Raw genomic sequence first — 274831 nt, 5'->3', positions numbered from 1 at the left:
TTCCTCGTCCCCAAGGAGCCCTGGGCCCATTAGTGGTCACTCTCGGTTGCCCTTCTCCCAGCCCCTGGCGGCCGCTGATCTTTCTGTCTCTGGATTGGCCTGTTCTGGGTGTTTCACATAACGGAATCGCTCACCATGCGGCCCTGTGTTTTTGATTTCTTTCACGGAGCATCGTGTTTTCAGGGCTCGTGGCCGTGTGTCAGGGCTGTGCTCCTTTTTCTGGCCGAGTCACCGCCCAGTGTGTGTACGGCTAGCCCGTTTGTCCCTCACCTGCTGTGGACATTTCTTTGCACCTCTGACGGTTCTGTGCACAGCTGCTGTGAGCGTGTGGGTGTGTGTGTGTGTCTGTGGCCTGGTTTTCCGTTCTTTGGGTGCAGAGCTGGGAGTGGAGCTGCTGGGTCAGGTGGTCACTCTCTGTGTTTTCTGCTCTCTCGCTTGTACATAGTGAATTAGCTCCTCCCTGTCCCAGGTCAGGGCCGTGGGCGTGATGTGCCAGGGGGATGATGGGAACAGCAGCCGCCTGCCTTGGCGGGCTGCTCGCCTGTGGAGCTCCTTCAGGGAGGAGTTGGGAGACTCCTGTGGGCCAAGTGTGCCTCCACTCTCCTGACACGCACGTCCCGGGGGGCACCAGGCCCCTGCGGTGCTTTCTGGCAGAGTATGGACATTACTGTCAGCCACGTCCATTTTCCACCCTAAACTTGCTCATTTTAAACTGAAGTACATTAAAATCTTCCAACACTTCAACCAGAGAGAAAACCCCTGCAAGGGGACAGGCCCCGGGGACCCCGGAGGTGAGGACAGGCGAGGGGGTGTGCTGGACCTTGCTTTCCCAATGCCCTGGGTCCTGGAAAGCCTGGGTTGCTGTCTGTCATCCTCACAGATAGAGATGAGGGGACGTGCCCAGCGCCAGCGAAGGCAAAATAGCAGGCACGAGCTCAGGCTGCCTTTCCTCCAAGCCTGTTACCCCAGGAGGGGGCAGCCAGGCACGGACCCCGCCAGGAGGAGGGCAGAACCTGCCCCGCTTGCACGGAGCCAGCCGCTCCCCGAGCCAGAGCAGAGCTGCGGTGGCTTTCACATTCTGTGTCGCCCTGGCCTGGCAGCTCCAGCACAGCAGACACTACCGCGCACGCCTGGCTGTCCGGAAGTGGCCGTGGTCAGGGCGGCATGGCCCACCGGTGGCTTCTCGCCTCACGTCTACGCGGCTGTGGCGCGGCCCATCTTCCTGGTAGACTCAGCAGCGCGTCTCCCTCCAGTGAAATTCCACAGAAACAGGAGGTGAGTCAGCACAACGAGCACCGAGCTCCGGTGTTGGGCATCCAGGCTGAAGTCCGCCGTGGTCAGCAGGCGAGCCGGGAGCCGCAGCCTTGAGGTGGGAGAAAAGGGGGATGGCAGGAAGGTGCTGGCTTCCGGCGCCCATCCTCAGCATCCCGGCCCAGCAGCTCAGCTCTGGGTGGAAAGTGCAGCCGCCGGTCAACAGTGGGCCTCAAGCCCAAGGCACATCTGGTGCCCAGGTGTTTGGGCTTCACTCTGGCATCCGGCCAGCCAGCAAGGATTCCCACTCCCCTCCCCTGACCTCCCCACCCTCAGCGTTATCCCAGGAACACTCTGGGGTCGTTTCCTTCGGAGGAGGAAGCCCAGGGACAAATGGACTTCTGTCTGCACCGAGGCTTGGTTCTCAGTCCTTGACCTGCCCTCCACTGGCCACCCTCTGTTCCGACTGGAATCTTCAGGACGAAGGGCTGGGAGGCTCAGAGCTGACGCTCCCAGTGCTTTGAAAGCCAGCGTGTTGCCTAATTAGACCATCTGGACGTGAGAGGTGTCCAGACTCATGGAAATCCAAACCCAGTGAAGGTGGGGGCTTCCTGGGAGTGCTATGTAGAGCAGCTTCTCCCAGCTCTGGGCGCGTTCCCACAGCTGGGACAGAAGCCCCCCTTTGGCCACAGACAAAGCCACAGAGGAGGGGCCTGCCGGCTGGTGTGGAAGCTGGAAGCCGGGGTCCCACCCCGGACACATGCAGAGGCCGAGGACAGCCTGCCGTCCCGCTTAGAGGGGAGCATGGGGTTTAGGAAGGGTGTTCACACATTGCTCATGAAGATTTTTTCTCTGGAGGGAACCATCCTGAGAGGCTCAACTGCCAGAGAACTGATCGCAGAGAACAGACCCGAGCCCATGGGCAGCGAGGTCCACCTTCTCGCAGGAGGTGATGGACGCTGGTGACCACTAGGGAGCTGGGGTGATGACGACTCACCTGTCAGAGTGTGGGAGCGTTAGTGCACTTATCAAAATAAGCTCGTGTGTGTGGGACCGAAATAAACGAGGCCAGGCCTGGACGAGGTGGGGCTCCTGCCAGGAGAACACAGGACGTCTAAGAGAGAGTCTATAAACAGGACTGTGTTTGTTTTATGAGGTTCCCGGGGGAAACTTTTTTTTTCTTTCAGAATTCTGGGTGTTTGTTCCTGATGTTTCTGAAAACTCAGATCCCCAAGTGTTTACTGTGCCTCTGTGATGAGTGAGGTGTTCTGAGAGCAGCAAAGGAACAGAGGGAACTGGGAGTAGAAACGAAGTTCCAGTGATTTCTGTGCGTGGAGCCCAAATGGAGCCCGGGAGGGTGGCAGGAGGGCAGAGGGACCAGGAGGCTGGTGACAGGATTGCATGGAAAAGATAAAGAATGGAGGCCACCTAGGTGACCCCCACCCACCCGACAGGCCTCCCAGGAGAGGGTGGGGAGTGGAACAGAGGGAGCGCCTGTGGATTTCACAGAAGCGATGAAGGAAATACCTTCGTGTGTTCACAAGACTTACATCCCAAGTAGGATACTTAAAAAGAAGTCTGTATCCCAATCTCTGCTGCGAAATCACGGTTACCAAAGGCAGAGGGTCAATCTTACAGGGGGCGAGCAGGGGAAACCAGCTTTCCTGCAGACGAGTGGTGTAGACAGCAGACTTCTCAACTGCAGGATGGAGTCCAAGGTCCGACGGAACGACATCTTCAAAATGCTGGGAGAACGTGGCCCTCAGTGCGGGACTGTTCACTCCTCCTGAGCCATCGTAGGTGAAATAATGACAAAAAGACGTGTGCACGGAGCCTGGCTGAACGAGCTGCTGAGGAAGTGAGGAGGCAGGGGGGGAGAGCGGCGTCGGAGCCTGGCTGAACGAGCTGCTGAGGAAGTGAGGAGGCTGGGGGGGAGAGCGGCGTGCAAGACGCCCCAGTGGGGTTTCTCTAAAAGGCAGACCGGAGCGAACCTCGGTAAACTGCCTCGACTGCGCAACATAAAATAACAAAGGGCTCGTCGGGTTTAAACACAAGATGAAAACCGGTTCTGGGTGCTGGTCACAGGTAGCACAGACACCGCATCTCAGGGCATGCAGTTTTGGGTCCTGGCTCAGTCAAAAGGAGGATGAAGATTCTGATTAATTTTACTTTGTTAACGCAAGTGTGTTAGAAATGGAGAACGCCGCAAAGCCTGAAGTGTAATTTTATAGTAGTGATTTGTCGTTCAGTCGCTGTCGTGTCTGACCCTGTGACCCCAAGGATTGCAGCATGCCAGGCTTCCCTGTCCTTCACTATCCCCCAGAGTTTGCTCAGATTCATGTCCATTGAGTCGCTGATTCTATCGAACTGTCTCATCCTCTGCTGCCCCTGTAGTAGTGATATCTCGTCTCAATTTAAATTAAGCTGAAAACATTGGTTTAGAGAAACATAAGACACTTAGAGTTGATAGCAGGACAGGTGAGCTGTGTCTAATGCTGTAAATGCTGCTGCTGCTGCTAAGTCACTTCAGTCGTGTCCAACTCTGTGCGACCCCAGAGCCGGCAGCCCACCAGGCTCCCCCGTCCCTGGGATTCTTCAGGCAAGGGCACTGGAGTGGGTTGCCATTTCCTTCTCCAATGCATGAAAGTGGAAAGTGAAAGTGAAGTCACTCAGTCGTGTCCGACTCTTCTCAACCCCATGGACTGCAGCCTACTAGGCTCCTCTGCCCATGGGATTTTCCAGGCAAGAGTACTGGAGTGGGGTGCCATTGCTGTAAATGCTACGAATACCCAAATACCCAAATTCTCTTCCAAGTACTCAAGTGATAGAGAAATCTCTGGGCACATGAAGTGAAGCGAAGTCGCTCAGTCGTGTCCGACTCTTTGTGACCCTATGGACTGCAGCCCACCAGGCTCCTCCGTCCATGGGATTTTCCAGGCAAGAGTACTGGAGTGGGGTGCCATTGCTGTAAATGCTATGAATACCCAAATACCCAAATTCTCTTCCAAGTACTCAAGTGATAGAGAAATCTCTGGGCACATGAAGCGAAGCAAAGTCGCTCAGTCGTGTCCGACTCTTTTGTGACCCCATGGACTGCAGCCCACTAGGCTCCTCCGTCCATGGGATTTTCCAGGCAAGAGTACTGGAGTGGGTTGCCATTTCCTTCTCCAGAGGATCTTCCCGACCCAGGGATCGAACCCGGGTCTCCCGCATTGCAGGCACATGTTTTACCGTCTGAGCCCCGAGGGAAGCCCCCAATTTTTTATTAGTCTTTATCGGAGTAGAGTTGCTGAACGCTGTGTTAGCTTCAGGTGTACAGCAGAGTGACCCGCCCTTTGGGACCGTCTCCCCGCGCGGGTCGTCACGGAGCGCTGACCGAGCTCCATGTGCGGCGTGGCAGCTCGTCAGTCGCCTGGTGTATGTGCTGTGTTCAGTAGCTTCGGTCTTTCCAGCTCCTTGCAACCCTGTGGACTGCAGCCCGCCAGGCTCCTCTGACCATGGGGTTTTCCTGGCAAGAATACTGGAGTGGGTTGTTACGCCCTATTCCATGGGGATCTTCCCGACCCAGGGATCAAATTCACATTTCCTGCGTCTCCTGCATCGGAGACAGATTCTATCAATAGTGTGTATACCTGAATCCCAATCTCCCCATTCGTCCCACCCCCTCTTTCCCTGCTTGTTGTCCATACATTTGTCTCTACCTCTGTGTGTGGGCATATTTAAAACAAAGTTACTGCCTTTCGGCGCAGAGACCGCCTTATCTCCTGAAATCAAAGTGCGTGGCTGAGTGCCTCTGCTTCCATGCTGTCCTCTAATTGATGCTGCAAATCATCTCTTCCAGTGAGCACAGGCCAGAGGGAGGGAGCCCCGGGGCTCCCACCCAGCCCAGCTGAGCCCGATGCCACCTCGGAGTTCATGACAGCCCTGGCTACATTTGAGCCTGTAGAAATAAATCCCGAGCTCATCACACCACTCAGAGAAACACCTTGCTCCCTGCCTGCAAGCAGCTTCTGTCTTTTTTTCGCAGCAGAGTTAGGAGGAGACTCATGGTCCTCTGACTTGCTCAGCCAGGATGTCATTCTCTCTGTCTGTCTCTCACACACACATGACCCAATGGCTGCCGGGTTGGGAGTGAAACTCCCATGTGTTGTCTCCAGACCATTTGTAGAGCCGTCCTGGCCACGAAGGCTGGGGTGAGAAGCAGGAACAGCAGAGCCCCTGCTCTGGGTGTGACTACTAACCACCCCTCGGCCTCTGGCCGGCCTGATGCCATTTACTTCAGTTTGGAAGTAAAGTGAAGTGTTACTGGGAAGTTCAGAGCAAGTTACTTGCCTAGTCCTGAACACTGAAGTCGAGGTGCCATCGTTCAGTGAGCCTAAATCGCTATGGAAGTTTCATCCTCTGCTCTCTCCCCTCCGCTCTGCACTGTCATGAAGAGTTGATATGCGTCGCTGAGGTCTGAACCTGGCAGCGTTTTCCGCGCATCTGCTCTTGTGCTGCTGTAACTCACATACTCAGGCCCCTCCACCCCCGTGACGGTGAAGAATATGCCTTCATACTCAGAGGGAGTGAATCGCTGCCCGCTTTAGGTTGGGTAGACTCTGGCTCCTTCCTGGGGTGTAACCCCTTCTGCACAGGTATGTCCAGTTCACATAGTAATTAACCATATGCAGGAGCTTATCAAGTCGACTGTCAGTAAACGGAGGCCATTTGACAAGTGATGATGTAAACTGTCCCCCGCCTCGTTCCACAAACTCACGCTTAGGAAGTTTGGTTCTTTTCCCATCAGGGCTGAGAGAAAGAAAACTAGGGATCCCTGTTCTGTTTTGCATGATTTTGGGGGACTCCCCTGCTGGCTCAGTGCTAGGAACCCGCCTGCCAATGCAGGAGACTCAGGTTCAATCCCTGGGTCGGGAAGATCTCTTGAAGAAGAGAATGGCTGCCCACTCCAGTGTTCTTACCTGGAGAATCCCATGGACAGAGAAGCCTGGCAGGTTGTAGTCCATGGGGTCGCAAAGAATCAGATGTGACTGATCACACACACATATCATTTTGGCAAAGGAGACCAGAACTTGTTACCTTCTGGGCCCAGAGCCCGCCTAGCAGCCACGCCTGCACACGTGTCCTGATGGTGGCCGTGGAGGTGGCGGCCACAGCATGTCAGCTGCTGTGAGTGCCCATGGAGTCCGCGTGCCACGCGGTGTCTCCTCCAGTGACACGTGGGCGGACAGGCCGAAGCACACGCCCTCACGACCTTCATGCCCCGAGGTCTCCCGTGCGTGGCCTTGGCGGCAGTGTGGACGTGCCCACGGCCCACGGCAGTTTCCAGACGGGAGGTGGCAAACGTAGCCTCTGCCGGCAGCAGCTGCAGATCTGCTTCATCTTCGCACAGAAACGCTCCTGTTTTTTGTTGGCTGATGTTGAAATCCAGCCTTGAAAAGTAACAATGCAGACTGACTCCGGAGAGCATGGGTGCCTCCCCGGGCGGGGAGCCTGGCAGCTCACAGCCCTGGGGGACTGGCCGCTCCGCAGCTCCGCTTTAATTGCTTCCACGTGCCATATGTACGGGAGCGCTGTGGAGACAACAACCCAAAACAACAGGAGGCGGGCCGGGCTCCTCACAGGGACTCCGGGCAGGCGGGCCAGCCGCCAGCCAGACGCCCGCCCGCCCGGGGCTGCAGGCCGAGGAGGAGCTGGGGTGGACACCCCACACCCTCCCCAGGACAGGGTGGGGGGACACTGGGGTGGTCTCTTAGCAGGAGACAGCAAGGGGTCAGAATCCGGGGGCGGGGAGCTGCTTCTGAGAACTTGGAGGCAAGCAGTTTCGGTAGATGAGGAATTTAGAAGGAAGTAAGCCCCTTGACCAAAACTTCACTTTAAAGCTGCAATTTCACTTTGTAAAAAAGCAGCACATTATTTGAGTTGACGCATGGAAATATCCAGACTGTGTTTCGGCCTCGGTGGCAGATGTCCTGTGCACGCCGCCTAAGAAGCTGCTGTTGCTCCATAAATATTTATGGGGACCGTAATCCTCCGCATCCCTAGGATTTCTGTGCTCATCTCACCACCCATTCCTGCTGGAGCTGGGCTTGCCGGCCGTTTTACCAGCGAGCATTTCCCACCCTCAGGAAGCCCACCCCAGACCGAGGAACGCGGAGCTGCCGAAGTGTCCTGCCCGCGGGTAGCCACGTGTCTGACTTAGGCCAGCGGGCAGCCTTTGCTGCTGAGGTTTGTATAAGAAAGTTCGGGGTTTCTAACTCCATCCGAGCTGGCTGCAGATCTGACTTGTCAGATGAAGCAAGCTGTTTGCCATATAGTGCTGCCACATCGTGAAAGGAATCTCAGTGCATGGGAATTTTAGCCGTTTAAGTGTCTGCTCTTCTTTGCAAGACATGAGGGCTTCCCTGTGTTTTCCACCAGGGATCTGAGAGCAGCTCCTCTGATAGTTCATTGGACAGCTGCCTGTTGGCTTGAGGATTAGAACCGTATTTGATCACATGAAACTTAGCGTTTTAGGGAAGGGATCCCAGGACTTCCCCGGTGGTCCAGTGGTTAGGAATCCTTCTTCCTCAGGGAACGCACGGCAGCTTCAGTCCCTGGTCAGAGAGCTAAGGGTACCCCACGTTGCAGAGCAACTAAGCCCGAGACACACACACACACACCAGCCCAGGAGGGGCAGCCTCGGAGCAAGGTGGGCCACAGTTTGGTCACAAACACGAGGGACAGCCTGCAGAGGCGGGGTGGGGTGGCAGGCAGGGAAGCAGTTCCTTGTGGGGACGGGACCTCTGGGTCCACCAAGCCGTTGGAGGACCGGCGTCAGGGCTGCCCCTGCTCCGACCCCCAGGTGGGGTTCTGGACCGGACTCCTCAGGCGGGCGCTCTACCCCAGTGCCAACCAGTCAGACTGCTAGGGCTCGTGGAGACTGGTGGGGGTGAGGGGCTTGAAGCTTGGGAGAGGCAGTGAGTGACTTTAATAGAAGGGATAGTTACTACACGTGTGTCAACAGTTCCACAATCAAGATTTCATCCCAGAATGTAGTTTACAAAGACTGGGTACCCAGGCTGAACTCCTAAGTTCCAGAGTCAGGGTGCTCCGACCCTGTGTCTGCAGGGCTGGCAAGAGGTGTGGGGAGCTGGCCGTCCAGGTGGCAGGCCCGTGTGCCACCCGTCCTCCACAGGGAGCTGTGTCTGGAACCTCGTCTCACCCTTCCCAAGTTTCCAAAATCCACATCAGCAAAGACAGCCAGAGGATCTCCTGTCCAGCTCCTGGAAGAAGTCCCCCTTCTGTGGGCAGCCCACGACAGTGTGCGCTGTGTGAAAGCCTCTGCTGACCGCCCTGGGCAGAGCCACCCTTGGCAGAGGAGGGCTTGCATCCAGGCGGAGCAGAGCCGCCCAGGCCAACGGCTGGCGAGCAGTGCCACCCTATGGCCAGGCTTGGAAACACGCTGCCCAGCTCTAAGGAGCTGTCCCCAGAGCATCGCGGGCTGGGGTGTCCTCTGGAGAGGCGCCCCCCACCCCTGCTTCTGCACGGCCCTGAGACTGGGCCCACTGGGGACCCTCACCCACCCTACCAGGCAGCTGTCTGTATTAGGGTCCCCCTACTGACAGGGATGCAGAAGCAGTGTGGGCAGGGGCAGAGGCAGGACTTGAGTCCGAGCACGTCTGACATGGGAGGCCAGGCTCTGATGTGGAGGCTGCACTTGCCCCGGCAGAGGTCCCAGCGGGGGCGGCCACTGCCCAGGGAAAGGCCAGTGCTGCCACCCGCGCCTCCAGAATGGATGAGGGAGTCTGGAAGGGGGTGCCCAGTGGGAAGGCCGATTCCCTCCCTCATCCGTTCATCCCGTAGACCAGCATTTACCGAGTGCCAGTGCGCCGGGCACTGCTCCATGTCCCCAGGCTGATGTGGCCACAGCAGGGAGTTTGCACTGACCGCAGCGTCCCCCTGCCCCGGCCTCGTCCCTCTGGTGTAGAGCCGCGTGGATTCCAGTGATGTTAGCTGCATTGCCTCCAGGTTGCCTCACCTCTGTGCAGTCAACTCCCTACCTTAAATCCCCTGGTTATTCATACCTGAAGTTGGGTCTGTTTGCTTAGACCCGGACTGATGTAAAATCACTTGAAAGTTTTAAACAGGCAAGTGACATGCTCTCCTTTCTGGTTTACTAAGTACAGCAGGAGGTCCAGTTAGGTGGCTTGGGAGAGAGGATGGTGGCCTGGGCTAGGGTGTTACCATGGCAACAGAGATGGAGCGTGGCCAGCGGGTCTGGGATAGTGTCAGTAGGACATGCTGATGGATAGAATTGGAGGTTGGTGGGAAAAATTGAGGCATCGATGTCTCCAGGGTATTGGCCAGAGCAGGTGGGGGAATGGGCTGCCATTGACTAAGACAATTAAGAATGGGAAGGGGCAGCTTTCAGGAGGAAGATTGAGAATTCTAGCAGCTGGCTATTCAGTTACTGATGCCCAAGGGACGGGAGCACGGGAGGCAACCTTCCCAACTTTGTCTGGAACTAAATGGCAACCCACTCCAGTACTATTGCCTGGAAAATCCCATGGACAGAGGAGCCTGGTGGGCTACAGTCCATGGGGTAGCAAAGAGTCAGACACGACTGAGCGACTTCAGTCAATCAAGGTTGACCCCACCGTGAGATGCACTTCTGATGGTCATGGAAGAATCCGTCCTTCCCAGAAGGCTCACCCCCTGCATCGCTGGGCAGGCAGGCAGGGCAGGCAGCCACTGTGTCTGGTGAATATCAGAGCCTGTGGGAGTCCTGGTGATTTTGTTGAACACCAGTATGTTTTATTCCCTCTGGTACCTGGAACAGTTTTACAGGCAGAGAAACTCCTATCTTATATGCATATGGTTTTCTGTACTTAACGAAACCATGATTTAGCTGGACACAAAGTTCACAAGTCTGTGCTCAAGCTGACCTGCAGGCAGAGCCGTGGAACTTGGCAGAGACGGGCAGGGTCGACGTCTCAGGGTCTCACCCCCATGGGCAGCAGGATGGGGTGCAGCCACTCGGGAAAACTCATTTTGCACCTGTTCAACCTGCTGACTTCTCTTCCTGCCTCCGATTTGGAAGCAGGATGTTTGGTGTTCCTCCTGGCTCACAGAGAACAGCCAGCCAGCAGGCCGCTCCTCCCGTGGATGGGTGAGGGCTCAGAAGGCCAGTCCAGGCCCCCCAGGACCAGAAGCAGCTCTGGCAAACACTCTAACCCACTTCTTTTGCACAGAAGAGGAAGAAATAGGGGTCTTGCTACCCTTCTGTAAAGTAAGATTTATCCTGTGCCTTCCTAGACAGAACTGAAGGCATCTTCTCCCAGATGTTTACCCAAAGTAGCATATTCGTGAGGTAAAAATGGTCCCCCCTCAGCCACGATGTGCTTTGTGCGCGTCCTTGGGGTCCAGGTGGGAGAGTGTGGCTGGTGTGGCCCACCGCAAGGCCCACGGCCTCTCCTGACAGGTGGGAGCAGCACCTAGTCTTGGGCAGACTCTCAGGCGTTGGGTGAGACACGCATGCTGAGACAGTGAAGAACCACCTTTCCAAAGCAGATGCAGTTCAGACGCAAGGCCTTCCTCCCCCGCAGATCCCCAGCTTCACCGCACAAAACCGAGCCCAGCAGGAGGAGGGGTCCAGCTTACTCATGGCAAGTTCAGTCCTGTGCTTGGGAAGCAAGCAGATGCCTTGGGCGATTTTCCTGCCTAACCCTGTACCTCTTAGAAAAGGAAGTCTCTGAGCAGGACTCACTCTGGTGATGCCCCCAGGAGTGCTTAGTTCTGAAATCGAGGGGCAAAAACCCAGATGGCTGAGCGGTGGGGGTGGCTGGGTGCAGCCACATGCGTGACACCATCAATTACATACATTCTTCCTAGCTTGGGCACGAAGCAGTATTCATAACGTGACGATAACTGGGAAATGGGGGATCAACAGAATATGCAAGGACTTCACCGGTGGTCCAGTGGTTCAGAATCCGCTTTGCGATGCAGGAGATACGGCTTTGATCCCTGTTGGGGGACCTGTGATCCCAGGTGCCACGGAGCCACTAAGCCAGCCCGCCACAACCATGGAGTCCACGAGAGTCCGTGCATGCGCTGCAGCAGCAGGTCTGCATGGAGCAACAGATCCTGCATGCTGCAACGAAGACCCAGCGCAGCCAAACAAATGAAGTTTTAAAAATTGAATGTAAAAACCCGGAATGTTGCACTTAGCACACCCCCCACCGTGAAGAGCACCTGTTGTCTCCTGCCACACGAGGGGCAGCGGTGTCCTAGGGAGCCCCGCCACGTGCACCAGGAGTGGAGCCGGGGGTGCGTCCCATCCCCGTCTTACCTGGGACAGCTGACCCCACGGGGCCCAGGAGGGCTGCACGGAAGGAGGGTTCGGCATCGATGTGCTGTGGGCATGGGCCTCTTGCCCGGCTGTGTCCCCTCACGTGTTCCTGGCGTGTGCAGAGGTTCAGAGCCCTGGGCTTCACCCCGTGTGCTGGCCCCCGTGTCACCACCACAGTCAGCCCCACGGGGACTCCCTCTTACACGACGCCACCTCCCTCCCATCATGCCTCCTGCCTGGCAGCATGCATCTGTCCCCCATCGCCGTAATTTTCCATTTCAAGAATGCCCTGTAAATGGACTCAGGCGATGTATAGCCTTTGGGACCGGCTCTTCTCTCACTTGGTTTAATTCTCTGGAGACGCAGCGGAGCTGCTGTGCCGCAATGTGTGCTGGTGTTTACTGCTGAATTCTGTGATGAGATTTGAAAGGAGTGTTAAAGGCTACTGACCGCCTCTCAGAGCTAGGATACTTGCCCAGCTGAAGTCTACTACTGCTGCTGCTGCTAAGTCGCTTCGGTCGTGTCTGACTCTGTGCGACCCCATAGACGGCAGCCCACGAGGCTCCCCCGTCCCTGGGATTCTCCAGGCAAGAGCATGGAGTGGGTTGCCATTTCCTTCTCCAAAGCAAGAAAGTGAAAAGTGAAAGTGAAGTCGCTCAGTCGTGTCTGACTCTTGGCGACCCCATGGACTGCAGCCTACCAGGCTCCTCCATCCATGGGATTTTCCAGGCAAGAGTACTGGAGTGGGGTGCCATTGCCAGCTGAAGTCGGTGGCACTCAAATGAAGAGAAATTTTGTGTATCTCTCTGGAGGCTCAGATACTGAAGAATCCACCTGCAATGCAGGAGATAGGGGTTCAGTCCCTGGGTCAGGAAGATCCCCTGGAGGAGGAAATGGCAACCCACTCCAGTATTCTTGCCTGGAGAAGCCCATGGACAGAGGAGCCTGGTGGGCTGCAGTCCACGGGGTCGCAAAGAGTTGGATGTGGCTGAAGTGACTCATACTTTCACTTCCAGAATCTTAAATATCCTATAAAACAATACTCACCCTCCTCTCATCTCAGGAAACTCACATAATCCTGATCCTGCAAAACCTTAGCCAGACTTCCCACCTCTTATTTTATTGCAATTAAATAATGTTTCCCCAAATACATTAAAGTTACAGAAGTCATCTTTACTATTTCTCTTTAAAGTTATTTATGCACAGAATATAACTTACATCTTGTTTCTACTTCGTTTTCTTTTTCCCTTGGCTAAAACACTGTTCATCTGTCTCTTACAGTGGCTTGATTTTTACTGTGCTACTGCTCTAATATATGGTCTTTAGTTTATTAGTTTATGCCTTATATTAAATTATCTCCATATAAGATTTGCAAGAAAAATGGCTTTTCAGCTTACTCGGGAATTTGGGTGACTTAATTTGGGGAAGGTGATTCTAAAGAAGGAAATTACAGACTGAAACATAAAGTGTCAGAGGAAAAAGGAGGGTCTCTGAGGAGGCAACCAGACACAGCAGGAGCGCCGGCTGACCTCTGAAGGTCAGGGCACCTGACCACAGACAGGGTCGAGGCAGCACCACAGCAGGCTGAAGGGACCGCAGGCCCACGGGAGCACCAGCGTCTCCCCGAGGACTTGGGGCCCCGCCCTGGGGTCTCTGATGGCCCCCCAAGCATCTGGTCCCTCCATCTTGTTCCTGCCCCACCTGACTGGCTCACCCACCCGCGACCCCAGCCCCGAGACCTGGACTGCCTCTGCCCCCGGCCCAGGGCTCCTGTGTATCTGCCGGGCCTGCTGCTGGTTCTGGGGCCTCCTGCCCAGCTGGCCGGCTGTGTGGGGCTGAGGACAGCAGGCAGAGTAAGCCCCCTGCCTGCAGGGCTGTGGGGGTTCCAGGCTGATAACACTGCCCTCGAGGGGTCACCTCGGCAAAAGGGCACCACGCCGGTGGGTGGCAGGAGGGAGCGGGAGATGAAGGTCGTGCTCTGAGGGCTCCTCACGACCTCGGCGGCGACTTCTGCAACTACAAGGAGAGTTCACATCTGCACGGACCTGCACCTGCTCCCCGCGAGTCCGCGATCGCGCGGCTCGGGGCACCCACCCATCATGCCCGCACAGGGGTGAGAGAACAGCCAAGAAGGGTGCGGCCAGAGCAGCACCTCATGACCCGGCCGGGGCTGCAGAGGGCTGGCACGGGGGACCCAGTACGGACGACAAGGCAGCCCCACCCGGTCTCGAAGACACAGTGTCTCTAGGAGGGGCCCCTCGGGTGTGCCCCCAAGTCCATTGTGCAAAGTGCAGAGCGGGTGGCAAGTCCCCCATCAGCCAACTGTGAAGAAGAGTCTGCGTGCAAAGTGGTCCTGGCCACCGACGGACCGGTAGACTCATGAGGCTCATCCACAGAGTGGAACGCGGCTCCTCCATGGAAAGGGGCGAAGCGCTGAGACAGCTGCGGGGCCTTCGAACCTCAGAAACACGGCGCTCGGTGAGAGAAGCCCGGCGGAGGGACACTCGGTGTGGGATTCCATCTCTGACAAACGTCCAGAACAAGCGAATCAAGAGGCAGAAGGAAGTGCCAGGGGCTGCGGGTGGGATGGGGGGGGGGTGCAATGGGGAGTGCCTGGAATGGTGGGGGTCTCCTTTTGGGGTGACGGAAATGTTTTGGAGCCGCCAGGTAAAAGTGGTGGGTGCGTACCATTGTGAGTGTGCTAAAAGCCCCGAATTGCTCTCCTTAAAATGTTGATTTTGGTATGTGCTGCTGCTGCTACTGCTAAGTCACTTCAGTCGTGTCCGACTCTGTGTGACCCCATAGACGGCAGCCCACCAGGCTCCCCTGTCCCTGGGATTCTCCAGGCAAGAACACTGGAGTGGGTTGCCATTTCCTTCTCCAATGCATGAAAGTGAAAAGTGAAAGTGAAGTCGCTCAGTCGTGTCTGACCCTCAGAGACCCCATGGACTGCAGCCCACCAGGCTCCTCCATCCATGGGATTTTCCAGGCAAGAGTACTGGAGTGGGGTGCCATTGCCTTCTCCGTTGGTATGTGCATTTCATGCCAATTTAAAGAACAGCTTGATAAAGGCCTTTACTGTATTCAGCCACTCACTCGTCCATTCCCACCCTAGTGTATTCACACGTGCTGGGCAGGCAGGAGCAGGCACAACAGATGTGAGCCGGGGTTCCCGGTCAGCGCGATGGTCCTTACCCTGGGATTCTTAAAACACAATCGCAACCCGGGAGATTCTTATTCTCCAGGCCGAAATGGGGCGCTGGCAGCTCTGATTGTGAACCACAGGTGGGTGTGTCCGATGACTAGCCTGGTCTGTATGTGACCCAAGTGCGTAGAAAGCCCAGCTCTGGGCCTTGAGATACCCTCAGCGACAGGGGGTCGGCCACGCTCTGGCGAAGAGGCAAAGTCCTGTGCTTACCGCAGAACAGAGCCTGACCCGACTTGGCTTCTTGGGTCGGGTCCTGTTCAAATTGGTGTCATGCCTCCTTCTGACCACAAGGTGGCAGGAGTGAGACAGGCGCGACGTGCAGGGGTCCCCGGCGTCGTCCAGGAGCAAGTCAAGGGGAGCAGCATCCTTAGTCAACGGAAACGAGGGATGTGTGTCTAAGGGAGTAAGGCGTTTAGTCCCTGTGGTTTATTGAGAGGGCGGGGCGCCAGCAGCCCGCCAGTGTCGGTGTCTGCAACAGCAACGTAGTCCTGCATGGGACCCCCGGATTTTGGCGCTTTTAAGTCTGAAAAGTACCCGGGGAGGTGAGAGTTGAGCCGAGCTGGCTAAAAGACGGCAACGTGCGGAAGAAGGAAAGTACGGGCAGGAGCTACGTGGGGGAACGTGGGCGACACGCCGCCTCATCAAAGAAGCCAAAGGGCTGCATGACCGCGCTGTGTGACTCCAGTTACCTGGACCATGGCTGCCCAGGGCTGGAGGATGTGGTCGGTCCTCCATGGGAGGGGGTTTCTTTTTGAAATAATAAGGTGTTATGGAATTAGTGGTGACAGTTGTACAACCTTGTGAATATACTAAAAATCACTGAGTTACACATTTTAAATTACACACTGTAAACAGGTGGATTGCATGGCATGTGACGTATTTCAACTGAGCTGTTTTTAAATTGTTATTTTAAATTTTATTAGTTTATAGTTAAAGAAAAACGGACACGAGTGACGCGACTTGGCACGCGGCACACAGAAGTGTGTGTTTAGTATTTGGTGGCACAGCTCTTGGTGGTGGCCCTCGGGGTCTTGGATGTTCGTTGCAGCACACAGCATCTTTTTTTTTTTTTTTATCTGCAGCTTGCAGGATCTTAATTTCTGACCAAGGCTCAAACCCAGGAGCCAGCAATGAAGGCCCTGAGTCCTAACCACTGGGCCATGAGGGAAGTCCCATTCTTTTTCCTTTGGAAATAGTAACCATTCTGATAGGCGTGAGGTGTGAGCTCACTGTAGTTTCCGTTTGTGTCGCCTTAATGAGTGATTCGAGCATCTTTTCATGCACTACGGGCCACTCGTATATTTTCTTTAGAGAAATGTCTATTCAGGTCCTTTGCCCATTCTAAAATCAGGTCGTTTGTTTTTTTTTCTTGTTGAGTTTTAGTCCTCTATATATCTCAGATATTAATCCCTTATCAGATACGTGGTTTGCAAACATTTCTCCCGTTCTCTGAGTTGCCTTTTTAGTTTGCTGATACTGTCTTTTGGTGCACAAAATTTTGCTAATTTTTGTGAAGTCCAATTGGTCTGTTTTTTCCTTTTCTCTTTGCGCCTTTGATCACGCCTCCCATTGCCCATCAGCGCCTCTGTCTGCTCAGGGGGCATTCACCAGCCATCTCGTCCTCAGGGAGAGGCCTCCCCAGGGGCTCTGGAGCTGGCTCCCTTCACGGGAAGAGACGCTTGCTCTTTCCAGTGAAGAGGAAGGGGAAGGGGGCCTCCCTGGTGGCTCAGTGGTAAAGAATGCGCCTGCCAATGCAGGAGACACGAGTTTGACCTCTGATCCGGGAAGATGCCACATGCCGCGGAGCAGCTAAGCCCATGCGCCACAGCTCCTGAGCCTGTGCCCCAGGGCCCAGGACCCACAAGTACTGAAGCCCATGCACCCGAGAGCCGGTTCTTCGCAACAAGAAGAGCCAACGCAACGAGAAGCCCAAGCGGTGCAGCCTCACCTGTAAACAGCCTCACCTGTAAACTAGTGAGTAGCCCCTGCTCGTCGCAACTCGAGAGAGCCCGTGCCAGCAATGAAGACTCAGCACAGCCAGTGATAAAAAATAAAAAAGGAAGGGGAAGGAGGCTGGTTTTAGCAACACGTAGGACTCATTCCTCACTGCTTAGACTTCCTGCTTAAACAGGTGTTGGTGACACGGAGGTCATCCGTCAGCCTGTGTACGTATTAATCCACGAGCAAGGCCCTGCTCCAGGCGAGGCTCCATGCGCGGCGAGGGGGACAATGAACGAGTCGTCTCGACTTTGCCGCCAGTGAGGCAGGCGTGAGCGTCCGCATGAAGACGCTGGGTTCTGGAGACTCGATATTGCTTCTCGTGTCTTTTCCCACTTCTCACCTTCAGAATAAATCTTTAAACAGAGCATTACCAGATTCTTCACAGAGGCAGGCTGCACAAAGCAGCCTCATCTTCTGCTGTGAGTACAACATCTTTTAAAATCTCCATCACAACTGCGGGCGTGTCTCCTCCCATAAATCTAGGCTGCCTGTCTCAGATCAAATTCCGGCTCTCAAGCAATTTCACAGCTAAATCCTCCCAAGTCATACGTAACAGTTTCTTTACAAAGGACATGAAACTGGCTGTGAGCCTTACTGACTTACAAAGCATTTACCATTTTCCTGTTTTTAGAATCCTTATCCCTCTCAAGTGGGATTCTAAAAATATCAGTTTAAGCCATCCACTAATTTCTAATCCTTGCTTCTATTTCTATTGACATATGGACAGTTCAACTCCTAGCCTTTGTCCTTACTTGATTAAGCAATTCTAATCTTTTCCTGACAGTTTGATTATTGACAGTACGATCAAGTCTAACTGAATGCCAGGCAAGAAGGTATCCTTGCAAACAGAGGTCCCGAGACCAGCTTAGCAGCAGAGAGCCCTTTGGGTAACTCTTCTGTATTTTCTCCTCCCTTTCACTTTCTCTCCTTGGGCCAGAAATCACAATTCCTACCCTAATTGCTAGGTTAATATTTTTAAGTAAAAATTACTTCTCAGTTCTCCACTGCTACACCCTTCACGGTGCAGGTAAGGGTGTTCACATTTTGTTACTGTCTTTAAAGTTCTTCTAACAGCAGGTGGTCTGGGCGAACCACACAGGCTCCAGCCTCACCTGTAAACCAGTGTCTGAGACTCTGAGTTCACAATGCAGGGGGCCTGGGTTCAACCCCTGGCCAGGTAACTAGATCGCAATTCCACATGCCACAACAAAGACCCATGCATGCTGTGTCGCTGCAGTCGTGTCCTGTCCAACTCTTCGTGACCCCGCGGACTGTAGCCCACCAGGCTCCTCTGTCCATGGGATTCTCCAGGCAGGAATATTGGAGTGGGTTGCCTTTCCCTTTTCCAAGGGATCTTGCCGACCCAGAGATCAAAACTGCATCTCCTATGTCCTCTGCATTGACAGATGGGTTCTTTACCACTAGCGCCACCTGGGAAGCCCAGCACAGCCAAATAAATAAAGATTTTAAAAAGAAAATGGTCCTTTGGAGCCAGATGACCTGCAGTGTGGGTGGTGATGAAGACCTTGCACTGAAAGTCGTGGGTTGAACTCTGAGCATCCCCGGCGTGTCCAGGGAGACAGCTGTTCCAGTTCTTAATGCTGTCTGCCTTCAAGACTCACTGCAAAGCTCCAGTAATCATGACAGGATGGCATTAGCAACATTAGACAAATAGGGCAATGGAGCAGAACAAGCACCCAAAACAGCCCCAGACAAGTATAGTCAGCTGGCCTTTGACAAAGGAGTGAAGGCAATTTAATGGTGGGAATGGTCTTCTCAACAAATGCAGCTGGAACAGTTGGATATCCACATTAAAAAAAAATAAGAATCTAGGCATAGGCTTTATGCCTTTCACAAAATGAGCAAAGTCAATCAGCACTTAAAAGCACGTCACGTAATTGTAAAATGCAACACTAGAAACTTCTAGAATAGAAGAGAAAAATCTAATGACTCTGGTGATGATGGAGTGTTACTGTATTTTAAGCAGAGTGGATTCACAATGCTGTGTTGCTTTCAGGCGCACAGCTCCAGACTCTCTTCCGTTGTTTTATTATCAGGCTCGGACTATGGCTGCCCGCGCTGCACAGCGAGTGCTCGCTGTCTGTCTGTCTGCATATGGCCGCGTGTGTGTGTGTGCACGGTGAGTGCTCGCTGTCTGTCTGCATATGGCCGCACATGTGTGTGTGCACGGCGAGTGCTCGCTGTCTGTCTGTCTGCGTATGCCCGCATGTGTGTGTGTGGACGGCGAGTGCTCGCTGTCTGTGCATATGGCCGCGTGTGTGTGTGTGCACAGCGAGTGCTTGCTGTCTGTCTGCGTATGGCCGCGCGTGTGTGTGTGCACGGCGAGTGCTCGCTGTCTGTCTGTCTGCGTATGCCCGAGTGTGTGTGTGTGACTCTCCCCCGGCCTCGTTGCGCCTCTGGGAGCCGTGTCTGTGTGCTGTGTCCGTGTGTCTGTGTCTGTTTTGTAAATAAAGTCATTTGTGGTGTTTGTTTTGGATTGCGCATATGAGCAATACCATACATTTGTCTTTCTCGTTCTGACTTAGTTCACATAGTGTGATAACCTCTAGGTCCTCTATGTTACTGCAAGGGGCATTATTTCATTCTTGTATGTGGCTGAGGAACGCATATGTGTGTACACCACGTCGTCTTTATCCTTTCACCTGTACTGACTGTGGACATTGAGGCTGCTTCCGCGTCTTGGCCGTTGTGAGTAAGGCTGCTATGAGCACGGGTGTGTGTGCCCTTTCCAGTTATGGCTTTTCTCCTGACACACGCCCAGGACAGGAGCTGCTGGATCATAGGGTGGCTCTAGTCTTAGCTTTTAGGGACACTTCTTACTGTTCTCCAGAGTGGCCACAGCAGGTGCAGGCCCATCGGCGTGTAGGAGGCTCCCTTTTCTCTACACCCTCTCAGCGCCTGTTGTTTGTGGACTTTTCTTTCTTCTTCCTTTTTTGGCCACGTCGTGGTTTGGGAGATCTTAGTTCCGGACCAGGGATTGAACCCGAGCCTCGTGCAGTGGAAGGGCAGAGTCTCAGCTACGGGACCCCCAGGGCACCCCTGCTCTTGTTTCTTGTGCCCTGGGAGGCTGATCTGAGGAAACACTACTCTGGTTTCATGTCCACAGGTGTTTACCTGTATTCTCTTCCAGGAGTTTTGTGACGTCATGTCTTATATTTAGATCTTTAAGCCATTTCGAGTTTATTTTTATGTGTGGAGAGAGGGTGTGTTCTAACTTCATTGATAATGTAGCTGTCAAGCTTTCCTAACACTGCTTGTTGAAGAGACTGTCTTTTCTCCATTGTATATTCTTGTCTCTTTTGTCGAAGATTAATTGCCCGTAGGTGAGTTATTTCTGGGCTCTCTATTCTGTTCTGTTTATCTATGTCTATTTTTGTTGGCGATGACGTTTAAATACAACACCAAAAACTTGACCTATGAATGAAAATATTGATACATTGGGCTTTATTAAAATTAAAAACACGTGCTCTGTAAAAAACGCAGAAGGCAATGGCACCCCACTCCAGTGTTCTTGCCTGGAGAATCCCAGGGACGGGGGAGCCTGGTGGGTTGCCGTCTATGGGGTCGCACACAGTCGTACACGACTGAAGTGACTTAGCAGCAGCAGCAGCAGCTCTGTAAAAAACATACTAAAGGGATGAAAAGACAAGTCACAGGCCGGGAGAAGATGTTCAGGAAGCAGTATCGTCTGATAAGGAATTTGCATGCAAAGGCTTCCCTGGTAGCTCAGTGGTAAAGAACCCACCTGCCAATGAAGGGGACGTGGGTTCAGCCCCCAGTCTGGGGGATCCCACATGCCTTGGAGCAACTAAGCCCGTGCACTACAGCCACTGAGCCCTGTGCCCTGGAGCCCGTGCTTCACAAGGGAGCAGCCCCGCACAGCCAGGAATAAATAGTAATGATGATAGAGAACTTGCACCCACGCAGAATTCCTAAAGAGCAACCGGAAGGCAGCAAGCCCAACTTAAAGCCAGGTGGAAGATCTGAGCGGACTTCACCACGCAGACACGCCTGCAGCAAGTGAGTGTGTGACGAGACGCTCACGGCACACGTTTAGGGAAGTGAAAGCTCAAACGACCACGAGATACCCCTGCACACCTCTCAGGAAGGCGGAGATCTACACGGGCAGCACCAGACGCTGGGGACGACAGGGAGCAGCAGGAGCGGCAGCCGTGCTGGGGGAAGGGGCAGGTGGTCTCCCCACAGAAGCAAATGTACTCCCACCACTCGACCCACCGGAACGGACAACACCTGCCCACACGGACGCCTGCACGTGAGCATTCACAGCCGCTCTAGTCCTTACTGCAAAACCCAAAAGTAACCCAGGTGTCCTTCAGCAGGGGATGGAGAAGCAAACCGTGGTCCATGCAAACAGTGGAATGTCATTCAACACTGAGAAGTAATGAGCCGTCAGACTGGAGGAGCCCTGAATGCACGTCGCTGAGGGGAGAAGCCAGTCTGAAAAGGCTACAGACCATGTGACTCCAACTCCATGGCCCTCCGGAGAAGGCGGAGCCATGGAGACCCTGAAACAGTGCTTGGCAGGAAGGATGAACAGGTGAGCACAGGGCTTCTGGGCAGTGAAGCAGCTCGGAATGATAACGCACTGGTGGACACAAGAGGTTGTCCTCTTTGTTAAAACCCACAGAACCGAGCCACACAGGGAGAGAGCTTGAACATAAACTATGCGTCTTAGTGAATACTGGTGTATAGATATTGGATCATCAATTGTAGCAAATCCACCTTGCCAAGGCCAGATGGTAATAATCGGGGAAATTGTACCAGGGGAGGGGGAGCCTAAAACTGTGTTGGAAAATGAAATCTGTAATTTAAAAAGACAACCCCTGACAGTGGTAAGCTTTGGGGGACCATGGGTCGTCTGGAAAGGTGGGCAGAGCTCCCCGTGGCTGGAGCCTCAGACACCATAGCTGTCTTTGGGGTCGCCGTCATCCACGGGGTGAAGGACAGTGGCCCCGGGCAGAAGTCAGTGACGTGGCCGTGCTCTTAGGGGCCGGGAAGGAGACTGGAGGGTCAGGTCAAGATCTGTGCAGAGGCACATGGGCAGGCCGCGGGAGGAGGGCTCAGACGCAGGTCCCACATGGTCCCCCCAGGTGGCATCCACCTCTAGGAGCAGAGCGGCTTGGCGGCCGGGGGCTCGAGGTGGGGCACTTGGGGCTGCCAGCATGGGCTCCCTCCTGCCACTGAGCTGGAGGCATCCGCTCCCCACGGGGCCCCGACCCCATGCCTCCTCAGAGAGGCTGCCCGCTGACCTCCGGAAGGGGCTGCACACGTGTTCCTGGTGGGGTTCGCCTTTCCGGCAGCAGAGCCTCGGCACCACTGCCCGAGCCACTGACACAGGCCCCCCGTGGCGCCTCAGAGGAGGGTCCGTGGCAGCCATGGGGCCCGCGGGCCTGTCCGGAGGCCCATCGCCTGCCCTGACGATGGAGGAACGGCCTGGCAATTAACTGCTACGATCAGTGTGTACAGCTTCAGCTGCTGGCAGAGAAGCACAGGAGCTCTTTCCAAAGGAATGTCCGGGGTTTGCTGGTGCTTCTGGGGCTTGGGGCTGGCAGGGGCTGCTGCCCAGGGGGTCCGCACCTGCTTCCCCTCCGCCTCCCGAGCACACGCGCTCGCCCGAGCCTCATGGCTTCTCCCCCTCTGGCAGAACTCCCAACCGCGTCACAGCGTCATGAAACGGCCACATCGACGCAATTCGGCTCGGTGCGGGCTTGGCCGTCAGCAATAGGCAGGACGATCCCTGATCTCGAAGGACAAAGTCTGCGAGTGTAAGTGGCACGGGGTTTGAACCTGAGTCCATCTGGGGAAGACCTTGAGGGCTGGGACCTTCCTTCAGATCCCAGACCATGAAAGCTTCCCCTCACGCCCTGTGACACCGGGGCAGACGGACCCGCAGGCAGCGGCCACTGACCGCTGGCGTGGCTGAGCTCTGCCGCAGGAGTGTTGCCTGAGAGGAGGGGCTCCCTGGGAGGGTCCCCCACTCTCCCGCCGCCCACGTGCATCCGCAGCAGTGACCCCCGCCTTCCCTGCACCTTCATCAGCGTCCTGCGGCCCTCTCCAAGGCCCGCCCCGGCTCCCATGGCAGCTCCTGGGACGGCTCCAGCCAGGGACGTGCTCCCCTGGAGGATTCCCAGCCAGGTCACTGGCTTTGTGTCGTTTACTCTCTGCCCAGGCGCGGCTCTGGGTTGGACTCCTTTAAAAAAAATTATGTTTTCACTTTTGGCTGTGCTGGGTCTTCTCTGCTGCACGGGCTTCTCTTGTCGCAGAGCAGGGGCTCTGGGGCACACCAGCCTCAGAAGTTGTGGTTCCCGGGCTCCAGAGCACAGGCTCACGGGCTTAGCTGCTCTGCGGTTTGTGGGATCTTCCCGGATCAGGGATCGAACCCGTGTCTCCTGCATTGCCAGGCGGCTTCTTCACCACTGGGCCACCAGGGAAGCCCTCTTTCTATGGTTTAGTGTGCACGTTTTCACTCTCCCTGAAGCTTACAAACTCAAATCATATGCTCCCCCCACAACAGCACCCAGCAAAGCATGCTGTTTGACCGAGTCTTCATCAGACCCCTGGCTGGGTGGCCTGAACACCCCCTAGACTAAAGGGTGAGGCACAGACCTCCCTGAGGCATGGCAACCAGAACAAAGGAGAACCCTCCTTTTCCTCTAGGCTGCAGTGGGAAATGGTCCCTCTCAATTTCAGGCTAATGTTTGTGGATTAAAGAAACAGTGTTGCAGTCCCAGCCAATATGCATGGATTCAAATAATGAACAAGCGGAGCAGCCAGCCGCCACACACACTCCACCCCGTCTTCAGAACGGAGCTGCCAGGGTACAGGCAGCTTGAATATTTCAGGCGGCGATTTGGGGCCAGCCGAGGGGCTAGCCTGGGAAGGAATGCTGCGTCATGGGAAGCCAGGCTGGTCGCCAGTGACTCAGAACCCCCTCAGGAACCAACACGGGGGAGACGAAAGGGTGGCTTTGCCTCGTTGCTGCTGTTGGCCCTGGACTGTGCCCTGAGTTCTTGTGGATTTCAGGCCAGGGATCCCGAGGCTGGAGGGACTGGAGGCGGCTCAGATCAGAGCAACAGTTAAAAACCAAGAACACTGTTGATACAGGAATGCTATCAACTGTCAGTGATAAATTAATCAATAGGTTTTAAACAAATATTTAATTATTTGGCCACACTGGGTCTGAGTTGTGGCAACTGGGATCCTCACTGTGGCATGTGGGATCTAGTTTTCTGACCGGGGATCGAACCCGGGCCCTTGCACTGGGAGCATGGAGTCATAGCTACTGAACCACCAGGGAAGCCCCAGTAGTGATTTAAGAAATGGAAAATTGGGGGAATCCTGGTCAGAGAAGTAAAATTAAAAAAAAATTTTAAACTGATCACTTTATGTTTTCTACTGAAAGATTAATGACAGAAAGGGTAAATTAGTGAAGTCACTGTTGTGTAATAACAATAGAAATGAACATTTTCTCGGCCCCTTCGGCCCCCCGCCCTCTAGAGTGTGTGCTGTGCATCGCCTGACCAGCCTCCTAGGAGACAGCATTCGGCTCTTGTTTGGCTGCGCCTCGAGGCCTGTGGGATCTTGGTGCCCCGACCAGGGGCTGAACCTGGGCCATGGCAGTGAACGCGTGAGTCTTAACCCCTGGACTGCCAGGAAACTCCCCCGATTTCCTGTTTCTTAAATGAACTGTTGGGACTTCCCTAGCAGTCCAGTAGCTGAGACTGTGCTCCCAGGGCAGGGGCCGGGGTTCAGTCTCTGGCCCGGGGACTAGATCTCCCAGCAGCGGAGACCTGGTGCACCCAAGAAAATGAGCAAGAAATATTTAGAAAGAAAACGTGTCAACTCTACTTACAAAGGTACAACTTACCAAATTGCCTTAAGTCACAATTATCTTGAGGGGAAGGGTTTTCTTACAGCTGGGAAACATAGATTAAAACCCAGTAAATATTTCACACAAACATCCAAAGGTTATGACCATATTAATCACTTCAGTCCTATGTGACTAATTCTTGATTTTAATCTTCTGGTAACAGTTTTATGAAGCCATCAGGTTTTCCATTAGAATTCTTTAATTTCTTACCCAGTTCAGCGATATGATCTGAAAGTTATCGGAAATTTGTACTTGTCAAAAGGGTTTCCCAAGTGTCAATAGTGGTAAAAAACCCACCTGCCAATGCAGGAGATACAAGAGACGCAGGTTTGATCCCTGGGTTGGGAAGATCCCCCGGATAAGGAAATGGCTAACCCACTCTAGTATTCCTGCCTGGAGAATCTCATGGATGGAGGAGCCTGGTGGCCTACAGTCCACAGGGTTGCAAAGAGTCAGACTCAACTGAAGCGACTTAGCATGCACGCCCATACTTATAAGTCCTTTCTATGAATCTTTTTGAAGTGTTTTTTTTTTTTGCAGAAGCATCAGAGAACAAAAGTGCTCGTCTAGATTTGCGATCAAGATGTTTTGGCTGCAGTTACAAAGGTTGCAGCACAGTGGAGCTTCGGGTTAGTGCAGTTCACAAGGTGCTTTCCTGTCCCCCCAGAAGTCATGAGGGAAAAGTTCCACTTCCCACCCAGCAGAGAGGGCGGCTGCCCCTCCTGTTCTGCTCAGGATACAGCAATCGGGTGCCTTTTCAACAGGCAGGCTTGCAAAAAGAGCAGAAGCTTTGTTATCTGCAGACAGACACAGCTTCATTTTCACCTTTTCGCACTGAAATCATTTCAGATCCCGGGAATGTTGTGCAGACAGCTCAGAGGACCCCGAGCCCCCCACGGCTTCCCCAGACCCGCACATCTGGAAACCAGGGGAGGAGGGTTGGTAACGCCGCTAAAGGAACTGCAGGTCCGTCTGGGTTCCAGGTGTCCTTCCAGGTGTGCTGGGGGCTCCCCTGCCTGTCTTCCATGGGCAGTGAGTGAGGAGACACACACAGCCCACGGCAGGGTCTGCGGGGAGCGGGACTGGGCCAAAGACTTGCCTCGCTGGGAGGAGGAGCATTTTGATCTACTCCCATCATGTGAGCGACCACAGACCCCAGAGGGTGGGACCCCTAGGGTGAAGGGGGATCACGCACAGCCTTGGCCGCTCAGTCAGTGGAGGACTGACTCTGAAAGGAGGCTTAAAATGTCCTCACAAAAAGAAAAGGAAAAGAGGGACTTCCCTGCTGGTCCCGTGGTTTGGAATCCACCTTGCAAACCTTGCAGTGCAGGGGACGCAGGTTCTATCCCTGGTCAGAGAACTGAGGTGCCCTGTGCTGCAGAGCAACTAAGGCCCAGAGCCGCAACCACCGAGCCCCTGCGCTCTGGAGCCGGCACGCCCCTGCAGGGTCCATGCGTCACAAGTACTGAGTCCACGCGCTCCGGAGCCGGCGCGCCCCTGCAGGGTCCGTGCACCACAACCACCCAGCCGGCGCGCCCCTGCAGGGTCCGTGCGTCACAAGCACTGAGTCCACGCGCTCCGGAGCCGGCGCGCCCCTAGAGGGTCCGTGCGTCACAACCGAAGACCCTGCAGGACACAAGGAAGACGTTGTGTGCAGGAACTAAGACCCGACGGTCAAATAAATAATTGAAAAGAAATACCTCACGTCTTTTTTAAAGGCTTATAATTATAGATATTTATAACCATTGTTTGTGTTTACATGTTTAGAAAAGAAAAAAATTTAAATGTGGAAAAGGAAAAGTCCTTATATGGGTGTTTTCAGCCCACTCTCACTGCATCACCTCTTCTAACGTTGCATGTGCACCTCCAGGCCTCCAGGCACAGACAGAACTTTACATGCACAGTTACCACCCAGCAGCCACTCAGCCCGGACTTGCCGGGCAGTGAACAAAGCGCTCTGCCAGGGGGTCCTTCTGACAATACACGGAGGATATTGGAACCGAAGCGCTTGCTCGGGCTTATTGTCAGAGGCTGGAGCGGGCAGGAGTCACGTGACCCAGATTCCAGGATCAGAGGGGTCTCCTAAGTGAGATGATATCGCATCTCAAAATTACGGGATGGGAGGAGAAGATGTGAGGTCATCTCTGCTGCATGCAGCTGCTTCCCGCTTGCTGTGGAGTAGGACAGGCTCCTGCTGGCAGAGTGGCCTCCCTCGGGTTACGGTCGTCCCCATCTCTTGCCCAAGGGTGTGATAGGCAGATGCACATGTGCATTCCGGACTGAGAGAGCCCTGCCTTTCTGGGGAGGGCCTCTTCCCGCTGTGTGTGAGCCTGGGGGGTGTCTGCCGCGGTGGGAGCAGCCCCACACGTACATGACTAGGGTGACCTTGTCTCCCGCTTTTGCTGACGGAGTCCCTGCATGTGCCTGCTGTCCCAACAGAATTACCAGGAGCAGCCCGTTTTCACTCTCAGAAGCGTCTCAGCATCACATTCGTCACCTCGAGTGTCACCCATGAGAGCACGTCAGCATGCCCCCACCTCTGTCTCAGACGCTGGGGGGCTGGCGCTCCTTCCCCTAGCAGCCCCACCCACCTCACAAAGCAGACGGCCCATCTGAGTTCCTGGACCCCGGCACATCTCCAAGCAGGAGCCAAGACGCTCTCCTTTGGGGAGCCCCCGTTTTGAGGGGGTTCCTGTCGCCCACAGTCATGAGTCCTGCTGACACAGCCTTGGTGTGGGCAGCCCTCCCTGCCCCCAGCCCGCTGCCCGCCTTCAGGTCCTGCGGGAGCCTGCCCTCCCCGCGGGCCCCACCTCCCCCGTGAGGCTTTCCTAGACACCCGGCCGCACTTCCCCAGGCTGGCTCTGGGAGAGTGTCCTCTGAACCCCAGTGATTATAGCCTCTGGCCTGCACGCTCACAAGCACAGTGTCTACACTTGATGCCCCGTTGTCTCGGGGTGGAGTGGGGGAGCTTTTTTCCTCCAAGATCCTGACTCTAAGCCCCTGGGAAGGGACAGGGACCCAGGTGAATCTTTTATTTTCTTGAGGCCAAACAGGATGCTGTGCACACAGCAGGCATCCCATCGATATTTGCTGAGGATATGAATTATAAACGTCAGGATCACGTTGAATGCATGCCCGGCCAAGGAGATCGTGTCCTGAGGGAAACGGGCGGCCCAGAGTTGCCCGTGTGAGCAGCTGGACGGGCAGGCGGGCGGGGCAGCAGGTCTTGCCGCCTCCTCAGGCACAAAGGCTTCTCCGGCCTGTGCCCCGAGGCCTCCTCCCGATGCCATGCATGCCCCTGCCCTTTGCCCCCCGCCCCGTCCTCTGAGGGCAGCAGGGGCGGTGTGTCACAGCGCGTGAGAGGCCTGCACCCACGGGCCCTCCCGGACCCTCCCCCTCCCTGGCTCCTCCCTCTCGCTCCCTCTCAGCCTGGCCTGTGTCTCCCTCCAATCTGTAGACACTGGGCGCCTGGCCCTCTCCTCCACGTGTGTCCTTTCCTGAGGCAGCCCGCACTTGTGGGTTTAATGGCCATCTTTACACTGATGATTTCCAGCCTTCTTTTTCCAGGCCGACGTCTTCTCGGGGTTCCAGACTCACATACCCACGTGCTTATGTGCCAACTTTTCTCTCTTGCCCACAGCATAGTGGATATATTCTAGACCGATTGCATGTGTCAGAACGCTTTGGCTCAAAAAAAAAAAAAAAAAAAAGCGAGCAGCACCTTGCAGAATGAGGATGTACACTGTTGTCCTGAGGCCAGGAAACTGACCGTCGGCTCAACAACGTAACCATCGACCCGGGCTCTCCACCTTTTGCTAGGCCGCCCCCAGTGCTTGGCTCGGTGCTTAAGCTTTGCCCTACAAATTAGTGAGAAGGCTACTTTCAAGCACCACAAAATCATCTTCTAGCAGCGGGCTATGTCCTGATGAGTATCTCTTTCAATAGGGAGGAGTCTTTTCCAGGAGCCCCTCCCCTGGACCACACGCTCACGCCCTGCCTACGAGGGGAGTGGCGGAGGCGGGTAAAGCCCTGCGTTTCCAAGGCGTCCGTGGTCACTGTCACCTCAGTCCCCTGGGCCTCAGCCACAGCCTCGTAGCTGCCCTCCAGCTTCTGCTGCAGCCTCTCCTCCACCAGTCTGTCTTCCACAAACTGCGGCCGCACGCGCGCTTCCAAGTGCAAGGCGCACGGCACGCACGGCGCCAGGGTTTCCTCTCCTCCCTCACCGAGACGCCTTCCACTGTCATTTGGGGTGACAGTCACGCTCCATGAAAGCATCTGTCTAGCCACGAGAAGCCGCTACTCAAACGAAGACCCGACACGGCCAAAAATAAAAACACAAAATATGTTTTTTAAAGTTGTTCAGATTTAAGTTTTAACCTAATCTTTTAAGAGCTCGTAGCAAGCCACAGTCTTAACAGAGAGGCTTTCAAGCAGAGGAAAGGGAATCATGAAGCCAAGGTTGTGAGATTCACCTGTAGAGCAAGAAAGCAAAGGCAATGACGCGAGAGAAACACCCGCGGCGCAAGGAGAGCGCGACTGCCAGGGCTGGGGAGGCTTGGTGAGCTTTCCTTTCTCTTTGCAGCCTGTCTTGGCTGCACTGGGTCTTTGTTCCGGGCCGCCGGGCTCAGCAGCTGCGGTGCACAGAGGATCCTCTTGTGGCGGCTTCTCTCGTCGGGGGCACAGGCTCCGGGCCCGCGGGCTCAGCAGCCGAGGCGCACAGAGGATCCTCTCGTGGTGGCTCCTCTTGCTGTGGGGCACAGGCTCCGGGCCCACGGGCTCAGTAGCCGAGGTGCACAGAGGATCCTCTCGTGACGGCTCCTCTTGCTGTGGGGCACAGGCTCCGGGCCCACGGGCTCAGCAGCCGAGGCGCACACAGGATCCTCTCGTGACGGCTCCTCTTGCTGTGGGGCACAGGCTCCGGGCCCGCGGGCTCAGCAGCCGAGGCGCACAGAGGATCCTCTCGTGACGGCTCCTCTTGCTGTGGGGCACAGGCTCCGGGCCCACGGGCTCAGCAGCCACGGCACACAGACTTGGTTGCCCTGCGGCATGTGGGATCCTCCCAGACCAGGGATCGAATCCCACGTCCCTGCATTGGCAGGCGGGTTCCCAACCACTGGACCACCTGAGAAGTCCCTTGGAGCTTCAACAGGGAGGACACAGAACCTGTGCTGCTGCCTGGATCTCTGAGAACCAATCCCCTGCACAAACTGCAGCCCTCAGACGGTACACGGCTGGCGAGGAGGGGGATCACCTGAAGGCAAACGGGCTCCACGCTTGCTCTCCCACCCGACCTCTGTGCTGGTGCAGGGAGAGCGCGGTGCAGGACGCCTGGGGTGTGGCCAGGCAGGACAGGGCCTCAACTGGTGCCCTAGAGCCACGCCCCCCCACCCCGCACATAAGCTCCAGGCGCTCCCCAGCCCCACACACCCCAGTGTGGAGGGCAGAGAGGGTCACTGAACCCGAAACCCGGGGTCAGGACAGGCTGACGTGAACTCCTGATCAGAGGTCACGACGGAAGTCCTGATGCCAGCAGGGGGCGCTCGCACGTGACCAGAGGCTGTGGCCAGGCTTCCCCTCCCTGCACTGCCATGGGGTCAGCCATGCTTCCCCGAACCCCGGTGCCACTGAAGGAGACAAGAACGAGGGGTTACAGGAAGAAGCCTTGAAATGACGGAGGTCATGAGAGGAACTGGATCTCAACAGACTGGACACTCAGTGATGGGAAAGGACACGTGTCTGCCTGGGGCAGGCGTCTGGGGCTCCAAAGAAAAGTGGAGTTCAATTTTAGAAAATCAAGCAAGTTGAAATTATTTTTCATTCAGTTGCATAAAATATATATTTTATAAGTGTTCCCTGCCCACCCCTCAAGGTCTTGTTTAAAAGTTTTCAGCACTACCTCTCTGTACTCAAAAGTCTGAAATCTTTTCATGGCCCTCGGGGTCCTGATGACCTGGCTCCCAGCCGCCCCTCCATCCTCACCCCCAGCCGGTGCAGGCAGCACAAGGGGGTCAGGAATGTGGACTCCGAGGTGAGTCTGAATCCTGGCTCCTCCTGAGTGTGTCCCTTGTCAGCTCTGCACCTGTCTCTGCAGGTAAAACGGGCCACAACAGAGAGCTGGTGGCAAAGGATGCTGCTCCCTTGATAGACAGCAGTGTGTCTAGACATGCACTCGAACTTCTGGAGGGCTGCTGACTCGGGCTCTGAGGTCTGCCTCCCCTCCCATCCGCCGTTGTCACAGCACTCAAGGCCCTTTGTCCCCAGCTGACTCTCAGAGGACACCTCAGGAAGCCCTTAATTGTGATGTGTGACTAACTCAGGTGTACAGTGGTCACCTAACTACACTTGGTGGCATCTGTATTTAAAAAAAAAAAACAACTTTATTTTTGGCTGCACTGGGTCTTCATTGCAGTGCCTGGCCTGCTCCAGCTGCAGTGACCGGGGCTGCTCTCCACTGTGGAGTGCAGGCCTCTCATCGCAGCGGCTTCTCTTATTGCGAGCACAGGCCCTAGGGCGTGTGGGCTCCAGTCGCTGTGGCACATGGGCTCAGTAAAGCCCAGGCTCAATCGTTGTGGCACACGGGCTTAGTGGCTCCGCGCAGTGAGATCTTCCCGGACCACGGATGGAACCCACGTCTCCTCCATCGGCAGGTGGATTCTTCCCCACTGAGCCACCAGGGAAGCCCAGCATCTCTTTTTAGCAATGCAGGTATTCAGTTAATGACCAAACAGCTGCATCTGAAACCTGACTTGATGGCCTTGTTTTCAGGATAGTGTGGTGTGGTCTTGGCCAGATCAGGGCCAGGAAGGGCTGAGGTGGGCCAGACGCTCACCTGTTACACCCTCAGGTGTCCACTCACGTCTTCTCCAGACCTTCCCTGAAGTTGAGGTGAATTCTGATTCTTCCTTAAAAACTAAATGGACAAGGGAAATTGTTCACAAATGAAAAAGTGGAGAAACTTGGCAAACGTGAGGCCTGGGTAGTCAAAATGAACATCTCCCGGGGTAGGATGGGGTGCGATCCTGCGCTGGTGATGAGCGCAGCACCATCCTGTGATCACCACCAAGGAAACGCGACCTGCCAGCCCTGAGAGTCACGTTATACTAACGAGAGTCTGTGACTTTTAATAAAACCCGCTGGGGACAGGACGAGACTGACAGTGTAACAGCAGATGAGCTCCTGGAGCAGAGACGAAACAGACACGACAAAAAGCCAAGCGGGGTGTGCGCGTGGGACCTTAACGTGGGGTCGCCACCGATTCCGCGCCTGAGTGGCCGGAGCGGTCACGGAGGGAAAACAAGCGGGCGACAGGAGTGGGGTGACGGGGCGCCACGGCGACAGGTGCAGGCTCTCCAGTGGCCCAGAGCAAGGCTGGGGAGACGGCGCACACGGAGAAACGCGCGGGCAGGCCACCCTGTGGTCTCCCCGTCTGTGAACTTGCCTTCTTGCTCAAGTTCACCTCTGACTCCAAAATCAGCGCCTAGCTGCTCTCGCCGCCGCCCGTACGGACAGCTCTGCGGCTCGGGCGCCCCGCGCGGGGAAACGCCCCGCCGCGCCCAGTGCGCCCCCGCGGACGCGCCTGGCCGTGACTCGGCAGGTCCGAGAAGCCGCGCGACCGTTCGAGAAGAGGCGAGGTGTGGGCGGGCATCAGAGGGCGCGATTGGTCGGCCCGCGGTGACGTGTCGGCGCGCGCCGGGAACGCCTCGCTGCGGCAGGGCGCGATTGGCCCGGCAGGCGTGACGTATCGGGGGCGCGCCGGGAACGCCCGGACGGCGGGAGCGCTCGGGCCGGGCGGCTGCGGATAAATGGCCCGGAGGCCGGGCGCCGCGATGCTGCTCCTCGGTGGGTTCGGGCGGGCCGCGGTCGTCGCTCGGGTTCTGGTCTCCGCGTCCCTTGGCCTCGTTCGCCGCGGCCGACGGCGGACGGGAGGCTCAAGCTCTCGGCCTCCGCCGCCTTCCACTCTCCTCGGCGGCTGCCTGGGCGTCTTGCAGGGGCCGGCCGGGGGTCCGGCCGCAGACCTCGGACGGCAGGGCGCCCGTGTCCCAGCACACCGGGGCTCTTGCTCCACGGACGCAGCGCCAACAGCGCGACCACGGCGGGACTGAGGTGGGTCTCTGGTCGGTCCTCGATGGAGCGGTTCCCGCACACCCGCTCGGTGTCGCTGACCCCTGGAGCCCAGAGGCGCGTGCGAAGCTGCAGGGGGAAGCCGAGCGAGCGGGTCCTGGGGAAGGAACTCCAGAAGAGGAAACGAGGGGCGGGCGGGGTGAGGCGGGTGTTAGTGACGCTCTAACCCGAGGCCTGAGGGCAGGAGCGGGCGTGAGCCGTGGCCAGAGTGTCCCAGGCACCGCGGACACCCCCGGGAGCGGAGAGAGCTGCCGGGCGAGCCCGGAGAAGGCCCTGGGGACGTGGACTCTGGGAGGGACCAGAGTCCGAGAGTGGGTGCCTGATGGGAGGGGAGCCTGTGAGGCGTCCCGGGGACTGACTTCAGCTTTCTCTCAAGTGCAGTGGCCTCGCCGTTTCTACACCTGTTTTCCACTGGTGAGTTAACTTCTTGCCCTTCCCCCGGTCAACTCCAGGTTGGTGGTCATTAAGGAGTAAATTCTAAGTAAGACTCAATGCATCAGGGAGTTAGAGAGCAAGAGGGGACTGAGTCGAATCTCTCCGGGTTAGTGCAGTTAATTAATGTGATTTAGCACCTGGTAACGGAGTTTAGTTTATGTCAACAAGTATATTCAGTAGATGAAATTGGGATTTAAAGTTCACCAAGGCTGTAACTTTCTTTGGCAACTGTGCAAATTGAATATGAGATGTGCTTATCAATATGAATCAAAATATGAATTAATGAAAACCTAAATTCGGGTTGAGCTTCATAAACTAGAAATTAGAAGGACTGAAAAACACCCTGTCTTTTAATGGGGTTAATTCTGAAGGAGCTGGTACTTATCCGAAGACGCCTATTTTCTTTTTGCTACAAGACAAGAGTTGGGAGGCTTTAGTCCCCTGTGGGAGCCCAGCTGACTTGGGCGTCTACAGTGTGTGTTTACTTTGATCAGCGGTACGGTATAAATCCTGGTGACTGAAATTCAGGCCGTCGTTGCTTTTCTCCTAAGTTTTTCTAATTCTCTCAGGTCACGTTTCGCTCTGCCGTCTGTGTTTTGGACACGTTCTCACAATGGAGTTCCCTGATTTGGGGAAGCACTGTTCAGAAAAAACATGCAAGCAGCTAGGTAAGCACTTTTAAGGGAACCTCAGCAGAAATTGGGCGTTTTGTCATCTGCTTGCCGGGAGAACTGGCCGTTGTCTTCGTTGGCTGATGTTCTTTGGGTCTTGGCCTTTGTGGCTCTTCAGTGATGAGATGCTGGCCTGAGGTTGAGGTTCTGTAGAGCCAGGTAGGAGGCTGGCTGCCCTCGCTGGGTAGACGGAAGAGCGCTGCTTAAACACTCAGGTGCCACCTGAGCTGGGATCTCTCTGGAAAGGGCAGCTGTACCGGTTCCGCAGTGCTGCTGGCATTGTGGAGGTCACGGATCCCGATTATTTTATTCTCTTGTGACACCTCGAGGATGTTTGGTAGGCGTTATATGAACTCAGGGAAGGTAAATAGTTGTTTAATAACGATGTATGATTCTTTCTAGTCTTTAAAGCACTCTACTGTTTTTTGTTTTTTGTTTTAGATTTCCTTCCGTTAAAATGTGATGCGTGTAAACAAGATTTCTGTAAAGATCATTTCACCTATGCTGCACATAAGTGTCCCCTTGGATTCACCAAGGTAATCGATCATACTTCTTTCTGAAGATTCTGATCCTCCCTCTCCAAAGCCGCGCTGCCCGAGGTAGTGGACGCGAGCCACACGTAGCGGAAGCTCAGCTGGAGTGAAAGGAGCCGTGAAGGCCTATTGCTCAGTCACACCAGCCTCGTTTCCGGCCCTCGGTGACCGTGTGCGGACAGGGCAGGGAGGAGCGTCCACCGTCCCAGGAAGCTCGGGCTGCGCAGCTCGAAAACCACAGATTATTCTCGGGGGTTCCTGGAATCAGTCGTTGTAGCCAGACCTTCAAAGCTTACTTAACATGTTAGAACATTTAGTTCCTTAACACACCAAGGGAAAACTGTTCTGTCTTCCTGGGCCCTTCCCAGTGCAGGGCTTGACGGGGGATCCATTTGGGGGGAACTGTGCACACTCTATTTCGGAGTCACTTCGCAGCCTTGGCCTCCTGCCTCAGTGATTCAGACGGGACCTGGTGGAAACTGGACTGTGACTGAGGGAAGCAGACCTGCCTAAGCCCAGAGGTGTGAGACCTGGGTTGTTGACGTTTCAGGAGGTCCCAGCCTGAGCTCACTTGTTTTGGGTGCTTCCGAGAGCGGTTTTCTGAGGTCTTTGGCCAGCACTCTACTGGCTCCCCATGGCGGCAGTTCAGAGGTGCAGATGATGCATTTCAGGCTTTGCCCAGTGTCCGCTGTGGTCTGGGCCCTCACTGATTCATGGGGGCGGGGGAGGGTGACTCATGTTCGCCCAGCACCAAGGATCAGGCAAAGCTGTGGTTTTGTTGACTTGACCTTCCTGTTGCCCTGGATGGGGTGAGTCTGCCTAGAGATGACTCAGCGTTGCTTGCTTCTTAACTCGCCCACGGGCCAGCTGCGGGAGCGCCCCTGGGTGGCGTTCCAGCTCCACTCCCAGGCACTCGGGGGTTACCTGTCACCCGCCCATGTCAGCGTCACCTCAGAGCGCTCCTGCGTGAAGCCAGCTCAGCCTGCCCTGAGGGATGCTAACGGTGCTAGGCGCTCCGCTGGGCGCCTGCTGCATCCTTCCAGAGCCCCCGTCCTGGGCTTGGCGGGTGACCACGCCTGCCCGTGTGGGCAGGGCGGAAGCCCCTGCTGCATCCTTCCAGAGCCCCCGTCCTGGGCTTGGCGGGTGACCACGCCTGCCCGTGTGGGCAGGGCGGAAGCCCCGTGAGCATCAGGAGGGCCGCTGGCAGGCGTGGCCGGGGCTCCTCTCCACCGGCATTTGCTCCCGGCAGCCCCGCCCGCCTTGCAGGCATCAGGGCAGCTTCTCCGCTCACTCCTGGTGCTGGACAGATGGCCCTGCCATCCCAAGACTGGCTATCCAGACTGCCCGCCCGCTTCCCTCCTGGGTGGCCTCACCGGCTCTCCTTGGGTCGTCTCTGCGGGCGGGTGATAGTCCGTGGTGCGTTGGCTCCCCTGGGGTCCTCCTGTGAGGGCGACCCCGTGTGGCGGTGCCGCGGGCCTTTCGTTGTGTGCCTGAGCTTTGGTTCCTGATCAGCCCTGTCATCTTACGTTTGTTGCTTTAGGATGTCCGGGTCCCGGTGTGCCCACTCTGTAACAGCCCCGTCCCAGTGAAACGGGGGGAGATCCCCGATGTGGTGGTCGGTGCGCACATGGATGGAGACTGTCGGCGTCCCCCCGGGCAGGAGACGGCGAAGGTGAGGCAGGGCTGCGGGTGCCGCTTCCTCCTCCAGGGAGACGTTAAACCCTAACGATTGTTGAAGGACAGGGAGGCCTGGCGTGCTGTGGTCCACGGGTCGCAAGGAGTTGGACACGACTGAGCGACTGAACAATTGTTTTTCCTGGATTGTGAGCGGTGTGGGTTTCCACAGTTCTACAAGCGTATTTCCTCAATATCAGGGTCTACATTAGGATTTGCTCTCGTTACAAGAGTCTTACTGTTTCTCCGAAGGTGGAAAGTTAGCGCGGTTTCTAGGAATCCCTGCCCTTGTGCGCTTTTTTCCTGAGCTCCCCAGGAGACAGCGTAGCATGTACTGATGACATGCAGACCCCAGTGTGCGTCTGTCCGTCCGTAGCGGGCACGGGGCCGCCTGCCTTCCCCGCAGGCTGAGCGCAGCCTGTGTGCCGCGGGCGCCTGTCCCGTGGGGCTGCTGCGGGGCCCTGGCGCCCTTGCTCCAGCGGTGCTCCTGGCGCTCGTGGGCGCTGGCGGTTTTCCCGCTTCTGCTGCTGCTCGGGGGCGCCCGTGAGCAACCGCCCTCCTTGTCCCGTGTGGCAGCCTCACGCTGGCTGAGCCTCACAGACTGGGAGCCCTGGGCCCGCACCCACTCTGGACCGCACTCCTCCTTGCTGGCCCTGCTGGGCTGGCCTGTTCTCCCCTAAGTTCCCTTCTCGGTGTCCCCCGTGTGGGTGCTCGGTCCTGGGTCCTGGTCAGTCTCAGGCTCACGGCGGTCAGGGCAGCTCTGCTGTGGGGAGGGGGTCTCCCGGAGGCACAGCTGCCTCCTGGCCACCCGCCCCCCCCCCAAGCCTCCACACTGGCTCGCAGGGTTTCACGTCTGCTGAGTGCGTCCTGCATGTCCGTGAGCTTTCCCTAAAGTCGGGGCTGTTCCCGTTCATCTTTTGCAGTTTTGCGTTAATCCCTTTTCAGAACATCTCTTGGCGGTCACTGTAGAACTTCAGGCGGAGTCTGAGCCGCCACCGGTGATCACCTCCATGTCTGAGGAGCCCCGGGCTGGCCGAGGCCCTCAGCAGACAGTGCGTGGCAGCCTGTCCTGCCCTCAGAGGGGAGGCTCTCCGGCCTCCTGCACGTCCCCGAGCTGCGTGCTCCCGGGGCCAACCCAGGTGGTCCTCTGGGATGCGGGCCGTGTGGCCCCCTCTCTCGGCCTCCAGCACGACTCCAGGCCCCACTCCTGTGAGGCTGAGTCACCATCTGCAGCCGCGGGTTCTGGTTTCTGACCTCAGCCGTCTCCAGCCGCGGGTTCTGGTCTCCGGTCCTCGGCCGTCTGCAGCTGCGGGTTCTGGTTTCCGGTCCTCGGCCGACTGGAGCCGCGGGTTCTGGTCTCCGGTCCTCAGCCGACTGGAGCCGCGGGTTCTGGTCTCCGGTCCTCGGCCGACTGGAGCCGCGGGTTCTGGTTTCTGGTCCGTGTCCATCTCCATGTGCTCCAGCCGCTCCCTGCTTCCTGCGCTCAGTGCAGGACAAAATCGATTGACAGCCTGGAACAGGAGAAGGTGAAGCCTGCCCTGAGCCTCCGCCCCAGGCCCTCTGATCGGGCCTCCCCTCCGCCCCGTGCCCCCCCAGCCCCCACATCCGCGGCCCCTGCTCGGTCCCCGCCGGCTGCTCCTTGCTGCCCCCTGTGCTCAGCCACTGCTTGCCTCGGCGGAGGGCCGCCCCCGGCTGCTGGCCCTGCCTCCTCCGTTGCACCTGTACAGTTGGGAGTGCCTGGCAGCTTACGTCACCCAGAGGCCCCCTGATGGAGCACAGCCCCTGCTGGCCCCGGGGCCCTGCTGGCTCCCCTCGCGCTGCGTGGCCTCTCCCCGTGACCCGTCTGCCCCACCCCCATCTCATCTCTCACTGGGAGCATCCCCAGGCATCCCACGAGTCCCCAACACGAAGTCCTGGCTTTGTATTTGTCGTCTGTTAAAAGTTTCCTGCGTGCTTAGTTAGTATTGTTTACCTGACAAATCTCAGTGAAAGCTTGGCGCCTGCATACTGTTGAGCTAAGAACTGTTTCTGGTTTGAGGGTTAAGGGTCTTATTTGGGGCTTGCTGAGTGATCGCTCAGCGAGGCGGTTGGGACACTGAAGTGACTTGTGCTTCCGCAGGTGTTTACGTTCCGCTGCTCCAGGGAGGGCTGCAGGAGGAGAGAGATGCTGCGGGTGGCGTGTGAGGAGTGCCGCGGCAGCTTCTGCCTCCAGCACAGACACCCTCTGGACCACGGCTGCACCCGCAGGGGCCCCCCCGGCAGCTTAGCCGGGTGAGCACGGCCTCACTCACCCTACGCGTTGGGACCACCTGGACCTGGAATTGAGTCCCACGCTCGGCTGTGGGGCTGGAATATTCACTGTGGGGTTTGGATGAATATGATCTAAATTAAAAGTGGACTCAGAATTGAAGCTGGAATCTAGTCGTCTGCTGGGACCCTAGTTCTGAAGCTAGAAGCTGTGCTCATGGTGCGGGGGGCGGGTGCGGGCTCCTTTTCGGGGCCACGGGGAGGGTCTGCCCGGGCGCCCGCTTCGTGGAGGGTGATCCCCGTCTCCCTGGGGCCCCCGGCCTGCGGACACATCACCCTGATCTCTGCCTCCCGTGGCGTTCTCTCTGTGCGGTGGTCTCCAAGTGTTCCCTTGGCAGCCCAGCAGTCTGTGCGGCCAGACAGTGACCCCCTCCCTGCACTGTGAGCTCAGCTTCACACACCACCAGCCGCCCGCCCTCCCCATGGGCCTGGGTTGCCACACTCCGGCCGCCTCCTGATGGCAGCCCAGCCCCTCTGCTGGCTGGCAGCCAGGAAGAGCCCCCTCGGGAACGTGGACCATCCGCCCCACCTGCTGCAGGAGGAGTGGGAGTCCCCTGCCGCCTCCTGTGACCGTCTCTTGTGGCGTCTGCCTGAACCAGGCGGAGGGTCCCCTCATCCCTGTGCATGTGGCCTCCGTGCTAGAGATGAGGAGCTGGTGGAACGCTGACCTGAGCCTTCCCCACAGGTGCTTGGAACCCAGGCCGTCGGGGGCTTCCCGCGAGGGGCTGGGCAGCTGGCTGGCCCGGCACTTCAGGTATGGCCCGGGAGAGGTCGGGGGGACGGCCACGCTGAGCGCTCACGCTGCGGCTCCTGCCTGGCCTCTGGGGCTCTGCGCCCGGTCCCGGCCAGACGGGGGAGGGGGTGTGCGCCAGCCTGCAGGCTCCTCAGCCCCGGGCGACCCCGAGAGACGCTTCACCGCTGGGGTCTGCAGCCCTGTGGGTGGTGGATGTTTTGTACGTGACCACCCACTTCCAGTTAATCCAGACAGACTTAAAAACGAGCTGTTTTCTTCTCTTTCAGGTTCAAAGTAAAGTGATGGTGTGACTGATCCTGCCCAGACTGGCCTGTTCTCTTGCGCTACCTGCACTTTATGCTCTAGCAGGCCCCTGCTTCCCACGCGAGCAGCTCTGGCCTGGGTGTCAGTCACGGGGCTTCCGTCACTCAAACCACCCGCAGCGGGTCTCACGACGTCTTCCCATGTGGCTCCTGTGGTTGGTCCTCCGAGCCCAGTGGAGGGGCGCCGCCTCCCGTTGGGGTCCTTGTCCAGGTGGCCCCTGCTCCCCGCTCCTGCTCCACTGAAAGGACAGCCGTGACCCTCTGACTGCAGGCGTTGAGGTGACGCCAGGAGAGTCCTCGTCTCCTGGGATCTCGGGCACCAGGAAACTGGAGGAAGAGAAATGCTGTCCGGTTGGGTCCCCAGTGTAACCCACAGGGCACGCTCCCACACGGTTACCCTTTGTGTGCTGGGTTCAGAGCCTCGGTACGCTGGAGGGCGGTGTGCTGGGTGCCCGTCTGCAGGCGGGTGATGCTGCTGTTTGTGGCCCTCCTCTGGTTAGCAGTGGCAGGTTTAGGCTGCTGGCTCTCCAGGTGTGCCAGGATGGCCCGGGGGCCTGTGAGGAGCGCAGCCCCCCGCCCTGCCCGAGTCCTGATGCCGTGGGGCTCGGGGCCACGTGCGAGGAGCACTTCCTGGGCTCCGGCTCTACTCCGTGGTCACTAGCGGGACGGGGGAGCCTAGTGGGCTGCCGTCTATGGGGTCGCACGGAGTCGGACATGACTGAAGCGACTGAGCAGCAGCAGCAGCCGGTGTGAGGAAGAAGCGTTGATGTCGGGAGCTTGAGTGTGTTATCTTCTCAGCTGCAAGTTTTATGACATCTATACACAGATCACGTCTTTCTCAGGAGAGGTTAATGTCCAAACTGAGGCTCTGTAGAGCTGGGTTTTGAAGATAATACCAAAAAAGAAAAAAATCTCGTTACAAATATTTACAGGTTGAAATAGTGTTTTGGATATAATGGGTTAAATAAAGTGTTAAAGTGAATTTTACTTGGTTTTGTTCTGTGTTTTAATTGTGGCTACTGGGAATTTTAAAGGTAGGTGAGGCTTGCGTCATGCTTCCGTTAGCACTGTTCTTGATCATCCAAACTAAAGGACAAAAATGTGCTGCACTATCAGTGATCACCAACTCACATGAGTGCACTTGTGTTTCTCAGCTTAAACGTGGAATGTTTACGTGTATTTAAGACCTTTCTGAGAAGTTAGCGTTTTCTTGAAGGCCCTGTGTGAAGAGACGTTGCGATGGTGCAGAGGTCGAAGGTCAGGACGGCAGTCGTCACCGGGCAGTCCCTGCCGCTGTTGACGGAGGTCAACGTCCCCCGGGACCTGGGCATGTCGCTGCCCTCATGCTTTGCTCCTTAGGGAGCGTTGCTGTGCTGGGGGGCGTGTTTCAGAGATCGGTGAGAGGTCCCAGGTTGGCATCCAGGAAGTCACACCAATTTCCTCCCCATCGGTTTCCCTACACCGCCATCAGCTGTTTCATGGGCTCAGTGTTCTCCTAATGTGGTGAAAACGTGGTGTCGTCAGCGGGTCTGCCTTGATGAGCAGAGTTGAGCATTAGTTCTGAGAATTCCTTGTGGACACGACCACGTCCCACAGGATGGGAAAGCCACAAGTGCATTTTAAGTTTTTGTAGGAAGCACTGATGTCAAGAGTTCTATGACCGCGTCCCAAAGGATGGGGACGCCATAGGAGCATTTTAAGTTTTGTAGGAAGCGCTGATGTCGAGAGGTCCGAGTGCCGCTTTCTAAGTGTCGCAGGTCTACGTGTGTCTTTGAGAGAAGGCTGTGCTCACTGCCTCAGCTGCTCAGAGTGACCTCGAGCGCGCTGTGATCTTGGCCGTGGTTCCCTCACCTGTGAGTGGCAGCCATCTGGGATGGGGCAAGGCTGGTGCTCAGCCTCAGAGGTGCCCGAGGCACAGGGCTAGCCAGGTGTGCAGGCTCTACCTGGGCCTCCGTGCCCGGTACTGGGCACACCACCGCCCGGCTGCAGGAGGAGGGTCAGGCTGGCCTCAGCAACTCCACGTGTCTCTCGAGAGGGTCTGGCCCATGTGGGGGAAGGGAGAGCCTTGGGGCAGCTGAGTGTGTTCTCCCGCCGCCTGGGGTCTTCAGCACGTGCAGCCACACCCTTCCTGCCGCTGTTGTCCTGCCTCTGTGTTACGAGCAGCACGCAGGGCCAGGCTGCCTGCCCAGTGCTCCGTGTCCAGTGACCAGTCCTGGCGGCCAAGCTGGTGCAAGGCTGCAGTATCAGACGTGCCCACAAGGTGTCACCAGAGGGTCTCTGAGAACCAGGGAGCCGGCGACTAGACCTCTTTCCTGCGGGCAGCCGCGTCGGGCGACAGGAGGGGCACGACCAGTCCACCAGCCCCAAGTCAGTCTTGCAGGTCGTCCGTGTTCAGGGGGATTGGGGTTTTGTAAGTGTATTTTTAAACTAATTCCTGTTGGCTTTACCTGCTTTACAGTGTTGTGTTTCTACTGCACAGCAAAGTGGGCGGCTGTGTGCACACATACAGCCTCTGTTTTGGATTCCTTCCCAGGTGGGTTACCACGGCGCCCTCAGTAGCACTTCCCGCGCTGCCCAGGAGGTTGCCATCAGTCACGGGTGTCGTGCGTCATGTTGATGGTGCCTGCACGTCAGTCCCCATCTCCCAGTCCTTGCCCACCCCTTACCCCTCAGTATCCATGTTTGTTCTTGATCAGGCTTCCACATTCATTGTTTGCTCAATGCCACGGCCTAGTCTGGAAGGTGTGTTCTGAAGAGTTTCTGAAGCGGTCTCCGTTTTCCAGGTTTGAAGCTGCACAGCGAGGACTGTGGACGTGGGCCCAGCCCTGCAGCTGTCCTGAGACGGGGGTGTCGCAAAGGCGGCGGGAGGGAGATGAGTCTGACCTTCCCACTTGGTTGAGTGTGAACGTCTGAGGGTAAGTGCTGACTTACTGCTTTATTTCACTGCAAGGCTGCAGTCAGCCACCGCGGTGTGCTGCGCAAGGGGAGCGGGTGCTGTGGAAGAGCGGAGGGGAGCGGGGAGGGGCTGTGAGGGGACCGGGGGCCGCGGTGGGGGTGCGTGCAGGCGGTTGGTCTTCAGTCCTCCCAGCGGCCAGGTGAGTGAGCTTGGAAGTGACCGTGCCCCAGCGAGCCTTCCTGTGAGACTCCAGCCCTGGTGCCACCTCGGCCCGGCCTGTGGGAGCCCCTGAGGCCAAGCACGGAGCTAAGTCACACCCATGTGCCCACCGTGCAGATACTGTGAGATCATAAATGTGTGCAGTTTTCAGCTGCAGAATTGTGTTGAAACAGTGCTGTTGAAAACTGCACAGAAACGGTGCTGTGCAGAAACAGCCCACCACCGGAGGGGCCACGATGGAGCCGCTTTGCTGCTGTCGCTCGGTCCCCTTGCGCTGGGAGGCGGCGTGGGCCACGTTTAACATGGCCGTCACTCATTTACAGGGTGACGTGGAAGTCGCTGGTTTTGAGTGGGGCCCAAAGGAAGAGGTCAATTTGTAGCACAGATGGTCCTGCACTTGGGTCACGAAACTCGGAAGACCTGAGGATCACACGCCCGGCTGAGCAGCTCCGGACGCACTGTGGGCACGGCAGAAGCGCAGTTGAGGCTGAGCCCTGACGGGGCACCGTGTCAGCCCGTGACTGTGGGACCCTGGGCCAGATCCATTTCACCTGCACCATTAATCAAAGTCGTTTTAAGACTTTCTCTTCCTCGAGGCCTCACGGGGCCTGGATGACGAGATGCTCACCTGAGTTGTTCCCCAGGAGCTTGGAGTCAGCTGGGCCGGGTTCCAGCTGAGCTGGTTAAGAGTGGACAGGACTTCCGAGCCTCCAGGGGGCAAGCACGAATCTCCTCTCCACGACCTTTGACATCAGAGCTGAGAACTTCACCCTTAGTCTCTAAGTGCCTCCACTTTTGAACATGCAGAGGCCTGTGGCGAGGTTAACACCTTCATGGACCGAGATTATCCCAGCTTTTTCCCATCTCCCTGCACTCCCCACCCATCCGACCTCAGGCCGCCCTGCTGCTTTATCCTGTAAGTACTCTGGGCCCCTTGCCTTCGAGGAGGTGGAGCTAAGGTTTGTTCTTCCGTCTCCTTACTTGGCTGATTTCCTGCAGACTTCAGCATTTTGGCTAGCTGTGCTTCTGGCAGAGTGAGCCTGGTCCGGCAGCGGCTGGAGCAGTCCATTTTCAGATCCACGAGGCTCTTTTGGGCGGGTGTGTCAGCAGCCCAGTGCACACTGACGGTGCTGATTTTTCTTGGTTTTCTATCCCATTGTTTGTCTCCTGTGTATGTAGCTATTTTCTGTTGACTAGCGGTCATGCTATATGAGCAATTACATACAGTTTGGGGTGTGAGACTTCGTGGTCTTCTAAACTTGACCTTTTCTTCTTTCAGCCCACAAGTGGCACCACCAATGAATCCCGAATCACTTAAATGCAGTTTCAGAAACTGAGATGGAGTCCAGGTGGATTTTATGCATTGCCTGAAAGAGCTGGTCTCTCTGTATATTCATGCCTGTAGTGTAGCCTTTCAGGATTTCAACCCAAAGGTGGGACGCTTACAAGAATCCTTCCTCTTGGCAGCCCTAAGCCTGCAAAGCTGACGAAATCTTTGTTCACCTTCTCAGCCTTTCCAGCTGTTTTCTTCCGGAATTGAGTGAAAAACGGTCCTAACTGAAAGGCTTACTTCTCTAGGTGTCCCCTCTTCCCCTTTATTGGCCTCATGTCATCTATCTATCTATATATATATATGTCTTGTTTTGTATATATGTTTTTTTAAATCATTTTTTCAGCTATTTTCAGTGGGAGGCTTTCTGGAAATCACCTCTCCCTGTTTCCAAACCAAGCTCTACTGCTTCGGGCGGCAGTAAAGCCGATCTGCTGACACTGGGTCGCAGTGAAGGAAAATGCAGCGATTGCTGCAGGTGCCGAGCAAGGAGTCCCGGCAGCTGGTGCTCAAAAGACCTGCATTCCTGAAGGCTCTCAGGAAAGGTTGATAAAGACATTGAGGGAGAGGGCTGTGGGGTGCGTGATCAGCTCGTGGACAGTATTCTAATTGGTTGGTGGTGACATAACCAGGACTCAGCATCGTCAGTACCCCAACCAGTGGGGGTCTGCATGCTTGTGGGCAGCACACAGCTTGATGCCCTCAACTGCCAGGGCTTTCAGCAGCTACAGAACAGCTAAAAGGACATGGCTCAGAACATCACCTAGAGCTCTTGAGGGCACTAAGGGTCCTCGACTGTGTTTAACGGCCATTATTTCATCTTGCTTGAATGTTTTCCTTTCTGCATTTTCTGACTTCTCAGATTATTCATTTTTAAAGTTTTCTACAGACAAAGTGGAGGCAGTGGACATGGAACGGGGGAGTCCTGTACTGGGAAGGTCCTGTAGGGTCCTGCTCGCTGACAGGCCTAGGAGGCTGAGGCTTTTCTACAGACAGAAGCCCGTGGAGGACACGGAGTGGGTAAGTGGGTGGAGTCTCTTCCTTTCCAGAAAGGCTCCATAGGGTCCTGTTGGGTTACAATACACGATAACCATATTTGTATTTTATACTCTATATTGTTTAAGCTTGTATGTGAATGAGAACTTCATTTTTCAGTGATCGTGAAGCCAGTTGAAGTAGCTTGAAAACAGAATGGTTCTTCCTGGAGTCGGTAAATTTGAACATGCTTACCGGTGGCCCAGTCTCCTTATGTGCGTGAGAGGCAAGCAAGGTGTCTTATACAATTAGAAACAAGTTAGTTGTCCGTAGAGAGTGAAACTAGAAAGTCCTGGCTTGCTGCCCTATCTTCCACCCCAGGAAGCTCCCTTGATGGCACAACCCCGTCCAGCTGTCCCCACCTCACTGTCCCCAGCTTATAAATCCTCCCAACCAGCGGTGGGCGAGACAGTTCAATATTTCTAAGAGCCGAAAAATAATTTAACTCGTGGTTTCGTCGGCATAGCGCCGCCTCAGACTTCAGACGCCCGGGCGGTTGGGCCCGCGTCCACGTTTATCCTCTCTCCAGGGACCTAACCTGGGTTTACAGGTGTCTGCAGACACACCGCTGCACCGGCAACTTCGCGAGCAGGCGCAACGCTGTGAGCGGGGAAGTGGAGGTGGTCTCAGCAGAGACGACAGGACGGGGTGTTCCCCTGCCCCACGTTCTGCTCTGTGGACACATCGGGCGCGGTGACACACCACATCCCGAACAAGCACCCTCTAGCAAAGCTCCCTCAAGTTTCAAAACCCCCAGTTCACACACGGCCGGGGCGGGGTGGGGGGGAGCGGGGGGCCGGTCAAGATGACGTCCAAGTTCAGGAAGTGACTGTAGCCCCTTCCCAAAACCCGGGCATGGCAGATCCCAGGAGACCAGGCCCCGGGGCGAGGGTAGGGGACAACCTCGCAATCCTGCGCCCACTCTTTAAGCGACAGCTTAAGACTAATTCTCGTGGACCGACCTGCGCTATCCGCTTTGAGCTGGGGAACCGGCGGGCGCCACCCGCGAAACCGGAACGCGGAGGGTTGCCGGGCAACCGGCGGCTCCCGGCGCCCAACAGTGACGCCATCGGCCCCGCCCCACCCCACGCGGCCGCCCCGCTCCATTGGCCAGAGGGGAGACGGAGGCATCCCTCGACCAATAAGCGGCGCCGCCCCGGGGGTGGGACCGCGTTACCTGGGCGTCGCGTCTGCCGGAAGCCGGCGTCGACGGCCACGCGCAGGTAGGCGAGTGTGGCGCGCTGAGTGGGTGAGGGGGGGTGTCCCCGCGTGGGCGCGGGGCCTCCGCGGCCGTTGGGAATGCGCGGGGGACCTGGCCGTCTTCCTTTCGGCGGCCTGCCGAGGGCGCGGGGACCAGGGCGCCGGCCTGGGGTCCCCTCAGCCCCCTGGTGAGTCCCGCGTGTCCGCGCGGCTCTAGTCAGAAACAGCCCAGAGCCAGGGAGGTCGCCTGAGGTGGGTGGGACGCCGGTGCTTGTGACGGTGCTTGCGATGGCGCGCGACGCGGCGGGGAGACGTGGGGCGGGGCGCGGGGCCGAGGAGGGGAGGCAAGCCCGGGGAGGGTCCCAGCGGAGGTGGGCCGAACCCGGCCTAGGTATTTCACGCACCCTGCCGAAGGCGGCGTCGGAAACGGCCTGGAGGGGCAGGGGCGGAGAACGGTCGGAGACTTTTGAATGATCCGGGAGGAGGGGCGGCACAGGTCCACTTCTGGGTGTGCTTCGGGAATGGGGTCAGCGGCGTTCACCGTGGGACGGCCGGGTGTTTGCGAAAGAGGATCTGTGGGTGACACCAGGGTTTTTGGCTTGAGCTGAAATCTTCATTTTACCGGATGGCCTTTGGGGGGACAGACCTTGCCAGGGAGATCAGGCTTGCGGAGGGTGATGGGCAGTGTGGATTTGACACGTCTCCTGTGAGACAGTGTGTGTGTCGGTGATCCACAAGGTTGACAGCGTGGTAGTGCGGCTCAGTGAGAAGCGTGGGCGTCATCAGCCCCCGGCTGGTATTTAAAGCCGCAGGGCTAGGTGAGTTGAGGGGAGTGAGACTCAGTAGAGAAGAAAGGAGGCCTGAGCCAGGTGCCCTCGTGCATCCTCGGGCAGGGAGGTGAAGAGGTGGGAGGAAGGCCAGAGAGTGTGGGGGGGGGGCGGGGGGTGGGGAACGGGGACGAAAGGGCCGTTGGGAAGAGGGGCAGGTGTGTGGCAGATGCTGCTGTGAGGTCTGGTGCCTGCAGTCAGGGACGAACAAAGCCGTGCTGGACTTGGCCTAATCGATGAGGCCCCATTTTAATCGACGATAACTACTGCACAGGCGGAAGTCCTGCGAACTGAGCTCGTCTTGGATTTGTGCAGGGAGAGGGTGTTTTAAAGTGAGGGTGGGGGGTGCAGAGGCGGCACCCGGAAGAGAGGCATGGAGCTGGAGAATTGCAGTGAGCAGACGCCTGCCCTCCCGCTCCCCCCACACACAGGTCCTGCCTTCAGATGTTGGTAGCCTCCAGTTTTCTCAGGCAGGAGCTTGTCAGGGGGGCAGAGTCACTGTAAGTAGTCACTGGTGGCCCAGCTGGTAAGAATCCGCCTGCAGTGCGGGAGACCTAGCTTCGATCCCTGGGTGGGGAAGATCGCCTGGAGAAGGGAAAGGCAACCCACTCCAGTGTTCTTGCCTGGAGAATTCCATGGGCAGAGGAGACTGGCGGGCTACAGTCCGTGGGGTTGCAAAGAGTCAGACACGACTGAGTGACTAAGCACAACATAGCCCAGAGTCACTGTAAAGATGTGGCCCTGAGCTGCTAGAAACTGTTTTCAAGTCTTTACAGGCCCAAGTTGAGGCCCGATGAAGGGAGGGCTCAGAGGAGGCTGGCCAGTTTGGTCGGGAGAGGCTCTTAGCAGACGGGTGTCATTACTGGTCTCAGTTAGAGCCTCTGGCCAAGCCAGGCAGCCGCCCGATGAGGGAGTGGCTGGGAGAAGAAAGCAGCGCTGCCGGTGGGCAGCTCCTGAGGGTTTTCTTGTAGAAAACAGCAGAAACAGGGTGGGGAGCGTGTGGAATCAGAGTTTTCAGATGTGAGACCTCGTCGTTGACTCTAGAAGAGAGAAGGTCAGCCCATGGGGGAGGGAATTGCTTAGTGCCAGGAGGCCCCTGGAGTCAGAGCCTGTAGAGGCTCAGGTTCTCCACTGTAGAAGGGAGAAGAGAGAGTCCGTGTGGAACTTCTGTAAGCTCAGTGAGCCATCGGGAATCAGCAGAGGAGGGGAGGGTGGGTTGGAGGACTGAGAGCCAGTGAGTTGAGAGGATGAACTGGTCATCTGGGTGCCTGGCCGCAGTCAGGAAGCAGGCTTTGCTGGGCATCCTTGGGGGCGGGTGTTTCGAATGTAACGGGAGACCGATCGGCTTGGTCCTGGGGCGTCTCTGGCCAGGCAGCAGCAGGAACTGGAGTTGGGGTTCACTGGGCAGGGAGCTGAGTGTGTCTAGAGAGGCACGATTGTAATGAGGTAGGAGCGGGCACGAGAGGGGCGAGGGGCCTTAGCACGTGTAGGGACGTGTCGAGGCAGTGGACTGCAGGTCCTGCGAGGCTAGAGGGTCCCTGAGCCCCAGGGCACCCAGAGGTCCTGGCTGGCAAGAGGCGAGGTGGGCTCGCAGGGGGGATGCTCAGTTACAGGCTTTAGGTCACAGGAGCGGGGGAGTGGGTTCAGGGAGCAGAAGCTGGAGGCTGTTCGTCCTAGCGGGGCTTGGCATGGTCCGGGTCAGGTGGGTGGGAGCATGGCCGTGTCCTGGCTGCAGGAGCTGGGGCTCTGGGCGCTGGTTCCTGTGGATCCGTCCCAGGGACCTCCCTGGGTCTGCCGGCTCCCATCAGAGGTGACTTAGATGCGCCAGGCGAGCGGGACGTCGGGGGCTATGAGTGATGCTTACAGATCTTGAAAAGGGTTTTGCCTTGAGGCGGGTTTATTTTTCCAGGCCCCTGGGTCTTCTCTTCGGCGCAGCCGGGCGGCCTCAGCCTGTTGTCACTGCCCTGTCTCGTGGGTGACCACGGCCCACCAGTGCTTCGCCGTCTGCCTCCTGTTGGTCTGACCTGGCTTATCGCCTTCTGTTGGTGGGCTATTTGCTTGTTTCACTAAACACTTTTGAGCTGATATCTTAAAATGTCTTTTTTTTTTGGCTACTCCGAGTGTCTTGTGGGATTTTTTCTCTGACCAGGGATTGAACCCGGACCCTCAGCAGCGAAAGTGCAGAGTGCTAACCAGTGGGTCACCAGGGAATTCCCCCAAATCTCTTTTCTTTTATTGTAGAAATCGCTGGAAAAAAAAAAGGAAAAATAAGTCTTTTAATTCTATCCCCTAAAGTGCTACTGTCTGAACATATTACCTTCTGTTTTTCTCTTTTGTGCACATCTGTGCACAGTGGTTCTCATGGATGAGGGTCGTGTTGTGCACACTCTGGTTTGTGGCCCGTCCTTCCACTCTGTGTTGTGTGGTGAGCACCCCTCGAGGGAGGAAGCAGCGGATCGCGGGCGAGTTCCGTGGCTGCCAGCATCATCCGGTTCACAGTCTGCCATTGGACACTTACCGTGTTGTCCGCTTTTTAGTGTTAGAGGTGGTATCACCCTTTATGTCAGGTCATTCTCATCCTTATATAAATCTCTGTCCATGATTATTTCATTAGGGTAAGTTCTTTTACGTGGAATTACTGGGCCAAAGCATTTGATTAAATGTTGCCAAAGATGATCAAATTACCTTGAGGATGGCTGTACCAATTTACTCCCCATCCGCAGGGCGTGGTTCATGTCCTTTTCATCATCCTCCAGCTAACACTGAGTAATATAATTTTAAAAATCTTTGTAAAAGACATTTAATCTGTCAGATTAAGTCAGTGATGTGTGCATATGGCCCAGCAACTCGGTGGTCCTGGGCCTTCGCATAAACCGGAGGCGGCTGCTGCTCAGAGGCAAGCGGTGCCGGCTCCCCTTGCTTCTCCTGGATTTTCTGCAGGGCGGGCAGGCTGGGCGCCTTTCTTCTTCTGTGGACTCACTGATTGTCGGCCAGGCCTGTTGATCTCCCCTGAGAGGCGCGCCTCAGCGTCCTCACACGCCTGTCCTGCGGGCACAGGGCGACAGGGCTCCACACGCGTGAAGCACCTGGAGCGGGACCCAGCACATGGGGAGCTCTGCGTCAGCGCTGGTTTTAGTGGTGACCACAAGGACGATCAGCTTTAACACCGCCCCCCCGCCCAGACCCTCCCCACCACCAAGTACAGGACATCTTACATTGGTGTTGCTCGTAGAAATTAACCCGAGTCACGGGGAGTTTTGCAGAAAGGCCTGTAAGGAGAGAACACACAATGCAGGGTCCTGGCGCGGTGGCACGGCGCCGCCAGGCCACCCATGAAGGACCTTGGTGTGGTGGCACAGCGCCGCCAGGCCACCCGCGAAGGGTCCTGGCGAGGTGGCACAGCACAGCCAGGCCATCCGTGAAGGGTCTTGGCGCAGTGGCATAGCAACACCAGGCCACCCGTGACAGTTGGTGGACAGAGTCAGGGCCAGGAGGTCCCACCTGGCGGGAGATGCGAGGAGCACCCTTGACGCTGCAGAAATGTTTGCTGGCATGGTGGGGTGGGAGACGGGTTTTCCCCTTCATTTCAGTTCAGTCACTCAGTCGTGTCTGACTCTTTGTGACCCCATGAATCACAGCACGCCAGGCCTCCTTGTCCATCACCAACTCCCGGAGTTCACTCAGACTCACGTCCATCGAATCAGTGATGCCATCCAGCCATCTCATCCTTTGTCGTCCCTTTCTCCTCCTGCCCCCAATCCCTGCCAGCATCAGAGTCTTTTCCAATGAGTCAACTCTTTGCATGAGGTGGCCAGATCACTGGAGTTTCAGCTTCAGCATCATTCCTTCCAAAGAAATCCCAGGTCTGATGTCCTTTAGAATGGACTGATTGGATCTCCTTGCAGTCCAAGGGACTCTCAAGAGTCTTCTCCAACACCACAGTTCAAAAGCATCAATTCTTCGGCGCTCAGCCTTCTTCACAGTCCAACTCTCACATCCATACATGACCACAGGAAAAACCATAGCCTTGACTAGACGGACCTTTGTTGGTAAAGTAATGTCTCTGCTTTGGAATATGCTATCTAGGTTGGTCATAACTTTCCTTCCAAGGAGTAAGCGTCTTTTAATTTCATGGCTGCAGTCACCGTCTGCAGTGATTTTGGAGCCCAAATAAATAAAGTCTGACGCTGTTTCCCCATCTATTTCCCATGAAGTGGTGGGACCAGATGCCATGATCTTCGTTTTCTGAATGTTGAGCTCTAAGCCATCTTTTTCACTCTCCACTTTCACTGTCATCAAGAGGCTTTTTAGTTCTTCTTCACTTTCTGCCGTAAGATGACTTTCTGTCGTCTGCATATCTGAGGTGATTGACATTTCTCCCGGCAATTTTGATTCCAGCTTGTGCTTCTTCCAGCCCAGCGTTTCTCATGATGTACTCTGCATATAAGTTAAATAAGCAGGGTGACAATATACAGCCTTGACGTACTCCTTTTCCTATTTGGAAGCAGTCTGTTCCATGTCCAGTCTAACTGTTGCTTCCTGACCTGCATATAGGTTTCTCAAGAGGCAGGTCAGGTGGTCTGGTATTCCCATCTGTTGAAGAATTTCCCACAGTTTACTGTGATCCACACAGTCAAAGGCTTTGGCATAGTCAATAAAGCAGAAATAGATGTTTTTCCGGAACTCTCTTGCTTTTTCCATGATCCAGCTAATGTTGGCAATTTGATCTCTGGTTCCTCTGCCTTTTCAAAAACCAGCTTGAACATCTGGAAGTTCACGGTTCACATATTGCTGAAGCCTGGCTTGGAGAATTTTGAGCATTACTTTACTAGCGTGTGAGATGAGTGCAATTGTGCAGTAGTTTGAGCATTCTTTGGCATTGCCTTTCTTTGGGATTGGAATGAAAACTGACCTTCTCCAGTCCCGTGGCCACTGCTGAGTGTTCCAAATTTGCTGGCATATTGAGTGCAGCACTTTCACAGCATCATCTTTCAGGATTTGAAATAGCTCAACTGGAATTCTATCACCTCCACTAGCTTTGTTCGTAGTGATGCTTTCTAAGGCCCACTTGACTTCACATTCTAGGATATCTGGCTCTAGGTGAGTGATCACACCATTGTGATTATCTTGGCTGTGAAGATCTTTTTTGTACAGTTCTTCTGTGTATTCTTGTCACCTCTTCTTAATATCTTCTGCTTCTGTTAGGTCCATACCATTTCTGTCCTTTATCGAGCCCATCTTTGCATGAAACGTTCCGTTGATATCTCTAATTTTCTTAAAGAGATCTCTAGTCTTTCCCATTCTGTTGTATTCCTGTATTTCTTTGCATTGATTGCTGAGGAAGGCTTTCTTATGTCTTCTTTATTCCCCTACAGATAGCACTGAGGCTTTATGTCTTTTCACTTACAGCAAATAACTTGGGATTAGCAGGTTTTTTAAAGTATATTCCCAGGGTGTGTGACCATTACCACAGGCTGATTTTAGGACATGTTTCTTCTCCGGACGAAGCCTGGTGTCAGTGTTCACCCCCCCTGCGCCCCTCGCCCAGCCCCAAGCCCCCGTCAGTCTCTCTGTCATTTGCTTACTCTGGACACTTCACGTGCACAGAATTACGCCGTCTGGTTTTCCACGACAGGCTTCCTGCCCACGAGCCTTTCACGATTCGTCCATGGAGCGGGTGTCCGTGCTTCTGTTCTGCTGAATCATAGCTCATCCGCCAGTTAATGGGCCATCTCGGTCGCTTCCCCGTTACGGATACTGTGACTTGGCGCTGTGGACAGCTGTGTTCAGAGTTCACGTGGGTCTGCTCGTTTCTCGGATTACGTCTGTCTGTATGTCGTCCTGGGCCCCGTGACTGTGTGACTTTTGAGGCACCGGCAGGCTGCCCCACAGAGTGGCCACGCCGCGTTCTGTGCACCAGCAGTGGCGCGGGCCGGTCTCGCATCATCGCCGACACTCCCGGGTCGTCTGATGCCGGCCGGCGTCGTGCTTATGAGGGCTGTCTTTGGATTTGGGCTTCCCTAATGAGGACCAGTGCTGAGCTCCTTCATGGCTCCCTGTCCAGTTGTGTCTCTTCTCTGGGGAATTATCTGTTCCAGCCCTTTGTCCATTTTTAAAGTGGGTTGTCAGCCTTTTTTATGGAGTTATGAGTTTTTCATTCATTCTGGATACAAGTCTCTTGTCAGATATGAATTGCAAACATCTTCAGTTCTGTTCGTTGTCTTTTTACTTTCTGGCTGACATCATTTATAGCACAAAATTTTCAATTCTGACACATTCGGTTTATCTTTTTTCTTCTGCTGTGTTTTTGGTGTCACGATGAAGAAACTGTTGCCTAATCCAAGGTTAACTTTGGCGTGTGTGTGTGCTAAGTCACTTTAGTCGTGTCTGATTCTTTTCGACCCCATGGACTGTAGCCCACCAGGCAGGAACACTGGAATGGGTTATCATGCCCTCCTCCCGGGGATCTTCCTGACCTAGTCATCGAACCTGTGTCTCTTACGTCTCCTGCAGCGGCCGGTGGGGTCTTTACCAGTAGTGCCACCCGTGAAGTTTTACTTCTGTGTTTTCTGAGAGTTTTGTAGTTTTAGCTCTACATTTAGGTTTTGATCCATTGTGAGTAATGATTTCTATATGGCGTGAGGTAGGGGTCCCGTTTCATTCTACATGTGGCTGTCCAGAAGTCCCAGTGCCCCTTGTGGAAGAGATTGTTCTTCCCACTGAATCATTGTGGCCCCTTGTTGACCATAAATGTAAGAAAATGTCATTTCCTACAGCAAATATTCCTTGTCTCAAAGGTCTGCATCACCATCTCTTGGGACTATTAAAAGAAACCTTTATATAGTATGGAAAAGACTTTTCTCCCCATTTTTAGCAAGTAGACTTAGTGATTAAGCTTTTTAATGATAGCTCAGAATGAATGCAGATCTAACGTAGCTTACATGGTAACCGGCGTGTAAACATTTGCTAAACTTCTCTTGCTTCTCCAGCAAGGTAATTGGCTGGCAGAGCCCTTTGTCTTTTCAGAACCCTGGGTCAACAGTCTCATTCTTTCGCGGTTTCTTCTTACACTAATGGGAGCTTGCAGCCTCTGGCTTGGGGCACTTTCCTAAGATAAGGGTGAGCGCTGCGCCTGCAGTTTCCGACTGCACGGGGGTGAGATCCTCTTGGTGTGCTGGAGCCATCGTGGGCCCCAGGGGCAGAGGGCCCGCTGCCCTGGCTCCGTGTTCTCTCGCCTGTGGCCTCTGATTGTCTGGCTTGGTTGTGGGTGCAGCTTGGTACCATGGTTCACCTCTCACTTTCCTCTCCAGACGTGGAATCTTAAGGTGCTCTGGCTGTTTTTTAGAGAGAGTGGTTTCTGGGTCCTTTCTGTTACAGTCACCCTTTTCGTAATCGCCACTTTCTGTAGCCCTCCTCGTTTCCTGACCTGTTTGTCTCTCCATGAGAACGTGAGCGCTCAGGAGCGGGTCCTCTGGGCCGCATGGTCCAGTCTGGAGCAGCCCCTGCACCTGGTCGGCACCTGTGTGGGGAGACAGTGACTGGCCAGCAGCGGGGGGCGGCGCCTGCCCGGGGGGCTGCTGGTGACCTGGGCGCGTCCTCCCTGCTGACATCCTGGTGGCATCTGTCCATCCGCGCCACGCTGAGTCTGCAGTGAGACTTATGCCTTGGGCGGGGCAGGGCAGGCAGGTGGCCCCTCGGGTGGCGCCTGGCCCCGGGCCTGGGCATGTTGCAAGTGCCCCCTCTGTCCATGTGGCCCCTCAGAGAGGCCCCTGCTGCCATCTGAGTCTGCTGCCTTTCCTGGCACCTGCTCACCCCACCCGCTGTGCTTTCTTTGCAGCGTTTGTCTCTGTAAAAGCATTGACTCGTTCACTCCAGTGGGCCTGGACTTCACACTCGAAGGGAAGCTTCTCGATCAAGGCTCTTACTTCCCTTGCTCTTTGCTCTGTGTTCAGCCTCCAGCAGCGCCTGGCACAGAACCAGCCCTCGATAAACACTTGTGGAATGAGTGAGTTACGTGTTTGAGCCCCCGTGCGGGAGTCCAAAGTGTATTCTGGTGTCCGAGGGAGGAGGCGATGGTTTGCATCTGTTCCGTGCAGGTAGATGTCCGCAATGAGCGTACCTCTATTACAGAGACACGGTGTACGCGTCGTGTGTGTAAGATGTACGTGTCACGTGCACGTCTATGTAATAACACACACACATGTAAAGATACACATATAAATGAAGCCGGGGGTGAGTTTAGAATGAATAATACAAAATACATTCTTGTAGTTTGTTAGAATAAAAGTTGATTCTAGTGGGACTTGTAGATAGAGTTTTAAAGGACTGGTATTTTTTTTTTAGATGAAGTTTTTCAAGTGTAAAACCTTGATAAAAAGCAAAATAAAACTGAGCTGCAGGGGTCCGGGAAAGCCCCTTGCAGCCCAGCCCAGGTATAAAGGTGGAGGTTGGTGTATGCGTCAGGCATTTGCCTGTGAGTCCGTGTGTGGCTTTCCCTGTTGTTTTCTCAAACACGTGATTAGACCGTCCTGGCGTTCTGTCCCACTTGCGTCTGTAGCACTGCTGATGGGCTTCGGTTATTGGGAGGGATTCCCTCTCCTGGTTTCTGCTGAACTACTCATCCCTGCTTGATCAGTGTGTGAGGAGGAGCGTGTGTGTGTGTGTGTGTGTGTGGTGTGTGTGCTTTGCACCAGGTCTGTGTGTGTGTGTGTCTGTGTGTGTGTGTCTCTGTGTGTGTCAGTGTGTGTGGTTTGCACCAGCTTTGTGTGTGTGTGTGTATCTGTGTGTGTGTGTCTGTATGTGTGGTTTGCACCAGCTCTGTGTGTGTGTGTCTGTGTGTGTGTGTATGTGTGTGTTTGCATTTGTGTCTGTGTGTGTGTGGTTTGCACCAGCTCTGTGTGTGTGTGTGTCTGTGTGTGTGTGTGTGTCTGTGTGTGTGTGGTTTGCACCAGCTCTGTGTGTGTGTGTGTGTGTGTGTCTGCGTGTGTGTGTGTCTGTGTGTGTGGTTTGCACCTGCTCTGTGTGTATCTGTGTGTCTGTGTGTGTGTCTGTGTGTGTGGTTTGCACCAGCTCTGTGTGTGGGTGTGTATCTGTGTGTGTGTATCTGTGTGTGGTTTGCACCAGCTCTGTGTGTGTCTGTGTGTCTGTGTGTGTGTCTCTGTGTGTGTGTCTGCCTGTGTGTGTGGTTTGCACCAGCTCTGTGTGTGTATGTGTGTCTGTGTGTGTGTCTCTGTGTGTGGTTTGCACCAGCTCTGTGTGTGGGTATCTGTGTGTGTGTATCTGTGTGTGGTTTGCACCAGCTCTGTGTGTGTATGTGTGTCTGTGTGTGTGGTTTGCACCAGCTCTGTGTGTGTGTGTGTCTGTGTGTGTGTGGTTTGCACCAGCTGCCCGAGGCCTCCACCCCAGCACCTTGTAGCCTGCACGGCAGGATGCTCACGGCGTAGCTGCTGCAGCTCAGAGACCGTCCTGTTTCCAGCCCCTGTTGGGCACCACCTGCAGGGGCAGCAGGTGGGGTGGGGGTGGGAGGAGCAGGTCATTTCTGCGTCTGGCCCGGGGTGGGCTGGGCCTTGTGGAAGGCCTTCTAGACCCCGTCCCTCGGAGGTCCCTGCAGCCGACGCCCCTCAGGTGGGAGGTGCTCCCTGCGCCTGCCCCGCTCCTCCAGGCTCTGGCACCTCCGTGGTCTTCCTCGCTCTCTCAGTGTCTGGTCCCACAAGGAAAGCTGGTTCTGGAGTTCACGGGCGTTCTTCTGTCCGTACGAGGAGCTTGAGGTAGCCCTGCGCTCGAGGAGACAGAGCAGGCCTTCTCAGACCCATGTTGGTCCTTCACAGAGGCCCGTTGGGGCTGCTTCCACCGCCATGGAGGTCACCCTGAGTCGTCCGGCCACCTCCAGCCGCGGGTGACCGAGGCCCGAGGGGCTGCCCGACGGCCACCTCCAGCCGTGGGTGACCGAGGCCCGAGGGGCTGCCCGACGGCCACCTCCAGCCGCGGGTGACCGAGGCCCGACGGTCGCCGCCAGCCTGTGGGGCAGCAGCTTCCCCCGGGGGAGTGTGAGCTGACCTTGACAGTAGAAAGCGGGAGTGACGCGAAGGTCATTAATTAGCGAATAGACCAGTGTTCGCAAGTTTTGGAAAATTGGCATCCTGCCACTAAAAAGGATATTTCTTTTCCTATTTTGGGGGGTGGGGGCGGCACTGCATGGCTTGAGGGCTCTTAGTTTGCCGACCAGGGATCAAACCTGTGCCCCAGAGCGGAAGCATGCATGGCGTCTCAGCCACCGCACACCAGGGCTGTCCCTTCGTTTACTCTTAGAAGCCTGCGTTCATGTTGTGACGGGAGCTGTGTTACATAAACACTCAGAAAGACTGGACACACTGTAAGCTGTCCACAGGCGATGGAGAGGGGGTTGGCTTTGTAAAAATGATGGCGTATTTCCCATACATCCTGAACTAGCTCCGTATTTCTTTTATAACACCCTGTTCTTTCTGTTAATGAGAATTTTTATTTCCTGTGTCTTTACAGTTTGTCTGTTGCAAGATGGCAAAACAGAAGAGAAAAGAGAGCGAAGTGGCAGAGAAGAAGAGCAAAAAACTGAAGAAGGTGTCGGCTGTAGAGATGCCAGCGGCATGCGAGGCCCTGCCGGGCACCGGGACTGCCCCTGCCGAGGTAGGTGAGGTGGGCACGCTGGCCTCGCCTGTCTCCGGACCTGGGAGGGCACTTGGTGGTCACGTGGCTGGTGTCGGGGTGGACAGTCCCCGGCAGACATGCACAGTGCAGACGCAGCCATGGGATAGGTCAGAGCCGCAGGAAACCGCAGGTTAGAGCCACAGAGCTGCCCTTTTCAGCCTCTAGACCTTGGGGTGCTGGGGGTGCCGGTGTGATGGGGTTCCAGTGGCCCGGCGGGGTACCGGGTGGTGAGGCTGCATGCAGCTGGGCCTTGAGGCCCTCGCACGGGGAGGGGCCCTGGCCTGGGGGGTCTGTGTTTGTTTAGAGGTTACATCTAAACGTGTTCTGAATCCGGTCAGGAACGTGTCTCGTCTAAAGCTGCTGCCGCCGCCACCAGGCTCTGGGTGTAACTTTTCTCTGTGCCGAGCTGACTCTGACCCAGTGTGTTGTTGATCAGACGGCATCAGTTGTCACAGGTCCTGAGGAGTCATTCGACAGCAAGTGACAGTTGATGGACACACCTCTCTCTCGCCCGCGTGGCAGGTGAACGTGCCTACCGGGGCGGGCCTGAGCAGCCTCCGGCCCTTGGGTCACCCGCGAGAGCGCCCAGGGACCACAAGGAGGGCAGCGTCGTCGGCGCCGCCCCACGACGTGTCGGGTGGTTTGGGGCCGTGGTCAGACCTCCCTGTGAGGATCTGCTCTTAATCAGCCACTTGAGTGGGGCTAGTCTGGTCTTTCTGGGAGAACGCGATGGAAGCCCAACCTGGCGGGTGGGGGGCTTGCTGGGCTTGCTCACTCTGGGGAACTGTGTCTCCAGCTCTGTCTCTGTTTCGAGCCTGGGCCGTGTGCAAGGCTGGAAGTCTGGGCGCGCAGCTGGCCTGCGTGTGCAGTGAGGCCGGCAGCGCCGTGTGGGGCGGGGCTCATGCAGGACTGTCGGGACCCCAGGGCGCTGTCCTCTGGGCAGCTCTGTGTCCTGGGGAGGCACGCCCGCGCCCCCCTCCACGGTGGGTGGGCAGGTGCAGGTGCTGAGGGAGGGACCCCTGGGTCGGGGTCGTCTCAGCTGTCGCTGCCCTGAGTCAAGGTGAAAGTCAGGCCAGCCTTGGGGACCCACCGTCCCGGGTGCCCCTTTCCTGCCTTCTCCTTGGTGCCCACCTGGCCAGGCGCCCCCGTGCCCACAGGCTGTGCTGAGCTGGCGGGCCGCGTCCCCGGCCCTGTGTGTGCTCCTGCCTGGGCTCGCGGCCAGCCGTGTCCCCAGGCCCGTCCTTGTCGTCCTCGCCTTCTCTGCCGCTGGGGCCCAGTTTCGTCAGTGCTTCTTGGTGTCCAGACCCCCGATGGAGACTGGGCTTTTCCAGCTATTCCAGCTCCCGTTCAGGGTCCGGCCCCGAATCCCTGCAGAAACTCAGGACACGTGGATTTCTCCGGCCTGTTCCAGGATACAGTGCTGCTGTTTCTAGTCTCTGAAATGAGCACCACACTGTCGTGCTTGTGACGTGTGACTGTGTTGAGATTTCCCGCTCTTGGTGTCTCTGCTTGCCAGCTGCTCGTCCCTAGCAGCACCGCGGAGCCGCCCGGGTTTGTGGTGAATATGCATGTGTGGTACATCGCTCAGTCGCGTCCAGCTCTGCGGCCCCGTGGACTGCAGCCCGCCGTGGGATTCTCCAGGCAAGAACACTGGCGTGGGTTGCCGTGCCCTCCTCCAGGGGATCTTCTCACCCAGGGATCAAACCTGCATTTCTTGCACTTCCTGTATTGGCAGACAGGTTCTTTACCGCTAAGTATGGCACAGTTTACAAGTTCTGCCTAAGACCAATAATGATCCTTAAATTCAGGTGATTTTTTAAAAAGTGATCATTTTTTTGTTATTTAAGTGCTTGTTGATTGAAAGATTTGGAAAACAAAAGCAGGGAGAAGCTGGCGTTTCCCTCCCGGCAGCTGAGTGCGGTCCCGTGGGGCCGTGCTCTGCAGCTTCCTCATTGGCCCCGGGGGCGCTGGGGAGGGGGTGTCTCCGGCAGCCCCTCGCCCCGCCCCGCTCGGCTCCGGGCTGGTCTCCAGGGTCATCCTCTGAGGAGACGGATGCTGCTTCCTTGAGACCACATCCTGGTTCTGCTCATCAAAATGCTTCTTCACCCGCTGGGCCTCTGGTTCTCGTGGGAAGCCGGGGAGCCGCCGGGCCCTGCCTTTTTAAAGGAGGGACCCTTCCATCTGCGCGGGGTGGGTGATGGGAGCCTGTGGAAAAGTACTGCCCCGCCCGCCCCTGCTGGGAGCCCGAGGAGCTGCTGTGCTCCCGAAAGTGCTTTCCGGGGACCCACGGGTGCCTGTGCAGTCACTTCCCACAGCATGGCCCCTGAGCTCCCGCCGGGAGGGCTGAGGGTCCCCAGGGGGGTGCCCCGCAGCAGGGCCAGGGGTACCTGGCTCGGGCTGTCCCTGGCGCGTCCCTTTCTCTGTCCCCACTGCCCTGCTGTGTCGGTCCACAGTGCGTGGTGTCTCTGCAGCTGGGCCCGTCCGCTTCTCAGTCCCAGTCGGCACAGGTCACCATATTGACCCAGGGCATAGGGGAGCAGGGCCCATGGCCACGAGTGCCCCCCACCCCTGTGCTAGGTCTGCCGGCCATGTGGCTGGCTGCTTCTGTCGGGTGGGGCCCTGCCCTGCCCTGCCCCGCCCTGCCCTGTCCCAGCCACTTCCTGGTCCTCCTGGAGGGGCTCATGATGTAGATGCTTCGCGGGTCTTTCTGTTTCAAGGGTGGTGCTTGAGTCATGGGTCCTGGGGTTGGTCCATCTGCCCTTCTCATAGCTTCTTAACTCTCCCTGTGAGCTGGGCGGATAGCCCCTTCCAGACGGTGCTCCGGCTTGACAGGCAGGAGGACGTGTCCAGGCAGCATGACATGCGTGGAGGTGAGGGGTCTCCAGGCCACGGCTCCCCCACCCTGGGGAGATACCAGCGCAGACACTGAGCCACATGGCTGGGGCGAGACGCCCCAGGGCAGCTGTCGCCCTGGAGCCAGTACCGGCCTGCCACCAGGGTCACGGGCACCTAAGCTGAGCTGGCCGCCTCGCGCCACTGTCTCGACAGGCTGCCTGGGGATGGGGTCAGGGGCCCTGTGGGCTGTGAGCCCAGCCCTCTGCTCTTATCTCACTAAGACTAGTTCTTTATGTTTGCAAAGCCTGTTTCCATTGACAGAAGCGCCTTGACCTTGGGTTCTTGGGGCCTGAGGTGCCAGGGCAGAGGTGTGAGGCGTTGCTGGTCTCACAAGGGGGCTGGCCGGAGAGGCTGGGTCCTGGGTACGGTCCCCAGGTGGCTGGGGCGGGGAGAGGCCTCACCGGGGTCCCCGACTGAAGCGGCACTGCGCCCCACCCCCACCCCCGCTCCGGGCAGTGCCGTGTGGGTGGTGTGTTGACCCGCTGGCCCTCTGCCCGAGTGGCCGTCGGGGGTGGGGAGGCCCACCTGTGCTCCGAGCACGGTCCGTGCGCCCCCAAGCCCGGGCCCCCGTGTCCTCACGGGCCTCGCTGACTGGTGATGAGGCAGCGGGCTCCTGTGACCTCCCGTGTGCCTGGGGGGACGGAGGCAAAGCGGGGCCTCTTGGCTCCTTCCTTTTAACCTGGAAGAATCAGACAGGAATTCTGTGGGCATGAAGCCCACATGTGCTTCATAAAGCCATCAAGTGAGGCTGTGAACTTCCTGGCCTTGAGAATTTGCTCAGTAAAGTGACTTCATACCAATGGTATTTGCCTCAAGAACCGTCACTGGTCTGGCAGCGGACTTGTGGTGGTTGTCACGTGCGGGTGAGGGGTTGCCGGTCTGTGTTCTTAGCAGCAGCTCCCTCTCCCACTGTTCTCGTCTCCTGCTCTGTGAGCACAGAGCGCTCGGTGGTCAGCCGCGGGGGGCTGCGAACCGTGGGCTTCCGGAGCTGAGAGGGTTGCGGGCCTAGGATCCTGAGGGCAGAGACCCTGAGGGCGGCCCCTGCCCCGGCCCCCTTGCCCCTGAACTCAACGCACACTGTGTGACCGCTTCACACCGAGGTCTCGACACTTGGACTGTGGCCAGTTCGGGGCTGTTCTGGATGTGCTGTGTGCAGGGGCCTCTGTTTCTGTTTTTCCTGGTGGATTCGTAGGACTGGGAGCATCTCCGGAAGCGTGTGTTACGAGTCTGTGCGGCTGCCAGTCGTGGGAGAGTCTCCGAGTGCTGTGTGCTCGCCAGTGCTTGCCGTGTCCACCGCGTTTGCAGTCTTGGCCTCTCTTGGGGGTGTGGTTGTGTCTTACTGTGTGTGTAGGCTTTTTTTAAAGCAGCTTTATTGGGGTATTGACAGAGTAGACTGCAGATTTCTTTATTTTTGAATCTTACTGAGGTGTGGTTCATTTACAGTGTATTCAGTTCTGCTTTACAGCGCAGTGGCTGAGTTGGGCGCACACACGTCTCCCCTCTGCCCTCCTTCCCCATCGTGCTTTATCACAGGACAGTGACTGGGGCTCCCGTGCTGCCTGTGCAGCGGGGTCCTGTTGTCTGTCCAGCCCCGTGGGAGCCTGCAGGCCCCAGCCCGGCCGGCCCTCCCGCCAGCCCCTTGGCGCCGCAGGTCTGCTCTCTCTGTCTGTGAGTCTCTCTGTTTCACAGCGAAGTCTGTGTCGTGTTTTAGGCCCACGTGGGAGTGATGCGTGTGGTGCTTGTCTCTCTGACCTCGCTGGATACGGTGATGTCTAGGCCCAGCCGTGTTACTGCCAGTGGGGTCGTTCATTCTTTTATGGCTGAGTGGTATTCCACTGTGGCGCCCGTGGTAAAGAATATGCCTGCCAGTGCAGGTTCTATCCCTGGGTTGGGAAAGTCCCCTGGAGAAGGAAACGGCAGCCCACTCCAGTATTCTTGCCTGGAGAATCCCATGGACAGAGGAGCCTGGCGGGCTGCAGCCCGTGGGGTCGCAGAGCCGGACGCGCCTGAGTGAGGACGCAGTGTCCGTGTGCGTCCGTGCCACGCCGTCTCTGTCCGTTCATCTTCTGGTGGACGTTAAAGTCAGCTCCTTGTCTTGGCTGCTGTGAACAGCGCTGCAGTGGACACTGGGGTGCCTGTATCTTTTCAGATTAGTTTTTTCCAGGCACACGCCCAGGCGTGGACTTGCTGGATCAAACCACAGCTCTGAGTTTAGTGTAAGGACCCTCCACGCTGTTCTCTGTGGGGGCTGCTCCAGGCTACACTCCCGCCATGTAGGAGGGTTCCCTCTTGTCCACACCCGCTCCAGCATTTGCTGTTCCTGGACTTGTCGACGGCAGCCGTTCTGACCAGTGTGCGCTGGTGCCTCAGCCGTCTGAGGTCGCGTCGGAAGCTGCAGACACTGGGGGCACGAGTGCTCTGTACCCAGTGCCCCTGTTGATAACGGGCTGTGGCGTCACACCCAGGAGTGGCGTCAGTGCCGCCCATGAGCGTGCTCAGACGCCACCAGCTGTGCACGCGCGTGTGCGTGTGTTTCTGCGCAATGTGACCGCAGGTGTCACAACCCAGCCCTGCTGTGACCAGCGGCTCCCAGGGCCACAGGGAAGCTTGTCTGGAGTCCTGGCTTTCACTGGTGCAGTGCTGGGAGCATCCACGAGTGCGTGTTCCTGTCTCGGGGGAAACACCTGGATGTGACCGCCGGTCACGCGGGTCACGCGTGTGCAGCTGTTCAGGCCGCCGCCCCCTCCACGCCCCTGTCGTCCATCGTTGGCGGGGGGCCTGGGCCGGCTTCTCCGCGTCTTCCAGCGTTTGCCGTCTCGCGGTGCTCACGTTGATGAGGACGGCCTGACTTGTCCCAGGAACGGGCGGACTCTTGCTTTTCCAGGCTTGGAGAGACGAGTGCTGTTGTCTTTATTAACCCTTGGAACTGCCGGGCGGGTGTGTGACGCACCTTCCTGGCCTGCTGGCAGCGCCATCTGCTGCGTCCACGCTAGACGCGGCCCTTGCCCCGCCTGCGGTGTGATTGCGGGCCCTTTTCCAGGACGTCTTCGGGGCTGCGCCCACGGCCCGCGGTCTGTTGGGCTGGCTGTGAGCTGTGGGCCTGCGTCTCTGAATGGGCTCTCTCGGTCTGTTGTTGCCTCTGGGCCTTGGGGTGGAGCTGGAAGCCGCCCAGTGCCCCCAGCCCCGGGCCCTCTGCCCTTCTTCCCAGCCCCACGCTCGCCATCCCCACGTGGTGTCTAAAGCTCGAATTGCCGCCCCATCAGCAGAGCTGTGTGTGTGAGCTCTGCTTCCTCGCGGTCAACAGAAAATAACTCAGCAAAATGTAATTTAAAAAAGCAGTGTTTATTATTTTTCCTGAGTTATACATGGACAAATGGATAAAACAGAAAAAGGAAATAGGACCATGCCGAAGCAGCCAGGCAGGAGCCGTGCCAGCCCAGGGGGACTGTGGCTGGCACCGGGGTGGGCACGACGCCCTGCGTAGACGCTCTATCTTTTCCGTGTGTGAGGCGCCACGCCAGCCCTGGGCGGTACCACACCTTCCAGGTTTCCTAGTGCGATTAGGTGAGAAGGTCACGCGTGGTTGTTGCAATTTCACTTCCTCTGCTTCCTGCCTTGAGCGGCTCCTGGCTTCTTTCTTGCGAGCTGCCTGGGTGTTTTTACCGGCTCTGTTGCACAGCTCACCGTCTCCGTATAGATTTGAGAAAACATCTCTGCTGAGAGTGCTTTGTCCTAACAGTTCAGATATTTTTCCAGCTAAGTTATTTGTATGGCTTTGAGCCTTAGACAGCTCTGCGGCCAGCTGCCCAGCCTCCCCGACGTGTGCTGGCCCTCTGGTGCCCGGGTCAGTATGGGAAGGGGGTTCTCCTGTGAGCACCGGCTGCTCGCTTGCTGTAAGACCTGGAGGACCCCGATCCCCAGCCCCAGCACCGGACCGTGGCCTGTTCTGTCCCCTCCAGCAGCCTGTGTCCAGGACCAGTGTACCTGAGACCCGGCTCCTCACCACTGCTGTTCACTGGGTTCAGCTTCCCGCAGACCAGGGGCTGCCTGGAGGGGCTTCGCGGGGGCGCCTGAGTGAGCAGCTTGGCCTCCGGGCCTGTTCCCTTCTCCCCAGAGCAGCCTCTCTGCCGCCGCCACACCATCTTCCCTGCGGTGGAGGGCGTCCTGGGTCTGGCCACTCCCGCCCAGCCTGTGCATCCGCCGCCTTTCCCACTGACCACACGGCTCCCGACTTTGGTCCGTCCGCGGTCCCAGCCCTGCTCCCTGCAGTGTGAGCAGAACCCAGCCTGAGCCTAAAAGGTTCCAGCCTCCGTCTGCCTGCCCCTCCAGCCGCGGGTGGCCAAGACTGGGCCCAGAGCTGTCCCCTCCCCCAGCTCAGACCTGGGACACAGAGGGGCTCGAGGGACCTGGGGGCTTCTCCTGGGGGGTCCAGATCACCCGCTGGTGCCCAGAGGCGCCTCAGGGCCTGGCCCCATCCGTCCCTGCAGGCCCACTTCCCCCTCATCACCCCTGCGTCTCAGGACGTGGGGAGCAGAGCCCCTCGTCCCAGGAGGGGCTGCTGTGTCTGCCTTCTGAATAAACAGCATCAGAATCATCAAGGGAAGTTTCAAAGGGCCCAGTTCTGCCCTTCTGCCCCTACGCGTCCCCTCTCGGTCCCTCCAAGGTGTATCTGACAGGCTGTGTATCCTGTCCTTTCTGACATCGCCCTTGATGTAACCTTTAAAGGCAAAGCCCCCCCGCTTTATCGGCCCACTGGGCCTGGCCCGCTCCCATCCCCGTGCGGACGGTGTGGCCGTGAGGCGTGCAGAACGCACACCGGCTACCTTGCCTCAGGAGGGCCCCTCCCTGTGCCACGCTCCTGGAGGCCCCGGCCTGTCCCCCACCCTCAGCCCGGGGCCCACTTTCCTGGGGTCTGCCGTGCCCGGGCTTTGGGAGGGGGCCGCAGTCCCTTCCTGAACTTGGACGTCACCATGACCCCCGGCCATCTGTGAACTGGGGTTTTTAAAGCTTCAGGGGAGCTGTGCTCAAGGGTGCTTGTTTGGGACGTGGTGTGTCACCACGCCTGCCCCCGGTGTGTGCAGAGCAGAACATGGGGGCAGGGGAACACCCCATCCTGTTGTCTCTGCCAAGACCACCTCCACGTCCCCACTCGTGGGAGCCCCTTGGCTTATTGTTCTCGAGAGTTGACGCCACGTTCGTTTCAGGAAGCGAGCTCCATCAGAAGGGTCACTCCTAACTGTACAATGTTACTCAGTGGCCCATCAGATAACGCACTCGAGAAAGTTCTCTAATTTTGGGTCTGAAATGCCAGAATGGACAGATGAGGCCCAATATTTGTTCAGTCTTTCAAAAGTATTTTTGCAGTGGAATGAAAAGAGCTCCCAGGACGGAGCGCTCACAGCTGGGAAAACAGTTGCTGCTTTGAAGACGGTTTTCCCAGGCACAGGGCTCACGTCTCCTGCTGCGAGGGGCAGAGATGGCGTCTGGTGTCCGCGGAGGGCTCCTGGCCAGGGCCAGACCGTCTGAGCTGGGCCGCCCCGGGGAGCACGCCTTGAGGAACTTGGAGGAGCTCGTCCCACAGATGCACACCTGAGGCAGCAGGACGCACCTGCACGTCCCCGAGGCCCCAGCCTCCAGGTGTCAACCCACTGAGCTTTTGCTCAGAAGCCACATGTTAGAAGGCAAGTGGGGTTGAGGTCTTGGCTCCCAGTGACCTCTGCCTCTGCCTTTGAGTCCCAAGCCTTTCCTGGCCCGGCCTGTTCTTCAGGGCTGAGCACGGTGGCCACCAAAGTCGGACACCTCCACCCAGCAGCCCTCCTGGCCTGGAGGCGCAAGGCAGCTGGAGCCAGGCTCCACCTGCTGCAGGGCAGGGGCAGAAGTGCGTGATGGGTGTTCCTAGGTCTGGGGTGTGTGTCTCAGTGCCAGGACCTGGGGCTCAGCACGCAGGACACAGACTAAGGCTAAGGACAGATGTGTGTCAGGGTACAGGCTGACTGCTGTGACACAGAGCCCCCACAATACAGAGCCTGAACTAGAAGCGGGCTCTCATAGCAGAGGGGACGGCTCCGGGACGCCTGCAGTGGCTCCCCCGGCCGCTCAGGCCGGAAGGCTGTCCCTTTTGGCATCTTGACCTGGTTCTCCCTCCCCAACCCTGGCCCCCGGCTGCTGCTTTTTTTTTTTTAAGATTTTTTTGGATGGGGACCACTTTATTTTTCGGAGAAGGCAATGGCACCCCACTCCAGCACTCTTGCCTGGAAAATCCCATGGACGGAGGAGCCTGGTAGGCTGCAGTCCATGGGGTCGCTAAGAGTCGGGCACGACTGAGCGACTTTACTTTCACTTTTCACTTTCATGCATTGGAGAAGGAAATGGCAACCCACTCCAGTGTTCTTGCCTGGAGAATCCCAGGGACGGGGGAGCCTGGTGGGCTGCTGTCTATGGGGTCGCACAGAGTCAGACACGACTGAAGCGACTTAGCAGCACTTTATTTTTAAGTCTTTATTGAATTTGTTATGATGGTGCTTCTGCTTCTGTTTTTTTGGCCACGAGGCATGCAGGGTGATAGTTCCCCAACCAGGGATCGAACCTGACCCTCCAGCCCCCATCAGGAGCACAGAGTCTTAACCACTGGGCGGCCAGGGAAGTCTCCTCCCGCTTCCCACCACTGCTTTTGGAAAACTATTCATGGGCGTTTCCCAGCCAGACCCTGGGTTGGCGAGGACCCTGGCGGATCCCGCTCTGTCACTCTCCTCCGCTCCCTCAGGCTTCTGGGGACATTGGTCTGGAAGGCCTGTTCTTCCCGATGTTCCCTGTTTTTGAGGGGCCGATTTTTGCAGGTATTGCTCCAGGCAGAGGTTGTCAGGCTGTCCGGCAGGGTGGCGGCCTCCTGGGCAACCTCACTGACTTCCTCAGCTGTGTGTGTGGGCGCTCGACCCTCCTGCTGACTCCGCGGATAAGTGGGTTCAGCGGGTGGCGGGGCGGGGGTGAAACCTGTGAGTGGAGACAGTGGCCGCTGTGGTCTTCCTCCTCTCTGGGTGGTTTGCACTGTGGAGTCAGCAGAGAAAACTGTCCCGTCAGCTGCAGAGGGAGTGTTCTGAGCAGGGCTGAACCTCCTGTCTGGTTGGCTGTGGGAGCTGATCGTGCCCTCCATGAGAGAGCCCGAGGCTCCTGGGGCGGGGGGCCTGTGGGGGCCCACATGCCTCCCGGGTGGCAGCGCGACCAGTCCCTGGGCTGACGGGGACGGCGCCCTTGTGGTGACTGGACTCTCCAGGACTCCCTTGCAGCTGATCTCGTGATAAGTTTTAGAGTGACTTCACCCACTGACGAGGCTTGGAGTCGCAGTCAGGGTTCTCTCCTCTTTTGTTCTGTGTTTCTTTAGCCTGTAAAACCCTTGCTCCTGGATGAGATCCCCGCCCTCTGGACAATGGCAAAATCCAGACCCACTCAGAGCCGCTGGCTCTCTGACGGCACCGAATTGGGTGTTTCAGGTGAGGCTGCGGTGGGGCCCATAGGCGAGGGGACCGCCCAGGACGGAAGGGCCTTTCCTGGGCTCTCCAGCCGCGTGGAGCTGTGTCGGCCTCGGCGCTGGTGTTGAGGTGCTGGGGCGGGTCCTGCTCTGATGGCTGGTGCCCCTGCTTCCTTGAGACACCCCCCTCCCCCGTCTTCTGGCCCCACAGCCCTTCCCTGCGGGCTTGCTGGTGGGTGCAGGCCTTAGAACGTGCCACAGGGCACGGTGGGCTCAGGGACTCACATGCCCTTGACCCGGAGGCTGGTGGGCACTCAGTGGGGAGCAGGGCTGGGCCACCGACTCTGCCTTCCTCCTGCCCTCCACTGTCCTTGATGTGGTGTTCAGAGGCCTTAGAGACCTGAGCGGAGGCGCTTCTGTGCAGCTGCCCTGATGTCTCAGGTGCCCACACTGCGCACACACATGCACTCCACACCCATCAGGTGCCCACACCCAGCACATACACTCCACACCACACGCCCCGTGCTCAGCCCCAGTGTGCACAGCACAGCACACACCCCGTGCTCACCCCCAGCACGCACAGCACACGCCCCGTGCTCACCCCCAGCATGCACACCACACCACACACCCTGTGCTCACACCCCGTGTGCACATACCACACGCCCTGTGTTCACACCAAGCGCGCACACACCACACGCCCTGTGCTCATACCAAGCACGCACTCCACACCACACGCCCCGTGCTCACCCCCAGCATGCACACCACACCACATGCCCTGTGCTCACCCCCAGTACGCATACCACACACCCTGTGCTCACACCCAGCGTGCATACCACAGCACACGCCCCGTGCTCACCCCCAGCATGCACACCACACCACATGCCCCATGCTCACCCCCAACACGCACACCACACCACACACCCCGTGTTCACACCCAGTGTGCACACCACAGCACACACCCCATGCTCACACCCAGCACGCACACACCATATGCCCCGTGCTCACCCCCAGCACGCACACACCACACACCCCGTGCTCACACCCAGCATGACATCACACCACACCCTCTCTGCTCACCCCCAGTAGGCACAGCACACCACACGCCCCATGCTCACACCCAGCATGACATCACACTACATGCCCTATCCTCACCCCCAGTATGCATACCACACACCCCGTGCTCACACCCAGCGTGTACACCACAGCACACACCCTGTGCTCACCCCCAGAATGCACATCACACCACACCCCCGTGCTCACCCCCAGTGTGCATAGCACACCACACGCCCCGTGCTCACCCCCAGCACGCACACACCCCACACCCCGTGCTCATACCAAGCATGCACTCCACACCACACGCCCCGTGCTCACCCCCAGCATGCACATCACACCACACATCCCGTGCTCACCCCCAGCATGCACACCACACCACATGCCCTGTGCTCACCCCCAGTACGCATACCACACACCCTGTGCTCACACCCAGCGTGCATACTACAGCACACGGCCCGTGCTCACCCCCAGCATGCACACCACACCACACACCCGTGCTCACACCCAGCACGCACATCACACCACACCCCGTGCTCACACCCAGTATGCACAGCACACCACACGCCCCAAGCTCATTGCCACCACAGATGCTGGGCCAAAGTCCAGCCCCAGTTCCCACCCCCGTGGCTGCTCCGCGCCCGCCCTTCCTTCCCCGCCATGTCTGCTTCTGCTGCAGCAGCTCTGCCTTGGGAATCAGCGCTTCATTAATGTGCTCGATTCCTAATGGTTGAGGATCATCTCAGGGTTTCTCCCCCACACCCATGGGGAAAGGGCCAGCCAGGGGGTGCTTTAGGTCCCCCGCTTTCCCTCCGATGGGGTGGGTGCACAGCCCGGCTTCTACTGACATGAGTACTGCCCTCCTGCCACAGGGGCGCGGGCCTGGGTTGGTTAGGGAGCCCAGGCCTCTGGGAGGTCACACTGGGTGCTGAGCCGGCCTTTGTGCCAGCTGCTCCCCGCTGCTGGGCTCCTTTCCGCCTGGGAGAGCAGTGGTGCCAGGAAACAGCAAAGCCATCGAACGCCTTGATTTTATCTTGTGCCTCTCCTTGCCAGAATGGTTAGATCAGCCTCCGCTGTCAGACAAACGCTCTGAGAGGGCGGGTATGAGCACCAGGCTCTTGGGTGAAAAGGGGCTCGAGAGCACCAGTCCGGGAAGAGCCCTTTGGCTAAGTCGGAGTCTCTGCCTGTACCTGCCCGTCAGACTGTCCAGGCTGCCTGTGCACCTCCTGGGTTTGCTGGAGGGGCCGGGACAGGCCTGGTTCTCTAACACGCTGTCTCCCCGCCCCCGCCCACCCCCCCAGCTGGGACCAGAGCAGGTAAGCACCCCACGCCGGGGCTCCTCCTGCACCGGGGACTCGCCAGGGTTGGGGGCTCGATACGAGCGCTCAGCTCCTCAGATGGGCGTTCACAGGGGAAGCGAGCCTCAGTGAGGCGCCTGGTGAATGCAGGTACTTGCTTGGAACAAAGACACTTTTTGGAGGTTTGCACCCGTGAAGAACTGTTAGAATTAAAACGGGCTCATCTCCTGTCACCTCAACGTTGTCCAGCATTCCCGTGAAGGCCCCTCCGAGAAGCTTATCCTGGTGCCCGGAGTGTGCAGCGTACGAAGGGTGCCCTCCACATGCTGGGGGCATCCAGGGCTCAGACAGCGTCGTCTGGCAGGGGGCTGGCCCCCTGACACAGGGTGTTTCTCTTGTGAGGAAGGGGTGGCTCTGCGGCTGAGTCTGAGTGCCCCCTCCCCCGCAGGGAACCCGTTAGATGGAGAATTCAGAGGCGTTGGCGACAGTTTTATTGACAAAAGGCTGAGCTTTCAGGTTTTCTTTCTTGTACTTTAGCAAACAGGGTCTGTCTCCGTCACCACTGTCACCTCCGTGTCTCAGAGGCAGGCTCTTCACATGCCTGCCGCGCCCCACCCTTCAGGAGGTGCGGAGATGCTGTGCACAGAGTGCCCCCAGGTGTGGAGGGAGGCGCGGGGCCGTGGTGCACACCCGCGGTGGAGCGCGCCCCACGCCTCCAGCTCACCTCAGCCCTGAGTTCCGTCCCAAGATGGCGGGTTTACGGCACGTCCGCCTGGAAACAGGGCTGCCTCATCCCAGCGCCCTTCTTTCTGCTCTCCTTAGGGGCTTCAGAACCGTCTGCCCTGGGCCCAGCGTGTGCCAGAGGCAGGGGGCGGCTCTGTGGGAGCGGCCGGCGGACAATGCCCCAGGGCCGCGTGGGGCACGCCGTCCACCCCTGCGGCCCCTACACGGTGCTGCTGAGCTTCACCTCGGCCTGCTCCGTGCTGTCCGGGACCACGGCCTTCAGGGCCGCGTGGCAGAGGCGGTTCAAGGCCGACAGGCCGGTTTTCTGCTCTAGGTAGAGCCGCAGCTTGTCGCGGAAGGTCTCCCCGAGGAAGCTGTAGATGAGCGGGTTGAGGCAGCTGTTGGAGAAGGCGGCCAGGTTGACCACGTGGCCGGCCAGCGGGTGGGCGTGGCGGGGGGAGCGCTGGCAGGGCGCGGCCCCTGGCGGCACGCGCCGGAGCAGGTGCACGCTGATGAAGACGTTCTCGGGCAGCCAGCACACGAAGAAGACCAGCACCACCGCCAGGATCATGCGCAGTGCCTTCTGCCTCCGCGGGCGCAGGCCGCGGTGCCGCTGCGCGCTCACCAGCACGCGCACGATGAGCGAGTAGCAGAGGCCGATGACAGCGAAGGGCAGCAGGAAGCCCAGCGTGACCTCCAGCCACTGCACCTCCCGCACGTCCGCGAAGCAGAAGCACGCGTCCTCGCTGTGCTGCAGGTGGACGGCCGTGAAGGGCACCAGCGTGGCGGACACGGAGGCCATCCAGATGAGGCCGCAGCTTAGCCGCGCGCGCGGCTTGGTGCGGAACGGGCCGCAGCGCACGGCCTTGGCCAGGGCCAGGTAGCGGTCGAAGCTCATCCAGGTGAGGAAGAAGACGCTGCTGTACATGTTGACCTGCAGGAAGAGAGACATGAATGTGCAGAGCGCGGCGATGTCATAGTACTGCTCGTCCAGGTTGAACACCTCGATGAGTGAGTCCGCCACCAGGATGAGGTCTGCGGCCGCCAGGTTGATGAAGTACAGGTCAGGGATGGTCATCTTCTCCCGGAAGCGGATGTTCACCACCAGGATGAGCAGGTTGCCCACGAAGCCGATGGGGAAGAGGAAGATGGTGTACAGGCAGGAGAGGAAGAGCCCGATGGCGTACTGCTGCCTCTCCGAGAGCGCCGCCGAGCCGTTGGCCAGCGCTCGCGGCAGCTGCAGCCCCGCGGCCGTGCTGTTGTAGGCGCCCGGCAGCAGCTCCATGTCCAGCCGGGGCCCCCAGAGGTGGCTGGCCTCTCAGGATGAGCTATGCGTCTCCCAGAAGCCCGTGCTGAGCAGGAAATGCATCTTGAGAAAGAGGTGGCGCTCCTGGAAGTGAGCCAGGCAACCGTGAGGCCAGAGTGGGTCCCCGGGCACCTGTGCAGCCAGAGGCTGTGGTCCGTGTCCGCGCCAAGCCCACGCCCTCACTCTGGGGCACCTGGGAAGCGAGAGCAGAGGGTCAGCGGGCACCAGGGCGCGCCGGCACGGGAGAGCACACGAGCTTGCGGGCTGGGTGTGTCCCCTTGGCCTGGAAGGTGGCTGGCCCTGAGCTAGAGCAGGGGAGTCACACGCAGAAAACACTCGGGTTCTCCCGAGGCTCCAGGGCCCTGGGCCTGAGGCCTGCCAGAGACGGCTCGGGAGGGAGCGGGGCGGGGTGTCAGGGTTGGTGGGGAGCCTTAGGAGGATGAGAGGGGAAAGGTGACTCTCTGGAAGAGAGTGGACCCAGCACACGCCAAAGGTGCAGCCGGGTTTGCTCTTACAGTTGCACAGGTGGAAGGAATCCAGTGGTTCTGGCCAATCCTGAGTTCGGGTGCTGAACACGAAGTTGTTTTCATAACATGAAATGAAAAAAAAAGGTCATTGTTTCAGGACCTAAAATTTAAAATTTGTCTTACTGTTTTGTCAGTTATTGTAAAACCAAAGGTATCTCCTTACTGCTCCTTGCAGCCTAGAAACACTGAGACCTGGAGGCTGGGAGAGAAACCCTCCCGGACCTCTGCTTCTGCCAGTCCTGCCCTGGTGGCCGCCAGCGCCCAGCTGGACACGGGCTCTGCTCATGTACTCCCTGAGCCTCTGGGCAGGGCCTGGGGTACCGGGGCATCCCGGGCTGGGGGGGGCGGCCAGGCAGCAGGGTGGGAGGGAGGAGCCCTAGCAACCCGGCCTGGAGAGTTTCCGCCTCACCTGCGAGATGGTTGGGAATCGTTTCCAAAGTGTTGCCAAAGCAACAGACACTTCCTGAGCGAGCGCTTGAAAACACCATTAAAAACAAGGAAAGGAAAGAGAAATCAGGACCCCGGAGTCAGTTATTTTAAAGAGACTCAGTAACCTCTGCTTCTGGGGTTGATAAACTGGATCTTACTGGTGGTTCTGTGTTCTCTATTCCTCTTTGGTCGGTAATCCCAATTTGAACCAGATAAACGCCATTGTTCTCGGATCCCATCTGTAGTGTTTAAAGCCCTTGTTTTTAAATTTCTTTGTCCAAGCTGCTTAGACTATTTGCTTTGTCCTTTTAATGTGGGAATTTGGGAAGTTTGGGGCTGATCTCCAGAAGTTGAAGGCGAGCAGAGCCCGTGGGGCGAGCCCGTGGGGCACGCCCGGCCTCCCCCCAGTGCCCTCTGCTCTCTTCTTTCCCGAGTGAGCGCTCTTCCACCCTTGGCTGTTGCTCTTGTTTCTGCGCTAGTCTTGAGAAAAGACCGGCGTGAGTCTTAACTGCTGACACACTTTCCTCATGAAAGCTGGCCATGAATTTACAGATAGAAAGGTGAGTGTTAAACAGTGGGGCCTTGTCTTGTTTCAGATTGCCACCGCTTGTCCAGATCTAGAAAAATTAGCCATGTTCTTATGAGATCTGTTGTGCTAAGTGGCTCAGTCATGTCTGACTCTTTGCGACCCCGTGGACTGTAGCCCGCCAGACTCCTCTGTTCATGGGATTTTCCAGGCAAGAACGATGGAGTGGGTTGCCATTTCCTTTTCCAGGGAGATCTATTAGCTATGTGTCTACATATTAAATTAACCTCAGGCTGGTGGGCAACCTCACTGAAGGAGAAAGGAAAGTGCCGGCCGTCAGAGGACAAAAACCGTTCACCATCCCCGCTGTCCTGTGATACAAAAGAACCTTCCCGCTGAACCTCCGTATTGAAGTCCCAGGGTGGGTGCCCGGATTGTCCACATCGGCCCGGCCGCTGTTCACCACCCCAGGCGAGCGCGCCCAACCCAGCCGCCTGGCCCCTGTCCACCCCGGCGCCTGGGACCCCCTTACCTGTGCCGCCTCTGGCCACCCGACGTGCGTTGCTCTGAGCAGGCCTCCCCCGTCCCTGGGAGTGGGGCTCAGCCGGCCTCCCGAGGGCTCCCTGCGGGGGAGCAGCAGTGACTCTGGACTTGGGGTGGGGTCAGGGCCTTGGCGGGGCTCCAGCGGGGGGCGGGGAGGGGCAGGAAGCCGCAGCGCCCGGCCCTCGGCCGCCTCCGCCGCCTCCGGCCAGGCTTGCCCCTGGCGGCCACAGGCTTTATAGGCGGCCGCGGCCTCCCGCAAGTCCGCCTGTAACCCCTTTGGTGCCGGTCTTTTCCTTGCCCTGCGGCACTGAGCTGGGTCCCACCAGCCGTGTGCCTGGAAGTTTGCAGTTGACTGGCTTTTCTTCACCTGCTGATACAAACTTTCTTTTTAACTTTGAAGGGACTGTAAGTGGGTCTTGTTTATCTTTCAGAGAATAACTATTATTCTTTGTCGAAGTTTACATAGTGTTGCTTGTTTTAGCAAGAGACTGCCTTTAAGACTAACCACTAAATTTCCTAAGTTTAGAGAATAGTGTGTGAATTATGCATAGAGAATTTAACCTACGAATCTCTCAAGATATTTGTAGACAGAAATGCAAACCCAGCGAGCAGTGAGGAGGCAGGTGAGTTCCAGGCTGGGTAGCATTTCCTACTGGAGAGGAGCCAGCTCAGCTTCCCCGCTACCGCCCACCACCACCCCCCCCCCGGCCCCGCCTCCTCCGAAGCCCCTGGAGGGCTGGTCCTGCAGCTGCTGCGTAAGACCCCTCTTCCTGACCCGTCCCAGTGCCGACCGAGCACGCGCTCCACCTGCTGGCGGCTGGGAGAGGCTGGCAGAGCCGCCCCAGCGTCTGGGTGCGCAGCTCTGGGCCAAGGATCTGCGGGCGGGCGTGAGTTCCGTGGTTTTCATCAACACTGCATTCTAACCCATCTCATGTCTTCCTCTTGGTGTCTTTTTTTTTTTTTTTTTTTTAATTTTGGGATTTTTTTGAAGCTGTATGACTGAAGTCTGAGTGGTCTTTGGATGACGGACAAATGAGGCAGACTGCTGCAGTGTGAGCCTGGGGGCGGCGCGCGTGCCTCCCCCAATCGGAGGGCTGCTGAGGAGCGGGAGGATGGATGCGGGCGGGCTCCCAGCCCCGCGCTGCGCGCTGCATCCTGTGAGTGAGCTCCAAGGCATTAGAGTGATGCTGACTTGACATCCTTCAGGTGTATGTTTTAGGACAGGTTCCCATTTCAGCAGCTTCCCAGGTGGCGCTAATGTTGAAGAACCCGCCTGCCAATACAGTGGATATGGGTTCGATTCCTGGGTCGGGAAGATCCCCTGGAGGAGGGCATGGTGACCCACTCCAGTGTTCTTGCCTGGAGAATCTCATGGACAGAGGAGCCTGGCGGGCTACAGTCCACGGGGTCACAAAGAATTGGACATGACTGAAGCAACTTAGCAGGCATGCACCTATTTTCAGCAGAATACTGTGTTGAATTTTTTATGGAAAAATCCTGATATTCAGGGTTCTTCCCAGCTGTGCTTCTGATAGGCTCGCCTGTTAAAGGATGGCCCAATAACATAAATGGGGTTGATTTGATCTTAGACCTATTTTTGGCCAGCTGCACACAGGATGGTTTCCACACTAGAAATGCTGGAGACGCCATCTTGAGAGAAATGAGTCATGAGAAAGTACAATTTCCTCTCGAGTTAAATAAATAAAGCACAAATTCAGGCCCTGAAATAGCCGAGCCGCGTCACTACCGCACAGCCGCTCCCTCCTGGCGGGAACACAGCCTTCAGCCCCACCTTTGCGACCTGAGCACGATACCCCGACACCCGGTGTGTCCCGAGCTCACCGGGGCCCCTGGGCCGGGGCTTCGGGCTCACCATCGGGACTGAGCTGGGGCTGCCAGGCCACAGGCCCCGTGTTCCTGTGGCTGCGAATGGGTAGGCGTCTCCCCTCCTGCCGCTGCTGAGTGTGAGGGCCCGGCCCTGCGTGAGAGGCCTCAGGCCGTCGAGCCCCGTCGGTATTCTGCGGGCAGGCCTCCTGTGAGGCGTGGGGAGCGTCTGTAACCGTGAACACCCAGCCTTGAACGGGCAGCTTCCTCAGTGCTCGCGGCGCGGCCGACCCGCTGCCGGGGGCAGAGCTGCACAGCTGAGCGCGCACCTGGACGCGATGAGGGCGGTGCGCGCGCGCTGGGCGGGGGAGGGCCGGGCTGCCCTGAGTTAGGCAAGCTTCTGGGCCCTACCCGGTTCTCGAGGTGGCTGGGCGGGCCTGGGAAGTGATGAGTCCCGGGAAGATTCAAGCCAGGTAGCACTGGAGCGGGGTGGGTACAGGGACCCCCAGGCCTCCACCGCCAGCATCCTCTCCACCTCCTGCCCCGCCCCCCGCGCTGACGTTTGGACAGATGGACAAGTGCCTTTGAGTCCCGCCCTGCCGCGGGTGCGCCGGGGAGGGGTCCGCGGAAGGTTTCCAGGGTGGGGCTCGAGCACGTCCGTTTCCAGCCCGATCGAGCGTCCTGCTGGTCTCACCCGGCCTCTGCCTTTGGGGACCGGCGGCCGGAGCGCGAGTGGCTTGGGGCAGGGCGTCACCGCCTTTGGACCCAGAAATTCTGACCCTGCGGCCTCTCTGCGGGGTGGGGGCTCTGCTCGAGTCCTGGAGGGAGGACTTTAAATAACTGCACAGGCGTAGGCCGTCCCGCCGGAAAATCACCTTGTTTCCATGTAAATGTCCCGGCTTCTCAGGCTTTAAGTGGGGAGAGAACACTGCTGTGTGTTTAGAGGAAACTGAAGGCAATAAAGTTGGAAATTGTTTCCACCGAAGGCCAAAAGGCAGGTGGGGCAGAGGCGCGCGGTGACCACAGGCCGCGCGTCAGGCCGCGTTCTCCTCTGCGCCCGTGGGTTTGCCGTGGCTCTCCTCCTCGCTGTCTGTAGCTCTGGCGTGTGCCTGTCACACGTGCCCGCACACGCGTGGGTGACGCCGACGCCCTGTGTGCACTTTGCGTGGTGTGTGTGTGTGCGTCGACGTGCTGGCTTTATTCTGGCCCACAGCGAGCCGCGCCCGCGTCCTGACGCCGCTCTGCACCCCGCGCGTGGGAGCCGGTGGTCTGCACCCGTTGGCTCCCTTGGGCCAAGGCCACGAGCGATCGCCCCGGTGCTGAGGAACGCCAGAATTAAGACGGACCACCAGACTGTGAGGAAGCGAGCTGGCCCGTCTCTAAGGCAAATCGGAGAAAAGGCCTCGTGAACGTCAAGGTCAGGTCGTCGCACAGCAGTCGGTGTTTCTGGCCCCGGGGCCTGCCATGGTCTCTGCTGGTGGTGTGGGCAGGGCCCCGCGACTGCGGCCGTCGGCTGTCACGCGGCCGAACCTGGCCGCACAGCGCGTCCCGGCTTCGAGTTTGGAAGGGCAACAGGAGACGCTAAGATGCTTTCAGGAAACCGCCCACAGGTCCCTGCACCCCTTCCCACCTGTTCACTCCCCGCCCCCCAACTCCCACCCGCTCACACCCTGGGCTCCACTGCCCCGCCCCGCCCCCCAGGAGAACCCGGGCAGACAGGGGCGTGACTCTCTGGAGTTGGGCGCCCCAGCAGGCAGACGCCTTGGCCACACTTTCTCCATAGATTTACTCAGCTGAGGGGGCTTCCCTGTGGCTCAGCTGGTAAAAGAATCCGCCTGCAATGCAGGAGACCCCGGTTTGATTCCTGGGTTGGGAAGATCCTCTGGAAAAGAGATAAGCAACCCACTCCAGTATTGGGTTTCCATTATGGCTTGACTACTAAAGAATCCACCTGCAATGCGGGAGACCTGGGTTCCATCCCTGGGTTGGGAAAATCCCTGGAGAAGAGAAAAGCTACTCACTCCATTATCCTGGCCTGGAGAATCCAATGGACTCTATAGTCCCTGGGGTCACAAAGAGTCAGGCACGACGGAGTGACTTTCACTGAGTTGGCTGCACGCTGGTGCAGGCCTGACCCCCCCATGCTGAGCTATGAGTCCCCGACGGCGCCGGGTCACTGGTGTTTCAATGTGAAACACACCTCACCGGTGTGCCCGCGGTGAGGTCCGTGGTCGGAGGGCATCCGCCCTGTAAGTGCGACCCTCCTGGGATGCGCGGCATCCTGGCCGCTGGGGGACGTGCCCCGTGGGACTCCCAGTGTGGACGCTCGGCTGGCTGGGTGCTGTTGGGTCCTCTCTGGGTTTGTTTTCTAGAGGCAGAGCTGCTATCAGAACCTGCAGGTGGGTTTTTCACTTGAACATGAGTTTCCTCTTCTTGGCTGAGTTTTTAAGGGCGGGCTGGCCGGTTCTCAGGGAAGCGTTGTCAGTGTGTGAAGCCTCCAGTGCCCTCCCACGTGCTGTCCACCGGTCCACCTGCCCGAACCCTCGCTCGGAGGCTCTCACGTGAGGCTCAGAATTTCCTGAGGAGACGGCCCGCCTGGCTTATTCTGGTGCCAGTTTCAAGCCAAGGACTGGGCCTTCTGGGGCCCCTCCCTCAGCCTTGCAAAAGGGCTGCCAAGGTCCAGCCTCAGGGTCCCCTGAGGGCTTCGGCAGCCCGGGCCCTGCGTGGCTCTCCACTGCGGCTCCTGAAATAGCCCTGAGAGGGTCTAGGAAGCCGGCCCTGCTCACCAGGACTGCTTCCTGGGGCTAGAAGGCTGGTGGTCTGTGTGGGGCGTGGGTGGGCGGCGTCCCGGCTTGCTGAGTCTTCTCCAGCTTCTTGGGGCCTGCCCTGCTTCCTTCCAGACCCGCGTCTGCGCGGGGGAGGCTCGTGTCCGGCCGGGGGCGCCCCCGAGTGCTGCGGACATTTTCGTGGGCGCTAGCTACCCACCACCCCTCCCGTGGGCTCTTGTCTCTGGGTTTTGTCTGACAGTCTTGAGCACGAACCTTGGCTGTCCGCTTGTCCCGGTGGTTCTGCGTCCCCTCTGCTTGCCTATAGGGGGCGCCCCCTCTCCTGCGAGTGCTTTGTCACCGCGCTGCCCTTTGGCCTCCGCCAGCTCAGATTCTACTGCCGTGGCCGGCTGTGTGTTCTGACGGGCCTCAGCAATCGGGGGTGTAACCTTGAGCCCAGCGCTTGTCCCACCAGCCTGCTGGCGTGGGGGAGCACCCGGCGGCCTAGCCCTTTGCTCTTGGCTGGCCCCTTGCCCCTTTTGTGCCCGCCGGCAGAACTGGCTTCTTAGGGCCTTGCTGCCTGCAGGTGTGTCCATTGCGGGCCCCTGTGGGGGCTGAGGGCCCGGGTGAGGCACGTGTCCCCGTCCAACTGCACGGCGGCGGCAGAGCGGAGGGCGGCGGTCGGAGGGTCGGGACGCGGCCCTGCACCCCCCGGGCGGGCCGGGCCCTGGGGCTGCGGAGGCGGCAGGGCGGGCCGTGCGGTGCACACGGCGCGGCCCCTGCAGGCCCCTCCTGGGTGGGATAACGCCCGCGGTTGCCTTCCTGGCCTTCCTGACGGGCTCTGCTCCTCTGCCCAGCGAGCGGTGCGCTGCGTTACTGAGGCGACTGGGGGTCAGAGACCGCGCGGAGCCGGCTGCCTCCTGAGAGCCGCACCGTCTGTGGGTTCAGTGCCCCTGGGCTGTGCATGTGCATGCCGGGCGCGCCTCCACGGCCCGCCCTGGGGGCCTGTCTTATAAAGGCAGGATTTGCTGTGGTCTCCGAGGCCCTGAGGATCCTGGGCCAGGGCGTCCGCGCAACTCGGCTTCTGAAGGAAACCCCTGGACGGGACGTGTGAGCGGCGAGGCCTCCTCGGGAGTCGGCGCCGCGCGCTGGCAGCCGCCGCCTTGCGCGCAGGTGGAGGGCCGCGGCGGCCACCGGAGGGCGCCGCGCGAACACGCCCGCTCCGCGCCCGCGGTCACTGAGCCGCCCGTTAGCCCGCTTGGAATCGGAATCCCATCGGCTGGCTTCCTGCCTCGTGGCTCTCGGGGCGGCGGGTGCCGGCGGTTTGGCAGTGGCCCCCCCCCTCCCCCATGGAACAGCTGGGAAACCTACACGTGGAAAGGAAGTGCCCAGTTTTGTGTCCCGCACGAGCAGTGTTGACGGAAGGCACGGCTGTGTGAGCAGACCCCCGCCTCCCGGAGCCCTGGCCCCCGCGAGTGTGTGGGACCCACCCACCACCAGCCCCGTGGACACACCATGGGCCCTTGGACAGCTCGGGGTTTATCCGCGTCGGACTTAAGACCCGCCTGGTGCAGGGTCAGCCCTGACCAGTACAGAGGAGCCACGGTGTAACCAAAAAGGCTGGAGTTTGTTTAACTCATGAGGGGAAAGACTTGTTTTGTTATACCTCTATGTGCTGTTTAGCTGACATGTCACACACCCCAAGAAACACACACATTAGAATCCAGAAATTGGCCAATAAGTATCAAGTAATTTAATCTTCAAACGTGTGGGTTTTCTTCCCCAGTTTCTAAGACACACCTGCAGTAAATTCAAGCCATCTGGGCAGATGTAACGGGTTAGAAATGAGAAGGCCCCCACATTTCCCAACTGATTTTAATTTCAAGAACTTGTAATTTAGCACCTTAATGACTTATTCCTGGTTTGTCCTTTGTCAGGTCCTTTTTATAAAGAAACAAATGTTTGAGTTTTTTAATTAAAAAATTATTTAAGTCTTGGCTGCGCTGGGCCTTCGCTGCTGCACACAGGTTTGTGTCTAGTGTTGGTGAGCAGGGCCACTCCCTGGTTGCGGTGCACGGGCCCCTCACGTGGGGCCTTCCCTTGTCGCCGAGCACGGGCTGCAGGCGCACAGGCCTCAGCAGGCGCAGCGCGAGGCTCGGGAACCCCGGCTCGCCGGTCGCAGAGCGGGCGCTCAGTAGTTGTGGCTGCGGACTCGGGCTCCGCAGCACGTGCCATCGTCCCGACCAGGGACCGAACCCATGTCTCCTGCGTTGCCAGGAGGATTCCTACCCACTGTGCTACCAGCGAAGTCCTGACTTCTTGATAGCATTTGCCACAGTTAGTAAAAGACCCAGTTTCTTACATTAAGTTTTATAACCTTCATGAAATAAACCCAAGGTTAAATTCACCTTTGGGGATCCTGAGTAATGAAGCATGGCAAGGTAGGTGTTTGTCTGTTGACAAAAATAATATCATTAAAACCACATTCAGGGACTTCCTGGTGGTCCAGTGGTTAAGACTCTGTGTTTCCAATGCAGGGGCTGTGGGTTTAATCCCTGGTGGGGAACTAAGATCCCACATGCCACACAGTCAAAATATATACATACTAACAGCAGTCAAAATATATACATACTAACAGAGTTGTGTTTTTTTGTTTTTGGTTTTTGTTTTTTAAAAGGACAGAGTGCAGGGTCTACCTTGACATTTTCCAAATAGCTCCTCATTCTCTTCTAAATGCCTCAAGTCTATGTACGGCCATACAACCCGGAACCTGCCTGATCTCATTGAAATGGTTCAAAATTCATTCAATTTTTTTAGCGACTGTGGCAGGAGTACTAGGAATCAAACATACTCGGGCAGCAGGAAGTGACCGAAGTTCAGCACGAGATCGTCAAGCCAGCGTCCATGGAAATAGACTGTTGTGGTGCCAGTGGCTGAGGCGAAGGTGGGCTTGCTCCTTGATCAGGGGCAGAGGGGGGTTCAGGACGCAGCAGCAGCAGTGGCGGGGTCTGCACCTGACCCCCGGCTCATCCTCTGTCATCAGTAGAGGTGGACGCGGGACAGAAACCTGTGGCTGCTACCGTATGACACCCTTCCCCCAGAGGTCCCCAGAGACCAGCCAGCTTTCAAGCAAAGCCACTGAGAAAGCGAAATAAAAAGTGATTTTAGGCCCCCTGCGCTGTGGGGAGCCAGCTGGGCTGGGGGTGGGGCAGTGGACAGAGAGCTGCGCCCTGGGCTCCCCTCCTCCAAGGAGCCCCTGGTGTGGGGGAGAGCCGCTTCTCTCTACTGGCTCCAGGACCCTGAGGAGGGCACCCATCACCCCTCAGCACGGCTGCTGCTGTCTTGGGATCCCTATGGGGGGACATGCCGGGGGAGCGGGGGGCATCCGCCTGAGGCCCTGGGAATTTGAGGAGAGCTCCCACCAGGCCCTGGGGCCCTGGAGCAGCTGGTGGGCATCTGTGCTCGTCACTGCCAGGAGCGCCCAGAGACCACCGATTCCTGCTGCTCCGTCCCCCAAGGCTTACTGCAGCCCCAGAGTCCAGCGTGTCTGTAGTTCTGTACGGGCCATCAGCCTGGAGGGAAGTCAGTCTGCAGGTAGAAAAGCACGCACCTGACTCTTGGCTCGACTTCCCAAGAGACTGGGGCCACGTGGGGCTGTTCCCCCAACAGACATCGCCGAGAAGAGCAGCTTGGCCCTGGGGCAGCTGGCGGTCAGTGAGCACACCTCGAGTGTTTACGGCAGCAGCCGGGCGGGGGCGGCGCCCAGCATCGTGTATGTCTTTTGTCTGAAAGACGTCCTACAGGGACTGCAGCCTTCAGAAACAGACCTTTGCTTTTAGGGCGTTTAGGGTTCAGAACAGGGTTGGGGTGAGGGGCTGTGATTTCTTTGTGAAGACATGGGGAGTGGAAAGGGAGGCGCCCCGGCGTCCCTAACAGCTGACACTGACAGAAGGCGGGGTGTGGGAGAGGGCGAAGGGTGGCGGGTGGGCTCTGCAGCCCCGTGAGCCTGCCTGCCCAGATCCGTGTTTCCTGTGGGCAGGCCCGTCGGCTTTGGGGTTAGAAATCCTAAGAGCATTTTCCTCCCTTCGCCTTATTGACACTCAACTTTTGTGCACACTTTCGGGAGTCATTCAGGACAGACCCTCACTGGACCAGCGCCAGCAGGGGCACACCTGGCGGCCGCAGACGCCCCATCCGGCCCCTCCCGCCACGCCTGCGTGTCCCCGGAAGCCTGCAGCCCTGTTTTGCCCTGTGGCCGCGAGGCTCGCCACCTGAGTGGGTTTGCGTTTCCTTCATTTTAATACCTTCTGACTTTCCTATCAAACGTCTCCTCATAAACAGAAGGGGGGAGGGCTAGTATTTTAACAGTACAAAGTTATAAATACTGGTGTTAGGTTTTCATTACTTTGTTTGAGGCCGAGGGGAAGCAGGCTGTTGCGGGCGCGGACCTGAAAGGTGGGTGCGGGAGGCAAGCACACCCGAGGGCGGCCGGGCACCAAGGACACGGCTCATCCTCACACCGGGCCCCTGGGGAACTCCAAGGGGCTGCGTCCGTTTCTGCCTCGTCTCCAGGGGCAAGGGAGCAGGGGCTGGAGTCAGCATCGTCGCCTGGATGCCTGACCTGGGAGGAGGGAGCAAGCCTCGGGCTCCGGACTGGTCACTGCGCGTTGTGCTTCCGGCCAGTGCGGCTCGCCCCACCCCGGCGGTGCCCGTGGAGCAGCGTCTATGTCGTCACCGGCTGCGCCCCTGCTTGGTCTGGGGAGCAGTTCTGGTGCCCGCGGCGCAGCTTCTTCATCAGCCGCCGCAGCTTGCCGGGGAAGTTTCTGTCGATGTGGCGGTACAGAAGCGGCACCACAGCGCTGCTGGCGAAGGCCAGGAACCTGGACAGGTCCTTGGCGAGGAGCAGCGTCCCCACGTGGTGCCCGTCCAGTGGCTTCCCCCGCGCCGCCAGGACCGTGCGCCCCAGGAGCATCAGGTAATGGGGCGTCCAGAGCCCGAACTGCGCGCACGTGGTGGCCACCAGCAGCCTGTGCGCCGAGGGGTCCGGGCGGCCCGCGTCCCGGTCGAGCGGCGTGTCCTCCTTGCGGACCCGCACCAGGAGCGCGAGCGCATAGAGTGCGGCCAGGCCAGGCACCAGGTAGCCGACGAACAGCATGATGGCGTCGGCCGCCGCCGCGTCCCGCATCCGCGAGCACTCCACCAGCCGCGCGGCCACGTGGCTGCAGATGTGGAAGAGCAGAGAGGAGAAGCCGGCGAGCAGGGCGCCGCCCCAGACGAAGCCGCACACGTGCCGGGTGTTGTAGACGCTGGACATGTAGGTGCGCGGCAGCGCGCGCTCGATGTAGCAGTCCAGGCCCAGCAGGGCCGTGGAGTACAGCGTCACTAGCGCCGCCACGTTGAACAGCACCAGCAGCGAGACGTGCACCTCGCTGCCCAGGTCCCAGGCGGCTCCGCCAGCTGCGCCAGGGCCCAGCAGGTGCGCGGGCGCCAGGGCGCAGAGTAGCAGCCCGGCCGCCGCCATGTTGGCAAAGTAGACGTCGGGCATGGTCATGCTGCCTGGGTCGTGCAGGTTGGCCAGCAGCAGAAGCGCGTTGTAGCCCAGGCCGAGGGGGACGCCGCCCAGCAGGTAGAGCAGCGACAGCGCGGACAGCGCTCTCTGGACGTGCAGGCAGGGCAGCGGGTCCTCGCCGTCCGTGCCGTTGAGCGGGCAGCTCCACATGGCGGGCTGTGGGAAGAGCAGTGCGTGAGTCCTTGGCGACCACAGCCCGTCCCCCGGCCCCGAGGCCGGCGGAAACGGGGCTGTGCATGTTTTCTGCGGCCGAAGGTATCATCGCTGGAAGCTGTGAGGGCTTTAAAAGCCTCGCGGGCCTCCTTGACCGTTTGCTGGGAAACCCACAGCCCTGGAACCATAGGCGCCTGCTGCCACCTTGTGGCGCCTGGGCCACGTGAGAAAGGCCTGTAGAGGAGAGCTGGGGGCCTGGGGGTGGACCCAAGGCCTGGCCCCGCGGCCCCCCTCGCGGGAACCTCAGCCTTCCTGAGGCTGCGGCAGCCCTGCTGGGCGCATCCTTCCTTACCTGCACTGACTGCGGAATCCTATGACACCGCCCTCCACCCCACCGCCGTCTGTGCCCAGCAACCCGCCTCCCTCGCGCCGCCTGGGCAGCGCTGGTGTGCCGTGCCAGGGCACTGGGACACCTGTCCTGAAGACCAGCTGCCGCTGGAGCCCTGGGGAGGGGCCGGAGGTGGTGGGAGGTGGTGTGCACGTGCGCCTGGCGTTCTTCCGGTCCTCTGCCTCCCGGCCTGGCAGGGTCGGGGCAGGCGGGCGCTAAGGTCTGGGTGGGCCTTGGCGGGTGGAGGCGTCTTGGTGGTGAGGGAAGGACAGACTTTCTTGAGAAACGCGAGTCCCGCGGGGGGGAACTCTCCACGCCATGTGTCCTGAGCTCACTGGGCCTCCTGCTCTCAGAGCGAGGCCAGCAACCCTCTGGGGCAGACCTTGGCCTCCCAGGTCCAGGGGCGAGGGAGGCCCCGCCTGCCCTTAAGTGGCCAGGCCCCAATCCCGCGGGAGCGAGCCTAGCGTGGGGGGCACAGGGGGAATGACATGTGACCTCCCCAGGTGATTGTTTGCCAGCCATTGCGACAGAGCAGGCGCCCGCCTACAGGGTGTGTGCCTGCGACTCCCCCCACCTCCCCCCGCCAGACACGAAGGGGTCAGGCAGGAGCCTCGAGGGGCGGGGGCGTCTGTATCTTAACGAGCCACTGAGGCAGCAGCCGAAGGCCGGGGGCAGGACTGCTGAGCACCGGCTGCCTGCCGGCTTCATCACCTCCAGGGAGGGCATCTACTCTCAGCCGCCTCAGGGACTCGGGTCCCTCTCCCAGACCTGGGGTCCAGGGTGTGGGAAGGAGCCCCAGGCAGGGCCGGGCCTGAGGGGTCCTCGGAGCCCTTGTCCATCCTCTTCTAGCCGATTCGCTGCCCATTTCCCTCTCGAAGGCCAGCGGGCTCCTGCGCGCTGAGCAGAGGCCTGGGCAGTGCTGGGCCGGGACGCTGGTCCACAGAGCATCCTGTCGGTGCCTGACCAGCCCGAGACCCAGCCCCCGCGCGGCCGCCTCGCCCGGCTCCCGGCCCCGGGCCTCAGTCCCTCCGCTTCTGCCGGCTGTCCCCACTCTCTCCGGTACTGTTTGCCGGCGCGGTGTGCTCCTCCGCGAGGCGTGGGTGCGCACGCGCCGCCGCCTGGTTCTCGCGGTGCCCGTCCTCTGCAGGCAGCAGCTGCGCCTCCTGTTTACAGCCAGTTCGGAGCCTTGAGGGTTGTGTCGGGAAGGGCCGGCACACGGGAAGGGCACCCTGCCCACAGGCTCCCCGGAGGCCCGACAGGGGGGTCTCCTGGTGCGTCTGCCCCTCCTGGGGGTCTCCATACACTGGAGGGCAGGTTCGGCCAGGGTAGGCTGAGGACGGAAGGGTGGCCCTCTGCGATGTCGGGTGGGCAGTGGAAAGGGCCCCACGGGCTCCTGGGCCGAGGGAAGCGGGGGACGTGCTGGCAGGGGCCCTGCCCCGCTGGAGACCTGCGCAGTCCTTGGGAGGCGGTCACGCGGAGCAAATCAGCTCAGAACTTTTTTCAAGAGCTCAGGTGCTTAAATGGCCAGCTTGGTTGACCCGAGAGGGGCTGTTGTGTCTCAGCGGTCAGCGCTGAGTTTAGATTAAAAACCCACCCGAGCTGCTGTGTCCTGGCAGCTCATACACACAGAATTTGGAAACCCTGCCCCAAAACTAGACAGCTCTGTGCGCGTCCTGTCGGCCTCCGCGGCGAGGACACGGCTGAGCTCAGATGCAGCTCACGCACTAAAGGTGGCGGTCTCCTTGCTTTCAGCCTGTCTTAGCTTTTTGTCCCCGTGTTCTTCCCAGAGGCCCCTCGCCTCTAGGTGTCACGCCTGGGGGTGCGGGTGAGAAGGGCAGGAGGCAGACTGCCGACGTGGAGGGGACGAGGCACTGAGATGCTTGCTGGGGTGGGTGGCGCCCATGGGCTCTTGGGAACCCGGAGCAGCAGCTGCGCCCAGCACCCCCAGACTTGCCGTCAGCAGCGGTCACTTTGGGACTGTCTGCCCATCCCGGCTGCGGGTCAGCTGATCAAAGCGCGAGGCCTCTAGCTGGTGTCCCTCCATGTCCGGGTCCCTGTGCTGCCCCTGTGGATCCCCACCCCCACTTCCCGCCGCCTCCGAGTCACCCCACTTCCCTTTGTGCTCTGGCTCTGCGAGTGCAGGAGTCTGGGAACAGGCTCCCCTCCCACTAGGCCCCGTGAGGAGGGGGCCTGAGAACAATGGTGGCCCCACCCTCCACACTGGCTTAGGCTGGGCTGGGCTGTCTTTCCAGTTACCAGCTCTGTTCACTTCCTTCCTGAGAAAGGGGAAGTTGGATGGTGGCCAGAGACCAGGATTCCAGGCAGGGCCCTCTGTGGTCCTGGCCCTCCCAGGGGCGGGAGGCAAGGCCAGGTGGGCCCTCAGTGGCTGGGCCCTGCCCCCTGGCACCACGGGCCCTCACTGTCCCTGCGTAGCAGGGCCGATGACACCGCCTGTGGCTGCCCGTCACCCGCTGCAGCTCTGACCGGTGTCGTCAGTAGGGCCCCAGGGGCAGAAGGGGCCAGGAGCCCAGCGGCCTTGTCCATTCTGGTCCTGTCACCCTGCCCTGGGGCCGTCCTGATGACACCAGTCGGAGCTGCGCACTGCCGCGTGCGGGCCTCCTGGCTCCCAGCCTGCCCTCTAATGCACCCCGCCTGCCTCTCCCACCAGCAGACCTGCCTGCAGGCGCCCCGGCCGGCGTGGCCGCCTTCCTGCCATGCTTGGTGGAGCCTCCCGGACCTCTGGGCCCTCCTCCACGCCTCCCTACAGCAGCGCCCACCAGGTGCTGTCCAGGGCCCCATCATCCGACAGGGCCTTGACCTCCCGCCCACCCTCAGCCCTGCCTCTGCCCGGCCAGGTCCACGCCTCCCCCCAGGCCTTCTGTCCCCCTCTGCCGGGCCCAGGGAACATACAGGTGTGCGCGTCTGGCTGAAGACATATCCCCTCACTCTCGGACCCTCACCCGTGGGCACCCCTCTTCTGTGGCGGGCGTGCCCAGCCAGGCCTGCAACCAGCCTTTGTCCACGGAGCAGGGGCGCGCCTGGCACGTGCAGGCCTGTGGCCGTGGTCTCGCAGCAATGCCAGCAGCAGGACTGCCCAGCCCTGACGTCGTGTGGCCTGGGGTGGGAGGGCTGGTGGGCTCCAGCATCCTGGCTTGCTCCTTGGCCGTCGAGGTAGTCCGGCGGTCACCACATCCGGTCTCTCCCAAGGGGATTAACTCGACCTGGAGGTAATTTGCACCCCCTACTCTTTGAGAGTTCTGTCTGTTCTCTCTGATCATGCTCCTGGGGCAGTGGCCCTGCCTGGCCCCGGGTGACTGCCACTCGGCCAACTTCCGGATGGTCTTGTTCCAGGGAGTGTAGATGTCTTCACAGCCTCGCGCCAGGGTGGTTCCTGCCTAGGGCCAGCAGTAGACTGAAGAGGGGAGCGCGGCCAGCCTGGCAGAGCAGAGGGTGCCCCGCCCGGGGAGGGCACCGGACTCCCAGGTGGACCCTGACGTGAGTGCAGGCTAGCGGCACTGCTGTGGCATCGGGGAGGGGCCCCTGCTCCGCTCTGGACTTAACCAGGAGCTCCCGAGACGCGACGTGTCCTCCGTGGTGCCTGCATGGGCGCCGGCCACGCTGACCCAAGCCGGCATGCTGGGCAGACAGGGCCGTGCAGCACACGGCCTGGAGAGGGGGCTGGCGGGCGGCTGGGCCACGGGGCAGATGAGCCGACGGGCCAGCCTCTGCTCGGTGCCCGGGACTCTGAGCTGGGTGCTAGGGCGGCAGTGAGGCAGCCCCCGCCCCCTCAACCCCCCGCGCTTTGGTGATGGGGACAGGGGACACGGTGGGGGCTGGTGGCAGGCCCCAGGGAGGGGGTGGCATGCAGGCTGGGTGCCCGTGGGGGATATTGGGCCACGGGGCGCGTGTCTAAGCCCCGCTGCACTGAGGGCCACCTGCTCTTATGCTCTTGTCCTCTGGGGAAGCAGCTCGATCGTGCCCCCTGGCCCGACTCAGACCTCCCCTTGGGAGGGGCGCACGCTGCCTGGTGAGGGCTCCCATCCGCGGGCCGCGGACTGAGGACCAGCCTCCCCGGGCGCCCTGCCCACAGCTGCCTGGCTTGGGTCCCCGGTCAGGCTGTCAGGAGGACGGAGTGAGGGGGTGAGCGTCCCTCCCTGGTGCTGGGCATGGAACGGCGGGTCCTCGCCTCCCACACATTTGCGCTGCTGTGCTGCCTCCCTCAGACTCTGCCAGCTGCCGTGTGGGGAGAGGAGACGGGGGAGGGAGGGCAGAGTGCAGATGCCCCAGGCCAAGGGCAGATTCTCACGGGGATGGGGGGCGGGGGGTCCTGCCACAGCTCAGCAGCCCCGGGCCCCCAGGGCTGCTGTAGGAACAGACAGCGAGTCTCTGGAGCTGCGCTTGCTGAGCTGGGCTCCCAGCCCCTCGGGGTCCGGGCAGGTCCTCCCTGATGGCGCCCTGCTTACAGGCACCCTGTCTTTCATTCCTTGCCGGCAAGGACTGCACGCCTGGGTTAGCTGCTGGAAGTATTTTGAGGCCAGATGTCAGCATCTTTTCTCCTTGGGCCTTTTTAAAAAAAAAAAAAAAAAAAGCCTAGAACTGCATAAACTAACCCTTCAAAAGTGAATGTCCACAGGCAATGAAAAGCCTTGCCCAAACGCAGGGTTACAGCCCTGTGATCTCCACGGAAAGAGGGGGGCCAGGAGCTCAGCAGAGCAATGGCGGGCGGGGGCCATGATGGGCAGGGGCTCCCCAGTGGCCCTGTGTGCACACAGCCTGCCCAACTGAAGCACCAGCTAACTCCCCTCCAAGGTCACTGACCTCATCCCACTGCACCCCGTCTGTTCCCGCCTGCCCAGAGCACCCCAAAGAGGGAGCTCTGTGACCGGTGTCCCGCAGCCTGTGAGATGGCCTCAAAGGCCTTTCCCCAAGGCAAACATGAGGACCCACTGGGCAGAAGGGCTGGCAGAGCCCAGACCGGGAGCTGGGCACAGGGCCCCGAGGCCACGGCAGTGTGTCCTGGTGGGCACCGGCCCGGCCTGCCTGCCTGACGTCCTGGAGACCCACTGTATACTTTGCCTGGACTTCAACTGAGTGCTCTGGAGCCATCATAACGCTTTGAAAATGACTCCTGAGTGTTTATTGCCTTTTGCAATAATGGGCAGAGGCTCTAGCTACAATTAACATCCAGCTAGAGGAGCCAGACACTCCGGAAAAGCTGATATTTTCATCGGTTTTCAACGTAGAGCGCTTACGCATACTGATTGGTATCAGACGCTGTGCCTTCCTGGGCTGCGATAAGCAACGGTTCATTATACACTTGGGGTGTCTTGGTTTTCGTAGCCTGTTGCTTTTTAACATTCTGAATTAGAGAGCAGTGAGCGTGAAGCAGGTGGCGTCTCCGGTTCTCCCGGGAAGAGAACGGGCTCACCCGCCGGTGGGGAAGGGCTGCGGGCAGGGGAGCAGCCGGCCGCGTCCTGGCCTGCCCCTGGCCCCAGGCTCTCCCTGGAAGGATTCGGGACCGTGTTCTCCTCTGCTTGTGGAGCACTAGTTCCTTGGCTTTTTTCTCTTATTGTCCCCTGACTAATATTTTGAGGTTACCGCTCCTTCCAGTACTCTCGATCAGGGGAAAACAGACTAAGAACAGACCCGTCTCCGCTGGCACCCAGTTGGGCCTCTGCCCAGCCTGAAACTGGTGTGCTCTTACCTGGGGGAGCACTGGGAGCAGAGCCGCAGATCTTATCGCTGCCTGTGGTTCTTTCCAAGGGAGGAACCAGCAGTTATTTTTGCTCCTTACACTTGGTCTAATAGTAACAGTTGCTTCCTTGGCTCTAATTAAAACTGGGAAACTCCTGTGTGCTCTCTGCCCTCCCACCACGTGTGTGGGAGGAAGGAGACCCCTGTGGGACTGCACAGGACACCTGGCCCTTTGCACCCTGTCCTGCTGCTTACTCGTAGGGGGTTCTGTCCACAGGTCCCTGGGGGGTGGAGTAGGGACCTGAACTCTGCCCCTTGACAGCACTGTATTTTTAGCATCTCAAATTAGAGTGAAAATTCACTTTTTACGCCTTACACTGAGGCCCCCTGTTCTGCAGCACCTGTGAGACCCCACGGACACCTGCTGCCGCCCAAGCGCCAGAGAGGCTGCAGCCTGGAGAGAGCTGAGGCGGCGGCAGCCCCACCCCCAGGACTCGGCCTGGTGGGCAGCAAGTTGTTTGCTGAGGTTCCCAGATGACATCCCAGGGCCTGGAGGGTGTGGCTGCCGCCTCCCCAAGGAGCGCCTTCCTCTCAGGCCCTGGAAAGTGGCTGGCCCCTCGTCCCACCTGGAGTCACGCATGCGTATTTGCTGGCAGGGACCTTGGAGGTTTGTCCCTCTTTCACTATATAATAGGTTTAAGCATTATAATAGGTTTAGGGCTAGTGATGCTAAAGCTGAAACTCCAGTCCTTTGGCCACCTCATGCGAAGAGTTGACTCACTGGAAAAGACTGATGCCAGGAGGGATTGGGGGCAGGAGGAGAAGGGGACGACAGAGGATGAGATGGCTGGATGGCACCACCGACTCGATGGACGTGAGTCTGAGTGAATCCGGGAGCTGGTGATGGACTGAGCGACTGAACTGACTGCGGGCTCTCCTGACGGCTCAGCGGTAAAGAACCTGCCTGTCAAGGCAGGAGATGCAGGTTTGATCCCTGGGTTGAGAAGGTCTCCTGGAGAAGGAAATGGATACCCACTCCAGGATTCTTGCCTGGGAAACCCCATGGACAGAGGGAGCCTGGCAGGTTGTAGCCAGGGGGTCGCGAAGAGTGGGATACAACTTGGTGACTAAACACTGATAAGCAGTTCTACGTCCTAGCCTAAAACCCCACCACTCATGCCCAATGGACATACGTGCCTTTCTCCCGTCACCCACCTGCCAGGGGCTTCTGAGTTCCATGGGCCCCAAGTCAATGCAGGACTAATGCTGGGCTCGTCTCTCCTCTGGGTGTTTCTGTGCCCCCCACGGCGGCAGGACAGCAGTGGTCAAGGGCAGGGCCTGGCCCCAGCTTCCTGTCCATGACTCGGCACAGTATGCGTGCACCAGATGGGAGCTATGATGTTTAAAAGCCTGTTATCTCTAGAGGCTTTCTTCATTTAGCAAGATACCAGAGGTTCCAGTTTGGAGCGCCAGACCCGGCAGGCCAGGGAGCCTGTGGCTGTCCCCAGGGCATAGTTATTGCCAGGGCCTCTGTCTCCTCTCAGTGGCGACCGGTGCCCCAGTGAAGACCCAGCTGAAACGGCAGAGTGTCTGGTCCCCCTTATGTGTGAGCAGCCCAGAAGCGTGGTCAGTTATCGTGTCCACACTCTGGCTTCTGCAGAGGCCTGGCCAGCAGGCTGCTGGCCGCTTGGGGACTCGAGGCCAGCCTCACTAGGTGCCGCAGACACAGTGGCGAGGAGGGAGCCGCTGCTCTGCCAAGATTTGGAACTGGTTGTTGGCAGGTGGCCTGGGGCTGCCAAGCGAGTGTGCATCCAGCAATGAAGGGACAGCCTGTCAGGTCCCGACTCACCCTCTGTCCCCCCAAACCTTGGTTAGATGGCCGGGACCAGTGCCCCACTGAGAGAACCCAGCCACCGTGCTCCTGTGCTTAGCTTGGTGTTAGGTTTCTTGTCTCAGGTCAATGGGTGCTCTGAGGCTAGGGCACTGCCTTCTCAAGTTTTGAAGGAGCCTCCAGGCGCAGGGGTTTTTATCAAGTGTCCTAGGACACTTGATATCTCCATTTAAATGCTGTTCCAGAAATTCCCAAGATTTTGTAATCATAAAAAGGACGAAAGTTACAGCCACCGAGACCCAGAAGCAGGCGGTCAGCCCCCCGCAGGACATGTGAGGAGCCTGTGGTGCTGCCGAGCCGCCTACGCGGCTAGCGGCTCTCAGCGGCCCGGACAGGTGAATGACCGCAGGGCAGCGGCCCGGCCGGCCGGGCGCCGCGCGGCTGGAGGGCAGCCACGGGAGGGGACAGCGCCCGGGCGGGGCCGAGGGGACTCGGGAGTCGGAGCGGAGAACCAGCCCCCGGCCGCCGCGTCCCCGCGCCGCTCCCCGCGCGGGCCGAGCCCCAGAGTGTGCCCACCGCCCCCACCCCCGAGTTCGGCGCCCACTCACCGGCTCGCTGGGCCGCGGGCCGCGCAGTCGCCGCGGGAGCGGGCAGCTCCGGGCTCCGGGAGGCGGCGGGGCTCAAGGCGCGCACGCCGCGCGGGCCTGTGTACACACGTGACCGCGCCGCGCCCGCCCCGCCCCCGAGCCCGCCCCGGGCCCCGTTCTCGCCCCGGCTCCGCTCTGGCCCCGCCCCGCCCCCCCCGGGCTCCACCCTGGCCCCGCCCCCGAACCCGCCCACCCCAGGCTCTGCTCTGGCTCTGCTCTGGCTCTGAACCCGCCCTGCCCCGGGCCCCGCCCGGAGTCCCCCCACCCCGACCGCCTCCCGGGCCGCCGAAGGTCCGGCGCGCTCTCGGCTGAGGTCCGCAGGCGGGCCGGCTCGCTGAGTCAGACGCGCTCTAATCTGCAGGGGACAGACACCCCGCCCTCGAAGGTTGTAATCGGGGCCTGCCAGGCGCACCTGCTCCTCTGCCCCAAGTGTGTTTGCTGGCTCCACGCTCACCCCTTACTTCCTGGCTTGAGGAATTTCTTCATAAACAACTGGCCACAGGAAAACCATTTAAAGAGACAGTGCACTGTTTGCAGCCTAATTAATTCCGTAGCTGCTGCTCTAATTAGGTGTTGGAAAAGCGACAAGAACAAGGTCGTTTCCTCTGCTATAAGGCTTGTGCTGTAACTGCTCCTAGCAACGCGTTCTGGCTCCGGCGGTAAGAACATTGGTTTTGGACAACCCAGGTGTGCGGGTTGCAGCGCTAACGCAGGTTCTCTGTGGGACCAGGGGCTGACGGAGCAGGGAAATGAGCATCGCGGCTGAGGCTGGCCCTGGGTGGCGTCAGGGTCCTGCCTGCCGGGCTCAGGCCCCCTCCTCAGATTACCCGGCTTCACAGGACAGCTTCCTGACCACGGATCAGAGAGGGAAGCTGGGGGTCAGCTAGGGGACCAGATCGCCTCTCCCTCTGTCACAGCCGCTTGTAGAACCCTGGGGCCCCCACCCTCCCCTTGGCCCTGTTGCCATTACAGTAACCTGCTTCTCACCCCAGCGCCGTCCTTGTGGCAGTGGGTCGCCAGCTGTGGAGGACCGGCGGCACAGGTTTCTGTTCTGCGCCCTCAGAGCAGCCTTTCAAGGTGTATGAGCCACGTTTCACCAAGTCTGAAACTCCATCAGGGCTGCCTATACCAGAACTTTATGGACCATTACAAGGAAACAGTCTGATGCTGTCCATTGTAAGAAGCATGTTGATCTTAGAGTCGTTAAAGTGAGGAGCCATGCCTTACTGTGATGGAAGACAGTGCTCTCCTCTTTCTAAATCGTACTGAGGCTCAGAACTTAGGCAGGGTGCCCAAGGTCACACAGCAGAGAAGAGCCAGAATTTGCAGCCAGGTGGTCTTTGCTTTCTTAGGCCTTTGGATCCTTCTAGCAATGCGATTAAGGAGTGTTGTTACCTCCTTTTCTGAAAAGCCTTGGAGCCCAGAATTCCAAGCCAGAGACCCTAGGATGCCAGGGGTGCTCTGCACCTGGCAGAACTGTGATCCTAACTGGGGAGAGCAGGCCCTCTAAGCCTTGGGTCGCCCCACTGCCTTATCTGCAGAGAAAGACTTCCTTCCTCCACCACGCAGGCTCCTGGCCAGGGAGAATGGCAGAGTTTGTGCATGTCAGAGATCTTCAGAGTGGACCCACCCTCCAGCCAGGCTCAGATCAGCGTTCTGTAGCGGGGAATATCAACACGCTCCGTGGGGCTCAGCTCTGTGGCCTGCTGCCTGCTGCTCCTGGGGCTCAGGCACGCCTGGGCTGCTGCACCATCCTGGGGGCAGAGCTGCGGGAAGCTGGTCCTGCTCCTGGGGTTTCCAGCTACATATCTAGGGTTGACTTTTGAGAACCACGTGGAGTCAGCCTCCCCACTGTTTCTGGTGATGCCCGGGAGGAGCCGTCCTGTGCTCCTAGACCCCAGGCCTCTGCCATTGTAGCCGCACAGGCCGCACTTACAAGGCTGGTGCCCTGAGTGTGCGCCACACTGTGGATGAAGGGAGACTGCAGCCTGGCGCTCTGCTGTGGGATGGGAGGCGCAGCTGGCCCTCCCGCTTGTCCTGCACCAGCAGTGACCATGGGGGGCTGCACACCGGGGGCTCTGGGCTGCTGGTCAGGGGCTTGAGGGCCACCTGATGCCAGGGCCACCCCCTCTGTTGAGGCAGGAGGGTCTTCCTTTTGAAGATGCACCTTTTCAGAAATGGCACACCTATGGGGAAGTGTGATTCTCTGTGACATGTGAGTCAAGGGCAAGGAGTGTGTAAGTTCACCGGTTAGTTCTGAGTGTGACTTATGGAAAGGTCACGTGTTTTGACATCTCTGTGGCTCTGTTGCTGTAATGTCTTGTTGCTCAGGCCTGGGTCATTGTAGTCGACTTCGATGAGGAAGCCAGGGCGGGGGGGCCTGGAGGGACTGGGGTAAACGTGAGTGAACGGCTGGGCCCGAGGAGTCTGTGTGGCCGTCCTGGGTCATCCCCCTGTCGGTGCAGCTGCCTCACTACTCCTGGTCTGCATGACCTGCCGCCACCCCCTCACCCAAGTCCAGTCCCATTCGGCCTCTGTCGGCACCTCTCTGTCCTCCCTGGAAGCAGATCTCCCCATTCCTAACATGGGAAGCGCCGAGGGTGGGCCCACGCTGCACCTCTCCCTCTGTCACAGCTGCTGTAGAACCCTGGATCCCCCACCCTCCCCTTGGCCCTGTTGCCATTACAGTAACCTGCTTCTCAGCCCAGTGCCGTCCTTGTGGCAGTGGGTCGCCAGCCATGGGGAAGACCTGGGTGGGGAGACGAGCAGCTCTGACAGGTCAGTGCACTGACCAGGCCCGGCCCGTAGGGGCCCCTGGCTGGCCCAAAGCAGGCGCTGAGCCAAGGCTCTGGGGGCGCCCAGGAGTCAGCAGCGGCTCCTGGCCCCGGCGCTCTGTCTGGCCTGAGGCTGATGGGCACCCTGCATGCCCAGCAGCCCTGGCATGGCCTTTGTGGCTTCTTAGGTCTGGAAGACACGGCCCCTCCCAGGAGCCCCAGGACCACCTAGTGGCGGCCGGGTGGGAGTGGGGGGCCTCTCTGGCTCTTAGGTGTTCCCGTCTGCGCGTCCAGAGGACCTTCTCCCGGTAGGTGGGCCCCCACAAGGACCCTGCTGGAGAGAGCCTGGCTTCCCCTGGGAAAGGCAGTCCTCCCCATGCCAGGATCCTGACTGAGACCTTAGGGGACAGTGGGTGGGGGTCTTCGTTTTTGCCCCCTAGGACCTGTCGAAATGAAGGTGGTTGGGGGAGGGGAGCTGGCAGACTCCCTTGCACAGGAAAACTTGGTCGGGCTCAGGACTGAGGCTGGGTGCCCACGCATTGGCCCCACTCCTTCTGCCCAGGATGGATGGCCGTCCGTCACTGAGCTGCGCACTGGATTTCAGGATGCAAGGCAACGTACAAAGTCAGCTGTGTTTCTGCGCATTAGCCGTGAGCGCTCGGGGACTGACAGTGACCATGGCAGTGCGGCGCTGTTGCCACCTGCGCGGCCCTGGGCTGGTTTCCCTCTCCTTGGGCCAGTGGTAACGTTGGGGTTTTCCAGGGAGCCCTCCTTGGTGCCTCTTCCTCCTCATTCTCTTTCCTAACCCCACGCAAGCAGCTCTGCCTGCCATCATCCAGGAGGCCAGAGGGCCGCCAGCCTGGCTCTTGGGCCCAGGGGTAATGCCTCCTAGAGGGAGAGTGCCCCCTGGTGCTCTGGCAGGGTCTGAAGGGTGGGTGTGCATGCTTGGTGGGCAGCAGGGGGAGGTAACGGGGAAGGGTGCGGGCGCCTGTTGTGGCCCCTGGGAGCTTGGTAAGGATGGTGCCCCTAAGGTTGCCCCTAAGGCTTGGCAAGTGCCACTCTGGCAGGTTTAGAAATTTCCAAATGAATCTTTATTAGTGGTAAACAAAAAAGCAGTGACAGCGTGGTTTGATGGAGGGAGAGATATGTATCTGAATAGCGACCCAGAAGCTACCCCGTAGCAGCAACTTGATGTTTGACAGAGGTGCAAGAGTAAGTTAAAGGAGGAAAAAGGAGCTTCAGTGGAGAGTCCTGATGACAGACGGCGCTGCGGTAATAGGACATGCGGAGAGAAAGAGGTTCAGGCTCCTTGGGTCCTCCGTGTTGGCCGTCGTCCTGCCTGCAGCAGTAATAGGACATGCGGAGAGGAAGAGGTTCAGGCTCCTTGGGTCCTCCGTGTTGGCCGTCGTCCTGCCTGTAGACAGGCAGTTGTGTTTCTTCCTTTCCAGTCTGAGCGCCTTTGATGACTTCACTTCCTTGCTTTATTGCACAGGCTAGAACTTGCAGAGCTGTGTCGAATAGGGCCAGGAAGAATGGTCTCCTCACCCTGTTCCCAGCCTGCCAGGGGAGGGGGCCAGTCTGCGTGTTGTTTGCCACGTCGAGGAAGCTCCCCTCGTTACTGGTTTTCTGAGAATGCACGTCAAGAGCGGGTTTCGCACTGTGTCATGTGCTTTCCCCTGTCAGTGGACACGGTCATGTGATCCGTCTTCTTTAGCTTTATAGATTGATTCTTGGATATTAAACCAGCCTGCATTCTCTGGAATAAGCCCCACTTGGTAACCGTGTATAATTCTTTTTATATTTTGCCGAATACAGGTTTTGCATTTGTATGTATGAGATTTTCATCTATATTTTTCTTTCCCTTTTTTTTTGGTACTATTTTTGTCTGATTTGGTATCAAGGGAACATTGGCCTCATAGAGCAAATTGGGAAGTGGTTTCTTTGCTTCCATTTTCTGGAAGAGATTGTGTAATTGGTGTTGACGCTTCTTTAAATGTCTCATAGAATTCCAGGGACCCATCTGGGCTTGGACACAGGTTTCTGGAGTCAGGCCTGCCATCACTTGTCACTTTAGTGACAGCCAGGGCTAGTGGGCGGCTGCACAGAAGCCTTCAGAAGTACTTTGCTTCCTCCTCTCGCAGACTCTGCTCCCCTCCCCCTACCCCACCGGGGGCTGGGGCTCCCCTCACACCCACACTCACAGTTCCCACCCGCCACCTGCCTCCACGCAGGCCTGTGGAAGCTTGTGGGCATCCCGGTGGGTGTTCCAACCCCCCTGTAGCATTTCCTGTGGATTCCACCGGGGCTTGGTTCTGGGAGGCAGTGAGGTGGCGTGCCCGGGAAATCGCAGTCAGGTCAGCCAGATGGTCTGCTTGGTGATGTCTGTGTCAGACGTGTTTATTCTTTCCTTAATGACTCAGAATGAGCCCCATGATCTTGGGGCACTGGCACCCTGGTTTTGAAAGCTTACTCTTACTGCCTCGAGGGAAGGGTTTGGTTGCACCTTCACGCTTCTAGAACTCCAGCTTGGCAGAGTTGTTCTGCCCCCGCTCCCCATGCCCCCAGCCATCCTGACTTTTCCTCTGCCTCCCGTGGGACCCTGTGCGCTACCCCTGCCAGGATATGGGCTTGCTGCACCCCTGGCCTGGGCCACCTCTCCCCCAAATATCCACGCACTGTGCCCTCACCTCCGAGTCTTGAGTGTCACCTTCCTGACGCCGTTTTCCTTGACCTGTGTCCTCCTATAACTGCTTTAAATTACAGAACGAAGATAAACCAGCTCCCTGTCTGTTGCACCTAATTTTCCTTCTTAACGTTATAGCCTTCCAGTGCAGCCTCCCTGCAGCCAGGTGTCTTGGTTCAGGCCGTCACAGAATACCATAGGCTGGGTGGCTCAGAAATAGCAGGTTTATTTCTCACACTTCTGGAGGCTGGAGGTCCGAGATCAGGGCACCGGCGGGTTTGGCGTCTGGTGGGCTCTCGTCCCAGATCTCCTCGCTGTGTACTCACTCTTATGGCGGGGAGCGGGGAGGAGCTCCATGGGTCTCTCTCATGAGGGCACCCATCCTGTTCAGGAGGCCCCCACCCTCACCATCTGATCACCCCCCCAAAGGCCCCACCCCCTAGTGCCATCACACGGGGTTGGGGTGGGTAGGAGTATAATACGGGGGTTCTAGGGGACTGGAGCTTGGTCTGAGGTAACAGGCATTTTCATCTGTTCTGGTCCCCACAGTAACCTTAGCACTTAGACTATCTGCTGTGAAGATGTTGCTTAACAAGTATTTGTGGAATGCTTCCAGGCCTGCGTGTACCCACCCTTCCTGACTGGGATCTGCTGGGCCAAGTTGGAGGGGTGGTTCGAGGGTCTCTGGAGCCCCTCAGGGTAGACCCAGTGCTTCTGCCAGAGTCACACGGTAGGCAGGCCTCTCGGCCATGCCATCCCACTCCACCAGCTGGACCTGGTCCACACAGGCCCCTTTCTCTCAGGGTTCCTACAGTGAGCCCCGGGGTGGTGAGTGTTGCCACACCTGTGCTGTCTGATGCAGGCTCAGGGTGGGCAACCGGGGGCAGCTCGACCGGGAGCACCTGCTGGGGATGAGTTTCACCTGCTCTCTGCAAGGCCCTGCAGGGACCCTGGGCAGAGGAGGGCCTGCGAAGGGGCTGGACAGGGAGCAGGCAGACGTGGCCCACAGCACACCCTTGACCTGTGTGCACGTGGAGGTGACGGGGGGCACGAGATGAGGGGTGGGCACAGAGCTCCTCCTAGACCGCACGTCCCCGGGTGCAGTGTCCTCGGTGGCCTCGGCCAGCTCCTCCTCCCCCACCCCAGGCCAGCTCTCTGCTCTTCCCGTTCTGTTCTCGCCTTTGTCCCAGTCTCCCACGGTGGCCCATTCGCGTCACCAGGACAAGCCCATGGGAGGAGGAGACCAGATCAGGGGTTCTCGGGTCAGAGGACTGACACAGGAAGTGCAGAAGACCCCAAATGGAGTCCATTCCACGAAACCGGAGATCGTGAAAACTGGTTGTTTACATTTCCAAGCCTCAGTTTCCTTCTCCGTAAAGCGAGAGTATCGATGCACGCATCCAGGGATTGAACAGGATCACAGAGGTGAGACCTCCTAACACCGAGGCGAGACCTCCTAACACCAAGGCTGGGCTAGCAGCAAGCCCAGTCCTCTGTTCTGCTCCCCCGACCCAGCTCTGGCCCAGCCCTCTGTGATCCTGCCCCCACCGGCACCACCGAGCCCGCCTGTGTGTGGACCCGCCTTGGGTGGTGAGGAAACGGCCCAGAGGAAGAGCACAGAAAACGCAGTCTTGGCTCTGGACCTTGGAGATCCTTATCAGGCCGGGAAGCTGGGATACCTACGCCCAAAGCGGGAAGCCCACACCCGCCAGCGCACAGCGAGGGGAATGAAGAAAGGCTGCCAGCACCCTCAGCAGCCAGGGCCAGCGTGTCCTCAGGCCAGGGGGTCCCCGAGCAGCCCCTGGACCCAGCCCCTCCTCCAGAGCGCACGCGGGCAACTAGGAAGGCTGGCCTGCGGTGTTGTCTCGGGGCCAGGGTTCCTGCATGCATCGACTCTGCAAGCCTCCACTGAGCACCTGCTTTTTGTCAGTCCCGGTGGTGGGCAGACACATCCCCACCCCAGGGCAGCTCACAGTGTGGGGGTCGAGACACTGATCAGAGGACTCCAGGGTGAGTTCAGTGGGTGAGGCAAGAAGGCCTCCCTGAAGCTGGGGGCTGAAGTGGCGCTCCAGTCCGCGGGCAGGACCCAGCCTGTGGTCGGCGCGCGTGCGTCCGAGGTGACTGCACCGCGTGGTCTATCTGCTCCCCTGTGCGCCCCGCCAGGGGGCCGGGCCCCTGTGCACTGACGGGAGCTGGCCTCTAGACTGTTGCTCCGGGCCTGTGGCCCTCGGCCTCGCCAGCCGGTGTAGACCGGCCCCGCCCCGCCCCGCCCCGCCCCGCCCACGCGCCCCGCCGCGCTTGCGTCACCGCCCACGCGCCAGGAGCCCCGCCTTCGCGCCCCGCCGCGCCTGCGTCACCGCCCAGCCGGCTGGATCTGGTTCCAGCCGAGCCCGGCCGGCCTGACATGCGCAATGCGCGGGGGCTGCGGCGGCCAGGAGGCGCCGCGCTCTCGGCTACACTTGGCGGCCGGGGAGCCGGAGGTCAGTGCTCGGGGCCGGGAGGGGGCCGTGGGGGGTTCGGGGGCTCGTCCCGCGGGGCGGGGGCGGCGCCCTGCGGACCGCGGACTCGGGGCGGAGGCCCAGCCGGCCTGGGCGCGCTCGGCGCGGAGCGGGCCCGGGCCCCGAGCTGCGCCTCGGCCCGTACCCCTGCCGCCGAGGCCTAGGGCCCGCTGCCCCCGCGCGAGTTCCGGGACCCCGCGCGTCTTCTCGCTCTGCCGGCAGGCGGCGTCTGCACCGCGCCCCCCGGGCTGTCCCCTCGTGGGGCCCCGCACTCGGGCCTCCGTAGCCGGAGGCCTCCGTGGCCCCGCGAGGCCCGCCCCCGCAGCGTTAAATGTCAGGGCCTGGGGGCGGAACCCGCCGGAGCATTTACCGCTTTGCTTGCGAAATCGCTTGGGTATGAGTAACTGGTTACTTGGCTCTGTGACGTTTTTTTAATTCATTGTTACACTCAAGAATTCTTGGAAAGTGAGAAAAAAAGCCAGCCAGTAGTTCCTTAGTGTTTTGAAGTGATGGGGGAAATTACATTTAACAAGCGAAGTGATGAGGTAGTAACGTGCTTTCTTTTGTCTTTTTCCCCGAACAGTCCTCATTCTGGTGCCTGGAGGGCCACCGGGCCCCCCAGAGGCCCGGGTGGAGGGGTCCGCACTCGGCCCTGGTCGTGCAGGCTTCTCTCCGAAGGGCCCGGGGCTCGGGAGCCGCTGAGGAGGACTGTCCAGAGCCTGCTGGGTCGCCGCGGGGCGAAAACGTGATCGAAAATCCTGTGCAGAAACGTGGGGCTTTGCTTTGAGGGAAGCAGTGTCGGAGTGGGAACCTGTGCTCGGGCCCACCTCGACTGCGCGGGGAAGAGGTCTTGTACGCATTTCTTAAAATGAGTCTGGTTTTCCTTTAAACGACAAGATTAGGGCTGCCAAACTAGGAACAACTTGGCCGATTTTTCGGGAGTAGCTGGGAATGACGCTTGACGTTTCACCCAGCTCTACCGGTGCTGACTGTTCTGCTGGAACAGTGTTTCCAGGTTAAACGCAAAATGCAGCCTGAACCCCTCGCGGGCCTCACGTCTACAAAGATGAAAGGGCAGCGGACTCTGTAGGGCCGAGGCGGGCGGAGCCGTGGCCAGCGGAGCCCAGCGGCTTCTTTGAACATTGGCAGTGGAGTCCGGGTGACCTTTGCCTTCCGATAGCTGGGATGGCCCACGTTAGTTAGGCTGTTGACTGAGCAGAGGGCAGCGGGGCTGCAAGCCTGTGTGGGCCTCCCAGTAGTGAAGGTTTCAGGGAGGGTTGTACATTACCCTCGTTCCTAAAAGCCGAGGAAGGCCCACGGGGCAGTGCACCGCATGGACATAAAAGCTCCTGCAGAGGACGGCTGATGCAGGCGTGCTCCCTGGATATGGGTGAGATCAGCCTAGAAGCCTGGCCGAGATTCTGGGAAGCGATGACGTTTGGGGGTTCATGAGGATGCCTGCCCCCTGTAGCTGGGAGGGGCTGTGGGAGAGGAAGGGGAGCAGGCAGCCTCTCCTGTCCTTAAAAGGCCCTGAAGCCTGGGTGAGGAGCCAGGTTTCCCCCGTGAGTCAGTAGACGCAGGCGGCTCCCGCTAAACCCTGTGAGAGGACTCGCTGGCCCAGCTCACCAGGGAGCCCGTGGCCTCTGGAGGCGGAGTTGCCCCCAGACTTGGAGCTGACGATGGGGCCTCGCCTCAGCCCTGCTTGGGAGGGCTGGGGGTCTTCCCGACACCGCGTGTTGTGTGCTCTGCGGCACCTCTGCCGAATCCCCGGGGACCATGTGGGCCTGCACGCAGCGCCCTGGGGGGCAGGTGCTGGGTGCAGCAGGTGACCCGTGTCCAGGCCCTGGGCCTCGCGGGGTGGTGCTGCCCGTCTATGTGCCTGCCAGCGGGCATGATGCTCACTGCCCCCACTGGCTGACCGGTGGGGGGAGGGGGGCTTGTTTGCATTTTCGTTGCACTTGGCTCTCCTGTGACAAGTCCCGGAGGGCTCCCCCATCCCCCACGGCTCCTCCCCAGCGTGGGGAGCGGGGGTCCTGCCTCCCAGCCCTCCCCCAAAGCTCTATCCTGGCTTTGCTCCCTTGTCCATTCACGGGCAGGAGCAGATGGACGGCCTTTGGAAAGGTAGAGTGAGTGAAGTAGCATTTGCAGCATTTTAGGATTTTCTGTTTCCGGAAATTGAATCTGGTCTTTATAAACAGGGTTTCCGTCTCAGGGGGTTCATACCAGGCCTCCCCTTGGACACGGGTTGGGGTTCACAGTCTGTTCTGGCTGGGACACCACCACCACCACCCCACTCCTGGCCAGAGGAAACCAGAAGGTGGTCCCAGCACAGCCTTGGGAGGTCCCTCCCCCCACCCCCGCCCCACCCCCAGCTCATGCAGGCTGAAGCTCTGGGGGCCTTGAAAGGACTTGTCCGGCTGGTCACCGGCTCCCTGGCTTCGGCACCCTGGTCTGTGTATCCTGTGTCTTCTGGCTTTTCTCGTGCATGTGGACATAAACGTTCATTTTAATTTTGGGGTCACAAGAAAAGCAGAATGAAAGTTAAGTCTGTGATCCCTGGTGCCCCCAGCCGGCTGAGTGTGCCTCCAGGCTCAGAGCCTTGGTTCCGAAGCTGGTCTCTGACAAGGGCCAGTGTCTCCCACCCAGGTGGAGAGCAGGTCCTGCTTGCGGCGAAGGCCGCAGGGTTTGAAAAGTTTAATGTGAAAGACCCTCCCCAGAGCCCTGGCTTGTCTGGGAGGGCCGTCAGTCCATGGCTATGTTGAGACCCCCGAAACCCTCCCCTGTTCCTCTAACTGAGGAGCTGGTCTTGTGCAGGATTTGTGTGTGTGTGTAAAGAGGATCTGATGTGTTTGTCTTACTGTCCGAGCCCTGTGCAGAAGAGGCTGGAAGGGCAGGGGTGGGCTTGGAAAGGGGACACCCTTCCTAGGGAGAGCCCAGGGCCCTGTGAGGTGTCAGAGCTGGAGACTTGGGCTGGGCCTGGCGGGGTCTGAGTGCGGGCTCCGTCTCACCGGTTCGGGGCTGACTGGGTCTTAGCGTTTCCTTCCACTGTACATCTTGCCAGTCGATGAGAGCGGCCCCGGGGTAGGGGGCTGCGGGGCGGGGGGGCAGGGACGTCTCACCGTGTCCCCTCGTGTTCCTGCGCCGGATGGGTTGATGACGCAGGGAGGCCGTGTGCTGTAATCTGGTCTGGTTCCCTCACCTGAAGGCCCTGCAGCGTCCGGATGGAGGGCCCAGCTCCGAGGGCCGCCCAGCCGGGGCAGCCGCTGTCCCTGTCCTCCAGGAGCTCACTTGGTCCGGCCGTGCGCTCCTCGAGGCCAGAGCCCGTGTCTGCTTCCCGCCAGCACCAGCGCCTCTGCAGGGCCAGGACCCACGGCAGCCCTGCGTCCTGTGCTTCCTAAAGTTGTTTGGAATTGTTTTAACCAGGGCACTGCAAATAAAAGAAGGGCAAACAGCACTTTCTGAATCAGCAAAGGTCACTCAGCATCACGCTTTGGGGGAATGAGCCCGTAAAGAACCCAACGGTTTGTACCAGCATTTTGTATTTTTAGGGGTAACTGAAATATCTGTATCTCCCGTGTTTCTGCTGTGAGTGTGTAGGGAGGCTGGGTGGAGGGCTCGTGGCGTCTGTTGCCGTCCAGGTTTTATAATTTCAAAATACAAAGTTTTATTAAAGTACCGTAGGAAACACTCTCTCTTGTTCTTTATTTTCGGAAAAGGAAAGTAATTGGCTACTGCGAGTAGCGCTCGGTCACTCAGTCGTGTCTGACTCGGTGAGGCCCCGCGGACTGTGGCCCACCAGGCTCCTCTGTCCCCGGGATTTCCCAGGCAAGGACACAAGTGGGTTACCATTTCCTCTTCTACATTGCGAGTTACCCTTTTGAGTTTTAATAATTGCAGTAACGCATCTGGTGAAAGTTCAGTTCTCAGAGTGGAGCAGTGTCCCCTGGGAGCTGCAGACAGGGACGGGGCTTCCTGCCCGGGATGCCCGGCTTCAGACCGGAAGGAAGAGTGGGCTGTATGGCCTGGGGAGGCCCCCGGCCTGCAGCCCTGAGCTCTGCGAGAGGAGGCAGGGCTCCGGGCCTTGGCGATTGTTGGACAGAGAGAGACCTGTGGTTGAGGAGCACTCCAGGCTCTGAGCAGTTCTGGAGAGTTGTGCCCTTTGGGGTGCTGTCCGGCCTGTGGGCAGACAGCCGAGCAGAGGACTGGACTCTGCCGCCCACACACACAAACACACCAGGGTCACTGTGACTGTGACCCCAGCCTTCACACCGGGGCGAGGTCTCGCCTTACAGCTCAGACCTGGTTCAGGCTCATATGTTACTGACAAGGACTTTTAACACACCTTTCCAGTTTACTGATTGTGTGGGGTTGGTTGAGAGGTTTCATCCAGACAGAGCATGTGGGTTATGGGCTAGTGGAGAGGTTTCACCGGGACACAGCATGTGGGTTATGGGCTGGTGGGTGTGGGTGCTGCCTTGCAGCTGGCCGGCCCCCACCCCAGCCTCCCTTGCCCCTATATCAGTGGTCAGCCAGGAGCAGCCCCCTTCCCGCCGAAATCCCACTTGGGGGGCACGTCCTGCTGGCCCAGCCGAGTCCAGGCACCTACGGGTGCTGGCGGGGCAGGGGAGCTGGACCCCTGGGCTGTGCTGTTAACAGCACGAGGCTTCTGGGGCCCATGTGGGTGATGGGCACTGCCGTCCCCCCACCGGGTCGGCCCACCCCAGGGCCCCCCAGCTCCTGAGAGTTGCTGGAGAGATCTCACCCCCACTCCCAGTGGGGCCACAGCCCCACCGTGAGGCCTGGGGGGTGGCTTGAGACCAGAGGCGGGCCCAGGCAGCTTGGGATCTCTTGAGAGTCTAAGGAAGAAGAGCCCGCCAGGCCCGTGCCAATCCGAAGCCATGGTGTAACCCATCAGCATGACATGGCGAGGGCCCACAGCACAACCCCCACTCAGGCCTTCCCAGCTGACCGTTGCTTGGCCCCTCTTCAGACCCGGGACCCTCAGGGTGGAGAGGCAGACTCCCTACCCCCTTCCCAAACATCAGCGCCTCTGGACGAGAGCCGACAGAGGGTCCAGGCTCCGGTGGGAACCCCTGTGTGTGGTCTGGGAGGCTGAGGTGGTCCAGGCACCCCACATGGTGGGACCTGAGAGGCCCCAGGGAGCTACACTGACTGGCTATCTCCACATGCACACGGAACTCCAGAAAGCCTCCCCTGAGCGTGGCACGGGATCAGGGTGCAGGAGGGCCACAGAGAAGGGACCCTGACCCAGCTAGCAGACCCCTCTGCCCTCCTGGATCTGTGCTGGGCCTGCCAGCCTCCTTGTGGCTGAAGACTCTGCTCCCCAAGGTGGAGGGAAGGGAAGAATGGCTGGAAGAAGCCTATTTGTAACCAGGACCCTTGGCCACCTGAGTGTGGGCAGCGTGCCAGCCTTCCGTGTGTACTGATGGAGGAGCAGTTGGACCCTTCAGGCCCCCCACTGCCCCGGCCTCCTGGGAGTGCCTGGGTCCATGTCCCGCCCTCCCAGATCCATGCTGGCTCACATCCTGCTGCTGCTCTGCAGTGGGGGCCAGGTCCCCTGCCAGCCTCCTTCCTGCGCCCTCCATAGGGACAGCGGCACCTCGGGCCATCACGGGGCCCACGGGGCTCCCCACGAGCCCTCGGGGATGGGCACCCAGCTCCATTCCCGCCAGGTCTCTGATGAGGGCGTCTCCTCTGGCCTGGGGGCAGCAGCCAGCACCCCGTGAGATCAGATGGGTGGCCGGGGCCCCCATGTCCTAGGAGACCTCCTCCTGTCCCTTCCCTGACCTGCCCGACCTGCTGGCCTCCCTCAGGGCTGAGTGTTGGCCCGTCCCCAGGACCTTCCCCGGGACTTGGGGCTCAGTGGCCAGTGTGATGCCCCCTATGTGGCTCAGAGGGGCCAGGCTTCCTGTGTCCTTCAGTGTGGGCTTCTCCATGAGCCTGGGGGTATCTCCTAGACCCCAGCCCACTGCACTTTGGATCTGCGACAGCATAGATGGGCCTGGAGCCCATAGTGCTGGAATAAATCTCTGTGATTTCACACACGTGGGATCTGCGACACAAGCAGGCAAGCAGGAGGATGCAGAGGGCAGGGTGGTGGCTACAGATTGGGGAGGCAGGGGTAGGGTGGCGCGGTAGGAGGGTCAATCCCAGGGGGCAGATGGAAGCCAGAGGGCCAGTGGTGAGTGCTTCCCAGGCGGCGCTAGTGGTAAAGAACCAACCTGCCAATGCATGAGTCCCTGGGTCGGGAAGATCTGGAGGAGGGCATGGCAGACCACTCCATTGCTCTTGCCCAAGAATCCCATGGACAGAGGAGCCTGGCTGCGTACAGGCCATAGGGTTGCAGAGTCAAGACTCTACTGAAGCAACTTAGGGTCCTCAGAAGCAGGAACTCACGTAGTGTTACAAGCCAGTGTTACTCCAGCGAAGAATGTGCTGTTGTAAAAATCTGATTTTATTCCGTCAGCAGGAATCTGGCCGTGACTGGTGTTGGTGTTTTAGGCACGGATGTGATTCTTAAAGCGCGCACGCGCCCTGGGGCAGCCAGGTGGGGGCCCTGCTGTCCTGTCCTCCGGCTGTTCTGGAACCTGCCCCCACCCCAGGGAAGGCGCCTCATGTGCCGGTGGCGGCGTGTCTCACGTCAGGGCTGCCGGGAGTTACAGGGTGCAGCCCTGAAGCTCCACACAGGCGGGTAAACCCCAGCTGATTCCAGGAGAAGGCGGGAGCAGCTGGGGAGAGCATCTCTCTTGTTTTAGAAGATTCCGGAAGGAGCGGGTGTGGCGTGGGAGCAGAAAGGGTGTCAGGGGTTGGCATCTAGGAGGACCCTGCCTGCCAGAGGCCCCACTGTGCCTCACTTTCTGGGGTGCAGGCTCTAAACATGGGGGTGTGCGGGGGCAGCGCCCAGGGCTCCGAGCCTGCACCCCACTGAAGTCGCCGAGTCAGCTTCCGGGGAGGTCCGGCAGTGCGGGGTGGGGCGGGTTGCATCACAGCCCTGGCGCCCCCGCCCCTCATGCTGCCCTCAGGCCTGGGGGGCGGTCCTTGCAGGCACGTGCAGCTCCCCCAGGTCCGGGGCAAAGGGGCCTTGGGGGTCCCAGATCCTGTGCTGCCCCCTCCCGACGCCCTCACGGCGGTCCCTGCGCTTTTAGGGGTCCGCGTCCCCGTCCCCGGAGGAGCAGAGGGTCCTGGAGAGGAAGCTGAAGAAGGAGCGGAAGAAAGAAGCACGGAGGCGGCTGCGGGAGGCGGGCATCGCTGCGGCTCCAAGCCCAGCAGTCAAGCGCTCAGGGGCCGCTCTGGCCCTGGAGTACCTGTGCAGGTGAGTGGGGTCGGGGCGCTGGGCCTGCATCTCATCAAGGAAACGAGGTCAAGCGAGCACCGGACAAGATGGTGGTCTCAGGGTTTCCTTGAAAGGCTCAGGGGCACATGGTGGAGGTGGCGTCTCAGTGCCACCATCGGCCGTCACCCCATCACCACCCCGTCACCCCATCACCACCCCTGTCACCACCATGTCAGCCATCTCTGTCCTTCGGCGTTCCCACCCTCAGCATCGTTACCACCCCCACCGTCACACACACTGCACGCTTCCCTCCAGGAACTGTTCTTTCGTGGGATCCTGGACACCCAGCCAGGAACTGGGGTTGGTGGCCCGGAGCCAGTTCAGGAGCAGGGCTGCTGGGGGCCCTTGGGGCGGTCTGGGAGGGCAGACAGGCCTGCACATGTGTGCAGAGTGAACCCAGAGGTCGGCCAGGAAGGGCGCCGTGCAGACAGTGGGATTCTGGAGCCGCCTTCTTAGAAGGAGCTGCTTTGCCCAGGCTCCCTGGGGCTTGGTATAGGGCAGAATCCTCCCCATCCCGAGACAGGGCTGAGCCCTGGGAGTCAGTTGCAGGGCAGCCATTCCGTTCACCTCCGCTCCCCTCCCCTCTCCTTCCCTTTCTTTTCCACTCCTTTGGGGAAATGCTGGAGCCTGGGGACCCCGCCCTGGGCCTGGGCAGGGCTCACATGCCCCTGTTGGACAGATTGGGGCCTGCCTTCCCCCCAGCCCATCAGAGCCGGGCACAGAGTGGGGGCGGGGAGCCTTGGCCCTGCTGGGATTCCTCGCGGGGCGGGGGCACGCTCCCCACTGAGACTTGCCTGCTGCCTGTAGGAAATCCACCTTCAGCCACCAGTCCTCGCCCTGCAGTGACCACCCTTGACCGTGTGGAGCCCAGGGGGCAGGAGCCACCTGGTGGAGCAGCCTTCCCTGACCCTGGGCCTGGGCTGTTCTCTGCGAGGTGGAGGGTGCCATTGGGACCGGGCCCCTCCTTTACACCTGGTCCCATCCAGGCACTTCCACCTGCAGCAGCAGCCACAGACTCGGGGCCCACTGGCACTTGGGGGCAGCTCTGAAGATGGTGGTCCCAGGGAGCAGGCGGTGGACCCACCCTCGATCCCTGGAGGACCAGCTTCCAGTGGTCGCAGGAGACTCCTCACTCCTGGGCCCTGCCCCATGGGTGGCACCTGAACTGGCCTCTGCTCGTCTGGGAAGAAAGAGCATCCTCGTGCGGGCTGCTCACGGGGCGGCAGCCTCTCTGGGAGGTCGGGCTCAGCCCTTACTGCCCCCCCCACATGCACACAAGAGCCAGTGCGTCCTCCCTGCTGACCTCTGACCTCACTGCAATCACACAGATCCTTCATCTGCAGGTCCTCCCCCACCGGGGGCCCCGGGTCACTGGGGCGATGTTCACGTGGCCCTGGTGTGTCTGCGAGCTGCCTCTGGGTTTCTTTGGGGCCCCACACTCCCAAGGCCCCAGCCCAGTGCCCAATGCTCCCCGAGGACAGGGCATCTGGAGCCAGTTCAATGCCCCCAGACCCTGGAGCCACCTCTGGGGCCCCGCTGACCACACGGGCATTGAGTTGACCGTCGGAGGAGGCATTGCTTTGGGCAGACACCCTGCTTGTCCACGCCAGCAGTGAGGGGACAGGGCCGGTGGAGCCCCAAACCCTCTGACTTCTCAGGAGGGACCCTGAGACGCGGAGGGAAGTGAGGTTTTCAGGGGAGGTGAATGGGCCAGGGCTCAATGGGGGTGGAACCACAAGTTGGGGGCGGGGTGGGTGTTCTTTTTCTTAAAGGCCTATCAGCTGTAGCAGGAGGCAAACCCCTCCGGGAGGAAAACTCTGTAGAGTGGGGGATGCAAGGGGGTGGGCCCCCACAGCAGGCGCGGCCAGCGGGCTGGCGGGCGGGGAGGGCGGGCAGCCTTCCCGCGGACCTGCTGGGAAGGCGGCTCACGGGGGCCCCGCCAGAGGGCGCTACGCCGCGGGGACCTTGCCCTCCACCCGAGAGTCGCGTGTCTCTGTGTGACTGTGTCCCCCTGGGAGGGAAGCGCAGGGGAGGGCCCTCCACTGGCCCAGGTGGACGATGAGAGGTGGCTCCCTGATCACCACCATTGGAGAGGTCCCAGGGCAGCGGGGCCCCCTCTGGGTGGCCCACACGGGCCTTCCCCCACCCCCAGTCGTGCCAGCAGAGGAGTGCGAGGGGATGGTGGGGGACCGCTGAGTCCCTGGTCTGGTGGCCCTTCCTTGGGCCGCTTCTAGGCCGCAGCCGGGCCCGCGCGCCCCTGTGGGTGCGGAAGGCTGAGCGGGGCCCTGTCTCGGGTGCACGCATCACGGGGTCCTGCAGCCAGGGAGTCGCCCTCCGCCCCTCCCACACAGCGGGCAGCACCGTGCCCCAGACCTCCATCCGCCTTGGGGCCCCCCAGACCTCCATCCGCCTCGGGGCCTCCGTCCCAGCGTTCGGGCCTCCCCTGGGCTCTGGGTCGGCCTAGGGTCTGCCCAGTGTCCTGGTCACCCGGGGGCGAGCGCATCCAAGGCCACGGGGAGCCCCGCATGGCCCTCGAGGTCGAGGGGTCCTGGCTGCTCCCTGTCTCCCCTTTCCCATCCTTCAGGTCAGGAAGGCTGTGCCTGCCCCCCTGGTAATCCGGGTGACCCTGCCTCATCCGTGTGTCTAGAAGAAGGACCGAGTTTGTTAAATTCAGTGTATTCCCGTTAGAATCATAAAACAGTGGCCACGCAGAGCTGAAAGTGGCCTTGTGCCCCCTGGGCCTGATATCCCGGCCGAGGGCCCCCAGCAGGCGAGCAGAAACCTGGCGGACACCTCTGCGATTCCGCGCCCCCACCCCCACCCCGGCTGCCCTCCCTGGCAGGATCCTCTGCAGACGCCCTGGCCCTCATCAGGGAGAGGCCGCCGGCGTTTCCCCTTCGGGACCTGAGCCTCCCTGTCCTTGCTCCCCAGCTGGGCCCAGAAGCGCGAGGACTGGAGGTTCCAGAAGACGAGGCAGACCTGGCTGTTGCTGCATATGTATGACCGCGATCAGGTGTGTGCGGCTCCTCCCCCGGGGGTGGGGAGGCCTGTACACAGTCAGGGGCCAGGGGAGGCTGGTGCACACCCAGGAGGCTGAGGTGCGGTCAGGCCTCTCCGTGATGGAGGGGAAGGACCGGCTGGCAGCGCCTGCTTGGGCCACACTGGGCTCGGCCTCCCTCCAGGGGTCGGCAAGTCCTCCCCTTCCCGTGGCCTGTCTGTGTTAGGAGGACAAGGAATCATGGAGCTCATGGAGGCCGTGTGGGAGAACCCCGCTGAGCCCTCCGTCTTCCAGAGATGAAACTGGGCTCAGAGGGAGGGACCCCTGGGGGTCGGGGACAGAAGGCTGCCGGCTTTGCCCAGCAGCCGGACTGAGCCATGGGGCTCCGGGCTCCCAGCGCGGGAAGCGGCTGCCACTCCAGGAAGGCCGCGGTCTGTGTGCTTGGAGGTCCGGTCCCCTCTGCCCCGCCACGGCTCCTCTGCGGTGCGCATCTCCGACGATGGGGCATCCACCAGGCAACGGTCCCGCCATCTCTGCAGAACCGCGCTGGCCCGGGACCTGCCCTCATCTCTTCTCTGACCTGACCCGCCCGGCCCCGCGTGCTCACAGAGGGCAGCTGCGTGGCACTTGTGTGCCTGGCATGGTGGGCCGGGCGTGGCCGGTCCACGGTGGCTTGACCCCTGATTCCTTCAGTGACGGGCGCGTGCCTGGGGGCTGCTTTGAGCTGGGGCAGCTGCCGCGTGTCTCGCGCTCCCTGCCCCTCAGTGACCCTGTCCGGAGCCTCTCTGTCTCCTTCTGACACCTCCCCGCCCCGCCGCAGCCCCGCTGTGGACTGAGAGCTCCGCGTCAGCCTAGACGCCCCCGAATTTGGACAGGCTGTAATCCGTTTCTGTGGAGCTGTCGTATCCACCGTGACGAGCATCAGAGTCATCCCGGTTATGAGGGGCTCCACCGGTGGGGACGTCAAGGGCCGCCTCTGCGTGCAAGGGACAGGGTGGAGACTTCCGTGGAGGAGTTCTGAAGTCTGTGGGGCGCCAGCCGCTTCTCAGGTGGACCCCAGCCCCTGTTTCAGCCCCGCCCTTGTTCCTGCTTCTAGAAGAGCTGCGCAGCGGCTAGGGGTCGGAAGGGGCTGAGCAGGACTCCTGGGTCTCAGCCTAAACTTCCTCTTCCTGAGACCGGGCACCCTCATCCATCTCCACCCCAGAACGCTGTCAGCCTTTTCCTGGATTCTCTTTGTCCCAAGAGAGTTCTCTCTCTAAAAATGATCTGCCTACTGTTAGCAGCGTTTCAGAGGGCCAACGTCTGCCAGCCCCTGGAGCGTAAGGAGAGCCTGTGCGGGGAATGGGGCCGCCGTCTGGGAGCCTGGACACTCAGTGTCTCCGAGCTCCACCCGCCGGCCCTGACGACATTCCCGCCCCTTCCAGGTCCCTGACGAGCACTTCCCCGCCCTGCTGGCCTACCTGGAGGGGCTCAGGGGCCGCGCCCGAGAGCTGACGGTGCAGAAGGCGGAGGCGCTGATGCGGGAGCTGGACGAGGCGGGCGCCAGCGCCCTGCCTCCCGGGGGGACCCAGCGCGCCCGGCAGGTGCTGCAGCTGCTCTCCTAGCGGGTGGCTTGGGGGCACCTGGGCCCAGTGGACCCCAGCGAGGGCAAGGGCCCTGCGCCCTGGAGGGCCCGCCTCTCTCTCTCTCGATTCCTCGACCAGGGACTCTTTAGAGGGGATGACGAATTACCTCCTCCACGGTAGAACGAGGTCACTCTGAAATGACCTGGTCTCCCGGTGGCCCGCAGGCTCCCACGGACGGTGCTTTTTTCGGGAAATGTCTTATCTTTCTACCAGGACTATCCTAGAGGTCAGAGCTGGCCTTTCCTGTCAGCTGCGGCCCATCCGCGTGGGGGCGTGGCCCCCTCCTCCATCTGATGGTCCCTCCTGTGCCTCTGCTTGGCCACCTGCCTGCCTTCGCTGACGGCCGGGCTGGGGTCCATCGTGCCTACCCCTGGCTGTATTTCAGTAAAAACAGGCCCCTGGGGGCCATGGCTCATCATGTGACTTGTTTTCTGCCCAGGGTCGTGAGTGTGGGCTCTGTGGCCTCCCTGGGGTGATGTCTGGGGGAGCCCCTCGGGTGGAGCTTCTCACCGTGAGGCTGACATCTGCTCTGCAGCCCGCATTTCCAGGCGCCGGCAGGGACCTAGCACTGCCCAGTCCTTGGTCCCCAGTGGAGCGCCCGTGTTCAGGGAGCGGCCGGGCCGCCTCAGACAGTTGGATGGATGTTGGTCCACCGGGTCTGGTGCTCTGCCCTTGGGTGTGGTCGGCGTCCAGCGATTGCGGACATGCTGCTGGGGCCGGGGGTGAGGTGACTGAGGACACGAAGCTGTGGTGCTCTGAGCCCTGGGAACCAAGCCCCCAAGATGGGCCACGGGGCATGGAGGTCACAGGTGGAGCTCCCACCTGTTCCCCACAAAGATTCATGCCTACTAGAGCTTCAGCCCAGAAACGGGGTTCCCAACTCTACCACGCAAGGACACCCCTGGGGTCACCGTGGTTCCCAGTCACGTCCGGGGCCTCTGCCCACCCACCCCCCAATCTCTCCGCTGTGCCCAGGGCGAGGCATGTTCTCTCAGCCCCAAATCCAACGCCTAGGTGTTTCAGACCGACAGGAAGAGGACACAGGACTGCCCTGGTGGTCCAGTGGTGAAGCATCCGCCCCGCAATGCGGGGGACGAGGCTGCAATCCCTGGCCAGGGAAACTAAGATCCCACCTGCCTCGCAGCAATTAAGCCCTTGAGCGCTGGAGCCACTGACGAAGCAGTCAGTGCACCACCACAAGTTTCCTCCTGACGGGATGGAGGCCCCGCGAGCTGTAAGTGAAGCCGCCCTGGAAGTCACTGACTTCGCTGAGTTATTCGGGGGGGGGGCGGGGGGGAAGGGAAATTGCCAACTTAAAGCTTCAGCTCAGGACGCCGTGAGCCGGGGGTCACAGCACAGCCTGACTGGCACGGTTGTCAGCTGCCCTCTGCACACGCTGTCCCCCGGGACCTGGCCATCGCTCAGGGTGCAGGTATGGGAGGCCACGGGACATTCTGTCTCCCTGGAGCCCCTGACCCTCCAGCCTCGGGCCTGCTGGGGCCCCCTGGTGGGACTCGGCCAGGGTACTTTTGGCAGGAAGTCCGATGTTCCTGAGTCTGAGGTTCCGCCAGCCTCGGGGGGTGACTAGGATCAGGACCGAAGCCAGCAGCCTCCACCCCATGCCCAGGGCCTCAGGTCCTGGAGAGATGGGGCTGGAAAGTACGCGTGAGCCCCATGCCACCAGACACACGTGCCCTGCCCCCACCCGGGCACGCGTGCCCGAGCAAGTTAAGAGTTAAAACCAGTCATGGTGCCTACAAATTAGGAACGCTTTAAGTTAGTGGCTCAGTTGGTGAGGAATCCGCCTGCAATGCAGGCGACCCGGGTTCTATCCCTGGGTCAGGAAGATCCCCTGGACAAGGGAACGGCACCCACTCCAGTATTCTTGCCTGGAGAATTCCACGGACAGAGGACCAGGCGGGCTACAGTCCGTGAGATCGCACAGAGTCGGACACCACTGCGTGACCGACTTCCTTTATTTTTAAGTTCTGGGGAAAAACGAAATGCACGCAGTCGTGGGGTTTGGAAATCAGAGCCGGTCCTCACGATTCCTGACCCTGGAGGAGGTTCAGGGACTGGGGGGAACCAAGCCCCATTTCCGAGAGGAACCGCCCAGGGCCCCCCCCCCCCCCCGCCCCCGCACTGGTGAGCAATGCGCCTATTACTGATTTGACAGTGGTCAGGTGGGGACCGCTGCCCTCGGCTCCCCTGGTTTCCAGGAGTGCAGGGCACTGGCCTGGGGTCAGTGGGGCAACGAAAGCCCAACCCAGCCAAGTAAAGAGACAAATCCAGAGAAGAGAAGGACTCGGCGGCCCCCCCACCCTGCCCTCCCCAGGCCCACTGCCACCGCGGAGCCCACAGCCCTGCCCAGATTCTCAGGAAGCTTCTCCCTCCCCGCCTCTCCCCCCCAGATGTGTGTGCTGACCGCTGTGTCCTGGGTCGTTCCATTTGAACCTCTGGAGGGAAACGCGCCTTGTCACCCAGTTCCTCACCCCGCCCCTGTCCTGCTCACCAGCTCACGCCCCGAGGGCAGCCTCCCCGTGTGGTCACCGACACTCAGCACGGGAAGGCCCTACGGCCCCAGCCGGGAACCAGGACCCCATGCCTCCCTCGGTCCTGTCGGTTCAGTCGGCGAGCTCTGAGCTCCAGGAGGGCGGAAACCATGCCTTGATTGCCTGTGTCCCACTCGCAGAGGTGGTGGTGGGCCGGCAGGGCTGTGATCTCGGCTGACCTCCTGCATGCCGCCCCCTGCCCCTTGACCCTCAGAGTGCGGCCTCCACCGAGAGATTAAGAGCTGGCTCGTGGGGAGGGTCCTGGGGGATTGTAGGTCAGGAGCTCTCAGAGGAGGCCTCCCTGCAGACTCCTACGACCCGCCCCACCCCAGCCTGGCTGACCCACTCTGGGCAGCGGCTCTCCCTCGACTGGCCCATGGCCCACAGGGCACCCAGGAGCCCTGAGAACAGGGTAGGGCCTGCAGGGGTCCTGGTGGGCCCAGGGCCTGGTGCAATGCAGAGCAAGCCGGGAACGCTGGTCCGAGGTTGGCCTCTGGGTGGACGTCGCCATGGGGCCCAGCAGCCCTGGCTATCTCCCTGCACCCCAAGTTCAGGCAGGTGACACCCCTGTGCCTGGCACGTGTTGGCTGGTGACGCGGGCCCTGCTGGGGAACCGGATGAGGGCCAGTGGGGAGGGGAATATGGGAGAGGGTCCAGCAGGAAGCCCGAGGTGCCTGTGGGAATGTGGGGGTGTGGCACCTGTTGAGGGGTTCCTGGAGGGCTGGCAGGGGACCTGGTGTAGACAGAGGCAGCAGCAATGCCCAGGGTCTGGGGGCGGAGCGGGAGGGGACCCAGCTCTGCCCTGGGCTATGGGGCCTGGGAGCTGGAGAGGAGAGCCAGGCTGGGAGGGGCCCTCGGGCTGTCGGGGGGGGGGGGCACCCCATCCCCCATGGTGCCCAGATGAGGCTCCCTGGCCCGGGACACACAGCCCGTGGTGGCTGCAGAGAGGCTGGTGAGGGCCTGCGTGTCTGTCCGTCCGTCCTGTCTCCATCACCCACAAGCCAGAGCAACTCAGCTTCCCCCCGACCCCAACCCCAGGGCCCTGGGAGTGTGTCACACAGCCCAGGCCTCTGCGGTCAGCACCCCTGCAGCCTGGGCATGGCGCACAGCACCTGAGCGGATGGCCGCGCGGTGAAGGCAGGGGCAGGCGTGGTGTCCAGGGCGGCGACGCTGAGGCCAGGCGGGGGCAGCAGGCGGTACCTCTGCAGGAGGCCCGCGAACAGGAGGAACAGCTCCGACCTGGCCAGGCTCTCCCCCACGCAGACGCGGCGGCCTGCGGAGAGACGGGGCGCCGGTGGGTCCCGGAGGCCGTGGGGAAGCCCCGAGGGCGGGGCCCTGAGCTCCGAGGTCCCGGGGACCAGGCCACCGCCGGCAGGGGCTGCAGTACCTGCGGAGAAAGGCAGGAAAGCCGGCCGCTTGACGAAGCGCCCGTTGGCGTCCAGGAAGTGGCCCGGGTTGAACTGGCGGGGCGTCTTCCACTGCGTCTCGTCCAGGAGCACGGAGTTCAGTAGGGCCAGCACGGGTGTGCCCTGTGGGGGCGCCAGGTGAGCGGCGGGGCTGGCTGCTCTCCGCAGACCGGGAGCACGGGAAGCCCTGCTCAGCGTCTGTGTCCCTGCGACCCCGTCCCAGCCCCATCTACCGCGGCCGAGAGCAGAGGAGGCAGGGTCTGGGGCAGCGGGGCCTGGCCCTCGCACCTTGGGGAGCAGGTAGGGGCCCAGCTGGGTGTTGGCGACCGTGCACCGCGGCGCGTGGGGCAGCAGCGTGATGAAGCGCTGCACTTCGTGCAGCACGGCGTTAGTATAGGGCAGGGCGTGCACGTCCTCTGGCCGCGGGAGCCGCGCGGGCCCCAGCACGCGGTCCAGCTCCTCCTGCACACGGCCTGCGGGCGAGACAGACGGCCAGCATGCCGGGGCCCCGCCCTGCGCCCCGGGCCCCGCCCCGCTGCGACCCCGGCCCCGCCCCCCTGCGCCCAGGGCCCCGCGGAGACGCGCCCCCGGCTCACTCTGCACGCGCGGGTGCTTGCCCATCAGGAGGGCGGCCCACTGCAGTGTGGCGGCGGTGGTCTCCGTGCCGGCCATGACCATGTCCAGGACACAGGCCACCACGTTGGCCTCGGTAAACAGGCCCTCGGGGTCTTTCTCCTGCAGAAGTGGGCGGGTCCGCGCTCAGCTGGAGGCAGGCTCCATGGAACCCCCAAGAAGCCAGCCCCCAGCTAGAGAAAGTCGTCGAAGACAGGAGCCTCCTACGTCGCGGGCTCACGCGGCCTCGCAGCCGCCCCGCTTCTCAGGTGAGGTGACCGAGGTTCAGAGGGGCCCGGCCAGGGGATGGAGGGGCATGGCCCAGGATCGGTCGGCTCCATCCCCAGCCCCTCTCCTTGAGGCGGGGCCCCAAGATTCCCCCCTCCCGCGGCCTCTTGGGCGGGGGCGGGTCTCGCCCACACCTGGCCCTGCTGGATCAGGGCGTCCAGGTAGCTCTGCTGTGGCCCTCGCGGGGGTGTGCGGTGCCGCCTCGTCTCCAGGAGGGCCCTCAGGATGGCCCGCACCTCCTCGATCTTGCGCAGGACCGGCCGGTGCAGCTGGAGGAGGGCCCCGAGCCGCGGGTAGAGGTTGAAGAGCTGGGGGCGGGCAGGGCCGCGTGGTGAGGGCTGAGGGCGGGCCATCCGCCCGGAGGTGAGGCCACCTGTGCGGACCGGCAGCGCCCCAGGCTCCTGGCAGAGGTGCCACCCTCCCTCTCCCTCCCTGTGGGACCGGCAGCCCTTGGGCGTGGAGGAAAGCCTCCACCTGGGTGCGCAGAGGAGGGGCCAACTGACAGGTAACACACCCGGGGTCCTTGCAAGTCACAGCAGGCGGCTGTCACCATGACCCCCCCTCCACACCCCCCAGAGAGGGGGAGAGGGAGGCAGGGCTGGCTGCTGCCTTGGAAGTCACTGACTTCGCTGAGTTATTCGGGGGGTGGGGGGGGGGAGGGAAATTGCCAACTTAAAGCTTCAGCTCAGGACGCCGTGAGCCGGGGGTCACAGCACAGCCTGACTGGCACGGTTGTCAGCTGCCCTCTGCACACGCTGTCCCCCGGGACCTGGCCATCGCTCAGGGTGCAGGTATGGGAGGCCACGGGACATTCTGTCTCCCTGGAGCCCCTGACCCTCCAGCCTCGGGCCTGCTGGGGCCCCCTGGTGGGACTCGGCCAGGGTACTTTTGGCAGGAAGTCCGATGTTCCTGAGTCTGAGGTTCCGCCAGCCTCGGGGGGTGACTAGGATCAGGACCGAAGCCAGCAGCCTCCACCCCATGCCCAGGGCCTCAGGTCCTGGAGAGATGGGGCTGGAAAGTACGCGTGAGCCCCATGCCACCAGACACACGTGCCCTGCCCCCACCCGGGCACGCGTGCCCGAGCAAGTTAAGAGTTAAAACCAGTCATGGTGCCTACAAATTAGGAACGCTTTAAGTTAGTGGCTCAGTTGGTGAGGAATCCGCCTGCAATGCAGGCGACCCGGGTTCTATCCCTGGGTCAGGAAGATCCCCTGGACAAGGGAACGGCACCCACTCCAGTATTCTTGCCTGGAGAATTCCACGGACAGAGGACCAGGCGGGCTACAGTCCGTGAGATCGCACAGCGTCGGACACCACTGTGCGACCGACTTCCTTTATTTTTAAGTTCTGGGGAAAAACGAAATGCACGCAGTCGTGGGGTTTGGAAATCAGAGCCGGTCCTCACGATTCCTGACCCTGGAGGAGGTTCAGGGACTGGGGGGAACCAAGCCCCATTTCCGAGAGGAACCGCCCAGGGCTGCCCCCCCCCCCGCCCCCGCACTGGTGAGCAATGCGTCTATTACTGATTTGACGGTGGGCAGGTGGGGACCGCTGCCCTCGGCTCCCCTGGTTTCCAGGAGTGCAGGGCACTGGCCTGGAGTCACGTGGCCGGTGAAGCTTGGAGCCTCTCCTTGCTGCCACCTCGCTCCCTGCACCCCCCCCCAGGCCAGAACATCGACCTCTCACCTGCACACTCGGCTTCCCCAGGAGGACCATGACCTCATCAACGAGGCCCAGCAGGGACAGGAACACAGGATCCCGGTAGTCGAACCGCTGGCCGAAGAGGAGCGTGAAGGTGATGTTGGAGGGAGCCCAGCGGAGCAGGGCCAGCGGGAAGGGCCGGCCTGGGGGTGGAGAGCGGCTTCAGGGCTGCGGGACGCGCGGGGCAGAGGCGCCCAGGCCCCCACTCACCTTCGTAGCTGTCCAGCTGCGCCGTGAGGCACCTCAGCTCCTGCAAGACCTTGTTGGCCACGGGCGCCCTCCCCACACCCAGGCCGTGGAGGGCACGTACGGTGAGCTGGCGGGCGGCCCGCCAGCGTGGGCCTGAGGAGAAGAAGACGCCTGCGGGCCGCACATGCCCGACGGTGAGCGGCCCTGGGGCAGGGTCCCGGCGGACCCTCAGGCCCCCCCAAGACCCCAGCCCCCACCTCCAGCTGGCCTGGCCAGGCCTGTCCGTCGGTGTGCCCTGCCTCCGTTGCTCTGGGCCTGCCAGGCGGGCACCCTGGCGCTCCCCCTGGGCCTCCCAGGAGCACTCACCCGTGCCGCAGAGAGGGACAGGCCCTGCGGGCCCCACGCATGTGGGCACCCTCCTCCCGCACACACCTACCCCCGCCTCCATTGATGAGCTGGAAGATGGCAATGGGGGGCCGGCCAGCCAGCTCCTGCCTGGTGCCCACCAGGGCCTCCTTCACCGCCTCGTAGCCGGTCAGCACCACCGTCTTCTGGTGCCCAAGATGCACAGTGAACACCGGCCCATACTGTTTGCCGAGCTGGTGGGGAGAGGCAGGGTCCATCCGCTGTCCCACCCCCAGGTCTCTGGGGTCCCTCACGCCCCTCCGGTCCCCTCTGTCCTCACCACTCCCCTGCCCATTCTGCAGATGGGCAGACTGAGGCCTGGGGGTGGGCAGTGAGTCTCTGTGGATCACACGGCGGAGTAGGGCCAGCTGCTGCTGTCTGCTGGCAGCTCTGGCCCCAGCCCGCGGACGGCGGCCTCCAGAGCCCCGTGGACCCACCTGCATCAGCGCCTCGTCCTGCTGTGCCCCCCGCAGCAAGTGGAGGTTCCCGACGAGGGGCAGGGGGCGCGGCCCCGGGGGCCAGCGGGGGGCTGGGCCTGGGGTACCGGCCCGGGCGCAGAGCAGCCCCCAGAGCGCCAGCAGCGCCAGCAGCGCCAGGAGCAGCAGGGCCATGAGTCTGGCGGGCGGCGGGCAGCTCCCCTCCCGGGTGCCGCCTGCCCTGCACCTTCTGGGCCTCACGGGAGGGCGTGCCGGCACCCCACCCTCCCGCCACCCCACCACCCCGAGAATGTGGAAGGAGCAGTTTGCAGGGACAGCCAGGCGCTTAAAGCGACAGGCGCGCGAGGATCGTGGGGGCCAGTCTGTGCCAGGGGGTGGGGGACCGTCCAGGGGACCGGCGTCCAGTTGGGCCCTCGGGGCCTCCTCGGCCCTCGCCTTGTTGGGAGGACACAGCGCGGTGACCATCTGCCCCCCACAGGATCTGCTTCTGTCCCGTCTCCCCACCAGAACCAGGGGTCCAGGGCCTTGGGCCCCACCCTCCCCAGGCTCTGAGCCTCCCTCCCCGGGAGCCCTGTGGCCCCCCAAGCCCACCAGCGCCTGCGTCCATCCAGCACCTCTGTGCCTGGGCCAGGGCGGGCATCAGGTCTACATGGCCAGCGCCCCGAATGCCAGGGCTCCAGAGCCTGACAGCAAGCTTGCCAGAGTGGCGGTGTGCCCCTTGGGGGCTATTGGAGCCCGGCCCCCGAGCAGACGTCACTGGCCTCCCCGGGACGGGGGCGTGAGGGCATGTTGGCTGCACAGAGAAGCCCAGCTTGCAGGCAAGGTCGCTGGGGCAGCAGGTGCTGGGTTTATGAGCCCTGTCTGTCTGGGCTGCATTCTGCTCCAAAGCCTGGAGGCCCAGCTGGGAGGGAGGAGGCGCCCTTTGGAATTGAGCTCCCAGGGGCCGCAGGGCCTGTGGCCCCAGAAGCAGCTGGGCTTGCGCTGGGCCTCCTGCCCCGACGCAAGGCAGGGGGATCCGCCTCCCCGCCGCTGGGCCCGGGGACAGGCCTGGGTGACATCTGCGCCCCGACACCCACCCCAGAGCCAAGGCAGCCTGCGGGCCCTTTCCCCTCCCAGCCTCCATTTGCACACCTGCTGTGATGGGTGCTCACTACCTCAAGGCAGCCTGTCCAGATGCACAGCCCCGGGGCTGCCAGGAGGGTAACTGTTCTCTGACCGCTCAGTCTCTGGGTCTTTTGGGCTGAGGAGCTGTTCCCAAGGTCCCTACCGGTGCAGAGGCTGAGGGCCTGTCTGCCCAGGACAGTTCAGGTGGTTAATTCAGCGTGTGTGTATTGAGTTCCTGTGTATTACCAGGCTCTCTAGGAGCTAGGGCTGCAGGAATGGGTGCTACAGGGATCCTGAAGTCCTCGCAGTCCAGTGGGGGCGGGCGGGGGGCATGTGGCCGTGACTTTGCGCACAAATCCCCTCGGGCGTTGGAGCTGGACTGTGGGTCTCAGGAGGACGGGCGCTCGTGAGGAGGGGACAGCTTGTGCGGACCTGCAGGGGCGGCGTGGGGCGGGGGCCCTGGCAGCCCTGGGTCACGGCCGCGGAGCTGCACCGGGGGCCCAGGCTCGTGGGATGCGCAGTGTGGCTGCGGGACTGGAGGGGACCACGCATCCCTGTCGGGGGCTCCGCTCCGGGTTGGTGAAGCCCGTGCCCAGGGGCCTGCTGGGCGGGAGCCAGGTCTTGGTGCTGCTGCTGTGCACCGGGAGCAGGCGTGGCCCCGGAGCCAGACTGAGCTGCGGGGAGGCTGTCTCAAGACCCATCCTGACGGAGCCACCCCTGGCGTCTGGGAGTGGGCTCAGCTGGGTGGCGCAGTGGTCTGCGCCCCAGGGGTGACCTGCTGAGTGACCTGCTGCTATGCCTGTGTCCCGTCCAGTGAGGGGGGCACCGCGGGGAAGGTCCTGGGAAAACCCAAACTGGCTGGAGCAGGGTGCTGGATCTAAGGATGTTCCTCCGACATTCACGTGCACCCAGAGCCTCAGAACGGGGGCCTCTTTGGAGGGCGGCTCTTTAACCCAGTCACCTTGCTCCTCGTTCGGTGACAGAGGCAAGGGTGGGGGCCACGGCCGCAGGCCAAGGACCCGGGAACCGCAGAAGCCAGCGGGGGCAGGAAGGACCCCCCTGGAGCCATCTTCGGCAGGCGCCCTGCCCTCTGGCCTCCGGAGCTGACTGGGTGGTGGTGGCATTTCCCGCGCCCCCGGGCTATGTCCGTTGTGGGGGCAGCCCCGGGAGGCCTTGGGAGCCTTGGGATAGTTCAGAACATCAGCCCACTCCAGAAACACGGCAGACGGGTCACATGGGTCCTTTTTGGGGTCGCCATCTAACTGCCTGCTGGGCGTCACTTAGTCCCCCAGGAAATGGGGGTTCTCTCTATTTGTGGTCTGTGATCAACTGGGCCCAGAGGCCACCAAGCCGGCCAAGAACAGGACAAATGCAGGTGACCCCCCGTAAACACACAGAGGACTTCTGTCTCACGGAGGAGGTCGCCCCAGAGGCTCGGCTCTGCTGTCCCGTCAGACGTTAGCGCGTCCTGAGCCTGCTCGGTGGGCTTGCCCGGTGCTCTCTCCTCTGACTGGATGTGCTTGTTGGCGTTTGCACGTTTCTCTCTGAAGCAGCCTTGCGGTCTCATCCTGTTCCCTCGTTAACAGGCAAGATAAAGCTCGGCCGTGTGCTCCGTGCCTGTTAGTCTGAGAGCCTTTTGAAAACTATGCTTAGACAGCAGAATTTATTAACGTCAAAACACCAGCAAGATCTAGGTTCAGGCCAGGGTTGATTCAGGGGCCCGGTGACATCATCAGGACTCCAATGAATTCTCCTCTCCCTTGGGTCTGCTTGTGGCGCTCTGGGCTGGGGTGGGGAGTGCGGGTTGTCAGGCAAGTGGCGTTCCTGTGTCTGCTCCTGGCGGCCAGGCGACCGCCTGCACCGATGCTCACCTCCTCCCAGCTGCAGTCCAGGGGGCAGTTCTGCCAGCCCCGTACTGATGCTCGAGCAGAAGCCTGGGAACTGTGTGGTCAGAACCGAGTGGCCGGGGTCACCTGGGGCTCAGGTCACACCTGGCCTGACGCCTGAGGTGCAGGTTGTTCCCTAGAGGGCTCTGGAGTTGCACACACCACACTTGGCCCCTCCATCTACTCCTCGGCTGAGATGGCATCTTCCAGTGGCAGCTCCCAGCCCACAAGCTCTCCATCTACTTGGCCCTCAGCCATGGCAAGCCGGGGACTGTGCCCTTGAATCTGGGTAGGGCATAGTGCCCGTGGTGGAGGCAATGTTCTGAGACTTTTGAGGTAGACCATGGAAGCCATACGGCTTCCACCTGTTGCTTCTGGGATCCTTTGTGCAGGACGCAGTCAGCATCCTGGGAGGAAGCCCTAGGAGGTGGGTGGAGGGCCACAGGGACGGGAGCCAAGGCCCCCAAGACCCAGGCCCAGCATCCAGCCACGCGTGCTCAGTCCTGAAGGGCTTCTCTATTCTGAGGTGTGGTGGCCCCAGCTGATAGCCCATGGGGCCGTCTCCACGCAGCCTGCCTTCTCCCTGCGTTTCGGAGCACAGTGGATCACTGCTGTCTCACAGTGGTGAGTCTGGGCTGTTTGTTACACAGTGGAAGAAAACTCATACAGGGGCTGTGTAACCCTGGGCAAGGGGCTTGCCCTCCGTGTGTCTCTATGTGTGACATGAAGATAGTAATACCTGAAAACTGCATTCATTCTTCAAAAATCATTTGTAACTTCATTTCGCAGTTTATTTTTGGCCGCACCAAGTCTGTCCCACGCACAGGCTCCCTCTGGTGAGCAGCGGGCTTACTCTTTGCTGCAGCGCTCAAGTCTCTCTCTCAGGGGCTCCTTGTGGTCTGGGGCTGTAGCCCCGCCGGCCTCCGTAGCTGCAGTTCTCAGGCTTTCGAGCGTGGGCTCAGGGGCTCCAAGGCACGTGGAGCCTTTCCCGACCGGGGATCGAAGCCATGTTCCCTGCATTGGCAGGGGGATTCTTAACCGCTGGACCACCAAAGAAGTCTCCCCAAATATTTTTAATTAACTAATTAATTAAATTTTTGGCTATGCTGCATGGCTTATGGGATCTTAGTTCCTCAAGCAGGAATCGAAGCCAGGCCCCAGGCAGTGAAAACATCAAATCCTGACTACTGGACTGCCAGGGAATTCCCTCTTCAAAAGATACTAACTGAGCAGCTGCTGTGTGCCAGTCACTGTGAGCCCAAGTAAAGCAGCCCAGCATGTAAGAGGGTTTCCAAAAGCAGTATTCCCTGCTTTTTGACCTAAACATCTAATGAACTGCTAAACATCTCCTATGAAGCAATAACTGCTTGGCAGGCTGACACCTCCTGGTCACTGGGCCTCGGGGCTTCAGGGGTCTCCCAGGGCCGCCTCACAGAGAGGAGAGGTGTGGCAGCCTGGGTGGGGAGGAGCTGTCCCTCCCATCACTAAGTGGTGGATCTAGTCGCAGGGAAAGGTGCTATTTTCGAGGAAATAAAGGCTTCTATTGTTCACAGCCCTGGAACATTAATGAGTAACCCCGGGGCCCCTGGCTGCTGTGGTGTCAACAGTTGATATGACGGATCGAGGAACAGGCACAGCTTCCTCCTGCATTTGCTGTGGGCCCAGAACCCCAGGCCAGCCCAGGCCCAGGCGACAGGGCTGGGCTTTCCCTGCGCCGCCATGGGCCCGCCCTGCGGGGCCCTCCTGTTGGTCTGCTGACTTTGGTGGAGCTCTGGGCGGGCTCCCGACAAACAGGGTGGAATCCCGCCTCAGGAGTGCAGTGCGCCACGGGGGACCTTGCGAGTGGCTGAGGGCATACTGGATGCCTTCTGCAGAAGGGGCATCTGACCCAGGCCCTGTGGGGAGGGAGTGCTGCTGGGACTGGTGGGCAAGTCCCCGACATTGCAGGGGGCAGTGGTGCTGGGCCTGGGGGGAGACTGCTTGTCCAGGGGGCCAGCTGGTGACTCTGTGGTCCTGAGCCCCCTGTGTGCTTATGACTAGGGTCTGGCAGCACGTGGCTGGCGTCAGGGACCGCTACGTGGGTGGAGTGGATGCGTGAATGGGGGTTGGAGCTCAGGGAAGAATCACAACTGGGTGGAGGGCGGGCGGGCAGCCACCCACCTCCATCAGCTCTGCCCAGGGTACAAGGTTGGGAGGAGCCCTGCTGCAGGGAGCTGGTGGCCCCCGACCCAGCCCTTTCCCCGTTTTCACTGTTGCTGTTTTTAGTTTTTACTGTTTACAATAATAAGTTAAATAATATATTTAATTATTATAAAATAAATTAAATAATAAAAACAGGAAATCAGGGGCTTTCCTGTTATGATGCATTTTCACTCTCTTATCTGCTGAATTGTGTCCCCGGATTCACATGTTTAAGTCCCAGCTGCCCCTACCTTAGAATGTGACCTTTCTGGGAACAGGGTCACGGCATATGTAATTAGCTAAGGTGAGGTCATGGGGGTGGGTCCTAACCCAATAAGGGTACATCCTCATGGAAGGATGAAGTGTGGACACAGACACACAGGGAGAGGCCCCGTGGTGAGGCAGAGGGGGTGATGCGTCCACAAGCCAGGCGGCACCCAGAGTTGCCGGCAATCCACCAGCAGGGAGCAGACACGCGGCTCTCGGATGACTGGCCCCCAGAACTGTGAGAGGAGGAATTTCTGTTGCTCTAAGCTGCCCAGACCTCTGCAGCCTCACGGGGATGCAAAGACCCCCCTCACCCCTGCCAGGGGCAGCCTTCCAGGAGCGTCCACCTGCCCTCTGGGCTTCTTGTGGATTGAAGCTGTGTGTCCTTGGGCAAGTTGCTGACCCTCTCTGAACTTCGTTTCCTCGTCCTAAATAGATGACGGCTGAACCCTCTGCCATTGTGTTGCCTCGAGGATCATAAGAAACCCGCCGCGGAGCAAGTGCCTGAGGGTCCCGGCCTTTCGGAGCCCGGGGGCGGGGCCTGGGTACGAGGGGCGGGGTCTCGCTGCTGAGGGCGGGCCCTGTACCCCCAAGTCCAGGCCCATCAGGGGTGGCTCGCCGCTCGACGTGCTCGGCGCTCCCGCGGGGCCTGCTCCGCGATCGGCCGGCCGTCCTGCGTACGGCGCGCGTCGCGCTGGGAGAGTCTGGGTGCCGCCATCATGTCGACAGCTATGAACTTCGGGTCCAAGAGTTTCCAGCCGCGTCCCCCGGACAAGGGCAGCTTCCCGCTCGATCACTTCGGTGAGTGCGGGCGGCCCGGACTGCCCGGCCGGGCCCGCACAGCGCTGGGCCGGACGGTGGTGCCTCGCGGCGCGGGCGGGGCCTCGGAGGCTCGGCGCGGCCCGGCGCCTCCCGCCGCGGCCCGGGGCAGCAGCGGCCGGCGAGAGGGCACGGAGGCGCCTGCGGTCGGGCCGACGTGCCGGCAGCCGCGTCCTCGGCGGTGTGGGGCCCGCGGCCCGGTTCCGCGGGCGTCTGGTGCGGAAGCGGAGGGCGCTCCTGGTCGCCGCAGCTCCGCGGAAGCTGAGGCTTGGAAAATGGGTTTCGAGTGGTTCTTCATATGCCCGTGTTTTACCGAGAGGTTCCAGACAAAGGGCAACGTCGGCGGGGAGCTCCCGGCGCCGCCGCTTGGACGCCCCCCTTTTCCTGCCCTCGCTCTTCCCCCGGGAAGTCTTTTCTCCTGTTTCCAGAGTGTTTCTGAAGGAAACTGGTTTCCCGAGGAGGAGGAGGAGGAGGAGGAGGGCCGCCTGTAAGGTTGCTGGGCGGGCACGTCCTGTTTTCACTTTAAAAAGAAAATACTTTTCTGTTTCGTTCCAGGTGAATGTAAAAGCTTTAAAGAGAAATTCATGAAGTGTCTCCGGGACAATAATTTTGAAAATGCTTTGTGCAGAAATGAATCAAAGGAGTATCTGGAGTGCAGGATGGAAAGGCAAGTACCTGCCAGCCGTGATTTATGTCTTCTCCGCCCACCGTGTCTCCAGCTGAGATGTTTGTCCCAGGAGGCCTCACCCAGGCCTGGCTTCTCCTTGTGTTTGGACCCGAAGGGCTGCCTGCCTGTGAAATTGAGGCATTTCGGAGATGAGTTGTACTCAGAGTTGTTGGCAGCCGTGGGAACCTTTTCTCCAGTGACAGCCTTGGACGTGATTGCATTCCGCACAGTTTTCTCTTTCCAAATGTGTGATGTGTCATTCAGGTTTCACAGTCGTACATCATAAAAACGCTGACTGAGTCAAAAGATTTGTGGGTACAGAGCTTATTTCTTTAAACATTCTCAGAACATAAAAATACATGCTGTTTTGTTCGACGTCCGCTCAGAGCCGTTTGTAGTGTTGACAGGCAAGACAGTGGGCCCGAGAAACGGTGAAAGACAAGTGAGTCTTCCCGTCTCACCCGGAGTTCACAAGACCCACCTCTAAGCAAAACAAAAACTCTTCTAACTGATCCGTTGAGATTTTACTGCAGAAGTACCATTGTAAAGCTTCATCAGGAAAGCATGTAACCCGTTATTGTGTGCTTGGGTGGAAACTTTCATTTCTGCCTTTTGAGCCCGTTGTTTGCTCACAAAGGAACCCAGGCCGTCAGAGGCCTTGTCTGAAGACAGGCTGACAAAAAGCAGTCCACTCTGGGCCTGTTTTCAGTATTTCCTTAACAGACTCAGATGTTCCCCTCCCGGCAAGCTCCGCTGTGCTTCTTGGACCCCAGGTGTGTGGAGGGTCTGCAGACATTTGGGATTTTGAGGGAGATGGGCCTTCTTGGTGCTTGGCCCTCAGGTGGCACCCTTCTCCTGCCTCGTGAGGCACACAGGCTCACAGGTGTTGTGGGTTAACGATGGGCCGGCTCTGACATCTCTACATAGTGTGTTGGCCGGATCTGCATGCTTCCTTCACTCTTAAATCAAGACACTGAACTCAGTGAGTCTCTTCTTGGTACTGCTGAGCCTTGGTGACAGAGTTTGGAGCTCGTCTCTGCCCTGTGCCTCCCCAAAGCTGGGGTCACCATCCCCGAGTCGGTCATCCCTGGGCCGGCACAGGGATGCCTGGAGTGTTCAGCTGCTTTGGTTCCAGAGCCACTCCTGCTGTGAGAGAGGCCCTCCTGGCAGGGCCCGCAGAAGGGCCGTCTTTTTCCTGTTCGCCTCTGGGCCTCTGAGGAAGGCCCGCAGATGGGAATGCATCAGCTGCTCTGTGGGTTCCACGATTCAGGCGGCATCACTGGTTGGTGAGGCTGCATTTGGTTGTGAGGGGTGTATGTGTTTCTGACTTGGTCCGTATCTTGCCCACTTTCGTCTGCATCACTCTTTTAAAAAGCTTCTTCCCTTCCGCTTTTTTCCTTTTTGCTGATACCCACACCTTACTTTTGTGTACTTCACACGCGTCTTTTTAAGAACTGGACCTCGGTAGAATTTGTCAGTTGGCTCACACGGGACCCGTTGGCCTGGAGTGGATGTGTCTGCTGCTGAGGATGGGGCTCCGCTTCCTCACGGCAGCTTCTGTTAACATTGGGCTTGCACGGTCAGCAGAGACACAGCGAATCCACGTGGGATCCAAGACCTCACGTCGGCCGGGCCTCCTGACCTGGTGCGGAGTGTAGAGCATCTGGTTCTGGGAAAGCGCCGGGCCTGACCAGGTGAGGCCCAGGCGCTTCCCCCAGGAGGGCCTGTCCTGACCTTGCCGCTCCCAGGCTGCTTGTCCTCGGCCTGTGGCCCGTCCTCTGCTCTCACGGTCCACAGTGCTGCATCTTCAGGTCCTCCTGTCTCTTTTCATCTTTTCTTTCTGAGCAGAGGCAGCCAAGGGTCTCTGATTTTAAGGATCCTGGGATTAGGTTGGGTCCCCTTGGATAATCCAAGGTGGTCTCTCTGAGTTGGCTGATGGGCAGCCTTGTTTCCTCAGCAGCCTTAATACCAACCCCCTGCCGCGCTGGAATCAGATCTCACTCAGATTCTAGGGGTCAGGGTGTCACCTGGGGACCCTGGCCCTGTCAACCACGTTGTGTCTGAGTGGCCAATTCTAAGAACCGTGTCCTGACAAGGTGTAGTGGGAGTTCGTCGTTATTTGCCTCCTCGGGTTTCAGGAGCGTCTCATGCATTCCGTGACTGGGGGGTTAGTGTAATCTGTTGCCAGGTAGGTTCTGTGAACTGGTGTTTGTGACTCTGGGGAAGTTGTCCTAAGGGCTGTTGCCAAGCCTCTGGGTTTGTGGGTGTGGCGGGCAGGGGCCCAGGGGCCTGCACACGGGAGCACGGCAGGGTGGGGGTCTGAGGGTGCTGTTCCAGGAGGGAGCGGCGCGTGGACCCTGACAGCTCTCACTTTTCCTTTCAGGCAACTGATGGCACAGGAACCCCTGGAAAAGCTGGGATTTGGAGATTTGATTGATGGGAAGTCAGACAAAAACTGAGCTGTGCCAGGGGGAAGCCCGCAGCTGTGTGGGGTCGTCCGGACTCCTGCCGCCCCAGCAGCGTGTTCATAGGTACCGTGGCTCAGAAGGGGACTGTGGGGGTGCCCGCGAGATGCCGCTCGGAACCACGCCAGACGCCCCTCCCTGGTGGATGTGCCTTGAGGCTAGGAAATGGGTCGTCTTCTGAAGCTCCCGAAAGGATTTTGGAAAAGCGGTGTCCCTTTTGGATCCCTGTTTCCCTCAGGCTTGTGAAGGTTTATCCTAAGTTCGCGTGGGTGGCAGGGCCCCCGGGGAGGTGAGGTGCCAGGTGGCGTCTGCCCACCGAGAGGGCACTGTGGGCGCCAGTGAGCTGCTGGGTTCACGTCACAGGCTGTGTGTGTCCTTTCTGTGCTCGTAGCGTTCAGCCCAGCTCATTACGGAGAAGCGACGTAGGCGTCAGGAAGCCGTTCCTAGCAAGCGGGCTGCTCTTTGTACTCACAGCATATACTCTGTTCATCTCCTTTTCTTTTCCTTTTTTTTTTAAACAAAAACAGCGGATAAGCCTGGAAGGGGAAACTGGCTTTTGACGTATCTGACTTCTTTTTTCTGGTGATGCCTGAACACCACGTGTCTTTCTGAACCGTATTGGGTGACACTTGTACAGTCAGATGTTTAGTTTCAAGAAGTCATCTGCTGTAACCGAGGAGCGGGCCGTCTGCCCTTGTCAGGTGGGCACACAGCGCCCTCTGGCGCCTTTCCTCTGAGGAGCGGCCGAGCCTACAGCCAGCCCCGCTTCTTGGCCGTGAGGGGTCAGGGCAGCGTGGGCCCGAGTGCTGTCAGACCCCAGGGTGCAGACCCCAGGGCAGTGTTTCTGGGGCGCCTTGTCGTAGGTTCAGAACCTCAGTGGAGACCCTGGACCTGCCCTGTGACTGCCTCCCTGGCCCCCAGTCAGCTGAGTTTTGTCCCGGTGTGGCCAGTGGGAGGGGGTGCCAGGAATACCCAGGTGACTGCCCTGACCCCCTCCTGCCTGGTGGCCCAGGCCAGCTGTGGGGAGCCCTCTTGCCTCCCCGGCCACGTCCAGTTGTCTGCATGGCGTCCCTTCCTCGGTCCTGCGGGCAGCCGTGCTCGCTCAGGCCCTGCCCTCGCTCCCTCCAAGGCCGGCCGTCTGCCGGGGGCTCTGGCCCCGCTGGCCCTATGGGGCTCCAGCCCCGGCGTTCCGTCTGTGCTTTGTCACTGTGCAGCATCGTCTCTGTCTACGCTTCCAGCTAGTTTATGAAAACCCTTGCTTTTTATCACCAAAGCGAGCCATGGAAGTATCCAGTGTGATGTTTCACATGTACAGGGTTACTCATTGCAGCATTGTTTGTAATTGTAAAGCTTTGGGGTGACCCAGCCACCTGTGCTTATTCCTGACGCAGGGCCCTGGGTGGCTGCAGGAAGGGCTGGGGGAGACCACGGTGTGCCCTGCATGGCCCTGCAGGTGGTGTGAGAGGGAACTCGGGGCCCAGAAGGCAGCGTGGTGGGAGAGGGCCGTGGGTAGAGAAGCAGATGTACAGAAGTGTGTGCAGAAGCGTGTGCATGCACTCATCTGTGTTCATACGGACATCCCTTTGCTCTGGGGCCTGGGGGCCTGGGGGACCCCTGGCAGTGAGGGGCTTGCCTAATGGCTGACTGATTTGAGCCTCTCTCCAGCAGGAAGATCCAGGGCCAGAAAGTCCATTTGACCCTGGATCTTCTTGTGTCAGACAGTAAGGAGTTGCCGAAGCCTTGGTGGGCTTGTCGGGAGCGTGCGACAGGGCTCCCAGTGGCCTGGTTGGCAGCAGCAGGAACGACTGTTAGGGTTTGGCCACAGCATCAGTTCCTGCCTGGGAGTCCCTGCTGAGGGAGTCACGAGTGGAGCAAACGTTCCAGCACAGGAAGGGGACAGCCCTCCTCCCAGCCCTGGCCCGTGTGGAAGGACGGGCCATCCGGGCACCCGTGTGTCTGGAGGTGGGTGGGCAGTGTTAGGTGGAACGGGTTTGCCTGTTCTGGAGGACGCCCCAGAAAGCACTCAACCAACAGCCGAAACCTCTGGGATGTTGCCCGTGGCACCTGCCCTGATCTGCCCCAAGGAGGAGGCGTCACTGCTGTTTTCTCTGAGCGCATCACCTCCGTCTCTGAGGACACACCGATGTGCCCGGCCTGAGGGCCAAGCCTGGTGTGAGGACCCATGGTGTCCTCCCCGAGGACGGGCGAAGGGCTGCTGGTTGGGGCTGCAGGTCGGTCACAGCGTATCATGTCCGTGCACACAGGGTGTCCTCGGGAGAAGCGGGCAAACTCTGGCCTGCTTCTGCAACTTTTGGAAGTCTGGAGTTATTTCAAAATAAAGAATTAAAAAAATGTTCAGTGCTCATTTCTTTGTAGTTGAACTTTGTACATGTATGACTGGGTGAATTTGCATTTTGAAACACATTTGGAAATCCCACAGAGAATGCAGCTGTGGTGGCGTCGGGAGGGGGCTCCAGGCCGGAGGACACCGCACGTGGACCATGGGCTCCTCACGGAGGAGCGGCAGCTCCCGCAACCGTTGCTAAGAATACGAGGCTTCATCTGGTCCTGCCGAAGCTCCCGTGAGGTGTTTTTGGTTGCCTGTCATTTGTCAAGTAAAGAATGCCTTTTACTTGTTGTGTGTACTTGTCTCGATGAGCCAGTGATGTTACTAGAGGGCCCCTGAGACAACGGGCAGAACGTCTTCCAAGCGCCTTCCTTAGGATGATGTCAGGGCAGGCTGACGGCCACCGTCAGCCCGGGCCTGCAGCCACCTTCCTGAAGAGCGATGCTGATGGAGCTCCTGGGACGGGAGCTGGGGGCGCAGGGCCGGGCCCCCCACCTTAAGGAGCAAGCCAGCTCCCTGTAACAGCTCTGGGAACTCGAGTGGAGGAAAACAGGTGGGTGGAATACATTTTACTCTGTTTAGGGAGGCAGTGCTTTTGTTAAACAAAAAGCAAGTTAGGTTCCTTCCCCACTAACAGATCAGCACGGACTCGGTGGCTTAAACAACACAGTCATGCTGCAGACTGGAGGCCTCATGTTCAGTAGCTCCTGCGAGCTGGCTCCTTCCGGAGGTGCTGGGCAGAGTCCACTTCCTCCTCTCCCAGCTCCTGGAGGCGCTGCGCTCTATGGCCCGTCTTCGTCCTGAACTGGTGGCTTCTCCCTCCCAGACTGCCTCCTCCCCCGTCCTCTCTCTGACCCAGGGCCCCCAGCTCCCTCCCGGAGGGTCCTTCGTGATGACATCGGGCCCCCCAGGCACGGGCAGCTTAGAACCAGGGGACACAACAGAGAACCCTGCTTGTTTTATATCCATGAAGTGCTTAAACTGGGGGACACAGAACCCTGCCTGTCTTACACGCGTGGCTCACGTGTGATTGTGTGCGGCGCTTTGCGGTGCGCGGTGGTTTTGATTACTCAGTAGACGGCCTTCAAAGGAAACTGAAGGGTGTGCGCGTTGACCTCACTCCTGCTGCAGAGAAGCCGTGGCCTCTGCCCTCCCTGCGTCCTGGACAGCGCACCCCAGGCCCTCGGGAGGAGCGGGGGTCTTAGGTGGCTGCTCTCTGTCCTTGGGAAGCACGTGGCGGCAGCAGGACCCCAGAGCAGGACAGCCCCCACCATACCCGGGGTCTGGGAGAGCTTCCGGGACCGTGTAGAGTAGGCTCCGAGCCGGCCCTCAGCAAACAGGGCTGTCTCTGCGCGGTGCACAGCGCGTGGCTGTTTTTCTTTGTGTTTATAACAAGCATCTATCATTTTTATAGAAACAATAGGAACATCTACCAGGGGAACAGTCTTCTGAAGGTGCCAGGCCGTGTTACCAGGCTCCGGCTTACCACGTCGTGGGGGTGGGGTCAGGGTTGGCGTGTGGAGGGGGCCGGCCGCCCCGTGACAAGCTGGGGTTGGCAAGGGCCTCTCCCTCCGGAGGCCGCGGGGCACAGACTGTGGTGGCGTGGCGGCCCCTGCTGGCCGGTGGTGGCGCTGCAGTGCCTGAGGTCACCTGCGGGAGGGCCGTCCTCTGGGGCCCCCAAGGGCTCAGCGAACATGCAGTGGCCTCCACACTCTGGGAGTAACACATCAGGCCAGGGCTGTGCGTCTCTGAGGCCCTGGATACTCCTGATGCGGGGGCCAAGCTTGAGGCCCCAGCTGAGGTCCAGCCCCCCTAGCCCCTGCGCCCCTGCTCACCCCGGGCTCAGGGACCAGTGAGGGGCTGCGGGGGCTCTCCGTCCACACCTGCGAGCTCTGTGCCCAGGGGGCAGTGAAGCCCCTGCAGAGGAGACCACCCTGGGGCAGAGGGCGCTGGGGGAGGGCCAGGGCCGGGCTTTTGCCCAGCTCTGTGAAGAGTCCTGGGCGTGATGATGGGGGCAGGGTTCCTGAGAGGAGACCCCCTGTGCACGCGCTGGTGGCAGCTCCCCAGGTTTGGCTTCTGACCCCAGCGCCTGATGGTTGCCATCCTCACGGCCCTGGATGGGCTGTGGTCAGATGGTGGCTGATGCCCCTCTGACACCATACCTGTGTGCCTGGCACATGAGCCGGGTGGGGGCCGGGCGGGAGGTGGGGGACCCCCACGGGGCCTTGGCAGGTGGCAGCTCAGGAGAGACTTGGGGAGATAGTGCACCAGCGGGAGCTGAGTCCTCTCCCAGTCTTGGAGGCGGGGGTCCTGGGTCCTCCTGGGTGGGAGGCTCATGGCTCCCGGCCCAGACCCTGGGGCAGCCGTAGGCCCCACCTCTCGGTGGGCGGGGCAACCGAAGACCCACCTCTTGGTATGCGGGGAAACCGCTAGGCCCCACCTCTCAGTGGGCGGGACAGTAATAGGCCCCACCTCTAGATGGGAGGGGAAGTCGGTAGGCCCCACCTCTCAGGGGGTGGGGCAGTCGGTAGGTCCCACCTCTCGGGGGCGGGGCAGGAAGCTCCTTGGGGAGGGCGTGTGGGAGGCTGAGGGGCGGACAGGGTGGGGCACAGACGCACAGACCCTCCTGGGGAAGGCCAGGACCCCTCACACCCCGCCTGTCCCCCTGTCCGCGGCCTGACTTGTCCTGTCCCTGCATGTCAGCCCAGGACCTGGCCCTGCCATGTGCACAGCCTGCAGGGCCCGGTGAGCTGAGGGCTGCGTGCACACGGCTGAGGACTCCCACCGCCTCGCCCTGCAGGTGGGACAGGGTCCCTCATGCTCAGTCCACTGACAGGCCTGCGGCCTGGTCCTGCAGAGAAGCCTCAGGCGGCCGGTGAGCAGGGCCTCGCAGCCTCGGCTCCCCACCCCTGAGGACTGCTGACCCGTCCATTCCGCCAGCCTGGTGGCTCAGCACGGGCTGGAAGCGACAGGTCAGAGGCCTTGGGAGCACCCTGGCACGCCGTGGGCGTCACGACCGGCTGCTCTCACCGACCGTTGCGGTTCGTCCGGGCTGTAGCGCTGCAACGCTGCTCTCGTTTCAGTGGCCGAGTCCTGCTCCCCTGTATCCACGCCTCCGCCGACGGACAGTGGTTGCCCTGCTTTGGCTCCTGTAAGGAGCGCTGCTTTGAACGTTCAGGTACACGTTTCTGAGCGTATGCGCTTTCTGTCTCAGGGGCGTACTTGGTGGAGTGGGTGATGCTCTGTTTATGGGTCCGTGCTGGTGCAGCCGTCCCGCGTCTCCCGACAGCCGTGATGCTGGGTACGTGCATGTCTGTGTGTCTTCCTGGGAGAACGTACTGCTCGGGTTCTCTTCCCACTGGCTTGTCAGAGGTCTTTGTGAGTTGAGTCAGGCTAATTTGTGAACTTTAAGTCCCTGGCTGGATGTCAGTGCTCAGAGAGCCGGGGACATCACCGCAGCTGCAGCCCACTCCCCAGCCCGCACCCGGGCCTCCCCCGGCTCCCACGCCCGCCCCGGGGGGCACCCTGGGAGCCCAGGTCCTCCAGGAGCACCGGGGGTCCTGAAGACACGTCCTTCTGCTACATGCTGGTTCCCTTCAGGATACCAGGCAGAAACTCTTTTTAAATGTCCCCACACCCACTGAACGAGCCCTGGAGCTCTACCCCCATGGAGACCCCACCCCCCATCCCCTCTGGGGACCCCCCCCCCAGACCCCCTGGGTTTCTAGGCCAGTGCTGCTCGTAGATGGAGACGCAGTCCTGGTCCCGGGACCGTCCCCGCCGACCCTGGCTGTGGTGCGGGGAGGGGTGCACACCCTGTGCACTGAGGGTCGCCTTACTTTGGGGTGTCGCTGTGTTTCCTTTGCTGGGATGGGGCTGGAGACTGAGGCTTAGGCTCAGGAATTACACAGGGTGAGGGCTTTAAAACAGGAACTGTGCTAGCCACACCGGAAGCCGCCACTCATAGCCAGGCGTGTCAGCCATGTCTCTGTGCGTCTCCCACATTCTGGGAGGTGCTTGCTTCCTCAGCCCCCGGAGTCCCCGTGGGGACCTTGCCCTCAGCTGCTACCCAGTCCTCAATGGAGGACTGACTCCGACCCTCCGGCTCATCCACTCCTGGGAACCCCCGTGGGGTTCCCGGCTCAGGTGTGGCTCAGAGCAGGCTGGCCGGGGATGGAGGGTACAGGGAGGAACGCCCCACGGGCCCCCCCAGGCCCAGGAGGGTTTGGGCTGAGCCAGCTGCTGGCTGGGTTCCTGCCCTGCTCCGGTCTTGCCCAACGCCAGCCCGGAACCTTGTGGTTGCTCAGCCCCAGCCACGACGTGGCCGGGAAAGGCTGGAGGGCAGTGCCTGCTTTCCCTCCCTGACGCACCCCAAACCCAGGTCTTAGGCAAGGGTGCTGGTGGGGGTGGTGGACACGGCCTGGGGCTCTCCGTTTTCTCCCCTTGGTAGACAGGTCCCCGCTGCTCAGGGCTCTGCACAGAACAGGCATGCCGAGGGTGCTGTCGAGGGCCCGGCCGCCCGGCAGGCCCCCTCTGGGTGCCCTGCCCCGCCCAGGCCGGAGTGCCAACCCCTCTGCCCTGCAGAAGTCCCTCAGGAGTCTGGGCACTGCTGCCAGGAGCTGGTGGCCAGCATCCCGTGGGGCGCCCACTTCAGCCCCGGCGCCGCCTCCTGGCAGCCATGTTTCCCTGCCTGCACCCGTCGCCCTACAGCTCCTGGGGCTCGGGCCCCGCCTCTCGGGCCCGACCCTCCCTGCCCTCCACCCCATCCTCGTGACTTTCCCCCCTCCTGCCCGGCCCCCCTCTGCCCAGCCCTGCTGGGGGGCCCGCCGCGGACTCCATCGACTGCCCCAGACTCTGTCTCCAGCCCTCAGGAGGACCCCTCCCTGGGTCTCCCGGGCGCTTTGGCACCCTCCCCAATCCTCAAAGCCATCCTCAAGCTACAAGGCTCTGAGTCCCTGGCGTTTTCCTGTCTGTGTGTCCCCCAGTCACCCTCATGTGCCCCCTCCCCCAAAGCAGACTGTGGTCACTCCCCTCGCTCCCGTCCACTCAGCACAGGGGCCCCCCCAGGGCCCCACCAGGACTCTGGGCGCTGGCCTCCGGCCCCTCCGACAACCCCAGGACCCTGGGCGCTGGCCTCCGGCCCCTCCGACAACCCGAGGACCCTGGGCGCTGGCCTCCGGCCCCTCTGACAACCCCAGGACCCTGGGCGCTGGCCTCCGGCCCCTCCGACAACTCCAGGATCCTGGGTGCTGGCCTCCAGCTCCTCTGACACCCCCCTGGAGCCTGGGCAAGGGCCTGTTGGGCATGGCCCGCCCGGGGCTGTGTGTGCCGTGCGTCCTGGGAGCCCCACACCAGCCCATTGCACCCTGTGCTTCCCTTCGGCCTGGGAGCCCAGTCAGGGGCTGCAGAACTCCGTCCTGCCTGTCTCTTTAAGGATCTCACGTCCCGACCTCTGTCCTTGAATCCACCTCCCTGGACCATGTCCTCACCCCCATAGTGAGATGGGACGACAGAGAAGGTGCCCGCCTGCTCCTCTCCTGCTCTTGCTCCGAGCCCCTCCGGCTTCCTGCCCCCACCCATCCCTCCTCGACCCTCAGCAACCCTATCGCTGGAGTGGGGGGCTCGGCTTTTTTGTCCCCCAGCTGTGTGTTCATCCCAGTCTTTCCACTTAGAAGCCACGTGTGGCCTTGGGTGTGACCGAACAGCTCCATGCCTCTGTTTTCAGAATCTGTAAAATGGGGATTAAATAGGAAGGGGTTTGACCTAATGCCTGATGTAGGATGGAGAAGGCAATGGCACCCTACTCCAGCACTCTTGCCTGGAAAATCCCATGGACGGAGGAGCCTGAGGGCTACAGTCCATGGGGTCGCTAAGAGTCTGACGTGACTGAGCGACTTCCCTTTCACTTTTCACTTTCATTCATTGGAGAAGGAAATGGCAACCCACTCCAGTGTTCTTGCCTGGAGAATCCCAGGGACAGGGGAGCCTGGTGGGCTGCCGTCTGTGGGGTCGCACAGAGTCGGACACGACTGAAGCGACTTAGCAGCAGCAGCTGATGTACGGTAAGTGTCAGTGAAAGTCACTCAGTCGTGTCCGACTCTGTGACCACACCAACTGTAGCCCACCAGGCTCCTCTGTCCAAGGGATTCTCCAGGCCAGAATACTGGAGTGGGTTGCTGTTCCCTTTTCCAGGAGGTCTTCCCAACCCAGGGATTGAACTGGGGTCTCCTGCGCTGCAGGCGGACGCTTTACCATCTGAGCCCCAGTCAGTGAGGAAGTTGCTATTGTGACTGAGGCCAGTTTGTCTTCATGAAGCGCCGTCCCTCACTCTGCTCTGTGGCAGATACTGACCCTGGCATGGGGACCCCGAGATGAGGACACCAGCCGTCCCTCCTGGAAGGGCGCCATCTGATGGGGGAGACAGGGGCCAGTCCAAGCACACGGTGATGCGGGACCTGTGGTTTAGAGACTCGTGCCCAAGTGGGCTCCCGTGTCCTGCCCGGGAGACCCTCAGGGCTCTGGAAGCATTGTGCCCCAGAGGTGGCCAGAGCAGGCCTCGGTGGGCAGTGCCCACGCCGCCTCCGTGGGGGGCGAGGTGGTAGGTCCGCCCCCGGCCAGCGGCCCTTCCCCTTGTCCTGGAGGTGCTCTCCTGGTTGTGGGGCCCCCGGGACTCCAGCACAGCATCCAGCTGAGACCCTGGCAGGTGGAACGCACCCGCAGCGCCGGCCTCCCCGCGGACTGACCGGCCGAGGACCGTTCTGGGAGAACGCTGGCAGTTGTTGACAATGGTTGGCTCAGTCGCTGGGGTCGGGGGTGGTGGGGAGGCTGTGGTGTTTGCTGTTTGTTTCTAACCAGCTGCATCGCTGCATTCATAATTTAAGAAGAAAACGGAAAGAATCTGAACAAACAGGGACCCGTCCCCTCCCCTCCCCCACGCTGTCCTGGCATCTGGGTGCTGGCTTCCTGACTCAGAAGGCTTTATCCAGAGCACCCTTCTACCCCACACCCCGCCCCGCCTGTCCCCGCTGGGTGCAGAGCGGGGCCCTTCTGTGGCCTGAGCGCCCACCGCACTGGGGCTTGTCACCGGCCGGCCTCTCCTCTGAGGACAGGGAGGTGGTCCTCAAGGCCGCGCACGCACCCCTTCCAGCAAGCATTCCCTGCTTGCCCGATGGGCCTGGCCCGCTGCCCCTGGGGGCACAGTAGGTGTCCAGGCGCTGTCAGGGCGATTAACCAGGAATGGTCCCACTCCCACCGTGGCTGCTGGCGTCTTGCCCGGGCAGGTGCGCCCGCTGCACGGGGATAGGGTGGGCGGCGGCCCGCAGACCGCCCCTGCGGGTCCCTGGGCGGGTCCCGGGAGCGCGGGCTGGGGCGTCGGGCCGGCGCGGGAGGAGGCCGTTCGCCCGCCCTTCCGCCCGCGCCGCTGGGGGCCGCCCGCGGGCCGCGCCGGCCAGAGCGCGCCGTGCGCCCCGGGCCCCGCGCCGGCACACGCTCGGCGGCCGCGGCGGCGAGGAGAGCGGCGGCGGCGGCGGGGCCGGGCGGGCGGCAGGAATGCGGAACCGGCGCGCGGGCTGAGCCGCCCAGGATGGCGCAGGGGCGGCGGCAGCGGGCGGCCTGCGTGGGGCCCTAGTGCGGCGGAGCGGGCGCTCCCCACCCGGCGTCGCGGCCATGGCCAAGGAGCGGCGGAAGGCCGTGCTCGAGCTGCTGCAGCGGCCGGGGAACGCGCGCTGCGCCGACTGCGGCGCCCCGGGTAGGTGCGGGCCGGCTGGGCGCGCCGGGGTGCTGTGGGCCCGCGTGGGTGCGGGCCGGGGCGGCTGCGGCCGGGGCCGGGTGCCGGCCTGGATGCCAGCCCCGGGCCAGGGAGGGGTGTTGCGGCGCCCGCAGGGCTGGGGGGCGCGGGCCGCGGAGCCTGGCTCCCGCTCGGGTGGGGCGCGGGCCCGGATCCCGCCAGCCCCCGGCCCCCGGCTCTGTCGCCGCCTCCCCTCCCCCAGGCTGCGTGTCTTGTCACCCGCCGGCAGCCGCCGCCTTGCGAAACCTGGGGCTCCGCAAAGAAAGAGGAAATCGCGCCGGGAGACGGGCGGCAGGGAGGGGATGGGTGAGCGGGGCCGAGGCTCCTCCGCGGGGATGGAGGGTCCGCTGGCGCCCCCACCTGCGGTGACGTCATGGCCCCTGTCTGCAGCCGCCCTCCGGCCCTGCGCTGGGAGCGGGGGAGGAAGCACCTGCCACGGCCACGTGGACCCGCTGGGAAAGGGGTCGCGGGGCCCCCTCCCCCACAAACCTCGCTGCCCTGGCAGGTGGCCAGTTCAGGTGGGGCCCTGGGCAGGTGCCGTCTCCCAGCGGGCATCACCTGGACTTCGCTCCTGGGTGGTGCCTGCTCTGGGGTGATTTCCTCGTCGCCGGAACCCTGGGGCTAGTGTTCAGGGATTGGCAGGAAGAGAAAAGGCTTTGCTCTCAGGCCCCGGGGACCCTGCTAGTGAGCTGGTCGCCCCTGGCTGGTCGTGGCTGCAGTGGGGGTGGGGCAGGAACAGCCAGGGCGGCCCCCGGCCTGCAGGGAGACACTGGGTGCTCCCTGGGGCGCCTAGCCTGAGCCCCTCAGAGCAAACTGAACAGCGTGTAGTGGCTGAGCCCCTAGAGAGGGAAGGTGGGGACTCTGGACATCGGCCAAACAGGACCCACCGGCGTCCCTCAGAGCAAGCCCAACAGCGTGGAGTGGCTGATCCTCCAGAGAGGGAGGTGGGGACACGGACTCTGGACATCGGCCAAACAGGACCCACTGCCCGGCTCTTGGCCACTGCTCGCCCAGTGGGCTGGGAGGGGTCTCCTCCCTCCTGCCCCCTCCAGGTGCCGGGAATCTGCTGGGAGAGGCCGTGCTGGGCTGGAGCGGCCCCGAGGGGAAGCAGTGGCAGGCTTCTCTGGAGGCAGGCGGGCTGAGGGCCTTCCCCACGGCCTCCCTCCGAGCCAGCTGCCCAGGGCCTGCGGCTGTGCGCTGAGGCTGCATAGCCACTGCCTGCTGCTGCTGCCCTCCTGGCCACCCCACCTCTCTCTCCTGGGTCTGTGTTTCCACTTGTCAGGAGCGTGAGCCATGCCAGGGAGTGGTCTGGGGAGGAAGGCAGCCCGCACCGTCTCCTTCCAGGCCTGGTCTGAGGGGCCGGCCCATGGGGCCAGCCTGCCCAGAGGAGATTCTTGGGACATCGAGCCTCCCTGGCAGGAGGGAGAAGGGGCCTCCCTTGCATAGTGGTCTTACAGCCGCTGCGCCCGCCCACCCACTCGGCCAGGGGCACTCTGCCCCCGCCCCGCGGGCATAGGCACTCGGGAGGGCCGGTGCCCAGCGTTGGGCCACACCTCTGCCCTTCAGACTCGATCCAGGACCTCAGATCCTCACCTCGTCTGTTCGGCAGCCTGAGGAGCAGCCAGGACGTGGGCCCCGGTTTTACAGCTGGGGACACCAGGGCCTGGAGACCTGGAGCTGACTCAGTGGTGTGGGCCTCAGGGGGGACTGCTGTCCAGGTGCCCGGCCCCCTGGCCTGTGTCACGCCTGCCGTGTCTCTGCTGCAGCCCCACGGCTCTGTCCATGGTTGGGGCCGCCCTGGGGGGCTGCTGTGGCCTCCTGTCCCCACTGCGGCCAGCTGGCCGACTGGAGCCCTTCCTGGCTTTGAAGGGGGCCCAGAGGAGGACAGCGCCCTGGAGTGGCTGGTGCTCCTGCTTGTCTCCGCCGCAGCCCACCCAGAGCGGCGCCTCGGGGCTGGGGGTCCCCAGGGCCTTGGCCCCCCAACCGCCAGGCTGTGGGGATAGATTTGGGCAGGTCGCCACGCGAGGGCTGCTGGCAGGGAGGCCATCTGGGGGTGGTTGCAGCCCCCAGACCCTCCAGTTGTCTGCCCCAGAGTGGGCGCCGCTGCCCTTGAACACAGGGCCTGGTCTGAGGCTCCTGGAGGCGCTTCTCACTGCAGGCCTGGGTGGGGGGCCTCCGTCCCAGAGGCAGGGGGTGCTGCACTTCTTTCCTCCGGGTCACCCGCCTCGTTGGTCACCTGCCAGGTGACTGCCTGGCCTCCCATAGGCAGGAAGGGCGAGGCCTCCACGCGTTCCCTGGGCTGAGGTGTGGGTGGTCCTCCTGTGGGGCTTTGATGCCTGTCACCTGGACCACCAGGTGAAACCAGTTTTGACTGGTGAGGTCTGGGCTTGTCAAGGAGCGCTTTCTGGGAGTGCTGTGCGACGTGGAGACCCTCCTGCTAGGGGCCCGGGGCTGGGGGCCGGGCCTCACTGCTCAGCCGGGACTGGGGTGTCTGCCTGCCAGACCTCAGAACAGGAAGTCCGTGCTCCGCCCCAGGGGGCTTCAAGGCAGAGGTGACTTTTCAGACGTTGCTGTGAAGCGGGGCAGGAGCGCCCAGGCTGGGAGGGGCTCTGCAATGTGGCTTAATTTGGGAGAGGGTCCCCTGAGAGCATGGCGGGCAGGGGGCTGCTGAGAAGTGGGCTGGGCAGATGGTCCCTGCTCCCTGGAGGCGCAGCCTGCTTGGGCTTTAGGTCGCTATTTTTTTCATCGTGGTGAAATACACATAAAAGCCACGCTTTCCACTCTGTGCAGTCGCCGCTCAGCGGCGTTAAGTGCATCCGCGTTGTGGGGCAGCCGTCACCACCGTCCGTCTCTCAGTGCGTCTTGCGAGCTCTTTGCATCTTGCAGAACAGAGACCTGTCCAGGTAAACACTGCCTCCCTCCTCTCCCCAGCCCACAGCCTTCCCTCGCTGTCTGTGGACTCGACCCAGATGAGTAGGATCACACAGGATCCGTCCTCCTGCGTCTGGTGTATTTCACTGAACACAGCATCCTCAGCGCTCACCCTGTTGTGTCTGGAGGCACGGTTTCCCGCCTCCTTTAAACAGTTGACACGTCACTGGCTGCGACGTCACATTAGTCTCAGGTATAAGCACAGCGGTGCGGTGCTCGTGCATGCCGGGAAATGGGCGCCACAGGAAGTCTAGTTAGCACCCCTCATGCAGGGTCTCTTCCTCGTGACGAGGACTTTTAAGATCTGCTCTCTCAGCAGCTTGCAGGTGTCCGCAGGCCTCGTTGACTGTAACTGGAAGCTGGTGCTTTCTGACCCCTCTTCACGCAGCCCCACCTCTGACAACCTGTTCTCTCTCTCTGTGAGTGTGGGGCTTGGGGTTTTGCTTTTTAGGTTGCGCATGTTAATACAACATTTGTCTTTCTCTGTCTGGTTTATTTTACTCAGCATAATGCCCTCAGGATCCATCCACGTGGTCACGAGTGGCAAGGTCTCCTTTTTGACGGCTGAGTAGTATCCACGTGTGGCACGTCTCTATCCAGTCATCCATATCTTCACTGTGGTAGATGGTGCTGTAGTAAACATGGGGATGCAGATATCTTTATGAATGCATTTTCATTTCCCTCAGTAAAATATCTAGAGATGAAGTTACTAGATTGTAAGGAAGCCCTATGTCTAACTTTCTGAGGAGCCTCCGCCCTGCTTTCTGCCTGCTGCTGCTGCTACTGCTGCCAAGTCACTTCAGTCGTGTCCGACTCCGTGCGACCCCATAGATGGCAGCCCACCAGGCTCCCCCATCCCTGGGATTCTCCAGGCGAGAACACTGGAGTGGGGTGCCATTGCCTTCTCCGGCTTTCTGCCTGTGGTGCCACCCAGATGTGCCCTTACACCCACTGCCGCCTTGCATCCTCGTCTTCGCAGGCTTGTTATTTCCCGTCTTTTTCTTGATGGCTCTTCTCACAGGTGTGAGCTGACACCTCGCTGTGGAGTTCACCTGCGCTTCCCTGGTGCTTAGTGCTGTGAGCGTCTCCACACACCATGGCATCTGCACATCTTTGGAACAGCGTCTCCTCAGAGGCTTTGCCCACTTTTTAATTGAGGTGTTGAGTCTTTTGTTGTTGGCTTGCTATCACATGAGTTCTTTGTGTATTTTTGGATGTATTTAGACCCATTGTTAGGTACATGATTTACAAATATTTTCTCCCACAGATTGCCTCTCGATTCTGTTGACGCTCTTGCCCTGCAGGAGCCTTTAGCCCCACTTGTTTATTTTTGCTTTTCTGCCTTTGCTTTCGGTGTCAGACCCCAGACTCATCGCCAGGACTGGCGTCAGGGAGCTCGCTGCCTGCGCTCCTCTAGGAGCCCTGTGGCTCCAGGCCTTGCACTCACGTCTTCAGTCCATTCTGAGTTGATTTTGTAAGACAGTGGTCCCCGTTCATTCTTTTGCACGTGGATGTCCAGTTTTCCGGTTTACTGAAAACACCTCTGATTTCCTTTGTACAGTCTTGGTTCCTTTGTTGTAAATTAATTGACCACATAGATGTGGGCTGATTTCTAAGCTCTCTGTTCTGTTCCATTGATGTGTATGTCTGTTTTTATGCTAATACTATACTTTTTTGCTACTCTCTTGATTACGATAGCTTTGTAACAGTTGAAATCAGGAACTGTGATGCCTCCAGCTTTGTTCCTCTTTCTCAAGTGTGCTTTGACTGTTTGGACTTCGAGGTTCATAAACATGTTAGGATGGTTTGTTTTGTGGTGCCATTGGAGTTTTGACAGGGGTTTCTGTAGGTACCTCCTCTGACACTGTGGATGGCTTTGGGGAGTGTGGACGTTCTCATAACGTCAGTCCTCCCCATGCTGAGCGCGGCGCGTCTCCATCCGCCGGTGGCTCCATCCGCCGGTGGCTCCATCCGCCGGTGGCTCCATCCGCCGGTGGCTCCATCCGCCGGTGGCTCCATCCGCCGGTGGCTCCATCCGCCGGTGGCTCCACTCCATCCGCCGGTGGCTCCATCCGCCGGTGGCTCCATCCGCCGGTGGCTCCATCCGCCGGTGGCTCCTGTCTGGCGTCAGTGTCTTGCAGCTGTCAGTGTGCATGGCTTTCGCCTCCTTGCCTAAATCTGTCCCTAGGTGTTTTACTCTCTTTGATACAGTTGTAAACGTGCTGTTATCTTACTTTCTGATGTTCTTACTTGCTTTGTTTTTGGCTGTGCTGGGTGCTTGTTGCCGCCTGGGCTTTTCTCTAGTCGTGGCGAGCGGGCTCTGTGTCCAGTGGCCGAGTGTGGGCTTCTCGTTGCACCGGTTTCTCTTGCAGCAGAGCAGGCTCCGGGGCACTTGGGCCTCAGCGGCGGCGGCTCCTGGGCTCTAGAGCACAGGCTCAGGGGCTGTGGCACAGGCTGGTCCCTGCATGGCGCGCGGGGTCTTCCCGGCCCAGGGGCTGTGGCGCAGGCTGGTCCCTGCGTGGCGCGCGGGGTCTTCCCGGCTCAGGGGCTGTGGCGCAGGCTGGTCCCTGCGTGGCGCGCAGGGTCTCTCGGGTCACGGCTCGCACTTGTTTCCCTGTGTTGGCAGGTGGAGTCTGTACCGCTGAGCCACCGGGGAAGCCTCTAATTGTGTGTGTTGTTGTTGTTGTTTTAGTATAAAGAAACACAGCGAATTGTTGTATATCGATTTGTATCCTGCAACTTTTCTGAACTCATGTGATAGTTCTAGCAGTCTCTCCATGGAGTCTTAGTCTTCCACGTCTTATGTATTGTCATCTGCAAACAACAACAGTTTGACTTCTTCCTTTCTTGTTTGGGTACCATTTATTTATTTTTCTCGCCTGTTTGCACTGGCTAAGGGTGCCAATACTTTGTTGGAAAACAGTGGCAAGACTGGGCACCCTCGCCTCGTCCCTGGTCGTAGAGGACAAGCTCTCAGCCTTCGCTGTTGGCTATGACGTCAGCGGAGGCTCGTCACGGCCTTTGCTATGTTGGCGTGCACGCCCTCTGTACTCACTTTGTTGAGAGCTTTTATCATAAATGGATATTGAATCTTGTCAAATGCATTTTCTACACCTGTTGAGATGATCATGATTTTTATTCATTTGGTGTATCACATTGATTCTTTTGCTTCCCTGGTGGCTCAGTTGGTAAAGAATCTGCCTGCAGTGCAGGACACAGAGGAGACTCGTGTTCAATCCCTGGGTGAGGAAGATCCCCAGAGGATGAAATGGCTACCAACTCCAGTATTCTTGACTGGAAAACCCCATGGACACACGAGCCTGGTGGGCTACAGTCCATGGGGTCTCAAAGTCAGACGCGACTCAGCGACTGACCCACCGTTGATTGGTTTGGGAGTATTGAACCGTCTTTGCATCCCTTGTGAGAGCTGGACCATAAAGAAAGCTGAGCACTGAAGAACTGATGCTTTTGAACTGTGGTGTTGGAGAAGACTCTTGAGAGTCCCTTGGACTGCAAGGAGATCCAACCAGTCCATCCTAAAGGACATCAGTCCTGGATATTCATTGGAAGGACTGATGCTGAAGCTGAAACTTCAATGCTTTGGCCACCTGATGCGAAGAGCTGACTCACTGGAAAAGAGCCTGATGCTGGGAAAGGTTGAAGGCAGGAGGAGAAGGGGATGACAGAGGATGAGATGGTTGGATGGCATCACCTATGCAATGGACATGAGTTTTAGCAAGCTCTGGGAGTTGGTGATGGACAGGGAAGCCTGGCGTGTTGCAGTCCATGAGGTCACAAAAAGTCAGACACGGCTGAGTGACTGAACTGAACTTGCATCCCTAGAATAAATCTCAACTGATGATGGTATATGATCTTTCTAATGCATTGTTGAATTTAGTTTGATAACAGTTGTTGAGGATTTTGTATCAGGGATATTGGCCTGTGATTTCCTTTTTGTGTATCTTTGTACAGAAAACCAGGTATCCTTACGTGATTTTGGTATCAGGGTAATGCTTGCCTTGTACAGTGAGTTTCAAAGTGTTCCCTCCTGTTCTGGAGGAGTTTGAGAAGGACTGGTATTAGTTATTTTTTCAGTGTTTGGAAGAATTCACCAGTGAGGCTGTCTGTCTTGCACTTTGGGTTGTTGGGAGGTTTTTGATTATGAGCTCAGTATCCTCACTAGTTATTGGCCTGTTCAGATTTCCTGTTTCTTCATGATTCAGTCTTGGCAGGCTGCATGTTTCTAGGAAATAATCAGTTTCTTCCAAGTCGTCCAATTTCTTGATTTCTAGTCTCATGTCACTGTGGTTAGAAAAGACGCTGGACGCGATCTCAGCCTTCTCAGATTGGCCTTGTTTTCTGGCCTAACGTGCGGCTGACCCTGGGGAATGCCCGTGTGCACCGGGAGGACGTGCTCCGTGTGGCTTCTGGACGGAACTTCCTACGTGTGTCCACAGCCTCAGGTGTTGGCCAAAGCCGGAGTTTCCTGACTGGTTTTCTGTCTGGATAATCTAACCACTGGTGAACATGGGGTTTAACGTCCCCCCTCTTACTGTGTTGCTGCCTTTTTTGCCCTTTATGTCTGTTAACATTTGCTTTACATTTTTGGGTGTTGCTACGTTGGGTACCTCAGTTCAGTTCGGTTGCTCAGTCGTGTCCGACTCTGTGCGACCCCATGGACTGCAGCACGCCAGGCCTCCCTGCCCATCACCAGCTCCCAGAGCTTGCTCAGACTCATGTCCATCGAGTCGGTGATGCCATCCAGCCATCTCCTTTGGGGGCCTAAATATTTGTAAATATTTGCATCGTCTTGTTGGGTTGACCTCTTTATGTGACGCCCTTCTTTGTCTCTTACTGCAGTGTTTGTCTCAAAGTCTTTTTTTCCTGAGTATTTTTTCCTAAGCACTTTCTTTAGATTTCCATCTCCTTCCCTCTTAAGGTCAAATCATACTCCATTGTACGGGTGGACATTTGCTTGTGCGTTCTTCTCTTGATGGACACTTAGGCTGTTCCCGCGTTCCGGCTGTTGTGGACAAAGCTGTGGTCAACGTGGGTGAGCAGACGTCTCGGGAGTCTGCTTTCGGTTCTTCTGGATTCACTCAGAAGTGGCCTTGCTGGGTCACGTGGTTCGTTCTTCTCTCCCTCTTTTGAGTAATCTCGTGCCGCTTTCCAGAGTGGCTGTGCCGCTTTCTGTGCCCACCAGCCGCGCACGTGGGTTTGAGTCTCTCCCCGTCCCCGCCGTCTCTCGTTTTGGTTTGGGGGCAGCAGTCACCCTCCTGGGTGTGAGGTGCTGTCTCACTGTGGTCCTGATTTGCATGTTCTTAATCATGCATCATGCTGAGGATCTTTTCATGTGCTGCCTGGCCATTTATATATCTTCTTTGGAGAAATGTCTTTTTAAATCCTTTGCCCACTTAGAAATTGGATTGTTGTTTTTTCGTTGTTGTTGAGTTTGGGGAGTTCTCTATATATTCTGGACATTAATCCCTTATCAGATATATTATTTGCAAATATTTTCTGTGTTTCTGTGGTTTGGGTTTTTACTTGGTAGATAGTATATTTTGATGCACAAAATTTAAAATATTTTCGTGAGGGAATTCCATGGCAGGCCAGTGGTTAGGACTGAGCGCTCTCACTGCTGAGGCCAGGGTCCAGGCCCTAGTCAGGGAACTAGGATTCCACAAAGCCGTATGGATGACCAGAAAAAAGCTTTTCTAATTTTCATGAAATCCAGTTTGCTTATTTTTTTCTTTTCTTGCGTTTGTCCTTCGGTGTCATATCCAAGAAAGCATTTTCAAACCCAGTGTCATGAAGGTGGCCTCCCGTGTTTTCTTCTCAGAGCTTTGTTATTCCGGCCTCACATTTAGGTCCCTGATGGGTTTTGAGTTGATTTTCGCGTGTGGTGTGCGTCAGGGTCCGGGTCTAATCTGCACGGGATAGCCGACGTTCCAGCACTGTTTCTTGGACAGACAGTTTTTCCCATTGATCTTGGCACCTTTGTCAAAAAATGATTTGACCGTATATGTGAGGGCTTATTTCTGGGCTCTCTATTCTGTTGGTCTCTGCCTATTTTTATGCCAATATGTTTTGATTATGATTTGATTACTGTAGCTTTGGAGGTCCCTTCAGATTGCATATGAATTTTAGGATGGGTTTTTCTGTTTCTGCAAAAAAAATATTTTTGGAATTTTGATAAATATCGCATTGACTTTTTAGATCGTTTTGGGTAATGTTGGCATTTTAACAACATGAAGTTTCCAATCCACGGACATATGATGTGTTTCCTTTTATTTCTTCTTTAAATTCTTTCAGGACTGTTACGTCGTACAAGTCTTTCTCCTCCTTGGTTAAGAAAATTCTTAAGTACTTGATTCTTTTTGATGCAAATGTAAATGGCATTACTTTTGTAGTTCCCTTTTAAAGTTGTTATATGTGTGTATATAGCGTGTGTGTGTATATGTACAAATGTGTGTGTACATTCAGTTGATTTCTTGCGTGTGAACTTTGAATCCTTTGCTTAACTCATTTCCTAGTCTTTGTGGCTTTTCAGTGGGGTCTGTCTATCTCCCTTTGTATAAGGCCACTCCGTTGGCGAATGAGGTGGCTCCACTTTCACTTCTTCCTTTCCAGCTTGGATGACTCTCACTTCTTTTTCTTGCCTGATGCCTCTGGCCTGAGCTCCCAGCGCTCTGCTGAGCATGCTGCTGCAGTTCCCACTCTGGTTTCTTTGTGCGTCTCGTGTGTTTTGTGGAACACCAGCCCTTTGAATCTAATAACATGGAGACTCTGGGGTGGGTAGCCACTGCTGTGCTCAGAGCTGAAGCTGAGTGGAGCCGATGCCATTGATGTGCAGACCGCTCCTTGAAGCTGTGAGGCTTCCGCAGGCTCTGGAGTGCAGGACCAGTTCTGTCGTCCGAATCTGCCAGCACCATGGTTCTCCAGGTGGAGAGACTCCGGGTGCTCCCTGCCCCACCAGCTTCCTAGAATCTTGTCCAGGATGGGCCCTCCACGACGGCTGTCCAGGACAGCGTGTAGGCCTGGAGGTGGCCAGCAGGGTGCCAGCCTCGCCTGGCCCACGGCAGCCCCACCCAGAGCCAGGGGCTGGCTGCGGCTGACCTTGGATCCGCCCCACAGCTGGCGCTGCCCTGCCCGTGTGTGAGTGTTGGGGTGCCTTGCCCTGCGCCTCGCTTGAGCTCTGCGCTCTCATGGGGGTGGTAGGTGGGCAGGTGGCCCTGTGCAGAGGCCAGATCGGCCGCGGGTGCGGCGGCCCCTCCTTCCTGGAGGTCAGGGAAGATGCCGGCCACTGGGATGTGGAGGATGAGCTTTCGGACTGTTGGAGGCCATGTCGAGGCTGCTGCCGGGAGCGGGCGGCGGCTCTGGGGACAGCGGGGGAGCTTGGGGTCACCTCAGCTAAGGGCCGGCCTGGGGTGGGTTCAGTGGGAAGCGGCCTGAGCCGTGTTGGGGGGCCCGGGGGAGGGGAGCTGGAGGACACTGTGAGCCCTGGGCATGCCTCATGGGGACCCAGCCAGCAGAGCATTCGAGGGGCCACGGGGAAGGGGGCCCCTCTGTTATGGAGGGGCAACTCGGGGTCACCAGTTGGTGGGGCCCGGGACGGTGGGAGCTGCCCTGTGGAGGGAGCAGGGCCCCCCCCGCTGTGACCAGGATCCCCAGAGGAGGCAGCGGTGGAGGCACTTCAGTCGTGGAGGGGCAGCTCTGATGGAGGGCCAGATGCCCCCGCCTGTGTGCGGCCCCAGGATAACCAGCGTGCCTTTTGGGGCTGGGCTTTCCCTGCCCGTGGGCCCCCTGGCACAGGCCTTGGTGAGAGTGGGCGGCATTGGGCAATGGGGGGCCGTGGAGCCTTGGCCAGGCGGTGGTCAGCACAGGGCCCCCAGGTGGGGGTGAGCGGCCTCAGTGACGGGAGCGTGTGGGTGCAGCTGGGCCTGGGGCGCTCACTGGGGGAGGCTGTTGCTGCGGTGTGACCTGCGGACAGGTGGTACCGTGGCTGCCAGGGTCCCCTGGTCACGGGGGCGCAGCTCCTCTGGAAGCAGGAACCCGCCGGGCCCCGCGAGCCTCGCTTGTTGCCGGGGGAAGCGGAGAGGCCGTGTGTCCAGCGCCAGCACGTGGTCTCGGAGGTGCCCGCGGTACAGGAGGGCCTCCGCGGGGCGGGGTGGCAGGCGCGGAGGGTCCCGGCCGGGAAGCTGGTGGAGGCAGGCCACTGCGGAGTGAGTGGTGGGGAGGGGCCGTCAAAGCCTGGAGACGCTGGGAAGCCTGAGGAGCTGGGTGTGCCGGCAGCTCGGGTGTGGGCAGAAGGGCCGGGAGGGGCTGCGGGAAGAGAGGGAGCCGTCCGTGCGCTGGGGATGCGGGTGGCGAGCGGGCGCTGGGCGTGCTGGCAGCAGACTGGACTGGAGACGCCCAGCACTCATGGAGGTTCTGGAGCAGAGAGGGCAGGGCGGGGCGGCAGAACGGCCGAAGCTGCTTCCCTGTTCGCTCTCCTTCACCTTTGCTGCGGCGACACTCAGGTGAGGCAGAGCTGACCATGGAAAGAGAATTCACGGCCTTTAGAACGTTCCCTGGTTGCGTGACCACCGCCTGCGTTGAGCTCAGATCTTAGAGCCAAGAGGCCAGATGAGAAGCTGGAGGGCCCCTGGTGGGGTGTGCGTAGCCTGCGGGGGACTGTGGGCAGGGGACCCGCGGCGGTGCCTGGTCCAGGAGGGCTGGGCTCGGCGCCAGGGAGGCCAGGGTCTCAGAGGGCACGTGGAGGTGCTTCTGGGAGGCGAGGAGGCCCTCGGGCTCGAGAGGGGCTCTGACCACTGGGTCTGGCCACTGCTGGGAGCGATCCGAGAGAGAAGGCAGTGGGGCCCGGCGGGGAGGCCATGCCAGGCCCGGGCGCTTGCCTCTCCGGGGACTGGGAGGGAGGAGAGAACGTGTGGCCACAGACAGGCACTGAGTGCCTGCTGTGTGCAGCGCCATCTTTAGTGATGGAGCACCACCCCCCAGAGCTCGGGCTCCAGCGGGAGGTGAGGGTGGACACCCCAGTGGTGCTGGATGCGTGGGGGGCAGCTCAGCAGGGGGCGCCTGCGATGGGCGTGGGCACTGGGCCCCGAGGCCAGCGCCCATCCCCCGCCTTGGTGCCCCTTGGGCCTCTGCCCAGAGCTCAGCCCTCCCCGCTGCAGCCCGCAGCCTTGCCGGGCCCCCCAGTGGGCTCAGCAAGGGGCACACCTGCTCCTCCCGCCTCAGCCCCAGGACATGTCTCACCTGCCCTGGAAGAGCCAGGAAGCTGAGTCACGCGGAGTGTCCTAGGAGAAGGCAGGGCAGGTGAGGCAGCTGGGGGGCAGGAGAGGCGGGTGCAGAGCTGGCGGCCTGGGGCAGAGTCTGCCTGGCCCACGGGTCTGGTCACCCTCATGCAGGAGCCCGGAGAAGTGTGGGGCAGCCCTGACCCCTCTGCCACGGGGCCCTGCGCTCCGCCAACGCTGGCTGTGCCCTTGGCCAGAGCTGCTGACCCACGGCCTCTGCTGGGGACAGAGGTCCTGGCGGCTGAGTCCAGGCCGTTGGGAAGGGGGTCCCCACGTTCTGGGTGCACAGAGGGGCAGGGCCGGGGCGTGCCCCCCAGAGTAAAGCCGGGCCCAGCGTGGGGCCCTCTCCCGCCCCGCGCCCTCCGCCCTGGGGCCCTGGGCTCAGGGTGAGGCTCTTGCAGACGCGCACACCCTAGCTCCCGCGCCTCTCCTGGTGCTGGCGTAGGGACGCCTGACTGGCTGTCCTGCTCCGTGCCCTCCACCTGGGGCCCTGGGGGCACAAATGGCCCCCGGGAGCCAAAGGTCTCCCCTCCCCCAACCGCCCCTGCCCCCCGCCTGGGGCTTTTGGCCGCAGGGTGGGCATCGAGCCCCCCCAGGAGACTGTGCTGAGAAGCTGCTTCCAGGAGGAGGGAAGGGCAGGGCGAGTGACTTGCTGATCTGCTGAAGCACAGACGCCCAGACGGACCGGAAGTGGTCATCAGTTATCCCCAGAGGGGCTGCAGGGTGCCGGCTCCCCTGAATAGCCTCACACCCGTCAGCCCCACTTCCTGTTCTTGTGGCTTTGGAGGGCTGGGGCAGTCACTCTTCTGACCCCTGAGGCCTTAGACTGCTGTTCAGTCACCCCCAGAATGCTCCCCCCAGGTCTGAACCCTTCTTTAAATCACTTGATTGGAGCACCTTCCCGGGCCCTCCAGGGACGCCCTGCTGCTGCCTGGAGGATTTGAAGCCTTTTGCAGGGCAGAGGGCAGACAGGCATGCACCCGGCCAGCGGCTGACTTGAGTGCCCGTGCTGCGGGCCCCAGGGCAGGGGTGGCCGGTGCCTCTTCGCCCAGAAGTGGGGGCACACGGAGGGGCACTCCCGCAGGCAGACTGTGTGCTCCACAGGCTGCATTGTGGAGGCTGCCGGCCGAGACGCCCCTGCCTCCAACTTACTCGAAACCATCTCCCTGCCCCGGTGCTGCCCAGGCAGGAGGAGGCAGGAGCCGTCTGCTCCCGAGATGAGGACAGGCTTCCTCGCAGCCTGGCCGCTGGGCAGGGGCCCCTGTGGACGCCAGCTAGTGTAGCCTCCCGGCACCCGCCCGCTCTGAAGCAGGAAGGTGTTTCTGGGAGACCTGGGCCAGCTGCCCACTGCTGTGTGACCTCAGGCCCTGCTTACAGCTCCCTGGGCTTTGTTCCCTCGTCCTCTGTAGCTGGTTTGACCGCGGGGCTGCAGCCTGGCAACGTGGCCAGTCGTGGCCAGTGAGGGTGAGGAGGCTGCGGACCCCAGGATCCCAGCGACTGGCTCTGCATCCCGAGCGGGTGTGAGAGTCTGGGGGAGGCTGGAACGCGCCTGCGGGTGCTCCTCCAGGCCCGGCCACTGGATGCCCATCCGGGAGGACGCAGGAGCCGCCGGCCCTTCAGGCCCGACCTTCCTGCTTCTCTGCTGGGACGGGGCTGGGGCTGTCGACGCACAAGCAACACCTTTCTTGGGTGTGATAGTCAGAGGGTAAAGGGAGCCCTTTTGCGTGTGGAAGAAGTGGCCACCGTCACCCCGAAAGGCTCTGGGGCGGGTGTGATGGAGCTGCAGGGCCGTGAGTTCTGCTGGGCCGGGTCCCAGAGGGAGGCCAGGGCGGGTGCCCAGGAGGGAGCTGTGGCCCTCGCCCTGCCCTGTGCCCAGGCCCCCACCTCGTCCCCGTCCCGGTGCACGAGGGTTCCTTCTCAGAGGACGTGGGCTCCCCACGAGGGCCCCGGTGCGCCTCGCCCGCGGGCCTGCTGGCCTCCATCACAGCTTCCTCATTTCCTGCAGGGGCCGTGCTTTGGCACAGAGGGCGTGCTCCTGGAAGGGTGGGGGGCACGGTGGCCGTGCAGGGTGGGCCGGGCGCTGGGTGCAGCCTGCTCAGGGCCCTGGGCAGGCGCTTTCCTGGGTCCTTGGCGGCAGCTGGGTGACGCTCGCGGGGAGCGCTTCTGCAGATAGGTGTTCTCTGAGGTCCCACAAGCCTATGGAGAGCAGTCACCGGCAGGGCCCTGCTGTCCAGGAGCCTCGGCTCTGCAGGGTGTCTGGGGCTCCCTGACACGCAGTGCCCCTCCCACTGCTCCCGGGAGGCTCAGAGCCAGGAGCCGGGCGTTCTGCTCCCTCCCCAAGCCCGCCATGTCTGGTCCCGGGGTCCCCATGCACCGAGGGGCCCAGGACCTCGGAAGCCTGGTCCTGTCCGTGGGCAGGCTCTTGCCGCCAGAGCACCTTCCCAGGTCATGGTGGGGGCCGTGGGGTGGGACGTGTCCCTGACGCCCCCTCTCAGTGCCCGTTGGGGACCAGCGGGTGGTCACAGAGGCCTGGGGGGCACAGCTGAGTGGGGCCTGGTGGCCCAGGGGCCATGCCCGGGGCGCCACCCTCCGGCTGGAGAAGCCCCTGGGGTTCCACCCAGAGAACTGACGTGATGTCTGTGGGCCCTGCAGTCAGAGGTGCAGCCGGGGGATGTGGGCAGCGGCCAGGAAGCTGGGGGTGGACAGCGGGTGTGGGGAGGATGGGGCCCTGCTCACAGCCCTTCCGAGCTGGCTGAGGCCTCGGGTCCAGGCCGCCCCCGCGCCGGCTCTGCTTGGGACCCGCCGATGTGCAGGGGGAGGCCAGGGCGGGGCTCCTGGTGGCCTCAGAGAGCCAGACCCTGTCCTTGGGCCGGGCACTCCCCCCGCCAGCCTGTCCCCAGCTGCAGCAGGAGGCTCTTCCCACAGCCACTGCCCTGTCAGTGGCCAGAGGCCCTTATTAGGGGTCAGGGTTTGGCTGTACCCCAGCCCGCCAGCCCCCAGTGGAGAGTCTGCAGAGGCCAGGTTGAGGTCCCTCGTGGAGACACAGCAGTCTTCCTCCTAAAGCTTGTCTGTTCCGTGTGCCACCTGCGCTGAGAGTCTGGGGCGGAGCCCCGGCTCCCGGCTTCCAGTCTCTCCCCTGAGGCCCTCAGGGGAGCTAGCGTGACGGGGGGTTCCTGGGACGACGGGGGGCTGGTCCTTTGTGGGGGTGGCCGGGACCCCTGCTTGGGGCCCTCAGACCCCGTGAACTTGGTGTCCCATCCTCCTCCCATCGCTCCAGTGAGGAAATGAAGCCCAAGAAGGAGGGTGGGCGTGCAGGCCTGTGGGCCGTGGTCCAGCGCCCAGTCTCGGGGAGACACCCCTGACGTCTGGCCTTGTCTTGCAGATCCTGACTGGGCCTCATACACCCTGGGGGTGTTCATCTGTCTGAGCTGCTCTGGGATTCACCGGAACATCCCCCATGTCAGCAAGGTCAAGTCTGTGCGCCTGGACACCTGGGAGGATGTGCAAGTGGAGGTAAGGCCGGCCGGGTGCCGGGGGTGGGGGTGCCCGTTGCCACGGCGGCCTCAGACCCAGCCAGGTGCTGAGGGGGGCCTGCCCGCTGCCATGGTGGCCTCAGACCCAGCTGGGTGCCGGGGGGGGCCTGCCCGCTGCCACGGCGGCCTCAGACCCAGCTGGGTGCCAGGGGGGCCTGCCCACTGCCATGGCGGGCCTGCCTACTGTCACGGCGGCCTCAGACCCAGCCGGCTGCCTGGGGGACCTGCCCGCAGCCACGGCGCCCTCAGACCCAGCCCGCAGCCTGGCCCGGGCAGGCCCCTACCTGCCTGGTGCCCTGGGAACCCACATAGGCCCTTGTTGTCAGGGTTTCATGGGTAACTTACACAGAGTTGCAGAAGGTGACAGAAGTCAAGCCCTTCACCTGCTGTCCACCCACAGAGTCCCGGGCCCACCCCGGCCTCCGTGCCAACTCAGAGTCCGCAGGTACCCTAGCCAGGCCGCCCGGTGCACACGGACACACCGCATGGCTGGCAGCACCCCCACCCCAGGGCCAGACCGGAGGGTGAGGCCGCACTGACACAAGCCCGCAGCACGTGCACCTCGTGAGGAGGGAGGGGCAGGGAGGCCCCAGAGAGGCTGGGCCGCACGGGGCTGGGGGTGAGGAGCGAGCAGGGTCCGGGATGAGGGGCTCCAGCCCCTTCTGCTCTCTGCTCCTCCGCTCCCGTCGCGACCTCGAGGGGCCGGCAGGGCTGGGCCTGCAGGGCGCTGGACCCCCGCCCCGAGTCCTGGGCCAGCCCGGCCCGGGAGGCCCAGGGTGCGGAGAGCCGGGCCCAGGGCCCTGGTCTGTGCGTCTCATTTCATGGTTTTCCCTGAACTTTATTTCTCTATAGCACATGCTTTAAAGAAGCTTTACTGAAACACGACTCGCACGCCGCACAGCTGCTCTTTTAAGTGCACTTCAGCCGAGCTGTCCCGTCGTCAGCTCTAGAGCTTTCCCATCACTTCAGGTGGAACCCGGCCCTCCGCTCCACCCCTGTCCCGGGCCTGAGCCCCCGCCCGCGTGCTTCCCCCTTGTGAGGCCGGTGACACCCACCGTGCGGCCGGACCCGGTCATGGGGGCGTGCACAGCTCTGGGAGTGGGGAGCCCTGCCGAGGCTCGCTGCGGGGGTGTCCTTCCCAGACAACCCCTGGGCCACCGGGGCAGCAAGGCGGCCTCCGTTCCTGGAGGGGAAGTCGGAAGGCTCTGACTGTAACTTCCAGGATTCTGCCAGGCTTCCCCTCCTGGCCACGCCGCAGGCCCTTCCCTGCCCTTCCTTCCCCACCTTGGGGGCCGTTGCAGAACCAGGTGTGACCTCCGGGCTCTGGGCTGGTCCCCTGCTGTCACTGGCGTGGGCTGCTTCCTTTGTCGGGGTTTCACAGAGGCGGGTTCGCGGCCCTCAGAGACAGTGAAGACGTTTCTCGCAGGTTGTCCTGACTTTGCTCGTGGTGGTTTTCACGGTGGAAACTTTCGGATTTTGATCAAGTTTATCAGCCTCGCCTTTGTGGTTTCAGGGTTTACTGCACACCGAGATAGGCCTGCGTTGCCCTCAGTTATTTTTACTCGGAGCAGCCTGATCTTTGCTGCTCACACACTGCGCCCCTCGCCCTTCTAGTCTACGGTTTGGTGGCTTTCGTGAATTCTCAGGGCTGTGTGACCACCGCCATGATCTAATTTGAGAAGGTTTTCATATCCTCAAATGAGCCCGCACCCACTGGGGCCCCTGCCGGCCCCCGTCCCGGGCCCGCCGAGAGAGGGGCCCTGCCTCCCCGCGGCGGGCCTGTCTGCTCTGGGTGCTTCGTGTCGGTGGCTTCACCGTGTGGTTCCAGGCCCCCTCCCTCTTCTCGCTGAGCATTGATTTCTAGACTCATCCCTGCTGTCGGGGCGTCAGCACTTGACTTCTCGTCACCGCGAGGTCACGCGGTCGCGTGGGGGCCACAGCTTGTCCGCCCCTCACCAGCTGCACGCCTGGCTCGTCTTGTTTTCCCAGGCCTTCTGAGCAGCAGGGTTCACGGTGGGTCTGTGCCCTCAGCTCTCTGGGAGGGCGTGGCACTGCCAGGCCTCGGGGTGACCGCCTGACGTCCGAGGGTCGGCGGGCTCTGCCCACCACAGCGCCCCAGCCCGCCGGCAGCACACGAGGACTGCAGCCCCTCCGCGGCTCGGTCTGGCCTCAGCCCTCCTCGGGCGTGCGGGCATCTCCTCGCGGTGTCGGCCCCACCTCCCTGGGGATCAGTGATGCTGAGCGCTGCTCATGTGCTTCCTGGCCATCTGTGCATCTTCTTTGGAGCAATGTTCATTCAGATCCTTTGCCCACTTTAAAAACAGATTGTCTTTTGATTACCGAGTCAGGAGATGTGATCACTAAGCGCTTTAGATTCTGGACACAAAACCCTGCGAACAGATTTAGTGTTTGCAAGTAATTCTTCTCATTCTGTGGGTTGTGTTTTAACTTTCATGTTGAAATGGTATTTTTAAAATGAAAAAGTATGGTTTATATTTTTAAGGAGCTATCTATAATTTTTTAAATCATTGAGGGGCGATGCATATAAAATCCATTTTAAAGTGAGCATGGTGGGACATATATATGCTGGAATATTACTTGGCCCTAAAATAGAATAAAAGAACGCACTGACAGCTACATCGACGAACCTAGAGGTTATCCTACCAAGCAAAGTAAGTCAGACAAAGACGAATGCTGTATGATACCACTTAGAGGCGGAATCTACAATACGGCACAAATGAATCTCTATGAAACCGAGAGGAGCTCATGGGCGTGGAGGACAGGCTGTGGCTGCCAGGAGGGAGTGGGCTGGGGAAGGGGTGGGGGTCTGGGGTCGGCACGTGCACTCTAGTGCCGCAGAGTGTTAAGCACCGTCCTGCCGTGCCGCTCGGGGGCTCTGCTCAACGGGAGAGTACAGATGCAGGCAGGTCTGTGCCTTAACGCTGCGTCAGAAAGCAGTGCAGTGCTGTAGATCACCTGGACTTCAGTAAAGTGAGTTTTTAAAAAGTGAATAATCCGGAGGCAGGAACGTGCAGTGGGGAAAGGAGAGTCTCTTCTGTGAAAGCTGCTGGGAGAGCTGGGCGGCCCACACCGCGGGTCACACCGTGTACAAAAAGTGAGTCAAAAAGACCCCAAACCATACAGCCCAAACCGTTCACAAGCTCTTGGCCGTCAGTCTCAGCAATATCGTTCTGGGTCTGCCTCCTCAGGCAGGCTACAAGAGCAAAGATAAACACATGGGACCGCAGCAAATGAAAACGCTTTTGCACAAAAAGAAAACTATCAACAAAGTGAAAAGCCCACCTACTGAATGGTAGCGATGTTTGTAGATGATGCATGTGTTAAGGGCTATTGCACAAAATGTACAGGGAACTCATACAACTCAGTATCAAAAAGAAAAAACAGAAAGTGTCCAGTTAGAAACGGGCGGAGGACCTGGACAGACGCGTCTCTAAGGACACACGGCTCGTCACCAGGTGCGTGAAAAGACGCTCAGCGCCAGCGTAGAAACGCTGATCCAAAAATCAAAACAAAAAAAAGAAACGCTGATCCAGACTGTGCCGAGGCGCCCCGTCACGGTGCCAGGAGTGGCCTTTGTTAAGAGTCTGCGGATAACGGGGGCTCGCCTGGCGGCCCAGCGGTTAAGACCCCACGCTTCCAGGGCTGGGGCCATGGGTTCCATCCCCGGTAGGGGAACTACTGAGATCCCACGTGCCATGTGGCCAAGAAAAAAAGATTCTATAAATAACAAATGTGGAGAAAAGAGCGCCTTCTGCACTGCTGGTGGGAATGTGAACTGGTGCAGCCGCTGTGGAGAACGGCGTGGAGTTTCCTCAGAAAATGAAAAAGACACCCACCTACCTTGTGATCCAGCAGCCCCACCAGGATGAGGGCTCCCCTGGTGGCTCAGGCGGCAAAGAACACACCCACAGCGCTGCATTCCTGGGTCGGGAAGATTCCCTGCAGAAGGGAACGGCTGCCCACTCCACTGTGGCTGGAGAATTCCATGGACAGAGCAGCCTGGTGGGTACAATCCCACTAGAACATTTTTAATCAAAAGGATATATGTACTCACGTGTTCCCTGCAGCATGAATTATAATAGCCAAGATGTGGGAGCGTCTACAGGTGACTTGATAAGGAAGATGTGTATTTATACCACGGAATATTCCTAAGCCAGAAGAGTGGCATTTTACAATCTGCAACAACAGGGGTGGGCCTGGAGGGTCTTACGCTAAGAGAAACCTGTCAGACACGGGAAGACGAGTCTGATCTCACTCCCCTGCGGAATCTGAAAAAGACTCAGACTGACAGGCACGGGGACAGGCAGGTGGTTGCCGGAGGGAAGGGCTGGGGGAACAGGAGACTGAGGCGCCGATTCCACCCTAGGCCAGATAAGTCACGGGCTGAACGGCAGCGCACGGTCCCCAGCCCCGTAACCGGCGTCCCACGACCCGAACAAGAACACCAGGTCTCACGCCTGAAACCAGCTCTGTACGTCAGCCTCCCAGCTGCGAAAAGCAGATAAAGCACACCCACAATCCAGTTCAGCCGTCGCCTCCAGCTGCCAGCACATCTGTCGTCCTCAGCTCGGGGAGCCCCTTCCTGAGACCCCAGGGCGGCTCTCCTGTCTGGATTCGCCCGTCCGGGACATTCCACAGCAACGCGGCCCTCGGCTGTCTCAGGACCTGGGACGGCTGCTTCTCAGGAGCCTCGTGTTTTTAAGGCTCATACCCCTTTTCCCTTTCCTGATGGGGTCCTTAGAAGCACAGGAGTCTTAAGTTCCGGTGAAGTTCTGTTGATTTTTTTTTTGTTCCTTGTGGTTTTGCTGTCGCCTCTAAGAAACCTTGGGCTTATCTGATAGCTTTAAGAAGCCTGAGAGAAACCTAAGGGCTTCCCTGGCGGCTCAGCTGGTAAAGAATCGCCTGCGATGCAGGAGACCTGGGCTCGATCCCTGGGTTGGGACGATGCCCTGGAGAAGGGAAAGGCTACCCACGCCAGTATTTTGGCTTGGAGAATTCCACGGACTGTATGGTCCACGGGGTCGCACAGAGTTGGACGTGAGAGCGACTTGGCACACTAAGAAACCATTCCCAACCCCAAATCCTGAAGATTTCCTTCCATATTTTCCTTGAGTCGTGTTTTAATCACCCTGTGATTTTCATCCATCTTTTTTAGCTGTTCCGCGTGGTCTACAGGGTCTTAGTTCCCCAACTAGGGATCAAACTGCCCCCTCCACTGGAAGCTGGACTGCCAGGGAATTCCCTTCGTCTACTATTTTGATTGCTTAACTTTGGAAATTCAGCCTCTCATAAAGTTGGAGTTTTGTTTTGCTGAAAGGCATACCCCCTCTTCTCCAACGGTTTCCAGTTTCTCATTGGTTATCAACCCCCATCGATCTGAGACGTTACCACTTCTGTGTACCAGCTCGTCCTGCTAAACCTGTTGATACTGGACATTAGATCCCGTTGGATGTGCTTCTGGACCTGTGAGGTTTTCTTCTTGGCACGGTTTGACTCGGTAGCTTTATAATAGGCTTTAATATCTGCTAGGAAGCGTCTTCCTTCTCACAATTTTCTTCTGCTTGTTAGCTTTAAAGTGAACTTTAGAATCATTCTAGCTCTTGAAAATTCTATTCCTGGTTTTCTTTTTTGAGAATTGCTAAAAGTAGATCAACATAAGGAGACGGCGTGCTTTCTGTCTCCCTCACCCAGAGCTGGCGTGTCTGTTCAGCGTCTGCTCTGCTCCCGGGGGCGCTCGGAGGCTTCTCTGTGAAGCCTGAGGGCCCTCACCCCGCTGGCCCTCAGCGATGACGTCCGGCTGCTGTCCTCAGCTGGCCTTGGACCAGGCGGGTGCTCTGTGCGGAGAAGCCTCTGCTTTGAGGACCCCACGTTGGTCCTAGCCTTCGCTGAAGGGTCTCATCGTTTTGTGGCTCTTGCCGGTCATCCTGTGCACCCTCGGCCGGACGGTCCTCGGTGCCCTGACTGAGAGGGTGGGCTTGGAGCCCCGGGGACCTGTGCCACCCCTGGCCCTTGAGGCCCTGCGGGAAGCCCCCCGCACCAACACCAAGGGCTTCCCCTCCGGCTCACCCAGCTCACTCCACCTCAGGGCCTTCGCTCGTGCTATTTCCGTGCCCAGACTCCCCGCACACCGGCTGCTCCAAAGACCCCCGTCGCCCCCACCCCACAGGGCACCCTGTCTGTGTCCCGCAGGCTCGTTCTCTACTTGCAGTGCCCTGCCTGGTCTCTGCAGCCTGGCCGCCTCACAGGACGTGGGCTTCCGGGCCGGTCTGGCCTCTGTGCCCCGGGACCCGTGGGATCAGATGTGGGGCGGGGGCGGGGCCTCCCACCTGAGGGGCCCTTTCTGGGGGGCCGGGGCCCCACCGCCCGCGGGGAAGGGCAGTGCCCAGCTCCCCCACCCCGTGGCCAGCCCCCCTGCCCCAGGTCAGCTGTGGCTCGGGGCCTGACACCGTCTCTCTTGCAGTTCATGGCCTCCCGTGGGAACGCCATCGCCAGAGCCACGTTCGAGTCCAGAGTGCCCCCCTTCTACTACCGGCCCTCGGCCTCCGACTGCCCGTGAGTACACAGGGGCCCGTCCGCGCCGCTGCTCTGCGCCAGCCCGTGTCCGGGAGCCCTATCCAGGTGCCTCCCGCTTCATTTTGGTTCCTGGTGTGGTGACGGTGGCGGGCAGGGTGGGGACAGCTGGCCTGGGCTCCCGGGCGGTACAGGTCCCTGCGGGAACCTCAGCCTGGGTCCAGGGATCCTTGTGGCGCCCCCGGCCGTCTGGAGGGCTTGCTGGGCGGCCGCTCCTGCATGCGGCCCACCTGGCTTGGTGCCCAGGACATGGACACGGGGAGGGTCAGGGGTATGACCCCACACGATCCTAGTCACCAACCTCTCTGAGCCTCAGGTTCCCTGTCTGCCCACCCCGTGGGCACTCCTGGGCTCCACTGGGTTCAGAAAGGTTCCGGAGGTCAGGGGAGGTGCTTGGGGTGAGGTTGGGACCCCAGCCCCTGGGGGAGGCCCCCATGTCGGGCTCTGCACCAGCTTGGAGAGGAAGGCCCTGTGACGAGGCTCCTCCTGGGCTGTCCCTCTCTTGGGATGGACGGCAGGGCCGCAGCCTGCCCTCAGCCCAGGCCCCCGCGTCCGGCCCCACCCCTGGGCGGCACCTCCTCCTTGGTGCTCAGTGCTGTCGCCCCGACTCACTTGGTGAACCCCACACCCCGGGGACCCTGCCCGCGACACCGGGACCCGGGCTGCATGCAGGGCTCGTGTGTTCCTAGCTCTGCGCGATGAGGGCTGGAAGATGAGGGGCTGCTGGCTGCCACAGCGGGCTTGGGAGCGGTGACCCACCTGAGGCGGGTGTTCAGCCCCACCAGTTCAGACCCCGCTTGACAGGTGGGGAGCCGGGGGCTGACCCCACTCTGCACACCGTGTCCAGCCCTTCAAGCCCTCGTGGGCAGGGCCCCTTGCTCGGCCCCGCCCCTCCTGGCGCCCCCAACCCGGCCGCTCTGTCCGGCTGTGAATCTGCAGGTCAGCAGCTCTCCTGCGGTCAGCCCACCTGCACGCATGGCTGCGTCCCCACTGAGCTGGCGCCATGGACAGACTCCCACGGGCCTGGTCCCTGCAAGGTGCCTCGGCAGGGCCGTGTGGTCAAGGCCTCTCGGCTGACCTGGCGGCCCCAGTGGGAGGGTGCTCTGAATCCCAGTGGGCCCCACTTTCGGGAAACCTCTACTGGGTGCAGGCTCACAGGAGCCGAGCCCACTGCATTCCCCAGACTCAGGTGCTTGGGTCTGCCGGGAGGGATGGGGTCCTGGGAGAGGCCCCTCACTGGGCTGGTATCAACAAGGGAACCTGACCAGGCAGCCATGAGACCAGGAGGGTATGGGGGCTGACAGCTGAGCTCACCATGGAGGCCACGCAGCAGTGGAGGGAGTGTGGATGCCCATGTGCCCTGTGGAGTGCCGTGCAGGGGTGCACGGGGCGTGTGAATGCCCGTGTTTGGTGTGGAGTGCACCTCCAGCTATATCCACTTAGTGGAGGGGCTGCAGCAGCCTCCCACAGGCAAAGGCTCTGGGGTGCCGTTGGGATGAAATAGGTGGTGAGTCAGGAGGCCAGAGTCTGGCCTGAGTGGGGTCTCTGGACCCGGGGCCCTCCCCTCCCCCTGCCGTCTGGGGAAAGGGAGGATCAGGTCCCAGGGAGGCGGTCAGTTGTAGCAGCAGGCCCGTGACCCAGAGCGGCTGGGGACCCAGCTCCCTTCCCGTGTCCCTGGTGCCTGACCTCGGGTTTGGGGGAGGTCAGGCCAGCACCCCGTTTGGCCTCTGTTGGAAGCTGGCCCCTCCTGCTTCCCATGTGAGTGGGGCGGGCTGGGACCCCTGCTCCTGGCAGCCGTGGCCTGGGGTGCCCCCCTCAGTGGGTGAGCCTGGCCCGCCTGCTTGTCAGAAGTTCACCTGGGCAGCTCTGGCCAGTGTCGCCCAGCACGTGCCCTCTCTTCTCAGACTCCTGCGGGAGCAGTGGATCCGGGCCAAGTATGAGCGGCAGGAGTTCGCCCACCCCGAGCGGCAGGAGCCCTACTCTGCAGGTGAGGCTGCCCGCAGCTGGGCGTCCGCCCCTGCCCCCCAGAGCTGGAGCAGGGCCCCAAGGAACCTGGGCGGCCGCTTCAGTGTCTGGGCCTGTGTCCGTCCACCGGCCCTCAACACCGGCTGGCTGACCTGGCCGCAAGGGCCCTACAGCTGCTCACAGCTCCGCCCTGAACCTGCCTGAGGGTGGGGCTGCCCAGGGCCCTCTGGGGGCTGTGCCTGTGCCCCCGCAGGGCGGGTGGGGCTGTCCGCAGGGGTGTGGACAGGCCTGGGGCCCAGGTGGGCCTGGAGAGGGTGGGCCAGGCCCCGGGGGCTTGGTCAGCACAGGGGCTTCTGCTGCTTTGACGGGGGCCCGGCCCCCACACAGTCTGTCGGGCGAGGGGCTCTGTGTGCGCCCCGCTCCTGCCCGGCCCCTGCACAGTCTGTCGGCCGAGGGGCTCTGTGTGCGCCCCGCTCCTGCCTGGCAGGCCCTTGCAGGACTGGCTTGTGGCCTTGACTCAGCTGCCCGAGAGCCTCGAGCTCGTGGGCGCAGCTCCCTGTTCAGCCCCAGGACTCACACTCGTCCTGCCTGAGGCCCCGGGACGCTCACCCCACAGCCCGTCTCCCGTCTCCCAGGTACAAACCCCTCAGGGGTCTGGAATGTGTGGCGTGTGGCCTCGGTTCAGAGGCAGAGGCAGGGTGTCGTCTGTTCCTGCATCAGGACCTCTGGCTGTGAGGGTCTAGCCCAGTGGGCGTCAGGCAGACAGGAGGGTGGGCTCGCAGTGGCGCTGGCTCCAGGCCCAGCCTGACCCCAGGGCTCAGTCAGCGGTCAGTGCCCTGAGGACGCGGCCCGTTTCCCCTGGTTCCGCCTCGGGTGGCAGCAGCCCCCCAGAGGAGGCTTCCCTGCGGCAGCTCCAGACTTCCCGCCTGGGCTGGGAACACCCTCGCCTCCCACTTCCCCCGGCTGCCAGGAGGCGCGCTGGGCACGGTGTGGGCCTCGTGGGGGACAGCTCCCACCAGGCATCAGCTCCTCTGCGGGAGGCCACCCCCTTTTCTCCGAGCACTCGGCCCCGAGTAGGGAGGCCCTGGCCTTGGCTGCGTCTCTGCCCCCGGGCTCAGGGCAGTGAGCCCTGGCCAGGCTTTCTTCTCTTTTCTTCAAAGCCAGCACCCCCCAGAGTGTAAATGCCACCGCCTCGAGCCCTGAGAATCCAAGCCTGTGGTCCCCCAGCCCCCTCGCCCAGTGGAGCTCTGGGTGCCCTGAGATTCTCAGAAGTGTCCCGCGTGTGCAGGACCCCATGGGAGCCCTCTGCAAGCCCCCTTGGGGCAAAGCCCCCTCAGGGTACTGTGGGGAGGTGCCCAGCACTGCCCTGAGTGTGGCCCTGAGTAGCCTGTCTTGTGGTCACGGTGGGGCTTCCCTTTCCCAGCCTGCCTCCCCAGGTCTCCCGGGGAGAGAGTGGTGGCTAAGGACACCCAGGGCACGGCTCCCCACAGCTGCCCACCTGGCTGGCCGGAGACCCTGAGACTGGAGCCCTGCCCGCACTGTGCCGCATGGAGGGGGCTAGGCCCGAAGCCCCCAGTGTCCTGCCCCCTGGCCCCCACCCACACCTCCCCGTGCCCCCGTCTCTCCCCAGCCCTCGCCTCCCTGCAGTCCAGAGTGGTGGAGCAGCTGCCCCGGCCGGTTGTCTTCCTCAAGGTGCAGCCCCCTGCGAGGAGCGCCGGGGTTCCCGGGGGCCTCTCCCACGCACGGGGGGCCGACACACCCATGGCCACCGGGAAGGGGGCCCGCGGCCCGGAGGGAGGGCACACGGGCTGAGCCAGGCAACCTGAGCAGCTGCGTGGGCAGTGTGTGGGGTCTGCAGCGGGTGGATGCTGCATGTTCCAGGATCCAGGGACCCGAGCGCGAGGCGGGGTGGGCATCATCCCGCCCAGAAGCCACCATGGACAAGGTGCCCGTGAGGACAGAGGCACAGGGGTGACTTCCCGGGTCACGGTTGGCATTCCCTGGGACGCTGACGTGCCCCCGTCAGGCAGGGAGCCCAGCATGAGGCCGCGGCCGTGGGCAGGACCGCAGGCGCCAGCCCGGCTCGACGGCTCTGCTGTGGCGGCAGGCGAGGCAGTAGGTGCCCCCATGCTGGCCTTGGCCAAGGTCCGGGCGTGGGAGGCACTTGCCCTGAGATGATGTGGCAGAGATACGGGGTGCCTGGGCCAGGCCGTGCCTCCCGCTGCCCACAGGCCCCTCGGCCGGCTGACCCCAGGTCCCGGCTGCTCCTGGCTCTGTCCCCAGACCGTCCCCGCCTGCACCGAGCCTCAAAGGCCGCCTTTCACAGGCAACAGGGCCCCTGTTGTCCCGAGGGCCGCCTGTCACAGCATGCCCGGAGTCACAGGTCCAGCCCCTCGGAGACCGAGGCCCCAGGGCCGCGGGGACGTGTGTGTTGAGCTCGACGAGAGGCTGCACAGTGCTTGTCCCCTCGGGGGACGGTCAGCCGGGGAGCTGGCTCCCGTGTGTCATCCCTGGGGTGGGCAGCACTGGAGCCCAGAGCCCCTGCCCGCATCCTGGCTGCTCCGCGCAGGGCTTGCTGAGCAGAGGTGGCTGCTGAGCGGGGGGCAGCCTGCGTGGGGCACGCAGCTGGCACTCAGTAAATGCTGAGTGAACCCTGTGGCCTCTGCCCTGGCACTGGCCAGCTTTTTGGGAGCAGACGGTCATGCCGCACGCAGCCGGGGCCCTAGTGTGGGCTGTGAGTGGGTGATGCTCGGGGCCCCTGGGCTGGGCCTACTGGTGGGCGGGTGGCCGGGGGCCCGGCTTGGAGCCCAGGGCGTGCTGGGTGGCGGTGCCCGTGGCAGGGCCTGGGCTGCTGCGTCCTGCGTCACGGGGCAGGGGTGCAGAGAGAGCGTGGCTTGGCCGCGGGCTTCAAACTGTGGCCTGAGAGCCACCCATGACCCGGGGGCATCGGAGGCTGGCGAGTGCCCACCCGGAAACACCGCGGCCACACCACATACCCAAACCCAGGCCTCCTGGCGGCTCGCTGCTGGGCCTGGGGGCCCGTCCCGTTGGGCTGGCCGCGGCGGGTCAGCGGGGTTGGGGTGACCGGCTGGAGCTCCATCGGGGCCACAGCAGGGATGCCCCAGCCCAGGCCGGCCGAGGTGCTGCTGCCCCCTGGTGGGCCTGGCCAGCAGCTGCACGCTCGCTGGCCAGCGGCCTCGGACAGGACTCCTGCCGGCCTCAGCCGCATCCTCGGCAGAGGGGTGACCACAGGACGGTCCTGGAGACCCGTGTGGGGCCACGAGACCGCTGAGTGCGTGTTTGGCTGGCCGTGTCTCGTGTGGACAGGGTGCTGGCTGGGACCATCCTCGCAGAAGAGCTGTTCCTCGGGTGCTGCTCTCTGTAGCTGACTCAGGGTCGGGGAGGCCGGCAAGGGGGAGCCTCGCCCTGGCGGAGCGCTCGTTTAGTCAGCACACGTGCCAGGCTTGAGCTGGGGGCGTGGTGGTGGCCCTGTCCTCCAGCACACACGGGGCACCGGTGCTGTGTGCAGGGCACGGGGCTGGGCCTGTCCCAGGCTCCAAGGCGGCAGGGGCTCTCCGAGTCGTGGGGGGTGGGCGGGGGCCCCACCTGGCCTGTCGCACTGCGGACTGAGAGGGCCAGCGGCCCCGATGCCAGGAGGCCGCCTTTTTATAGATGTCTGGAGCGCAGAGAAACGCCCCGTGTCCGTGGTGTCCAGGGCGGGCGGCGGGCAGGGAGCTGGAGGCTCCGGGGTCAGCACCTCGCCACAGTGTCCCGACTGGGACAGCTGCAGCCTGCGGTCATGGCCAGCAGAGGGCAGCACCGGGCACGGCCGGCTCAGAGGGCCAGCTGGGGGCCCTGACCTGTGACACTCACATGGGGGCCCAGTTCTGACCTGTGACGCTCACATGGGGGCCGTGACCTGAGACACCCACACGGGGGCCCAGCTCTGACCTGTGACGCTCACCTGGGGCCCAGAACAGGCAAAGGGGAAAGAAAGGGCAAGAGGGGTCGGGGCGGACGCAGCCCCTGTTGTCCGTCTCCCCCGCCGGCCGCTGTGGCCCTGACCGCAGTCTGTACCTCAGAGCCACATGACAGAGCCCGGGCCTGGAGGTCAGGGCCGGCTCCCCGGGTCTTGGCCGAGGCCGTCGTGGCGTCGTGTGTCCGAACTCGCCTCTCACCCCGCCCCGTCTCTCTGGGCCCGTGGTGCTCTCGCGTCTGGGTGTTTGGCCACCGCCAGGCCCAGGCCCGCAGAACCTGTGGGCGCCACGTGCCTCCCGCCCACCCAGCAAAAGGAAGAGGGCGGCCCAGGGTCCAGAGACACTCGGGAGCCCCCCGGACAGGAGTACGAACACCCGGTCCCCTCGTTGGGGCGGCTGTCCAACCATGCCCTCCCCCCAGGCTACCGAGAAGGCTTTCTCTGGAAACGCGGCCGGGACAACGGGCAGTTCCTAAGCCGGAAGTTCGTGCTGACGGAGCGTGAGGGGGCCCTGAAGTACTTCAACAGGAGTGATGTGAGTGGGTTCAGGGGCCAGCCCCCCACCTAGGCCTGGCACTGTGGTGCCGCACCGCCAGCTGCCCCACACTCTCCTGGGAAACACTGCCCCCGTGGGGATCCTCCGCCCGCCGCTGGTCACAGCCACTCCCTCTGGTGTGGGTGATGCTGGGGGCACTCCTAGGCCCTCGAGGGACAGGGGACTGGCACCCTGCAGGCACGTCAGGGGGACCCTGGGCAGTGTGTGGAGGGGCTGGCCGGCCCTGCCCGATGGCACCGGGGCATCTGCAGCCCCACGACAAGGAGAGGGGAGAGGTCAGGCTGGCAGGGTGGGGAGCAGGAAGGGGGCACCCAGCCTAGCGTGGGGTGGACCACAGGGCCCACCCTCGCAGCTCCTGGGAAGCCCAGCCCAGAAAGTGTAGGTAACTTGCTCAGAGCCACAGGGCACCCAAGTGTGGGGCCAGCACGCAGAGCCCGCCATGCCTGCCTAATGCTGAGGCCTGGCCCTGCTCCCCAGGCCAAGGAGCCCAAGGCCGTCATGAAGATCGAGCACCTGAACGCAACTTTCCAGCCGGCCAAGATCGGCCACCCGCACGGCCTGCAGGTCACCTACCTGAAGGACAACAGCACTCGCAACATCTTCGTCTACCACGAGGACGGGAAGGTGGGCGCACGGCTGAGCAGTGGCCGAGGAGAGCCTGTCCGGCCGCCGGACCGCCAGCGTGGCTGCCGTGGGAGCTGGCTGGGCCCCGTGGGAGAGGGGACCTAGGAGCCCCAGGGAGAGGAGGGGTGGCAGCTGGCGGAGCCCTGCCCCAGGGCGGGCATCTGCGTCCCCACCTGGCGAGGCTGGGCCTCCGAGCAGACCCCCAGGCCTGGCCTCCGTGTGTCTCTCTGGCATGATCTCCATGCGCCCTGCCGTTGTGTGGATTGTACAAGCACACAGTCTTGACGCTCAGTATTTTAAAATAACCACGTTTCCCTTCAGCCGCGTGTGCCTTTGGGGTCATAGTCAGGAAGTCGCTGCCGAGTCGTGCCGTGGCCCCGTGTTCTTGTAAACTTTACTGTCGGGGACTCACGTCTCAGTCCTTGATTCGTCTGTGGTTGAGTAAGGGTCCAGCCTCATTCTCTGGCGTGTGGACATTCATTTTCCCAGCAGTTGGTTTAAAAGACTGTCTTCTCCCAACGGCCGGTCTTGATACTGTTCCAGAAACCAGTGAACACGCGAGTTCGTTCCTGGGTTCCCTGTTTTAGCCCATCCTGGGTTTCATGTTTTTGTCTTTTAATTTTACTGAACTGTAGTTGCCTTACAGTGTGGGTGTCTTCGGACTCGGTCACGCACAGCTGTTTCTCACGTTCCCGTCCGCTACGGGCTGTCACCGGGTGCAGGATAGGCTCCCTGAGCTGCACAGACCTGCCCTTACGTTCCTGCAGGCTCGTCTGCCGGCTCACCCTTCCCACCCCCTCCTCGGCAACCGCGGGTCTGTTCTCTGCGAGGCTCTGTTTCCTGAAAGCTCGTTTCTGCCGTGTTTAGATGCCACGTGTTAAGTGACTTCGAACGTGTTTGTCTTTCCTTAGTTACTCTCTGGGTGCAGCCATATTGCTGAGATGGCGTTCATTTCGTTCTAAAACGGCTGATCGTGTGTGTACAAATCTTCACCCACTCATCTGCCCGTGGACACACAGGCTGCCTGTGTGTCTCCAGACGAGTCTGTCTGAGTCGGTTTCCTCTCTGCTCCCAGGAGCAGGCTCGTATGTTTTTGAGGCCCTTCCACACTGCTGTCCACATGTCCAGTTTACGCCCACATGGGTGATGGAGCCCCCCGCCCCAGCCTCTGCAGCAGGTTACCTGTAACTGCCCAGCGTCGGCCGTCCTGACTGTGCGAGGCGGCGCCCCGCTCCAGTTTTGACGTGCGTTTCTCTGATCACTGGTGACGCTGACCATCTTTCCATGTGCCTCTTGGCCACCTGTACGTTTTCTTTAGAGAAATGTCTGTCTGGGTCTTCTGCCCGTTTTTTGACTGGGCTGTTTTTCTGTCACTGAGTTATATGAGCTGTCTGTAGATGTTGGGGAACTAAGCCCTCATCGGTTGCCTTGTTCAGACATTTCCTCCCCGCCTGCGGGCTGTCTCTTCATTTTGTTCAGTTTCCTTTGGAGTTTGATTAGGTCCCACTGTTTCTTTTATCTCAAGTGCCTTGGGAGACTGACCTAAGAACACTGGTGCAGCTGGTGAGAGCAGGCTGTGCGTGGGTCCATAACAGACGCGCCTCCTTGGGCCAACGTCCGGTCATAAAAACAGCCGCGTCTGAGGAAAGGCCCGGAGCAGCGGGGCTGAGGGGCAGCCCGGCCGCAGCCCACCGCCCAGGCCTGCTTCGGAGGCCGTCCGTGGGCACCCACGCTGGCCCGAGGGCCGCAGGCGGGCGGGGCTGGGGGACGTGGCGGCCCTGGCGCGGCCCTCACCCCGCCTCTGCCCCCAGGAGATGGTGGACTGGTTCAACGCGCTGCGCGCCGCCCGCTTCCACTACCTGCAGGTGGCCTTCCCGGGCGCCAGCAACGCCGACGTGAGTGGCCGTGCTCCCTGTGACCCCGGGCGGGACGTGTGCCCTCGGCCGGGACGGGCGGCTAGGGGCTGACCGAGGGCCACGCTGCCCCCAGAGACCCTGGCCGCCAAGTGGCCTGAAGTCCCTGGAGACCACGGGGTTTTGTTCCGGGGGGTCTCAGCGTCAGTGTGGAGGGGGAAGGAAGGCGGGGGGGGGGGTGCGGGGCGGGGTGAGTGGGCAGGCGGGGAGGCCCCCAGGCCCACACCACGTGGTTCTGCCCCAGCTGGTGCCGAAGCTGTCCAGGAACTACCTTCAGGAGGGCTACATGGAGAAGACGGGGCCCAAGGTGGGTCTGACCCAGCGCCCTGGACGCCTGGGCCTCACAGCGAGGCCCCATCCTTGTCACCCAGGGCTGGGCGGAACACAGTGGGGGCTAAGTGCCGGCAACCCCACCGTGTGTTTTGTGAGCGTGGGCTCCACTGACCGCGCTCCTGGGGCGTTGGGTCCGGTCTGGTCGGCTGCGAGCCCTGCCTTACGCCCCTGTGCACCCGGGGTCCCCGCTGCGGGGCGGGGCGGGCAGGCATGGGGTCCAGACTCCAGGACCAGGTGGCGCACCGGGGGAGGCGCGGCCTCGGGCCGACCTGTGCCCTCGCCCCCCAGCAGACAGAAGGCTTCCGCAAGCGCTGGTTTACCATGGACGACCGCAGGCTCATGTACTTCAAGGACCCGCTGGTAAGGCCGGACGCGCCCCAGGCCCCTGAGGTGTGGCTGTGCCCTCCCACCACCGCAAGGCAGGCGGGCTCAGGTGGTCTGCTGGGTGAGCTAGGGGGCGGGCCGGGCTGGGGGCTGCACGCAGCTGAGTGACTCAGGCAGGAGCAGCCGCCCCGTGCAGCACCCCGGTGCCCCCCCAGGACGCCTTCGCCCGCGGGGAAGTCTTCATCGGCAGCAGAGAGAGCGGCTACACGGTGCTGGACGGGCTCCCACCATCCACCCAGGGCCACCACTGGCCACACGGGATCACCATTGTCACGCCAGAGCGCCGGTTTCTGCTGGCCTGCGAGACGGAGTCGGAGCAGCGGGCGTGGATGGAGGCGCTCCGGAAGGTGGTGGACAGGCCCATGCTGCCCCAGGAGTACGCAGGTGAGGCGGGTGGGCCGGCCAAGGGGGAAGCCTGGCGGCCCCACGTGGCCGTGACCCTGCGGGGCCCTGTCCTTTTGCAGTGGAAGCCCACTTCAAGCACAAGCCCTAGCACGAGAAGGTCCCGGAGGCCCGAGGACTCTGGACTGCCCAGATGTGGCTGCAGGAGGCCGCGGCTAACGGGGCCTGAGCTTCAGCCACGAGCACCCGTCTCTGGAACCCTTCGTGGGCTGGCCCACCCCCCATGGGACACCCACAGCCCCCCCACTGATCTCTGCCCGCCAGACCCCCGTTCCTCTAAGGACCAGCCCCAAGCTGCCACTGCCCACCTGAGCGGGAACCCCCCCACCGCCAGGCAGCTGGGCCGTGGGGACAGAGCCGGCCTGCATGCCCCTTCCCAACACATATTTATTGAAACCCACCGTGTCTGTCCTGGGGGCCTGGGGGCCAGAGCGGCAGCCGTGGACCCCACCCATCCTCAGTGAGCTGACCCACATGGATGCGTGGGTCTGGGGGGTTGGGCCCCCAAGGCAGGAGCCCCAGGGCCTCAGGCCTCAGGCCTGGCTGTCCCTGGGCGCCTGCCACGCCGGCTCAGGACTCCGCGCTGACCGTGACCCCCCGGTCTCTGCCTGCCCTGTCTCTGATCCCTCGGAGGATGGAGCCTGGGCCGAGCTCACATCTGCAGCCCAGCATGATGCCGGACAGTGGTAACCGCCCCAAGCCTCCCTGTGTGCCCGGGGTGGGGGGGCAGGGCCGTGGTGGAGCAGGACGTGTGTGGGGGTCACCGGCAGGTCATCTGGGTGCTGTCCTCTGTGGCCACATGCTCCCAGGGCACCTGGACCAGCTGCTGGGACCGAGAGGAGGGCACCGGGCCTTGGCCTGGCCTGTGGGCCCACAGCCAGGGATGGGGACAGGCGCCCTCCTGTGAGCCGGCCTGCCCTTGCACCTGCGCGAGCACCCACAGTGCAGACTCGTCACAAACCTGGACCCTGGGCAGGGGCTGCAGGGTCCAGCAGGCAGCACAAAGCCCCCTCCACCGGGGCCACTGCCAGGGCTCGCCAAGTCAGGGGTCACCAAGGTGGCTGGGCAAGGCGAGGACCGCTGTGAGGTCACCCAGGGCCAGAGCTCTGTCTCCCCAGACCTCCGGCGGCTCCTCCAGTCCTGGTCCTGGGGAGCCCAGGTCCTCAACTTCAGAGCAGGCAGGAGGGCTCGCCCAGGGTCCCCAGATCTTCCTGACCACGCAGGGCTGCCCAGGACTCAGCCTCGGGCCCTGGGTTGTGGCAGCCTGCTCTGTCGGTGTGGGCTCTGCACACCTGTGTCTGTGTGTGTGCACGCCCATGTGCTCTGCCGGAAAGCTCTAGAAAAGAACAGCTGCATGACCAGCCAGCAGGGAGACTCTCTCAGAAAAAGCAGAACCCACGAGGCGGTGCGGAGTCAGAGGCACACAGCCCGCGTGCAGGCATCACAGCATCTCCTGCTCGGATGAGACCAGGGCTCAGGGCACCCAGCCCCACCGGCCGCTCACCTGTCCGCAGATTTAAGTACAACACTGTTTATACCTAAAACCATGACACTCTCCCAACACTGGCCACTTGGTGCCACCCACCAAGGACACACTCCAGACAGAGCTGGAAAAACACTGGTCCCAGCGCCCGCGGGCCTCACGGGGCATCCAGGCCGCTTCTTCCCGCCCACACCCAGCCCCAGGAGCTCCCTCAGAAAGGACCACTGCTGCTGAGCCCAGTATAAAGGATTTATTTAAACTCAACAATGAACACAAACCTTCCTTTAAATTCCATTTTTACAGTAAATAAAATTGTGTACTGCGTTCCTTCCCATGCATGATCAGCGGGTATTAATCTACAACTCTTATCATAATTGTGAAAAAATAAAGTTTCCCCTTTTGTAACCGTCCCGGGCATCTGGTGCAGCGTCGGTGAGCACAGGCCTGCTCGTCCCGGGCCGCTCTCCTGCGTAAACCCGAGCCGTCAGGTCACGGCCTCCATCACCGGCGATGGTAACGCCGCCCCATGAAGCTGGGGGTCCCGCAGCCTCCTGACGAGAGCCGTTCTGGTGGCCGGGCGCTCGGCTGCCCAGCTGTCCCCGGGACACGGTGGCCGGGCCCCCCGCCCCACCGGGCCCTCCCCAAGCAAACCAGACACGAGGGCCGGGAGGAGGCGCCGCAGGGCCTGCGCTTTATTGGGGTCATCAAGGTACACGGCCTGGCCTGGGCCCCCGCGCGCCCCGGCCCCGCTGAATCTGCGGCTCCGCGGGCGTCAGTCGAGCTCGATGGGGCTGCTGTCGTCCTGGCTGTCCTCGCCCTCCTGCTCCGAGGAGCCCATGAGGCTGCTCAGGAGGTTCCCTGGAAGGGGCGCGCGCCGTCAGCCCTGGCCCCGCCCCGAGGCCCCGCCCCTCGCCCTCCTCCCGCCGCCCGGGGGCCTGCGGGCCCCGCACGGCCACCAGCACAGGCCTGGAGGCACCAGGGACCCAGCGGCGGCTCGCTCAGGTCGCCTCTCCAGTGCCGCAGGGGTAAAGGGGGCGACGGCTCTAAAGCCACAGGCAGCGACCAACCGCTGTCAGCTGTGGGCCTTGCTGGGCCAGACGCTTCTTTTCACCTAGGTTTTACCCAAAGAACCACTCCTCCGTTGATACAGGCACAAAGTTTATCAAGTGCCCGAACCCAACCCACACTAGGGAACAGGAAAGGGCGTGTGGTGCCCCGGGGTGAGCCCGCCCCACGGCGCACTCTCGGACCCAGGACAGGTTCTGCGGGAAAGGCAGGGCTGCCGACGAGGCCGAGGCGAGGGAGGGCTGGACGCGGCCCCCGCGACAAGTGGCCCTGGTGAGAGCCCAGAAAAGGGGAGCAGCCCTCACCCCGTCACTGACACGCCACACAGACTCCACCTACAGGTCAAGTCCAACCTGTATCTAAGGGGAAACAGCCTCTCAAATGATCTGGAGACCGGAGAGCTTTCCCAGTGACAGCCCCGTTTGACGACACTCACCCCAGCCTCCCTGCAGAGCCCCATGGGGCAGGCTCGCCTGCGGTGGCCTACCGGGCAGGGGACGTGCCGAGGGACTCGCTCTCCCGGGCCTGCGGCCCTGAGGCCCACAGCAGCTCCAGAGCAAAGGACAGGGGCTGTGGGCTCATGGAGAAGTAAGTGACGGCCTGTCTGTGAAGTTCCCCCCAAGGAAGCTAAGACAGGCTGCCTGGCCTGCATGTCCCCCGGGGACAGTGGCGGGACCCAGCACATCTGGACTCTAAGACACGCTTTATCTACTTAAAAGTAAACCTAAAGCGTTAGCGATGTCAAAACCCAGGTCTGAGTGCAGGACTCTGCTGGCCCCTGCCCTGCTGGAGGGCAGGTCAACCAGGACTCGGGAGTCGAGACAGAGGCAGCAGGACGGCGGGGCAGGACAGGGAGAGGCCTGGCCCCGAGAGGCAGCGTCCAGGCCTGCACCCGCCAGCGCCAAAGACACACACTCCCTACACGCTCCAGGCTCCAGCAGAGGGAGTCCCAGAACCTCACAGCTTCACTGGTCAAACTGCCTGAACTACGAGCACCCGTCCGTCAAATGCCAGAGCCAGAAAGACACTACAATGAAAGGAAACTACGAACCAACGTCCTTTATGAGCAGCGATGCAAAACCCCCACAAAACACTAGCAAACCAAGTTCAGCAGCGTGGTGAGACTCAGGCACCACGGCCAAGTGGGGTCTGCTCCTGGGATGCAAGGGTGGCTCAACATGTGACAGTCAGTCAGCGTGACACAGCACGACAGACAGAGGAAACCGACCAATGACCATCAGCTGACACAGAGAAAGCGCTTCACAAAGTCAACACTCCTGAAAACACTAAGAAAGGAAACCATCTCACACCGCGACGTGGTAACAGCCATGTATGAACCCACAGCAAACATCACAGCAGTGACACTCAGAGCTCCTGCCCCGAAACCCAAGGACTGCTCCCACCACTGCTCCCAACTCGGCATGGTGCGCCCCGAACGGCCTGCACTGTGTGTGCTCACACTGAAGCCCCACCCGACCTGCAGCAGGCAGAACCCACGCATGGTGGGCCAGCTCTAAATTACACACCAGCTTTCGACTGCTCAGGGAATCAGAGCCCCCTCTCCACACTGTTCAAGGGTCAACTGAACGTGAAGTTCTAGCCAGAGCAATTAGGCAAGAAAATAAAAGGAATTACAAATTGAAAAGAAGTAAAATTATCTGTCTGCAAGTGGTATGATTTTACATGTAAAAATTTCCAAAGAGTATAAAATAAACAAAAACAATTCTATTTACAACAGCATCAAAAAGAATAAAACAGTTAACTAGCTGAACCAAGGAGGTGAAAGATTTCACAATGAAAAGTGTGAAACGTTTCTGAAAGACACATAAGTGAAGACACGTCCCATGTTCCTAGATAAAAAGACTCAATACTGTTAAAATGTCAATACTACCCACAACTGGCAACAGACTGAATGAAATCTCAAATCCCCAAAATATTTTTTTGTGGAAATAAAAAACCCATCCTAAATTTCACATGGACTCAAATAGCCAAAACAATCTACTTTCAAGGGACTCAAATACCCAGAACAATCTTGAACAAAACTAAAGTCTCGCACTTTTTCGTTTAAAAACTTGCTATAAAGCTACAGTCATCAAGATTGGGCTTCCCAGGCGGTGCTAGTGGTAAAGAACCCGCCTGCCAGTGCAGGAGACCCAGGTTCGATCCCTGGGTCAGGAAGATCCCCTGGAGAAGGAAATGGCAACCCACCCCAGTGTGCCTGCCTGGAGAATCCCATGGACAGAGGAGCCTGGTGGGCAAGAAACAGTCTACTGGTTTGCAGAGAGGCAGACAATTTAGTAAGTAAACATATCAGTGTGGTTCGAACATAAAGACACGCCTCAACCAGTGGAAGAGAGAACCCAGAAAGGAACCCTCAAGTACGTGCTCAAAGATATTTGACAAGCGGTATATGCCCACTCGATGGGGAAAGGACAGTCCTTCCAGCATGTAGTGTTGGGAAAACTGGACATCCACACACCCAACAACAAAGCCGGATGGTTACATACACAGACCACCACGTAAAAGACCCCTCAAACTGGATCAAGGACCCACACGGAGGCCTCAGCTAACAGAATTCTTACACCACAGGGCAAAAGCTTTGTGACAATGAACTTGGGAGACGACACCAGAGGCACACGCAACAAGGAGAAACAGACGGACAGGATGACGGACAGGATGGAGACTTAACATTTGCATCAAACGACGCTCCAGGGCTTCATGTCGACGCGGCGGAAACCAACACGATACTGTAAAGCAGTTATCCTCCAATTAAGAATTTAAAAAAGACGCTCCAGGGGGTAAAATGGTGACGAGGCAGGGGAGGCAAGAACAGGCGGACAGAGGGTTTTCAGGCAGCACGACAGTAACGGTGCGTCCACGTCTCCGCACGCTTGTCCGAACTCACAGAACAGACACCAGTGACCCTGACGTGCCCTGCTCTGGCGCTGAGGCCCCGTCAGAGCAGGCGCGTCCTGACAGGCGTGCCCGCTGGAGGGGGAGGCTGCGCCGGGGTGGCGGGGGTGCTTGTGTGGAACCCTCCTACCTCCCTCTTAATCTTGCTCGGACATAAAACTGCTTTAAAAAAAAGGTCTTAAAAAAAAGCCAACCCACAGAATGGGAGAAGACAGCTGCAAATCACGCATCTGGTGAGGAATCAGTACTCAAAGCCAGGGAACGACATGAACAGACCTTCACCAACGGCCGACAAGCTCGCGGAAGAACCACAAGGTGCTGTCACTGAGGAGACGCAGCCGCCCGGCAGCGCAGGCCCGGCGCCCACGCACAGGGCACCGCTGCCAGCCAACAGCAGCAGGCGCGGGGCACGCGGACGCGCAGGTCCCGGCCCCTCAGCCCCGCCGGCGGCCGTGCGGGACGGAGCAGCCGCCGTGGGAGGAGGGTGTGCGCTCAGCGTCACACCGGCCCAGCAACTCTGCTTCTGGGGTCCCAGGAGCACCGAAAGCAAGACCTCACAGAGATGACTTGCACGCCCACATTCACAGCGGGCCAAGGGGAAGAACCCACGCTCCCACCGACTGGACAGATAAACGAGACGCGGTCCATGCGCGTGACGGGCCACACGTCACCCCAGGGAGGAAGCGAGTCACGGCACCTGCCGCAGCCGGCACCGGACACACCGCGACTGCGCGAGGGCGGCCCCGGGCGGCGTCGGCTCACAGGGCCCGGCAGGAGGGGGGGGGCTCGGGCTGGGGCCAGAGTCTCGGCGTGGGACGGTGGCCAGGACCAGCCGCCCACCGCAGCCTCACGGCCCCCACGGCACGGCTGCGGCGGGCAACGGCACGCAACGTGCGCTTTCCCACAAAACACACCCGGCTTTGACTCTGCGGCCGACAGGAGCCCAGGGGAGAGTATTCATCGGGGCAACAGGCCCTACAGCTCTGCGCGGGAGGTGGAGAGCTGGGGCCACCGGGCGGGGGCGGGGGGAGATGGGCCAGCAGCCCTCCTGCCAGCGCCGGACATGCTCCAGGCCCCGGACGCGCCCTGTGCTCTGAGCTGCACCCACGGGCCCCCCACCCGTGAGCCCCCTCACCTAGCAAGCCTCCGTAGGATGACGTCTGCTTGGGCGGCACGCCGAAGAAGAGCTGTCCTATCCTGTCGAGGTACTGCGGGGGCGGGCACTGAGCCGGGGCTGTGCCCAGAAGCTTCTCCCCCAGCCCCTCAGCTTCTCCCCCTTCTCCCCCCTCCTCCCCCCGCCCCCCAGCTTCTCCCCCTTCTCCGCCCTCCTCCCCCAGCCCCTCAGCTTCTCCCCCCCCACCCCCCAGCTTCTCCCCCTTCTCCCCCCTCCTCCCCCCGCCCCCAGCTTCTCCCCCTTCTCCGCCCTCCTCCCCCAGCCCCTCAGCTTCTCCCCCTTCTCCCCCCTCCTCCCCCCGCCCCCCAGCTTCTCCCCCTTCTCCGCCCGCCCCCCAGCTTCTCCCCCTTCTCCCCCCTCCTCCCCCCGCCCCCTTCTCCCCACCCCCAGCTCCCCCTCCCCGGCCCGCACCTCGTTGTACATGGGGTCCCGGCGCAGGGACGGCTGGTACTGCTCACACAGCACGGTGAACACGGTGAGCTTCCCCCTGGAACAGGAGGAGCCACCACACTGATGCTACGCGGGACCACGGGCATCGAAAAAGAAACCACACGCCTCCACACACACTCCCACACGTCTCTACACGTGCCTGTGCACGCCTCCAGTGCCTGCACACAACCACACGCCTCCACGCACACACCTCTGCGCACACTCACCCATCCACACACACCTCTGCGCACACTCACCCATCCACGGCCAGCAGCAGAAACCAGATGAAGTTGAGCAGGGGCTGCACAAAAGGAGGCCCGCCCTCGATGGACGGGTGCTTCTGCGTGTACGTCGTGAACACCACCGAGGCGCTGCTCTTGTTTTTTAAACAGAGAAACCTGGAAATAAGAACATCGGTCAGTGGGTGCACCCAGCCGCAGGAGGAGCAGACGGGGGCACACGCCCCCGCCCCGCCCACCTAAGGTGCCTGCCAGGCCCAGCGCAGGGAGCTGGGGTTGACAGCGTGGGGACTGACTCCAGAGGGCACCCAGCCAAGGTCAGCAGAGGAGGGAGGGCAGCAGCTCCCTGAGCCCGAGCGCCTGCCTACCCGGCCGGTGAGCACGCGGGCTGGATGCCGCCCAGCGCCGGTCTCCTCCCTGTGGAGGACGTGTCTACGGCCAGATTTCAGCGCAGCATGGGCCCACGACACAGCCAGGTGGGCAGGGAAGGGCGGAGGCCGGAGGGGACATCGGCACCGCGCACAAAGCTGGGGCCAGGGTGCTCCGCACGGTGAACAAGCTCTGTTCTCGGAGTCGCAGGCTCAGCATCAAGTGGTGCTGGTGGGGCTCCGAGGCTCCCTGTCCCCCAGCTCACGAGACACAGCCCGGCCGAGGCCTGGCCACCACATCTCAGTCCTCTCTGGGAAGGTTAACCTCATTCACAACAGTAGTGTGTCTGCTGGGGGGAGAGGCTGGCTCCAGTCACCTCACGTGAGCTCCCCGCAGTGCTCACACCTCCAGCAAGTCTGCTATACCACAATGTTCTTAAAATAAATTGTCCAGAAAACACAAAAGAGAAGACTCAACTGGGGCAAAAGAGCAAAGATACAGAGCTGGGTGGGAAGCTGGCTGGTGACACCCCATCACTGTGTCTGGACACACGAAACGTCTGGGAAGACAAGCCGCCTTTCAACAAAACCCGTGTCATACGGACACTTCACGTCCCAGGGTGGAGCTGAAAATTCAGTAAATATGTGTCCCACCAAAAGAGTAACTCCCTCCCAACCAGACGTGATGGATAAATGAGAAAACAAAATCGATGGCAACAAAAAAGCAACTTAAAGCATAAAAAGTGCTTCTACTGTCAAGAGAAACATCACAAGTCGACCTGAGAGAGGGCAGGTCTGGAGTCCCCAGAGGTCAGCAGCAAAGTCACGCTTGGGGACGTGAGCCGTGTGTGGGATGCCAAGTGACTTCAGACCTGTCCTGGCGTGAGGTTCGGCCAGAGGCCGGCCCGGGACCCGGGGAGACCACACACGAAGGGGGGACGGTGGGTACCTACTGGAGGACGGCCTGGGCCACGAACATGTCCACCTCGCTGCGGAAGCCGCGGGCCGTGGAGTACTCCACCAGCATGTTGGCGCAGCCCTCGCCGTCGCTCGAGTGCAGGAAGTGGTACCGCGACTCGCAGTAGTTCTGTTCTGCGGACAGAGCGCGGGGGAGCGGCCATGAGCGCGCTGTGCGCACAGGGCCCCGTCCCGCCAGCACACTCCACCTGGGCGGTGGACCCAGTGGAGGCCAGACTGTCCCCTGCACCGTGGGGACAGCTGGGAACGAGTCAGGGAGGCAGAACCTGAGGCCCCCGGGAGCGCAGCACGCGGGATGGAGCCCAGGGGCCCTCTGCCCACGCCTGCCATCCTGACGAGGACGCAGGACCGGACGCGGGCTCTTTGGGGACCAGCCGTCCTCTGCTGCTCAGCTCTTCTGAGCCTCTGACGCTACACTGGCTACTACCCTCTGGGTGGGTAACCCCGGTCCCAACCTGCCCAGTTTCAGTAGAGGACTGGAGCTGTGAAGGGGCCCCCTGATACACAGGCCCCCCACTCCCCCAACCCACCTTCCAGCCAATGGCTCCCACCCAGAACCACTCAGCTCCTACCCAACTCTGGGATGTCTGACGCTCCTGTCTACCATCACAGCTGGGGGTGCTGATGGCACCCAACCCCAACCCCAGACCACCCAGCAGCTAGCGCTGGCGGGACGCCCAGGGTCAGTGGCACAGAGGCTGAGACCCAGCTACAGGGCAGGGACCCTAGGTCCTACTCACGCGCCACACTGGGCCCCTCTCCTCCAGAGGAGGCTCCACGGCTTCCAGTTAAGCCTTCTCCACCTTCCAGCAATTCCCCAGCCCAGTGCAGCCCCAGGTCACAGCCAGCTCCTGGCCACCTCCAACACAGAGCTAGTTCCGGGGTCTCCTCAGTCTCCTCTCCTCCCAACCCCAAGAGGTTTCACAGCCTCCAGGTGAGAGGAGAAACCTGGCAAGTCTCCAGGGCCCTCCAGCCCCGGGCAGGCAGCTGCACAAGACCTCAGGGGGCCAGGGCTCCTACTGCCCTCGCACAGGACGTTGGCCCCGCCACACCGCCCCCCGGAGGCTGCCCATCGCAGGGGGGCCTGCAAACACCCCTGAGCACAGCCTCCCATGTGCGCAGGGTCCTGCCAACCTCACCCACCGTCTGTGCCTGAGACCCTTCAAATGCCCAGATCTTCAACTTCAAACCTTTAATACACGCGTACCAGAGCTACACAGCTCCTAACCTCAGCAAGGCCTCTGCACGGGCGCCGGCCGCACAAACCGGGCTCCGCAGACCCGGGCAGGCCGGGCACGCAGGCGGACGAGGCAGTGCAGAGGGGCCTGCGGGCCCAGCCAACCCGCGGGCACAGCCCGGCCCGCGTGTCCAGAGCAAAGTGGCCTCTAGCCGAAGTCTTCCGAACCGCCACAGGCGGGGGCGGACAAGGCCGCCCGTCGGTGCGGTGCGACAGCCCCTGCCCGCGGCCGCCACGCGTCCACCCGGCCCCGAGGACTGCCGCTGTGTTCACGGGTCAGCGACGCCCCGCCCGCGGTTGCCCGTTTAGAAGAGAGCGGTGGGTGCGGACGAGCCGGCGGGGGAGGCGGATGGAGAGCCCAAGGCCCGCGGCCTCACGGCCGCCACCCAAGCACGCCTACCTTTCCACAGGGTGAGGGCCAGCAGCTGGTGGAGCCGGGGGTGGCCCAGCTTCCCTGACCCGCCGCTGGACCACTTGAGGGCTCGGGACACGAACGCCACTCGCTCCGGGGAGTTGGGGTCCATCAGGCTGAACAGCTTGGCCAGACTTTCTGCAAACGACAGCACACAGGCCTGAGCCGCAGGCACGCGCGCCGCTTCGGCTCTGTACCGGGCGTCTCAAAGAAGTGAAAACCCGCCACTTCCGGGTGCAAAAGCGAAGCAGCGCAGGCACGGTGGTGGGGCCCTGGGGCTGCCCGCCCTCACCAGGCGCCTGCCCAGCGGGGCCCGCGAGCCGCGCGGGCAGGCGGGAAACGGGCGGCGGATACGCTGCGCCCTCCGCGGGGTCCGTGCAGGCGTGAGTTTATGAGCACTTGAACGCGCGCGTGCAGATGTGCGTGCGTGCCTGCGTGCGCGCGCGGTAGGGCTCGCGCCGCCTCACCCAGCAGCTCGTCGGCCACCTCGACCTCCGCCTTCTCCAGCGACTCCAGGACGAGCATGGACAGGTCAGCGGCGCTGTTTTGCTGTGAAACGTTAGGGAGGCTGGTCAGTGGGAAGAGAGGCTCCTGCCAGTTTTCAGAAGGCGGGAAGGCTGGCCGGTGGCTCTGGCTGCCAGTTAAAAACCACTGACCGACCGCACCTAAGAAACAGTTCCGAGCACCGAGGCGGGACACGGGCACGCTAGGGCCGCCCTCCAGACCTCCCCCTGGACGCGCCGCGCTGACGGCTCACCTGGCCGTGGCTGAAGAACAGCAGGGCCCCGGAGCACATGAGTTCGCGGGCCTCGGCGTGCTTGCTCTGGGCCATGTACCTGCGGGAGAGAGGGCGGGGCCGTCAGGTCCCACCACACAGGCCCGCTAAGCTCGGCCACCCCGCACCCCCGTCTGGTGACAGCGTGCGGGCACCCTCTCCGACCACAGCAGCGCCTCCCTGGAGCAGGGCAGGGGGCTCAGCAGAGGGACCAGAGAGGGGCTGGGGGCCACTTCCGGCTTCATGCACACGTCTGACCGTGGCAAAAGGCAGGGAGAACCTGGCCAGGGCCACGCGTCGGGGCCGATGGGCTGCTAGGCCGTCCCCTCCACCCTGAGTGCTTTCCACCGGGAACGCATCTCACTGGGGACAGGAGTTGGGAAAAGCTGGCTTCCCAACTGCAGACGGACAGGAACCTGATGGGCAACGAGGTGCACACAGAACAGAAAGGACGCTTCCTCCACAACCAGCGAGACAGAGATCCAGGGCGGCAGGGTGGCCCACCCGGGGCCTGAGCCGAGCACAGGACACCAGGTCCACTGGCCACGTGTTCCTCTCAGGGACAAACAGGCAGGAAACCCGCCCAGCCGGTCAGACCTGTGTCCCAGCCCACACAAGCCGAGTCAGAGATGTGAGAGGTGTGCGGCCAGCAGGCACGCAGGAGAGGAGACACGGGAGCCCGGCTGCCCTCCGGCTCAGGCCGGGACCAACCACGGAAAAGGGCTTTTATGCACCTGGCTCGGGAGCAGCAGCCTCAGCCTCAGCACACAGGGTGGGACCAGGAAGAGAAACCCACAGCCGGAGAAGCACCCAGGGCACCTGCGGGTGTGGGCCGGGCATGGACACGACACAGGGCTTCTGGAAAAACAGGCCCTTGCACAGCCATGGCACAGACGGTCACACAGTGGGCTCTGCTTCAGGGACACAACAGGCTCCGGATCCTCCCCCTGAAGCACAGCTAGAGATAAGCACCTAAAAAGCCAGGGAGGGACGGGAGGCCCGAGAGGCAGACAGGCAGCTCCGGTTTCCAGTGACCACAGCCACACAGTCCTGGGCAGCCCTGCCCGCGGGAGAACAGCCAGCCCCTTGGGTCTGGAGCCGCCTGCTGCTGGAAACCCCACAGCAGTGACAGGTGCCCCAAAGCCTGACGTGCTTTCTGGACGCCGCAGAGGGACGTGCCTGACCCCCTCCTGTCCCGGCAGAGAGAAGGCTGAAGAGACAAAGGAGCGCCCGTGGCACCTGGGACAGAGCTCGGCCTTCCTTGGAACCAGCAGCTCCTGCCCTCCTTGTGCAGCACACACCCTGTAAATCCAACCCAATTCCTCTCCCTCTCCTCAAGCTGCTGGGGGACACAGTGTCAGTGAATTAAAATAGCACAGATTGGTGCATTTATCCAACAGGTGAATGGATAAGACGTGGCCCACCCATACCACGGAATACCGCCCAAAAATAATTAATTAGTGACACGTGTAGGGGTGAATCTTCAAATGATCATGCTAAGGAAATTTGAAAAGTCAGATAAAAAGAGTACATACTATATAATGCTACTTACATAAAATTCCAGAGAATGCAAACCCATGTTTTATAACGGAAATCAGTGGATGCCTGGGGGCAAGGGGTGAAAAATTCATTATAAAGGCAGAAGAGAAAGCTTTGGGGCATGAGGGGTATTTTCAGTACTTTGGTGATAATTTCTTGGGTGAATACATATATCAAAACCCATCAAATTGTACATGTATGTAAACGCTTAAAAGCACTTATAAAAAGACATTAGAAAAGTGAAGCTGACTTCTTTGGAAGCTGCCAGCCACGCAGAGCTCTAAGCCAGGACTGCAACTGCAGGTCTGAGCATGGATGGCACCCTGCAAGCCGACTCAGCTGGGCCCTCTGGATGCCCACTAACGCCACCCTGCTTGGGTCCACAGCTGACCATTCATTTCTCAGGAGTCCTGAACACGTGTAGGAGCCCTCAAAGACCAAAGAGGAAGCCAAGACTTGGAGAAGACGTTCAGCAAGTTGTCCTGGGTTACAGGTCACTGAGCAGAGGGGAAATGTGAATCCGAGTCAAGGCAGGGCTGGTGGTCACCACAAAGCAAACTCTGGGCACAGGGAGGCCTCTTCAAAGCTAATCAACAATCACGTTCCTGGTATAGCAGTGACTGGAGAACTGGCTCAAAACAAGGAACGCTGTGTTTATTTTTGGGACGATCCAGTTTTGCTGATTAATCACTGGGGCAAATATTTATATACAAATCCCTGAGAACAGCAAGCACCTGGCAAATCTCAAGCGCTACAAAGCTCCCATCCTACAGATCTGATTGGCTGAGCTCCGGGCAGAAGGCTCCGCGTTACAGACTTTAAACCTGCTTACACCTTTGGCTCATCCCCTGAAGGACAATTAACTCCCTCCTACCTGGTCCTCTGGGCCACCGAGCCCAAACACGACCTGAGGCAGGCACACTCGCACTGCGTCCCAACCAACCTACAACCAAAACAAAAAGTACTACCAGAGTTTCCAAGACACTGATTCAACTTGCTGTTAAAAGAAAAAATTTATATCTAGGCCTAAATGGTGTAAGGCAGACCTGACTGCCCATAAACATCACAGCAAACTATTTGCCATCCTGCGACAGTTTAGGAAAAAAAAAAAAACAAACATTCCGCAGAACAGATTAAATCCTCTAAAATTATCTTTAAATGCTAACAAATGGCCCAAATGTTTTCTGGCAAGAAACCTGAAGGCTGATTGCATTTGTGTAATATACAGGAATGCCTGACACACGCAGGAACAACTAAGAAATCACAGCGGTAGCTGTAGTGACAGCAGAAACGGTGAGACACGCTGCAGTCCAGAATAAAACCGAGCTAGGCAGCGCACGGACAGCTCCTAAGGCCACACTAAAACCGACATCGTATTTAATCCAATACATCCGAGCGGCGCTTCACCGTGCGATCAGCAGTTCCTGAAGTTACCTGACATTTTCTCTGCGCTGAGTTTTTGAAGGCCGAGTTTTTACACTCACAGCCCATCCTGAGGGACTCAGTCCAGAAGCTCAACTGCCGCACGTGGCCAGCGAGCCGCACAGGCACAGCCGGCTTTATGGAAACAGCCGGTTTAGTAACAAGGTGAGCAAGGGCGACACAGCCAGAGGAGAAATATGTTTACAGCCTCGCGGCCGGACCCGGGGGGAGCAGAATCGTGGGACTCGGGGCGAGGGTTTCAAGCTCAACGGCGCTCAGGGCGGGGGAGGGGGAGAGCGGCCGGGCCAGGGTCCGGAACCCGGGCCGTCTGCATCTCGGTCGCGGTTTCGGGTTGGGTCTGGGGTCTCGGCCGGGGCTTTGGGTGGGAGCACGGGTCGGGGGGGGTCCAGTCTCGGGCGGGGCTCTGTGCCGGGCTCTGGAATCCGCGGGCCCGGGCCCGGACTGGGGCCCCGGAGGTGGGTGAGGGGCCGCGGCGTCGCTCCCAGGCTGCGGCCCGCCCCCGGCCGCCTCGCCGCCGCCCGCTCCCACCGCCCAGGCGACGGGCAGCGGCGCGGACCAATGGCTGTGCGGGGCGGCGCGGCGCGGCCAATGGGGGGCGGCCGGGGGCGGGGCGCCGGGCTCCGCGGCCGGGCGGAAAGCCCTGGAAGGCGGCGGCCGCGGCGCAGCGACTACCTGAAGAAGAGGGTCCGGTACATCTGGTGCGCCTCGTAGTAGTCGCCCTTCTCGACGCTGGCCCGCAGCTTGCCCTCCACGCGCTGGACGCCGCCGCGGTTGCGGGCACCGTTCCGGGCGCTCTCCTGCTCGGCCATCGCCGCCGCCGCCATCGGGCCGGCGCTCCGCGCAGGGCTGACGCTGTCGCAGGCGCGGTCGGCAGCGCCTCTCGGCTTCCGTCCCGGCGGCCTCCGGATGCCCTCTACGGTGGCCCGCGAGGAGCCGCGCGCTGCCGGGGAGGCGGGGCGCGGGCGGGCACGTGATCGCGGGGCGGGACGCGGGGACGGCGGGGGCCGCGGGCGACGCCGCGGGGCGGGGCGGCGCCACAATGGCGGCGGCCGAAGCGCCGCATGCGCCGTCCGTCCGTGAGTGCGCCGGGAGGGCGCGCCCCGCAGTGACTGCGGCCGCCGAGACACTGAAGCTTTCCGGGGAAGACCGTGCTCCCAGCCCTTCACCGGGGTGCCGGCGGCTCGGAGTCCGGGGACAGCGCTCGACCCCGCCGCTGACTGCTCGCAGGTGGTCCGTGGGAAACGCGGAGACACGTCTGCGCCTAGGGCGCGCGGCGAGGACGCGCACGGCCGCCGCCAGGGGGACGCGCACGGCGTAGGCGCGCACGCGCGCCGCGAGGCTGGCTACCCGAAGACCCCGGCCCGAAAGGGTCGGAGGAGGGGGTCGCTCAACGCGCTGTGTCTCCCTCATCGCCCCGGGCAGAGACGAAGCAGGTAGAGAAAAGAAACATACTGTTTATTATTCATTTGAAATGTCACATGCACTTTTAAAAATTAAAAGTCTTTATTTAAACATTTCGGTAGCGTCTTACCAATTTGGTGGCAGCAAAGAAGCTCTACCAAAGACAAGTATGTTGAAAAGCATTTACAAAAATACATTGCACAAAGTCCTGTCTAGCATCTTTAAAAATAAATATTCAAAATATTTCCACCCCATCTCCCAAATTTAGCTTTATATAGGAAATTTTGTTTTATATATTTATCCTGTAATATATGAAACGTGTATACATTTTATCCAACTTAACTGCATAGGCATCAATTTCAGTTCTAACAAGAGTGAAAAAAAGGCTAGTTTAAGTAGTTTTGTATATTTGAGGACTGTTGTGCAATATACATAAAACTCTTCAGAAAACCAGTCAGCACCATCATTTTCTTTTTCTGAAAATACATTTATGGTACACCAAAAAACTGTCTTAACCCAATAAAACTTAAATAATTTTTAAGGTAAAACATCTGTAACTTTAAGTGCCTTGCAGATACCTCATTTATAAAGTCTGCTCAGTAAAATAGTCTAAATATTAAATATTAATTATAACCAAAACAAAGAGAATGGCCAAGTCGTAATAAAAGGCAAATCCAACCACAGCCAGTACAAAGTGCTGCTGTAAGAAAAACATCACCAAATGTCCTGGTTTCATGAATTTGCCACACAGGACAATCTCCTTTAATAACCATAAGTGGAATAAAAACATAAGCCTCTGAAAGACAGAGCATGTTAGTGTTCGCTTGTCAGCAAAATTCAAGACAAAACCTGAAAATATCCAAAAGATTGGATTTCTTGGTTCCTATTCATAGTGTGAAGTGAAACTGCAGGGAGAATCCGATGGGATGAGCCCAGTGGAGACCTGAGAACTCTATTTACATGTTTGTATAGATCCAGACCATCCCCTCTCGAATCAGACACACTTCAAACCTGCAACAAAGGGAAACTCTCCAGGGTTCCTGAATGGATGATGGAAAATCCTTCTCAGAGGTGGGAGCACACTAAGCAGGAAACCCCATTTTCATCACTTTTGCACCGGGTGATATTAAAGAACCACTTATGCCAACAGAGGAGCTGCTCACCCTAAAGGCAGGGAGTTCAGCTCTCAGCTTTGGTGACACCGTTCTTCCCTGAAAGACGTGTGCTGGGTTGAACACATATCTGCTCCCAAAGGCCCTTTCAAGGGGCTAGTGAAGGCTGCTGTCAAGGCTTCAAGAACACTCCAAACTTTTAACTTCCTTTGCTTTGTTCCTGATGTCAAGCAAATAGTTTTACGTTCAAAATCAAAGCCCCCCCACCCCCCCAAAAACAAGTGTCTGTGTGAACCATACATTCAGATGAATCTCCAGAGGCCACCTGCAGCTGGCAGGTCTCTGAACCCGAGAGCCAGCGTGCAGTGTCTCCCGGGGACGGAGCAGCGAGCTGGGAGCAGCTGGGCAGCACGCATCATCACTCCACCCCGTGTCCTGCCGGTGGTCGGCGTGTGTATTTCAGGGGTGACTTAATGCTGTACTCTGCCTGAGTCCATGAAGGATTCCAGTGTTCCAGGCGGTCTAGTATATACAAAATGTACAAGAATAGGGAGTCATCTCTTTACTCAACAGGCTCTCCATGAACTCGGAACCGGTAAAGACATGTGTATTCAGGATGGCCCCAGTTAGAAAAAATCCGAAGTTCCACTATTTGGAAAGCTCTTTCCGGTTTTTTCTGTAATTGAGAGGAAAAGAAAAAAATCACACATTTCATATTAATACGCCCAAGCCCTACCACTTCCCCAGCTATGAGACTTGAGATTAAGTAGCCAAGTTGGAGATTAAAGCTTTTAACATGAAATACATCATCACAGGACACAAAGTTCAGGTCATCACGTATGACACACTCATGCAGAACAAGTTACACACTAAAAAGGCTCACTCAGGAACAGAGAAGCTAGGAAGCTCGGGTCCACTTGTCAGAGGCCGGCCCTCACGCCCCGTGGGCAGTTCTGTAAGTATCTGTGGGTCCCGAGGCTGGGACTGTGGCAAGGGACCCCGGAATGTGCAGGACACACAAGGTCTTACCGGGGCCACGAACATCTGGAGTGATTCCCCTTCCTGATCGTAGGTGAACCGTCCCAGGAGCTGCCCTTCTTCCTGATACTCGTTTTCTAACCCCTGAAACAGAACCATCTAGTCACTAAATAAAGGGAAAAGACAATGTGGTAATGGGGTGGGGTGGGGGCTGGGGATGATGCTTCCATTAAAGCAGGGACAAGGCCCTCCCAGGAAGGCCTGCTGTGTGCTGGGCATTTTGTTATGAGCTTCTCACAGACCACAAAGCCTGTGAAGCAGGCAGTATTTTCCAGTTATATAGATCAGGAAAACTTAGGCTGGGAGAGGGCAAGCCGACCAGGCAGCAGACCACACTCGACACCCACATGGCCCACTGTTGCCCTCCATGCTCCAAAGTGGAACCCCAGGGCACCTGATGAGCATGGGAAAGGAGAGAAGGCCAGCAGAGTGAGGTCGACTCACTGCCAGAAAGAGGACGGTGGGTGCCAGGGGCTGAGGGGCGGGAGCCGGTGTCTGTGGAGACCGTCTCCGTTTGGGAAGATGAGGGAGCTCTGGAGAGGGCGGTGGTGAAGGCTTTCCACAGGATGAATGTGCCTAATACCCTAAACTGCACACTCAGAGATGGTTAAGATGCCAAGTTTATGTTCTGTGTATTTTACCGCAATAAAAAAGTAACCAGTAGGAAACAAGTGACTATTAGATGTCTGTTTCATAAAAGCGAAAAAGACTTTCTAGGTGTAAAAATGCCATGGAAGAAATTACAGGTGATGAGCAGGTGTGACTAAATATGGAATTAAGACTGGACAGTAGGAAGTGTATCTGTAACAGAACAACTCAGGATCAATGTTTTCATATTAAAAAGCTAAAATATTCATAAGGAAACCAAGATACCCAAAGATAAATGAATAAAGACAAAACTAAACTCTACAAAAAAGGAAACATGCATGTGCAATACAGTCATGAAGATTAAAATAAGAACCACCGGGTTAGCGCAAATTTAAAAAAAAGACTTAGAAAGGGAGCCGAGACGAGGGATGCCTCACGCTGACAACACGCGCGGTCCGGTGAGTCGAAGGCCCCTTGTGCCCCCGAAACATCACGCTGCCCTAGTGTCCTTCTGGGGAGTCACTGAAGAAGGAAGACCACTGTGGGGAGGCGGGCACACGGATGGGCACTCTGGGGAAGCGGCCCAGTGCGCAGTGGCAGGAAGTGATGCTCCAGCGTGTCCAGGCGTCAGACGCTGCTAAAACGCGCACACTGACGCTAGCTCACGGACAAATTCTTAGGGTCGATTCGCCTTTTTAGGGCAGGAAGTGAAATTTTATGAATGGTGTTGCCTCGAACTGTGCATTTTTTTTTTGCCAAGCTACGCAGCTTATGGGATCTTAGTTCCCAACTGGGGCCTGGGCCTGGCAGTGGAGGCACAGCCTCCCGCTGGACGGCGGGGAGTGCCCTCAGCTGTGGTGCTCAGGGGAAGCGCCAGTGTTCACGGTGGCGTCTGGGGCGCGGGGACCCGGGTGTCCTTTCCCCAGCACCCTCACCGTGTCCTCACTGCAGTCAGAACACAATGCACAGCTGAGCGACGAGAGGCGAGTCCTCCCGCAGCCTCCCTCCCTGGAAAAGTCTGGGAACGTCTCCCTCCACGTTTACTGGATACTCAGAGGTCAGCGGGCAGAGGGGAGGACCAAGGGGCGACGCCGGTAGTGTACTCGCGTCACAGCCTTCTCGGGGCTCAGTCTGGGAGATTCCCAGAGGGCTGAGACGGGGTCTCGGGGTTCGGGTGCACTCACGTAAACCGCAAAGTCCTTGGGGGCGCTGGTGATGCTGCCCGTGGGCGACAGAGTCTTTGGTATGTGCTCCAGGGTGAAGGCGGTCGGGCGGATCGTCATTGACAGCCTCACCACCAGGTACCCCTGGGAGCCTCTGAACGCCCAGCAGTTCCCTGGGTAGATGTCAGGCTGCGGAGAGGCAACACTCATACTTAATGCTGAGCAAGCTCCTGCCACTTGAAACAGGAGCGGTGAGAGAACACGGGCTAATACTGAAAAAACAAACCACGCAATGTTTGCTGGTAAGAAGTGGTCATGAGTAAGATCAGAAATAGGAAGTGAGGAAAGGCATCTGTGACTTCACCCCGAAGGGCCACGTGTGCAGCACGAGGTGAGCGCCTGGTCAGGTGAGCCCGTGGGAACGGGCGGCACACGGCACTGTGAGCGCCTCGGATGCAGGGAGAGACCCTGTTCCCAGAGCAACGAGAAAACCACAATTCAAGCGACACCTGTCACCACCTCTCACCTCGCAGACAGATTATAATCCCCACCAGACAAAACCTGCTCTATGTGCTGGGGGTGCACGCCCCGCATGCCAAACCCAGAGCAGCAGGATGCAGCCCCTGGCATTTGCGGAGCGCGCACGCAGCCACACTCTGGCTGAACGGGGAGCCCACGTTCATGCCCTGTGTGTGGACACAGCCCCAGACGACAGAGGTGGAGCACTCCCCGCGAGAGAGGGCTTGTACTGCGGTGGAGGACCCTGCAGCCCTCGCCCGGGACCACCTCCCACCCACCCCAGCACCCCGTGTGCATCTCCGCCTCTCCAAGCGCACCAGCCGCCCACCCTGCGCCTGGGGCTCCGGGTCCCCGGCAGGGTCCTTTCTACCTGCAGAGAGGCCAGGCTCCCCAGGGGCAAGCCAGGCTGTACCCTCTCAGACAGGCCTGGGTCTGAGCCGTAGGGGACACCCCCGAGAGACCGTAAAGCCCAGCACAGGACGGCATGGGCAGCCTCGCCTGCGGCAAGTCCAGAAACAAGCAGAGCCAGCAGAGGCATCAGAAATCGCCTCTGCGTGAGCGGGGGTGATGGGGACCGTGAGGTGTGGGACTCTGCTCCTGGGTCTGGGGCCGCTGCATGAGGCGCACCCTGGACTGTGGACTCGGGACTTGCACGCTCCAGCCTGCAGCTCTGTGGCAGCAGAACACGCACACCCCCAGACAGTCACAGCGGCACCACCTGCTCAAGGCCAGGACATGCACACGTGGCCCGGACGCCTGCTCACCTGGATGGCCACGCGGGGCGACTGGGAGAAGTACCAGAGCGGCACGCCGAACAGGCTGATGAGTGCGGTCTTGGTCTCGTACGTCTCGGAGCAGCGGGTACTCAAGACGCTCCCCCCTGCAGCAGAGCACAGACGCGACTCAGCACCTCATCCTACTGTTTCGGAAGCAGCATCACTCCCACCTCAGGGGTCTGTTTGTAATGTTCTAAAAATTCTCACGTTTCTAGTCATGTAAATAATCTTACATGAAAATCAGCTCCAATCTTACTTTTTTAATATTTACTTGACTGATGGGGTCTAGTTGCAGCACTGGGGAGGTTCACTCACGGCTGTGCTTGGCCCTCTAGCTGTGGCGTGCAGGCTCCAGAGCACAGGCTTAGTGCCTGCAGTGCTCAGGCTTAGCTGCTCTGCAGCGCGTGGGATCGTCCCAGACGAGGGATCGAACTGTGTCCCCTGCACTGCAAGGTGAATTGTTAACTACTGGACCACCAGGGAAGCCCCTCCATTCTTAATTTTACTTTTTCCAAATTCAGAGTCAACAGTTCAGAAATGTTTTAGGACACACAGTCCTAATGCCAAGAAGACACTGGGCTCCCCGCCTGCCACGATGGGGGCGGGGACTCAATGGATTTTTGTTCTCATTTTAAAATAAAGAATAATGAATCTAACCAGGCATCAGCGGTACCTGACAGGGCAGTGTTCAGATGGCCTACCTATTGCTGGGGTAATGGGAAGTGTCTGCCAACAGGACAGGGTTTCTATTTGGAAATAAACAAAAACGCTCTGGGAGCAGATAGTGGTAACTGGTAAGACATGGGAAGTGTGCTGAAAGCCCCCCAACGGCACACTTGAAAATGGTGAAGTCTGTTACACGAATTATATCTCAATAATTATCATAAAAAGTGTTAAAAAAAAAAAAAGTCCAATTTTCCTCTCAGTAGGACATGGGATAGGATGTTGGTGCCAAAGCAGGTCAAAACAAGTTGGTGTGGGAAGAAACATCAACTAAAATAAACTAAAAAGAACACAAGTACGTGATTAATAAATCCAAGCAGTCCCGAGCCGTCTGTCCGCTAGGAGCCAGCGGCGCCTCCGCCGGATGCACACCACCACCCCGGGGACACCAGCAGACATAGCCCCGGCCCCTCTCGGGGCTCCTCACCTAATGGGAGAAGCGTGCATGGGACAGAATTTTAAACAAGAAAATAACGTGATTTTGATCTAGCTGATCAGCCGGCCCAAACTTCTGAATTCTTTTTAAAATATCTTATTGTCCGTCTAAAAAAGTGTCTTCTTAAATACAGTGACTCAGTTTTTTCACTTAGGAAGAGCCAATAAATGCTTTGTTCAGTACCAGAACATTCAGTTCAGCCTTCTCGGGATGAGGAGAATTCTGAATCGATGGCATACCAACCTGTGAGGACTTACACCTCTGAGAAAACATGGCAACTACTGGTCCCATCGAACTGGTAAAAATCATGTGATGTCTCTGAGTTGTCAAAGTTTCCTCAGAAACCACTGAATTTCAGAACACAAAACTACAACCACTTAAAATATTCTAAAACAGTCATTCTAAACACCAGCCGCACAGCAAGCAGCTTTTGGACGCCTCCGGCAGGAGCAACAGCCCACGAGGGTGGGTGAGGGGAGGCCCCCGGCCCCACCAGCGCCCTGCCAGCTGCCCTCAGCCCTCCCGCAGGTGCTCACACGGTTACTGGCGCGTGCCAAGAACCTCTCTTCCTCCGAGAGACCCTAAACGTTCAGAAAACCAAGATTTTCTCCAACGCGTCTGCCGCCAAACGCTCCCTGAACTGACGTGACGCCACTCCCGCATTCACACGCATCCCCTGTGACCCCGGGTGCTGCCCTGGAGGTCACCGAGGGCTGGCGACAAAGGTCCATGGGCTCCCCGCCTCGCTGAACCACAGGCTGGCCCTTCCAGTGCACCTGGCCCGGGGCCACGTCCACGCAGCACCTCCGACAGGCCTTCCTGAGAAGCCGGAACGGTGCCCGTCCTTTCTACCCACCAGCTGTGGCTTCTGGCATGGTAATGGCCATTCTTCTGTCATCTGTCTCCCCCTGGAGAGGAGGTTCCGGGGGGCAAGGACTGTCCGATTCACTGCTGTGTCCCTGACGCCCCCAACGGGCCTGCACGTGGCTGACAGGGAGCACTACTGTCCCGGGACAGTTTGAAAGATACTCTACAGTCAGTGGACTTCTATACTTAAAAAAACCCACACACTTTACAACACACAAGACTAAGTGAATAACCAGTAGTTCTGGGGTTCTGCTGCCGCGTGTCATCTGGCCGCGCACCCCCACAGCCCGCGCTCCGGGGGAGCTGGCCCGTCTCCAGCAGACCCCAGGGGTGCGCCTGGAGTGCCACTCCCCCTCAGGCCGTCGCGCGCTCTCTCATGCCCCCGTCCCTGCTCTTGACGGAGGAATCGGGCACTCACCCCCAGACTCCAGGGCGAAGTCCACCATGCCCGTCTTGTCCTGGGAGTACAGCTTCAGGGCGTTGTTCACGATGACCCGTGCTTGCTGGGCAGAGGCGGCGCCCACAGGAGCAGAGACAAGACTCGCACGTTAGTGAGAGACAGACTTTCAGTGAGCTCTATGTGGGCGCCTCAGCAACGCCAGACTTGAGTCCTGCTTGTGACCGCGGGGACCTTGGCGAGAGGGCCAAAGCCAGACACCCAGGCTCAGACCCGGCACAAAAGGCTCAGAGCCAGAACCCCTGGTGCCATAAAAAGTGGACAAGCAAGGGACAGCATCAGAGACGGCAACTGGGATGGCACTGTGGGGATTTCCGTGTAATTCTAGAAGGGGTGTGGCCACCCAGGTAGACAAAGTCTTTGGGACAACAAGGTTAATGAAGTGTGAAGCGTAATCCTTCCAAGAAGTAGTCTGACAACAGGAAGCCTGCCCCCACACCCGCTTGGAGTTGAGCACTTTCCACACCGTCGTCACACCCTTCAGGGACCACGCCCAGGCAACAAGACATCAGCATCTGCTAGCTTATACCTACATGGGCAGCTTCATCACCACGTGACTTAAACATTCCTCGTCTACTCACCGCTTCTGTTATTCCCGAAATGCCTGCTCCGCTCACAGCAGACACTATAGTTTCGGAGGTTGGCATCTGTCTTGTCACAGAAATGTGGTGCGTGATGTTCCTCAGGATCTGCAGCTCTAAATCTCGTAGCAAAACCTGCACATCATCCTTGCTCACAAACTGAGCAGACAGCTTCTGGAGCAGCCAGTCGACAGAAGAATCGTGCTCATCCCCAGAGAATATGAGTCTGAGAGTCTCTCTGATCTGGACATCCACCTAGAAACATCATTGGTATCATGTGAATCTATTGTTTTAGATCAATCTTTTCAACTCTTCAATAACCTTAGATACCCAGGAAAGACCACACAGCTGACCAAAACCCATGACAGAAACGCGACACAGTTCTTCCCTTTCATACAAGATTTAAGAACCCTCCAAAGATGCTCGGATACATTCAAGGAGCAGGGACAGAGGTAAGCAAGTCTGGGTGCCCTGGGTGCCCAAAAAGGGGGCTGGAGGGGGCCCCGCCCCAGGTGAGGTGCAGAGACAACAGGGCCCCGTCTTCAAATTCAGCCTGAGAAGCTAACAGTCCCATACACAACTGCAGACGTGACTTTACGCAGGGAGGAAGCATCTGGTGCAGTGTTCCTACAGACACCATGGTGTGCACATGCTCCTCTTCAGGCTCCAGAGAACGAGCTCGGGGCAGAAGCACATGGGAAAGCGCAGCTCCTGTGATGCCGCCAGCCAGCGACCTCCCCATCTGCGCACTCTGGAATGTTCTACCACACGTGTGAGCCGCCACCCCGCCTCAGGGCACTTCAGCACTAACGTCACAACGCTGCTCGTGTGTCCGTGGCCCCTGCGTGGGCTCTTTCACCTCTGCACCCGGGTCCCAAGAGCGGGGCTGCTTGTCTTCAAGACCAAGTCTCTGCGACCCATGACCGTCTCAGGGCCTTCCCCCAGGAGGCTGCAGGCCCCTGTCCCCCAGGCCCCCTGCAGGGACGGTCACAACCCCACCAACCCGAGGACCGAGGAGCAGGTGTTCATGCGACTTGTGAGCCCACTCAGGGAGACAGGTCGCCTGCTAGGGTGGGCTGGGTCTACGCTACACTACGCTAAGTCACTTCAGTCGTGTCCGACTCTGTGTGACCCCATAGACGGCAGCCCAGCAGGCTCCCCCGTCCCTGGGATTCTCCAGGCAAGAACACTGGAGTGGGTTTCCATTTCCTTCTCCAATGCATGAAAGTGAAAAGTGAAAGTGAAGTCGCTCAGTTGTGTCCGACTCTTAGCGACCCCATGGACTGCAGCCCACCAGGCTCCTCCGTCCCTGGGATTTTCCATGCGAGAGTACTGGAGTGGGTGCCATTGCCTTCTCCAGGGCTGAGTCTAGTGACTGACTAAACCAAAAACACACTGCTTCAGGGCTCTAACAGTCGTGTTTTACCGCAGCCGCCGTGTGCTCTGCAACAGTACACCGTTACAGTTGTTCACGTATTTATCGGTGTTCATCAGCCTCGGGGCTCCTGGCACCACAGACCGACCTGTCCCCTGCCCGCCCGCCCAGCTCAGCAGAGCCTGCGCCTCTGCAGCATCTGCTCTCACCGCCCGCAGGTCTGCGCGTGGGGCTTCTGTGTGAGCATGGGCGGCCCCAACGCAATGTCCTGACGCACGGATGTGAGGCACGAGCTTCTGCTCTGGGGACAGACAGACAAACTGCCCCCTCCACACAGGCGCGGCCTTGGAGGGCAGGCAGGCCTGGCAACCCACACTTCGTGTCACTGGAGTGGAGGGAACTCGAGGGGAGCTCAGTTTTTTAATTATTTCATTTAACATGTTCAGAAAACTTCAAACATAGTAAAATAAAATTTTTAAAGAAAGTTGAAATTAAAAAGACTTAAGGCACCAACTCAGTGTCTCTATTTTCCACAACAAACATAAAAGCTGAGGCACTTGCCTTCTCACGGATGGCCTCAGCCTTCTCACAGCCGGCCTGCCCACGCTGCCAGCTGGACAAGTCCGCTTTCAGGTGCCCCAGCTCCTGCTCCAGACGCCCAACCAGGGCAGGCAGGCGCTGCTCCTCGCCAGCCCCACTGCAGGGGAAGGACGGCAGACAGAACCGTCAGGGAGAGGCCCCGTCACAGGGAGGGAGGCTGCCAACACCCCCTGCCCCCAGCACACGGCAGGTTCAAGTCAAGGGCCCAGGGACTGTTCCCACCTCAGCGTCGGCGCACACGCACGCACACACACACCACACACATACACACACCCCACACAAACACACCCCACACACACAATCACACCCCCCCCACACACACACACACCACACACATACACACACCCCACACACACAATCACACCCCCCCCACACACACACCCCAAACACACACCCCACACACACAATCACACCACACACACACACCCCCCACATACACACACACCACACACATACACACACCACACACACACAATCACACCACACACACACACACCCCACATACACAATCACACCACACACACCACACACACACCAAATACACACACCCCACACACACAATCACACCACACACACACACACACCCCACACACACTGCCCGGGCAGGGGCCGGACCCACTGTCAGCAGTGGTTATGCCTCCACTGGGGGCTGGGCACCTCCTATACACCATTTAATATGTAAAACCTACCCCTATCTCCTTAAAATTCTGAAAGACTTCATAAACTCATAAATGAGGCTATGTTTATTGGTAATCATCATAAAGTCAAGAATGAATTTTTCATGCTACTAGGAGAGAAAACTTAAACTAAAAGCATGGTTTCGGGGTTTTAACAATCCTATTTTAATGCAGCCATTTTATGTTAGGAAACGGTAGTGTTCCATTTATCTTGTTTATAGGCAGGTCCCATTGCATGGAGAATCTCACAAGAGTGCCCTCGGGGGTGAACACTGCAGGGTCTGCACGGTCTGTCAGAGGGGCTTTGACACATAAAGGCCCTGAAGGAGAGTTAAAAGGTCTGCCACTCACACCGTCCTGAGGCCTAAAATCACGACACAGGACCCACAGACACACTGGGGCCAGAGACAGGAAGACTGGAGGTCAGAGCTCCCCACCTGTTCGCTTCCAAGTGAGTTACTGGAGTAACAGAAGGGTAGCAGCAGCGGGGAGAGCCAGGTGACAAAACCAAGTGTGTGAAAAAGACAGGCAGCTGTGAGGCTCGCAGGCAAGGGAAGCCCCGCATGGCTGAGGGCGTAAACGTGCGCGGGAGAGGCAGCAAGGCGCGAGGACCAAACGCGGTGCCCTCGGAACTGCCGAAAGCCCAGGGCTCAGAGGAGGCCCAGCCGCGCCGCAGCCACAGTGGCTCGGAAGGCAGGTCTCCTCAAGGGGCTGCCGAGCAGGGCCCAGGGCTGTACTGCGGTGCCCCGGGGTGAGCAGAGGCCCCGGCAGGAGGCCCACCGCCCCCACGGCCCACGGCCGCTCCTTACCCTGCCTGGGGTGGCCCTCCAAGGCGCGTCCAGGGACGGAGGCTCCCCAGAGCACACAGGGCCCCGCGTCTTTGGTGCTGCGCGGGGGTGGATGGCAACAAGCCTCCCCCAGCCTCCTCCATCCTCAGGTGCCCTGAGAACCTCCCAGGAAGACAGCGGCTGCAGCTGACACAGCCCCCGTGCTGAGACGGTGCGGCCCACGGGACACCGAGGAGCCCAAAGGCGGGAGAGGAATTACGTGAAACGTCCTACCTGGCTGTTCTTAGCTTGGCCTGCTCTAGCTCCTTCTGGATGGCCTAAAACGATCGAGAAACTGTTTAAATACACAAGTTATGCGCCAACTTTCCAGGAAGTCACATACATGACTACATACATGTAAATAGGAACAGACACACATTTATCTGGGATTCTCCCCCTTAATTTAAAGCCCATCCCTGGCTGCTGGCAGGCAGGTGAGGGATGTTTACTTTACTTTTCACAGCAGACTTTAAAAGACACACACTGTCCATTCAGAGGGGCACACAGTTCACCTGGGAGCGGCTTGACAGATTTTCAAACTAAGCAGCTCCCGTAACCAGTACCCAGGCCATGAAGCCAGACTCCGCCAGCCCCAGCGAGTGCCTTAAATGTGGCAGGGCGCGGAGAAGCAGGTGGCAGATTCACACACGAAGCCGTGCCTCATTAACACGGATTGTTCACAGCCATTCACAGGTCATAACTGGACCGAGGCCCCGCTCCATGGCAGCAGCAACACACGCATGGGACAGCCACGGGCTCTCCTGTGGGGGCCACGGAAACTTCCAACTGATGAACAAAGTAAACCGCCTGCCTCGGACACTGTCTGCGGTGAGCCCCACCCCGAGAGCTATGGTCTCCCCTGAAGCAGCAGGGCCACCCCTCTTTCAGCCACCCCCAGGCCTCCCCTCTCTGCCTCCTCGACACCTGAAGAGACCGGACTTCCCCTGGAAAATCCCTCTGCACAGGGTCAGGGTGCTGCTCCTCTCCCTGTCCACACACACCACCCTGCAGAGAGGGGGGACGGCGAGGAGAGCCTGCCCAGCCCACAACTGGCTCAGACCCTTCCCCTCAAAAGACAGCTGGGAGCCCGTGAGCTGGACACACGTGGGAGTCACTAGAGCAAGACCGCAAGCACCCAGGGCTCAGGGCGCAGGCAGAAATACTGCTGTTTAGCCTCAGAGAGGACGGCAGCAGACGCCCTAAGGCAGCACCTCCAAGAGAGGCTGGGGACGTGAACACAGCGACGACGGGTGACTTCTGTCAAGGAAACCGCGCTGCTGGGGCTAAAAGTGAAAGATCAAGTGCATGAATACCTCAGATCTTTCTGTCAGTTCTCCAAGTACATCTTCCAGGCTGGAGATGCGCAATTCATGCTCTTGGTGAAGCGTCACATAGTCAGTCTTGAAAGGGAAAATGAATGAAAAATGGCAGAGAAAATTAAGCAGCAGATAAGCCCAAACCTGTCAGCCAGGCCACGCCGTTCCTCCACAGCACAGCCCGCCACAGTGCCCCGCAGGGAGGACGTCCTCTCTGGGTCTAAGTTCAGACATCTGAAACCTGCCCTACGGTGGTTTTGAGGAAAACGGACTGACAATTCTTTCTTTGAGAACCAAACAGATGAGACATGAAACATATATATATATATATAAAAGCTCATGGTTCCATAAGGACTAGTAGCTGCTCTTAACTATCTCATGATCTTGAGATATTTTAAGTAACAGCTTTGAGCAAATTTTCAGTTCAGTGATAGTAAACTTTCGTGCAACTGTGTTCAATCCACTCATGAAATAAAATGCAGGCCAGGGACAGCCATGTGTCCAGCTGCAGCCTGCGCCCCATCCTGGGCGACACCCACAGGCCTCTCTGCCTGCCCCACCCTGTCCTCAGATGGGGCTTCTCCTCGGGAGTGGCAGGAGCACCACAGCACCGGCCACGGCAGGCCAAGGACCCACTGCCCTCCCTGCAGCGCCCCACCGCAGGGTCCACCTTCTCCCTGTGCCTGAGAACCCCCTGGTGTCACTGTGGAGCCCAGGAGCCCACCAGCACCAGCCCCCTTGAGACGCTGCCCCCGCCCCACACTCCTCACCGGGGGTGACCCCCCTTCACTGCTGCTGTCCGCCCGGTCCACCCGAGCCTGTAGCTTCTGGAGCAAAGCCACCAGCTGTCCCAGCTTCTCATCGTGCCTGTGACACTGTCCCGACAATGTGGCCACCTGCCTCTCCACCTCACTCATCCGATGCCAGTGGAAGGCTTCATCGCCAACCTGGAGAGTAAGAGGTTCCAAAGGAGACAAAAAGACAGGACAAGTCCAGACAGCAAGCAGAGCGCTACAGGAAAACGCCAACTACAACTCACACAGCCCGAAGGAAAAGACAGAAAGACGCTCCTCTTCAGTGAGTTCCTTTACATGGCAGCCTATGGGTGGTTTTTATTTTCTGCTTTATGCTTTCTACATTTTCCAAAGTAATGAAAACTTTTTAAGTGAAAATGAACTAAATGATGAGATGAATTGAAATACACAACTCCAATGAACGTCACAGGCACTGCATTTTCATAAGCGAAGGTTCTGTCCACGCACCTTCCTAACTACACAGAGGAGCCCGTGCTCCCCTGTGTCTGTATCACACTTGGGTAATTCTCAAAGTATTTCAAACTCTCCACCAGCAAAAACATTATATGATTCATTAAAGGCTTAGACGATGGTTAACATTTGTTAACAGTGAACTGTTTTCAGTTAAGGTCTGTACGCTGTTTTTTCAAACGTAATGCTGTCGTACATGTCAAGTACCATAAGGTGAACACGGCTTTCACGTGCACCAGGAAACCAGAAAATCCACGTGATACTGGAGCTAACACAGTACTTGAGGTGTGCCTGTATGCATTACTTGAACTGTTTCGGGAACAGGGAAGGAGCCCAGCTGAACTGCCCTGTCGTTTACAAGGAAAGCAGAACTCGCTTGGGAGGACAGACTGGCACTGCCAGGGAAGCGGGTCTCCTGACTGATTACCTGCAGAGGCTGGTTGGGGTGGGAGGCAGCAGGTGTGAGCGTGGTCCCGTGGTCATCCACTCTCTGCACTCTGTGGCTGTGGGTCCAGTTTAACAGAGGCAGGAGTGAAAAGATGTCACCCTGGCCCCACAACAAAACACCTGCAGCTGAAAGCAGAGAAAAAGCACCCGTACACACCTGTGCACACGCTGGTCTTCAAATGGCAGACATTTAAATGCTCTGTTTTTTCACTAATTCACATACATGTGCATGTGTACATACTAGTCATGTAAGATAACAAAGTTAAATTGTACTTACCTAGTAAAAGTAACAGTGGAATGAGCAAGATTAAAAACTTGCAAATATTTCGAAGGCACCTAGGAATGAAAAGATATAACTTGGGAAAAGCGAAAAGCAGGGCTCACCATACTGTCTGCCCTCGCTAGGTAATTTTATACAAAACATACCCCCTGCTCTCATTTTGGAGAAGGCGATGGCACCCCACTCCAGTACTCTTGCCTGGAAAATCCCATGGATGGAGGAGCCTGATGGGCTGCAGTCCATGGGGTCGCCAGAGTCGCACACGACTGAGCGACTTCACTTTCACTTTTCACTTTCACGCATTGGAGAAGGAAATGGCAACCCACTCCAGTGTTCTTGCCTGGAGAATCCCAGGGATGGGGAAGCCTGGTGGGCTGCTGTCTATGGGGTCGCACAGAGTCGGACATGACTGAAGTGACTTAGCAGCAGCAGCTCTCATTTTAAATGGGAAGTGCACAGGCCAAGAAGTGCAGCCAGCTTTGTGCACAAGGTCAGTAGGTGCTACAAGACAGCCTGCCCACGTGGGGCTGTCCTCAGGGCCCACGGGAACAAGCCAACAGGTCATTAACTGCCAACACGCTGGGCTGGGTGCACAGGAGGGCACTCAGGGGCTGTGGGCACTGGCCCACGGGGGCACCCTGGTGCCAGGGTGAGTGCACCAGAGAGGGAGCCAGGGGCCCGGGCCTAGCCCTGAGCACCCTCCCAACCGTGTGCTCCAGGACGCGCTGCTCAACCTCCGCACACTGGTCTCCTTGACAACACCTGCGTTTCCCCTTGCACAGGAGTGGCTTGAGCAATCATTTAAGAATATGAAAGCACTTTACAAAATATAAAATGGTTAAGTCAAATGAGATCATGAAATCAGCACAAAATCAGCTCTTTAAAACACCCAGCTGACATGGCATCGGCTTCCTTACCTTGTAAGAAGAAACACATTCAACCAAGAGATCAAAGTCACAAACTGGTACCATCCAATCCCGAGCCACCAGAACACTTCAGACGCTGCCTTCCCTAGAAGAGAAAACACCAAAGGTCCTGTGGAGAGTTTTTACGAAGAGCAAATCCCTAAAGGACCAGTTTTGTGAAGATAGGCCAGAACCACAGGAAATGTGTTAACAGACACTCGAAAGTCTATCAAGATGAAGTCAGGGATGAAGTATATAGGATGATGCTTAGTCACCACAGCAGGAATACCCATAACTCAAACAGGAACATAAATAAGCCACAAAGCAACACGTTGTACACAAGACACAAAAGGGAACACGAAGTCCATGCGCTCGCAAGTACAGCAGAAGCAAGCAGCTGGACTCACACAGAACCCCGAACTCCGAGAAACAAAGAATGCCCATGCAGCTAAAGCCACAGGACTGGGGGCATTTCTAACAGAGGGCAGAGCACGCTACACGAAGGACAGAAGCACGGAAAGCGCACACGAGATGTGCACTTGGTTAGGTAAGCAGTTTACTGCAGGTGCTTAGCCGCCAAAAGCCCAGAAGCGCTAACACCGAAGGCCAAAGTAAGCACCTGGGGCGGCCGTGGCCAAGCAGAGCACCGACAGCAGCGTCCGGGACACACGCCATCCTGCGGCTCCGGCCCTGTGCAGCGCCTGCCCCGAGAGCTGACCTGTGCCGGAGAGGACGAGGCAGGAGAGGCGCCTTCAGACACCAGCCCTGGTCCCGGGGCAGCAGCGGACAGCGCCCGTCTGCACCACACCCGCACCCGCACGTCGGAGCCCACAGCCTCCCCTCAGAACAGCCACTGGCTGGTTAGGCCCAAGCAGGACGCTGACACTGACTCATGAGGCCCCTGCCCCGGGTCGCGACAGTTTTCCCTCCTGCCCACGGACACGCAGGACACAAAACGCAGAGGCTTCTCATCAGCCTGCGGGGCTGGCTGGCAGCTGCCCCGCACACGTGTGCAGTGGCTGCGGGCAGAACGTGTACCAGAAAGGCACTGCAGTCACGTAAAGGAAGTAAACGCCACGCGTGCCAGCAGCTAATAGGCTCTGGGTGAGACAATGGCTACTCAGACACCGGAATGAAAATCTTCCCACACTGGTGAAGAATATCTTGGAATCAAACCAGCAGCCCCACTGGGTGACAGAACAAAACACAACAAACTTTATGCCCAACGTCACACCGTATCTAAGGCAGGAAGCTGCTTGTGAAATCAACTGTTCCCGTTTTTTAAGGTTAACCGTGGAAGTTAAACACTCACACAGCATTTGTGTGTTGACTCCCGAAAATGTTAAGTGATTCCAACTCAGCTGATGTGTAAAGACACATGGTGTTAGAGGCTTATCTTTCTTTTTTAATCTATAGCTTTATGTTTATTAATTAACAATGAGAGATAAAAATTTTTGAAGTTCAGCTTTTTAAAAAGACTAGCACCCCTCTGCCAAGAGGCTGGCAGGCACGAGCTGGAAGCACGGCCGTCTCTGCCGCGTGGGCCGCACAGGCTCCGGCCCGGCCCTGAGTCCCGGGTGACAGCACGCACCCAGGGCCCGGCCTCTTCTCAGCCGCTCAGTTCACCTCGAATGTGCTCCTCTCCACACGCTTCATTTACACTAGATACACTTGCAGAGAAGCTTTTCAAGAATGATAGTCTCCATATTTTAAACCAAAGTTACCACTCTCCCGTCAGTTTCACTGAGCCCTTGCATTTCAAGCACAAAGAAACAGTAAACAAGGAGCACCCATGACACTAACTCACGACAGAGACGTCAGAGCTACAAGGCAAAAGCGCCAGACAACCTGCGCGGGACAGGGCGAGCCCCAGGGTCCCTGCCAGCTCTCCTGGCCTCGAGCGGGTGCTGACGTGCGTTTCCAGGTGCTTCCTCCCCTTACACTCGTCGCCTGCAGGGGTGGGACAAGCAGTTAATCGGACAGATGGACATACACACCCTGTCGATCTCAATGGTGCGCAGCAACGGCCATTTGAAACGAGCAGGAAACTCAATTCACGCAAAGTCCCAGCCAGTGCCGCCGGTGCTGCCGGCTCCCGGCCTGAGGGCCGTGGGCCCCCACGGCCTGCCATACTTACACAGCGACGCCCCGTTTGCACGGAGGTGGCCATCCTCAGCCAGGCGCATGCTCGCGTCCATCCTCCCACAGTGACTGGAATGAGCTGCAACACAGGCAAGAGGGGCTGAGCCGGACGGGCTCTGCAGGGCGCCGAGGGGCTGAGCCCGACGCGGCGCTGCAGGGCACCGAGGGGCGGGGGGCCGCCTGCCTGGACATGCCCGCCAGCACACACGGTGGGCCTGCTTCGGTCACTCTTGAAACATCATTCTAAATGCTATTCAAGTAATTTTTTTACTTTAAAAAGGTCATAAGAATAAAAAAATGAGCGTATTAACTTTTTATTTACTGTTTAAATGCTGATCGACATCCAGCAAACACCCAGAACTGCAGAGACAGAGAGGTGCAGAGCAAGGCTGAAAGCAACAGAGAGAGAGAAAAGCCGCACAGGTCAAGGAGAGGGCGTGAGGGAAGCGTCGCGTGGGGAGGAGTGTTTTTTCCACCTTGAAAGCGCTCGATTTGGTGGAAAAAGGAGGAAAAAATTATTTAAATACCTTTTGATTCATGGCTTTCTGACTCATAGCTTTTTGATTCACAACTTTTCAATTTGTAATTTTCTGATGCATAATTGAGCTTCATTAAAACCACTTGGAAAAGTTGCACCAAGAAGGAGGCACAGGACGCCGAGGTGCGCACGGCCAACGACCAGATGCCATCCCCGCAGCCGGCGGCGCGGCCTGCTGAGAGACCGTGAGCAGTCACTCTTCCGGCAAGGCAGGGCGACACGCTTCAGCTAAGGAGGGACCCACCTTTTTTTTGGCCATGCCATGCAGCTTGTGGGATCTTGGTTCCCCAACCAGGAACTCTCAACCTGGGCAGTGAAGACTCACGGTCTTAACCACTGGACAGCCAGGGCATTCCCTGGAACCCGCTTTTAAGTGGGGCCCTGCTCAGCAGAGCCGCAAACCAGCCGTCCCCGAGGGCACTGGCAGCACCACGCGTGTCTGTCCGGCTGCGGTGAACACGGGCTCTGAGAACACCGCCGCCTTCAGGAGCCAGCAAAGGGAGTCTGCCCCGCCCTCTGGCCCAGCAAGCCCACTGCACTAGCAGCCGCAAGAAGCCCCTCGGAGAGGAGCAGCCCCTCACAGGCGCTCCGACAGCTCATGCAGCAGGGGACGAGACCCTGCCGCGGACACTGAGGCTCCGTGAACCACGGGCGCCTGGTGGAGGGTGCCTGCCCGGCCGTGGCTTCCTTTCCACAGCACCTAGCACGTCAGGACAGACACTGCAGCCTCCGGAACCTACATCATGCAGGGCGGCGTCCACAAGTCACAGTGGCTAGAAATTTCTATCACTAAAAAAGTTTCTTCACTGAGTGGCACCTGAAGAATGAGGCTCGTTCCTGCTCCGTGACAACCACAGGGCGGCCTGGAGATGGGCCCGCCGGGAGCAGGGAGAAGCAGCCCCATCCATGCACCCCCACTCAGCTCTGTGAGGCCAGGGCACACGCATGAAGCCACGGGGACTGGAGGGATCTGAGCGCGAGTGATTTAGGAGAAATAAGGTCAGAGCTCCAATCCTCTCCCCACATGGCCTGAGTAAAGCAGTAGGCTACTTGTGAAATGGAGGTATGAACCAAAAAAAAAAAAAAAACCTGGGACCAGAAACCCCCGTCAGGTCAGCTTTGTGCTCCTCCACTCACATGCCTCTGTGTTTGACACCACAGTGTAAACTTTATACAGAGATTGGTAAAAATAGAAAAAAAATCAATGAGCAGGTTAATCCATGGCCTGTTTCACTGATTATCAAAAATACCAAAATCCATTTTTCATTCATCAATTGGCAACATTTAAAAGAACAAAAATAAGAGACTCCTACTTAGCGAGAGAACGTGAATGGGGCCCTCAGCTGGCCACGCGGGAGAGCGGTCCTGGGCAGTCTGCTGGGAGGCCAGTGGGAACGGTCTATGTAGACTGACGCTATACACAACCTGTCTTCAGCGGCGATGAGGGTGATTCAGAAGCTGCCAGCTGCAACAGTTTTTAAGTATATTTAACTGCTGACTTTGTTTCTGCAGAGGACAGGCTCAGTCAGAGCTGCTCCTTCTCAAAGCCAGCCAGCAGCATCTCAGCTGCTCTGCAGAGGCCGAGCCACGCCATCCACTTCAACCTCAGCTGCTCAGGGCCACAGCCCTCCGATCCTGAAGTCACCTGCCCCTCTCCCAGAAGCATAGCCATTCTGTCCTTCCTTCTCTAAAGACTAGGCCTGGTTCAAGAAACAAAGTTCTGCTCAAAGCAATTGAGACAACCGATAAATTTTCAAAGGAATGACTTTCCATCCATTCATCCATCCTTCTTTCCTAGGTTTACACCTGCTACTGGAGAACAGACGCATCGCCTTAGGCAAGAGAAAGAACACAGAAGCCTCTGTTTTCAGTTTTCAGTTCCCTGAGTCCTCCTGTGGGGTCAGCCCGGGGGCCAGGCAGGCCTGAGGGGCCAGCGGGCACACAGGAGCAAGTCCTGGCAGAGCCGATCTCCACATCTCCAACACCACAGGCTTCTCGCGCAGACACCGATCCTCAGGGCAGAACTGAATCTGCTCATGTGCGCAAGTCTTAGCATCCTGCTCTGTTGAACACTGTTCAATGTCCAAGGAAAGCATGTGCAAGGCTTTTAAGGCCTTTTTGATGGAGCCCAGAAAATCATAGTTTTTCTACAATGCACTCAACCTAAATCAGGTTTCAGACTCAGAAACTGCACGGCTCAGGCAAGACGCACGGCGTGTAACACAGCTGTGCTGCTTCGGGCCTGCCTACCCTGAAGGCTTGTGCACGAACTCACACACACCCAAAGAAAACACAGTTTGTAGAAGTGTACAAACAGCAAAGCCTGAATGTCCACCTCCATGCCAACTAAACAAATTCCGATACAACCATAAATGCAACATTAGGCATCAAAAGAATCTAAGTTCCTGGCAGCTACCGTTTAAAATGGAACAGCCTCTAAAACCACCTACTGGAAGCAAAGACAAAACCACTCCATGTCTCCGCAGGAACATGAAAGCGAAATTTAGGCAGTTACACACGCTGAAATGATACTCCAAAATGGTAGACAGTTATGTTCATGTTATGTGACTTTCTTGCTTTTTCCATGATCCAGCGGATGTTGGCAATTTGATCTCTGGTTCCTCTGCCTTTTCTAAAACCAGCTTGAACATCAGGAAGTTCATGGTTCACATATTGCTGAAGCCTGGCTTGGAGAATTTTGAGCATTACTTTACTAGCGTGTGAGATGACTGCAATTGTGGGGTAGTTTGAGCATTCTTTGGCATTGCCTTTCTTTGGGATTGGAATGAAAACTGACCTTTTCCAGTCCTGTGGCCACTGCTGAGTTTTCCAAATTTGCTGGCATATTGAGTGCAACACTTTCACAGCATCATCTTTCAGGATTTGAAATAGCTCAACTGGAATTCCATCACCTCCACTAGCTTTGTTTGTAGTGATACTTTCTAAGGCCCATTTGACTTCACATTCCAGGATGTCTGGCTCTAGGTCAGTGATCATACCATCGTGATTATCTGGGTCATGAAGATCTTTTCTGTACAGTTCTTCTGTGTATTCTTGCCACCTCTTCTTAATATCTTCTGTTTCTGTTAGGTCCATACCATTTCTGTCCTTTATCGAGCCCATCTTTGCATGAAATATTCCCTTGGTATCTCTAATTTTCTTGAAGAGATCTCTTGTCTTTCCCATTCTGTTGTTTTCCTCTATTTCTTTGCATTCGTCGCTGAGGAAGGCTTTCTTATCTCTCCTTACTATTCTTTGGAACTCTGCATTCAGATGCTTATATCTTTCCTTTTCTCCTTTGCTTTTCGCTTCTCTTCTTTTCACAGCTATTTGTAAGGCCTCCCCAGCCATTTTGCTTTTTTGCATTTCTTTTCCATGGGGATGGTCTTGAACCCTGTCTCCTGTACAATGTCACGAACCTCATTCCATAGCTCATCAGGCACTCTATCTATCAGATCTAGGCCCTTAAATCTATTTCTCACTTCCACTGTATAATCATAAGGGATTTGTGAAGAAGCCTGAGCGCCGAAGAATTGATGCTTTTGAACTGTGGTGTTGAAGAAGACTCTTGAGAGTCCCTTGGACTGCAAGGAGATCCAACTAGTCCATTCTGAAGGAGATCAGCCCTGGGATTTCTTTGGAAGGAATGATGCTAAAGCTGAAACTCCAGTACTTTGGCCACCTCATGCGAAGAGTTGACACATTGGAAAAGACTCTGATGCTGGAGGGATTGGGGGCAAGAGGAGAAGGGGACGACAGAGGATGAGATGGCTGGATGCCATCACTGACTCAATTGGACGTGAGTCTGAGTGAACTCCGGGAGCTGGTGATGGACAGGGAGGCCTGGCATGCTGCATTCATGGGGTCACAAAGAGTCGGACACGACTGAGTGACTGATCTGATCTGATCTATGTGACTTTCACCTCCTTAAAACAGCAGGAGATTCAGGGTGAGGGTGAAGGTCCCTCCAGAAGGGATACCAGGCAGGGACCGAGGAGGAACAGGGAGAGGACTGAACTTATCTTCGCTACTTTAAGATTTCCCAATAAGAATGTAAGAAAAAAAAAGAAACTCTTGGGGTGGGGTTAACTTATGATTATTACGCATATTTTGAGTAAATATGCTCATATAACAGATTCCACACAGTGTGACCTAAAGCACACAACAGAGGGAAGGGCCTCCGGGTACAAGTTACAAGTTATGCTAGTTTTCTTCCTTGCACACCTCTCAAGTTTTCAAAAGTTCTTTGATACATGTTTCACTCAAATAATTAGGAACAAATTTTTTTCAAAGGTAGTAAGTTGGCACTGGCTCTACAAAGCACTGTATGATCTAAAACAAGGAGCACAGTAAGAACAGAAGCCCCAAGTATCCGTAACTGGTTTTCTCCCCAAAATACTCAAGACTAACTTAAGCAGGAAGTGGGGTGAGTATCCAGAAGCTCCCTCTGAAGACCCCACCTGTGGCGCAGGGGGCTCAGGCCACCATCCCCAGCTGTCAGGACAAGTGGCTGGCTGCCAGCGACAGAGACGCAGCCAGGGCGAGCGTCAGACACGACCACAGACAGGCGATGCCGAGGGCAGCGTGTGGGGTGACTTTCACCCTAAGGAGGGCGGTGCACTCCACACAGCAACGGCGACCTTCAAATGCAGCCTCAATGCCCGACATGCAGCACATCAAGTGTGAGGCCCGGGCCCCAGCCCCAAGGGACTCCCAAAGGACCAGTGGCTCGGGGGCCAGGTCCAGGCTCTGTCACTCGCCGGCAGGTGTCTAAAGCTGGGTGAACCTGTTTCCTGGTCTGTACGACGGGGGTGATGGTGCTAACATCGACCACGACAAGGGGCACAGCTGTCCCGGGGGGCTGCTCTGAGGGCTGGGGAGGTCACGGTGCAGAGCCCTGGGCAGTGTGAGAGCGCGGGACGCGGGTCTCTGAGGCACCCACACATGACCCCGGGACCAATTCCCTGCCCTTCCCCTCACAGCGTCCCCACTGTTTGGCAGCCCTGACGAGGGCAGGAACACAGCAAATGGCAAAACAGAGCGCCCAGCCACAGGATAAGGTGCGGAAATGGAACTGAGAGTCAGCCTGGGGCCTTTCTCCTTCATGGCGAGACGAGCACAGGGGCGCCGCCGGCCCCCCAGCACTGTCCCCTCCCAACCCTGTCCGCCTGCACGGCGTGTCCCCCAGCCCTGCCAAGCAGACCAGCGCTCAGATCACACAGACACTGGACCAAGGGGTTGGGAACACGGCAACGCATGTTTCAAGTCAAGGGCTCCCAGCCTCCCACACCTGAAGGCGAAGAGCGATCACAGCGGCCGTGAAGCTGCTGGAGGGGCCCCTCGACCAGGCGGCTCCCAGAGGAGCCTCTGTAGCTGTGTTCTCCGTGGGGACCTGGAAGACGCCGACCCTCTCTGGCCAGGTACTGATCAGAATCGATAAAGCAGGCACACGGGGGCCCAAGGGCCTCCCTTTGCCAGTCAGCAGTGGCCCCGTAAGACCCTCTGCTGTACCTGCTGCCCTCCCAAAAAGGCTGGTGTGCCATGTGCCACCTAGCACTCCCGTGCTCTAGTGGGCTGTCCCCGTGGTCAGGACGGTGACCCACAGAGACCAGAGACGGCCTGCGGCCCGCCGCCTCCTGAGGCACCTGGAGCCTGTGGCCCTTAGGAAGGAAGAGTGCGTCTGCACGGATCGCACAGCCCTGCAGGTCCACTCGGAACAGGGTTTCTCCTGCTTACGCTGAAGTTCAAACGGACCGACTCAAACACTCCTAGGTACGAGACCCACCACATCAAACGCAGGCTGGGAGAGGAGGAGGAGGAACAGAGCTCACTGGTGCACCTCTTAAAGGATAACTTTGAGCTCCAGTCTATGGTAAAACAGTGCAGACCATGAGGCCTTAAGACAAGGCTGGTAAGAAGAAAATGAAATAGCTAGTATTGGGACGTGAACTCTTCCCCTCACTTTTAAAAGAGCAAGACTTACGTTTCTGATGCCTGTCCCTGGAGTAGATCCTAGAGACCGGGCCATGGGCTGCAGAGCAGGCGGTGAGCGCGCCCTTGCGCTCCGCGAGGAGGCTGCACTCGCTGCACATGTAGCCGTTGCTCCCGGCCGCCTCTGCGGCCACCTCGCCGTTTCCCTGAATGGCGGCTTTATTCCCACCTGGAGTTTGCAAAAGAGATGGAACCTGCTTGTTACAATCTGAAGACACCTAACTAAAACCTCCACCCTGAGAAATGTGGGGAAGAAAAAGAGGAAAATAATTACCTTTAAGATCTCCGTCATCGTCAAGACCTAAAAAACACATTTTTTTGCTGTTGAGCTAAAATGATCAAAACAGGACAAGATGCACACAAGCAAAAGTAAAGGTTACAATGGTTCATAAATGAGCCTCACGGCCTGGCCAAGACTGACTTCCTACAAGCCTGCAATTAACGGAGCTTCCTCAGGTACCTGCAGACGTCTGCTCTCCATTCCAGGAGAAAGTGCACCTCTGGGGAAAATGCCTACACACACTCTGTCTCACACGCTTACACACCCCTCCCTCATCTTACACACACTCACACCCCCCCATCTCACACACACTGACACACGCCCTCACACGCATTTCACACACACCCCCATCTCTCACAGACTCACACATACCACCCTCCCATCTCACACACATGCGAACACACCCCTCCCTCCTCTCACACACAATCACACACCCATCTCATATGCTCACACACCCTCCATGTTACACTCACACACACCCCATCTCACACAGTCACACACCCCTCATCTCACATGCTCAAAACACCCATCTCACAGTCACACACCCCCGTCTCAGACACATACCCCTGTCTCACATGCTCACACACCGTCTCACAGTCACACCCCCCGTCTCATAATCACATATTCCTGTCTCACAGTCACATATCCCCGTCTCACAGTCACATCCCCTCGTCTCACATGCTCACACCCCCCGTCTCACAGTCACATATCCCTGTCTCATGCTCACACACAGCCCCGTCTCACAGTCACACCCCCCGTCTCACAGTCACGCCCCCCCCGTCTCACATGCTCACACACACACCCATCTCAGTCACACATCCTCATCTCACATGCTCACACCCCCGTCTCACAGTCACACCCGTCTCACATGCTTACACCCCCCATCTCACAGTCACACACCCCCGTCTCACAGTTACACTACCCCGTCTCACATGCTCACACCCCCGTCTCACAGTCACACCCCCCGTCTCACAGTCACACACCCCCGTCTCACAGTCACACCCCCTCGTCTCACATGCTTACAGCCCCCATCTCACAGTCACATATCCCCGTCTCATGCTCACACACACCCCCGTCTTACAGTTACACTCCCCCGTCTCACATGCTCACATCCCCGTCTCAGTCACAAACCCCGTCTCACACGCTCACACGCCCCTGTCTCACAGTCACAACCCCTGTCTCACAGTCACACCCCCCGTCTCACAGTCACAACCCCCATCTCACATGCTCACACCCCTCGTCTCACAGTCACAACCCCCGTCTCACATGCTCACACACACCCGTCTCACAGTCACACCCCCCGTCTCACAGTCACACACCCCCCATCTCAGAGTCACGTATCCCCGTCTCATGCTCACACACACCCCCGTCTCACAGTCACACACCCTCGTCTCACAGTTACACCCCCCCGTCTCACATGCTCACACCCCCGTCTCACAGTCATGCCCCCCCCGTCTCACAGTCACACCCCGTCTCACAGTCATGCCCCCCCATCTCACATGCTCACACCCCCCGTCTCACATGCTCACACACACCCCCCATCTCACAGTCACACATCCCCATCTCACATGTTCACACACTGACGTCTCACAGTCACACGCCCCCGTCTCACAGTCACGCCCCCCTCCCCACATGCTCACACCCCCCCCCACCCCCGTCTCACATGCTCACACGCCCCTGTCTCACATGCTCACACACCCCTGTGAGTGGAGGAGCAGGCACTCGCCTCTCTGCTGCCCAAGTGCTACTCCGCTGGTGAGCAAAACAAAACCAACATGCGCGCGAGGCCTCCCCAGACCGCGCGCGAGGCCTCCCCAGACCAGCACAGGCTATTTTTAGAGCCGATCTGATCTCCACATCTCCTCAAAGGGGCAGCCTGAACGTCAAGGAGACACTGCAGCTCTCGGCCCCCCAAAGCCACGGGCCCTGCGGCCGTTGCATCCTCTGCAGTGAGGATGGGGCGCGCTGCTACCACTCAGGGGATCAGGTCACAGCCACATCGTCTCTGGAGTCGGTCTGTCTTCACCAGGTGCTTTCCGAGGAGTCAGAAACTGCGGCCCAGAACCTGAAACCACGCTGCTGAGTTTACCAGTGACTGCGCGTCAACACTGCACAGAAGTCCCGCATCAGATGGTCATGAGCCTGGCCCGAGCCCTCCATGCCACCTTCTGCAGCAGGACATGCGCTTGGCCAAGGGAGCTGGTTTCCTGGCATTTCCAATCTGATTCAGAGGAAGGCCTCAAATGTTCCCTGGGCTGCCCCCACCAGGAAGGGGCAAAGCGACAAACTGGCCACAACACCCCTTCTTCTCAGGACAACTGGAGACATCACCAGAGACAACTCACCCCAGAAGTGGTCCACTTTGGTCTGCTCACGGATCAGAGACTCATCCAGCACAGGAGGCCGCAGACAGGCCGAGGCCTGCACGGTGCCCGAGCCGCCATGGCTGACAGCCGAGGACAGGACCTTCCTTGAGCTGTGGTGGATGCTAAATGCCGACCTGTGTGCGCTGCTGCGCTGTTTGGTTAGTCTAAGAAAGAAACAGTGAGGAACAAGTCTACAAACTCTGTCTGGCAAATACAAATGATTGCGTTTTACCAACACAAAATCTTTGCCTGACAATGAAGTGTTGTTAAAGTAACATTCTCTTACATCCTTCCTGCTATATAGTAAGACACCTATTAATCTAAAATAGGAACTAAGCTGGGCTCCGATAACTCCTTTGCAAATTGTAAGCACAGGTAGTTTTCAGATTACTTAGGAGCCCATGACCCCGATAGCTCAGTTGGTAAAGAATCTTCCTGCAATGCAGGAGACCCCAGTTTGATTCTTGGGTCTGGAAGATCCCCTGGAGGAGGGAAAGGCTACCCACTCCAGTATTCTTGGGCTTCCCTTGTGGTTTTGCTGGTAAAGAATCCGTCTGTATGTAATGTGGGAGACCTGGGTTCGATCCCAGGGTTGGGAAGATCCCCTGAAAAAGGGAAGGCTACCCATTCCAGTGTTCTGGCCTGGAGCATTCCATGAACTCTATAGTCCATGGGCTCTCAAAGAGTCGGACACCACTGGGCGACTTTTACTTCATGACCCAAAAGGGGTTCAAACTTAAAAAACAAGTCACGGCACCACAGGCACATCCTGCAGTTTCTCAGTCACAGTAAAGATGGAATCGCGTCCAGCGCACCGAGGAGAGGCTGTCACCACATCCTTTCTGCACTGGACTCACTGCGACGATAGACAGGAAGCCCATGAAGACAAGCTCCTTCCCCTGCACTCCAGGGACGGAGCAGAGACAGGAAGGCCCCCCGAACACACACCCCAGGAAACCTGGTCCTGGAGTCCCGGGCACAGAGCAGCAGATTGTCAGAACCAGGGTGCCCACAGGCACACCAGTGTGAGCCCCGCGTGGCCGCAGGGGACAGAGTGTGCGAGTGTGTCCTGTGGACGGGGAGGCAGTGCCACAGACGCCCATGCCCAGCCCTGCTGTCAGCCCAGAGGCCCGTCCTCTCTCAGTCAGCAGTCCCACCCCTCGCTCTAACACGAACAACGCCACAGCAGAGCTGCTGCTTTCCTTCATCTCTAAACGGCACAGGGATCGCACACTCCTTGTGCACAAGTAAGCGACAAGCGTCTGGAGCGATCCGAAATCAAGTCAACAAGGTAAAGATCCAAACTCAGGCGTGTGCCTGTCGGTCCACACAGTTTACAGACAGGCTGAAAGCACTGACGACACAGATGCCGCAGGGCCGCGTGACGGGCGGCAGGCCTCCCTCCCCACTGCGAGCCCGCACGCGGACGAGGGGGAACACTGCCCGCAAGCAGGGGTGTCCTCGCCGTCTAGACCAACGCCAGACAACCCGCACAGCCCAGCCCTGGTGTCAGCCTGGTCCCCAGCAGAGCTGCAGCCACGTGAGCACCTGTGTGCACGCGCAGTGGTAAACCGCCAGCAGCGAGGGTCTGCAGGCCAGAGCGCGGAGCGCCGGTCCCCATCTCACTCACCTGGCCGCGCCGTCCCCAGCGGGGCCGTCCCCCGCCGCGCGGGCTGTGGTGACCAGGCGCAGGCTGCGGCGGGACATTCTCGGAGAATCAAATACAGGATCCAACTTGTGTTCAGTCTCGAAATCCAGAGCATCAGAAGAATAACTTGAACTAGAAGGAAAAGACCTCGTCAGAGATAAACACCGATTACAGCCCCACTTTGAAAACAAACTAGCAGAACGTGCAAGCTGGTGTGAATTTTTAAAAACAGCCATTAGGACGTGAAGCTTTTCCTACAAAGCAAAAGCAAGCTGGGACCAACTCGGCCCGCGGCTGACACGCCCTCCACGGGCTCTGACCGCAGCCCCTGCCTGGGGTTCAGGCCTAGGGCCGGTTCGCGAAGTGCGAGAGAGGCGCTGGTCACTGCACCTCACCATGGCCACGAAGTCAACCCTGTCAGAAGACTACAACCTTTACTGTTAACAGCAGACCCTGCCTGATAATGCAGATATTGAGACAGGGAGCCCAGGAAGCTGCTGAATAATCAAACAGGAGGAGAGGAAAAGCCAGTAAGGAGCCACCAGCGGCACTTTGCTTCTAACTCACCGTTAGGTCCAGAGACGAACGGTACAAAGAAAACCCACTTCCATGTAATTACCTTAAACCAAAGCACAGGTCTTTCTGCGCTGTCAGCAAGCTTCCCAGATCCGGAAACAGGAGTGGAGAACCTGCTCAGTGCCCCGTGGGGGCGGGGGCCCTACAGACAGTCCAGCCACTGGGCAGGACAGTGAGGACTCCACACCTCCAGGAGGTGAGCTCACACCCCGGCAGGAAGGAGGAAGGTGAGGGAGAGGCCACAGCTGCCACCGGGAGCAAAGCCGGGGAAAAGTCAATCGCAGCACAAGGCACAGGGTGGGGCTGCATGAACTTGGGCCCGGGTGCAAACAAAGGCCTCCTGGAAGCTAGAGGGGGACCTGCTCCCCGGAGGCCCTGGGCAGGCCCAGTGGTTAATCTGCAGGAGGTGGAGACTCTGGGGACACCTGGGGGCATGTCCAGAAGGCAGCAGAACAGGCCCAGTCAAGACAGCAGACCCCAGGACCAAGGGTGTGGACATCCGGGAGCATCTGAGTAAAGTAAATGGACTTTACATTTCTGCAATTTACTTTATATTATAAAAATATTTCCAGAGGCGCCCCTGGTGGCTCAGTGGTAAAGAATTTGCCTGCCAATGCAGGAAACACGTTTGGATCCCTGATCCGAAAGATCCCATGTGCCACGGAGCAACTAAGCCCCTGCACCAGACTACTGAGCCTGTGCTCTAGAGCCTGGGAGTCACAGCCAGCTGCAACTCCTAAAGCCGTATGCCTCAGAGCCCGTGTTTCACAAGAGAAGCCAGCCAGTGAGAAACTTGCACATCACGACTACAGAGCAGCCCCACCCTCCACAGCTAGAGAAAAGCCCGTGCAGCCAGAGACCCAGCACAGCCAGGAATAAAGAAATACAATCACAAAAAAATTTTCAGAATCAAGCTCAGCGTAAACTTAGATCTGACACTGTGCTTAGTCGCTCAGTCGTGTCCAACTCTTTGCGACCCCATGGACTGATGCCCACCAGGTTCCTCTGTCCATGGGATTTCCCAGGCAAGAATACTGGATGGAGTAGGTTGCCATTTCCTTCTCCAGGGGATCTTCCCAAACCAGGGATTGAACCCAGGACTCACGCAATGCAGGCAAATTTTTTACCATTTGAGCCACCAGGGAAGCCCACTGGTGAGCTTTAGGTCTGACACTGAAAAATGTTAAACCAACAGAAAATCAGTACAAATAGCTTCAAGTTGCTGTATCTATCTGAGGCATCACCTATAACTTAAGGAAAAGGTTCTTAACTTTAGAGGCTGGAGTGGAGGCTACACTAACCCACACTGAATAGAGAGGATGCTAAGCTCAACGTAATCTTAATACAAAATATAGTTATTACTTTTCTTCCAAAATTACTTTACATAATTTTCTTAAATGAAAACTGTGATTATTTCAAGTCAGAATTCACCATGTAGATGTGGACCTACACCCCTCCACCAACTTCCTCTTCCGAGATGCGGGCCTTGACCCCCAGGGCACTGGGGTTTCCATCTGGGCTGGCTGAGGGCCAGATGGTGCCTGCCGCCCATAGAGCTCTTGAGCCTGAGTCTCACACACCCTCCCATGAATGGGTCCTCTCTCAGGCGCTCCTCCTGTGCCGTCCCAGGCTGCGAAGTCACCCCTGCCCCTCCCTCGTCCCCTTCCTTCCGTCAACCACAAGGCCTCCAGTGTCCCTCCCAAACCTCACCCCCTGCCCAGCACTGCCCGAGCCCTGCCCCCATGAAGTCTCTGCCAGGCTCTGCAGAGCACCGTCCCCATTCTCAAGACCCGCACAAACCTGGTCCCACCCCTCCGGGTGGAAACCCTTTGCTGATACCGCCCCACCAAGAGCCCCACCTCCCAACACACCTCAGCTCACCTGCCTTTCCCACTCCAGTCCTCACCCAGCCCATGGCCCTGCTACAGTGCCCTGACTGAAACAGAGTGCTGCTCTCCCGCGGGGGAGCTCCAGGGAAAGGGATGCTTAAAAACGGACCATGAAAACAGATAAAAGACTATAAAAACAAAATTAAATGAGTTATAAAAATTAAAAATAAATTACCAAGAATTATTTTTATGCTCCACAAATACAGAATAAGGAAGAGCTTTACTTGAGTTGGCCCACTCATTTCGTTCTAAAATACTATGGACTTTCCATAAAAACAGTGCGTTACTATGGAAAAGCATGACACGATCTAAACTTGTGACTAGAAACTCAAGTCATTAACTACCAGGCTTGACTAATGCTGCTACGAAGTATGCTTCTTAAAGTATCTTCCAATTTTAAGTTTCGATCACATTTTTAATTCTTAGAAGACAAGCCATGGTGAAACTGACAGCATCCTCCTTGTGTGCTCTGAGCACCTTGCCGGGATACAAAGGGTTTTCTGTCTGCTAATCAAATCCTCACCAACCTAGGAACATCTGCCCTTTGTCACTGGCCCATAACTTTACCATATTTAAGTTTCATCTCAACCGTCCTTTCTACCTGGTAAACTAGAAAAGCAAAGAGCAAGTCAACACCTCTTAAGACCCAGACTTCCAGTCGCAGCACGAAATCACAATACAAATAAAACCAGGAGACTCAGCACTGCATCTGCCAGAAGCCGTGCTCCAGAAACCGAGGCTTCACCAAGACTCTGCTCAGGGTGCCTCCTCTCAAAGGCAAATCACTTTCCAGGTTACTTCTGTTAACTTTAAACTGCTCAGCCATCAACATAAATCACAAACCCCAACATAACCACAGAGATGTGCTCTTGAGACCACAGCCACCTGGGTGGAGGCTAAAACAGTCATTTGCAGTGACGAATCACTGAGTCATCAGAAACGTTTGGTTTTCAAAAAAACCCTCATAGTTTCCATGTCAGTTTAGCAGTTTTGTAAAACCAGAGCATAACATAAAGTTCACAGACATTTTCACTTTCAATACAAAGCAGCTGGGTCCAAGTGTGTAAGAGCCACAGCAGCCCACGGCATTCGAGACCGCGCACGCGTGCAGCTCACCTGAGTGCATACGTGTAGCCGGTGTTCTCAGGCACACACTGGGGAGGAGTGTACGTGTGGAGCCGAGAAAAGTCCATGTTCACGGTCTCAAAGCATACTGCAGAGAGTGGGAAAAGCAACACAGGCTGTTAAAGGCTGGGACACACAGAGGAGCCCTGTAGCAACGGACTAAAGCGCTGCCACGAGCACTTTGATCAAACAGGCCAGTGAGAAGTGAAAGCAGGATTGGTTTTTTCCTTTTAAGCAAAGGAGACAAGTTTTCTCATGGCTCCAAGTCCAGGGTGTAGTTCGTTGTCAGACTGAGTTCCCTAAAATGGTAAATCTACAAAAGCAAAGGGGGAAACCCTAGACCGACTGACTGAAAATGAAGAGAATAGAGAGAGTAGCTCAGAACCCTCTTCAGAGCATATTTTTAAAATTCGTGAAGGTGTCAAAACGTTCTCACGCCTTGGGAATAAATTTTTGTTGTGATTAAGTAGAACAGCACTGACTCTTGCTCCATGGTCAAGATCACCCCCATGCATTCCTCGAAAGTGAAGTTTTTAATTATACAAGTGCCTCAGAATCAGAAGACTGCAGGCTGAATAAGAGAGAAGCTACAAGCTCTGGTTACCCTTTTATTTTTCCGCAAAGAAAAACAAAGATTATTTTTAAATTAAAAAGTTTTGAACATATTGTTTTCAAGGCTGTCATCTAGATTTCTTTGAAATGACTCAAATTTTCCTCTGTCTAAAAATACACACTTCAAAAAAAAAACAAAAAACACTACCACACCCTCACAGGAGTAACATGAATCTTAATCTGCTGCTCAAAAACCAAGGGAAATAAACCTGGACAAAAAAACAATCACGCATAAACGACTGATTTCTATAAACTAAGCCAAAAGTACTTAAATTCACCCCATATTCTTTTAAACAATCCCGGTAGACTTTTAAAAACTACGTTCCCATAGAAACAAACACCACTGTTTACATGTTAAGACTGTCACCGTGACTACTAATTTCGACACTGCCCCGCTCCTACTGGGGACCTGGCTCATCCGCCCAGGCAGCACACGTGCCAGACAAGGACAATTCACTCTATTAATAGACACCTGGAGCTCCCGCTGCAAAGAGCAGTAACTGACGCTGAGCCCACATATGTGTTCAGTACCTGCCCGGGCCTCCCTGCGTCCCACCGGCAGCGGAGCTCAGGTTCGGTGCGGGTTCCGCAGGCGGGGCCACACCCAGCGGAGGGTAACAATGGCTCTGCCGGAGATCTGCAAGCAGCAGCTTACCCGGCAACCAGAGGAGCACCAGCAGGGCAGCTGCTCCCAGCCCCAGCTTCCCTCCCCAAGCGGCCTTTCACGTCGCTGTCTACCACCCCCTCAGTACCACCCCATGTTAAAGCTGTTCTTCCTGCTGCTTTTGTTTTAATGACAGTTTTATTTCATCATTTCCAATCCTGTACCTTTATAAAAATTATTTTATTTATTTATGGCTGTGCTGGTCTTCGCTGCTGCAAGGCTTTCCTCCAGTTGCAGTGAGCAGGGGCTACTCTCGCTGCAGTTGGCACAGGCTTCTCACCGCAGCGGCTTCTCTCGCTGTGCGTGGAGCAGGGTCTCGGGCGCCCAGGCCCAGAGCTGAGGCGCGTGGGCATGGTTGCTCCTCGGTGCCGGGATAAGGGCTTGGACCTGTGTTTCCTGCTTTGGCAGGTGGAGTCTCCACCACAGAGCCACCAAGGAAGCCCTGCTGCAGCTGATTTTGACCAACGTCTCTACAACTCGTATTCAACGCATCCTAGAGGACTGAGTATTTGGATCCGTTCACACAAAGTCGTATGCAAAGTTATAAATGACCAAGTGGCAGGTGGCCGAAAGCCAAGCGGCACTGAAGTATCATGACGATGACGTGCAGACATCAGAACGCCCGGCTGAGACCAGGGCTGGACTCCGACGGGTCTGGGCTTTGACCTGAGCTCTGCCACGAGCTGACTGGCCGCCTGCAACGGCTCCTCATATTCAGGAAGCTGCGAGAGCGGCGGCAGTGCTCCAGGCAAGGCCACTGAAGGGCTGCAAGGAGGGCCAGCCTGTGACTCATCACAGAAGAGCCTGGGGAGGAGGCCACTCGGAGAACTGATAGCCTTTTTACTTTATGCTATTTGCAATTTATCTATAATACTTTCTAATTTCATTTAATTGAAGTATACTTGATTTACAAGATTTCAGGTATATAGCAAAGTAATTCAGTTATACATACGTACAAACATATATATACTTAAAACACATACACACAAAGTATTTTTCATCCTTTTCCACGATAGGTTATTACACGATATTGAATACAGTCCCCTTTGCTATACAATAGGTCCCTGGTGTCTGCCTAGTACAGCCTTTTTATTTTAAAAAAGTTACATCAACACGTTCTCACATTTTCACCTATCTAAAAGAGAGCTTACTTTCTAATGATAACAGTGTTTCCAAAGCTGCCAGAGGCAAGGACCAGCTGCAAGCTCACCACTCAGCCTGGTTCTTCCGATCGCTGAGACAGAGGAAGCTGAGTGATGCCACCCTTGTCAGCCTTAACAGAGGTCTTCTGCCACAGCTCAGAAAGAAAGGGGACTTCTTGTCTCTGAAATAAAACTCTATCCAAGAACCAAGTGCAGCTACTGGCCATCAGACGAGTTTCCTACCACGAGCAGGATAGGGTTACAGCAGAGTGACCGAGCAAACGTCCTACGGGCGAGAGCACAGACACAGGCTGGGTGCCAGGCCCGGGGAAGGCTTCTGGCTAAACGTTTCATGAGGGGAGCTTCAGACGTAATGGAACGCCCGAGGGTAACACCGTGAGAGCGCTGGTGTGGACACCCACAGCTCTAGGGAGACCAGCCGTGGCCTGGAGGAGAGGCAGGCGGGGGACGGAGGAGAGAGGTCTTGGCCCGAGCTGGTCGAACCTCACGGCCACAAGGGTGGAAGGAACGGGAACCTGTGGTCAGGGCTCTTACTTTTCCCTACTCATTCCGACTTCACTCCTGTAGGCACACAGACTTTGTGTTTAGTACACACACGTAACATCATCTGCAGAACCCAGCCCTGACTAATCAGACCTGCGGCCCAGGGAAATGCCGCCCTGGCTTGACTGCCTCCAGCGCCCAGAAAACCCCTCTCCACGCAGATCCTTCCAAAGCGACAGGTGGGTACAGAGGCCGCACCAAGCTCGACTCAGAAACGCGCTGCAAGGGGTGAGGCGTGCTCCCCTGAGCTCAGTGCGGACGCGTCACGGGGCACAGAGGCTGCTGCTCCTCTGCACACCCAGCTTCTCCTCTGCCACCCCTGCTGCCTCACTCTGCCTCCCTGGACACATCATGATGTGGGTTCACAACACGCTAAAATTAATCTCTAGTTCTTTTCATAAAACACGAACATTAGATAAAATTACAGAATAAAGTAAAGCAAAAGAGAATTAAACGATACATGTAAGGCGATGCCTGACACATGGCAAATACTCAACAAGTAAGCTTTAATTATTTTGTGGAATACAGTTACAAAGTCTGTTTTGTTTTTTAAAGAAGGATTTTTCCCTTTGTCTTCTGAGTTAACAATCCCCGAGATGGAAGAGTCACTCACCCCGGCCTCAGTGAAAGAGAAAGCCCGATGGCAGCTCAGATGGCCACACGGGAGCCAGCAGGCAGGAAGGCCAGCCCAGCCTCAGCTCAGCAGGACCCCCAGCAGCGGTCTCCCTGCTGCAAGGCTTGGCGTGTCCCCAGAGCCGCTCAAGGCTCCTCTTACACCATCGCTACTTCAAGCCTGAGTGTAACCTTAGAGTCTTCCCACTTGCAGCAGGGCCTGAAGGTGGCCTCAGCCTGTCACTTGAGGGAGATCAGATTTGCATTTATAATCTGAGCAGTACAGAAAGAGCAAGTGAAATAATGAATTGAAAATGTTTTCATCAGCATCAGAAAATGCTGAAAAGAATTCCAAGTCAACATTTTGCAAATGTGTGTGTTCATGAGGAACAGGCTGCACTGTCCCCACTTCTCTAGTCTCTCAGGCCACACCCTTCTCCCAAAGCTGTCACCACCGGGCTGACCTCTGCACGGCCACGTGTCCTCTGAGCCCCAATTGTGGACACGGGGGGCGCACAGTGGAGCCGGCTCACGCCAGGGCACCTGCAGGCCCAGCAGGCTAGCGTGGGGGGAGGGAGGGGGTGCTCCCTTGAGCTGCCGTCTGAGTGGAGGCGGCGGGGGAGGGGGGTGCAGCGCTCACCTCGGCAGACGCAGCCCGGAATGGAGAAGGGAGCTCAGGTGTCGCCCTCTGCTCCTGTCCCAACGGCCACACACGTAGGCCAGCCCGCACGGGCAAAAGGAGGTCCTCTGTCTAGACTGCAGACGCTGGTCTCAAACCTAGGAAATCAAACAAGCGTCTTTACCAACATGTAGATCCTAGCGGGGCTTTCAAGTATGAGTTAAGATGCCTCATCGGTGACACTTGGCTTCCCCTGTAATGCTCTCCCCTGGCCCAGGGCACACTGCAATATTTACACCATATGGGAGACATGAAATACAAAGTTCAGTTTTTGTTCTTGAATGTTTTGGTCAAAAGTGAATTTTAGTTCTACCAGGACATATAATTTGAATCTCTACTATTTAGAATATTTGTACTCATCTAATAACAATTTAGAAAACATGCCCGAAAAATATTAAAAATTACAAGTCACATGGTTGAAAATAGACTGAAGCAAATGGCAATACCAAAGAAAGAAAATAAAACTGTTAATAGCCCTGAAATAAATTAGCACAAAATATTTTCTTAAGAAATGCTATCAGTTCTAAAATAAAACTAGAAAAAAAATCAAACTGTGAAACTGGTCGGAGCATTTCTTCTCATTATTACAAACTGCAAGCACGATCATCTAGTAGATACTTTTTACTAAACCATGCCTAAGACCATCAGAATGTGCTCCAAAGGCACTGTGTTTATCAAGGTTTCTAAGAACTGATGGGGCTGCTGACCAAGTGGGCTCAGCCCAGAAGTGAGCCCGACGGACACAGGCTGACATGGCTTCCCTGCACAAATCCTCGGGAACAACACAGCTGCCCTGTCAGCCCCCACCGGAGTCCCCTGTGAGCACCGCACCTCGCCCTCAGGAAGCGCGGCCGTCCAAGGGGACGCCAGAGGCGCTGGACTGCCCTCCCCTCTTTGGGCGCAGGCCGTGTCCGAGGCCCTGAGCTGAGCTGAGGCGGAGGCTGCACTGCCCGCCCTGGCCCTCGCACCCGCACACGAGGCCCAGCCTCACTCCCACCAACCCTTCACCACCCAGGGCTTGGCTGTCAGCGTGCACCTGGGCAATCCGGTGCTTCTTTATCACATGCCTTGTACAGAAGAATTTTAAAACTAAAATTCAGAGGTGCCCTTTAAAAATTAGTACTATAGTGATTTAAAAAAAATCAGTACTGTATCTTATTGGTGATTTTGGCCTCACCGCAGGGCACGTGGGATCTTGGTTCCCTGACCAGGGACTGAACTCGCGCCCCCTGCAGTGGGCTTAACCACTGACTGCCTGGGAAGCCCTGAGTACTCTGCTGCTAAGTCGCTTCAGTCGTGTCCGACCCTGTGCGACCCCACAGACGGCAGCCCACCAGGCTCCCCCATCTCTGGGATTCTCCAAGCAAGAACACTGGAGTGGGTTGCCATTTCCTTCTCCAATGCATGAAAGTGAAAAGTGAAAGGGAAGTTGCTCAGTCATGTCCGACTCTTCGAGACCCCAAGGACTGCAGCCCACCAGGCTCCTCCGTCCATGGGATTCTCCAGGCAAGAGTACTAGGGTGGGGTGCCATTGCCTTCTTCCCAAGAGTACTCTACTTGAACATAATCACTTTGCTCAGATTTAATCCTGTTAAAACTCCTAACACAGAGACTAAAAATATTAGTTATATTTCCCTACAGATTAGAAATAAACATAAACTGGCTTAGACATTATTGTTTTCCAAATATCATGTTCAATGTAATTACTTCCACAACATAATAAACAGGAATTGGCATTACCTACCTGTTTTCATTTTAAGGAGGCAAAACACTGCTAGTTTATGGAAAACTATGGTTTATACTAGAATACTTAAAAAATGATCTCGTTATTTAAAACAGCGAATCAGAAACAAATGAGTATAACCTAAAAATATGTGAAAGACCTTCACAGAACATTGTATGTTTTATATATATACTTGAATGTATTTTTAAAACTTCAAGAAAAATACTACACTAAATTTAATTGTAAATTACAGAGAATGAGACTACCCTGCCTGGGCCTGCTCACGTTTCCTTTTAAAAGAATAGGTGATAATACACGTATAACTGAGTCACTTTGCTGTACACCCGAAACACAACACTGTTAATCAACTAAATTCCAGTACAAAATAAAAAGGTTTTAAAAAATAAATAAGGAGTAGGTTTTGGTCTTACAACTTAAACAATTAACCCAGTAACTATTATTTTCAAAAAGAAAAAGAAGGCTGGTCTCCATCTGTGAAGCGGTGTGAGGCGGCCAGACCTGGGGTTCTCGCTCAGCGGTGGGAGCCTGGCCCCCGCCCTGCGGCAGGCCTCGGCCCGTCACCACCCCACCTGCCCAGCGCCATCTGGCTGGAGGGTGGGAGCACCCAACAGGAGTCGGGTATTACCAGCAGCAACTCTGTACTGACAGCTTCCAGCCAAGATCTGAGGTTTCTTTTTTCAGAAATGATGAAATAGGAAAAGAGGCAGGCTAGATAGCTTTGTTTACATAATAGCGGAGTTTTCGGGGAAATGACTCCTCCTATGTGAAGATGCATTATCACCTGCTTCCATCTCCCAGTGATATGCACTCGATGGTTTTAATAAAGCCTGTGCTTCCTCTCACAGGGAGATCTGCCTCAGTGTTTCAGCAAAGGCAGCTCACTTTCTGCCCGTTACTGTAAAGGGTTTTTCTTCTTAGAAGACAGAAAACATGACCCCACAGTTCTCAGACCCAGACTGCACTGACTTTCCTTCCAGCGGTGCGGTCAGAAGAGATGTGCCCGGCACCTCCCCTGGAAAGAGTTTGGTGACAGCGAGTGACGGAGGGCCTTCCGGGACAACGCCGGGTGGTGATCCGGGGCCCCCACACCCCATGGGGCTCCTCAGGACACCAGAGGCCACTCTGGCAGGCGAAAGCCCTCTGTCTCATCCTGCAGGCGGCTTGTCTCTTTCTCCCCGTTGCACAGGAGTTAGGTGGCATGCCTGGGCTGGCCCCGTCTGTTGCTGAACAGATGTGTGTGATCGGCCCAGGCTCAGCCCTCCCCTGGAAGGCCTTCCTAACCCAGAGCCCGGGACAGGCTGTCATGGGTTCTGCTGCCCACGCAGATCTGACCTCCGCACTTTCCGCCATTTTTAACTCATCTAGTCCATCTGTTGCTTCTTTGTATACCTGAGGGAGGCATCTGATTCTACTTCTGCACGTCACCCACTGAATTCAAGGGGAGCAACCACCGCCCCCCTGGAACAGCGGTACCCTCCCTTGGGCCAGTCCTCCGCCCCCCGACCATCTCTCGCTGGCTTCCTGGGAGCGAGCACCCCTAATTTCCCCCTAAGCAGTCTTGCCTTCTCAAGCCAGAAAACTGCCAGAATGGTCCGAAAAGAGATTCAACCATCTCCCTCCCTTCAGATCCCATGGCTTCCAGCACCTACAAACGAGACCCCTGTCCAGGGCTCCATCTCCCACCACCCACATCACAGCTTCACTGAGAGCCTGGTCCCAGGTAGCCCTCTTCCTCTGCTCCGTTTACGTACAGCTCCAGTGCCCTTCTCTTGTCTGGGATGCCCTCCTGATCCTGATTCCCACTCCCTTGGTCTCCTGCCACCCCAACTGCTCCCGGCTAACTTCTATGCACCCTCAGGCTATAGCGGAAAGACCACCTCCAGGAAGCATCCAAATTATGTGCCAATTTTAGAGCTCCCTGGTGTTTAACCACATAGGAGAAATATGCTGTTGATTAATGAGTCTTTTTCTCCAACTAGACCGTGAACTCTCTGAGGGTAGGAGCTAACCCTGACTCGTAGAACCAAGGAATATCACACAGGTGCCTAGAGACACGGGAGAAGTCGTTGCTACCACACTGCTTTGCCTTTAACCTGAAAACACTCCTTGTTCCCCTCATCCCTCTCTCGGCTCCCCCCTACCCCGTGTTGGATGAACTCCTAAAGAGCAGTGCGGCTCCACACATCTGGTCCCCACACTCCTTCTCCTCATTAACCTGAAGCACTTCGTGTGTTTCCTCATTTAATCAGAACTGTGGCGTCTGCTGCTTCATTTCCAACTATAACTGGGAACAGCCAGAAACAATAATCACAGGATTTTACTGCTACTATAAAGGTAAACACTCGATCCACACCATTTCGAGATCACCCTTTTTAATGCTCTGTCCTCCTGCATGTGAAGTACCGGGCTAAAGTGAGCATTCACCAGTACTAAAAGGGTTTGTAGCATAAACAGCAAGTAAAGAAACCTTTAAATAGATGTTTTTCATATTTTAGATAAGGCTCCCATCTTCCAATAATATTAAAGATCAAACAAAGAAAATAGAATGACTAAGAGCAAAGCAACTGGGCAAAGCACTCTTTTGTTTTGAAGCCGTGTGCGCCCTGGGGAACCCCTCACGCCACCGGGGAGCCACTGATCTGCGCTTAATTACTCTCACACGACTCAAGTCTCGCCCCTGCAGCTTTACTCTGCACAAATATCTAAAACCATCTGTCACATGGTTCTTAGTCCCTAAACTAAAATTCAGTCAATAATGGTTCATGGAGTGCCCCTCTGCCAGTAAATGAAAAGCAAAGCACTCAACTAACAAGCAGGACTACAGATACAATTCAAACTGCAAAACTGACCGATGAATCACACAGGCCACTTAACAGAGCAGTAAATTACAGCACTGATTATAACAAACAGCAGGTTATAAACAGCACCACTGTGGTCTATACTTTGTCTATCCTAAATTTATTTTGGCCCAAACGAAGTAAAGTTTCAAATGGAGCCAGTCTAGTCTCTTCTATCTGGACATCGAGTGGGCTAAGCTGTCCAAAATAGCAGCGAGTTCCAAACTTAGGAAAAAAGGGAGGAAGCAAACACAGGTGTTTTCAGTCAAGAAGATAATACTGCGGCCCTCCTGCAGGAACCACAGAGCACAACTACTCTCCGAAATATTCACAGGAACATCACATGTGCTCGACTGGAATTACTGTTTCGTTCCCACTGCCCTGCAAACCCCAATGTGGGTGCTCAAATTTCGGGTGTGTTCAGGACCTCTTAGCTTGAGTCAACAGTGGGCCCCATGAAACACCCTGCAGTTGTCCGGGTTCTCACCTCCCCTTGAAATATAGAGGTACGGACAGGTGTTGCAGTGCTGAAGCTGGCTTCATCCTGTCACTACTGCTACCAAAAGTGCCTGGCGTTTACTGAACAGGAGGAAAAACAATAGCAAGAAACTTGGAAACTAGAAAACAGATGGATGAATGAAAACTCATGCAGGCCAGAAACAGCGAAACCATAAGCTTCAATGAGGAACACTGAGAAATAGCCCAGTTTTCATCATGGAACCCTAAAAGTCTGAAGATGGTGACACCTGTAAACACTTGGAAGTAAGGACGTAGAGCGGAATCAAAATACAGGACGAACCAAACAATGAAAGTCCGCTTAAGAAGCAATTAGGCAAAACCACGTGATCATCTCAACTGGAGCAGGAAAAGCATCTGTCAAAATCCAACAGTTCTTCGTGACAAAAACATTGAACAAACTAGGAAAAGAGAACTTCCTCTATCTGACAAAGGGATTTGGCAATGGCACCCCACTCCAGTACTCTTGCCTGGAAAATCCCATGGATGGAGGAGCCTGGTGGGCTGCAGTCCATGGGGTCGCTAAGAGTTGGACACGACTAAGCGACTTCACTTTCACTTTTCACTTCCACACATTGGAGAAGGAAATGGCAACCCACTCCAGTGTTCTTGCCTGGAGAATCCCAGGGACGGGGGAGCCTGGTGGGCTGCTGTCTATGGGGTCACGACAGAGTCGGACACGACTGAAGCGACTTAGCAGCAGCAGCACAGCTACCACCACACTCTACGGTGAAAGGCTGAAAACTTCCCCCTAAAATCAGAAACAAAACAAGGACACCATTTTTCCACTGCTATTCAAGATTGTACTGGATCTAGCCAGAGCAATTAGGCAAGAAAAAGAATAGATGGCATCCAAATTAGAAAGCAAAAGTAAAACTGCCTCTATTCACAGGTGGCATTATAAAAAATTTTAAAGAATTCACAAGTCTATTAAAACTAGTAAACTGAGTGAAGTTAAAGTTGCACAATACAAGATCAAGACACAAAAATAAGTTATATTTCTATTTACTAGAAATATACAATATTAACAATCTAAAAATGAATAAACAATGAATAAAAATGAACAAATAATCTAAAAATGAAATTAAGAAAACAACTGCTCTTAAAGTAGCAACAAAAAGAGTAACAAATTTAGTCAGAGGTTGTGAGTTTGTTCCTCACCTGGAGCACCAAAAAAAAAACAAACAACAAAACAGTAACAAACTTAGTTGAGTAAGTTTAAAAAAGTATAAGACCGGCACACTGAAAATGATAAAACACTGCTGAAAGAAATGAAAGACACAAATGAACAGAAAGAGAGCCCCACTCAGGCGCCAGAAGACAATGGTGTGAGCCAGACAATACTCCCCTGAGCAAGAACAGACTCAGTGTGCTCCCAAAATCGCAAAGGCTTTTTTTGTAAATGGTAAAGCCTATATTTAAATTCATATGAATTGCAATGAATCCCAAACAGCCAAAAGCAATGCTGAAAAAGAACAAATTTGGAGGACTCACATTTTCCAATTCCAAAACTTACCTCAAAGCGTGTGTTCCCGTCACGACGACAGAACGTAAACTAACAGGACGGAAGTAACAGCCCAGAGACAAAGCCCACATTTATGTCAACTGATGTGCCACGGGGCTGCCAGCTAGTCAACAGAGAAAGGGCAGTCTCTTCAACAGGTGGTGTTGGGACATCTGGACATCTACAAGCAAAGCTGGACCCTTACCTCACCCCATATACAAAACCTGACTCAGAATGCATTAAAGGCCTACATTTCAGAGCTAAAACTAGAAACGCTTAGATTAAAAACATAGAGGTTTGCCTCCACGACCTTGGATTTGTCAAGTCTCTCAGATAAGACACCAAAAGCGTGAGCAACAGAAGAGAAAATCAATGCGGCTTCATCACAAGTAAAATTCCTGTGCATCAAAGGACACCATCAACAGAGTGGAGAGACAACCCAAAGAATGCAAGAAAGTATACACAAATCATGTATCTGAAAGGGTCTAGCATTCAGGAGATGTAAAGAACTCTTACAACTCAAAAAGGCAAATAAGCCAACTACAAAATGGACAAAGGACTAGAATGGACACTTCCCGAAAGAAGACATATAAATGGCCAACAAATACATAAAAAGATGATCATCATCAGTTACTATGGAAATGCAAATCAAAATCAAACTGACACACCACCTCACAAGTACTAGGATGGCCATAATAAAACAATGCAAAATGGAAAAAAAGTGTTGCAGAGGATGTAGAGAAATTGGAACCCTTGCACAATGTTGGTGGGAATGTAAAATGGTGCAGCTACTGTGGAAAATAGTTTGGTGGTTCCTCTGCAAATTAAATACAGTTACCATGTGACCCAGCAATTCCACTCCCAGTTACTGATATACACCCCAAAAATGAAAACAGGTGCTCAAACAAAAATTTGTAGACAAATGTTCATACCAACATTATTCATAATGGACAAAAAGTGGAAACAACTCAAATGCCCACTAACAGATGAATGGATAAGCAAATTGATATATTTGTACAATGGAATATTATTCAGTTGCAAAGAGGAATCCAAGTTCTGACCCACTCTACAACGTGGATAAACCTCAGAAACATTCTGCTAAGTGAAAGAAGTCAACACACAAGGTCGCATACTGTAATAATCCATTTGTATTAAAAAAAAAAAAAAAAAAAAGTCCAGAGCAGACACATTCACAGAAACAGAAAAAAACCTTAGCTGCTGCCAGAGGCCACCTAGTGGGTACCGGGCTTCCATCTGGGATGATAAAAAAGGTCTACAACTAGACAGGGGTGATGGCTGCACAACACTGCGAACCAACAACGCGAGGTGTTGTACAGGTTAAAGCGGAAATTTTATGACGTGTATTTTTTACAACTTAAAAAAAAAAAAGCAGTTAGCTACTCGGCATGGATCGCCTTCCTGCCTCCCCCCAGAAAAGACTGGAGCATAAAACCAAGGGCTCGCTAGACCAGCAAGTAAAGGGCAGTCGAGTTCTAGAATGCCTTCCTGAAACGGGGGATAAGAGAGCATTTCCTCTCTAATTTGTAAAGCCCACAGCCATGGTCTTCCACTCTTAAAATGAGGCAGGAGATTGGGAAGCCCTTCTCTGGACCTCTAGAAAGTCCAATCAAAGGGCCCAAGGGCAGCGACATTGGGTATGGCTCAAGGAAACCCAACCCGCCCTCTCAGCCAGCAGTGACAGGACCAGAGCAGGTGCACGGGGCTCCCCGAGGGCTGGGCAGGGTCCCACTCTCAGATGCCCTCATGTTGCAGGACAGGAGGACGCAAGCAAGCCAACACTTAGGCCATGGACGGAGAATGAGACGCCAGGGCATTCAGAAACACGACACAAAATTTTAGAGGAAAAAACAGTTAACGACCAAACCTCCGGGAAATGTAAAATCTGATGACCAAAACAAAACGCTCAACAAATGAGTCAGGACATTAACGAAATCTAGAAAGTCAAACAAGACATCGGTGGAAAATAGGAGATAAAGATGACCAATCAAGAGGTCCAATGCCCCAACACAGTAGCATTTCCAAACAAACACACAGGGGCAAAAAAAGAAACGAAAAAAAAGAGGGAAGAAAACTATCAAAGCAAATAAATCGAGCAAATTAAATTCTCCAGAACTTCCCAGTCACCCCGCGTTTTAGACTTAAAGGAACTCTGAAGGGTCCGAAGAAAAGGACGAAAACACAGCAGGAGCGCTCACGTTTCGGAGCCGCGAGGGCGGGGCGAGGGGACGCGCCGGGCACGGAGGACCCGGCCCGCCCGACGTCGGCCCCCGCCTGCAGCGGCGGGCACGCGCGACCCCGGGCCGGAGCGGCGAGCCGGGCGTGCGAGCCGGAGGCGGGCGGGGGGCGGCGGGCCGCGGAGCGGGCGCCGAGCGGGCGCGGGGCGCTGAAGAGGCGCCGGGTGAGGCGCGGGGCGCCCGGGGCGGCAGAGGGGACGCGGCCAGAGGGGGAGCGGCCTGGGGGCGGCCCCGAAGAAGGTCCGGCGGCGCCGCGCACGGCCCGCGCGCGGGGACCGCCGCCTGAGGAGGGGGCGCGGGGTCCGCGGGGCTGACGGGAGGCCGCGGCCGTTGGCGACCCCGCCGGGGCCCGCGGCCGCCCCTGCCCCCGCCGCCCGGAGGGGCGCCTGGGCCCCGGCCCCACCGCGCCGGCCCTCCCGCCCCGAGCCCCGCCACAGCTCACCTGACTCGCGCCGCGCTCGCCGCCGCCGCCGCCGCCGCCGCCTGAGGCCTTGTCTGCACCGCCCAGGCCCGGGAGACCGTGCCCCTGCCAGCCAATCGCTCGCCGCGCCGGGGAGAAACGCAGAAGCCCACCAATCGCGGGCGCGCCTCTGGAAGCTCCTCGGCCAATGCAGAGGCGGCCTCCCTAGGGGCCCACCCAATCGACACCGGAGGCCGAGCCGCGGGCGGGGAGGTGGGCGGGCCCCCAGGGCGGCGCGCGCGGGGACGGGGCGGGGCGAGAGGGCTCCGAGGTGGCGCGCAGGGTCTTCGTGCCGAGCGGGACCTCGGGCGCGGGAGTCGTCCGTGTGGGCTCCGAGCAGCCGGGCCGCCCTCCCTGCGACCCGCACCCCCGCGCCGCGTGGCTGTCTCCGCGCCCCCAGCCCCGACACCCCGTACCCGTGCGGCCTCCGAGCTCCGCCCGCGTCCCTAGGCGTCGCAGGTGCGCTCCTCCGAGGCGGGCGGTGGCGGAACCGGGCTCTCAGGCCGCTGCCCCTGGGCCTGCGGAGCACACGTGCGCCTTCCTAGCCTGCAGGCTTCTCCACCCACGGATAACAACAGGCCACTCTCCGGTGGAGTTTTTCGGTGTCTGAACTCGACCTTTTATTATCTCTTTGCGTTTCAGAACCGATTTGCCAGGTAGATAAAGAAGCTGTTACTATCCTACTTTACAAAAGAGGAAACGCGGCTCCAGCAGGTTAGCGGGTGAGGGTGAGAAGACTTTGCCAAATTGCCCTCTCACGAAAAGACTTCCAGCGCGGCAAAGAAAAAACCAGTTGCGAGGGCTATTTAATGAGAACGTATTTATTACAGTGATAGCAGTGGACTAATGCAGTGTTCGCTGGCCGTCCGTGTGGGGTTTACTAACAGAAAAGATGGCCTTTTGCTTCTCTTGTTTTACTAACTCAGCACAGGGGCTGTGACTTTAGGTGAGGTCGCAGGAAGTCACATCCCCGGTATAAATTTTACAGATGCCTTTTTATAAGCAGGTTAGGTGGTCAGTAGGAGCAGTGCTGAGAGAGGAGAGAAGGTTGTGTTTTTTGTGTTTTGTTTTGAGTGTCGCCTGGGAGGGCCGAGCGGGAGTGGGGTGTAAAGCAGGGGGAGGAGTGGATTGAGGAGAATTAAGTATCTGGATTAAGTCTAGGCCTGCCAGTTGTCCACAGTAGCTACCAGCCACATGTAATTACTATCACTGGAGATGTGGCTAGTTGAAATTGAGGTGAGCTGTGCATTGTATAAAACACACAGAATTTTGAAGACTGAAGTATGAAAAAGAAGGTAAAATATCTCATTTAAAAATATTGCTGATTTGTCAAGTTGTGATATTTTGGATTTTGCTGTTTAGTCGCTTAGTCGAGTCTGACTCTTTGTGACCCCACAGACTGTAGGCTACCAGGCTCCTCTGTCCATGAGATTCTCCAGGCAAGAGTACTGGAGTGGATTGCTATTTCCTTCTCCAGGGAATCTTCCTGACACAGGGATCAAACCCTTGTCTCCAGCTTGGCAGGTGGATTCTTTACCACTGAGCCACCAGGGAAACCCAATATTCTGGATATGTTGGTTAAATAAAACATCTGTTGTTCAGTCACTCGGTCGTGTCCAACTCTTTGGGACCCCAGGGACTGTAGCGCACCAGGCTTCCCTGTCCTTCATTATCTCCTGGAGTTTTCTCAAACTCATGTCCATTGAGTCAATGATACTATCCAACCATCTCATTCTCTGTCATAATATCAAATTAATTCCATCTGTTGCTCTTGAGTTTTCAGCGCAGCTTCTAGAAGATGCGAGGTTTCACAGGTGGCACGCGTGGTGTCCCTGGCGGACACCGGTGCAGACAGCGGGGCACTACTGGATAAGGATTCCACGTGGAAGGCAGGCCACAGCGTCCGTCTTTTTCCTCCCGATAATTACAAAACCACCGAGGCCAATTTACAAGAAGAAAAAATATTTCACCAGCAACAACAGACAGGGAAGGATGCAAACCCACATGCCATAAGGCCAAAGGAGGGGAAGAGGTGCTGGTGGGGCTCTGTGGAACCCCCAGTACCTAATGAAAGGGAGCTCGCAAAATCCTGAGGGTCCTGACAGGTAAGCCACCACCCGCCAGGTCAGAGGGAGAGACTAGAAGGCCCTGCTTCCCATCCTGGGCCCCGCCCCTACCGCCCTCAGCCTCATGCTCACCAGGCAGACCTCCAGGCTGGGGAGCGGGGAGCGCAGCATAGGGGTGGGGGACAGGAAAATGTTCCCAGCTGAAAACAACGGAAACACTCCACAGTGGAAGAGAAAACAGGCGGCCTCTGAGGGCAGAAGCAGCGCTGACAGCCCCCACCTCAGGCCCCAGCGATGGGGGAACGCAGGACTCCGCTCCTTTCTCCTCCACCTGGTGGAGGTGGGCTGTGGAACCAGGGACAGATCCCTGGTGGAAGGAGGTCGAAACCGGGGACAGAGCCCCTGGTGCCAACTCAGGCACACGCCTGGAGGTCTTCCCTGGAGGGACTGTGTCCCCCCGGCGGCTTCTCTAGTTTGTGTTTTGGCTGGTGGCTATCAGCCTGTGGGTGTGAGGGAGTCCACCTTGCACCGCAGCTGCCCTGTGCCCTTCAGCGCAGCTGCAGAGGCCTGTAGAGCACCCAGCGCTGCTCCTCGGAGCCGAGGCCCACGCTGGAGCAGGCTTCTCCGCGGGCGCTGTCGGGGGCCGTGGGAGTCCTCCGCTCTCACTGTGCTGGCCTTGTCCCCCCGCTTTCCGCTTTCCTCTGCAGGCCTCTTCCTCCAAGAAGTCTTCCCCGCTCACCCCACCCACCTGTGTCTCCAGTGTGTCCACCTAAACAGCTTCTGGGGTGCTTCCTCCCAGTCTCCCTTCTCCTTGGGATTGCATTAATTTAACGTGTTTTCTGCATGCCTACTGTGTGTCCCATACTTAGTAGGGGCTGGGATCCACCACTGAAAATCAAATTTGCTGCCCACCTGACCCCTATATTCCAGGGGGAAGAGCCATGTGTAACACGTGTGTTTGAGCATGTGTCTTATGCTCACAGAGCAAGAATTCACAATTCAGAAAAGCAGAGGAACCAGAGATCAAATTGCCAACATCCACTAGATTATCAAAAAAGCAAGAGAGTTCCAGAAAAACAACTATTTCTGCTTTATTGATTATGCCAAAGCCTTTGACTGTGTGGATCATAACAAAATGTGGAAAATTCTTCAATAGACGGGAATACCAGACTACCTTACCTGCCTCCTGAGAAATCTGTCTGCAGGTCAGGACACAACAGTTAGAACTGGACATGGAGCAACAGACGGGTTCCAAATTGGGAAAGGAGTACGTCAAGGCTGTGTATTGTCACCCTGCTTATTTAACTTATATGCAGAGTACATCATGTGAAATGCCGGGCTGGATGAAGCACAAGCTAGAATCAAGATTGCCGCGGGAAATATCAATAACCTCAGATATGCAGATGACACCACCCTTATGGCAGAAAGTGAAGAAGAACTAAAGAGCCTCTTGATGAAAGAGGAGAGTGAAAAAGTTGGCTTAAAGCTCAACATTCAGAAAACTAAGATCATGGCATCTGGTCCCATCACTTCATGGCAAATAGATGAGGAATCAGTGGAAACAGTGTCAGACTTTATTTTTTGGGGCTCCAAAATCATTGAAGATAGTAACTGTAGCCATGACATTAAAAGACGCTTGCTCCTTGGAAGAAAAGCTATGACCAACCTAGACAGCATATTAAAAAGCAGAGACATTACTTTGCCTACAAAGGTCCATCTAGTCCTGGAAAAGCTATGGTTTTTCCAGTGGTCATGTATGGATGTGAGAGTTGGACTGTGAAGAAAGCTGAGCACCAAAGAATTGATGCTTTTGAACTGTGGTGTTGGAGAAGACTCTTGAGAGTCCCTTGGACTCCAAGGAGATCCAACCAGTCCATCCTAAAGGAAATCGGTTCTGAATATTGACTGGAAGGACTGATGCTGAAGCTGAAACTTCAATACTTTGGCCACCTGATGCGAAGAAGTGACTCCTTTGATGCTGCAAAAGATTGAAGGAAGGAGGAGAAGGGGATGACAGAGGATGAGATGGTTGAGTGGCATCACTGACTCAAGGGACATGAGCTTGAGCACGCTCCGGGAGTTGGTGATGGACAGGGAGGCCTGGCGTGCTGCAGTCCATGGGGTCGCAGATTTGGACACGACTGAGTGACTGAACTGAACTGAAAAAAGCAAAACGGGTGGAAACACTGGTTTCTAGATGGGGAGCGGGGATGCTTCAGTCAGTGTGAGAGGATCACAGTGAGGGAAGCTGACCTGGAACCTTTATTCATTTTCATTTTTGGCCGTGTTGGGTCTTCGTTTCTCTGAGGGCTTCTCATTGTGGTGGCTCCCCTTGCTGCAGAGTGCAGGCTCTGAGGAGCATGGACTTCAGGGGTTGCAGCGTCTGGCTCCAGAGCAGAGGCTCCGTGGTTGCGGCGCTCGGGCTCGGTTGCTTGGGGGAGCTTCCTGGATCAGGGGTTGAACTCCTGTCTCCTGCATTCTTTAGCACTAAGCCACCAGGGAAGGTCCTGATGTCTTATAGTCAGATTAAGGGAGGGAAGAAACAGCTCCAAAAACAAAGCCAGTTCAGAAAACAGTGCTCACAGTGTCATATCTGTGCAGAGACCAGGGTGTGAAAGGTGCTCAGGAAATGATACACTGTAACTGAAAAAGGCAGCTTCTCTGATTTCATGTGTGTGTAGACACACACAGGGCACAGAAAACTGTTGCCAGTGATTCTATCCAAGTAGGGGCATCGTAGATTATTTTCCTTTTCTTGCTTGAGTTTACCTGTATTTTGCACAAAATACTGGGAAATTTTTAGAAATTTTAAAACTTTCTAAATGTTAACATTTCTAAATGTTAAACCATGGAAAAAGTACAGACTTGTACTTTTCCAGTTGAGCTCTTCCAAATCCTGAAAGGTGATGCTGTGAAAGTGCTGCACTCAGTATGCCAGCAAATTTGGAAAACTCAGCAGTGGCCATGGGACTGGAAAAGGTCAGTTTTCATTCCAATCCCAAAGAAAGGCAATGCCAAAGAATGCTCAAACTACCGCACAATTGCACTCATCTCACACGCTAGTAAAGTAATGCTCAAAATTCTCCAAGCCAGGCTTCAGCAATATGTGAACTGTGAACTTCCTGATGTTCAAGCTGGTTTTAGAAAAGGCAGAGGAACCAGAGATCAAATTGCCAACATCCGCTGGATCATGGAAAAAGCAAGAGAGTTCCAGAAGAACATCTATTTCTGCTTTATGGACTGTGTCAAAGCCTTTGACTGTGTGCATCACAATAAACTATGGAAAATTCTGAAAGAGATGGGAATACCAGACCACCTGATCTGCCTCTTGAGAAATCTGTATGCAGGTCAGGAAGCAAGTTAGAACTGGACATGGAACAACAGACTGGTTCCAAATAGGAAAAGGAGTTCGTCAAGGCTGTATATTGTCACCCTGTTTATTTAACTTACATGCAGAGTACATCATGAGAAACTCTGGACTGGAAGAAACACAAGCTGGAATCAAGATTGCCGGGAGAAATATCAATAACCTCAGATATGCAGATGACACCACCCTTATGGCAGAAAGTGAAGAGGAACTAAAAAGCCTCTTGATGAAAGTGAAAGTGGAGAGTGGAAAAGTTGGCTTAAAGCTCAACATTCAGAAAACGAAGATCATGGCATCTGGTCCCACCACTTCATGGCAAATAGATGGGGAAACAGTGGAAACAGTGTCAGACTTTTATTTTGGGGGGCTCCAAGATCACTGCAGATGGTGACTGCAGCCATGAAATTTAAAGATGCTTACTCCTTGGAAGGAAAGTTATGACCAACCTAGATAGCATATTCAAAAGCGGAGACATCACTTTGCCAACAAAGGTCCGTCTAGTCAAGGCTATGGTTTTTCCTGTGGTCATGTATGGATGTGAGAGTTGGACTGTGAAGAAGGCTGAGCGCCAAAAGAATTGATGTTTTTGAACTGTGGTGTTGGAGAAGACTCTTTGAGAGTCCCTTGGACTGCAAGGAGATCCAACCAGTCCATTCTGAAGATCAGCCCTGGGATTTCTTTGGAAGGAATGATGCTAAAGCTGAAACTCCAGTACTTTGGCCACCTCATGCAGAGAGTTGACTCATTCGAAAAGACTCTGATGCTGGGAGGGATTGGGGGCAGGAGGAGTAGGGGACCACAGAGGATGAGATGGTTGGATGGCATCGCTGACTCGATGGATGTGAGTCTGGGTGAACTCCGAGAGTCGGTGATGGACAGGGAGGCCTGGTGTGCTGCGATTCATGGGGTTGCAAAGATCTGATCTGATCTGATCTGTACTGTAGGATAATGACTCCATCCTAAATTAACAACTATGAATATCTTTCTATCCTTCCTCAGTGAAATTTTATTTTTAAAGAAAAAATTTTAAAAGAAATAAAACTAGATTCCAGATGAGTGACAACCCAAATGAGAAGGAGCACTAAGACATTGAAAGAAGAGACTGAAGGAAGCTGTTTTCCCAGGGTGGGGCAGCGTTTCTCAAACCTCCAAAGCACAGACCTTATGGCGAAACATTGATGGGTCTGACTCCATCAAAGTGAAAGACGTCTGTTCAGCAAAAGATACCGCGAACAAGTCAGCGGACAGATAACAGGTCAGAAGATATCTGCTGTCTTTAAAACAGACCAGGAGTTGTGACTGATTAGAATATTCAAGAACCTCCTGCAACTCAGCAAAGGAAAGAGAAAGGCAAGAGGAAAATGGCAGAGAGTGGGAACAGGCAATCCACAGAGACAGGAACGTCAACGCATGACAGGGACACGAAGAGCTGCTGCGGCCCATTAGTAGCCAGCGAAATGCAAACGCAGGCAACTCCACACCACGCTACCCTCACCACACTGGCAGCAGTCAGACTGGACAGCAGCGAGCACGTGCGGGCCTGTGGAGGGTCCCTGGAGCAGTCAGGGTCCCAGAGACAGGAAGGAGGAGGTTGGGCACCGGGGACTGACGGAGGGGGTGGGGTTAGTATTTAATGGAGACAGGGTCTCTGGGAAGGCGAGAAAGTTCTGGAGACAGACGGTGGTGATGGTTTGCACAACAGTGTGAATATTCTAGACACCTCTGAACTGGACACGGAGAAGCGGTTGAGATGGCAAATGTTACGTGAACTTTAGTATAATTTTGTGGCATCTGGAAAGCTACTTCCCATGGAAGAAATCCTCCCATTGATTATAGAATTCACCTGCTTGGGGGCTTCAACCTGTCCCGAGGGGGAAGGGCAGCTTGAAAATAGGGCCCCGGGAAGCCGAGGGGCAAGAATGTAGGCCACTCCAAGTGTGGGCACAGGCATCAGGTGTCCAGGCATCCAGGGTTGGGTGACCAGGCATGAAGGTCCTGGGAGATTTCAGCTTCCCGGGGGTCTCTCCTGCGCCCTCTGCAGCCCCCAGCCCCCTTTCTACCCCTGTACCTGGCCTCGAAACCACTAGCCTGCCCTCTTTTTCTAAAATTTCGTCATTTCAAAAATGTATAAATGGTATCCTACGGTGAGTCGTTGGCTTTTTAAGCCCAGCAAAATTCCCTGGAGATTCACCCCCGTTCATGTGTTTATCAGTATCTGTATCCTTTTTAATGTAGAAGAGGCTGCAAACGCAGCAGGGCTAATTGATGGGCGAAAACGTGAGTCCTGTCCTGGTAAGCAGGAGGCCTTCCCTCCACCTGTCCTTCCCTAACAACATTTCTCTGGACTCGACTCTGCGGACGCCCTTCGTTCTTGCGGCAGGAAAACACACAGATGAACATAGGCCGCACGCTGAGCAGCAGCGCTGTTCTGAAGCCATGACACCCCGACTCCAGCCTCACTCGCGTGATGCCGCCGCCCCTGTAGCACCAGGGTCAGGTCTTGTGGAGGGCTGTTCCCAGTCTCAGAAAGCGCCCACCTGCCTGGTAGCTGCAGGCATGTGCTGGTGACTGGCTGTTTAGCGTCAGGCCCTTTGCATCTGTGCATTTATCACACATGCTCCCGTGTCTACATGTCCATTCTTGAACGCCCGAAGCGCACTGGAAGCCATGGCAGGTGAGCCTCTCCTCCTCGGGGACTGAGATGGGGAGTCACAGCAGGAGTCTTGAGTTCTGTTGTCATACAGTGTCTGTTCCTGGGTCACTGTCACGAGCTGCAAGGAGCGTCGCGCAGCCAGCTGCAGCCAGTCCATCCGCTTGTGGCCTCTTCAGAGGCCCTTCAAAGGCTGGAGAGAAGCACATAAAGCTCTGTCTTCGGGCAGGCTGTCTCTCCGGTCTCATCCCTGATGAATTTCCAGACCAGAGGCGGGCACTCCTCCGTCAGCTCTGAGAGAGAAGATTTGACAGCAGACCAGCATGTGAATGTCTTTTCTCTGAATGCAACAAGGACAGGTTTCTTGTGGGGACTTTCTTAAGAGGCTTCTGCTTCCATTTCTGTAAAGTCAGAAATCTTGTTACTGCACGTTCTGAGGAAAGTGAAAGGTGACCCAACCTTCCTTGTGAAAAGCCCAGTATCAGGTAAGCAGGGCTCACCTTTATTTGCAGGGTTGTGTACACGGGCTCAGAGGACATTTAGCAGCTAAGTTCTGTTCATTTCCTTGGTAAGATCACTGACTGATGGAGTTTGCCAGAATCCACCTTTGCACTAGCAACAAACACGCAGACGGAAAGCACAGTTGGGTTTGTCTGTGGACCAGATCTCAACGGTCTCGTTAAACTCTTCCCAGACATCAAGAGGACGATCTGGGGCTTCCCTGGTGGTCCAGTGGTTAAGAATCTGCCTTCCGATGCAGGGGATGCCGGGGATGCCGGTTTGACCCCTGGTCAGGGAACTAGGACCCCATGTGCCACGGGGCAGCTAGAGAGATGCCCGAGCACCACAATGGAGAGCCTGCCCAGCGCTCCTAAGACCCGATGCAGACAAAAAGAAAGGAGTAAATAAAAATTCAGAATTAGAAAATAAAAAATAATTAAAATAGGGCTTCCCTGGTGACCTAGTGGTTAAGAACCTGCCTTACAATGCAAGGGACACTGGTTCGATCCCTGGCCTGGAAAGATCCACATGCCACAGAGCAATTAAGCCCGTGTAGCCCAGGGATGGAGCCCATGTGGCTAGAGCCCGTCTCCACCACAAGAGAAGCCTCTGCAATGAGAAATTCACGCACTACAACAGCTCCACTTGACAGAACCAGAGAGCCTGTGCAGCAATGCAGACCTACCACAGCCAAAAGTAATAAATCTTAAAAAAAAAAGATTTGAAACTCCGTACTTCCAATCAAAGTAGCTAAGAGCTGAAAGAACAGTCTTTTTGGTCCCAAATTGTGCGGGTCTTAGGCAGCCCGTGGAAAGTCTCCTTGGGGTGAGAGGTGAACGGTCAGCTCTCCTCTGTCAGGGCAGGAGGCACATTTCTTAGCATAGTCTTACTTCTGATCTCAGAATGTGGAAATGTCACTTTACTCAGCTCCATAGGGCATGAAGGGACGTGTCCCCGATCTCACACAGCGGCCCCAGACTGTCTGTGGTCTTGGGGAGACAATGAAGTTGTGGCTGGTTTACAAGAACTTTCCTGTCACACCCGGGACTTGAGGTCAGTCCCCACCTGTGCCTTCCGCCCTGTCCATCTGAAAATCCAGATCAGATCCATGTGACCCTCCCCTTCAGACACTGTACAAGCAGCCACACTCACGACCACAGTTTAGAAAACGTGTTTAAAAAATTTTACAAGCCCATAGGCCACGTTAACCCCATCACCCAGAGAGAGCTCTCACAAACGCTCTCCTGTCTATCCTGTCACGCTCTGTGCACATGCGTGTGTTTTTATTAACATAAAGCGTGCGCCCCGTATATGCCCTTCGGCGGTCTGCTCCTGCACCTCACACGCATGCCCCTGGACATTCGTCTCTGCCCACAGAGGTCTCAGTGCAGAGAAGAACTGAGCACAGGCAGCTTCTCTTCTCACCAAAGGCTTCATCGAAAGGGTTAGCGGAGAAGCACAGAAAGGCGGTGGGTGGGGACGGGAGATGAGAGCATTCAACAAATTTGGGGAAGTGTGGGCACAGGGAGCAGCATCCCAGAATAGGAGCACTGCGCAAAGGCGGGGGCTCGTCTGTTCTGGTCTCAGAGGCTCAGGGCAGGTGGGGCTGGCACTGGGGATTACCCGAGGTCCAGGGATGAACAACTGTTCCCTCACAAACCCAGGCCACAGAACAGCTGGCAACTGGCCTGGCGCCCCAGTCCCAAGGCCAGGCTTCTCTTAGAGAAACCAAGCAGACTGCTTTTAGAGGGGGTGGGGCTCCTCCTGATAACACTGACCCTCAGACAGGACACTCCCTCAACCTTTCCATTTAGGGGAGAGGCCTGTCAAGGAAACTAAGTTACCTGGAGTAACTAAGTAAGTTCTGACCCCACTGAGTGATGAGAAAGATTCAGAGGCAATGGAACTCTTCGTGCATTTCTGGTGGGACCGTCAAGTGGTACAACTACTTTGGGAGAGAGATCAGCAGTTTATTATAGAGTTAAACATACACTTAACAGGCCATCCAGTGATTCCGCCCTTCGGTATTTACTCAGGCAATATACAGATGTATGTTCACACAGAGACTTGTAAATGAATGTCTTTAGCCATTATTCCAGAGAAGGCAATGGCAACCTACTCCAGTCCTCATGCCTGGAAAATCCCATGGACGGAGGAGCCTGGTAGGCTGCAGTTCATGAGGTCGCTAAGAGTCGGACATGACTGAGCGACTTCACTTTCACTTTTCACTTCCATGCATTGGAGAAGGAAATGGCAACCCACTCCAGTGTTCTAGCCTGGAGAATCCCAGGGACGGTGGAGACTGGTGGGCTGCCATCTATGGGGTCACGACAGAGTCGGACACGACTGAAGCGACTTAGCAGCAGCAGCAGTCATTATTCAAAACTGAACTGGATAAACCCAAATGTCCCTCAGCTGATGAACAGATAAAAAACTATGATACAATGGGATATGACTCAGCAAGAAAAATGGAATGAACAACTGATATATGCAAAAACATGGGTAAGTCTCAAAAACACACGCTGAGCATGACAATAAATGATACTGTAATCTGTAATGAGAGAAATCTGATCAGGGACTGCCCAGGACCTGTGTGTGGAGTGGGGTTTGACTGGGAAGGGGACCAATAAAACTTTGGGGAAATGTTCTATACATTGACTGTGATGTGATTACACAGTTGTATATATTTGTCAAAACTCATCAAAATATACACTTAAAAATGGGACCATTTCATTGTATATAAATTAAACCTCAGTAAAGTTCATTTATGGAAAAAGAGACTTAAAAGGTAAATGGTAAAAAATAAAAAGATCAATAAGATACTTAGAAAATAAAGTAAAAAAATTGTCTTAGGACACAGAAGAAATGACCCAAAAAGAAGAGAAAGAGGAGAAAAAAATAGGTAAGAAATGATGGAATCGTGGGGGATGTGTCCAGGATGTTTAACTTCACATACACAGAAGTTCCAGAAGGAGAGAATAGAGAAAACGGAAAGAAAGCTCTTAAATACAAACAAAAAACTAGAAAATGGAAGGTCCCCTTGAGCACAGAAAAGGGTGAATGAATAAAAAGATCCCCATTTAGACCTGTTCTTGTGAAATGTCCGAGTATTAGGGATAGAGGTTTCAGAAGCATCTGAAGATAAAACTCGTGACTCCGCCAAAGGAATGACTATCAAACTGTCAACTGTGAGATATTGACAGAGCTGGGCCCTCAAAGTGCTGAGGAAAAATTTGGGATCTAGAAACCGATGCCAAGTTATGAGGGCAAATTAAAAGCCTTTTTAGATACAGAAAGACATCCCCTTCTGAGGACATGCTTAAAATGTACTTCAGCATATGAAGCTGGAACCAAGTACAAGGAAAGTTTGGGACTGGTGGGCCATGCGTGATGTCTGCAGAGACAGCCAGGCAGCAGGTCGGGACAGAGACTGGGGCTCGGAGACAGACAACTCCAGGGGAAAAGACAGGCTTTGGGAGCTTCTACAATCTACAAGCAAAGCATGAAAAAGCATTTTCAACCCATTCAAACTGTAAAGACCAATCCTGACAATACTCAAGCAAAAGTTTGGGTGATGGAAGGTGATGGAGGTGGGAGAGGCAGAGGAAAGGACAGGACCCGTCTTCCGTTGGGGGGAAAGAATACCCTGCCATCCAAAGCTCTTGGGACAAAATACAGAGGTTTAAGGACTGTGTATTAATGCCACACAGGTACTCAAGGAAAACGTACAAGAATAACAGAACTATAATAAAAAGGTCGTGGGAGGAGACATGAAGGGATAGGGGAGAGTATGTTCTCCACCCTCACCTGCTGTGGTCCTGACGGTCTGACTCACGCTGTGTGTCTGATCTCGCCTCTCACCATCCTCCTCTCACTCATCTGTAAGCTCCTGTGCTGCCTCCTTGCTGTTCCTCCCAGTTGCCAAGTTTGTCCCTGCTCACGGCACTCGTACCTGCCAAGCCAGTAGAGACAGCTTGGGCAGCAGAGATTCCACAGCAGCCCATCCACCCCAGCCACTCTGAGACGCCAGCGTCAGCCCCAGTTCTGAAGGCCCCTTGCTCACCTGGCCCACGAGAGCAGTGAGTTCATCTTCACTGCCTGTGTTTTGTATGGTCTGGGGTTCCCATGTACTCTGTCTCATTTCTCAACGTCAACAGTGTTCTATCTTATGCCGACATCACTTGTTTAAGGTATTTTGGTCAAGTTTCTCCACCATGAAGTTACTACTAATCCCTTTGTAATTAAAAAATATCTTGGGGGAGATATTTGAGTAATAAGCTGTCTCAAAACTTTTGGCTGTTAATCTGAGGAATCATCGGTAGCTCTTGTTTGGGACAGGTATTACCGTGGTGTTTGCCTAATGTCGATTTTCTATTTCTCTCATTCCTACTACATCTATTGGAACATTTTTGTCTCCTTCCTCCCTCACTTATTCTTTTTTCTTTTTGGCTGCACCACATGGCTTGTGGGATCTTAGTTCCCCAACCAGGGATTGAACCCAGGCCCTCTGTAGTGAGAGTGCGGAGTTCTAGCCACTGGCCCACCAGAGAATTCTTTTTTTTTTTTTTTTAATGTCACTAGGGAGTCGTGGATATTTACATTATTCTGTAACTCACAACCCAACAGTTTTGTTATTAATTATGCCAGTCACATAGTTCCAGCTTTGGCCACTAGGAGCTCCTTCAGGTTGCCTCCTGAGTCCCCATCCTTTTTGGAGCCATTCCTTACTTTCTGGCAATGCTTGGACTTTGCCTGACCTAGCCCTGGGATCAGTCACTTCTTCAAGAAGCCCAGGTATGTGTGTGGGTGGAGCCCTCTCTACCCCAGGCCCGAAGGAAGGAAAGAGGGTGTGGTGAGAAGGGCGGGCACTCCTGCCTCGCCCACTTCTCCCGCCCTATGTTTCCCTTCAGGAAGGATGTTGCTAACAGGTGCGGCGGGCTCTTCACGGACTGCGCCCCGCTGGAGCCTTGTCAGGACCCCCACTTGTGTTTGGGTACAGAGTTTGTACTCAGAGGGGCATGGCTGGGTCTCAGAGCGTCACCAGAAGGGGATACTTGCCAACTGACAAAGGTATCTGTGAGCGGCACCCCCGCCCCTGTCGCCTCCCAAATCTCTGGGTGCTGGAGGACGGTGGGAGGGAGCCCAGTCGGAGGACTGGGAGTACAGTCCCTGTCGGCTCGAAGACGTTCTTACTGAGTCAAAACCCTAGGACATGAAGAATGGATTTCCCCCAGGTCATTCTGGTAGTACTCGTTTCAGTTCTGACGTCTTATCGGGCAAGAATTAAAACGTGCAGCTCACACTGGCTTAAGCTAAACACGTTTCAGCGACTCAACCGAAAAGACGTGGCTGGACCCCAGGTGCAGTTTGACGAGGCTTCTGGCTCCATTTCTCCTCAGAAAGCAACAGCAACATCATCCCTCCCTAACTGGAAGACCAGCCACTCAACATTGTAGACGTCAGCGCAGTGCGCCGCTCATCTGCAGTGTCCGGGCGGGGCCGCACCCAGGCGGGAGGGGGAGCGGCGGGGGTCACGTGATCCAGATACGGCCAATCAGGGTTCCAGCTGCCGCCGGAGCGCAATGACGCAAACGCCTCTGCGCCGCCGGCGCCCCCAATTGGCCGAGTCCGGGTCACGTGGCCGCGCCCTCGCCGCAAGGGCCGCTGGGAGGATCGCTGGCTGGGACCTGGGTGTCTGAGTCGCGGGGTCAGTGGGGCCTTCGGTGCGGCGGGGCCGGGCGCACATGTGGAGGTCACGCGAGTGCGGGCCGGGGGCGCGGCGGCTGGCCGCCGGCGCGGATGCGGCGCCCGTCAGCGGTCGCCGTGTTGGTCGCACTTCTTTTTCGGGCGGCGGCGACGGCGCGCACCTGCCTGACGCGGAGCCGCGAGCGGGGGTTGGGGTGGCCGCGCACCCATCGTGAGGGCCGGGACCGCGGGTCCGAAACCCGTCACCTCCCGCAGCTGCTCCGCAGCGAGCGTCACAGCGTCGCGTGCCCCGGGGCCGGAGGCCGGCCGTCGGGACCTCTGGGCTAAGGCGGAGCCGGCTGGAGAAACCTTGTCGCTGAGTTGTTGGGCGATACGGCTGTCCTGGAGGGATTTTATATGCCAAAGCGAAATTCCTAACTTTGGTTTCGTCATTAATTGTCATCAAGGATTTCAAGCCATGTGAAATGTTCACAGTTGTTTCTGAAAGGTTAATTCTACTTCTTTAATCACGGGAAGAGGTACAGGCTAAAGCACTTCCATGAGAGGCCATGAGAGGCGTTAGTTGCTAAAGGTGTCATCACACACGAAGACCAAGGTCACCAGGAGGGTCGTTTCCATTGGGTTTGCTCGCCACAGCCTTGGCAACTGGAGCCGGGCGAGCAGCGAGACCCATGTGTGCGCGCTTGTGAAACCCCAGGTACGCAAGGCCTCAGACAATTGATCCGGAGGATGAAGATCCCAACTCAAACGCCTGTCACTGGGAGGCTGGAAAAGGGCCAGCGTTCTGCCCCAAACCCAGTCCCCCTACAGCAGTTTAAAAGGCCACTGTTGTCCCATTTTACATGTGCCAGTCTCACTGCCTTTCTTCACTCTCAGTCTTAGCCAAAACTGTCAACTCAGTTTGTAAATAGAAATATGAAGGAATTAATGTAACCCTAGAGGGTAGAAGCGCCATCAGTTAGGCAGGAGGAAGGCACCTAGGCTTCTGGATGGGCTCTTCTGTCTGGCTGCCATTTGTTGTCAGCCAGCCAGGGCACTGGTTGCCTCTTCAAATTATACTAAGACATTGAGAAAACTCCTAAGAACAACAGGACAGGTGCTTTTGCATTTGGGTTCCAGACCTGTGTCCCAGCCAGCTCCTGAAGCCATCATTTGGTTATAGGAAGAGTCACAGAAAAGCAGCTTAGACCACTGCAGGTTCAGGGCCAAAGGAGCGGGGCTGAGAGGGTAATGCTTGAATGGAGGCTACAGCTCCCTTGCTGAGATACCAATTGTCATGTACTACAGCCCTGCCATTAACATAAATGACTCAAGTCTGGGAAACAAGAGGGGAAAAAGTGTATCCAAAGCCCATCACCCTGAGTACCACCCGGTAATTGCTCCTTTTGTCTGCATCACCCTTCTGGACATCACCGACGGTTTAGAGTTCTGGAAAAATCAGGAAGAAAGATTTATCTTTAGAGAGGATTTAATTTTCCAGGCTGGTTGTAAGGTAACTGGTAGTGGAGAGGCAAGCCTTTGGTAACACAGCACCATACTTCCTGTTCCTGCCTGGAGGCAGCCTCTGAGAGCACTTAGTCTTAAGCTTTTGACTTCCAAACTCAACCAATGATTGTTTCTAAAGTTTTGATACTTTCAGTTACGAAAAAGTTCACACAAGATACACACATGTACACACACCAGTAGCGCAGAGAGGAACAGGTACCTAAACATCGGTCACTGATTCGGTGGTTAAGAGAGGACTGTGGAAGGACTTTGCCATTCTAGAAGTCCAGCAGAAGATGCACTCCTCACACCTGGCTGGCTGCCAACTAAGGTCTGAGTGCGCCACCCGCCTCGCAGTGCTTGGCGCCTTTTGACTGCTGCCTTCTGTTGTGTGGACATACCACAGTTTATCCATTCATAACGTCAATGGACATTGGGTGATTTCCAGTTTGGGGCTGGAATAAAGCAGCTATGAACACTTGGGCACAAGTCTTTGCATTTTCATTTCTCAACGAGACAAGTTTTTGGTAAACGTTTTGCTTCATCCTGAACGTCCTTCCCCGGAATTCGGCTCCTTTTACACAGAATAAATGTGCTGACAAAAGCCAAGATAATCACCCACAGTCAATTTGAATTTCTGATTTGGCAGTTAAGTCTCAGCTGAGATATGCTTTTGACTAGTGAACACATGCATAACAAAAGTAAATTCAAAGGTATCAAAAGGCACAGACCCAATTTCCACTCCAGTCCCTCAGCCCTACGGGTGTCCTCCTCAGATGACACCACCCTTACCAATTTCTTTTGTAACCTTCTAGAAATGTCTTCTGCACATAAAGCATATATAGGCAGCTCCTTCTCTCCTTTCACATATGGTGCATTCGTTTTTTAAAAAAATACTTATCTGGCTGGCCCGGATCTCAGCTGTGGCTCATCTCTGCTATCTGTTGCAGCACGTGGGATCTTTAGGTGCAGCATGTGATCTCTTGGTTGCAGCATGTGGGATGTCGTTCCCTGACTGGAGACTGAACGCAGGCTCTGCACTGGGAGTGCGGAGTCTCGGCCCCTGGCCCACCAGGGAAGTCCCTACACACACTGCGTTCTATACACAGTGTAGTGTTCCTTGCCTGTTACAATTCATTTCAGAAGTTAACCCCATACTGGCACATACTGGGCTGTCTCTGGCTGCTAAAAGTAAGTGTTTCATCTTCAGCCAACCAACTCACCCCTAGAAGGATGTCGTATTTTCATGTAGGTCATGGAGAGGAGATTTTAAAAGGAAGTAAAACTTGTTTTTGAACCACAGCATGGGTTGAGGCAAATAGAAAAATTACCTTTAAGAAAATAACCTTTTGAGCTTCTTAAATTCAGGAAATGAAACCTTGGTTGAGCAAAAATTTCCTAGATACAGCATCACCAGCACATCCATAAAGGAACAAATCTAAAAATTAGACTTCTGGGAATTTCCTGGTGCTCTAGTAGTTAAGACGGCATTGTCACTGCAGAGGGCCCAGGTTCAATCCCTGGTTGGGGAACTAAAGGCCCCACAAGCCATGGGGTGTGTTAAAAAAGACTACTGCCCCTTTATAGGCTAAGATTGTGTTGGGTGCCCTGATTCGCTGCACTGCTGCCTCTGCATGGTTCCCCGAATGATGCATGGAAGCAGAGGCGCAGCGCGGACACTGCCATGGCAGCCGGGCTGGACAGCAGTGGGGGGCGCCCAGCCCCGGCCGGCCTCGTGAGAGGCGAGGGGTCGAGCATGCGGTGTCCTCCTAGCTAAACTCTCTGTTTACTTTTGGCTCCCGTGACACTGACTGACCAGAGGCAGAAGATGGGGCTTCTTGCTGGATATGAAAACGCGTGCTCTCATGGCAGGAGTCCCCGGCCTGTTGTCTCTGATTCGGTAGGTCTGGACCGAGGCCAGATAACATGCACCTCTGACAGGTTCCAGGTGGTGCTGAGGAAGGACACGCAGAGGCGGCAGAAGGCAGCCGCGGAGCTGGCGGAAGACCATCCGAGGGAATCCGCCATGCCTGTAGCCATCAACCCAAATGGCCTTCAGAACCTGGGAGGGCACAGGAGCGGGTATCAGGAGTCGTGCTGCCTGGGCCACAGCGACCCCGGTCTGTGCCACAGGCTCAGCTCTCGGCCGCTCTTCAGGCGGACCCCACTGGAGGGTAAGCCCTTGGGAGCCTTGCTGACGCCCTTCTCTTGTTTGCAGCGCCTGCCACCTGGTGTCCACACAGGGAACCTCAACGAGCAGTGAGTCCCGCCCCCACCTCCCCCCAGTCCAAAGGCCCAGGATTCTTGAGGCTGCTGTGAGGGTGAATCTGAGGAAGAAATGAGTCTTAATTTCAGTTACCAAGACACACAAAGACAGGCGTACAGAATAATTATAATAAATATTTTAAGTTATATTTTCAAATACCAAAGCATAAATGTTAATCTTTAATTTTTGGAAAAAATAGAGCATTTTCTTTTCTTGTGTTAACATAAATATTTGGCTTATGGAAATAATGCTTAAAATGAAATCTTTTAGGCACTTGGGGATAGAAAGTGCAGGAAAATATAACACAGTTTTACTGTACTGCTAAGTACAATAGTAACCAAAATTATATTTGATTAAATATCCTATTTTCAACACTGTCAGCATTACTGATCTAAGAGAAAATACTGTGACCAAATCCAACCCACATAACGTTTTAAAAGCGGAAGATTTTGTTGATAATAGTTCTTAAAGTTTCAAATTCTTTTCAGTCTCGTCACTGAGATATACAGTTTCACTAGACAGAACCCAAAGAAGAAACATTCCATCTTCTTTTTTTTTTTTAAACAACATTTCTTTTTAATCACTTTGGCTTTTTCCTTTATAAACACTCAAGAACTTTCTTGGTGGGCATTTAAGCAAGAAAGAACCAATAACCCACGAACCTAGCAGCACACATAGCCTAAAGAACACAGCGCGTGGATGAGGCTGCCAGAATGAGCAGCTGACATTTAATGTGAAGGCAGCTGTCGATTTCTGGCAGCCCTCTTAACGGACTGTATGAGTAAGACACAAAAATACAGAAGCCACTCAGTGAAGTTATTTCAAAACCTGCTGGGTGTGAAAAGCTGTCCCAGGAGGCACTGGGCAGGGGCTTGGCGAATACATTCTTCTGCTGTCAAGGCTTGCTTGGGAGGGTCCTCGCTGCAGGCAGACAGTGCCCTGTGACGAGACTCAGAGGCCACGAGTTCCAGCCCAGGTGAGGACGAGGGCTGCATGTCTGCCTCCCTCCAGCTGCTGTGCCGAGGCTCTGCTCCCAGGACTCTGGTCACTGGGCAGGCGGCAGGGCCTGTAGGTGCTGCAGGAGCTGCTCGCAGTAGGTGGGCGAGCGGTGCTTGTGGAGGACAGCCTCTGTCTCTTTCACCAGGAGGTCGGGGAAGAGGACGCTGCCTGCTTTGAGGGCCTCTGCAAAACAGGAACACGCTTTTATGGTGCCAGAAATAAATACTCAGCCAACCTTAGCTTCATATTACAGTTACAACAGCCATGACAAGCAGGCTGCAGGGAAAGGGAAGTGATCGGGGTAAGGAGGGCGTTGCGTAATGATCATGTCAGTTCTCAAGAAGACGTAACGATCTTTATGTATGAGCCCCGTATCAGAGTGTCACAGTATGCAAGGCAAAACTGGCAGCTGTGAGGAGAAGTAGGTTGATCAACTGTTGTGCGGGAGACTCCCACACACTCCTCTCAGAAAGGGGAGGAGCCAGCAGGCAGTCAGGCAAAGCAGAATCCAAGAGCACCAGTGATCAACTGCTATCTACAGACCGTCTCATCCAACACCAGCAGAACATACATTCCCCTCAGCTCCTACGGAACGTGTACGAAACACACCACGGCCAAGGCCGTGAGACACACCCTCACCAGGACTCCTATCATCCCTGCTCTCAGACCTCAGTGAGATTAAACTGAAGTCAGTAGCAAAGAGATAACTGAAAAACTCCCCAATAGCTGTAGGTCATACGACACATCTCCAAATACCGCAATGGGCAAAGAAGAAGTCTCAAGAGAAAACGTATTTTAACTAAATGAAAACACAACTTATTTGCAAATGATGCAGCCAACAAGGAACTAACTTCCAAAATGTGTATATAAACAACCTGTACAACTCAGCTGCAAACAATAAAATAACCCAATCAAGCGTGGGCAGAAATTCTAAATAGACATTTCTCACCAAAAGCACAGGAAACAATGCTGAACATCGCTGACTGACAGAGAAGCAGAATCAAAACTGTAGGGAGGCACCACATCACACTGGCCAAATGGCCACCATTAAAAAGCCTTCAAGCAACAAATGCTGGAGAGGGCGTGGAAAAAAGGGAGCCCTCCTGTACTGCCGTGCATGCATGCTCAGTCATGTCCTTCTCTCTGCGGCCCCAGGGAGTGCAGCCCGCCAGGCTCCTCTGTCCACGCGATTCTCCAGGCCAGAATACTAGAGCGGGTTGCCATCTCCTCCTCCAGGGGATCTTCCTGACCCAGGAACTGAGCCTGCATGTCCTGCATTGGCAGGTGGATGCGCGCGCGTGCGCACACACATACACGTGCACATACACACATGCACACACGCGCGCGTGCACACAATGGACTATTGTTCAGCCATAAAAACATGAAATAGTGCCATCCGCAGTGACATGGATGGATCTAAAGACTGTACTATTAAGTAAATCAGACAGAGAAAGACACACATCACATGATACTGCTTACATGTGAAATCTAAAAAAAATTATACAAATGAACTTACTTGCAAGTCAGAAACCCTATGGTTACTAGAATTCTGGGAAGTGGGGAGGGATAACTTGGGAGACTGGGACTGACATGTACACGTTTACAGTCTTAACAAACAACCCAGTTAAAAAAAGCGCCAAAGACCTTAACAGACACCTCACCAAAGAAGAGATACAGATGTAAGCATGTGAGAAGATGCCCCACACGGCATGTCCCCAGGGAGATGCAAATTGAAACAAGGAGGCCAGTACACACCTGTCACAAGGGCCAGAGTCGGTGCGCCACCTGCTGGCAGGCTGTGGGACGACGGGACTCTCACCTTGCAGGCGGCGCTGCAAAATGGTGCAGCCACTTGGGTGATTTCTTAAAAAACACACACACTCTCGGGCTTCCCTGTGGCTCAGCTGGTAAAGAGCCCGCCTGCAATGCAGGAGACCCTAGTTTGATTCCTGAGTTGGGAAGATCCGCTGGAGAAGGGGTAGGCTACCCACTCCAGTATTCCTGGGCTTCCCTGGTGGCTCAGCTGGTAAAGCATCTGCCTGCAATGTGGGAGACCCGGGTTCTATCCCTGGATTGGGAAGATCCCCCGGAGAAGGGAACGGCTACCCACTCCAGTATTCTGGCCTGGAAAAGTCCACTGACTATACAGTCCATGGTGTCACAGAGTCGGACACAACTGAATGACTTTCACTTTTCACTTTCAAACCATACTCTTACCATATGAGCCAGCAATCACAATCTTTGATATTTATCCAAAGGAGCTGAAAACTTACATTTGCAAAAAACCTGCACACAGATGTTTAGAGAAGCTTAATAATCATCACAATTTGGAAGTGATGAAGATGCCTCTGTAAAATGATCAGTGAAGTTATAAATAAACTGGTTCTCACAGACGAGGTATTAGAGCTAAAAAATGAGCCCTCACACCATGAAAAGGAACCTCAAGCGCCTATTGCCAAGTCAGAGAAGTCAACATGAAAAGGCTTCATACCACATGATTTCAAGAATATGATGTTCTGGAAAAGGCAAAGCACAGAGGCAGTGAAGACGCGTGGCTGCTGAAGTCCAGGAGGGACAGGGAGACAGACGAGGGGGGACAGGGAGACAGACGAGGGGGGACAGGGAGACAGATGAGGGGGGACAGGGAGACAGGCGGGGGGGGGCACCGAGGGCTTCCAGGGGCTGCGTGCGGCACTGCCACGCGGGACACACGTCCAGACCAGCCCGCGCGCGGCGCCCGGTGACCCGACGTGGCTGCGCGCTCGGCGACGGCGTGTGCCTGCAGGCTCGCTGGGACACACTCGCTGTCAGGTGGGGCGTCGGCCACGGCTGAGCGCGTGCCTGTGAGGCAGTCTCTGCAGCCCCGCTCACGGTGTGGGGTCTGCAGGAACGGGGAGGGTGACGTCTGGCCAGGAGCCCCCGTGAGCACGTGTGCTGGCTCCAGGTACAAAGCGAGACCACCTGTCCATTCGCAGCTGCTGCCGCCGTGAGCGGTTTCCAAGTCACCCCAAACACGTCACCTCTTAGTACCTTGAGAGCTGCAGTGCCGGCCAGTGGCCCCTGTGTGGCCGGCCTGTGTGGGGACAAGGCTCTTACCCAGCACCGCGTCCTGGACGGCGTGCTCCGGGTCGTCGAGGTACACGAGGAGCTCGTGGTACAGGTGCCGGACGCTGCTCTGGTAGCAGCACTTCGAGGCCTCGCTCTGGACACGCTGCAGCCAGGTGACCAGGGCGGAGGTGGCTGCCAGCCTCACATCGTCAGAAACGTCGTCCAGGCGCTTTAGGAGTTCTGGGGGCGGGAGCAGAGACAAGAGTGTGAGCAGAGGTTCCGGAGCCGGTGTGCACAGCTAAGCTCCCAGCACCCATCCCAGGAAACTGACCCGCAGGTGCTGGGGAAGGGGTGTCCTGGGACCCTCAGCTGCTCTGGCCCAGGAGTGCACTCCATGGACACCGTGTGGAGGTGTGACTGGCCGGCCTGGGAGTCTGCGCCCTCTGACCCATAGGGTGGCCTTGGGGTTCCCCCAGCTCCGAGATGCTCAGGCTCAGTCATTCACAGGTGTCATGCCCCAGCCGCCCCATTTCCCCTGCCGCGTGGATGGCAAAGGAAGGGCGTGTGCTGACCCTGTTCTCTGCCCACAGTGGCTCTGAGGATGGAGAGGAGGGCTGGTGACATGATGGCCACCATGATGGCTATTTCTATTGAGTCTCCGGGACCAGACGTCCTGGGGGAACAGTCCTTCCCGAGGGGCAGGAACACTTCCCATGAACGGGAGAGACTCTTATCAATGGGTGCTTTTCCCTCAGAGCCCACACGAGATGCCAGCCCCACGACCGGCGTCTTCTAGAGACTCAGCTCTGCCCCCCAGGTGCCCCCAGGGTTTCGGTGCTTCCATTTGCGCTTTCCTCAACTTGTTTTTTTCACTTTCTATGAAAGGTCATCCTGAAACATGCAGCAGGTTCCAAGCCAACACTGGTTCTAAGCTGTTGGCAGGGAATCAGACGTTCACCCAGCAGTGGATTCAGGGTTACCACGGCCCTGGGCACAGGGACTGCTGACTCCTCTTTCTGTGGGAACGCCTGTCCTCCTCGCCTGCCTCCTGGCACCTTCAGGCACCCTTCCCACAGAGCCTGCAGCCGGAAGCGCTCAGCTTGTTTTGAAGGCTGTTGGCCCTGCAGCCTTCTGTGGACCATGACTGCGCTCAGAGAATACGGCAGAGGCCCTGCACTGCCACCCGCCTCCAGAGAGGGCACCCACGGGCCCCGAGGTCCTTGGCGGCAGGCCCACGCTGCACGTGTGTGTCTCACTCGCTGGTGCTCAGGCTCCAGGAGGCAGTGGCACAGCGCACGTGAGGCGGGAGCCCGCACTCCCAGGGTGCAGACGCTGCCCGCTGCAGGGCGGCCCCCGGCTCCCGGGCCGTCTGAGCGCCCACCCCGCAATTCCACAGGTGCCTGTCCTGTTCCTCCTGTTACGCTCCTTACTCAGTGATGTCACACACACCACGGCCATGTTTAAACTCAGCACCAACCTGACAAGAAGCCAAAGGGAGCATTTCCCGTTCTTCCTCCGACAGAAACAATTGTCAAACACACACACACATGACCGGGGAAAGAATGTCCTACCAGGATAAATCTTGATAAATTTGTCTGGATCAATCACACCATTAGAGGTCTTTAAAAACAGGTTAATGATCCGGCATGAAATCAATCGAGTCATCTGAGAATCTTCTTCCAGGGTGGTCAGAATTTGAGGCATCAATGTTTCCTGCATGTCCTGTATCTGCAATAAGAAACCACGTGAGCTGTGGGTCACGGCTGGACAGAGACCGCTACGCATGCGCCATGCGCACAGCCTGTAATGGGAGAGACTTGGTTTTAATGCAACCATCAGAGTCTGGAACGCTGTTCTGAAATTTCTATGTAAGAAGCAGACTTGAGTCTTGATTTCAAATTCAGTTAATTTGAACACTGGTCAGCTGATCCTTAAAAAATGTGTTCCTCAGAAAGTCTCAGGCATGGATCCTACACAGCCCACTACTTGCTGGCAGGACCGGGCATCCCGTCCAGTGACGCTTAGGGGCCGTTTCTGTAAACATGGTTACGAAGGAACGTGGCTGTGCCAGCCGCAGCATGCAGCGCCTTCAGCTGTGGCGTGCGGTTCTCAGTTGCGGCACACCCTCCCACCAGGGATCGATCCCGGGCCTGCACTGGGACCGTGCAGCCTCAGCCCCTGGCCCACCAGGGAGGTCCCGAGGCGGACATCTTAACCTAAGTAACAGCCGTTCAGGCATCACCGTCTTCCCTACTTCTACTCTTTCCTCAGCTCCCCCTCTAAATGAGATATGAATACAAACAACACTCAGGTTAGGCTCCTGTGAGGGTCTTTCCTCATAAATGGTAACACTCACCTGAGAAATCCTCCAGGTGACCCAGGGAAACCTAGACTCTCCCCCCAGACCTCTGCTTGCCCGCAGCCCCCCAGTCCCGCCCTCGGTCTGCCTGGGACCTCCTGCTGCGGCTGTCAGGACAGGAGACTCGGGCGAGCTCTCTTCCGGGGCACATCCCCTTCCCTCTTGGGCCTGGGACGCACGAGCCCTACCTGCCCGTCCGACAGGCCCCCGCTGCTGACAAGCGCCCAGAGGCAGGACACGGCCGCCGTGCGGATGGCTGCGGCCGTCCTCCCGGCATGCCACTGCAGGTTGGGGACGAAGATGTCCTGGACCAGGGTGTCTAGGTAGCCGTGAAGCTGCCTAGAGTGGAAGAAGGAGAGAGCGGGTAAGGGGCATTCAGACTCCCTGAAGGCAGAGCTTCTGTCTGGGGAACAGATGGCCCTGAGGGAAAAGGCCAGAGGAAGCAGCAGAAACGAAACACTGGACGCTGAGCAAGCGCTTCTCAGGGACACAGTTTCTGAGGGGCGTGGGGCTCCCCCTCGGCTGCCCGGGGGCTCCTGCTGCCTCTCCCGGGACTGGGCCCCAGGGCTGCCGTATATTCCAGCCTCCCTCCCGCTTTGTGGCCGAGGGCTGCCCTGTCCACCACCCCTCCTGGAGCATCGTTGGGATGCCGGGTCACTCCACGGGCAGCACCCCCACAGAGACAGGCCTCGCGGGCCCGGAGAGGGTGTGAAGGCGCTATGACCACAGCCACCACCTCAACAGGAGGGCACCCGGGCTGTGCCCATGGCCCCACGCGCCAGGACACCGGGAGACGTGCACATTTGCGCCAGCATGGTTGGGGCCCTTCCTCTCAACACGCCGTCAGGACAGACACAAAGCAAAACGAAACCAGGATGGCAGCCCCGAGCCCCGCTGACGGGCGGGGCCACCCTGCCCCGAGGAGCCACAGCTGAGGCCCCACCCAAAGCCCAGGGCAAAGCCTTGGCTCTTCTTACAACTCCTCTGCCCCACAGGCCTCTGTTGGTGGCGCAAACCCTATTCCGCTGAACACAAGACCCATCGATTGTGTCCCGAGGAAGTGAATAGGCTGCACAGAACAGGCTCCAGGAGCAGGTCAGTCTGACTAGCTCCAGGGCCCCAGGACCCCCAGCAGGGGGCACTCCAGAGCCACCAGCGCCGCCGACCTCGAACCTGGTGCAGGGGGACTCACAGGCCTCCCAGGTCTTCAGTTCAGTACAGTTCAGTCGCTCAGTCGTGTCTGACTTTGTGACCCCATGAGTCGCAGCACGCCAGGCCTCCCTGTCCATCACCAACTCCCGGAGTTCACTCAGACTCACGTCCATTGAGTCAGTGATGCCATCCAGCCATCTCATCCTCTGTCGTCCCCTTCTCCTCCTGCCCCCAATCCCTCCCAGCATCAGAGTCTTTTCCGATGAGTCAACTCTTCGCATGAGGTGGCCAAAGGACTGGAGTTTCAGCTTTAGCATCAGTCCTTCCAAAGAAATCCCAGGCCTGATGTCCTTTAGAATGGACTGGTTGGATCTCCTTGCAGTCCAAGGGACTCTCAAGAGTCTTCTCCAACACCACAGTTCAAAAGCATCAATTCTTTCAATGCTCAGCCTTCTTCACAGTCCAACTCTCACATCCGTACATGACCACAGGAAAAACCATAGCCTTGACTAGACGGACCTTTGTTGTCAAAGTAATATCTCTGCTTTTGAATATGCTATCTAGGTTGGTCGTAACTTTCCTTCCAAGGAGTAAGCGTCTTTTAATTTCATGGCTGCAGTCACTATCTGCAGTGATTTTGGAGCCCCCAAAAATAAAGTCTGACACTGTTTCCCCATCTATTTCCCATGAAGTGATGGGACTGGATGCCATGATCTTTGTTTTCTGAATGTTGAGCTTTAAGCCAACTTTTTCATTCTCCACTTTCACTTTCATCAAGAGGCTTTTTAGTTCCTCTTCACTTTCTGCCATAAGCGTGGTGTCATCTGCATATCTGAGGTGATTGATATTTCTCCTGACAATCTTGATTCCAGCTTGTGTTTCTTCCAGCCCAGCGTTTCTCATAATGTACTCTGCATAGAAGTTAAATAAGCAGGGTGACAATATACAGCCTTGACGAACTCCTTTTCCTATTTGGAACCAGTCTGTTGTTCCATGTCCAGTTCTAACTGTTGCTTCCTGACCTGCATATAGGTTTCTCAAGAGGCAGGTCAGGTGGTCTGGTATTCCCATCTCTTTCAGGATTTTCCACAGTTTATTGTGATCCACACAGTCAAAGGCTTTGGCATAGTCAATAAAGCAGAAATAAATGTTTTTCTGGAACTCTTGCTTTTTCGATGATCCAGCGGATGATGGCAATTTGATCTCTGGTTCCTCTGCCTTTTCTAAAACCAGCTTGAACATCAGGAAGTTCACAGTTCACATATTGCTGAAGCCTGGCTTGGAGAATTTTGAGCATTACTTTACTAGCGTGAGAGATGAGTGCAATTGTGCAGTAGTTTGAGCATTCTTTGGCATTGCCTTTCTTTGGGATTGGAATGAAAACTGACCTTTTCCAGTCCCGTGGCCACTGCTGAGTTTTCCAAATTTGCTGGCATATTGAGTGCAGCACTTTCACAGCATCACCTTTCAGGATTTGAAATAGCTCAACTGGAATTCCATCACCTCCACTAGCTTTGTTTGTAGTGATGCTAACCTGCTTCAGTTCTTTCAGCAAAGAGTTGCTGTTTCCTGCAAAGTGATCCAGCAGGGGCTCTGGAGAGCTCAGTCTCGCGTCCTGGCTGAGGTGGCCCACACAGTGTGGCAACACGGCCCTCGGGGCTGGCCACGCGGGGCAGGCAGCGGCCACCTGAGCTGCTTCTGACTCCAGCGAGGTGCTGGGAGCAGAAACTGCAGCAGATTCCCAAAGGATGAGTCCCACTGCGTGCGGAGCACACACATGTATCCAAAGCTGGGTCCTGAGACAAGGAAGCCCAGCGCGGGGGTCCACAGGCTCGCCCAGACCCACCAGCATCCAGTCTTGCCCTATGGGAGAGGAGTTCCGTAACATCTGCGCAAGGGGACTGCTCTGCACGAGGGGAGGCTCCGCGTCGGGACGATGTGAGGGGACGGATCCGCGTGAGGGGACCACTCTGCACGAGGGGATGGCTCAACATCAGGGGACGACGTGAGGGGACGGCTCCGCCCTTGGGGACCGCTCCATCGACGACTGGGCGCCCAGAGCGGGGAGCAGCCCTCTATCACTGGGGATTCCTGCTCCAACCAGTGCCCCCGCCCTCTGTCCTCCGGCTGTGGGGTCCTTACAGGATGGGGTGGGCCGGGGTGGGGACAGGGGTCCCTTGCTGTCTTAGGCGCCATGATTTTACAATCCTAAAGTTCCAAACCAAGCAGGTGCTGTTTCCCAAAGTCCTTCCTGCCTGGAAAAACAGCTAATACTTTCACTAAATATTTGAAACTGAGCGACTCTCTTTCCACAAGAAGCCTCTGAGCACAGTTTCTTGAGGGAATTCAGCCCAGCACGGAGGCGTCTTTCCTGGGGAGTCACTGTCCTCAGGGAGCAGGGGCCCGAGGGGCAGCAACTGGGCTGTGGGTCCTCTACTCGGGATGGTGCCAGGGCTGACTCCGTACCGTCTATGGTCTCTCCTAACCGCAGAAGCCTTTGCACACAAGTAGGAAATAAAACTTCCTGCATTACGATGGACTGGCTAGAGGCCCAACAGCAGATGAGAGTAACCTCCAGAGAGGCGAGGTCTGAATGATGACCTGTCATTTCCCTGGGAAAGTCCAGGACAGGCTGACGGCTGAGATCTGCTCTCTCAGATCCCAAACAGCTCACAGCATCTTGCCGCCTGCCGCCCGTCCTGCCAACGGCTCCACTCTGACTCGTGTCCTGCCCCGTGCTCCCCTCCCCTCCGAAGCCCTGAGTTGGAGGCCTGGGTGTTGACTGCCTCCAGTCCCTCTGGAGAACATGCGTTTCCTAAGTTCTGAACTCCGCGGTCATTCAATCAACTCTGTGAGGCTTGAAAGGCACCAGAAACCATGCAGAGCTGAGAACAGTCATGTATAAACCATCAGGAGCCAGTGTTCCCTGAAACTTCATTTGATGGAATTTTAATGGCCACACAAGCACGGCTTTGACTCGGCGTCTCTGTGTGGTGCGCGTGTGGCTGGCACCGTGCTGTTTCCCTGGGGCGGTGTGTCGGGGTGGGGCGAGGGAGCCACAGAACAGCAGGGCCTAGAGCTCGGGGTCACTGCAGTCCCCAAGAGACCTCAGCGTCAGGGCAGGTGGGGACGACCCAGCCCTAACTCAGCGTGCAGGGTCGGGGCGGGGGCGCAGCACGGAGGCAGAGCTGACCTACCCCTGTGAATCCACCGTCTCTGGGGCTCCCAGCAGCACACCCGTCAGGGTGGAGAAGAGCTTCAGGCGCATGGCTGGGTCCCTGGCCGGCTGAAGGCAGCTCCTGAGGATGGGGACCAGCTGGGGCAGTGCTTCTCCGAGGGCAGGGCCTGGAAGACAGGCGCGGCAGGAGGGTGGGAAGGTGGAGCCCCGCAGCTGCTCTGGCCGCGAGAGGCGGCGTGCGGGGCACGGCGCGCGGGACGCTCTCGGCACAGGATGCCACGGGCCCCTCTGTGCACCCCACCCCGCCACGGCTCTAACTGTTCGCCATGTGGACTTTTCCTTCTTCTTACATCTCACCAAATTCATAAAATCACTGAAGTCAAGCAGTCTTTTAAAGACCAGTCGAAATCAACTATTCAAGAGTATAAAAACTGGTGGACGTGTGCCCCGAACCTGGCAGCCAACGACTTTCCCACCCGTCACCAGACGGAGCAGAGGTGCCCTGGCTTGAGCCTGGCGGGATCCCAAACACAGCGACGCTGCTCAGGCCTGAGCCCGCCCGTGACGGGGTGACAGGGTCTCTGGGTCTGGATGTGAGTCACACAAGCTGCCTTCCCCACCAGGCCCTGTGCTGAGCTGGGATGTGTGTGTCAGAAGAGACAAAGGCCACCCTCAGGACCTCTGGTTCACTCCCGGTCTGCTGATTCCGTACCCAGTCAGGACTTGAGTCTATCCAGAGGCATCGCCTCAGAGCCCAGGGTCAGAGTGGAACAAGCGTGGCCAGAGGAAGACTGCCCGCCCCCTCCTGCCTTCCGGTCTCCGTCCGGAGCCCCTAACCCGCAGGGCAGGAAGCCACCTGGGCAGAGAGGACAGCATGCAGACGCCACTGAAGAGCTCGGGCCACACAGGCACCACGCTGAGTCACGCGTTCAAGGCTTAACATCAAAACGTGTGCCTGGGCAGACTTTTAAGACCACGTTACATTAACTCTTCACTGTAACATTCTCAGCACTTTTTAAAGTAAGGGTGTAAAGTGGCCAGTCCCCACAGGCGACAGTGATCACGAGTGAATGAAGAACCGGGCCTGGTGCGTGGCCGACTGGGGGGTGAGAGCAGCGCCGCCCGTCTGCGCTGGGGCTGCCGCCACGGCACCCATGCTCTGAACCCAGCTCGGGGCACCCGTCCGGGCTCACCTGAGTGGCTGAGCACCACATCCAACTGCAGGAGCTCCACGGAGTGGCCGGTCCAGTCCCGGTGCGAGGCAGCCAGCCACTCCAGGAGGGGGCTCACACGTGCTCGGAAGAGGTCCTGGCTGCCGTCCATGCCCTCCACCGCAGCCAGCGCGGCCAGCGTCTCCTGAACCTGGGGGAGCAAGTCGCCGGCTGTGACAGTCAGTATGAATGTGGGACTCACAAACCCACTGGAGATCCCTGTCCTCACGCCTGAGGGAGAGAGAGCCACTCGGGCACATGCCACATGACCTGGGTTCCCACACCCACGGCCCTCCTGTCTGGACAACAAATGAAACGGACAAACGTGACTTACAGGAGGTTCACCGCGCCACCCCCCCCCCCCGCCCCCATTTTGCACAACCCAGGGCGGGGCAGTCCTTGCAGGGCAGAGGGCGGGGGCAGTTGGACTCTGTCTGCAGAGAAGGGGACCAGGCAGCTTCAGGGACTGAGCTGACAGCCTTAGACCATGGCCAGTGAAGGCGGTGTCCAAGGCCCCTCTCTGAGCTCTGCACTCGACCAGACCAGCGGCAACGGTGCGTCTGCTGCTCTGGGGGCAAAGTGGGGAGGGCAGACTGGACCATGGAGCCGGGGCCGCCTCGCAGCCCTGCACCCCGCACCCCCGCCTCGGGCTTGAGGAACAGGACGCGCTCGGCACTCTGCCCGGGACCCGAGTCTGGCCTGCAGACCCTCCCTGAGGACTAACTCGACTTTTCTAATATAAATTTTACGGTCCTGTGGTGACAAACCGCCAGCACAGACACGGGCCCTCCAGAGAGGGGGACTTTCAAGAGACAAAACAAAGTTTAGAAAGGCACTGGGGAAAGGCAGGGCGGTGTGTGTGCGTCCTGGACACGGTGTGGGCAGAGAGGAGAAGGAACCGGGGAGAAGCCGAGTTCTCAGCTCAGGGAGAAGCGGCCAGACACCTGCCTCCGCTTGGTCCTTACAGTGGCGGGGAGCTAGATGGCAGGAGGTTTCAAGTTAAATACAAAGCCAGGGGAGCGGAAGTGACTGGAAAGCTGGGCTGTAACTAAATAGGGAAAATATGATAATATTTCCTCTCCTGTATCTTTCAACCCCTCTTAAACGCAGATTTGTTAACGACCAGGGAGGCCTCCTTTCTTCTGTTTCTCCAAGATTAAGTAGCGTCTTTACTCTGAGATACTGAAGTCAACTTCAGTGGGAAGGAATCTCAAACCCTGGGTCCCCCTGAGGCCGCCTTGAGGAAGACACACCCAAACGGTCTAGATTCTTTCGTCTGTGGTCATCAGCTCGGTGGGCAAGCTCAAGACGTGGAGTTTGAGACCAGAGACCACGGACGACAGTCACAGTCCAGGGGCTGCAGCAAAGCAGGAGGCTCCCGCTCACCTTGTCGCTGAGGCCCGCGGGCCCCCACAGCGCCAGGACGGTCACCAGCACCTCCAGGAGCGGCTCGCCGGCCCCTCGGCAGTCCTCCCGGCCCGCGGACACCACGGCCTGCACGCACTGCAGCAGGCGCTCGCCGTACAGGCGCTGCAGAGAAAGCGGCACGTGAGCCACCCCGTGCCCACCCGGCAGCCCAGACGAGGCCCCGCCGTGCAGCCACAGCGGGCTGGGCCCGGCTTCCGCACATCAGCATGGAGAGGGCGTCCCTCTTCACAGCAGGGAGACCGAGCCCCTGCTGAGCCCGAGGATCTCGGGTTCCGTATGCAGTTCAGTGACACACACTGGAGGGGCCGGGGACCCTGGGTCTGCTTCAAACGCCCCAGGCCTCCCTCGCCCAGTCAAGCCGCAGAGGGACGCGGCCGGGAAGGCGCAGCAGGCACGAGGGGTGCACACTGCTCCCCTCCGCTCTGTGTACTTCTGAGCTCCTATAATGCTCAGTGAACAAAAATATATAAAATTCTGTGATTCAAAAGACGCTTCCAGACTGATGGGAACACAGGGTCGCACCTTGTGAGGGCTGAGCCCATCGCTCACCTCCCAGGCTCCAGCCTCATCAATCGTGCAACGGGGCCAGGAGTGGGCGTGGGATGGCCCCCACAGGAAGACCTCAACACCCCTTACTGTCTGCTTTGCTGTGTTTCACAGAGGACAGAAGATCAGGATGGGGGTCATGTATACAAGTCACGTGTATGTCCCCAGCACGGTAGCTGGGACCCGCTCTGGTCCACCTCTGTGGGCACGGCCGCCCCTGTTGAGTGTTACCTGGCGCGGGGCCAGCTTCCCGCGGGCCTGCAGAGTGACGGCAGATGCCCAGTGAGGCAAACCCTTGTTGCTCCAGAGACAGACAGAAGGGCCACATTCCAATGCAAAGAGTCAAGGTTTAAGACCATCACAACCAAACAAAAACAAGGTCATTATTTTTCCATCAATAGCAAATAATTATAAATTATTCCGAATGACCAAGTCTAACTACCTAGATTGTTTCAGTTTCAGATGTAATGGAGTTACTGCTAAATTTAAGACAATAAGTTTGTAACCACCAAGCACAGTGCCCAGTGATGGGTGCCAAATCAGGCTGCCTGCTGAGAGCCCTGCTGGAAGGCAAGTGACGCGGTGAGGACAAGCCTGCCGTGCAGACACGGTGTCCGAGAGGTATGTGGACCGACAGGGTGGGCAGACGCCACTGGCCACAAATACTGGGCACTCGAAGTGTGGCCAGTGTGACTGAGGACTGTCTGTGCACCATGTGGATGGAGCAGAACAGGCCAGGAAGCGCATGGGTCCAAAAAGAACATCGGTGGCTGCACCCCAGCCTCCTTGTTGGCTGGCTCTCCCCTAGGGGCCTGAGGGACGGGTGACCGTCACTGCCTACGCGTGGATGGTCCCAGCAGGGAATGGCATCACCATGGAAACGGGCTGACTGTACGATCCCCACCCTCTCCCCTGCACGCTTACGTTTTCAGACCCTTGGCAGATGTGAGCCTGCGCCAGCTCCATGGCGATGACCTTCACGTGTGGCCGCAGAGCCTCCCTCGGGCAGCCTTGGATGAGGGAGGCAAGGACCAGGAGGCCAGAGGGCGAGGGTGACTTCCTCAGTGTCGACAAGATCAGCTTCAGAAACACCTCCGGGCTAACGAAGGTGCCAACCAGCTCTGCAGACCTCGTGCACTGGGCGGGGAGGGGCGGGAATGGGTGGGGGGCGCTGAGGCTGCTGCCCCTCTCCCTGCCACCCCACCAATACTGCTCGGCATCTGTCTCATATGCTTTCACCCCCAGAAACAGCCCTGCAGGCACGTTTCCTCCTAGCACCTGCTCAAATGCTCATGAAAACAAGTGAATCCTCCCATGAGCTCAGAACTGCCAGGGGAAGGAAGTCACGCGTCCGGCTCATGGGAGGGCTGTCAGAGCATCCTGAGGCCCGGCTGCCTGAGCTGGACCCTGGGGGCTGCTCTGCACGTCTGCCTGCCCGCGGTCCCTGCAAGCTGACCACCGCAGGGCCTGCGGGTGGAGGATGTGTTTTCTCCCGCACGCGCTTAAGGAGAGCCTTCACACACCACTCCTCGAAGGCCCAGGGCCGCGTGGGGGCCACGGCACATCTACACCTTCACACAGGGGAAACCGTGTGTCTGCTGAGGTCCGAGTTCACGGCCGGCAGAGCTGAGAAGGAAGGGCAGGGCCCCGCAGACGCCACTCACACTGCTGACCACGGCCGCCTCCTCGTCGGCGCAGGCGCGGAGCAGGGCGCGCAACACGGGCTCTAGGTGCTGTGTGACATGGTCCTCAGCGTGCAGCAGCAACACGGCCAGCAGCTGCGCCGACTTCACCCTGGTGCCCGCCACCCAGTCATCGATGTCGTGACAGACTGCGGGGAGGATCTTGGAGAGGTTTCTGAACACGAGCTCTCGGCAGCCCAGCCCCGGGCGGCTCCCTGCGGGTCGTGAAGGTGGAGGGAGACAGTGACACTCAGAAACACACACCTCAACGATTCGTGTGGAAAGTCACTCAGCACACGTTCCTCATTTAAGGCAGACCTACAGGTTTTGTTCTGAGGTCTTAAAGAACTCAGCCCGACTCTGAAGACAGAGGGAAACGAGGCTACAGAGTGTCATTACTTACTTGAAAGTTTTTAGCAATGCTGAGGCGTGACATGCATTAAACTACATGTTCAAAGTGCTAACAAATGGATACACGGCTCTCAAGACAAGACACATGCATCGCCCAGAAAGCTCCCTGTGCTCCCGACAACCGCCCACCACCCACCCTTCCCTCAGGGAGCTCGGTCGGCTTCCGGTCACCGCGGAGGAGCTGCCTCTTCCACCTTCTGTGAGCGCAGCTGCACAGCACACGGCCCTCTCTGCCGGCCTCCCTCCACGCGAAAAGGCACGCTGAGGCCCACCGCGTGCTGGGGCACACAAGACCTCACTGCTGAGCGTGCGCCACTGCACAGACACACCGCAGTCTGTCCGTCTGGCCGTCCACCTGCTGATGGGCGCCTGATCTGCCCTGGTGCACACTGCTGCCAACAGCTCTTCTCTCGGGTGGGCGCTGGGCAGGGAGGCACATAACGGTTTAAGAAAATGGTTTAAGATGGCTTTTCACAGCAGCCTCGTGTCCTCCCTCTGCTCCGGGCTCCGCCCCCCGCCACGCCCGGGACCTGGGCTCCTCTACACCACCTGCGGGGCAGGCTTAGAGGAGGCGGTGTCTCCTTGCTGCTCTAATGCGCACTCTCCTCAGGACCCACGCGCGACCCGGGGCATTCTCTCAGGGCTTACTTGACATCTGTGTGTCTTCAGGCAAGTGTCTTTTCACTCTCTTTTTTACCCACTGAACCTGAGTTGTTTGCTGCTGCTGAGCTTGCCGTTCCCTCTGTGCTCTGGAAGCGCGTCCTTTGCACGCAGTCTGCAAACATCCCCTGTGCCCTCAGCTGCGCTTTCTCAGCGTCTTCCAAAGAGCAGACGTTTTTGTCTTGAGAACCGGTCGTTCCTCTGCGGAGTGTGTGGGTCCTACCTCAAGCCCTCAAGCCACTGGGGGTCAGCCTCGTGCGTCAGGAGGAGGGGATCCAGGCCCAGGGGAGCCGGCTTTCTTCCCTGAGCCGTCTCTGCAGCTCATCCGAATCCAGAGGCCACCCGTGTGTCTGTCTTTGGACTCCTCTCTGCCCACAGCCCGTCTGTCTGATGCCAACCCCTCCGTGCCCGCTCACTCTGGCTTTACGTCTTGAAGCCAGACGTGCTGGTTTCTCAACCTGGGTCTTCGTCTTAAAAGTTTCGCCTGCCCTAGGTCCCTTGCATTTCCTTGTGAGTTTCAGGATAAGTTTTTCAATTTCTATAAAAAAGCCTTCGAGGATTTTGATTACAAGATTTTCATCTTAAAGATTCAAAACAACTCTAGAAATAGAAACGAGACGGTGACAACTAGAGTTTAAAGGGTGTTTTAGTAGAAAGAACAGCTTGAGCCACGAAGCCCTTTGAACGTTTGCTCCCGTGACTTTTCTGTCTCCACGGTGTATGAGAGACTTAGTTCCAGAGACTCAGATCCTGTCAGCTGTTTAACTGAGCTTGTTATAATTCTGCACAAGACAAAAAGCCAAAACAATGCCCTTTTCTTCCTGGTGATGCTGGTCCCTTGCGGCGAGTCTGGGGGATGAGGGGCCATATTAGGACGGTCTGGGGAGGGGTCCGCGGGCAGGCGGGCATGTGGTCTCACTCCAACAATGCTCTGACCTCCATTCTTGTACGTGATATGGCAGATGTCGTAATTCAGAAGATGGTGAGTCCTCAAACTTCAGTAACTCAGAAAAGTCCCTGCTAGCAACTAATTTTTGTACCTTTTCTGAAACATGTGTGATTTCCCCTTACAGCAGCTGCGCGGTATGGAGGTGACGCTCCTGAAAGGAGGCGAGAGCAGCTGCGCAGTATGGGGGTGACACTCCTGAAAGGAGGCGACAGGCCAGAAAAAAGAGGCGCAGGCCTCCCAGGTGCGGGGTGGAGCCGCCCCCTGGGCCTCACGGAGCGGCGCCAGGCGCAAGCCAGGTGCCGACACCTGTGCCCTGTAGCTCAGCACGCCCGGAACCCTCGAGGCCCTGACTCCACCCGACCAGCTGTGGCGGGGCCCGCAGGCCCTAGGCTCAGTAACCTGGCGCACATTTACCAGGCTCTGTCCCGGCCAGCGTCACCCATCACGGCTGCATCCTGAGAGAGCACCGGCAGGCACTGCAGTGACGAAGCCGCCCATCAGGCTCACGGGGGCCTCAGGCCCCGACAGAGAGTGCTTCCTCAACACGGGAAACTGGATGGACGCAAGGCCCTGGTGCAAGAAGCGGGGCTGGGGCCTGGCAGGCAGGGGCTTCCTCGGAAACGCAGCTCGGATCTGACTCAGGAGCTAAGGGAGACGTGGGTGCCCGTGTGCGCACGTGCACACACACACACGTGCGTGCGGGTGCTCACAGTCTGGCAGGACCACAGTGCGGGGCAGCACAGGGGCCCACCAATGGAAGCCTCTGTTCTGAGGAGGCGTCGCCCAAATCGCTAGGGCTGCAGCCCACTTGGGCCCGTGTCTCCTCTGCAGGTGACGCTGACAGAAAAGCTCCATGAGCTGACAAAGCGCCCCGTTCTCAGAACTCCCCCGAGCCCCGCGCTTCTCAGCCAGCGTGTCCTCACGTACCCAGGGAGGTCGGCCTGGGGCTGCGAGGGTGCTCCTTCCAATGCCCGCCTCATCAGCCCAAGCCACCGCACTCACCTGGCGATGGGTGGTGGGCTGGGGGAGGGCTGGCAAAGTCCAGCTTGTCCTTGAGGTCTTCCTCGTTCTCCGTCTGCCACTGCAGGCCGACCCGCTCCCAGAGGCTGCTCGCCTCACTCCTGCCGCACGCGACACAGCGCAGGTCAGGGGGCGCCCACGGGGACGGGGCCCCTGCCTGAGAGAGCTCGCCCACAGGGACGGGGGCACTGCCTGAGAGAGCTCGCCCACGGGGATGGGGGCACTGGGGGGCGCCCACGGGGACGGGGCCCCTGCCTGAGAGAGCTCGCCCACGGGGACGGGGCCTCCGCCTGAGAGAGCTCGCCCGTGGGTCGGCTGGCCTCAGCCCTGCCTGACAAATTCCTGTCTGTGAGCCGGGCGAGGGGCTGAAGGTGCAAAACGGCCCGGTCAAAGCCCTGGGGCCGCTCAGTAGGCAGGAGGGGCGGCTGCAGGGGGCTCTGGCCCAGAGGAGAAGCCGCCGCCGCGGGAAATGACAACGGAGGAGAGGCCGCGCCTGGGAGGAAAGCGGGCAGGCCCGGGGCGCCCGGAACCGGCCGCGGCTGCCACGTCGTCACTTACGCGATCTCGGGGATCTCGTCGTGGAAGCCGCTCAGCAGGAGTGGGATGAGCTTGTGGAAGAAGGAGTAGCGGTCCCGCAGGCTCAGCAGCCAGCCGCCCACCACGCGCATCACCGCCTGGCGCACCTGCAGGCCAGAGACGGTCAGCGGCCTTCCCCGGCGTGGGCACCGCCGGGCCCAGAGCCAGCTTGCTGCGCCAGCAGCTCTGCTGCCCGCATCATGGGTCGGGACAGACCACCAGGATGCCTAGTCTTGCTGGTTTGAGCCCTCGTCCTCCAGGCTCAGGCCAGACCCTCACTGACCACAGCAGGCTCCGTGGCCCTGCCTCAGCCCTGTGGCGTGTCCGCAGCCTTCTGTACGGGAACCTCCTGGGCAGGCTGGGCGCCAGCCGCCTGTGTCTGAGAAAGTGACATGCGTGCCTGCACACACCACGTCCCCTGCAGCGAGGAAGCGAGCTTAACAACACATTTCTTTAACAATGAAACATCAGATAGAGAATGTAAAAAAAAAAAAAAAATCCTTTTAAAAGATTGCAACCAAAAAAGTTAAAATACTTGGGCATAAACCTGACCAAGGAGGTGAAAGACTTGCGTGCCGAGAACTAGAAAGATTAGTGAAGGAAACTGGGGATGACTGAGAGCAGTGGGAAGACACCCACCTTGCTCTCGGGTGGAAGAATACTGTTAAACAGCCGCACCACCCAAAGTAAGCTACAGGTTTCATTTGAGGCCTATCAAATTACCCATGACATTTTTCATAAAGCGAGAACAAATAACCCTAAAGTTTATATAGAGCCATAAAAGATCCAGAATTGCCAAAACAAACCTGAAGGAAAAGAACAGAGCTGAAGGCATGACTCTCCCAGACTTCAGACAATACTACAAAGCTGCAGTCATCACAAGAGCACGGCGCTGGCACAAAAACAGCTGCACGGGTCAGTGGGGCAGACAAGAGAGCCCGGGAATGACCCTCACAGCTACAGCCACTGCACCTTCAGCACAGGAGGCAAGACCATACGGAGCGGAAAAGAGCAAGTGGAGTCGGGAGCGCTGGACAGCTGCATGGAAATCAACACAGCCTCACACCACACACACACAGAGACCCAAAATGTCCTAAAGGCTTAAACTTAAGACATGACACCATAAAGCTCCTAGGAGACCGCATAGACAAATCATTCCCTGACATAAACCATCCCAATGTTTTCTTAGGTCAGTCTCCCAACATGAGAGAGAGAAAATAAAAGTAAACCACTGGGACCTAATCAAACTCATAAGCTTTTGCTCAGCAAAGGAAACCATAAGCAAAACAAAAAGACAATCTGCAGACTGGGAGAAAATATTTACATGACGTGACTGACAAGGCACTAATTCCCCAAATATACAAACAACTCATACAACCCCAGAACAATAAAGCAAAAAACCCAAGAAAAAAAATGGGCAGAAGACCGTGATAGACATTTCTCCAAAGAAGACATACAGATGGCCAACAAGCACATGAAAAGACATTCAACATCAATAATTACTAAAGAAATGAAAATCAAAACCACAATGAGGTGTCTGTCACCTCACACTGGTCAGAATGGCTATCATTCTCCAAATGAACTTTACTGGTCTTCCAGTGGTTAAGAATCCGCCTGCCAATGCGGGGGACACAGCTTTGACTCCTGGTCTGGGAAGATTCCACAGGCTGCCAGACAACCAAGCCCGCACGCGTAGAGCCTGTGCCGCACAGCAAGAGAGGGCACTGTGGTGGGAAGCCCACTCGCCACGACGAAGAACGGCCTCTGCTCCCACAGCTGGAGAAAACAATGATGACCCGGTGCAGCAAAACGTTTAAAAATAAAATAAAGGAGAAAAAAATTTTTTTGTAAAAGTGTACAAACAGCAAATGCTGGAGAGGGTGTGGAAAGAAGGGACCCCTCCTCCGCTGTTGGCTGGAATATACACTGACGCAGCCAGTAAGGAGGACAGTGCGGAGGTCCCTCAAAAACTAAACTGGAGCTAATATACGGTCCAGCAGTCCTGCTTCCGGGCAAATGTTTGAGAAAAACGGAACTCAGAACGATACATGCACCCCAGTGCTCACTGCAGATTTCACAACAGCCAGGACATGGAGACAATCTAGACGCCCACGGGCAGATGAACGGATAAAGAAGATGTGGTGCCTATATATACGGCGGAATATTACTCAGCCACAAAAAGCAAAATAACACCATTTGCAGAACATGGATGGACCTAAAGATGATCACACTAAGTGAAGTAAGTCAGAGAAAGGCAGACACCGTTGTGACTCCACTTATATTTGGGGTGTAAAACACAGCACAGCTGAACCCATCTATGAACAGACTCACAGACACACAGAGCAGACTTGGGGTTGCCAAGGGGAGGGGAGCGCAGAGGGAGGGCCTGGGGGCTTGGAGTTGGCAGACACAAACCAGCATACACGTGCGGGTAAACAGGCCCTCCTGTGCCGAACCGGGACCCGTGCAGCACCTGTGATAAACCCTAACGGGAAGGGCTCTAACACACGCGCGTGTGAGCTGAATCACTGCTGTACAGCCAAGATCAACACAACCCTGCGCATCAAGTGTGCACTTCAATTATAAAGAAAAAGAAAACAAGCAACATGACCCAGCGTGGCTGTGGCTAGAGGCCAGCTGGGGTGCTAGAGAGCAATCTTTGGGGTCGACAGACCCAGGCCTGGAGGAGGCCAGCTGCGAGTGGGGCTCTGCGCACTCATCCCAGCCCCAGCCTCAGACATGGAGGATTTCCGTGGGAAGGAACGCAACGGCACGTAAAGTACTGACAGACAGGACACAAGAAGGCTGGCGTTCCCTCTGCCGGGGCACAGGGGCCGCTGTCGCCCGCCCTGCAGGCCCCCACCAGCAACCACCGCTGCTCCTGCCCTGGGACGGCGGCCCTTCACCCACTCTTCCCTGTGGGAGAGTGCCTGACTTTGCGGCCTTCACTCTGCTCCTCACAGCCTGAGATCCACGACTCTGAGCGGGCTTCTGCCGACAAAAGAGCTGCTTCTCTCTCCTCCACCTGCCTGCCTGCCTGTCTTGTTTGTCTGTCTGTCTCCGCAGGCCCCAAAGCCACGGGAAGGAATTACCCAAACACATGAACCCTGGCTCCAATCCTCCTGGTTTGCCAACCTCTGTGGCTTTTCAAT

General features: G+C 58.0%; 10 protein-coding genes and 1 long non-coding RNA gene across 38 annotated transcripts in view; 5 read left to right on the top strand and 6 right to left on the bottom strand.

Annotated features, from left to right (window-relative positions):
• Positions 1–32435: 32435 nt before the first annotated feature.
• On the top strand, positions 32436–40486 carry ZFAND2A (zinc finger AN1-type containing 2A). 3 transcript variants are annotated; one of them, XM_027527440.1, is made up of 8 exons: positions 32436–32805; positions 33205–33237; positions 33828–33926; positions 34371–34465; positions 36003–36134; positions 38256–38407; positions 39129–39197; positions 39464–40486. In XM_027527440.1, the coding sequence occupies exons 3-8, from the start codon at positions 33872–33874 to the stop codon at positions 39477–39479; spliced, it is 519 nt and encodes a 172-aa protein (XP_027383241.1). In that variant the 5' UTR covers positions 32436–32805; positions 33205–33237; positions 33828–33871; the 3' UTR covers positions 39480–40486. The 3 variants fall into 3 exon arrangements, with proteins under 3 accessions (XP_027383241.1, XP_027383243.1, XP_027383242.1); XM_027527442.1 differs by having other exon boundaries at positions 33200–33237; XM_027527441.1 differs by lacking the exon at positions 33205–33237.
• A 4352-nt stretch (positions 40487–44838) lies between these two features.
• C25H7orf50 (chromosome 25 C7orf50 homolog) lies at positions 44839–113672 on the top strand. 5 transcript variants are annotated; one of them, XM_027527272.1, is made up of 5 exons: positions 44839–44964; positions 57525–57668; positions 108444–108610; positions 111563–111644; positions 113054–113672. In XM_027527272.1, the coding sequence occupies exons 1-5, from the start codon at positions 44854–44856 to the stop codon at positions 113231–113233; spliced, it is 684 nt and encodes a 227-aa protein (XP_027383073.1). In that variant the 5' UTR covers positions 44839–44853; the 3' UTR covers positions 113234–113672. The 5 variants fall into 5 exon arrangements, with proteins under 5 accessions (XP_027383073.1, XP_027383076.1, XP_027383075.1 ...); XM_027527275.1 differs by lacking the exon at positions 44839–44964 and adding an exon at positions 46111–46202; XM_027527274.1 differs by lacking the exon at positions 44839–44964 and adding an exon at positions 46221–46367.
• GPER1 (G protein-coupled estrogen receptor 1) lies at positions 70872–74639 on the bottom strand. Of its 2 annotated transcripts, XM_027527268.1 has the most exons (4): positions 74441–74639; positions 73363–73427; positions 72942–72994; positions 70872–72619 (listed from the first exon to the last, which is right to left on the bottom strand). In XM_027527268.1, the coding sequence occupies exon 4, from the start codon at positions 72403–72405 to the stop codon at positions 71341–71343; it is 1065 nt and encodes a 354-aa protein (XP_027383069.1). In that variant the 5' UTR covers positions 72406–72619; positions 72942–72994; positions 73363–73427; positions 74441–74639; the 3' UTR covers positions 70872–71340. The 2 variants fall into 2 exon arrangements, with proteins under 2 accessions (XP_027383069.1, XP_027383070.1); XM_027527269.1 differs by lacking the exon at positions 73363–73427.
• On the bottom strand, positions 80771–93403 carry GPR146 (G protein-coupled receptor 146). 2 transcript variants are annotated; one of them, XM_027527270.1, is made up of 2 exons: positions 93284–93403; positions 80771–84765 (listed from the first exon to the last, which is right to left on the bottom strand). In XM_027527270.1, exon 2 carries the CDS (start codon positions 84757–84759, stop codon positions 83764–83766), a length of 996 nt encoding a protein of 331 aa, XP_027383071.1. In that variant the 5' UTR covers positions 84760–84765; positions 93284–93403; the 3' UTR covers positions 80771–83763. The 2 variants fall into 2 exon arrangements, with proteins under 2 accessions (XP_027383071.1, XP_027383072.1); XM_027527271.1 differs by lacking the exon at positions 93284–93403 and adding an exon at positions 91626–91650.
• A 3130-nt stretch (positions 113673–116802) lies between the features above and the next one.
• LOC113883499 (cytochrome P450 2W1) lies at positions 116803–121983 on the bottom strand. Its single transcript, XM_027527267.1, has 9 exons — positions 120845–121983; positions 120439–120601; positions 120024–120173; positions 119799–119956; positions 118247–118420; positions 117809–117947; positions 117501–117685; positions 117194–117335; positions 116803–117079 (listed from the first exon to the last, which is right to left on the bottom strand). The coding sequence occupies exons 1-9, from the start codon at positions 121307–121309 to the stop codon at positions 116883–116885; spliced, it is 1773 nt and encodes a 590-aa protein (XP_027383068.1). The 5' UTR covers positions 121310–121983; the 3' UTR covers positions 116803–116882.
• On the top strand, positions 119956–132873 carry LOC113883503 (cytochrome c oxidase assembly protein COX19). Of its 3 annotated transcripts, none has more exons than XR_003508656.1 (5): positions 119956–120196; positions 126719–127083; positions 127657–127768; positions 130152–130299; positions 132674–132873. XR_003508656.1 is itself a non-coding variant. In XM_027527278.1 (4 exons), the coding sequence occupies exons 2-4, from the start codon at positions 127002–127004 to the stop codon at positions 130225–130227; spliced, it is 270 nt and encodes an 89-aa protein (XP_027383079.1). In that variant the 5' UTR covers positions 119956–120196; positions 126719–127001; the 3' UTR covers positions 130228–132586. The 3 variants fall into 3 exon arrangements, 1 of the variants encoding a protein (XP_027383079.1); XR_003508655.1 differs by lacking the exon at positions 132674–132873 and adding an exon at positions 130761–132598; XM_027527278.1 differs by lacking the exon at positions 132674–132873 and having other exon boundaries at positions 130152–132586.
• A 6729-nt stretch (positions 132874–139602) lies between these two features.
• On the top strand, positions 139603–174755 carry ADAP1 (ArfGAP with dual PH domains 1). 3 transcript variants are annotated; one of them, XM_027526672.1, is made up of 11 exons: positions 139603–139860; positions 155973–156103; positions 162605–162696; positions 164619–164701; positions 169078–169190; positions 169689–169835; positions 171647–171730; positions 171993–172055; positions 172370–172441; positions 172621–172849; positions 172930–174755. In XM_027526672.1, the coding sequence occupies exons 1-11, from the start codon at positions 139749–139751 to the stop codon at positions 172956–172958; spliced, it is 1155 nt and encodes a 384-aa protein (XP_027382473.1). In that variant the 5' UTR covers positions 139603–139748; the 3' UTR covers positions 172959–174755. The 3 variants fall into 3 exon arrangements, with proteins under 3 accessions (XP_027382473.1, XP_027382476.1, XP_027382475.1); XM_027526675.1 differs by lacking the exon at positions 139603–139860 and adding an exon at positions 140118–140327 and having other exon boundaries at positions 172373–172441; XM_027526674.1 differs by lacking the exon at positions 139603–139860 and adding an exon at positions 140119–140327.
• On the bottom strand, positions 174586–187841 carry GET4 (golgi to ER traffic protein 4). Of its 2 annotated transcripts, none has more exons than XM_027526676.1 (9): positions 187595–187841; positions 183923–184001; positions 183633–183714; positions 183154–183303; positions 181492–181630; positions 180189–180329; positions 179914–179989; positions 179464–179536; positions 174586–175208 (listed from the first exon to the last, which is right to left on the bottom strand). In XM_027526676.1, the coding sequence occupies exons 1-9, from the start codon at positions 187744–187746 to the stop codon at positions 175123–175125; spliced, it is 978 nt and encodes a 325-aa protein (XP_027382477.1). In that variant the 5' UTR covers positions 187747–187841; the 3' UTR covers positions 174586–175122. The 2 variants fall into 2 exon arrangements, with proteins under 2 accessions (XP_027382477.1, XP_027382478.1); XM_027526677.1 differs by lacking the exon at positions 187595–187841 and adding an exon at positions 186914–187414.
• A 515-nt stretch (positions 187842–188356) lies between these two features.
• On the bottom strand, positions 188357–234488 carry SUN1 (Sad1 and UNC84 domain containing 1). 15 transcript variants are annotated; one of them, XM_027526656.1, is made up of 24 exons: positions 234402–234488; positions 225065–225201; positions 220822–220918; positions 217223–217372; positions 215572–215756; positions 213221–213247; positions 212939–213115; positions 206945–207130; positions 206413–206496; positions 206079–206225; positions 204895–204993; positions 204288–204381; positions 203368–203426; positions 203071–203216; positions 202149–202325; positions 201376–201462; positions 200297–200340; positions 198520–198655; positions 196584–196838; positions 195964–196048; positions 193508–193623; positions 192246–192413; positions 190465–190557; positions 188357–190111 (listed from the first exon to the last, which is right to left on the bottom strand). In XM_027526656.1, exons 3-24 carry the CDS (start codon positions 220896–220898, stop codon positions 189998–190000), a joined length of 2706 nt encoding a protein of 901 aa, XP_027382457.1. In that variant the 5' UTR covers positions 220899–220918; positions 225065–225201; positions 234402–234488; the 3' UTR covers positions 188357–189997. The 15 variants fall into 15 exon arrangements, with proteins under 15 accessions (XP_027382457.1, XP_027382460.1, XP_027382459.1 ...); XM_027526659.1 differs by having other exon boundaries at positions 206124–206225; XM_027526658.1 differs by having other exon boundaries at positions 206945–207127.
• Positions 234489–234598: 110 nt separating this feature from the next.
• On the top strand, positions 234599–237557 carry LOC113883207. Its single transcript, XR_003508589.1, has 3 exons — positions 234599–235075; positions 236196–236524; positions 237416–237557. It is a non-coding gene; the product is annotated as an uncharacterized LOC113883207 (long non-coding RNA).
• A 15027-nt stretch (positions 237558–252584) lies between these two features.
• Positions 252585–274831, bottom strand: part of DNAAF5 (dynein axonemal assembly factor 5) — a 24080-nt gene continuing 1833 nt past the window's right edge. Inside the window, exons 3-13 of the mRNA XM_027526726.1 lie at positions 271662–271786; positions 271086–271204; positions 268046–268278; positions 267306–267518; positions 265794–265937; positions 264390–264558; positions 263216–263363; positions 259055–259205; positions 258079–258235; positions 256556–256747; positions 252585–253642 (exon numbers count right to left, since the gene is read on the bottom strand). Of these exons, the coding sequence (XP_027382527.1) occupies positions 253506–253642; positions 256556–256747; positions 258079–258235; positions 259055–259205; positions 263216–263363; positions 264390–264558; positions 265794–265937; positions 267306–267518; positions 268046–268278; positions 271086–271204; positions 271662–271786 (1788 nt within the window). The 3' untranslated portion in view covers positions 252585–253505. The remainder of the gene's footprint in view (positions 253643–256555; positions 256748–258078; positions 258236–259054; positions 259206–263215; positions 263364–264389; positions 264559–265793; positions 265938–267305; positions 267519–268045; positions 268279–271085; positions 271205–271661; positions 271787–274831) is intronic.

This window comes from Bos indicus x Bos taurus, chromosome 25, assembly GCF_003369695.1.
Source record: "Bos indicus x Bos taurus breed Angus x Brahman F1 hybrid chromosome 25, Bos_hybrid_MaternalHap_v2.0, whole genome shotgun sequence".
NCBI classification, from domain to species: Eukaryota; Metazoa; Chordata; class Mammalia; order Artiodactyla; family Bovidae; genus Bos; species Bos indicus x Bos taurus.
The sequence above is the reverse complement of the archived record's forward strand: the minus strand, read 5'-3'. Positions and strand labels throughout refer to the sequence as shown.

Bases quoted from the DNA above. Each gene is read 5' to 3' on its own strand.
- GET4 (XM_027526676.1), bottom strand. From the start codon at position 187,746: ATGGCGGCGGCGGCGATGGCCGAGCAGGAGAGCGCCCGGAACGGTGCC. The intron at 184,002-187,594 runs GTAGTCGCTGCG...TCTCTCCCGCAG, and splicing joins TACCGGACCCTCTTCTTCAG to GTACATGGCCCAGAGCAAGC. The intron at 181,631-183,153 runs GTAGGCGTGCTT...CTCTGTCCGCAG, and splicing joins GGCCCTCACCCTGTGGAAAG to AACAGAACTACTGCGAGTCG.
- ADAP1 (XM_027526672.1), top strand. From the start codon at position 139,749: ATGGGCCTGGCCCGCTGCCCCTGGGGGCACAGTAGGTGTCCAGGCGCT. The intron at 171,731-171,992 runs GTGAGTGGCCGT...GTTCTGCCCCAG, and splicing joins CGGGCGCCAGCAACGCCGAC to CTGGTGCCGAAGCTGTCCAG. The intron at 172,850-172,929 runs GTGAGGCGGGTG...GTCCTTTTGCAG, and splicing joins GCTGCCCCAGGAGTACGCAG to TGGAAGCCCACTTCAAGCAC.
- GPER1 (XM_027527268.1), bottom strand. From the start codon at position 72,405: ATGGAGCTGCTGCCGGGCGCCTACAACAGCACGGCCGCGGGGCTGCAG.
- C25H7orf50 (XM_027527272.1), top strand. From the start codon at position 44,854: ATGGAACGGGGGAGTCCTGTACTGGGAAGGTCCTGTAGGGTCCTGCTC. The intron at 57,669-108,443 runs GTAGGTGAGGTG...CTGCGCTTTTAG, and splicing joins CCGGGACTGCCCCTGCCGAG to GGGTCCGCGTCCCCGTCCCC. The intron at 108,611-111,562 runs GTGAGTGGGGTC...CTTGCTCCCCAG, and splicing joins GCCCTGGAGTACCTGTGCAG to CTGGGCCCAGAAGCGCGAGG.
- LOC113883503 (XM_027527278.1), top strand. From the start codon at position 127,002: ATGTCGACAGCTATGAACTTCGGGTCCAAGAGTTTCCAGCCGCGTCCC. The intron at 127,084-127,656 runs GTGAGTGCGGGC...GTTTCGTTCCAG, and splicing joins CTTCCCGCTCGATCACTTCG to GTGAATGTAAAAGCTTTAAA. The intron at 127,769-130,151 runs GCAAGTACCTGC...TTTTCCTTTCAG, and splicing joins CTGGAGTGCAGGATGGAAAG to GCAACTGATGGCACAGGAAC.
- ZFAND2A (XM_027527441.1), top strand. From the start codon at position 33,872: ATGGAGTTCCCTGATTTGGGGAAGCACTGTTCAGAAAAAACATGCAAG. The intron at 33,927-34,370 runs GTAAGCACTTTT...TTTTTGTTTTAG, and splicing joins AAAAACATGCAAGCAGCTAG to ATTTCCTTCCGTTAAAATGT. The intron at 36,135-38,255 runs GTGAGGCAGGGC...GTGCTTCCGCAG, and splicing joins CCGGGCAGGAGACGGCGAAG to GTGTTTACGTTCCGCTGCTC.
- LOC113883499 (XM_027527267.1), bottom strand. From the start codon at position 121,309: ATGGTCACCGCGCTGTGTCCTCCCAACAAGGCGAGGGCCGAGGAGGCC. The intron at 117,686-117,808 runs GTGAGCCGGGGG...TCTCGCCCGCAG, and splicing joins CAAGCACCCGCGCGTGCAGA to GCCGTGTGCAGGAGGAGCTG. The intron at 117,336-117,500 runs GTGCGAGGGCCA...GCGCCCCCACAG, and splicing joins GCCCCTACCTGCTCCCCAAG to GGCACACCCGTGCTGGCCCT.
- SUN1 (XM_027526656.1), bottom strand. From the start codon at position 220,898: ATGGACTTTTCTCGGCTCCACACGTACACTCCTCCCCAGTGTGTGCCT. The intron at 213,116-213,220 runs GTAATTATTTTC...TGCAAACTCCAG, and splicing joins CGATGACGGAGATCTTAAAG to GTGGGAATAAAGCCGCCATT. The intron at 206,497-206,944 runs GTATTTAAATAA...CCTGTGTTGCAG, and splicing joins AGAAAGCCATGAATCAAAAG to CTCATTCCAGTCACTGTGGG.
- GPR146 (XM_027527270.1), bottom strand. From the start codon at position 84,759: ATGTGGAGCTGCCCGCTCAACGGCACGGACGGCGAGGACCCGCTGCCC.